This window comes from Phoenix dactylifera, chromosome 16 (genome assembly GCF_009389715.1).
Source record: "Phoenix dactylifera cultivar Barhee BC4 chromosome 16, palm_55x_up_171113_PBpolish2nd_filt_p, whole genome shotgun sequence".
Taxonomy (NCBI): Eukaryota; Viridiplantae; Streptophyta; class Magnoliopsida; order Arecales; family Arecaceae; genus Phoenix; species Phoenix dactylifera.
Window position 1 is genome coordinate 8,283,259 of NC_052407.1, and position 276,080 is coordinate 8,559,338.

A 276,080-nucleotide genomic window follows, 5' to 3' on the forward strand; every position below is an offset into this window, starting at 1 on the left:
TTCAAACGCAGTGATTTATGATATCAATCACTCATGGGGAATTTTGAGAGGCAAATGCCAGAAGGATGTCAATGCTCGAGGTGCAAATGTTAATGATGTTTTGAAAATTGTCCACATTGTTTGAAATGCCATTCTAGATTGGTTGCTCTTGGGATGTAGAAACTAAGTTCTTGATCGTTGTTGTTGAACTTGTTCTCTTCCCCAAATATGACACCAATATCTGTATAGTCTCAAGAGAATCGGAAGAAAAAGAGTCAATATCTCCCATAATATCCATGAAAATGAAGTGGGCATACATGGAGAGAGAGAACATACCAAAGGCCATAGAACTCTAAGGCCCTGTTTGGGGGAGCTGTTGGCAGTAGAGCTGTTAGAAGTAGAGCTGTTGGAAGTAGAGCTGTCTGAAGTAGAGCTGTTATAAAAAGCTGTTTGCTGTTTGGTAACTACATTCGTAAAGTGCTGTGGTACTTTGTTTTGTGTTTGGTAAACAAACTGAGAAAGTACTTTTGTATGACAAAATTACCATAAAGGACATTGCATAGTATTATACAACAGAACATAATAAAACATAACATAAATTAATACATATATATACGATATAGTATAATATTATTATAATATAAAATAATATTATGTTGATATAGCATAATAGTAATATAATTATTAGAGTAAATTAATATTTGGTAATATAACATAATATTGATTATTTAACATAACATCTTAATGTATTATGATATAATGTAATAAATATTATATTTATAGTATAATACAATAATAAAAGTATAAAAAATTATAATTATTAGTATAAATTAATTTCTCATAATATAACATAATACTAAATTATTTAAAATAACATATTAATGTATTATAATATAATGTAATATATTACAATATTTATAGTATAATACAATAATAAAGATATAAAATATTATAATTATTATTATAAATTAATTTTCCATAATATAACATAATATTAAATTATTTAAAATAACATATTAATGTATTATAATGTAATGTAATATAATATAATATTTATAGTATAATACAATAATAAAGTTATAAAATATTATAATTATTAGTATAAATTAATTTTTCATAATATAACATAATATTAAATTATTTAACATAACATATTAATGTATTATGATATAATATAATATGATATTATATTTATAGTATAATACAAAAATAAAGGTATAAAATATTATAATTATTAGTATGAATTAATTTTTCATAATATAACATAATATTAAATTATTTAACATAATATATTAATATATTATGATATAATATAATATGATATTATATTTATAGTATAACACAAAAATAAAGGTATAAAATATTATAATTATTAGTATAAAATAATTTTTCATAATTTTCCATAAAATAATTTTCCGCGGTCCAGGGGCTCTTCTTCGTGGTCCATGCTCGAGGAGGACCTTAGCGTGGGCCGCGAGGTTGATGATAAAAAAAAAAAACAATAGATTGATTTTGGAAGGTATGGAAAATGATTAAATTTTTTTTTCTAAAATGTAGTTCAAGAGATACATACAAAAATTGAAAAAAAAATACCTTTTCTTATGGAAGGGAGTCTGACGGCTAGGGTTCTTGGCTCCAGCAGATTTTTAGGTTTATAAAGGGACAAACTATGTAATTATGTTATTTTAATATAGGCATTTTTGTCAAAAATACAGCTTTCCGAAAAAGCTGAAAGAGCTTCCTCCCAAAAGCTCCAAATTGGAGCTTCCTTCCAAAAGCTGTTTTCAGCTTTCCGCAAAAGCTGAAACAGCTTTTTGAAAAATTTACCAAACATAGTTTTTCATCTAAAAGTACTTTTGGAGGGCCAGAAAGTGCAAAAGCTCTCCCAAGGCCCTGTTTGGGGAAGCTGTTGGCAGTAGAGCTGTTAGAAGTAGAGCTGTCTGAAGTAGAGCTGTTATAAAAAGCTGTTTGCTGTTTGGTAACTACATTCGTAAAGTGCTGTGGTACTTTGTTTTGTGTTTGGTAAACAAACTGAGAAAGTACTTTTGTATGACAAAATTACCATAAAGGACATTGCATAGTATTATACAACAGAACATAATAAAACATAACATAAATTAATACATATATATACGATATAGTATAATATTATTATAATATAAAATAATATTATGTTGATATAGTATAATAGTAATATAATTATTAGAGTAAATTAATATTTGGTAATATAACATAATATTAGATTATTTAACATAACATCTTAATGTATTATGATATAATGTAATAAATATTATATTTATAGTATAATACAATAATAAAAGTATAAAAAATTATAATTATTAGTATAAATTAATTTCTCATAATATAACATAATTCTAAATTATTTAAAATAACATATTAATGTATTATAATGTAATGTAATATATTACAATATTTATAGTATAATACAATAATAAAGATATAAAATATTATAATTATTATTATAAATTAATTTTCCATAATATAACATAATATTAAATTATTTAAAATAACATATTAATGTATTATAATGTAATGTAATATAATATAATATTTATAGTATAATACAATAATAAAGTTATAAAATATTATAATTATTAGTATAAATTAATTTTTCATAATATAACATAATATTAAATTATTTAACATAACATATTAATGTATTATGATATAATATAATATGATATTATATTTATAGTATAATACAAAAATAAAGGTATAAAATATTATAATTATTAGTATGAATTAATTTTTCATAATATAACATAATATTAAAATATTTAACATAACATATTAATATATTATGATATAATATAATATGATATTATATTTATAGTATAACACAAAAATAAAGGTATAAAATATTATAATTATTAGTATAAAATAATTTTTCATAATTTTCCATAAAATAATTTTCCGCGGTCCAGGGGCTCTTCTTCGTGGTCCATGCTCGAGGAGGACCTTAGCGTGGGCCGCGAGGTTGATGATAAAAAAAAAAAACAATAGATTGATTTTGGAAGGTATGGAAAATGATTAAATTTTTTTTTCTAAAATGTGGTTCAAGAGATACATACAAAAATTGAAAAGAAAAATACCTTTTCTTATGGAAGGGAGTCTGACGGCTAGGATTCTTGGCTCCAGCAGATTTTTAGGTTTATAAAGGGACAAACTATGTAATTATGTTATTTTAATATAGGCATTTTTGTCAAAAATACAGCTTTCCGAAAAAGCTGAAAGAGCTTCCTCCCAAAAGCTCCAAATTGGAGCTTCCTTCCAAAAGCTGTTTTCAGCTTTTCGCAAAAGCTGAAACAGCTTTTTGAAAAATTTACCAAACATAGTTTTTCATCTAAAAGTACTTTTGGAGGGCCAGAAAGTGCAAAAGCTCTCCCAAACAGGGCCTAAGGCCCTGTTTGGGGGAGCTGTTGGCAGTAGAGCTGTTAGAAGTAGAGCTGTCTGAAGTAGAGCTGTTATAAAAAGCTGTTTGCTGTTTAGTAACTACATTCGTAAAGTGCTGTGGTACTTTGTTTTGTGTTTGGTAAACAAACTGAGAAAGTACTTTTGTATGACAAAATTACCATAAAGGACATTGCATAGTATTATACAACAGAACATAATAAAACATAACATAAATTAATACATATATATACGATATAGTATAATATTATTATAATATAAAATAATATTATGTTGATATAGCATAATAGTAATATAATTATTAGAGTAAATTAATATTTGGTAATATAACATAATATTAGATTATTTAACATAACATCTTAATGTATTATGATATAATGTAATAAATATTATATTTATAGTATAATACAATAATAAAAGTATAAAAAATTATAATTATTAGTATAAATTAATTTCTCATAATATAACATAATACTAAATTATTTAAAATAACATATTAATGTATTATAATGTAATGTAATATATTACAATATTTATAGTATAATACAATAATAAAGATATAAAATATTATAATAATTATTATAAATTAATTTTCCATAATATAACATAATATTAAATTATTTAAAATAACATATTAATGTATTATAATGTAATGTAATATAATATAATATTTATAGTATAATACAATAATAAAGTTATAAAATATTATAATTATTAGTATAAATTAATTTTTCATAATATAACATAATATTAAATTATTTAACATAACATATTAATGTATTATGATATAATATAATATGATATTATATTTATAGTATAATACAAAAATAAAGGTATAAAATATTATAATTATTAGTATGAATTAATTTTTCATAATATAACATAATATTAAATTATTTAACATAACATATTAATATATTATGATATAATATAATATGATATTATATTTATAGTATAACACAAAAATAAAGGTATAAAATATTATAATTATTAGTATAAAATAATTTTTCATAATTTTCCATAAAATAATTTTCTGCGGTCCAGGGGCTCTTCTTCGTGGTCCATGCTCGAGAAGGACCTTAGCGTGGGCCGCGAGGTTGATGATAAAAAAAAACAATAGATTGATTTTGGATGTTTGGAAAATGATTAAATTTTTTTTTTCTAAAATGTGGTTCAAGAGATACATACAAAAATTGAAAAGAAAAATACTTTTCTTATGGAAGGGAGTCTGACGGCTAGGGTTCTTGGCTCCAGCAGATTTTTAGGTTTATAAAGGGACAAACTATGTAATTATGTTATTTTAATATAGGCATTTTTGTCAAAAATACAGCTTTCCGAAAAAGCTGAAAGAGCTTCCTCCCAAAAGCTCCAAATTAGAGCTTCCTTCCAAAAGCTGTTTTCAGCTTCCCGCAAAAGCTGAAACAGCTTTTTGAAAAATTTACCAAACATAGTTTTTCATCTAAAAGTACTTTTGGAGGGCCAGAAAGTGCTTTCTGGCCCTCCAAAAGCTCTCCCAAACAGGGCCTAAGTATGCTTAGCCCTCAATAGCCTCCTTTCTTCTGAAAGTAACAAAAAAATTGCCCAAAATTATAAGAATAATCAAAAGGGTCAGGTCACAGAGTAAGAAACCCAAATTTGCTCCAAAAATCAAACAGGTCGCATCGGGTTAGAATTTAGTAAACTTAGACCTGGCCCAAAAAATGAAACGAGTTCAATTTTAGAAGCCGACCAAGCCCCATAGATCCTTTAAATCGGGTTGGATTGGGTCTAAGCGGGTCGGGTCACGGGTCAACCCAACCCATTTGCAGTCTTACATCGAATGTTGCCAGCGCCCATATTGCTAGCTTGGTAACTAAGCGAACAACCACGCCACCCTAGATTGCATCGATGAATCTCTTTCTTAGCTTCTATTTTTAAAAGCAAATCATAAATATTAATAAAAATATATTTCATGCTATTATTTTATTTTTTATTTTTTATTGTTATTTTTATTATTTTAAAAAGTAAAAATAAGAAACTAATACTTTTACTACTACCATAAATATTGTTTCCACCAATGTTGGCATCACTTCCATTATTGTCACTGCTTTTGCTACCACCTTCACCATCAATATATCCACCACCATCGCTTTTATCATTAATAATTCTACCATCGTAGCACCATCACTACTATTTTTGCCACACTATTGCTACAATCTTGTTGTCTCTACTATAATATTGGCACTTTCCACCATCTATCGTAAACTATTACCACCGCATCATCATTGTAGCTATCACCACACCATTATCATCACCATCATTTCCCCAAACAGCACTATCGTTACCTTAGCTATCACAACCATTACCTCAACCACCATTTTATGTTTGTGTTTATATTTTAAAAAATAATTAATTGTACCAAGTGTTTATTTTCTATGAAGAACAAAGTCTTCGTCTAGTGCGTGAAAACAAAGGACCTTATTTATCTAAGAAACGAACCCACAAACTCAAATTTTTTTGTTCAACAGAATCTTGGAAATATCTTGAGGGATAACATGACTAACATTTGACCTCTGGCTTCGAAGTGATCAGTGGGCATGGCCACTAATCTAAAGCTCGATTCATGTCTCCTTTTTTTGGCGTGTGTGGGATGGTGAAAAACTTATATTTATCATTTTAAGAAACTTATACTTTTCATTAATACTAAAACTTTATATATTTTTTTCTAAAATTTTATCAAGTGTCACCATTGCTAGTCATCTCCATCTATAAAATATTTATAATTAGTTTTATCTTTTTTTTTTTAGCTTCAGATAGGGGAATAAGAGAATGAGACAGTTTAAAGTGAAAATGCATTTATCAAACAAAAATCATCCATTATCTACACTAAAAGCGGAAAAAGAATATTTCTTTCTCCATTTTATGTCCTAGTGGGGCTTTGGATTATTATGGAGAGGCAATTATTTTTTTCCCTCTATAACCCCCTATCTATCTATCTATCTAGCATATTTTATCTAGTTCCTGATAGTTAAATAATGTTTTCTTATGTACTATTGCTTCAAGGATTTCCATAATGACAACATTGTGGAACGATGTAGATGCACTAAAACTCTTACTTCTCATTATTATTTAAATAATAATCATCCATTGCAATAATTAAGTTTAGACAAGTTATTTAGCAATAAAACAGTAGCCATATCATGTTATTATTATACTTTAGAACATGAAATGATATGTAACTATTGTTGTTGGGAATCGGCCCGATCAAGATGTCAAGCTGACTAGTTTGCTAAAGTGCTCAACTTGTTTACTGTTCAGATCGGAAAGGTTAGCTAGAGGTCGCTATACGCTTTTGCAATGGTTGTCTGATGGCGGGTGTGTTTGGATGGCGATGGCTTCAATGCCTCATGTCCGCAAGTTGGTGATCGATGGTTGAGGCCTTGCTCGAACCATTGCTTCGGCGTTCGATCCAACTTGAAACAACAAAGACAAGGAAGTCCATCCACCGAAGTATGTCTGGTGAGGGACCTTCTCTCAAGGAATAGAGGGAGGCCCGATAGTGGTAGAGTGGCACAGTAGAGTTGAAAGAGGATTTATTTAGAGGACTTCTGGGAGCACAATATATAGGCAAGGGTCAAAATCCGTCACCGAGCAAGTTAGTTATGTGCACTAGCTGTTATGGCAGCAGTCTGCGTATCTTATCCGTGAATCACGCTCACGCTTCTCAGCCACATGGATTGTTCGCACATTATGCTTGTTTGGAAATAGTTAACAATCATGGTTGAGTTGTTACCAGCTAGAGGGAGAGTTTGAAATGTAAAAGACCATCCATGCGCCTTCTAAGTCAGCCACATGGCGAGCTTTGAGTGGTCAGCCCGAGGCTATGTGGCGATCCTCCATTAGTCGGTTTGCCACATCGATTGTGGTCGGTTCTGAGGTGTATTACTTACCCCCACTTCTTGAGACCGAGTAGATTTGATCTGCTTAGAGAATAAACAGGTTTCCCTCCGGCTAGGCTTACTAGCCAAGGCGAGCCATGGAGCTGATCGGCTAGAATTGCCTTTTCAACTTCAAAAATCTTCTTGAGACTACATTTATCATTACATGGTGGTGCCTGTCTTTCCCAAAATGGTATCATTATAGGCGGAATTTCTAGGATGATGATCGAATGTTTTGTCGGTAGCAATCTTAGTGTGGTTCAAGATCAAAATGCCTAGTCGACATGTGGCGGAGATCGAATTGAATACCCAAATGATGGTGTCGATCCAAGATGCCCAAGGCTCTATATAATGATGACAACCTACACATCATCTCTATTTCGATCCTTCTGCTGCCAATTGTCCAAGGAGAGAGGTTGAGAGTGGGCTTGTGCTTCGTCTCTAAAGTCCTTCCCCCTCCTATCTTTAGCCAAAGTTCCTTCTCGTTCTCACCAATAGTGTGTCCTTCCATCCCTCCGCCGGAGCTTCCTCACTTTAAGTGTCAGTAGGTCCTCCCGGAACCTTGCTTTGGTCCGGTGTTTTAGGGTTTTCATCCCTTATTCCGCCCTTTTCTTCTCTCCCATTTCTTTGTTTGTTTTGTCTAGGAGAAATGTTGAGGCAAATAGTGGAACAGTCATTAGATGATGAGCTTGTAGCTCGATGCTCTCCTTATCGAACCTCCAAGGCCTTATAGGGACCCTTATTGGCGGCTGACTTCACTCCAACTGCTGAGAAAAATATTTTGAGGAGGACCGACTTGAAGAGGATCCACTCCAAGTACAAAATTCCTCGAAGCTTCTTCCTAGAGTTGTCTAGCCCTCCTGGTTGGGTGGCATCGCATGGAAAAGATTACTTCGTCCTTTACAATAAAACTCTAAAGGTGGGGCTGAGACTTCCTATCCCGATTCTTTTCATCAAGCTCTTGTATAGATACCAACTCGTATCGACTCAGCTTATCTCCAATGCCTAGATGATGATCATTGGGCCCTTTTCCTTCATCATCCTTCAAGACTTTACTACTTCTTTGAGGTTGTTTAAAACTTTCTTCTAGTTGGAGGATCATCCAAAATAAGGATAGGTGGTACCTCTCCAGTAGGAAGGGTTGCCACCTTCTTCCATCCGGTCCTTCCTCCTTTCATGGTTGGAAGGGTCAATTATTTTATGTGACCTCAAAAAAGGTTAAGCCTTCTCAATGCAACGGATCATGCCGAGGAACAAGATGATTAACATGTCCCCATTTTGTCAAACAAGAACCTTCATGGTATGTGGGTACTGTCCTTAGCCAAACTACTTTCTATTCTACCTTGATGAATGCTGGCCTTAGCCCAACCTCTACCAAGGTAACTTCTTGGCTTGACTAAACCTTTTTTTCCTTCTAAGTGTTAATGTTCAGCTTTGCTGACCTAACTTAGCAAACTCATGTCTAAGGTGCTAAAGAAGTTGCCAGCAAAAGGAAGTCTAGTGAGGTTGAGGAAGAAGAAGAAGAGATCCACTACTTTGTTGACCCTTGAAATAAAGTTCTTATGGCCCCAAGCTCAACAAGTACTGCTCAGGCTAAGGAGCTGCTCGATGAGGCGAGATCACCTATGGTGAAGATGATTACCCCAATTTCTATTCATTCGATGGTCTTGGAGGCTCCTCAAGAAGCAGTTCCCAAAAAGGGCTCCGAGGAAGCACCAACAGCCGTGTTCAAGGCTGCATGTGATTCTAATTTCAAACAACATGTTCATCTATACATAAGTCATCTCTTTTTTGGAGCATTTAAGGAAAAACTTCTGAATGAAAGATAATTATAATAAGAAGCTAAGGATCACAGCCAAAAATAGCTTTAAGTATCGTATCTGGGGTTGCTTGAAGTTTTATAGGTTTTGAGGAAATGGTGTTAGGTATTTTATTGTAGTAACATTGTAATGTTTTTTATATGAGCTTTCTGAATCATGTTAATTTGCATTACCACTTGGAAGAGAAGGCATATGACTCTTTTAGGGACAATAAATGATCTTTAAAAGATGAAAATAACTCATCTTTGTGGGGTTGCACAAAATTTACTGGATTATCATGCTATTGCAATCAATACAATAGGTGATTGTTACTAATTTGCTTGAAGTTGCCTTGAAATGGAGATTCTTCTTCATCCTTATCAAGCAACCTAGTAGATTACTTTTCATAGAGCTTGACTATGATGTGGAGCTATTCCATCCACGTGGATTGCAGGGGTCTTTTGGCACGTGCAATGTATAAGAATCTCTCTTCGAAGTGAGTCCTATATGGAAACATAAACATGGATATGTATTCACATGGTATGAGCCTTCTAAGTGTGGCATAGAAGAACTAAACTATCTCAGAGAAGAATCATGTATAGGTGATACGATGTCCACCCATTGACTTCATAAGCAATGATTATCCCATCTACTCAAACTTATGAAAAGCTACGATGAACCATTCCCTTCACCTCATCTTGGAATTACTTAAGTATGCTAATTGTGCATATTTTGCTCAATTATTCTTCCATAAAATATTCTAAATACAACATTAGACTCTTATGAAATGATTCAAAATCTGCTAATGCTTTAGAGCCATATTGGTAACAAATTGCTTTAAAGAAGTCTTTGAATGCATGTATACATCAAAAAATCATTTATGCCCTCGGTTTTTTTGGTAGATATCCCTGCCCCAAATATGCCTTTTACCAAAAATAGAAATCAATAGTGCCAATCTTCATATAAGGAATTGTGCCAATCATTATATTCAAGTACAAAGCTCTCAATCGTTGTTCTCCAAGTGTCTTTGAACTTCTCAACTCGTAAATTCATAAACTAGTTTCTTCGATAACTTATTAATAGCTTCATATTTGGAAAATTTTCCTAACTCTCTTAAATCTTTTTCATTATATGCCATGAGCATAACTGAAGATGAATACCGGGAAGCATCCAGGCTACTGCATCTTTAATGCCCTTGCATTTATCAAGGGTTATTGCATTTGGAAGACATCTTGGCATACATGATAGCCATGCAATAATAAATTGATGTAGGATCCAATGGTTTCATTTGAAAGTAGACCACATCCCATAAAATAGACCACATTTCATCAAAAGCTGCAAATGGCATATCAAATATATTTATTTGGTAGGTTATTGAAAGATATGACATCACCTAAATATTGATATAAATCTACGATCAGCCCAAAATACGTTCTTCAAAAAGCCTTCCTTCTTATTATCCATGAAATAAAAATAAATAAATTATGAGTTTGCGTACGAGTGAAGTACTGATGGATTGCTTTCACATCACCTTCAATCATCATGCATCTGATTTTCTCAACAGATTTCTACACTCTTTTCACCATATTGAATATTCTCATATCCACCAACTTCTGCAACAAACAAATCAAATGACTTATATGATGGTATCCCAGCTTGATCATTTTATTCTAGCTGCCTTTTGCCTCTTTTTGTTAGTACTTTATGTGATCTGAAGAACCATGCATGTGAAGGTCGATCTTATGATTAGGTTCATGGTTAACTTTTGTTATATGAAAAATCCATCTAACCTTAAGCTAACTGTAATTCTAACCGAGCAATTTGTTCTAGTTGATGGTCTTAAATGATAATCAGTGGATGATGAATGCCTTGATGTACCCTCCTCACAACATGAAGTATGAAAAACAGAAATTGTTTGTCGTCATCATAATGTGTGCTTCTACTTTGGTGCCAAATCTTTTATCCTTGTAATAATTATTATAAAATTCACAAACTTCCTCATAAAATTTGATATATTATTTTGATCTTCTACTTGATTCTCCACCATTACATAGCAAACTATCATGTATTGATCCATTCACAGAAGCACTAGGCAAAGAGAGAGGAACTTTGAAAAGATTTTAAAGTTTCGATAAAACATAAGTGAATGAAACTATACTTGAAATACCCAGGTGATATAAATAAAAAACTATTCAAGTAGTGCATAGCATAAGCAACGGTAAGTGCAAGTTAATTGCAGCATTGAAGAACATAAAGCTATTCATCTTCTTCCTTTCTTTCATCTTCTCTTTACAATCCTCAGAAATTGCAATAGAGGCCTAGGGCTTAGGGTTTAAGCTTTGGTGAAGAAGATAGAAGATAAGAGATACCAAGAAAGAAAAAGTAAAATAGGGTAATTAATCTTATTTTCTAAATCAGTAGATATTATCATACCATTTCAATTGTTTATAAGTCAATATATCTGGTATGTTCTTGAAGAATTCACAAGTACTTCAATCTTGAACAGCTCAAACTAAAAGTACCTGCCTATCTTGCTATCAGCAGCTATAGGGATCACCCAAAAGTAAATAATAGATCCAAAGAATATTTTAAATAGAAAATAATATTTTAAAATATTTATGAATATATTTCCAGAGAATAGTTGAGCTAAAATTAAAACACCAAAAGAAATCTAGGGAAACAAAAGAATTTTAAATTAGTGTAAGAACCAATACAGACATCATAGATCCAATCATAGACTCAAAAACCTCATCTAACCATAATCTAAAACCAAAATAAATATAAAAATATCAAAACAAATAAAAATACGAAATCAAGCATTGGCATCCCAATATATACAATGATGCCAAAGCATTCCCATGTGTCCAAATGGTACTGCTCACACCAACCTGATGCCTGAACAGTACCAGCACATGAGCACCACGGGCAAGACTTCAAATCTTGGTTTTATTAATACATATTGTAAACAAAGATCAGCATGGCTTTGAATTCATAACTTGCATTACTTCCCATGCATGTAATAACAATTTAGCACTTCTCTTTCTTGCAGTCTGGTCATGCAATTCACAGTACATGAGATTAAACATGGAACTCTTGACAGTAGTACTGGCAAATCTCAAATACAAGCAAGGAGAAAAGAAGGGGAAAATGATAACATAAAAACTGCACACGTTAAATAACTCGAGCTGCAGGGACAGTCAACTTCAGAAAAGATTTTGGGATGTTGGCTTTGTAGTGGACCACTTGTTTTCATCCGATCTATATATTTTTTTTGCAGTGCTGCCGACTAAGTTAGGCCTCTGGCAATGTTCTGAACTTTTTGATAGTATTCCACTACGAGAGCTAGAAAACATATCTGGGATCAACAGGGTCTTGTTCATGGCTGATCTATCCTCGTCAGGGGATTCATAACCCAGCATCGCATTGTATTCCTAGCAAAGTTAGGTAATCATGGTTCAGAAACTGATGAGAATGAAGGCATTAATGTACAACTTTCATGGGCTTTCTTACCTTAGACTTTGACTTTGAAAAGCAAGGGGTCAAACAAGGATTGAAGTCCTTGAGGAACATTTCATCAGGACTACCATGATCAGATGTTACTAATTCTGCAGAGCTATAATCCTGCATAATGTGCAGAACTTAACAATTTTACAAGAGTAATCGCTGGAGGAATATTAGAACACAATTAATCAAAAATCAAATCAGTAAAGAAGATGAAATATAGCATGTCAGTCATTCTGAATGATTTAATAAATCTATGAAATACAAAGACGTGGAAATCCTATAGTTTCAAGCACTGCACCAAGTAAAGAAGATTCTTAGCTTTGAGTCAGTGTGCATCAGCACAAGTGTGAATTCAGACTTGTGTAAAAGAAATGCATACCAAGGAATTAGAAGTCTCCTGATCAAATATTGGTGTTCTTGGAGAGCTGATAGGTCCGTCAAAACATGTCCTTACAGCGTATTTATCTGCCTTCACCTGCTTAAATGGTACTGGTGTCAGCAATCTAAAGTTTAGACAAGAAAAGGCTAAAGTTAGACAAGAAAATAACTGTGATTGCATCCCTAGCCCCCACTTAGAGATTTGTCAGCATTGATCAATTATATCTACTACCTGTAAATTGTTAAACAATGAAACTAGAGGTGCAATCTTATTTAAACTTTCTACACTGAGATCTCATTATTTTAATTACAAATGCTTTTTCAGAAAACGTGGGAGTCGCATGGGGCAATCTCATCATATTGAGGATGAAAATACAGGAGACATGAACCATAATTTACATTCTCGATATATAGTGCATAATCATGAGCAGTCATCTCACCCAGCAAGCAAAGTGGTAACACGATGATGGAATTTTATCTGTAATTTTCCCGCTGAAAGGAAGAAAAAGAGAACAGGGAAAGTACATAGCTTGCAGAAATGTGAAGGAAAACTTTGGGTTGAATCACCAATCCTATTCTTGCTCCCAAGGGTTGGTCAAATCAGAGAACAATCACAAGAATGGAAAGTTCTCTCTAACCACAGCACAACTACCGGGTCTTCCTAGAGCAATGGCAGACTCTGCTCAATTTTTTTATCTGTCTGATTTCTTTTCTTCTTTCTTTCTCGCCCAGAGATACAAAAAGGGGAGGAAGAGTCTTAATCACGTTGAACGGTTTTGGGTGGTTTCCTAACCGCCTAAAACTGTTCTCCCCTCATTTGAAATTAGATTGAGTTGAGTCAGGTCGGCCCATAATGGGCACCCAACCATGACCCAATTCCGACATCCCCCATTCGCACATGATGAGTCTGACATTACTCAAAGAGTCCTCAACATTCATCTATTCTAGAAGATATTCATACTGGCAAATAGGCCATGCGACCTGCAAGCACACCTACAGTTGGGAGCTTAATATTTAGGACCTCTATATTATGCTCCTGTTAGGGATAATGTAGCAGCTACTACCCCAAAGAAAACATGTCTCGCTGTACCTTAGACTCATTTTCTTACATCAGTCTAAGCATACCTAATCCCTCCAAGACTATGCTCGACTTTTCTAGCCTCACCATGTATTCACAATTGTGTCTAGCCACAATTAGATATTCATAACTGTTTGATCGGTGAATACATGTGCTGGATGTAAACAAAATAGTCTTCCTCCCGCATTCATGCCTCTCAGCTTCAGTCCAACTGCTTTCCTAGACATGCTCTATAAGGCTTAATTATTCCATGACCATCAGAAGCATGCTAAAGTAGCGAATCATTGGCTCGTTACATCAAAAACATAGTCAGAAGTCACATAAGGCACCATAGCATTAATACCACCATGCAAACCTTAGCCTAGATGCAACTACATATCACTCGTGTACATGTACCTAGTTTGAGTTCTTTTTTAGCTCCCTTCCTAATGGTGCCTAATCAAGTACTCACATCCGACTCTTATCCAGGTTTACAGGATTGTGGGACTATTATCTTCGCTCCAAATAACTTAAATATGGACCTCATCTTGATTTTAATCAAAGTGACATATATCATTAAATAAATTTCCAGCTTGCATACTTAAGCTCTCTCTCATAGGATCATGAAGTATACGATGGCTCATCCCAGCTCGCCCCCACAACGGCTAAGGCGATCCCTCATGTGAGAAAGCCGATCTATGCATGGCAACATACCTTTCGAGTATGTGTGATTGAGTTGGGTTCATAATGAAGAGAAACATATGCAACAAACATCATCAATGACATGGATAAAATACATTAATGTCTCAGTGATCTCCAATAATATAACCATAAGTTATATTCTATGCAATCCCAAAGACTTAACATATGATAGGAATACATCCTTGGGAAGAGGTTTAGTAAAAGGATCTACTATCATCAAGCACATAGAAATATATTGTAATATCACTTCCTTTGACGCTATAATGTCTCTTACAAAGTTGTTCTTTGTATCAATATGTTTTGATCTTCCATGATACTTTGGATCCTTCATATAGGCAAAGGTTGCTTGACTATCACAATGGACTATTATGCCTCTTGCATTGTAGCTGAACAAGTTATAAATTCAGCCTCCATTGTCGATAAGGCCGTGCAGGTTTGTTTCTTGCAACTCCAAGAGATGGCACCATAGTTAAGCAAGAAGGCACACTCAAAAGTTGATTTGCACTCATTTGCATCTCCTGCCCAATCGGCATCCAAATAACCCACTGAGCACAAATTAGTTTCCTAGTAGCATAGGGAATAATTTGTAGTACCCTTGAGATATTTAAGGATCCTCTTGACTGCGCTCCAATGCATCTTCCCTGGGTTGGACTAAAAGCAGCTCACCATTCTCATGACATAGCAAATATTAGGTCAAATACACATTATACCATATATTAAACTTCCAATGGCACTGGAGTAGGAAACATAAGCCATTTCTACTTTTTATTGTAGAGTCTTGGTACGTATCTCAAGCTTAAGGCCCTCATCCTTTACTAAAGATGTGAGGACCCGTGCGGGCGTGTGTTAGTCCCATATCGGTTATTCGCTGGGTAGATTTTGGGTACTTATACAGTATCAAGGAAACCAAATAATACCTTCTAGCTAGCCATTTTGGGTCAAATCTTGGGTTATTATAAATGGTATCAGAGCGGACCCGGCCTATAACTTATATGGACTAGAGAACACTGCAACACGAATCCATTGAGGCTGATCACGGGCTGATCGTGGTGTTTGTAATTAGATCTGAATAGATTTGAACCCTTAGCCTGACGAGGATGTCAGGGCTGAACGAGAGGAGTATGTGAGGATCCGTGCGGGCGTGTGTTTAGTCTCATATCGATTATTCGCTGGGTAGATCTTGGGTACTTATACAGGATCAAGAAATCCAAATAATACTTTCGGCTAGCCATTTAGGTTAGGTCCTGGGTTGTTATAAAAGAAGTGTCTAAAGTGTTGCTGCCATTCATTATGAACCATTCAAGGATCTTACTAATATAAAGCTCTTGCAATAGAGCAAGAAGTTTTCTTGAACGATCTTTGTAGATTTTGACTCCAAGTACATAGGTAGCTTCACCCATGTTCACCACAAAATTTGAGGACAACTATTCTTTAAAGGCAACAACAAACTCCTTACTACTTCTAGCCAACAAAATATCATCAACATATAAGGATAAAATTACAAAGCTGTTCTTAGAACATTTGACATTCACACAATGGTCTTCACCAATCATTGTCAACCCAAAAGATATTATGGATCGACAAAATCTTAAATATTCCTACTTGGATGATTGTTTTAGGCCATATATCAATCTTTGAAGCTTGTAAACTTTGTGCTCCTAGCTTTTCACAACAAGATCTATAAGTTGTTCCATGCAGATTACTTCATCCAATTCTCCATTGAGAAATACGATCTTGGCGTTCATATAATGTAGTTCCAAGTTCAAATATGTGACAATGGCTAGAATAAAGTGTATAGAGACAAACCTTACAACTGGAGAGAAGGCTTTCTTACAATCTATACCTTTTTGTTGCATATAGTCCTTTGCCACTAGGCAAGCCTTATACCTCTTGATGGACCTATCTTCCTTACGCTTAATCTTGAGAACCCACTTGTTCCTAATGGCCTTATACCGAGGTGAGAGATCAACCAAATCCCATATGGTTTGTTCTTATTGGCTCCATTTCTTCTTCCATTGCTTTTCGCCATTCTTCCTTGGCAAGGCATGAGAGAACCTCTTGTATTGTTTTGGCCTCTATTTCATCATGCAAAGCTACCATAAAAGCTTCCCCTTCAATCTCAAAATCATGATGAGGGATACTTTTACGACTACTTCTATGCAATTGAGGTTTCTATGGAACCAACTAACTAGGGAATATTTCGTTCCCACTAGGTTCAAATGGTCAAGGCAACTTTTCATGTACCTCTTTCGACTGACAAGGTGCACCACAAATGTCAGGATCTTCCATTTCATGGAAGTTTTTATCAATCTCACACCTACTAGGAAAATCATTCTCTAATAATATGACATCTCGTCATTCAATTTCAGTCACATTGCTATCTACATGTTCACCAATGAATACATACCTTTTGGAGTGTTCAGAGTATCTAACAAAGATACATTTCTTCCCTATTAGATCCAACAGTCCATATTTATGGAAACAATCATGAACATAAGTTATAGATCCCCAAAGTCACAGATGGTTTAGGTTAGATTTCCTACATGTCCATGATCCATAAGGTGTAGAAATAACTAATTTAGAGGGCACTCGGGTCAAGTATATAGGCAACAATTAGTAGTGGCTCCCCTCAAATATGATATAGGTAGATTTTCCTATGCCATCATTGACCCAACCATCTCCAATAGAGTTCTTTCTTGTCTCTACAACAACATGTTCTTGTGAAGTTCTAGGTATAGCCAACTATCTTTCAATATCTTTTTCATCACATATCTCTTTATATTGCTTAGATAGAAACTCACACCCTTGGTCAGTTCTTAATATTTTGATAGTTTTATCTAATTGATTATTTGCCAACCTCATATACCATTTGAAGCAATCTAATGCTTCTAACTTGTGAGGTATCAAATAAATAGACATGACCAAAATGCATGCAGTCATCTATAAATGTGATGATATACGAGGTTTCATGCCTCACCCTCACATTCATTGGACCATAAATGTCAGAGTATGATAATTACAATAGAATTTCAGCTTTAGTTCCTTTACCAAATGGTTTTCTAGTTGCTTTTCTAGCCAAACAATGCTCACAAATAGGCAACTCTATTTTAACAACTGAGCCTAATAGACCCTCTTTAGCTATTCTATTCATTCTATCCTACCCAACATGACCTAATCCAGTATGCCAAGTATTTGCATCAACATTTACATTACTAGAGTATGCAATAAATGAAAAACAACCATCATAAAATGAACAAATATGTTGTAGTCAATATCCAGTACCATAAAACCATCCAATAAATGATTAGAACTATAATAAATTGTTCCCAAAAACACATCAACATTACTACCATGGAAATTTAAACTATACCCTAGGCCTCGAAGGACTAACATTGAAACTAGGTTCTGCTGAATTTCTAATGCATACAAGACATCATGCAGGAACAAAGTTCGCCCACCACGCAACTATGACTATAGGGGCTGATTCCCTTGACTTCAACTTTGGTATTCTTTCCTACATATATCCACTTCATGCCAAATGGAATTTGATAGTACTCCACAAATGATCCGTGATTTGTAGCTTCATTGCCTGTGGCTCTTGAGTCTACAGTCCACACATGACACGATTCAATAAGCAAAATATAACTAGAAGCATAAGCACAATATGAAGCAATGAAGTCGGGTGAAACCTCTTTCAACTCAATGCATTCATGAGCAAAGTGACTCAGCTTTGCCATAGTTGTAGCAGCTCAACTTGGCCTTGTGCCTTTTTCCGCTGCACTTACCTCTCTTGCATCGGGTTGGCCTTGGTCTTTTTGGGTGCATGTTAGGTCTCCTTACCTTGCCTATAAAACATTCCACCTCTCTTGCACGTAAAGATAGAAACCTTGCGCTAGCTGGATTCAGCAATGTAAGCTTGTCCAAAAAACCTAGCTACCTAAAAATCGAGAAATAACTCGAGAACCACGACAAAATGGTCGTCAGAGAAGGAGAGTGCAATGGTAGTGCTTGTCATCATTATGCTCCTTTCTTTCATTCTCTTCTTCTTTCAGGGATGATTATGGGAAGAGAAGAATAAGACATTGGTTCTGGAAGTAGCTAAGGAGTGGATCCACTTATGTGGAGAAGAAGGGAAAAAAAATATTGAATACCGCATGCTTAGCTCCCTTCTTTCTCTTCTGATCCATCTCAGTTCACCTTTGATCTCGTTTTCGCCTACAGGCCATACATAAAAAGAAGAAAAAAAAGCGTGTGGCTCAACATTGTCCTACGTTGCGTGGATTAAATTATTTTCATATATACAAAAAATAATGTGAAGCAAGAAAACACCATGGTGAGACCTTAACCATTTTTTTCCAAAACTAGTATCTTATTCTTCTGTTCCCCATAACCATCCCCAAAGGAAGAAGAGAATGAAAGAAAGGAGTGCGGTGACAATGAGCATTACCGCCACACTCTGACAATCTATTTGCTGTTGTTCTCGGGTTTATTCTTGATTTTGAGTGCAACAAAAACCAGGAAACAACCAAAATCTTGCCTTGATACCATTGAAAGGAAGAAAAAGGAATAAGGAAAGTGCACACCTTGCGGAATCATGAAGGAAAACTTTGGGTTGAATCACCAAAATTATTCTTGCTCTCAAGGGTTGCTCAGCTCAAAGAACAATCATAAGAATGGAAAGTTCTCTAGAACCACAGTACAAATGCTATGTCTTCTTAGAGCAATAGCAAACTCTTCTCAATTTTTTCTATTTCTTTATCTTCTTTTCTTCTATCTTTCTCATGCATAAAGATTAAAAAAATGAGAGGAAGAGTTTAAGACATGTTTGATTTGGGGGAGTTGGGCTTTGGAATGAAAATGGAAATGAATGGCTCCCACTCCAACCGTTTAGTTGGGGGGTCCCATTCTCATTCCAAAGAAATGGGATGCCCCAGTCACCCAAACTCAATCTTAATTCTCTTCCAAAATTCAAATCCCATTCCACTAGGTTTAATTAAAAAAATTGATTTCCCAAAAATCTCTCTCTATTTAATTGATTTTCCAAAAATACCACTATGTTTAATTGATTTTCCAAAAATACCTCTCTATTTAATTGATTTTTCAAAAGTACCACTCTATTTAATGGATTTTCCAATTCCGATTCCAATCACGAACCAAATGCACTAAGGAATATGGCCATTCCTATTCCCATTCTAATTTATTCCAATTTTGATTCCGATTTTAATTCTAGTCATGAACCAAACACACCCTTAGTTACATTGAATGGTTTTGGATGGTTTCCTAATTGCCTAAAATTGTTCCCCCTCATTAAAATTAGATTGGATTCAGTCGGATCAGCCCATCATGGGCACCCAACCATGACCCAATTCCAACACCCTCTTTCCTTCCAGATGGGCAAAACTACAAATTTCTATTAGACAATCAAGCGCATATAGACAATACATGAATGGTACACCAGACCCCTTACATCCTCATCCACAATGCATGAAACTTCTTGGTGAACATTCTATAATCAAAAATTGGCTTCATTCAGAATTTGTGTGCCATTAGTGGTACATAATAAGCTTTTTTACTCTGAAATATACAAAAACGAACCAAAAATTCTATAGAAAGGTACTCTTTTTCCTAGAGAAAACTGCCCCCACTAATTGCAGATCTGTATCAGTCCAATTATACAAGCACATGCACACAACAGCAACATCCAACCTAACCCAACATGTATCAGTCCAATTAGAGGAGATTCTTCGAGTATTTCCAAACCTCACTGCTCTGTATGGGCCTTTTTCCTATCATTGGATGCTTGACCTCTCACTTGGCCTACCAAGAGCTCATCAACTAAACCCTTCATATTTTTGTGATTCTGGTGTGTTTGATGTAAAGCTTGTTTCCCATTCATCAAGTAGTTCTTGCAGAACCAGCTCCTAGCTTTAGCCCATTCAATTCATGCATTTCAATCATGTGCTCACTATTACAATCAACACAAGGAATGAGACTATAAGAGCCCATCTTCTATTCAATTCACCTATATTCTGGACATGATTGTGATTCTTTCTTCAACATAAAGATTTAGAAACAAGGTCGCACTCAAGCATTTTCGGGGCCTTACTATCTGTGCTTTGCAAATCTACATCAAATAAGTCTGCATACACTAGTCAGGATCAAGCTTCCAATAAGTCTTGCATGAATTATAATACGAAAGAAAGTTATCCACTGATACCAACCAGGCAAAAATTTGAATCTTCTATTGATATTTCATATTTCAATTCAAAATATGAATACCAGATTATTCCTGCTGTCTAATAGGAGGGCCTAAAAGAATACCATCTCCAAATTTTCCTAAATCCTTGACTAAAGAGACTCCTCAAATGTCAATATATGAAACCGACACATATCCTCTACATTCAAAACAGTCCCTATGTGATTCTTGTCTCTCAAAAGCAATAGCAGAAAATAACAAGAAGTAAAACATCGTAAGAAAGCATACCTCAGCAAGATCCTCTGCAAGCCACTGGATCTGTCCAGTGAGAGAAGTGACCTGCCTTTGGAGACTCGGGATGACTTGCTTTGCCTGTTTCAGCTCAGAGCCTTGCTTCTCCAACAACTCCTGAAGTTGGAAATTCATAACATCAGGAAAGAGAATGGCATCCTTTAATGCTTTTATCTCCTCCCTCTGCTTCAAACATAAATTCTTCAATTTCTCCACCTGCCAAATAAAGGACAGCAAAGGAAAAATCGTTATTTTTTCATAACATATATCCATAGTAATTCCTAAGCGGTACAATCTCTTGTTTTAAAGCTTATAAAAACTAATGTACAACAAAAAGATGATGGCAAAGAATAAATTAAATTACTCGAGCAAAACCAGAATACTTTATTTAACAAAAAAATTTACACGCAGTATCCGCACTAATGCTTTACTTAAATTTATTGCATGACATGACCGATAAATAAGATTTTTTGAGGGGATTATAAAGATTTACCTCAAGATTTTTTTCTTCAATCAGCAAGCGCAACTCCATGATCTCCGCCTCATACTCCTTGTTTTGGCTTAGAAGCTCCCTTTCGCTGCGGAGAACCATCGCCAATGTCCGCGTGTTGGAATTCACCTCCGTCAACGCCTTCCCCGCTGTCCGATCCGCCGATCCACCCTTCTGGAACAGCTTCCGGTGCAAAGCTGAGAAATTGGAGCCCTTCGCGGCCTTCTTCAGATCCTCGGCGATCAAATCAGCAGGAACGACGAGAGCCGTCCGATCTGCCGACCCAGGCTTCAAATTCGACCTCTTCTCCATGAACTTCCTCATCATGCTCCCGAAGTTCTGGCCGGTTTTGGCCTTCCCGGCGGCAAGATCACCGGATCTTATCTTGGCGAGGGCCCGGGAGGAATCGTCCATCGCGGCGACCGGATCGGACGGCGTCCGGCGGCCGTTTGAGTTGGAGATGAGGCGTTTGAGGGAGGAGAGGTTTTTACTGGGGTGCTTGCGGTCGGAGGGGGAGGGGGAAGGGGAGGAGGTGGAGGAGACGGAATCCATGGAGGCGTAGCGAGAGGAAGGCCTGGTGGAGGCCATTCTAGAGCTTGATGGTGGATGTGAGGGAGGAGGGGATGGGGATTTTGATTGTTAGAGAAGAATTTATGGGGCTTATAAGGGACGGAGAGGGGATTTTAGGATTGCTGATTGCTAGAGAGAGTGGAAGGGAGACTGGATGGTAGCGACGGCAGTGGCCGAAGGCTTTTTAGCGGTTTTGAATTCAAAATTTTGGACGAAGGTATGATGCTCCGCGAGGTGTTGTAAGGAAAGGAATGATTTTGGGCAGCGTTACTCCAAACTTGAAAGCGATGGAGCCAGGTGGAGAAATGAATCGTGGTTTGGCATTCTAGCGCGCGTTCTAAACTTTGAAAATAAACACCCGGTTATTTTGGTTTGCTGGAGGGGCGTCGGGGGCGGCGGCAATTAAAAAAAAGAAATTATTTAAAAATAAGTGATTTGTTTAAATCATCTTAAAACATATTATAACAGGTATCCAATTTGATATTATTAATTACTATTGCCTTGGCCGAGGTGCCGAGTTAATGGGTCGCTGAGCACCTTCGCAGCAATGATCGGATGGCCACTGCCCTTAATCGATGATGATCCTGATGTTGTACGCCTCCAAGTTGGCATTGGATGGCGGAGGGACGGTTTCGACCGGCGGTCCAATGCTCTTCGACCTGAAATGGCATAAACAAAGAAGTTCGTCCACTAGAGTATGTCCAATGAAGAACCTTCTAATGTTTAAGTCAAACACAACTCTCAAAGAACAAAAAAAGGTTTGAGAGGGGCAGAGAGACAGCGTAAGAGAGTCGAAAAAGGACTTACCTGAAGGGCCTTTGATAAACGGAATATATAGACGAGGGCTGGAGCCCGTCGCTAAATAGTTCGAGGCTATACGTTGGTTGATATGGTAACAACCCATATATCCTATCCATGAAACACGCATGCACTCCTCGGTTGTGGGGATTTTCTCAAGTATCGCATTTGTTAGGAAACAATTATCGATCACGATTGAGTTGCTACCAGCTGGAGGAAGAGTTTGAAATGCAGAGAACTCTTCGCATGCCTTCTACATCGATCATGTGGCAAGTTTTGAGTGATCAGCTTGCAGGTAAGTGGCGAGCTTTCATTGGTCAGTTTGCGTTGTCAACTGAGGTCGGTTCCAAGGTGTATCACTTGCCCCTCGCTTTTGAAACCGAGGTGACTTGATCAGCTTGGGTAAAAGAAGTAGCTTTTTTTGGCGAAATCGACCAACCAAGACGAGCTGCAAAGCCGATCAGCTGGGGCATCTTGTCAGCTTTGAAAATCTTCTAGAAACTGTTGCATTTATGATTGTGTGCCAGCATCTACCCTTCCTAAAATTGTATCATTAGTGGTTGGATTTTTGGAGCGATGATTGGATACTTTGTTGATAACGATCCTCAGTTCGAAATTGAATGCCTGGTCGACGCATGGTGGAGATCGAACCGATTGCTCGAATGGCCATGTAGATTTGAACCACTCGAGGCTCTATGTAATGCCTACGGCTCGTGCTTCATCTTTACTTAAAAATTTCTGCAACTAGTCATCCTAAGAGTGATCGAGGGTGATCCAACTCTCCGTCTCTGTAATCTTTTCTTTTCTCCATTTTCGACCAAGGTTCTTCTTCGTCGTTGCCATCGGTGTTTATTCTTCTATATTTCTATCGGAATTCCTTTGTCTTAAACTTTCGGTAGGCTTCATGGGTTCCTTATCCTCGTTCCCTCTCCTCGTTCTGCTCTTTTTTCATCTTTTCTTCCTCTTTCTTGCTCAACATTCATCTGATCAAGCCTCCATGGGCTTGAAAGAACCCTCTTAGATAGCCAATTTTGTCTTGCTACTGAGAAGAGCATACTAGGGGAGGCCGACCTGGAGAGGATTCATTCCAAGTACCATATTCCTCGAGGCTTTATTTTGGATTTGCCTCACCCTTCTAGTTGGATGATGTCATTCGAGAAGAATTAATTTGCTCTTTACGAGGTAACTCTAAAGGCGAGTTTGTAGCTTCCCATTTTGATCATTTTTGCCAAGCTTTTGTATAGGTATCAGCTCGTTTGGGCCCAGCTCATCCCAAATTCCTAGAGGATGATCGTTGGCTTCTTTTCTTTTTTATTCTTCATGTTCTTTCTTCTTCTTTAGGGCTATTTCGAGCTTTCTTCTGGTTGAAGAAGCATCCCCAAAATAAAAGTTTTTGGTACCTTTCTAGCAGAAAAGGTTGCCATCTTCTTCCATCTGGTCTTTGCTCCATTCATGGTTGGAAGAGTTAATTTTTTTTTATATCCTCGAAGAGAGGTTGGGCCTTCCCATTGCGATGGTCTGCACCGAGGAAGAGAGCGATGAATCTATTCCTGATCCTATCCTATATAGGCGACGATCAATACCCTTCACAATATGCAGGCACCATCCTTGACCAAGCTGTTAGGCCGCCTTGGGGAATGTTGGCCTTAGTTCATCCTCTATTGAGGATAATCACTTGGTCTGGTTTTGAATTCTTCTAATATCAAAGCTCGACTTTTTTTCCTATTTGTTGCTTGTTCACAAGGATGAAGTTCCACATTAGCAAGCTCATATCTGAGGCCACCAACAATACTCCCTACAAAAGAAAGCTTGAAAGGAGCAAGATTGACCCTTTGAGAAAGAGAAAGATGAAGGCACCTGCTTCTCTCCTTATTCTTGATGTGAAACTTTTCATGGCCCCAACTCGACAAGTGCTACTCAAGTCAAGAGTCAATATGATGAGGTGGGATCACTTGAGGTGGAGGTGATCACCTCTATCCCTACACATCCACTTGCTTCGGAGGCTCCTCTGAGTATGCTTCCTAAGGGGGGCACTGAGAAAGTGCCAACTACTATGCCTGAGGCTTCTATTGATCCGACCCTAGATCCTACAATCGCCGCCGAGCTTGCTTGGACACCAGCGGCTATTGATGAAGCTACCTCCATACTTAAGTTGCAACCTATACAGGCACATTCTCCAGCTCCTACCATCGAGGCCCTAGGAGCGTCAACCTCCAAGCTACTGCCATCATCATCTCGAAGGGTGGAGCTAGAGATTTAATGAGTGGCATGGTTGATCAAGACCATCGACTTGATCCTCGATTCCCCTGAGCCTTCTAGCAAGTTGGTCAGAGGGATGATGCTTTCGGAAGATGAGAAGCATCTTCAGATGATGATGGCAGGGGGGCTCATCAACGCCGCATATATCAGGACGATCAAGGTGAGTACTAAGAATCCGGAGTTGTCATTTAACGTCTAGTTCCTTTTGTTGACTTCATCTTTTTGATTGCAGTATGCCTGTGCCAACTGTGCCATTGGAGCCATCCTCTCGGCCTGCCAGTAAAAGGTAGTGGCAACTGAGCACAAGACCTGCAAGGTTGAGTGAAAGAGGGCCTTAGCTGAATTGCAACTAGCAATAGCTTAGGATGCTAGGGAGCATGCTAAGGAGCAAGCCCACCTTGCTTGAGAGAAGAAGCATGGCTTCAAGTCTGTGCTTACCGAGGCACAGAGAAGGCTCAAGGAGGCAAGGTTGGAGATGAAGAAGACGATGGTTCAGCTTGAGGAGGAGATCACTCGCACAAATAGGCAGCTCAGGAGGTGGAAGGAAAAGTTTTCGCAATTGAGGAGAAATTAGCTCGAGCCTAGGGCCAAACAGTCCGAGCCAAGGAATGGGTTGCTAGGGTCGAAGAGAGGGTTGTTCGAGCTGAGGAGCGGGTTGTCGAGGCCAAGATAAAGGCTCGACTGTCAGTTACAAACTTCAAGGGCTCGAAAGACTTTTGCGATGCAATACTGGAGGCCGCTATGTACTCCTTCAAGAAGGGGTTCAAAGCATGTTGAGTGATGGTCGATGAGCTACACCCTCAAATCGATCTCAGCTGGATTGTCCCTAGAGGACCTGCCACTACTGAAGAAGACGAGGGACTTTCCTCTGAAGGGGAAGGAGGAGGACCCGTTGTCTTTTTTCTTACTCAGCTAAGAAGGGTAGAAGAGACTACAAGATCCGTTGAATAGAATCCATCATAGTAGCACTATTATTTCTAGTGGCCTCTTATTTGAAACTGTTGTGGCATTCCTTCTTTCTAGATACTATATAACATTATTTATTCATTCCATTTTTAGATTGAATTTGTCACTTCTCCAATCTTCCAGCAGATTTTTTGGATAGCATCGAAATCCATACTACCCATAATCCGCATGAAGGTTTTCAATTATATATGCCACTGAGTACCAAGACAAATCGACCCATCATAAAAAATTGGATGCACGTCACATAGAAAAACTTCGGAAGCACCCCTTGTTGAATAGGTTGCCCCAAGCCCTCGTGATGTTTATGGCCAACGCTGCAAAGATGTTATAATTTTTTCTTTCACTCCTAGGCAATTGAATAGGAATTACTATCATCATGGATTTACCGACTTCACTAGTGATTCTCTACAGTTCATCATGATCGACAATCCTCAATGTCGACCTGGATTTGATCAAAGTATCCATCAATAATTTAGTCTATCAAAACCTTGCTGGTGTAGTTTCTATGCTACATCGGTCGGTGGATTTTGAGGACTTTGTTGAATAGTCTTTAGCCATTACCTCTTGATGAGTTGAAGTCTTCCATTCAATTTCTTCAATGATTATTATACTTCCATACACTAGTTCATAAGCTGATCCATCCATCACAAGGATTAGCTCAGCAGTGTCCACCATAGAATTCGTGGGAACATACTATAGATTGTGTATCAGCTTTAAACCATAAAATAAGTTTTTCAACCTATTCCTGCATCAAAGCTAAAGATGCTACATATTGCTCCAATAGTGGCTCTAGCATAACAGCCACTTTTTTGTAGTTGTTTCCTTGATTTCCTTTCACGATGGTATGATGACAATTACACAATGTCCCATTAGGCATTCCAGAAAGGGTGACAAATTAGATGGCAAGGGGTAGATTGGGTACGGCCACCGGTATAGAGTGCCAAAAAGATGGTGATCAAAAGAAGGATACGAAAGTAGCATGGATCCAAGTTCCTTGATCTTTAAGAATTTTCACCACCATCACACTATCCTTCGAAGAAGATGGATCTGGATAGGGATAAAAGTATAGCCTGGGCTATGATAGTAGAGATCTAAGTTAAAACTATTTCTAAGAAAGTTATTAGTAAGATAAACTAAGAGTACATATCATTTGAAGTGATCATCAACATTCTGGCAAGACATGTTAATTAGAGAATTTATATTGAAATTCACCCACAAGTTTCTCATTTACAAAATATGTTTTGTCTCATTTGTATGAAAAATGGTTGAATTATTGTTTCCATAATTGGAAAAGGTTTGCAGTAAATAAATTAGAAAAGATGATGCAAAAATTACAATAATGTGATTATTCACGTGAAAATTAAATTTTGATCAATAGTACATAGTAAACCACAACAAAATGGCATTTATCAATTACCCTTGTTTCTTAGATCATAGAAAACACCTTAAGTTGATATCTAAACATCTATAATGATATGATGACAAACATAAAGAATTTACATAAGTAAATTTCATATTCTGTTGCCTAGCCTTGTTTTTTCAGACTAAGGGAGAGTTTTGCCCAAAAAGATGATCAGCTTAAGCATCATGAAGGGAACAAATGAAAAGCTTTATCATGGTATGACTTCTTAGCATCAGGGAAGTGACTCAAAGTGACATGAACCATGACCTGCAAGCAAATATAAACATCAAAAATCACCAAATTTATCAACAAACAAGTACATATATGAACATATATAACCTAGATGAGAGTATGTGTTAATTTTTGTGGCCTTGTTTGACTGCTCTCAGACAGTAGTAGCGAGACAAGAATAATAACATTGAGTCCCATCTAGTATGCTACCTAGGTGCTTGCCAATGCTTTAGGCTTGTTGATTGTTGTGAGGACTGATATAGGTATGTGTTTAGTCCTATATTGACTCTATACTAGAAAGATCTTAGATGGTTATACATAATTAAGAAATCTAAATAACATCTTCCAGCTAACCATTTTGGATGAGGTCCTGAGTTATTGCAACTATCTTTTTGCCGCACCAATTGCTCTTTAGTTGACAAAAAACTATACTTCTGTAACATGATTTCCATTTTATTTTGTTCTTACGAAGTAAACTCTAATAATTTAATAATCATGGTGGAAACAAAAATAAAGTCATTATTGTAGTTTAGAATTATATTGACATTATCAATTCAATAAATTAAAGAATGTCATTATGGTCACTTGACATTGATGTGTAATGGTTATCTTTCTAACAACTAAAAGACAGGCTTTCCTTTCTCTCTCACTCTCTCACTCTCTCCCGCCCTCTCTCTCTCCATGTGCATGTATGCGCTCGCATGTGGGTGAAAAAACATATTATCTTTTAGCAAGAACATTCTAATTAAGAATTTTTTTTATTTATATGCCACAGAACTGACCACAACTGATGTGGAAGATAGACCAATTAAGGCTTGACATGAAGCCTCTAACGAACCATTCAAACCCATCATATGGCTGACCCTAGAGGTGTATGGAGAGTCCTTTAAAGTTTACTCTCCCACCAGCTAATGACACCTCAATAATGATCGTGAATGGTTTTCATAACCATGTGGCAAACAAGCGAGATGCGTAGGGCATAATACGTGGGTGAAATGCCTATGCATGATCTTTGGGACATGCGATTGGTCATCAAAAATAGCTGATCCATATGCCCAAACTTTTCGGCGATGGGCACCAACCTTTACCTATATAAAATATTCTCAGGGCACCCTTCAGGTAAGTCCTTTTGAGGGTTTTTATACCCTTGTGCTGCCACTCTGCCGCTCTCACAACATCTTTGCAGCTTCTTGAGAGTCTATTTAATTTAGACATCAAAAGGTCCCCCATCAGATACTTTCTAACAAGAGAACTTTCTTGTCTTTGTTTCTTTTGGTCGAATCCAGCGTCAAAGCAAAGGCTCAAACATGGTCTCCTCCTCCCAGCACCACCTTGTGCGTGATCAGTATTGGAGTTATCGCCACCCAAGCATAGTGCCACTGCATCACTAGTTCAAAGAAACATCGCGGACTTCAGACGACCTTTACAGTCTGAGAAGCTGATCATCCGAGCACTCCAGTAGCTCAACCAGTTGTCATTTTGGTTGGGTTGATTCCCAGCGACAATAGATAGAGGAAGGGTCTTGATCCTACTATTGGAGGTTCAACGAGATGGCAAATAGCTTAAAACCATGAAGTCTTGTAGAGCATAGACAACACCCTCGACTGCCCAACAAGATGCACATGTAGATTTCGACTATTCTCTACAGAACCCTTAGAGGCCTTTGCGTCTATTAGAGCTACAAGCAGCACCAGTGGTTACTATCAAACCATTTCAACTGCTCGTGTAGCAAGTTCAGATGCTAACTACAATCATCTAAAACCTGTAGCAGATAATCGCCAACAACCAGTAGCAACAATAGCAGTAAGCTTACGAGCTGAATGACCATGGAGTCATCGCATAGCCGAGCCACCACTCCCCTCCTCGGAGTCCTGGATGGGCTTAGCAAAGCCATCGCTCTCACCCTCAAAGCTTAGGGTGGGCCCCGCATAGCCACCATTCTCATCTGCGTAGCCTTGGATGACATAGGAGGCATCATCATTGAGCTCACAATCTCAGGAAAGATCGACACCTGGCCACTTCTTCCCCCACCAATCGGAGAGGGCCTCCAAGAGGGAGGCTGACCGTGATTACAAGCTTGAGGAAATGGATCGCCGCCTCAAAGGCTTAAGGCAACACCACACCAAGCTCGGAAACAATGTCGAGTTTACTACTGAGCCCCCATTCTCGGCAAGAATCATGGAAAAGCCTCTCACTCCCCGGTTCAAGATTTCATAGCTCGAGATGTATGATAGGACTACCAACTCCTTAGACTACTTGGATAGCTTTAAAGCTGTCATGATGCTCTAGGAGGCCACTGACTCGGTACCATACCGAGCCTTCCTAGCCACACTTCGGAAGGCAACCCAATTATGGTACACTGTGCTTCAGCTGAACTCTGTTCATTCATTCAAGCAGTTCGGCCGGATGTTCATGGCCTATTTTATGAGTAGCTGGAAGTAGAGGAATGGGTTTGACACCTTCTTCACCATCAAGCAGTGAGAGGATGAGTCCCTCCGAGACTATGTCAACCGCTCAGTGTGGTCACTTTGGAGATCCACGATCTGAACCATTCAGTCACCATGTCCCTCATAAGGAGTGGACTAAAGATATTTCGGATCCTCTTCTCTTCTCTATGGAGCAGAAGTTCTCAAGAGATTATGCTGGGCTTCTAACCTAGGCTAAAAAGTACACCAATGCAAAGGAGACCATAGCAACTCGGTGAGGTTCAACTAGGGGCAGACACCATAAGAAAAAGAAAAATAAGCGGGCTAGGGAGGACTTAGAAGAGCCCAGCAAAAACTTGAGAAAAAATGAGGACAGTTCTCACTAATCGAGGAGTCTACCTCGGAGAGGTACATGCCTCTCAAAGCCTCCTAAGGAAAAATCTTCATGAAGATCTAGAACTGGGGCTATGTGAAATGGCCTCACAAAATGAAGCCAACTGTCCATAAAGACATGAACAAATTTTGCAAGTTCCATCGAGATTACTGGAATGGCACCGAAGATTGCGTACAACTCAAGAATGAGATTAAGGCCTTCATCAGGTGGGGCTACCTCGGTGCATACGCCAACAACCCATGAGATTGATCCAACACTAGTTGGAAGTAGCCTGCTCTCGAGCTGCAGATCGATAACAGGCTGGCCATAGGGGCTATCAACATGATGTCGGAAGGACTGGCAACTAGTGAAACAAGTCCATCTACACGAAAGACCTATGCTCAGGCAGCCCAGATAGGAAGACTGATGCTGAAGAGCAGAGGACGGACGAGGTCATCTTCTTCTTGAATAGTGATGCAGAAGGCATGGATGCTCCTCATACTGATATTGTTGTAGTTTTTCTAACTATTGCTAATTTCAATATAAAATAAATTTTAGTAGATAACAGAAGCTCGACAGATGTCTTATTTTATTAGACTTTTTATAAAATAAATTTAACGGTTGATCGGCTAAGGAGGATCAACTCCCCTCTGATCGGATTCTCGAAAGAGTCGATCCCTATGGAAGGCATCATCTCCCTTCTAGTTACTACAGGACAAGCGCTGAGGAAAACCACTATGATGCTCGATTTTCTGATCGTTAAAGTCCCCTCAGCTTACAATGCTATCTTAGCATGGCTCAGCCTAAATACCCTATTTACCCTAGTCTCCACTTACCACTTGCTAATGAAGTTCCCAACCAAAAATGGCATGGAAGAAGTCTAAGGCAACCAAACACCAGCTCGACAATGTTAAGTCTGCACACTTCAAGGAAAGGGAGCTATGGAGATGCTGCCCATCAAAAGCTTTAATGTCTGAGATGAGCAAAGATAACAACATAGAGAACTGGCTGAGGAACTCCTTCTAGTCCCCCTCGATGAAGTAGACCCAAGCAAGATAGTATAAAATGGGCCCATCTCAATAAAGAAGCCAAAGCTTGACTCATGGACTTCCTTCGAGCTAATGCCAACATCTTCACCTGGTTAGCTTTTGACATAATAGTGGACATTTTTGTTCACAGGTGGAGCATGGATCCAACACACCAACCTATTCAGCAAAAGAAGAGGAGCTTCGCCCTAGAAAGATAGTGTGCCATCGATAAGGAGGTGGACAAGCTTCTCAAGATGGGCTTTATCTACGAAGTTGACTACCCCGACTGGATGGCCAACATCATCCTAGTTAAGAAGGCTAACGAAAAGTGGCAAGTATGCATTGACTTCACTGACCTCAATAAGGTATAGATGCCACATCAAGGCATTCAGATGTTGAGCTTCATGGCAATGTTCTTAGGTTACAACCAGATCTGGATGGTACCCGAGGATAAGGAGAGGACCTCCTTCATCATTGATAAAAGATCCTACTGCTATAGAGCCCACCTATCAGTGTATTGTCAACAAGATCTTTAAGGACTAGATCAGCCACAATATAGAGGTGCACGTTGACGAATGCTGGTCAAAAGCAAGTAGGCAAAGCATCACATGACCCACCTCGAGGAGACCTTCTGGACCCTGATGAACTATTGCATGAATCTCTATCCGAGCAAGTATTCATTCAAGGTTATCTTGGAGAAATTCCTTGGATTTATGATGACACGATGTGGGATTGAGGCCAACCTAGAGAAGATTTATGCTGTGCTTGAAATAATGCCTATCGAGGATGAAGGAGGTACAACACTTAGTGGGATGCCTCATGGTTCTTTGTAGATTTGTGGAAGATTGACAGAGAGTTGTCTGCCCTTCTTCAAATCACTGAGGTAGATCAAAAACTTTTAGTGGTCCAAAGATTGTCAACCTACCTTCAACCAACTTAGAGACTACCTCAGCTTGCTGCCACTACTTACCAAACTAAGTTGGGGGGAAATGCTTCTCCTTTATCTAGACATGTCCCCCTTGATGCTAAGCTCGGTTCTCATCTGAGAAGATGATGAATATTGAGGCCGATATACTACACAAACCGAGTCCTCCAAGATACCCAGTTAAGGTAGTTAAGCTTTTAAAAGTAGCCTACACTCTCATCACCTTGGCTAAGAGACCTCGTCCCAACTTTTAGGTTCATTCCATCACCTCATTGACCTGCCAACTACTGAGGCAAGTCCTACAAAAGCTAGATACATCTGGAAGGCTAACTAAATGAATAGTTGAGCTCGAAAAGTTTGACAATCACTATCAACCCAACTAGCTATCAAAGCGCAAGCACTGGCAGACTTCCTTGTGGAGTGCACTATTCTCGAAGATGGGAAGGTTAGCACAAAGCCAGAGGAACATGAACTAAAAGATTCCTGGATATTCCATGTTGATGGATCCTCCAACTTGCATAGAAGCATAGTCGGGCTAATCCTCACCAGCCTAGATGGTGTCATGATGGAGCGTGCCTTGCATTTTGGCTTCAAGGCATCCAATAATAAAACATAGTACAAGGCCCCCCATCATCGCCTCAAGCTTGCCCAAGAACTTGGTGTTCGACACCTGAAAGCTCTCAGCAACTTCCAATTAGACATCAGACAAGTCGAAGGATACTTCAAAACAAGGTTTCCTATGGTGGTGAATTACCTTCAAAAGGTCAAGGACATCTTCTCGGCCTTTGAGGAGTTTGAGGTCCTATAGATCCCTATGATGAAAAATGCCAGAGCTAACCTACTTTCGAAGCTCACCACCTTGGAAATGCTGATTTGTAGAAAATTTCCTATCTTGAAGTGCTCGACAAGTTGAGCATTGACGAGGAGCCAGTCCTAGTTCTACAAGCCAACTTCAAACCAAGCTAGATCAATGCTCTCGTCGACTGCCTTCAAGATAGGAAACTTCTTGAGCATAGAAGGAAAGCTCGGAGACTTCAAAATCAACCCACACAATATATTCTGCTAGAGGGGAAGCTCTACAAGGGGTTATTCAACCTACCTCTCCTTCGATATCTCTGACCTTTCAAGACTGAATATGTACTTTGGGAAGTCCATTAAGGAATCTGCGAGAATGACCTGGGGGCAGGGCCTTAGCTTATAAGGTTCTACAATAAGGCAACTACTGACTGAGCATCCAAAAGGATGCAACTAACTTTGTAAGAAAGTGCGCGATCAATGCCTTCTCTGTGGCCATCCTGTCGCATAGAAGCCATAGCTCACCTTCAAACTCTGCAACTCTCTCCATGGCCTATTGGAGAGCCAGCTAAAGTGCTACAAGATAGTCCGCCTACCATTTTGCCAGCGAATGATCCATGGTGTAGGGCAAGGAAAAAAGAAGATAAAGGGGAGGAAGAAGATGGCAGTTGTTCCATCCATCAAGGGCAACCCCCCTCTTCTTTAATAGAGTTTCCAAACGGTCAGGATCAAGCCATCCCTCCTAATTACTAGCCATGTGTCGAGCTTACTGAGCTCCTAAGAGTCCGCATTCCTTTTGAAAAATATTTTCTAGGGCTCGTCCTTCGAAACACTGCTTCATTGGAGTTATTACTTTCATAAAGGCGGTACAAAGTTTGATGAAGGATTTGTGCTGGGTAGTGAGTCCAAGGAAAATTCTCAAACTCATAAAAGAGAGCAAGCATGACGTCATCCACACCTTCACAAGGCAAATGGGTGACCTTAAAATGCCATCGTAGATGGACAATCTCTGGCAGGATAAGATCCACGTGCTAGCCACCTGCAATCCTACCTCGGATCGTCCATCGACCTGCTTCCATGGGCTAATGATAGACGACATGCCAGCCTTTCCGAGCAAACCTACATCGGCTTGTATGCTGATCAATAGTGAAGCTTACGTCGGCCATAGTGTCAGCCTGCTTTGGATGACCTAAAATACTTAGCAAAAGTTTGAGCTAATGCTATGGATCAAGTTACTCCGAGCAGAATACTTAACAAAAATTGGACTGATAAGGAGAAGATAAAAATACAGTTCATTTTATTTCATAGAAAAAGGCTACAAAAGAGCAAAAGAAAGGAAAGAAAATACAAAACCATAGCTCATGAATACCCAAGCTAGGAGGTTGTCCTACTACTCTCCTTCCTCTTCTTCTTCTCCTTCCTCCTCTTCTTGTTCTCCATTGTCTCCTCTCAAGGAAGCCTGGGCGGCCTTGGGAAGCAGCTTGATAACCCTTCCCTTGCAGATGGTGATGCCCTTCTTGGAGGAGACTCTGGTGGCTTCTAGCATCTCATCGTGGAACTCATGTGAGTTCTTGTAGTCTATGGTGGCTAGACCTCCTCCTTAGCTCAAGCAGCCCTCTCTTCAGCTTAGGCAGATTTCTCCTCAGTTTGAGTAGCCTTCTCCTCAACCTAGGCGGCCTTATTTTTCACCCAGACGAACCTCTCTTCGGCTCAAGAAGCTCTAACCTCTGCTTCTGCCATCAAGCCTTTGAGAGAGCAATCTCTTCCTCATCCCCCTTCTTAATCTGGGGAATCTCCTCATCGATCTCCTACAAGATCCCCTTGAGCCTGGCTTCCAATAGTTGGAGCTGGGCTTTGATGGCATCGACCCTTATCTCAGAGAGATGAGCATGGGCCTCAGCCCTCTCCCTTGCCTTCTCGGTCGCTGACCGCTTCTTGGCCTGAGCCTTTCCTTGCTCGGCCTCGTGAATCTGAATGATTGGTGCTCTTTGACTTACACTGGTAGGAGCAGGTGCCCCACAAGCGCTCATGCAGAGTAGATCCCCTACGAGTAGAAAGAGAACGACCAGTTCTACTGGTCAAAAAGAATTTTAAGGTATCGAAGCTTGTACCCATATCTTAATGGCAATACGACACGATGAGGAGATGAGACTCTCGACTGATCGCTTCTGGAGCTCCTCATCTTTATCCGACAAGATGGGAAAGAGGCTCGACGCCTTTTTCCTCAGTATCTTCCACCATGTTCGAAGGTGCTATGAGCCTGTCGAGGTCATGAAGAAAAAATGACTCTTCCATCCATGGATTAAGAAAGAACCGAAAGGAAAGATGTTGTAGCCTTTCTTATAGGAAAGATTCCACTATCCTTTATTTGAGAATGCATCTTCATTTGGAAGAAGGCCCGAAACAACCCCATGGACCAAACAATTCCATAGAGCCTTAGAAAGTAGAAGAACTCGATGATTATCCTCTAGGCATTAGGGATGATCTAGGTAGGCACGAGTTGGTATCGAAGGAGCAGCTCGACAATGTTCAGAGGAATTAGAAGCCTCAACCCTGCCTTCAAAGTCTTACTATAAAGGACAAGCTAATTCTCCTGAGATGACACCACCCGATCAGAAGGACCGAGCAACTCCAAGAAAAAGTCTCGAAGAATGAAAAACTCAGCTTGGATCTAGTCGAGGTCGAACTCTTCTAGGATGTTTTTCAATGTCTAGACCTGAGACGATCTCGGACTGAGTTTTGCTTGAAGCCATGAAAGCTCAGTCAAAAGTGCCCTAATTCGCTTTCTCATTGTCCACAGACCACTCCTCTAGAGACAAATCCATCGTGGAGAAATTAAGGAACAAGGAGGAAAAAGAATAGAAGGTCTAGGGAGAGTTGAAGAAAATCTTGGAAGGAAAGCTTCGAAGGCAAAGAACCTACTGAGGATCTATAAAGGCAGAAAAACTCTGATAAGGTGGCGAAACTCTAGCAAAAGTACGAGAAGGAAGCGATCACAGAAGCTTGGTCACAACCTCTCTCTCCAAGCACTAGAGCATATTGGATCCAAATGGGGGAGATGCACCGCTCTCCCATCTTATATAGAGCCTCAAATGTCTCGAATAGGCACAGTAGTTCACCTACCCTAGCTAATCATTGCCACATATCGCTCGGATGTTTGCCCCTGGACAGTCACTCAGATCGCTATTAGCCTAAACGTCTAATCATTGCATCGATATTTCCACCATGAATGATACCGCTCTGGAAAGTGCAGCACTGACACGTACTTCCTAAAATGTGGTATCTAGAAGACCTCTGCGGCAAAACTGATAGGGTGACCGCGACAGCTCGGCTTTATAGCTTGATTTTAGGGCTTGACTTCACAGCTCACTTTGGCTAATCGACTTCACCAGCAAATCTGCTTCCATTGCTTGACCCAATAAATTAGCTCGATCTTGAAAGTGGGGGACCAGTGATATGCCTCAAAACCGACCACAATCGATACTGTAGATTGACCAATTAGAGCTCACCACAAAGTCTTTGACCAATCAGTCAAAGTCCACCACGTGGCCGACCTCAGAGACGCCTGAAGAGTTGTTTAAATTTTAAACTCTTCCCCTAGCTGGCGACACCTTGGCCACGATTGCGAGTGGTTTCCATAACTGCAAGACGAATGAGCGAGATGCATCGAGCGTGATACGCAAGCAAAATGCCTGCGCATGATCTTTAGGATGTTCACTTAGTTACCAAAAATGGCCGATCCACATGCCCAAACTCTCTGGTGATAGGCATTGATCCTCATCTATATAAACTATTCCTGAGAGACCCTTCTGGTAAGTACTCTTGGTCTTCTTTATGCTCTTACACTACCACTCTACCACTCTCACAACATTTTTGTTGTTCATTGGGAGTCTATCTAATTTAAGCATCAGAGGTTCCCCCATCGGATACTATTTGGCAAGAGGACTTTCTTATCTTTGTTGTTTCAGGTCGGATCTGGCGTCGAAGTAAAGGTTTGAGCACGATATCCTCCTTCTAACACCATCTCGAAGCAATTAGTATTGGAGCCATCGCCACCCGAGCACAACAACTATCATATTGCCACCACCTCAGAGACACATCACGATCTCCAACCGACCTTTATAGTTTGAGCAATTGATTGTCCAAGTACTTCAATAGCTCAGCCAGTTCGGCTTCTTAGTCAGGCCGATTTCCAGCAGCAACACTTACAATATGACAAAATTTTAATACAAGTTTTCCAGCTCCATGACACTTATTGCATTTAGTATTTGCTCTCTTTCTAATATTTATGCAAAATGTTTGCCGTTCTTTTATCATTCAATTTTACACCCTGTACTAACCATCCACTTTTTTAAAAAAAAAAAACAAAAGAAAAGATGACAAAATGCATAGACGGGAAGATTGTTCTGGGTGGCAGGCCAGTGGATGGCTTGTGAGGTACCCACAGAGTACTGCTGAGTGATCCATCCACAATCAAGCTATGGGCTCTACATATCATTGCACTAAAAAAAGAAAAAAATTGTACGCATAGAGAATTCTTTATGCATAGAAGTATACAAAATCTATGTGGAAAAAATTATTCTAATACAGTGTGTAAACATTAAAAGTAAAAGTATATAGTAAAGAGCATTTTTCTAAACCGTGGATCCAACTTGGTTCCTCAAGATAATTAATTATTATATATTGTTTAAGGCTTGTTGTCGTACTTTCAGGCAATTCTATGAAATGAACTGATAATGAAATGAGAACAGCTTGGAGATGATGAGTTCATACTTGGGTTCAAGTCGGTGACGATGGCAGCAGCATTGAAGTAACAAGAACCTCCATAGTTTTTGAATTTCTGCCAGTAGCTGTTGAAGGCATAGGCTGCATGGTCCCTGACAGTGTTGGGAAGGTAGCAGGGCTTGTTTCGTTGGATCATCCTGCAGTCTGCACCCCCAATACCACATGCCCAATCCATAGCCATCTGTAGAACATCATCTGGTGTTTGTTCATCAGCTACACACCATTGCTGCTCCAGATATGCCCCATCTATCATACAATTTATAGACCAAATTATTAGTGGAACATTTGATAGGGATATGTTATTCCATTCATGTCCATCTTGTCTTGAGCCTTGTGATTATTCATGCCACTTTTTCCTATGGAAGGATAGTGGCCTTTAACACTAAATATGTATGGATAAATGTAAAAGAAATTGCAATGAACGAAGCTAAAAATAATTGAAAGAACAAGTATCCACATGTTAATATCTGTTATGTTTATGATCAATGTATGTGCTGTTTGTCAGATCTATGTAATTTCTAGATTAAGTTTACTCGGTAAGATTCTTTCATTCTCTGGGAACTTCATTGTTCTATGCTTACACAACGTTTAGTTTCTGTTGTGCTCTTCATATTATCTGAGTAGTAAATTCTTTTGAACTTTACAGTGCAATTCATGTTCATGACATATGCTTTTAGCCATAGAACTCTTGAGAAGACCACTGGCCAATAATGCACAAGGGCTTTTGACTGCTAATTTTCTGATGCTGTTGCATTATAGATCACTCAAAAGCCTTCCAGTGCTACTGATTGTACAGCTAGAAAACTAATCCAGGTTATTGTCAGTCCCCTCCCAATGCATATATGAAAAATTCATTGGATTTAAATTGATTATGGCTAATTTGATCGCCTTTGCACCTTGAAAAGGAGATTGCATTAATTTGTGCTATCCAGTGGAACACTTTCCAGAACTTATGCACCGTGGAATTGAATTAATGAATTCCCATCTAATATTATCATGATTATATTTTTGAGTTGTTCTAATTGCAGATGTGCTGCTGTTGAATTGACAGGATAGATTGAAAAACCTTCTTGGTTCAAATTTTGCTCTAAATGAATTTCTGAATATTTTCTGACAGAATAAAGAATTATTCAAAATACAAAGAAAAATAACTAAGACTCAGTAAGGTTCGATACATTCTCCCTTAAATTTTGGTATTACAATTTTCTTCTTTGTCATTCGTTCCAGAAGTAGTAGTATGACAAAAGAGGGCAAAATTATGGATCATGGAGTTCCATGCAAGGTTCTTTTTCTTTTTCTTTTTCTTTTTCATTTTTTAATTCTTCTTGAAGGCCTGCATATATACATGATTCTTACTACTATGAGATTCAGTAGGCCTTGTTCTTTACAAGCAGGAAAAAGAAACACTCTCATGACATCCCTTAAGTTATATAATACAAACAAATAAATAAGACTCTCTGAATTGTATAATGTCTTACACTTTTGCATTTAAAACATAAATGAATATACCAGTTCTAAATGAGACATGAGATATGCTCAAAACAGATATGTCCTAGTGAGCTACTATCTTACCTGCTTCTGGTCAGAATCAAATTTAGGTTTCTTATGCCAAAAATTTAAAGGAAATATAACATAGTTTCTCTCATGTTGTCATTAAAGTTCTTTTTCATCAGTATAAGGTAGGATTTTTTCATTTTAGATTTCTCAGATATTTTCTACTTAGCCAATCCTCATAAGACAAAACCACGGAAAGTGAGGAGGTGAAATTTTTTTCAGATGTGACACCTGGTATATCATGAAGGCTGAATGTTAAATTATTGAAATAAAAGGATATTTTTATCATGATTGCTGTGAAACCTCCACAAATTTATCTATATAACTTGAGTGCACCATATTTTTTCCAAGATGAGTTTATGATCATAAATGGAGTCATGTCAGATGGATCAGAAGAGACAATCCAGATGGGTCGTAGCTGTCGTACCTGATCTTGGTGTTACCAGCACAACAATGAGCACAGAGATCAGCATCATTGTGGAACTGGAAGTCATCTTGTTCCCGTTCTTCATCCCTTGAGCTTGATCAGGAAATTGACATGTGATAAGCAAGCAAGAGTCTTCCAGACAATATATTCCAAACATCTGCTGCTTTTCTAAAAGCTGGTGCTTGGGTATTCTTCAATTAACTATAGACAATTGAGATTCTTTCCTTCATACTTGAGGTATGTGATGGTCGTTTTCACCCTGCGTTTCTTCAGCTGCAAGTATGGTTTTTTTGCACCCAAGGTATTCCTAGAACCGTGATCATTTGTGGTGCCTCAGTCATTATGGTTTGAAGTTAAATGTATAGGTTTGGATCTGAAAAAATCCTTTCGTTTTATTTTTTTTTAATCATGGAATCAGGATAGGTGATGATTGAAAGTAAAAGTGTGTTATTATTGAGATTAAACTACTATTATTTCGTGTTTCCTTTCTGACGTGCATTACTATTGTTTATGATCTCAATGTTTTCGTTACACAGTTTTGGCAACCTCACCTAGAGAAACCTTAGACTGCCTGCACTTTCTTTCAGATCAAACACATCTTTTGCATGTACCGGACATCTGTAAAGCTATACTTGGACTCTTATCCATTATGTGGCTTTGCTTTCTTCTCCTTCACGGATAGTTCAGACACTTATGAGAGTTGGAAAGATGGATGGGATCGCTAGAGATAGAAAAGATTAACTTCACGGACACAAGTTATGTACTAAGGTTTAAAGGGGTTGTTACAACAGATCGGAGGTTCCATGTTTGTTTGAGAAATAGGAGTTTCTTTTGCGTTTTATGTATTAATAAGGAGACTCTAAATAATAACTACTATCCGACCGTTACTTGTTTCAAAAACTATTTTGTAATGGGGGTCATGGCTTTCGTTTAATTTTAACCTAAATAAAATAATATTGTTTTTTAGATTTAAATCTTTATGCTAGCCGGGAAAAGATATTATTTTCCAGATGAACCATGACTTGAACAAACACCAGTATGGTTTCCATTTTTTACTGCTATTGGTACTACTGTTCTATTTTCTAATATACTCAAGATAATGGCAGTTATTCTTGTGATAAACAATAAATAATGATTTTTGATGGGTCAAATTATTTGAGCCGATGATGTTAGAGAAAACTCAAATGCTATAATTTATTTTTCCTTTCCTCATTTGTTTTCTTTATTTAAAAAAACAGTGGAATGCATAAAAAGTTCTTGCATCCTCTGTTATGATTAGGCCAATAAGCATCTTTTAAATTGTAACAACCCAGCCTCACGCAAAAAAAGTTAGCTAGAATGTATTTTTTTGAATTTCTTAGTCTTGTATAAGTATCCAAGATTTTTCTCACGAATAACCTGTGGAACTAAACACACGCCCGCGGAATGCTTACATACTCTCTAGTTTAAACCCTAACATTCTCATCAGGTTAAGGATTCAAGTCTGTTGCTGGTGGTCCAAACCGAGAACGATTGGCACAGCGGTGTGAACGGAGTTCCGTTTGAGTTGCCTTGGTTGGTGTTGATTGCGCTCCACCTTCCACCGGGAAACCTGCAAGCAAGCCTCGCACCACCACTGGGACAGTGGGGGCCCTCCGACGATCAAGTCAGAGGAGATTGGAGGAGAAGGAGAGATAATAGTAGCAAGTAAGAGAATGTTCTGGAAGTTCTCGCTTATCCCCCCCCTCCTCCCCCCAGCCGCATATATACCAGGCTGGGGGGTCTTTCAGGGGGGTTCGTCATCGTGGGGCACGATGGAGCTGCCACTGACACGGCCGTTACAGGGCGTCGTGGGGCAGCGCTGGGTACGGCCATGACAGGGCGTAGTGGAGCTCCGCCTTGTACGGCTGTTACAGGGGATCGTGGAGCAGCGCCAGATACAACCGTTGCAGGGAGTAGTGGAGCAGGAGGCTGCGGCGTGCCTCTGGGGAATAGTCTGTCGTTGTCGAGAGATGTCCGACTCGGGGTCGGGCTGCGGAGACGAAGATGTCCGACTCGGGGTCGGATTGCTGGATCAAGGGGCTGCCGACTCGGGGTCGGGCTGCGGAGACGAAGATGTCCGACTCGGGGTCGGATTGCTGGATCAAGGGGCTGCCGACTCGGGGTCGGGCTGCGGAGCCGAAGATGTCCGACTCGGGGTCGGATTGCTGGATCAAGGAGCTGCCGTAGTCTTCCTGGGCGCGCGTGCCGGTCACGTGGGGCATGGTGGCTAAGTTCCCCCGTAACAGTAGCCCCCCACTTCCGAGCCCGGAACCAGAAGGGGAACGGGTGAAGGGAGTGATGCTTCGAGATTGCCGCCATCCCTCGGAGAGACGCGCGCGCTTCGAGCTCCCCGCCTTCTTTATGGCGTATGGCGGTTGTTGCTGACCTGGCAGTCTGAGGATTTCGGCGGACATCCTTCCTTAATGGCGTCGATTCGCCTTTGGGGCGCGAGCGACCAGGAGCTTCGTTCGCGCTTGGAGGAGGCCGAGGCTGCCCGCATTGCTGCCGAGGCGAAGCACAAGGAGGCTCGGGCTGATCTGCTGAGGATCTCCTCCGAGGCGGACGACCGGATTGTGGCGAAGGTCATGGAGGCAAAAGCTCAGATTACGGAGCGAGCAGAGGCGGCGCTGGCCGAGAAGAGCGCGGAAATCGGGCGTCTGGCGGTACAGGCCTATCGTCAGTCCGCCGAGTTCACCCGTGATATGTCGGAGGCGGTACAGGCCTATCGTCAGTCTGACGAGTTCGTCCGTGACATGTCGGACGCGGGGTCCGACTCCTTTATCTTAGGCTTCGAGGAAGGCCTGACAAGGGTGTCGGCTAAGTACCCCGAAATTGACCTGAGTGGGATCTCTCTTCTAGACTCCTCTCCGGCGCCATTGCCTGCTGATTCTCCAACCGCCTCCCTACCCCCTGCGGACGTGCCCGGCGTTCCCGACCCGGGGGTTCCTCCAAGCTGACCTTCTGTATTTTTGTTCTTTTCTTTGTGTGTTGGCGTTTTGCCAAGTTGTATGGGTCTCGGCCCTGAAACAATGAAAGTTAATGCAAATAGAGTTTCTTCATTTCACTTTCGTCCTTCTTCTTTTTAACTCTTGGTAGCGTCTCGCTGACTCCCGACTCTTGAAATTCTTCTGGCGCTAGGCCAGGTATCTGAGGGTTAGGCCTCAGGGAATTCTTCCAGCGCTAAGCCAGGCACCCGAGGGTTAGGCCTCAGGAACTTCTTCCGGCGCTAAGCCAGGCATCCGAGGGTTAGGCCTCAGGAACTTCTTCCGGCGCTAAGCCAGGCATCCGAGGGTTAGGCCTCAGGAAATTCTTCTGGCGCTAGGCCAGGCATCCGAGGGTTAGGCCTCAGGAACTTCTTCCGGCGCTAAGCCAGGCATCCGAGGGTTAGGCCTCAGGGAATTCTTCCGGTGCTAAGCCAGGCATCCGAGGGTTAGGCCTCAAGAACTTCTTCCGGCGCTAAGCCAGGCATCCGAGGGTTAGGCCTCAGGAACTTCTTCCGGCGCTAAGCCAGGCATCCGAGGGTTAGGCCTCAGGAACTTCTTCCGGCGCTCAGCCAGGCATCCGAGGGTTAGGCCTCAGGAAATTCTTCTGGCGCTAGGCCAGGCATCCGAGGGTTAGGCCTCAGGAAATTTCTTCCGGCGCTAAGCCAGGCATCCGAGGGTTAGGCCTCAGGAAATTCCGCTCGTTGGTCGGCCAAGGCTGGCGCAAGCCGAGGCGACCGGTCGGGGCTTCAGGCTAGTCTGCTCCCGGGATGATCATCGGGTTAGCCTGGCATCCGAGGGCCGAGCCTCGGGAGATTCCGCTCGTTGGTCGGCCAAGGCTGGCGCAAGCCGAGGCGACCGGTCGGGGCTTCAGGCTAGTCTGCTCCCGGGATGATCATCGGGTTAGCCTGGCATCTGAGGGTTGTCAGGCCTCAGAAAATTCCGCTCGTTGGTCGGCCAAGGCTGGCGCAAGCCGAGGCGACCGGTCGGGGCTTCAGGCTAGTCTGCTCCCGGGATGATCATCGGGTTAGCCTGGCATCCGAGGGCCGAGCCTCGGGAGATTCCGCTCGTTGGTCGGCCAAGGCTGGCGCAAGCCGAGGCGACCGGTCGGGGCTTCAGGCTAGTCTGCTCCCGGGATGACCATCGGGTTAGCCTGGCATCCGAGGGCCGAGCCTCGGGAGATTCCGCTCGTTGGTCGGCCAAGGCTGGCGCAAGCCGAGGCGACCGGTCGGGGCTTCAGGCTAGTCTGCTCCCGGGATGATCATCGGGTTAGCCTGGCATCTGAGGGTTGTCAGGCCTCAGGAAATTCCGCTCGTTGGTCGGCCAAGGCTGGCGCAAGCCGAGGCGACCGGTCGGGGCTTCAGGCTAGTCTGCTCCCGGGATGATCATCGGGTTAGCCTGGCATCCGAGGGCCGAGCCTCGGAAAATTCCGCTCGTTGGTCGGCCAAGGCTGGCGCAAGCCGAGGCGACCGGTCGAGGCTTCAGGCTAGTCTGCTCCCGGGATGACCATCGGGTTAGCCTGGCATCCGAAGGCCGAGCCTCGGGAGATTCCGCTCGTTGGTCGGCCAAGGCTGGCGCAAGCCGAGGCGACCGGTCGGGGCTTCAGGCTAGTCTGCTCCCGGGATGATCATCGGGTTAGCCTGGTATCCGAGGGCCGAGCCTCGGGAGATTCCGCTCGTTGGTCGGCCAAGGCTGGCGCAAGCCGAGGCGACCGGTCGGGGCTTCAGGCTAGTCTGCTCCCGGGATGATCATCGGGTTAGCCTGGCATCTGAGGGTTGTCAGGCCTCAGAAAATTCCGCTCGTTGGTCGGCCAAGGCTGGCGCAAGCCGAGGCGACCGGTCGGGGCTTCAGGCTAGTCTGCTCCCGGGATGATCATCGGGTTAGCCTGGCATCCGAGGGCCGAGCCTCGGAAAATTCCGCTCGTTGGTCGGCCAAGGCTGGCGCAAGCCGAGGCGACCGGTCGGGGCTTCAGGCTAGTCTGCTCCCGGGATGACCATCGGGTTAGCCTGGCATCCGAGGGCCGAGCCTCGGGAGATTCCGCTCGTTGGTCGGCCAAGGCTGGCGCAAGCCGAGGCGACCGGTCGGGGCTTCAGGCTAGTCTGCTCCCGGGATGATCATCGGGTTAGCCTGGCATCCGAGGGCCGAGCCTCGGGAGATTCCGCTCGTTGGTCGGCCAAGGCTGGCGCAAGCCGAGGCGACCGGTCGGGGCTTCAGGCTAGTCTGCTCCCGGGATGATCATCGGGTTAGCCTGGCATCTGAGGGTTGTCAGGCCTCAGGAAATTTCGCTCGTTGGTCGGCCAAGGCTGGCGCTAAGCCGAGGCGACCGGTCGGGGCTTCAGGCTAGTCTGCTCCCGGGATGATCATCGGGTTAGCCTGGCATCCGAGGGCCGAGCCTCGGGAAATTCCGCTCGTTGGTCGGCCAAGGCTGGCGCAAGCCGAGGCGACCGGTCGGGGCTTCAGGCTAGTCTGCTCCCGGGATGATCATCGGGTTAGCCTGGCATCCGAGGGCCGAGCCTCCTGGTCGCAGTCAGCAGCGCGAAGGCGATCTTTTCAGCCTTCGTATACCGCGTCTCGGCATCCCGTAGGACCCGGCTGATGTAGTACACAGGCTTCTGGAGCTTTGCCTCTTCCCGAACCAGTACCGCACTGACTGCGGTTGGGGAGACCGCCAGATAGAGGTAGAGCATCTCCCCTTCTTGCGGCTTGGACAGCAGGGGAGGAGACGCCAAGTATTCCTTGAGCTGGTCGAATGCTGCTTGACATTCGGCCGTCCAGAGGAAGTCTTTCGGGCGTTTCAACACCTTGAAGAAAGGTTGGCAGCGTTCGGCCGATTTTGCCACAAATCGTCCGAGCGCGGCGACCCTCCCAGCGAGCTCCTGAACCTCCTTCACTTTGGTCGGAGGGGACATATCTTGGATGGCCTTGATTTTGTCCGGATTGGCTTCGATCCCCCGCTGGTTGACAATGAAACCGAGGAACCTCCCGGCCGAAGCGCCAAAGGCGCACTTCGCTGGGTTCAGCTTCATGCGAAACTTCCGCAAGGTGGCGAAAGTCTCCTCCAGATCCGCGATGTGCTGGTCTGCATGGCGGCTCTTCACCAGCATATCGTCCACGTACACCTCCATGTTTCGGCCGATTTGCTCTTTGAAGATTTTGTTGACGAGGCGCTGGTAAGTGGCGCCAGCATTCTTCAGACCGAAGGGCATTACCTTGTAACAGTACAGCCCCCGGTCTGTTATAAAAGCAGTTTTCTCCTCGTCCTGTGGAGCCATCATTATCTGGTTGTAGCCGGAGAAGGCGTCCATGAAAGACAGCAGCTGATATCCGGAAGTCGCGTCGACCAGTTGGTCTATCCGCGGAAGCGGAAAGCTATCCTTGGGGCATGCCTTGTTCAGGTCGGTGTAGTCGACGCACATCCTCTACTTTCCGCTCGCCTTCCGGACAAGTACGACATTTGCTAGCCATTCGGGGTAGCTGACCTCCCTTATGAATCCTGCCTCCAAGAGCTTGTCTACCTCCTCTGGCGTGCCTCTTTTCGCCTTTTCTTCCCGAGCTTTGGAGGGATCTCGGCGGCCTCCTTGCTCCGGTGGGCGGCCGCCTCCTCGGCGTCCGCATACTGGTTCGCCCGGGACAACAGCTCCGGGAAGCTCCGCGGCAGGCGTTTGTCCAGGGAGAAGGTGAGTCTGCCCTTTCGGAAGCCACGCTTCAGGGCTGAAAGAGCCACCTCCTGGCTCAGGTTCCGGACTTCCAGCGTAGCCTTGTTGAAGCGGGTAAGATAATCCCGCAAGCTTTCTCCCTCGTTTTGCCGGACATCAAAGAGGGAGTCGGAGACCAGTCGCCGCCGGCTACTGACGGCGAAATGGGTGATGAAGAGGCGAGTAAACTGGTCGAAGGACTGGATTGAGTTAGCCTCCAAGCCGGCGAACCACGCCCTTGCCGGGCCACGGAGGGTCGCCGGGAAGGCCTTGCAGAGGAGAGGATCTGATGCTCCGTGGAGGAGCATAAGGGTCCTGAAACTCTCGACGTGATCCCGCGGGTCCGCCGCCCCGTCATAGGGCTCGATCGCCGGCATTTTAAACCCCGGCGGATTCGGGGTCCGCAGGATCCTCGAGGCAAGCGCCGGCTGGGAGGAGATCTCCAAGTCGGCGAGGGGATCTTTGGAGTGGCCCTTCAGGACCTGGAGTTGTCGGTGGAGATCGTCCACCCGCCGGTTCAGGGAGCGCGACCGATGGGTGGGAGACAAGGAGCACCGAGAGGGGGACCGACTGGAGCGCGGGTTCCTTGAGGACTGGGGGGTCTGGGAACGCGCCCGGGCCCGCCTCTCGTACCCCGCGCAGCTCCGATGGGAAGGTCCCGGCAGAATGGACCGTGCTCGAGAATCTTCCTCGCGCCGGCGCTCCTCCCCATGGGAGAGGAAGGAGCGCGGGTTGAGGAGGACAGGTGAGCGCTCAGGGAGCAGCGGCTCCTGGGCCCGCTGCGGCGCCCGAGACATCACACCCTGCAGGTTCTGCACTGCCTCCGCGAGGGTGCGAACCTGCTGGGCTAACTGGTCGAACTGAGCGGCTTCGACCATCTGAATGGGAGGTGGAGCGGTGGAGTGTTGCTGAGAACGTGTTGGAGACGCGGCGGCCTCCCGGCCGGAGGCGCGAGAGGCCCCGCGACCGGAGGCATTGGAAGCTCCACGACCACCTCGCCGTGCCATTACGATCGCTCTGAGATTCGGGCCCTCCTTCTAGCGCCAACTGTTGCTGGTGGTCCAAACCGAGAACGATTGGCACAGCGGTGTGAACGGGGTTCCGTTTGAGTTGCCTTGGTTGGTGTTGATTGCGCTCCACCTTCCACCGGAAAACCTGCAAGCAAGCCTCGCACCACCACTGGGGCAGTGGGGGCCCTCCGACGATCAAGTCAGAGGAGATTGGAGGAGAAGGAGAGATAATAGTAGCAAGTATGAGAATGCTCTGGAAGTTCTCGCTTACCCCCCCCTCCTCCCCCCAGCCGCATATATACCAGGCTGGGGGGTCTTTCAGGGAGGTTCGTCATCGTGGGGCACGATGGAGCTGCCACTGACACGGCCGTTACAGGGCGTCGTGGGGCAGCGCTGAGTACGGCCATGACAGGGCGTAGTGGAGCTCCGCCTTGTACGGCTGTTACAGGGGATCGTGGAGCAGCGCCAGATACAACCGTTGCAGGGAGTAGTGGAGCAGGAGGCTGCGGCATGCCTCTGGGGAATAGCCTGTCGTTGTCGAGAGATGTCCGACTCGGGGTCGGGCTGCGGAGACGAAGATGTCCGACTCGGGGTCGGATTGCTGGATCAAGGGGCTGCCGACTCGGGGTCGGGCTGCGGAGACGAAGATGTCCGACTCGGGGTCGGATTGCTGGATCAAGGGGCTGCCGACTCGGGGTCGGGCTGCGGAGCCGAAGATGTCCGACTCGGGGTCGGATTGCTGGATCAAGGAGCTGCCGTAGTCTTCCTGGGCGCGCGTGCCGGTCACGTGGGGCATGGTGGCTAAGTTCCCCCGTAACAAAGTCCATTCAAATCTAATCACAAGCATCACAATCAGCCCATAGTTAGCCTCAATGAGCCTGTTTGCCGTGTCTCCTACTCCATATAGTTTATGGTCGAGTCCACTCTCATACCATTCGTAACAATACAGAACCTTATCCAAAAAAGCTAGCCGGAAAGTATTTTTTTGAATTTTTTAGTCTTGTATAAGTATTGAAGATTTTTCTGATGAATGACTAATATGGAACTAAATATATATCCACACGGGTGCTCACATTAATAATAAACCATGCCTAATCAGCTTAATCGAGAAAAGTGGTGGGAGAACATGATGGCTTGCTTCTTTTGAATAAAAAAAACAGCACTCTTCCATAAAAAAGTGAAGGGCTGAGCTTTTGATGATAACTTGGATTATTCACTCTCGCCTTCTAATTTAACTAGAGAGATCCAATCAACATATCACAACCATGGATGGATCCTAATGATTGCTTCGATCCCACATACCTGCATGGGACTGCTTGTCATTCATAGCAGGGAGCCTGCATGATCATAGGGTTGGCTATGAACTAGAGAGGGTGTAATACCGAGGCCTTTTTAAAGCTTGATATCGAGTTGGGTCAAGTCCAATTGACCAGCCCAGAAGCATGCTTCAGCCCAAAAGAAAAATAAGGGGCCGCACGTGCTCAATACATGTGACAAAGAAAGAAGACTACATCGAGAGTCTCCTTCCTTCTGACTTCACCGGAGGAATCCGATGTCGAGGTGGATTCCGGCCTCCTTCGCCTCTACTTAGAGCTCCCTAAGCTTCTCTTCGATCCCACTGGAGAATCTAGGCCTCCGATCGAAGCCTGTCACCAGATTTTCTCGAATCCCTCTCCGATTAACAGTAGCCGTTCACACCCTTGTCACAGCCAGTCACCATCGGAAACCAAGTAAGGAACCAGTCTCCCTCGAGCCACCCACACTCTCTTTCTTCTGGGTCCTTTGGAAGCTCGGTGTCAGCCGGTGATTGTTGGATTTTGGCTGAGAAGAACAGGTGCTCTGTTTTTCTCTATTTTCTTTGGATTTCTCAATTTTGTTCCTTCTATTGGGCTGGTAACGCCGTCGTATCTTGTTGCCGAGGTCTTCGCTCGGATCCTCACGATGGTTTGCGATCGTAGCTGGGGCTCCCATCGTCAGAATGTCTCGGTTTCATGGGTTAAGAAGGGTGAACCCCTATTTTAGGAGGGGTTTTCCTCACCACCGGCCGCCTGTTATCGTTGACCGTGGATCCTTGACCCCAGGCACCACTTGCAGCCACCCCCTTCCCTTCCTCTTCCTTGGTTAGAGAGAGAGAAGCTTGTTTTCTCTCTTCCTCTCTCTTCTCCATCATTTTTCTCTCTACTGGACTTTCTCTCTTTACTTTCTCTAGAGATGTTACATCTAGCACGGCACCTCTCTTCGTGATTCTGGATCCACCCTAGTGAAGAGCCCTGATTCAAGGCCGGTGGGCCGCACGCCAGCCCCCACCTTGGCCCTTTCCGAAAATTTTATAGAATTGGTCATCCTGATCTCTATTGAAACTCCTATATCCTAGTGTGAGTATGATCAGATGAACTCTGCTTTCATTGGACCTTGTAAGTACGACTCTTAGTGATTTCTGGATCGATCTAGGTGAAGGATTCTGATCTAGGGTCGTCGGGAGGCATGTCAGCCCCCACCCTGTCTCTTGCTACACATTGTTAGATTTAATCGTCCGGATCTTTGTTGAACCATCTTGCTCTAATTCAAGCATGATTCAATGAATTTTACTTAGATCAGACCAAACGCTCACTTGGTCAACCCTCTGAGGATATTTGAATTAGAATTTTTATATTTAGAATAATCTTGATAAATTTTGATGAAAAATATAATTTTTAAATACCAAAATTTTTGAAGAATTTTTTTAAATTGATTGGACTGATATTTTGGATTCACTCGCTCACGAGTGGGAGAACAGCAATCCTAGTGGTTAGAGTTGTTGCCTAGCGATGCAACCTAAGAGGGGAAATGAATTGTGTTCTCAAAAATTTTACAACTATATACAACAGAAAACAATCTTTTAAATTGCAAGTGAAGTGTTCTGTGACATGTATGTACAACTAAGATATTAAATGAAAGAATGAAGAAGATCAAAAGATCATAAGCATATCAAGCAGCAAGTTTTATCATGGTTCGGTGCCAAACTCAGCACTTACGTCTACTCCTCAAGGCATTTTCGTTGGAAATTTTACTATAGTCTATCTCAAGATTACAGATTGATTATTTTTTCCACGCTCACAATAAACCCCAGTTGATTTCACTAAAAATCAACCAAAACCAATCCAATCATAAACTTTCCTAGGCTTGATTACCCTTTTACAGTCCAATTTTAAGCTTGGATAGATCTTTCGCTAAGTTTCAAGCCTCTTGAAACTTACCCTCGACAATCATTGAAACAGAAAAGCTATACAGCTCTATAATGAACAAAATAAAAGTCATTGAAGCTTAAGTTAAATGCTATGGATGCTCTTCTTTGATGCTTGGATGTTTCGCTTGAATGCTCAATTAATATCGTTTAAGAGCAAGTGGACGTACTTGAATATCACTTGATATCCCTCAATATCTCTTTTTCTTTTTCTTAATAATGCTTCTCCAATTTGTTTGAAATGCATTTATATTTCAAGAAGTTGTTGGAGAGCTGTTTTTAGCCATTGGAAGAATGAAAAGAGCTGATAAAGAGGAAACTTTCCCATTCTACACTTGTAAGAAACTAGTTGTGGGAACTATTTCACATAGAGGGGTCGACTTGTAGTCTTTTGGTATTGACTCTTAAAAGGCTTACAATGACTCGTAGGGATCTTGGGTCAACTTCTAAAATGATTGTTTTTCACTGCTTTCTATCTTTCTCCTATAGCCATTTTAGGATCGACTCGGCTAATCTTGGAGTTAACTCGTGATCGGGAGAGGGTCAACTTTTGTGCTGCTTGGGTCGACTTATGGAATGACCATTTTTCACTGCATCCTGTTTTATTTTATAACAATTTTGGGGCCAACTTGTGTACCACTAGGGTCGACTCATGAAATTGTGCCAGTCCTCTCCAGCATGTTGGGGTTGACTCTTGGAAAGTTAGGATTGACTCCATTGATCCTTGGGTTGACTCCACTAGTCCTTGGGTCGACTTCTTGCACCTAGAAATTTAATGCTTCTCTATTTGACCTTATGGTCTTTGGGGATTGGCTTCTATCATCTTTGGGTTGATTCTTTTATTGTAGAACTTCAACAAGCCTTGTAAATACTTTTCCAACTTGGGCAATTTGGTTCATTTGCTTATCCAATCACTCAAGTCACCTAGAAATCATTTTTACTTCTTGCACACAACCTTAAATACTTTAAGAACACATGATTAGTAGACTTATACTCAAATATTTTGTACTCATCAAAATCAAACCTTTAGGCCAACAAGAGTTGTCAAAGAAAGTGAAGTATGATCGCGGATTAGCATTGGATGTAGGTGGTTATTATACTGCTTATCTCATGCAAATAAAAGGAGAAAAGGACCCCTTTGCTAATCAAATAGCACGTTGTTATTTTTATCTTTACCTTAATTTATCGTTGCATTTATCTTTTAAATTTTTTGCCTTTAGTTACCTAGCTCAACTATAGTTTGTTTGTAGATGTAGTGTAGACTTATAGCCCCGCGCCTCTTCTAGGTAGGTAGTATTATGATAACGAAAGTTTTTGAAGGTCAAGATACTAAAACCTGTGCTAACATCACTTTACTTTCTCTTTTCGGCCGTTTGATAGCAATGGCATACCTGCGCGCACACAAAATCTTCTAGGGGATACTTGCACCATCCATATTTCCCTAACAGATAAGTTTTCGACCCATAGGAGCCTAACCTAATTCGAAACCTAGCCTAAATTTTGAAGCTTAGTCTTTTTGTTGGGCCTAAAACCTAAGACTAAACTTTGCAAAAATCGAGCGGTTGCTCAAGTCTTATGCAATCATATATTCCAGTTTCACAAAAATGAAAGTTTATGATGCTGATAGTGATAATAATAGAATTTCACAAGTTGAAAGTTACGAGGATAGAAACCAAATTAGCATAAGAGTACTTTTTGGTCTCAAAATACCCCAAGTGACCATACAGTAATAGGGTTGTAGGTCATAGCTTGGGTGGCTATATATTTATTATAACATTACTACACAACCGGTGTACAAAGCATGTTGTCCTCAACAAATTTGTTCATTTCACAAATTAACTTCACTTCTTTTTACTTGGAAAGAGGACCTTTGTTTTTGAACTTAAATTTCTTTAACGTCTATTAGTTGGAAATTCCTTCAACCTACTAAACACAAATCTTTTAAAGAGATTTTAAATTAGAAAAATTGTCTAAAATATGTCTAGGTCCTATTTTATTTCATAAATGAATCTTGAAACCCAGTAATAAATCTTTTATTAATGCTAAAGAGTTCTTAAAAGAGGTTATGGATTTGCTAAAATAGACATAATTAGTAAAAATAATCAAAAAAAGTTTAAATCCCATAGAAGGTAGATCTAGATTTTTATATCAACTTTGTCTTCAGCTATTTTGTCTAATTCTTTTTAGTTTGGGAGATACACTTAATCAAACTTTCTCGTAAAAAGAAAATTTTTTGCTTTGCTTGGTCTATTTCAAGGTCTAGAAGATGGAATTTGGCCCTAATTACTTGTCTTCAACACTTTACGGGGTAACGTCACATCATAGGGTTTAAAAGTGACTTAATTTCACTAGAAAAAGAACACATAAATTAAACATTGTATGGGCATGTTAAAACTTCTTGAATTGTGGCATATGATTTAGCTTCACAATATGGCGGATCTCACTTTTGGACCCTATTATAAGGGTCCACATAGAGTTTGGTGATCCCACTAGATCACTATGAAAGCAGAGAGATTCAATTATGTCTATCGTTTAGGCAAAAGACCGAATCGAACAATAAGTAAGCATATATAAAGAAAGGCAAACATCGTCAATTAAAGTTGGAATTACATCAAGCACCCAAGGTTCAAAATCCAAGAGCATAACATATTTTGCAAGTGAGAAGTGGCATAGGAATTTTAGGCAACGGAAGGAAAGTGCGAGCGAAAGAAAAGACCAAAGATGATATGTTGCACCTTATTTTAAAATAAGGGTATATGGATGCTTAAAAATAAAGGTATAAAAGTGTAGAAGATATAAAAATTAAAAGATTTTTATATATTGTTAGGATTAGAATAATAATTGTTGCATTGCTAGTGATTTATCACTAAACCAAAACATAATAATCAATACCAAAAAAATAATAATTCTATTTCTCAAAACATTAATATTTGATAAATAAAATGTTCAAGGAAACATCTCAAATTTTATATAATGACCATTCATGTAGTACTTAATGACCACAAAAATAGAAGAACATATATTATTTCAAATTTTTGGCATCCATAACATAAAAAATCTCTGTGTAACATTATTCAAAATAGTGATGATGATTATATAACATTCTAAAAGCTAACATTCTGTTCAAGAGAGAGATTAGGAAGGGTTGCTAGGGATTATTGCTGGCCGTTATTTCGGTCGTAAAAAATATATCCCAGCCCTGCCGATAGGAGGAGGGACAAATATCTGGATTGAAAACTATACTCATTCCTAGATTAGAAGGTCCATAAACTCTAAAGAGAGGCTCGAGAAAGTTAATGCAGACATCGTAGCCGTCGACTAAATTTGAAAGAAATTATATTGAGAAGTCATCTGAGAAAAAAATAAAGAATTTTTTTGCATGAATACCCTCCTAAATATCGGATTTTGCATGAATACCCTTTCAAAATTGATATTTGCATGTATACCCTTATAAAATACTTATTTTGTCATTTTAATCTTTTTTAATTTTTGTTTTTGCATATGTACCTATGCTACCCAACGACGTTAAAAAATTAACGGTTTTAAATTAAAATAACTAAAATATCCTTAATGAATAGACATGCAAATAGATCATGATCTGATAGCAGTAGAAGAAGACAGAAACAATAGCATAATTTTAAAATTTTATGTTATTTTTAATTAATATAAATATGATTTTTTTTAATACCATCAGAACAATCATTATATTATGGATATTTGTACAATAATAGAATTTTATAAGGGTATACATATAAATATTATTTTTGGAAGAGTAATCATACAAAATTTGATGTTAGAATGGTTTTCATGCAAAAAAAAAAAAAAATCCAAAAATAATAATAAAAAAAAGGAGCCGCTCTCTGTCGCCGACGGTAGTAATCAAATGGCTGTCCCCAACTGCTAGGGTTTCGGAGGAAACCCTAGAAGGATGCCGCTCTTCTTTCTCTCGATCCGATCTTCCCGACCTCCGATGAACACCCCGACCTCCATGGATCTCGCGCTGAAAGCCTCGTTTCTCGGTCGACCAGCAAGATTCGGATACGGCCACCACAAAGCTTCGCTTTTGACTGAATTCAATCGGAGTCGTAGAGTCCCTGGTCGGATCTCCGCCAGAACTCTGTCGCCGCGTTTCCCTTCGCTATCAGTTCAAGGATGCGATAGTTCGTACTTGCCCAGTATTTTGAGTGCCGAGGCTTGTTCGAAGAATGATGCACGCGAGGTGTTTGCTATCGATCAGAAGGCGAGACGCATAATCGGTTTTGTTGTGGCTGCGATCGCCTGCGGGCTGTTTGTGGTGAGGTGCCAAAGTGTTCTGGCTGCGGAAGGTGTTGCGGGTGCTGGGGTTGGGGTTTTGAGATCGGGGCGAACGATTGTTGGTGGTTTGTGGCCGAAACTGCTGCAGATTCTTCAAGTGTTTAAAGAGCAGGGCTTGATTTTGGCGGTGCTGTTGGGTCTCTCTGCATTCTTTTCCATGGCAGAGACCTCGATCACTACACTGTGGCCGTGGAAGGTAAGTGCTGTTTCGTTGATTCTGAGAAGACCAGTAGACCAAGTTGATTCTGGCCTTAAAACCGACTTCTTTTTTTCTTTTCAAAGAAGAAACTTGTTTTTAGATAACATGGAAACAATATTTGTTAGTTATTAGTAGTATTATCCATCAGACAACTAAACTTGGGACACCACCATTGTTGATGGACTGTACCTTCTGATTAATTATTGTACTTACTTCAAAACTTGCATTTAACATATTCGACATGGTCAAAAATATTTCAAGTTTTAAAAGAATGTCTATGGCAAGGGTGTCAAAAATGGTTGGGCTCCTTTATATCCAAATAAAATGCAGATTGTGCTTAAATTCCAAAATCTAAAACCAAATCTCATTTTATACCCTACATCCATATCCAAAGTAGAGTCAAAACTAATGAGATATTAATTGGGTTCCAGGTTGTTTTTTTGGTATTTGTTGGCCTAAGTAGCCTATTTTTTAGATGTGAGGCAAGGTAGAAGGGCTAAGGGTATACTAGTAAGGGTGAGCAGTGTCACCATTGACTGTTGTCTTCTCATATGTCATCCCAACACTCATTGATGTAGCTGCCATTGCCTTCACCATAAGATAAAGGGAATAAGTACCTAAAACTTTTGTGACAGAAATGGAGGTGGGAACTATTTTTCAATTGACATGCATAAATGACAAAACAAATATTAAACCTATTATATAAGAATACAAGAATATATTTTATAAGCAGCTTTGGTTTCAGATATGATTTTGCCCATTAACCAAACATGACCCATTACGACTATAGATCTGATTTTGGGACTCAAACCCAAACCAATAGTTTATTGTTCTTATTTTTTAAATCCAAGCCCTATATCTTGAGTCCGTTTTGGGTCTGGTTAGTGGGTTATTGGTCCCCATTTTCATCACTATACCATTAGAGAGAACATGAATCTATTCATAATTTGAATTTTATTAGGAATTCTGATTTTTCGTATAAGGCATTTTACTAGATTAACCTTAATAAATGGTTTAGGTTGAGCTATCTATAGAATCCTTTTACATGTTACAGCCCTATTGTAACCTTCTTAAATATCTCCTTAAATTTTACCTTTCTTGCAAGCCCATTTGAAATCATCTGTTATTGAGCACTTGACCAATTCTATTGTATATCAGCAAATACTCGCATCTTAATTGTTCAATGTGGCACTTAGTAAGTAAAATATTGTTTTTCTATTAGTATGAATTGTAATTCATAGGGTTAAGAGATTTTGAACTCGAGTTAAAATGGCTAGATTTTAGTACTTGGAATCTTCTACCTAGGGTAATGTATCCATTTCGGAACCTTCTTAGAATCTTGAATCCACACTCAGTTCCTAAGCACTTTCTTGCTTAAATTGTTTCTAAATATCAGCTTCCTTGTACAAGTAATTGCACTCACTCCTGCATACGTTCCTACTTTTGGCAACTAAGGATTATATTTCCCCTTGGTTATTCTATTAAAGGTTGTCGAACATTGTTGTGCAGAATGCGTAAGGTTTCTTAGTGATGTGTCCTTGAGTATGCCTCCAAGGGACATAACTTCTACTTTTATCCTTCCAATTATGGAGAAAAAGGACTAAAGGAGCACATGACCATGGAGGAATGCATCTTATAAAGCATCAGCTTGTTAAGTATAATAAAATATTGGTTAGGTGATTGACTTTCTGGTTAGAGGTCTAGTCTTTTAGCTCTTTATAATGGTAGATAATTTCTTGACAATTTTGAGATTAAATGGAAAATTATATTTAGTTGTAAATGTCTTCTTCTTTACAGGAGGTCTAATGACACTTCTGAGAAAAGTTAAATTCCCGGGATGTGTCTATTGATTGTAGTCATTCATTGGATGGATATTTGTTTATACCTCAGTTGTTCCGAGATTGCCCTTAAGGGGCATATTCTCATTCCTGAATAGGTCATTTTATTCATCAGTATTCCAAGATTCATGTCTATTCTTCTTCATTCTTTTTATCCCATAGCACATTGTCACATTGTGTTTCCAAGTGTCATATTGGCCTGGATGGATTTGTGATTCTTTCACTCTCCACGTAGTGTCCTATTTTGATAATCCATAGTTTGATAGTACTAGCACATAAAAACTGTATACACACACCCAAATACATGTATATTGTGCATTTGGATTTCTTATTTATCTATGTGTATGCTCGTGATGTTGATCTAGGACACAGATGGCCTGCTATGGTTTTAAGATGGGCCTAAGAAGTGAGGGATATCAGAGAGAGAAAAAATACCGGAGAAGGTATTAAATAGGGAAGGGGCATAAAGAGTGCGAGAGAGAATGGAAAGGGATAAGGGACCAAAGCTGGCCAAAGAAACAACTTTCTCAACAACAAACTCACGTATAATACACGACACAAACCCATCATTTTAACTATTCCATACATTGTATATAGTCTACGAAAACTTAAGGACCAAGTAACGAAATATTTTTTTTAAAGGTAACGTAGGAACTAACAAGTGGACTGATTAAATTGTGATGATATAGGATCTTTAGAGCTTAGAGTCTTCTCAATTTGATACTCTAGATGCAGTGCACCGTCAGTTGCAAGCTCTTGATGTGAGGGATAGGGCTTTCTAGGGTATGTAATTGATAAACGCTCAAAATAAGATCCTTGTAAGGTAGATCTATAACTGTTATTTGCTAGTTATTTGATACTGAAGCTTAAATTGTTGGAGGGGATATTTGAACGTGAGGTGGAGGGGTTTGATTTTGTAGGGGGAGATCCCACTTTTATTTATCAGCTGAGCTCTAGGTACCTAGGTTCTAAGAACCAAAGCATCACATTTGGCATGCATAATAGCCATTGATGACACCAAGTTGGGCATAGTTTACTATAGATATGCAATAGAAGTTTGATATATGTTAGATCCTTTTGGGCATATAGCTTGGTGCATTGACTTCCTTGAACGGAAGCATCAAACGTTGAATTAAAGCTCAAGGCATTGGTTACCATGGTGGAAAGAAAGGAATGGAGTGAAAGAATGAAGGGAAGGGAAGAGGGCAAAGAGTAGCCTAGGATGTTTTGCTTTAGTACTAAATTGATGCAAGATCACTTAGGGGATGGCTTGCTATAATGTAGATGCGTGTAAAGAGTGAGGGAGATCAAAGAAAGAGAGGGAGGGATTAAGAAGGCACTAGAGAGGGAGGGGGAATAGAAAGAGTGTGAGATAGAGGGAAAAGAGAGAGGGATAATAGGAAAGCTAGCCAAAGAAACCACTTTCTCAATAACAAGCTCATGTACAATCCATGACTCAAGACCATCATTTAAACCAGACTATATACATGTATATGTACGATAACTTAAGGACCAAGTAACCAATTTTTTCTTTTTAAAGAGTTACTTCAGGACCAAGTAATTTATGAGTCAAATAAACTTGATGGCCAAATAACTTAAGCACTGATTTGGTGGCCAAGTAACTTAGACTGAGACACACACATATATACAGTAACTTAAGGATCAAGTGACTTGGTGACCGAATCCCCAAGTAATACCAAATAAATATAGTCTCCATATAGAACAATTTGGATTGTTAAATAACTATGGAGACTAATAATATCCTTTGATGCTTTTATCTGTTTGATAGGGCTCGAAGAATCATGGTATGGTCTACGTCGCAAAAACCAAGCCCTTAACTTCATTGATGCCATGGTTTATGTACATACATATGTATGCAAGGTCTTAAATTTCGGTGGAATTGTAAGGCATCCATTGTGTCGAGTGTTGGGAGAGTATAGTCGGGAATGGGCCGAGATGGGACATCCACCATCTTGTGTGGTGGTACACGAGGCATCTCGTTCTTATGGAAAAACTAGGATGGCCCCATCCCATAGTATTTAAAACCATATATGTATACATGCATGTATATATCTATATATATTTATATATATGGGTTATTGCATGTTCATGGACATGTATATATACAAAAAAACACATGTTAAAATATCCATGTGATTTGTGTGCATGTATTTATACACATTCATGTAACAACAATAAATGACCAATACACCCTCTAGCACAAAACTCTCTATGTTATGTGCATAACTCTCTCAAATATGAATGGACACTTTTAAAAATCTTTTTGGTAATGGCAGCATATATGTTTCTTGCTTTGACCTACAAAAGGAGTGGTCTAGTTGCTTCTATTTCTACCGTGTAATTTTGAAAAGGGTCATGTAATTTTGAAAAGGGTCAGTCTGGAGACATTACTAGGACGTCTTTGTATAAGAACATTGTTATGAAATACTCTTATTGTTCTCTTAAAAATAATAAGGTTGATTATGACTACTAATGGAACTGATAATGCCAACCTCAACAAATTTAAGTGTTAGGAATAGAAGAACCCATTCATGGTCTTCAATGCATGATTAGTGTTGAGTTCAAGGTTCGCTATCTCGATACTAGACCATGTACCAGTATCATATTAGTACAATGTTGGTATGCTCTGTATAGGAGTCGGTTTTGACATTACTGAAATTTAGTACGCCCTTCGTATAGAGTCTTGGTTCAATATTGGTAAGTATGGTATGCTTGGTATGAGGCAATACATATCGATACAACAAACCATGGTTGAGACTGTGGTTCAAAGGAAGATTTATCGTCTTGGTATCAAACTCTGTACCGGTATTTTGTTGGTACAATATCGGTATGCTGGGTACGGGGGTTGGTTCGGCATACCGAGACTTGGTATGCTTCGGTATGCCTCTTGTATCAAGGCTCGATTTGATACTTGTATAGTACTATATACCGGGTAAGGGGCGGTATGCATCGATACAATGAATTATGGTTCAAAGCATGGAATGCCGTACCGGCCCGTACCGGCCGGTACATACCGGTCCGGTCCTAGACCGGTATCGGAACGGCAAAAAAACCGGTATTTTCCGGTTTTTTATCCGAACCGGCCGGTTCGGGCCCGTACCGGCCGGTTCGGAGCCCGTACCGGCCGGTTCGGAGCCCGTACCAGCCTCGTACCGGTGCGAACCGGCCGGTTCGCACCGGTACGATTTTTTTTTTTTTTAGAACCACAGCGCCGCGCGCTATAGTTTTTGAAACCACCGCGTACCGTACCGGTACCGGCCGGTACGTACCGGTCCGGCCGGCCACCTGTACGCCGACCGGTACCGGTACGGCGGACCTTGGTTCAAAGTGCATAGGATGAAATCTAATTTGCAAATGCAAGCTGTTGATTGTTATCTACATCATCCAAAGTGCTTAAAATCAAAACGCCTGGTTTTCAGATGCTTCCTACCATGCATCCATTGGTGATAAAAGGACACTTCAACAAGAGGTTTGGGTTGGATAATGGGAGTATGTTATTCTTATGTGGTTTTAAAGATTATTATGATGATGCGAATTCTTGATTTAGATGGAATTATTATGATGATGCAAATCTTGATTTAGATGGAATTATTATGATGATGCGAATTCTTGATTTAGATGGAATTATTATGATGATGTGAATTCTTGATTTAGATGGCCCATCATGCATGTTTGTACCCAAAGGAAACTTGTTACTTAGTGGCTGTATGAGAGCTGCACATTGGCACAGGAGCACATTTCCTGAACGTTGGAACTTGCCCTCTCTTTTTCCATGTGGCATTTATACCGCATATCAATCATATAATGGGCGCATTTTTCATGACCTAATCTACTCATATTGTTGCACTTGTATTTCTAATCCTAAATTATGGTGTTGCATTTTTTCTCTAGATATTTGAGACATAGATCTTAGTGCATTCACTTTTGTAGGATTTTCTTAGTTAACTACTTGTAAACAAGACTAGGTACTGCATTCCCCCAAGTTGTTTCTGTATGCTTGTGGGGTACTTTATTAATTTTTTTACCTTGATTTTGCCAAATTCTTGAGAATTTGTTTGAAGACAGCTGATGAAGATGGGCTTGAAGGAAGTAAGGATAAATTGTTTAATAATATTAGATGTATGCTTTTTATTTCTTACTACTGGATCTGGTTGAGTTTTGTATATCTATGGTGAAGTTGGCTTGTTGATCTTCATATGCCTTCTTTTCGTCAGGTTCGTGAGTTAGCTGAAAAAGAGCCTGAGAGTGGTGTCTTCAGAATGCTTTGCAGTGATGTTACTCGTTTCCTGACCACCATTCTTATTGGCACAACGTACTGTTTTATTTATTGCTTTATTATTTGCATTTTTCCTGTCTATTTTAGCAGTCTGCTTTTTATCATTTACTTCACCCAGTATTCACTCTTATTTTACACTACTCTTATGTGCACTCAGTGTGGTCAATATTGGTGCAACTGCACTTGTGACAGAAGCAGCAACAGCAATTTTTGGTGAAGCTGGTGTTACTGCAGCGACAGGAGTTATGACTGTATGTCCTAAACTGTTCTTAGATCAGCTTTTAGATTCATCTGTCAACTTAGTTCTTTGATTATGATTGTTGATCTGTTTGAGATGTCATGTTTCCTTATCTATGTTAGGCTATGTTTTAAGTTCTCAATGATAACATGTCATTTTTATTGAAGCAATATGTTCCAGCCACTGCACACTGTTATACCTGCTTACAGTTTGAAAAGGAATGGTTTAGTTATCAAATTATGTACATTGATGATGTGGAGAGAATCTATTCCATAACTGACTGCCATGTTACGAAATTATTCTATCAAGCTGAGGTACCAGTGTTGAATATCCAAGATATAATGGAGATATGATAGATATTTTGCTAGATGTTTAGAGTCCAATAGAGGTACTTCATCCACATGTGCCTTGTTTCCGTCGTTCTATGGGTTCTGGATGTGCCTGTCCTGGACATTAATGAGAAACTAAAAACAATAATTGCTTTCCATAATGGACAATAACCAACAAAAAATTTTTAGAGCCACTGTAGATGTAGTAAATCATTTTCTGATGGTGAGATAAAATATTGTTTACTTTTCTTATACATATTATTATAACAGATACAAAATGTTGAGCTAAAAATATTATTTTAATTCATTTTTTGTATCATTTTGTAATTATATGCATAAAGATATTAAACATTTTTTTTATTTTAGCTTCAGAAAATATGTATTTTTAGTTGTTAACCATTATGAATTTATGGTCAATAATAATTATTATTTTCATTACATTTTACATAAATTTGAAAAGAGTCTCTATTTGTCAAAATCATGGGATGAGTCCATAGTAATCTGGTATATTGATTTATTTTATCATATATTTGATCTTAAATGATAAAAAAAATTCTTTCATATAATTTTTGGTTTAGGAAAAAAATAAAGAGAGGAAGTTGTGTGATTGTTGATTTTTTTTAATTTTACTTGGATGTATTTTCTCATGGTAAGAAAGCATGTAGAGCCCATTATCATCTAGCTGGTTAAAATTCTTGAACCCTAAAGGTCCATCCTAGCCTTGTTTGTAATAATGGAATTAGTGAGTATTTTTGGTTAAGAATAATTTTAGTTTGCCACGACCTTTACAAACTTTTTTCGTTGATTTTATTTCTTCTCCATATAATTCTGCAAAGTGAACAACAATTTTGTTCCAAATATAAATCCTTGTATTGCATGCTGTGAAACATTCCTTAGATGAAGAATTTTTCATGTATATTGTCTGCTAGAATTGCATCATTTAGCCAACTTGTGATAGCACAAATGATTGTTGATGGGAAAAAATAATTATTTCAAAATTCAGATATATCTTGTTACATCAATATTTGATAGCTATGAACTGAAAAAGGCATACAAGTCCATTTTAATGATGTAGGCACCATTTGGGATTGCATTGGAGGGACCAAAAGCGCCTTTCTGGAGCCCAAAAAACATGTCTGGGAATATGAGTGGGTAGAAAACCTAAAATAATTTTCCGGTCCTCCTAGAAGCCGAAAAAACTCTATATGACAAAAGCTCTAATTTGGAGCTTCTGCTTTTTGAAGCCCTTTGGGAAGTTGTTTGTCTGACCAAAAAACCCCTAAACTTTACACTGTGTTTTATTAATATGAAAAAAATATTATAATATAATACTATTATAATTTTTATACTAAAATAATAATATCACATTCATATATTATAATAATATTATACTATAATAACTTATTAATAATGTAGTAAAAATAGTAGTAAGTAATACATTATATCAAAATATTATGTTATAATTATTAACTGATAATAGATACATTACATTGCATCCTATCCTATCCTATCCTATTATTATTATTATTATACAATATTATATTATATTATATTATTATGAAATATAATAATTTATTGTATTATTATAATGTAATATTATGTTTTATTACACTCTACTATACTATGTTATAATATAATATATTATATTATATTATATTATGACAATATTACGTTACTATCATTATTATATCATTATAATCATATTATAATACTTTAACATTTATAATATTATACTATATATTACAATATTATACTATTCTAATATTATACTATTCAAAATAAATAATTTGTAAATTAGGAATACCTTATAATAACAGTTTTAGTAGTACAAAGAGTTCAAAAATTGAAAGCACTTTGCAATTTTCTTTATTATCATTTTTTAATCCTAAAAGTACTTTCTCAGTTTGGTCATCCAATAGATGTTATAGTTTCATATATTGCCCAAGATGACAATGCTTATGAAAAACTAATCTAAACTTAATTATGCCATGTGAGAGCAATGTGCAATAAGTATAGAAAAATAAATGATAAATAAATACACAAGGTAAGATCAAACACAAATAACTCAACAAAGATTTTATAGTGGTTTAGAGCCAAACTTAGCTTCTACGTAAACTCCCCAAGGTTTCTTCCTTGGAAATTCTACCATAATCTGTCAACAAGATTGCAACTTAGTTGTTTTTCAAGCTCACAACCAAACTCAGTTGATTTTTTCTAACAATCAACCAAAACCAAGCTATTTTGCTAGTACAACTAGACCAATCCCGAGTTCCAACACAGAAGAACTCCTTCCTTCTAAGTTCAGCGAAATCTAGTCAATTTTTTCAGGATAATCAACTGCAAGTTAACTATTTTTGGGTAAAGGCAAACTTCACAAGACAATTGATTTTTTACGATATCAGCCATGCCAAAAAACCCACATGAGATTCTCTAATCTCATGCACAAAAGAAAGATAGAAAATAAAATACAATATAACCTCTACATGGATTTATACTATTGTAGCACAAATTTGATTGCTCGAAATTTAGGATCTTGAAGTGGATAGAATTCAGCCCTTTCTTATTTTCTTTTCTTGCTGGCTTTTGATCTTGTGGTAGAACTCAATAAATAGATGTGGAAGCTCTCTCTATAAGTATTTGGAAGCTTTCTTTAAAGTGTGTGGAGGCTTTGAATGGTCACTTCTTAGATTAATACTCAAGTTGAAGCTTTAGAAATGGTGGTTGACTTGTATTTCTTTTTTCTTTCCCTCATCCGCTCAATCTCCTCAATCCATTCCTTCTCTAATTAAATTTGGAAGCATTTATAGCTTGAAAAGCTATTGGTGACCTGTTTCTAGCCATTGGAGAGGAGAAAATAGCCGTTGGAAGCCGTTTTGTACGTTTTGTGCTCGTAAAAAAATTAGCCAGTGGAGCTATTAGATGTAGAGGAGATGATTCCTATAGAGCCGGAGCCGGCTCCTGAAATCTTAGGGTTGATCCTTGAAATCCTAGAATCAACTCCTGAAGTTCTGGGGTCAACTCCTGAGGTGTATGGAAATGGTTGTATTCTATTTTTGGCATATGGCTTTTTGGGGTCGACTGTTGCAAGTCTCGGGTTGACTCCTGGGGTTCTGGGGTCGACTTATCTTCACTTGGAGTCGACTCCACTGCAGAAGCTCCCAAAACACTTCAAATACTTCTCCAACTTTGGGATATGTTCTTCAAAGCTTCTCCATCCTTTTCTAACCCTTCGAACTCATTGAGCTTCCTATAAAACTCAACTTTTCTGTTTCTAAGACAAGTCATACTATTAGAATTTATATTCAAAAGTTTTGTAATCATCAAAATCAATTCTTTGGGTTAACACCGCAACACTTTAGAAATGTAGTTATCAAACATCAAACAACCTTTTGTTAAAAGCTCTACTTCCAAAAGCTCTATTAACAATTGCTCTACTACCAATAGCAATTCTAAATAGGGCCTTAGCGTCTCTCCTTAATGTATGTTCCAGTATGTCTTTTTTAATGTGATTTCTAAAATTGTGCAGTAACCTTACAATATTTGCACTACATACACACGTACTTGCATTCATGCATGAATATGATGGACTATGCACTTTATGTTAAATCTTTGGAAAATTAATGGTTCAATATCAATGATGGGCCATCCAATACATGTGGCAAACTGATCTCACTAGTTGTGTGAGTTATTTCAGGTCGCTATTTTGCTACTTACAGAAATCACTCCAAAAAGTGTGGCTGTTCATAATGCCACAGAGGTTGCTAGGTTTGTTGTAAGGTGACATTACAATCCATTGGTTTGCAAATGAAACAAGTTCTGCATAGTTTTGATACAAAATTGCTATAAGGCTGTTGATGGAACTATTACTTGTTCTGAAATTAGGTCAGGCCGGTTGCATGGCTTTCCTTGGTCTTGTATCCAGTTGGAAGAGTTGTCACTTTTCTGTCAATGGGAATGCTGAAGTTGCTAGGTCTGAAAGGTAGAAGGTGGGTTGTACTTTAAACACTCCAGGGTCATGTTTTAGTTGTTTTATCTTATGCTATATAATTTCTTATGCATGTTATATGTTCATCTACTACTATTATGATGGGGGAGCTCTGGAGTCTAACACGTGTGTTGGACTCAAAGCCTTCCATCTTCGGGGCCCGATTGGATGTCCCATTGTGCAAGAAAAGAGGAAAGAAAAAAACAAAAACCCATCATATTCTATCCCAGTGTCCCATCTTCCACTTCAACAGATGGCCCCCCTATTTGATCAAAGCACATGCATAGTACGTGCAGGCCTATACTTTATTGATAAATAGCTTGTGTAGCTGTTTTTGATGGTAACTTTCATATCTTCTGCTCTGGCTGTGTCATTTATTGACCTTGTCTGTTTAGGTGGCTCATTCTCTTTCTTTTCATTTATGTTGTATTACCCTGCCAATGCAACAGACTGTTTTGCACATTTATTTTCTTCCATTCAAATTTTAAAGTACCTTGCATTGTTGCCTTATTGGTCAATCAGAACAAGTATGCTGCATTGTTCCGTATAGAGAGTTTGCATGGATGTTAACCAAGTGGGAGACACAAAGATAAGAGGATACAGTTTAGTAAAACATTAAACAGTATCTGTTTATCAATTAGACTAATTGGACATCGCATGGCATCGCCAGATATCAAGCATGTGCTTTTATATGCCTAGTGAATACACATCTTTAATCTGATCACATTTGTAACACTAGGATAACATTGTGCTTCCATCTTCCACGTAGCAAGCATAGCCCAGGGCTAATTTCCTTGCAGTGTTTTTCTGATAATACTTTTTTATTAATGCAGTGAACCATATGTCACTGAAGATGAATTAAAATTAATGTTACGAGGAGCCGAGCTAAGTGGGGCAATAGAGGAAGAAGAACAGGTGACAGTAGTGCAGAAGCATTTTATGGATAGCTATTGATCTATCTTGTCACTCAATTTGCCTGTTTAGTTGCTCAATTTGATGCAACTATTTGTATACTTCTTTGACACTCTTAACCTTTGGTAGTAGAATAGTTTCATACTATGAAATCCATATGTGCAACTGTATGCATGTGCATGTTGGTGCCTGTGTATGTGCATGCACATGTGCACGTGTGCATGGGTGGGTGCATGTGTGTGTGTGGGTGTGAGTTGGAGTGCAGACTAGGTCTTCAACCTTTTTCACAAGATTTGATGATCCCGAAATTAATGATAGTCCATCCAAACTAAAGATCCATACAATTGATTTTTCCTATTGTATCAAATTGCTTGTAAATAAATCAAAAAATTCATATACGTCAATCTGTGTAAAAATGGATGGTGCAAATTGTATGATATGCTAAAATACATGAATACATGATAGGGCATTCAAACTGAGGATCCACTTTTTTTTTGGCGAGAATTGAAAATTCATTTTATCCATCACGATCTACTCTTAAAACATGTTTGGATTGGAACGCAATGGATTCTGACACTTGCATCGTAGCAAAACAGTGTATCATATTATTAAAGCTCCCACTTGTTGTATAAGTTAGAAACCACCAGAAAACTTTTGAATCTAATTGTGTACATGTATACATGCGTGCATGCATGCATGCATATACAAGCACATGCAAGTATGTGTTTGTGTTGACGAATGTATGTTTATATGTTACCTATCATAGTTTTAATCACACCTCTTAGACCTGAATATTGATGAAATTTAGTTTGAGTAATTAAATTAGTGCAGTGCTTGAATCTCCTCTTTCACTGGCCACCTTTTTTTTTATTGTGCAGAACCCTAGCTTATGTTGATAAATTGCATGCAAGTAGTGCAGTTTATTGTCAATGATGTGTTATATTGTCTGTTTAGGCTCAGAAGCAGTGATTGTCCTTTTATTCAATCAATGGAATGTACTGATGGAAATTAAAATGCTGGAGTGGCCTCTTTTAATCATATTAATTATAATGTAAAATTATGTCAACAAATTTCAAGCGTACTGGGAGTGCAATTCTGTGGCAGAAAATTAGGTTGTAGACTAGGAAAATAAGATGTAGGCAAGAACTAAAGCCATGCCAAAAGAGTGTAAGTGCTTTAGTTATTTTTATCTATTTTCCATACATAGCTCAATATGCACAAAAGGTCTTAGAAATATGGCTGTAGCACTTGTTGAACCATCTTTATTTGCTCATTCTTCCCTTTGCAACTTCCAATACTTCATTATTCAAGATCAAACCTTCCAAATGTAAGGAATATTAAGTCTACACATATTTTATTCGTTTGTTCTTTAATCATGATGTAACTTCTTTTATGCCTCTTAAAGACAAACTAATCAGGTTGGGAGCAACCCATTATTGTTTTAGTTGGAAATTCAGCTTATCCTTGTTGTTTTGAAGCAAATCTATCTCATTTTGTTATGCTTTATAGTTTATATTAATCCTGGAGTTATTATTCATTTTTGATAGAATTGAGTTGCCATAGGGGTCTAGGTCAATTCACTTTTTTTTTATTTAATAGTATTGTTGGAAAATGATTCTTGAGAAGAATTCTTTAGTTAACCATCAAATCTATGATGAACTAGGAATTTTCCCCAGGTCAAACCCTTCCGTTTAACAAATAGAGCTTTGAATTTCGAGTCTTGGGTAGTGTATTCCCAAGTTTTAGGACCTAGATAATTTTAAATACCAAGTGTAACTTTCTCCCCTATCATCATCAAATTTTTTTGTGAAATATCTACTTACAAATTCCTTCTGAAACTATTGATTCCCTTTATATAGGAAATAATGGATGCCATATACTGAGCTTAGTCAGTTGGCTGAACAAAATAATGGCTATCCATTACAATGGAGTATATTAGATAATATTGTTGAAACAACATTATTTGATAGTGTTATTGTTCATATAACAATTTATGGGAACTATTATTCTAATCAAATGGCAATATGTATGCTCATTATTTTGAATATGATAAACATGATTCGGAGTTGTCAAAGGTTCAAGGTGCACCAAGGCATCAAGGCCTCTTGGAGCCTAGGTGCAAGGTAGAACGTGCGTGCCTTGACAAAGTGAGGTACAAAAATACAAATATACATAGAAATAATAATTGATACATGATTCTAAATATTTGTAACTGAGGTTCTTCAGACCGATATCGAGGTTGTACCAGCTGGCTACCTGTTCGTCACGATACATGCTCGTATCGCACCAATCTAATGCGTATCGAATTAGGGAGCGGGGGCGAGGGAGGAGAGAGAGGGGGCCACAGAGAGAGGGAAGATGGTGGAAGGGGTGGGAGGGAGAGAGAAAAAAGAGAGAATGGGGTCAAAGTTGACGATTATTGCCAGAAAGAGGGGGAGAGGGAGAAGGAGGATGGAGAGAGAGAGAGAGAAGGGGGGTCAAAGGTGAGGATCGCTATTGAGGAGAGAGAGACAGAGAGTGAGAGAGAAGAGGGAACATACCTTGTCGGGGGTGGCGGCCGAACCTAGAATGCCTTGGTCGGCGTCGTAAGAGAGATTGCTTCAAGTGAGCTAGGGCACGATCAAGGGAACCCCTCGAGGAGGGAGGGACGAGGGGAGGAGGGAGAGAGAGTGGGGAATGAGAGAGAGAGAGAAGGGGACTTCATTGGCGGCGACCAACATTGAAAGAGAGCACTTCGAGCGAGTTTGGGTATGGTCAAGAGAACACGTAAGGGAGGGAGTTTTATAGGCCAAATTGATCTGTATTGCCCAACCGTCCTGACTTGGGGTTGGCGTGTTTCTTTATGGGTCCAACCATCCGATTCAGGTTGATTTGGCAACTCGTTAACAATGAATTATCAATTTTTGTCCTTTCTTATGTTTCTATAGTCAGAAGTATAAAAGAAATTGCATTGGAACAACTGAAGAAGAATGAAAAAAAACATGGTGCCCCATGTTTTGATAAAGAAAAAGAACCGGCGTCGAAAGAGAGCGCTTTGAGTGAGCTAGGGCACGATCGAGAGAACCCATCAGGAGGGGGGAGATTAATTGGTCGAATCGTCCTAACTTGGTGTCGGTTCGTTTCAGCATGGGCCCAACCACTTGATTTGGATTGATTCGGCAATCCATGATTTTAACAATGAATTATCAATTTTTGTCCTCTATTATGTTTCTAGCAGTCAGAAATATAAATAAATTTGCAACTGCAGTTGAAGAAGAAGAAGAAGACACCTGGTTCGGGTTGATTCAGCAATCCATGATTTTAACAAGAAATTATCAATTTTCGTCCACTATTATGTTTCTAGTGGTTAGAAATATAAATGAAATTGCAATTGCAAAAGCAACTGGAGAAGAAGAAAAAACACAGTGTCCTATGATAAGAAGCAGGGTGTCCCCTTCTTCTATGCTGGGGCATGCTTTTCTGTGCCAGGGCTTTTTTCCGGGGCACTAAAAAGGTGCACTTTTTTAGCATCTAACAAAGGGGCTTCACCTTAGGTTAGATGAGTCGCCTTTGCCTGCCTTGCTCTAGGCATGCCTTTGACGACATTGACATGGATGTATATGTGCATATGAAGTCTTTGGGACATGTTTCTTGTCTGTTTATCTTATTGGGACTAAAATTAATGTAGCTTTTGTTATAAAAGTTATCGTCTTGTCCCTTTGTAAATTCTGCAAGTCCACAGGGATTATGGAGAGTTACTTCTAAATTTCACAGGCTTAAACTAGGCCAATAAGTTCATTCTATCTTCTCGCCAAATGGGATGTAGGGTTTAATTTAGGCTCCTCTTTTGCTTGAATTTTCCTTGGCTAGTGATGTGGCGCCAATTCTAAAGGATGGACATTAGGCTAGTAGTCGGTCATAAAATTAATTTTATCCTTCTTTGGAGTCTTCTTGAGTCATGCTCTGTAGCTAATTTAATTTTCCATGAGAAACGGCTTGAGTAATGATATATATATAGATGTTTGCATACTTATGCTTCAGCATGTCCTTAATGGCATAGTGAAGTAAAAAATGCATTTATACCCTTCCAAATGCATGGATCTTGAAATATGCCCCTTAAAAATTTCAAAACTGGTATACATATGCCCTTGGTATTAAACGACATTCTCAAGATGAAAAATGACATTATTTTTTTTGAGCATATTACTTCAAAGATCTTTGCACTTCTAGAAATGTTTAATTCAAGGGTTTAAATACAAGTGTCGAGCTCCATTTTTTTTGTCTCGGAAACCTAGATAATCGGTATCACCAAGAATAAAAAGCAACAACATATAGTCAGTATGGATTGTTGGTACGTAACTAGAATAGGTCAGTTCAAGAGAGAACTAGTGTGCTGCATCATAGCAATACCTTTTTCTGTTGGAATTGATACCTTGCCGAATGAGCGACATTTAAAATCTTTGTTTTAATAATTTGTGTAGCTCTCAAGAACTAAATAAATGCATATATATTGCTAAAAGAAATGCTCATATGTATTGAACAAATAAGGGACGAATTTGCAAATAGGGGATTTTTAGGGGTATATGCACAAACATTTCTTATACACACACGCATACATACATACATACATACATACATATATGTACTCACACAGAGAGATAGACTATAATTCGGTTGATAGAGTTTTAGATCAAATCGGATCAATATTATTGGATGATGATGACTCAGCATCCAAGCTATTGGATATGATCTGCTACCTCCAAATTGCTTTTGCATGAAAATTCATGTGATTTCAAGACCTTTAGCTTATGTATTAAATAGTTAATAAACATGCATTATTTCATCTTAATTAAACCGCCTACTTTTGACCACTCAATGCATAGGCTAGACTCTCCAAATCACATATTTTTATTGTGTAAGCAGTTTAGAAGTAGTAGGTCACGTGCAATGGCTTGGATCATTAGTGTCGGTTCCCTATCATTTGGTCATGACCAACCTGATCTGATCTGAAATCTTGTTGACTGGATTCCAGACAACCTCTATATATGTATAGATGCATACATTTATGCATATGTGTGTATGCATGTGCGTAAGTGCATATATATTTCCATACAATGTTATAAGAATGAGAGTTCTGAATGGTGGAATGTTCCTTAAAGGACTCCATTAGCCAATTTTTATAGCCAAAATACTTTCTACTAAATGCAAAGAACCTTTTACTTAGATGTTAGACAGATGGCTAGGAGTAGAAATTTCAAATGAGATTATTCTAGATCTGATCCTAATGTGTATCTCGTGCTCCTTCCTTGTCCCTCCCTGTTGGGGAGGGGAACCTAAAAAAGGGACTGATTTCACCATCCTGATCTCTCACTTCTCTTTTTGCATAACCTAGGCTTTCGTGTGGATCTCCCTCTTCTAATCACCCCATTTCCCCCCTTCCCATGCATGACATGCCCAATTGTTTCAACTTTAGGGGGCTATCCTCTAATCTCCTCTTTTCATGCAGCAACAAATTTACCAAAATTATCAGTTTTTTAGTTATGAACAAATTTAATATAATGTTTATTATATCTTATTTTCATTTCTATTTCCTGCTAATTTTAAATATTATTTTCCTATTTTCTTTACTTAGTTTATATGAATTTTATATTTAGTCAATTTTATTATATTGTATAATTAGTAGAATATATTATATATTTCTTGTTTAGACATGCCTTGGGCAGGATATTTGCTAGTATACTTTTATGTCTATGTCCTGTTACATTCTTTCTGTTCCATGCTAATTTTGGGAAACTTGTAGAGTCGTGCTTAGATTGCACAAAATGTCTTTCGTTATTGTTGAATGGCCTTTGACCCTTGCATTTAATTCATTTCTCTTGTTTGGAGATGTTGTAGTTAGGATGTAGGCATCACTTATAGGGTTAAAATTGGTGTCATTGGTCCAAAAGAAAAATTATTGAACTTTGATATATCATGTCTTACTATATAGCTGATAGGCTTGACCCCATACAGATGGCACAAAGCTTTTCTATTTAAAGTTCATGTATAACAAAGTTGACACTTACATAAGCCTATTGTGTGAGTTCAATTTTTCAATCCTATACAAGTGACCTTAGGTCACTTTGGACCTGGTGGCTCCCTTCCCCTTACTCATGACTTGCAAACTATGAATTAGCTAATCTAGTAGTTAAAGAAATTGATATATTTGTTAGAGAACCTCGGATGCAAGGCACCTACTTGCAAGAATCTTCCACCTTATGACATCAAAAATAGTGGGATCCAATATCGAGTTAGAGATAAGGAGTTAACACAAGTGGAACCGGATAAAAACTCCTCCCACAAGGAATCCATCAAGAAGATAGTAGCACAAAGATAACAAGGAGAACTCCACCAAAGCCATAAACTAAATTTTCATTCAAAATATCAAATTCATAATTACCTTCTTCCATGTGTGGCTAGTCTTATGTAGGCATTGGATGGAACAAGTTTCCAACTTGGTGCTTGCAACAATAGTGATATAGAAATTTTCAAAAAGTCGTCATCTTTTCATGAGCGACTACACCAGTAGCAAAGAGTCCAAGTCCAACTATTAACTATGATAGATGTAACAAACAACCATGACAATTAAACTACTACTTAACCTAATAAATGCCAAATCGGGGAATCCAAAAGGATCTTTGTAAGGTGAGCTTTATGGACTGGGCTTTCAGACTAAAAGTAATGAGCTTCTCTTATGGGCTTCTTAAGCCTTGAATTTCACTCTAGCGCAACGAATTGAGGAGACAAGTGCAACAACTAGAAGAGCAGCTACGGGTAGGTTTGGACGAAATTTGGGAGCAAGATTTGCCGCATCGGGAAGCCATATTGCATGCCAAACTTCCAGAAGCCCTAACTTTCTCGTGCGACATCTAATTGAGGTGCTCTTTCTTCTAAATCGGATAACTTTTGGAGATCTACAATGTGAGGATAAACGCTAAAGTGTCAGATTACCTAGTGATCAAGGGCAAAGTCCACTGTTTGGATCTTGGAATTGGCGGGTCAAAATAAATTTTTTCTTTTGATAAAGACTTCGAGCATATCTCTCAATCTGGTGGCAGTTGGCAATTGGTGGCGACTGTTGCAGTGGTGGTGGCAACAGAGACGGTGGTGATGGCCAAGGGTGGTTTGATTTTCAAACGAAGTGATGACGAAGGGTGGTTTGATTTTTTTAGTTTCTATGATTTCTAGAAATTGAGAAAGGTTTTTCAAGAAAACTGAAAATGGAAACTGGTTTACTGAACATCATTTTTTCATGTTTTGAAAATGAAATCTGAAAACTAGATGTGATGCCAAATGGGCCCTAATTTAAATACAAGGCTGTTGTGGGTAGTCAACTTGCGGCAACGAAATCTTGTAGGAACCATTAACTCTTTAATTTCTTAAGAGAACTGCCATTATTCGCTTTCTTGATTCCGCATTTTGTTTCAGTCATGCTATTCATGCTAGGGCCCAATTTTGATTAAAAAATAGTTGCTTTTCTTTTTTTTATGTATGTCATATATGTGCGCATATTCCATGTTTCTTGTATTTTTCTACTTGCTTTTCATTTGACAAAGAATGGATAATTTGAAATTCTTTAATTCTCTTGACAGGATATGATTGAAAATGTGCTAGAGATAAAAGACACCCATGTCAGGGAGGTGATGACACCATTGGTAGATGTAGTTGCAATTGACTCTAGCGCAACACTTACTGATTTTCAAAAATTATGGGAGTCTCATCAATACTCTAGGTATGCTTAAATAATTTCAATGTAAAGCACATAATTTAAGCTTTGAAAATACTTCATGGATGCAATTTCAGGGTACCTGTGTTTCAGGAGCGTATTGATAATATTGTGGGAATTGCATATGCAATGGACATGATAGAATTTGTTGAAAAGGCTGGTTCCATTTTAAATTACAGTTAATTTGTTTATGTATGATATATCTTTGTTGCTAAATGACTTCGATTTTTTTTCCTTATTGATAATTAGCTACTCTCTTTTTTCTTTTGAAGGTTGAGAAGTTAAAAGAAATCACTGTGAGAGAGATTGCACACGTGCCCACATACTTTGTACCTGGTAAACTAAACTATTAAAGTGATTGTTCTGAAGAACTTGAATGATGTATTGAATTGACTGCTACACCTTTCAGTTAATGGATTTTTTTTTCCTCTTTACTTCTAACATTTATAAAGCAAGTTTGAACACTATAGGATCACGTATTCTTTCCTTAATCTCTCTGTCTTTCTCCTTCCCACCCTCACTGACTCTCTCACTGTCTTATAAGAGTTAGTAGTTTGTATACTGCAGTTGCTCAGCAATAACTTTAGTTGATTCTTCTTTTACCGATATTGCAGATTCTATGTCTGTGTGGAACTTGCTGAGAGAGTTTCGCATAAGGCAGGTTCACATGGCTGTGGTCCTGAATGAATATGGAGGAACTATTGGTGTATGTTTAGATAAAATTCTTCCCATTTTTATGTACTAGATTACAAGTTGATGTTTAGCAGCTTCATCCTATGCTTATTCATGTCCAGCTTTTAATGTTTTATATGATATAATGATAGTTAATCCCCAGATTTGGTCCATGTTGGATAAAGCATAACAATGTGATTTCTCACAGCTCCTCAAATTTTATCCTTCCAGTACTTGCTATTGCCCATGCATTTCACCTTATATTTGATACCCATAGGAGTCATATTTGGCCTATTTAGTTGCATTCATCGATTAATTTGGGTTTGGTTCTTAATGACATACTTTTGCCAGCATAGGCATTCGATTGAAGGTTGTTCGCCTGAGCTTGTAGATCCTGGTATTTACCCTACAAATTTCTTACCTAAGCGCTACTTAACATGTTTATGCAGCATGAGCCATGTATGCAAGGACAATTAATGAGCTTTTGGGAAATTTAAGAAAGGGTTTGGACGCTTCTAAGCACAATACTAAAACATCGAGGAACTTGACCTTAGTGTGATAGCAATCTAGGCTTTAAATAAGGGTTGTGGCAGTTGAGGTTATGCTGGACCTAAATATGCATCATTTGAGCTAAAGAGGCAAAGGGCCATGGTCTACCGTACCGGTCCGTACGGGCCGGTACGTACCGGCCGGCCTGGGACCGGTACCGGCTCAGCATGGAATCCGGTACCGGTAGTTTATTGTTGGAGAACCGGTACGGGACCGGTTCGGACTGGTACGGGCCCGGTTCGGGACCGGTACGATGAACCTTGCAAAGGGCCTTTCGTCCCACCAATCAAAGTTGAGGAAAAACTAAAGGGAGGCTATGTGTGGAACCATCCGGTTACTGAAGCAACTTTTATAGTAAGGTTCGCCAAATCAGTATTGGAGGGCGTACTGGCCGGTTGAGAGCACAGGAGGAGGGAGACTTTTGGCCGTCCGGGGATGATGATGGAGAGGATTAGGGTTTCGAAGGGGGAGGGGGGAATGAAGCCGATAGTGAATGGCGGGGGACAATAGATTGGGCATGCAGGATGAAAGATCCGACAAGTGTGATGATCAATTGGGCGTGCATAATGATCAATCAGGCAAGCGAGACGGACCTTCGGAGCTTCTACATGAGAGAGAAGTCCTCAGAGGGTATCGATTTGGAGGGGGGATCGGATATCTTTAAATATGCGGAATCAACGCTCGGGAGCTTTAAACATGCCAAACCTATTGGGGTGGCCGATCCATTCCGATTCTTGACTGGTTCAGTTTGGTATGGCTTGAACCATCCGGTTCTGGTCGATTCAGGCAACTATGTCTAGTAGTTTCTCCAAGGGTTATCAAATAGAGAATGCCAAGCCAAACACTATCCTATGTTTTCTTGATTAGGGAGACATGCATGCAATTCATCACAAGGCTGCTGCATTACATCTTAGAAGTTTAGCAGGCCAATGGTAGGATAACACCTAGGTGTGATGATTGACCTAGAGAGCTTTTGATCAAGTTGAATTGCTGACAGCCAAATCTCTTCATTTACTGAAGGATATCTTATGGCTTTCCAGGGGAATGGTATTGAGGGCATAGTGGGTGGGCCTTTCACATGCCATTTCAACTCATGAATTATCAAATTGGCCACTTATCCCCAAATCTATCCTCCTTTTTAGCTATGACCGTTGGATGGCTTGACATCACCCTTGGGAGTGAGTCTGACCTATTGGAAGATTTTGGGCTTTTTGTTAACCTATTTTCCTTTCGAAGTGTAACGTGCGAATGGAGACAATTTATCTTTAGTTTTCTTGCACTACTAATAAAGAATACGAGAAATACTATTTGTTTGTCTTTCATATCTTGGGCGTGAACTTGAACTCATCTTAAAGACCTTATTAATTTCATCAGAAATTGTGAATTCCTCTTCATTGAGGCAAAATATAAACCTGCACTACCAGTTTTTTAGACATGTCAGTCAAACGACCAGCATCCTTTAGTCAGCAGGGGGAATCGACCTTGCACAACTCATAGACGTTGCACATACCAGTTTTAAGGCATTACCTGCTTTGTTGATTTGTCTCCTTTTTCTCCAGTTATTTTGGTAGCTGACTACAGTATAGGCTCTTGAACAGCTCCAAGCTTTATTGAAATGCTTGAATTTCGTTTGGTAACAACACAGCAATGCAATATGTGGGTTGGCTGTTTTTATTTAGATGCATCATGCACTGTTATCTATCCTGTCTCATGATATTTTAGTTTCACCAATGCCTTGGCATATATATTTTAAGAGCATCATAAAATGCCTGACTTCATTCAGAAAAGGTGGAAAAGACCTGTTGTCAGAACCCATCTTGTTCTCGTACCTTGCTTTATAAGAGAAATCTTAATTAACATTTTCAAAAGCTTACTATTTGAATGCTGAAATTAAAAACAAGTCGAAATCCTATTGAAGAGCATTTAGTGTTTAGTGGCAGCATTAATTACTAGGGTCTTAAATGTCTTTATTTTGTTTGTTTTTGAAACTTCTCTCACTCTCATTTTTCTTCTGCATCTGTTTCGGAACCACTACTTCTTACTGATTTATTCGAAAATCTAACAGATTGTAACATTGGAGGATGTTGTTGAAGAAATTGTTGGTGAAATTTTTGATGAAAATGATTCAAAGGTAAGCACAATTTTGTAAACCTTGATGGTTCAAGTATACATTTTCCACTCCTATCATTAAATTTGTGTCGCGCTGTCCGCTCTCTCTCTCTTTCTATATACACACACACACACACACACACACACATAGCTTTTGAGTTAGCCTTTGGTCTAGTATTTCAGTCAATTTTGATATTCAAGTAGCTTTTCCTCTTCCGAGCATCAAATTACTTTGTGTTTATTAACATGAGTGTACCGATCACCTGCATGTGTTTCTGAAGTGCTTTTTTCTTTCTTTCGTTTGGCTTTTCTTTAGCCAGGGCATTAGTATTCTCTCTATCAAATTGCTTAATTTGAAGCCATTAGAATTTAGATGTTTATATAGTTACACTATGCTATTCACGTTTTCTGATATCATTTCTTTATTGTTTCTTGTAAACATATCCTTGCTAATATTTGCCAGTATGTTGCTTTGAAGAGTTGACTTATTAAAGAATACCTAAGAACTAGATTTAGTACCTCTGGTTGCATGTAGGGATACTCTAGTTGCAGTGAGCCTTTAGAAATGGTTAGGGTTTAGGGTTTGGAGTTGTATGTGGTAAAGCTTGATTTGTTACTGGAAATTCTGTAATTTGACATAAGGAATTTATCAGATATCAAGAATTATAAAGGTGGAAAAAGAATATAAAAATATGATAAGCACATTGCCAAAGGTTAAACCCCGACATGATTCTGGAAAAGAAATGTTTCCTGGAATTCGCACATACTTGTGAAATATGGGCTACTTGTTGAAGCTTCAACACAGATTTACAAATGTACAGCTGTGTGTCAGTGCATGCATAACAAACAAATTTATTAATTGTGTAAACTATAGATCTAAGTATATGCTTTGTTGGAATAGTTGGGGATACTTTAAAGGATCTGGAACCCTGATAAACTTAAGATAATGTACGTAATGTAATTTTATGTTAATGAATATAGGTATGGTGAATGCATATAGGTACATTGTATGAATGTGTATGAAGATGATACTTTGACATGTTTAAGGCTAGCAGGTACTTTAAAAGTTTTATTATTAGAGGAAAGTTGGGATCACACTGCTTGTAGCATTATTGCTAAATTTCAAGGTGGCCTCTATAAAGAAAGGTAACGTAAAACAAAATCTCAAACTCATTAATGAGACATACTTGCAAACCAAAGGGGCACCCATCTTTACCAAGTAGATAAGTGGACCACCAAGAATGACTATAACTTTCAAGGTATGCCAACCATACCAAATTGGGCAGTACCGGGTGTGTTGTACTGTATCAGTTCGGTACCAGTACATGGTATGAGGGATGGGTGTACTGTACCCATACTGGTTCGGTACTGGTACATGGTATGGGGGCGTACTGACACTCGGTATGCCGAACCAGCCCCTATACCAGGCGTACCTACATAGTAACAGGGTGGCACCGGTGTGGGGCCCGGTACCGGTACTGAGACAACGTACCTTGATAATTCTATTAAGAAAAATCAAGGTGGCCCCTATACAGCAAGGTGACAAACAGAATTTTCAACTCACTAGATGAGGTGCATATACAAAACCAAAAGAACCTGCGTATACCTAGTAGATGCTACAACTTTGAAGGATTACAAAGAAGCTCAAAACTATTCAACCCAAATTAGTAGAACAATGGGATGAGCCTTTGTGATGTCTATCTACGCTTTAAACCTCAGGTTGCAAAAGAAGGACAATTCTGCTGTCAGCAAATTTGTGGTGGATGCTTTATATGTTTGCCCAGATTGCTATAGGGAGTATTTTTCAATAAATAGTGAAATCTTTAATGTGGAGCTTCATGAATTCCAACTTTCTGAAGAGCCCAAAATTGAGCCACGATGGGCCATAATAATTAATAGTACAGGATCAAAAGGACTTCATTAAAAGACTCAATGATGTGCTTTTTGGGAAATTGAATAGATGGAAATATACATTATACTTGGAAGGTAATTTGATTGCTAGTTTAAGTACTTTTGGAAACCCTTCTTTTGCTACTTGCTATATATAATTGCTTTACAGTGACAGGCTGACTTGGCTCTTTTAATTTAAGTCCAACAGTTTAAGTTATATCGACTTGCATATTTTAAGTCTGGTTTAGATGTTACCATCGCTGTCCGACAGTTTGTCTGGTTTAGATGTTACCATCCCTGTGCACATTTCCTGCAGGATACCTTCATATTCTCTTTGATTCAAGAATTAGTCCGTGAATGAAATTTTGATGAGTTCATCAAGATTGTTTATTTGCTACGGGGCAGTGAATTTTATGAAAAAAGTTGCTTATGTTAGGTTTTGAAACTCTTGTTGGGTGTATTTTGAACTGAAAGCTTCAAGAAGTATTTGGAATTAAACTATGGTTCAAGTTTTCTTTTCTTTACTTTGTTGATAAAAACTGGTGTTGCAGTAAGAGCAATTGCAGAATCATACCTGCTTGTGCAAAATGAGACTTGGATAGCTCTGTATTTTAGTTGTTCACACTTGTGGTGACTTATACACTAGTAAATTGTTGTGATATGCATGGTAGGCGCGGTTATATATACTTCTATGGGCGAGTACATGGTACTGCCTTCCTTATATTTTGCTAACAGTTGACCAACTTGGTTTGTGGTTCTTTTAAGGTAAATCTGTAAGATGGTAATCCCATTATCCATGCCTAAAAGATACTCTTTCCCACTGCATGAAGTGATACCATCCAGTATGTTGGTAAATGCTCTTCCACAAGAATCTCTTTCCAATGACTTCAGTTTGAGTTTCATCCAATTTCGGTACTTTGAAAGTCAGGGCAAATCTTAGATGTCTCACATGAGCTCAACATTATCCTTCTAAATATTAGATTCAAGCCTTGCCATTTTATCTTATCTTTTTATGATACATGCCACCACCTCCCACTCCCACTATTTTTTTGTTTGTGGAACAGACTTTTAATAGACAACTAAAGGAAGTTTTTTTTCTATCTATTGTATTGATTGACTGGGTGCTCATGTCTTGCAATTCAGCATTGTATTGCACATCCTACTTTCCTTTATGATGCTTACCCAGTTTTATTTCAGGGATTTATTACTTTATTTATAATAATCTTCAGGTCTCTCTAGGCTGGGAAATGCAATAGTTGTCTGTGTAGATTTATCTGGTCTATTTATGTCTAGTATTGCATAATTTTTATAAGCAATAAGTAGTGAATTAGGGAGTCAAACAAAAAGGTTTAATCCAATCTGTTTAGGAGCTTCTTGTTTCACCCTCATCTACACATCCTTCTGCGTGGCTTCTTGTTTATGGTTTAACGAGCTGGACTTAAACTAAAAAGCCACATAATGTCAATCAATTTAGATCAAATTAGATCTTTTTGCATTGCAAGTTATTACAACTTGAATATATGAGGGTGAAATCCAATCTCTTCTGGTGCTTTTACTAGTTGCATGTAGATGCTGAGACCAGTGCCCAATATGCATTGTTCTAACCTATGCTACTTATTTTGATGGTTCTCTCGGTTCAAATTCGGATTCATAATTCAGAATTTTTTGTCTTCAACGAATTTGATTCATATGGGATAGAATTAGAAAAATATGGCCCTAATAAATGAATACTGAGAATGCTATTTCAAGTTTTATTCAGCAATGCCAGTGGAATCCTTAATTGTTTTATAACTCAAAACAAGAACTTTAATTAGTTCAAAACTGCAAACTGAAATCATGGGATCATGTATGGATGCTAGATACGGGGGATTATTTTAAATTGATATCATTTAGTTGTATCTCAGATAAAGGCTGTTACAGGAGGAAAGAGATTGTTTAAGGGTTTGGGAGGCTTTTCTCTCATTGTCCGCCATGATCACGTATCTTAGTCCCGTTTCTCTCCAACCCAAATTCCCATTTGGATTAGTAGAAGCTTCTTCAACGTCTTCTTTCAGATATGATCTTCTAGGACCAATAAAATGCCCACAAGTTCCAAACTTTGGATTCAATTAGCTCTAGTTGGCAATATATACTCAGCACCCATAGCACCCAAAACATTTGAGATTCATCTAGATTCCAGATCTGTTATTATTCTTCACCTATCTAAATGCTTTCTTGGTTATAATTGGATTTGAAGTGAAATTCAGCCATTGAGGATCTCCATCACTGTTTTGCCAAAGGGCCCCAACAAGAGTTTCCATTCTATTCTCATTTTTATCACATAAATCATAGTAGTTTACATATTAGGATGAATCGTATTGCCAACCAGTTCGAACATGCTGGTCTACGGTACCGAGAGATGTGATGTGATTTAGGTAACCCTGGTTCTAACTGAATGAAAATGAATACACATAAATCTTTCTTGTCACTGTTATGTTTCAAATATTTATGTACCTATGTTTGCTAAAACTATACTTCTTTTTACCAGCCACTTATTTATGATATTTTGAGCTAGAATTTTTATGTCAAACGTACATTGTGAGAATTTTCAGTTGCACATCAACCAGAAATGCATGTTGCCAATCCCCTTTTATGCAAACTCTAAAATTGTCTTTGCATCTTTTTGCTTTCAACTGACAGCTGGGGCAAAATTAATTGTGAATTCTTTCCTAGGCGTAATTTACTGTCTTCAAACTACTGTTCCTGATTGACCTGTTAATATAGATGGAGATTTGAAAAACCAACCATTCCATGTTGTACGACCCTGTATCAGCAGACAGTTAGGGGCATACTGTGTTACATACCATACCGATTCATGACCGGTACAAGCCCCATCCATACCCCAGAATCTGAAACCTTAAGCAGTTAAGCATAGACATTTAACTTCATATAGTTATGTTATCTGAAGATCGTAGATATTAGGAACACTTATTAGACTTAATTCTTGATTTCTGGATTTCTCCTGCCAGAAGTTGGTGTGCCCTATGATCACCATTCTTCTTTTTTTCCATAATTTATTTTTTCTTATCTAGTTCTGATATATTGCAGGAGGAGATCACGAAGAAAACTGGTTATATAGTGATGCGAGAGGATGGAACATTTGATGTAGATGCAAATACATCAATTGATCAGCTTTCTGAAGAGCTGAATGTCAAAATACCTGAGGTTTGTACTATTGTTTTCTGGTGAAGGATGGGATTTGGTGTATCTTCACAGTTCACCCTTTTTTCTTTTAAGCCCAAAGATTTCCTTTGCTGTATGATGGGTTTCCATTGCTGTATGAGAGTGAAGAAGCAAGAATAATAAAGAAGTGGGAAAGGGGGCTGGAAGATAAGAGACGGAATCACCAAAAATGGGTGTTGTGAAAAAAAGGATAAGGTTTAAAAAACTGATTTATACTATAGGGTTTATTAGCTACAATATTATAACCACACAAGTCGCCATGCTACTAGGACAATTCTAGTTTTAAAAAGAGTCTTTTTAATGTTTTACTTGTGATGCTTTCTTGAATTAATGTGGAAATTGTCTTATTTTTTTTTCATGCTTTACTTATGCTAAATTTATGTTATCAACTCGTGATAACATATTTAACTATATACTTATTTTATGAATATTCTGACATCTGAGTCTGGGCAATAGATAACCCTATCCTATTCTCTGTCTCTCTCTCTCTCTGTCTCTCTCTCTCTCTAATATGGTTGAGTTTAGAACAGAAATCTTTTAAAAGATATATTGCTTGTGATGCATTCTTGAATTAATGTGGAAAATTGTTTTAGAGTTTATCTTTTCTTGTTGTACTTATGCTAAAATTATTTTATTAACCCATGGTAACATATTTAACTATATGTTTATTTTGAATAAACCTCTTTTTCTCCTCTCTCTCTCTCTCTCTATCTCTATCTCTCTGTTCCTTGTATGGCAGGCCCAGCCAAATGAACTGTTAGACTTTATGGCCAATCCATGATATCCAGTCGTATGAAGATATTATATATCCATATTTAGTGAAATCTTCGAGGGCATCCCAGTTCGACTAACCAATTTTAATCTTAGAAATGTGGGGAATAGTCAGCCCATCAGACATAACTAGAGAGAGAGAAAGAGAGGAGAGAAACTTCTGAGCCTTCTCATTCTCTCTTTACCACTGTTATGGTAGCAAATGCTCCTCTGTTAGCATGCTTGTTCCTTTTTTAAAGAGAAATGATAAAAATGCATATATCAGAACTCGGAGTGCATTTATTAATTATTAATAGAAATGAAACTTTTAATGGTTCACAATTATCTATTCTACATCCATTCCAATGCTCATGTCAAATGAATGTGTATCACATATGCGGAATTCTAGTTTGATCCATATAGTTGAGAACCACCATGGTCATCTTTCTCCTTATATGACATTAGCAAAGCATTCTAAAAATAAAAATAGCAAAAATAGAACTTGAGGTAACAATTACTGAAATTATGATCTATTGTCATACCTTATCTATAAAATTACTGAAGAAGTTGAGAAATCCCATTCAGTATGGCTCTTTTTTCTTCTTGAAATTAAGAATTGTGTCTGCTTGAAGTGGTGCTGCAAGTCAACAAGAAAGCAGCTCCTTACAACGAAGAGGGGCACTAGTGTTATATGAAATACATTAATAATCTCATTAGTTTTATATGAAATTCATTTTGATCTTAATTTTTTCCATATGTTGACAGTTTTGTTAGTCTGTCTCCTCTTGCATCAGTATATATGTCATTACAGTATTGCTTCCTTTGTGCATTTCCATTTTCCCATGTGGAAAATTTGGTTTCCATTATTTTGACCATATAATTTGTAGTAAAGCATTGGCATGTCTATGCTCATTCATTTGCACTCTGTTATTTTGTTATATATGAATTAAAGGACATTAAATACTACTTGCTCATAATGGAATTTCTACATCATAAAAAATATTGGAATTGTTAAGTTTTTCCTGAATGCCTATCCTCTTTCACATTTATAGGGTCATCAGTATGAGACTGTATCGGGTTTCGTTTGTGAGTCATTCGGATATATACCAGAAGAAGGTAGGAATACAGTTGTGGTACTTGAGAAGGCAAACAAAGAAGAGAACAGTGAATACAGTGACACAACATCTGATCACCAAAATGAGAAGGAAAAACATCAAACATTTGAACTTGAGGTACATACATAAATTGGTGTATATAGAAAAAAATGTTAAATTTTGCTCATTGTGTTGATCTTAGAATCTTTAATTATCATATTTTTCTCTTCACTCGATCTCTTTTGGATTTCAGAAAAAAGTTTCCACAGTAGTAAGCATTAAATTAACTGCATATTTTAAAAATCTTTCATTCTTCTTTTTCTTTCATATTACTTATCTTTTAGTGGAACATTCAAAGGCAATATCATTTTAAGTCATATCATAATCATGCTTCTCATCTATGGAATCTTTCATTGATTACCCTGTATGGATCCCCATGTTATGAAGAGATAAAAGGTCGAAGAAGCTTCCTTTCTCAATGCTTAAAATGTATGTGTTTGTCACTGTAAAGTCATCATAAGTAGCTCAACATATAGAACATGGTTTTTTTCTACAGTATCTTTGCATATTTTTTTTGTATCTCTTGGTGTCAGTGCATATGTTTCCGTGCAAGTATTCAACACCATGTGTCGTGTTTTATTGCTTTGGCTAGCATTGAAAGAGGTTGTGTGAGGTGGTGCCCTGCCAATGTTGGATTTACATGGAGGGGGAATGGTGAGGGTAACAGCTAGGGAAATGTGGAGGATAGGATTGTAGGGATGAGCCAGGGAGGCCAATCGTGTGCTTGGTATTCTGAGATGTCCTTCATTTCAGGTCAGGATAACGGTCTTGTAATTCTCTTAAGTGTTCTGCAAGAACACCCAGAGGATGTGGGACGAGAAGTAACAGCTTCTGATTCTCATGATTTCCAACTTTTCTTGATCATAGATTCTTGCCATCATCTATTGGGTATCCCATGGTTGTATATGATATGTGTATTGCTTTTATGGAATTGGAAACACCACTTTATGGATGAATAATCATCCGTGAATGGAAAATCAACATTATTAAAATTAATTTTTTGTGTTTCTATACTTTTGATAACCCTGGCCCTAATATTTTGCTAGATTTTTAACGACCTAAATTTTCTGCTTTGCTTTCTAACATACTTTGTCTAAATTTAATGAGCAATGCAGCATTCTACTGCTCAATGTTTGTCTGAAATTGCAGACAATATAATTCTGTGCTTGTTCTTAAGGTGCAGATCAAGATACTAAAGAAAGAGCAAGGGTTAGATGTCAAAAACTAAAACAAATAAACAGCATACTTTCTCAAGCTTTTGCTTCTTGTTCACGAAGGGTACTCAGTATGTTTAGAAAGATAACCATCATTTTGTAAATTTTAATGGAATTCACTGCCAGCCAGGTTTCAACATGTTGTCTCCTCCAGGATTTGATTCCTGAAAATAGAGCCCATTCTGTTAACTTTTTTAGGTTTCTGCAGATGCAATTCATGTTATGCAATTTTGGCTTGAAATTTCTTCACTACTTCCAGGCTGGGCGTGAGTTATTCAACCAACTTGTTGCCTTTGATCTTCTACTTAGACCCAACCAGTGTGCATTTCATTTTTGTTGCAAGGGTCTGATCCCATAGATAACCTGCACTTGATAGTTGACATAACAAGCTATTCAGGATCCAAGTTAATTATTCAGAAGCAGTTTAGATAAAAATTTGGCATCAGACAATCTGGCGAAACTTATTGATTTTACAGCTGAAATGTGAATTCCCTAGAGCCATGTTGCTAACCTACTTTTGTGGGCTCTAATCTTTAGATCTCTATAAGCCAAAAAATATTTGATTTAATTTTATGGTAATTGTTGCTGGTCTTGATTTAGCTGGTCAGGTCTCTTATTACATAATCATCTGTTAGAGATCTGAAACTGACTGCTAATTTATCGATTTTTAAGTAAGTAATTGCTTGCATATTTAAATTGATTGCCATTTACTTTGCTGTTTCATATAATTATTAGCTTTTGAAGACTGTTGAATGCCATGTCTTCTGGCAGTTTTATATGTACAGGTCTCAGTTAATTCATAGAAATTATTTGTACATTTCTGGTCAGTCCTCTTTCTGAAAGCAACCACCACTAAATCATTTTCAGTTTTATGTTATAGTTTTTGTACGTGTGCTTGTATTTTTTTAAATCATAGGCTGTTTTTGATCGTTTCTAAATGATCTCGAAGGTTTTCTTGTCATTTTGTTTCATACAAGAAAGGTGGCCAAGTTCATTTACTAGTATGTGTTGACCAAGCTTTCTGTAATTTTCAGTCTTTTTCAGTCCTTTTCTGTCATGAGAGGGTAAATTCTCAGTAAACTTGCCCAGGTGTAGCCTCTGCTTAATTCAATGTGGTTCTTTATGTACAGATATTGGAAGCAAATGCTAGAAAGGTTGGTAAAGTCCGCTTCAAACCAATAAACAGTGAATATGTAGATATGGAGAATGAAGGCACGAATTGTTTGGTTCCCACCAAAGTCATGAAACAGAAGAACCAGAATGGTTTTGAACCAGAACTGAGCAACCATGGAGACAGTGAGACGGATAGAAGCAACAACCATGGAGAAATAACAGAACAACCGGAACATGGATACTCTAATGAGGTCATAATTGTCCACGACTCGTTGAAAGAGTCCCGCAGCTATGCTGTTGATAAGAAAGCAAATGATCATGATTGTAATACCCAACAATAATTTCATTGCACCTCAAACATTATCAGTTCTTACAGCAGAGAGAGGAAAAGAAATTAAAATGAAAAATTAAAAAGAACACCATACGAGTGCCAAAAATGCAGAGGAAAAAAAGGAGAAGAGTCAGCAAACGTGTAGGCTTGTTTACAGGTGAAGAGTGGTGTTAACGGCTGTTTCGTTGGAATTTTGAGAGTGGTGTTTACAGGTTCCTGACCATCGAAGTTAATCATCAACATCCCAAAGGGTGGGGCGACAACCAAGAGAGCAACCTATGATTATGGTAGTGCTGATTAGGCACTAATGAGCCGCCCCAGTGCTTTGAATGGTTGTTGATGACTCCATCCCTGCCTACCTCATGAAAATAAGAAAGTTTTCTAAACAAGTACTGTGGAAGCATTAATTGCTGGTGAAAGATTCTAGCATTTCGAGCATTAACCCCATTCTCTACCTGGGCATGATCCAAAAACGAGTTCAATGCTGGCAAAGAAGTAAAGGGAATTTAAGCTAAGATATCGTAGCCATTTGATGCCGACACGGCATAGCAAATGGACATGTTATGATAACGTGCTGACAGTCCTCTACAGTCTTTGCACGCAAGTCACATTTTTGCAAGGAATATGATACCGCTTAAGTTTCCACCAAAAGCATTTGACTCTCATTGGGACCTGGAATTTCCATAGCTAAGTAAACTCTCATCCTCCATATTGATTAGGAATTTTTTAGCACTTGTTCTATGTCATTAACAGTGACTGTTGGGGTTTTTGAAGCACAGCTGATCAGCCCACAGGCCCTTTGGCACAGGCAGTTTGATAATTGCCAGTCATCTTATTATCATTAAAACAGGCAGCCAACCGCTTAAGACCCACATTTATGGCAAGTTCTTATTTAAAATGGCTAGTTGAAAGGTATTATTTGAATTTCTTGATTTTGTATAAATATTTAAGATCTATCCAGCGAATAATTGATATAGAACTAAATATACATCTATACGGATTCTCGTACCAAGGTCATTATAAACATTAATAGAATTTTGGGTTCCGATCAACTTGATAAAGTGATGCTGCAGTTTGGCACTTAAAAGGACATTGTTGCCCATATGACAGCAATTGCTTGGTGTTCGATACCGAACCCAGCTCCCTGGAAAATGATATTTAGATTTTACCTACCAAGCCCACAAAGTATTAGGATGCAAGCCATATTGACTGCAGCCCTCTCAAGTAAAGCCTGCTGCCTAGACCGCAGAGCATGAAGGCTAAGGCTTCCTTGGCACTTTAGCTTGCAAAATGTAGACCAAGAGAGGAGATGCACTCCCCTCTGATCGGTGAGTGCCCCCATAAAAAAGCCCTGAACTCCTTTTCTATTGTTTTAACCACTAAGAGAAAAATTAAGAGGATATGGCATATAATGGAATAAAAGATAATACGGATTGTAGAACAGTTATCCTTCCAGCAAAGGATAGGGCCCTCCATCTCCACCCCGCAATCTTAGACCCCAATTTATCCATCAAAAAATTAAAATCAATAGGCGATAATTTGGAAACTGATAACGGAACACCTAAATAGTGCCAGGTTCCTCTCTTGAATGGCATGTGAAATATCTGTTGTATTTGCTCCTTGATTGAGCTATGGACTGAAGGGCTCAAAATGATGTGGGACCTTGCAACATTGATAGCCTACCTAGACACTGAATAATAAGCCTCAAGTGATAATTTTAATGTTAAAGCATCCCTCACTGTAGCTCAAGCGACCAATAAGTAGTCTTCTACATAATAGATATGAGAGAAAAATGGACCTTAAGGCTACGGGCAATAAACTTGAGGCAAATCAAGGTTTGCTATATTGGTAGAACTCCGTACCGGTGCCATACTATCATAGTATCGGTACGGTACGGTACGCGGCACACATGGCGTACCGAGTGTCGGTAGGCCACCGGTTCCGATACCGATATCGGAATGGTATAGTATGGTACATTCGGTACCGTCTGATATGGTACGGTACAGCATACCATGAGGCAAATTCTTCTGAATAGCACTTTGCAAGGAGGCAGATAATATCTCCAAGCATAGAATGAAAATATAAGGAGATAAGAGACACCCTTGCCGCAATCCACACATTGTATAAAATCATTCCATAGGAGAACCATTTATAAGTAAAGCAAACTGAGGTTGTGTTATGTATGCAATGACCCATGTGATGAATCTATGGTGGAATTAAAATTGATGAAGTATTCGAATCAAATATTTCTAGTGGATCCTATCGAATGCTTTCTCCATATCTACTTTAATTAACATTAAACTTCAAGTTCGTGTGGCTTTCATCAAAGAGTGAATTAACTCTTGGGAGAGAAGTTCATTATCATTAATAATATTCTTCCCTTGCTTGAAAGCACCATGAGTAGGAGAAATTAATGGCAAGGATTTTTGCGACAATTTTGTAAAATGTATTGCAAAGGCTGATAGGGTGATAGTCCACAATATATAAGGGATTAAATTTCTTAGAAAGCAAGGCTATATACATATGTTTCCAAGATGCAGGCATAGAAGCAGATTTTAAAAAGTATTTAATAGCATCAACCACCTCTTTCTTTATACTAGGCCAAAATTCCTAAAAGAAAAAAAAAAGAGATTGAAACCCATCTGGACCAGTTGCTTTATCAGGGTGCGTTGATCCACCTCAATTTCATCCTTAGTAACAAAAGTGATTAAGGCCTCAATTTAACATTTGTGAGTGTATGTGCCACCTGAGGGATATACTCCTCATCTAGCTGCCACTCCGACCACTATCTAGCTTTAAAATGATTACCCTCATATTACCTACTTCACTTTGTAGGGCCATGATCCTATTGCTTTGTCCTCACAGCATTGTGGATCTATTTAAAAAGCAAGTATTAGTATCCCTTGCTTCAAACCACAGCACTTTAGATTTCTGTCTCCACAAAACTTTCTACATACAAAGATTTTTATTGAATGCATGCAGTTAAGAAAATAGTAACATGTGCCGCTCATGCATTAGCCCGCCTTTCCATGCCTCTAATTCTTGAAGGTCGAGAATACTAGCATTAATAGCTGCAGCTTTTCTGAAATATTTCCAACCTTTGTCTTATTCTACTGCCCAACTTTATGTTTGACATTAGATAACAATTTAGATAGTCTGACTCCCGGAGAATAAGAACCTTCACAGCATCATGCCTCCCTTACCCCCTCCAGAATATCATCACAGATCAGCTAAAACCTTTCAAATGGAAAGAATACATAGATCTTTGTCGCTGACTCCATATTAAAATCAAAAGTGGGCAATAGTTAGACGCAAATCTAATGAGGTGACTAACTTGATATTTAGGATAAAGGTCAAGCCAATCTTCAAAGGCAAAAGCCCCTGAAATCCCAAGTCAATAAGCCCTTTGGTACGAATGAAAGCCGAGAATTTCCGAATATCACGATCTACCTTAAAGGATTTGACACCCCCACCCCCCCACCCCTTTGTCATCAGCATTAAGGATGACATTAAAGTCCCCAATCAAGAGAAGCGGTAAGCCCAAAGAGAGGACCCTACGAGTCTGCATGCATGAAAGTAATCTTCCCCAGCATCTTTACGCCAAGCAACAGTCATTCCATCTGATAAACCAACAGCCAACACCATGTATTTAATGGTCCCAAACTGGGGCTATCATCTATTTAATCTGAGGCATAGACTCCTTCGAAATTCTATCCTCAAGAAGGGCACACACCCCTGGACAAAACTGACCAATCAATGATCTAGCATACTTGACAAAAAGGGGCTTGGCCACACCCCTACTGATCTACATTAATATTTTTATTAGACCCTGGCAGAAGGAGGCTGGAAACCCCCTCCCCCAACATATCACATTCTTGATGAAGATCCCTAGAAGGATCCTCTAACACATGCCCAAAATTCCCTTGATTCTCTGAAGGGCTCTCCGTCGAAGCCCCTTGAAAACCAGGCCTGTTGAGGTCCATTTTGGACCTTTCTAGCTCTAGTTCACTACGTACCTTCCTAAGAGCCGCCTTTCCTTTCCTTTTTCTCAATGCTTCTACAACATGCGAAGGAACAGATATCGACAATATCTTCTAGGTAGATAGCATGACCGGTGAGACATGCTGAGACTTCTCTTATATGCATATCATATGGAGACGAACATTCCTGTAGCAGCAAAAAAAAGGAAAAAAAAAAAACACACTCTTTCTCCTTCATGGGGTCAAAGAAATCTGCACCATTCAGATATAAATGACCAATTAGTTCGCAACAAGAATTCTTTCCTTATAAATGCACAGATTCTCTCTCTCTCTGTGCACCGCAACAAGAACATGATGTGAGACAATTTTATGCGAGTGATTCAGAGCTCCATTTCAGGAACATTACCCATTTGGTCTTGGATATGGACAGAGTAAAAGGAGGCAAAATAATTGTCAAGAGCTGGAATGAAAGAGACCCAGCACCCCCGCATGCCTTTGAGGCCAAACAGTATTTATTTCAGTATTGGTTTTAGGTGGCTCTGTAAGCCCCACAGCTTTTGTGTATCACAAATGACAAAAACCACATGATGCAAGTATTTATTTTTTCCTTGCAAGCACAGAACTTTAGCATCTCGTCACAAACAAAACAATAACTTGACTCGATATGCACTTGCTAAGAATGAAATCCACCAACTGGATTCCTGCATAGACTTTCGCAAATTAGGATGTATAAGTACCAAGCCAGAACAGGACATCATAAATTTTAGAAAGAGCAGTCTTATCCACAACTTTTGGGTTCTTGTTTAGATTACAGTATGGAAAATCACAAAATAAATCACAGTTCCAAATTCATTAAAACTAGAAACACCACCTTTTTATATCATATCTTTCTCCGAGGTACTCCTAATTTATTTGCAGCTGACCTAAGATATCCACAACATTTGCCAAGAAAAACCATTCGCCTTAAATGGCCATTCTCACCGGCTTCTTAATGTTGGCCTAATTTAACCACCAACTACTTTCTGAATCCTGCATGTTTGCTGGCTTCAATTCCTCCATATGTAACCTCTTTTCTGAGACATCACCGAAATCATGCTTCTTTGATAACAGTGAAGTTTGGACCATTTTTAGCTGTATCATTACTTCAGCCTTCTCCAATAGCAACTTGCAGAGAAGCATCAGTTCTTCTGACTATTGGGTATACAACTAGCTAGGATCTTATCAGTTAAATAAGTTAGCAGATGAAACTGTCTTTATCTAACTGGAGAATAGACTCTATGTTTTTCAACTTGTTTCAGTGATTCTTTATATGACTGCAGAAATCCTGCTTTCTACTGGTGGTGATGCAAACGGGCTCTCTGGAAGATCAATTTGGCTGCTGCAAACAACGAGTACCCAAAATCCATTAGCTTATTTTCAGGAGAAGATCCTAATCTATAATGGTGAAGACGATCCTCCATGACAAAGAAATAAACACAATATAAAAGTAACTCTAAAGAAAATTATTAATAGAGAGCATGTCCATTGTGGAGATCTATTTGGAAAAACCATTGAATGAACCCAGTAAACACAAATTAAATGATAAAAGCTCAAAATTTTTCTTAACCTAAAAGCTAAATTTTTCCACCATAATCAAATTTTCCACCCACCTTGATTGCAACTAAGCAGAACCAGTTCTATACAAGGTGATTGAAGGCAACAGGATATATTCTCAAACTACTTCCTACCTTGTTTTTTTCTCTGTGTTGCTACCATACTGGTTCTACCTTATTGTTATATAAAATATCGATGGAGTTATCAACACATGGGTGGACAATGAACAAATTCAAAGTTGTGGTTGTGGGATACTAACAAATATAACTTATGTTTAAGGAACCAATTCTATAAAAATGTAGTTAAGAATAAATACAAGCTTCTAGTTTGGCGGCAGTTACTATTTTTCTCCCAAGCAAATCAACTGCTTCAGCTTACCTCTCCTGCTCACCATGACCGTTGCTTGAATGTTTATTTTTATTATCACTTGTGGATTCATTGTTCAGAGCATCAAGCATATAGCTGAAATGATCTGCCATCAGGAAGTTATTTGGACCTGGACAAACATTGAGAAGACACTTTTCATGCGCACAAGACAAATCCAAAAATAAGAACATTTTTTCTTCGATCAGGAAAAATTCGCCAGACCTTCTGAGACATCAAATTCCTCCATTTTACTTAAATAGGAAAATTGAGAGTGTGGTTTGATGGCTAAGTTGAGTTCAGAGAGATGCCTTCTCTCAACTTCAGCCAATTTTTCCTGCTCCTCCATCTGCTGCCTTCTAATTAATCTGGATCTACCAGATTCCCTTTGCACTAATAAGAAAAGGAAAAGATATTTATTGAATTTTGAAATGAAGAAATTCCTAATATAAAAAGAAGGAACTTATGAGACAAAAGAAAATGACAAAGATATATATTGCTTCCACGGAAGGCCCACTCACTTGCATGGAGCACAGGATCCATTTCAATATAGTGAGGATGATAAATGGCAGGCTCAACTTTCTCCAAATAGGTTCTGCAATAGAGAAAAAAAACATATTAGCATCACCCATTATGACATCTAAAATTAAAATAAAAGGCGCATTTGTGTGGCGCTCTATGTGCTATAGGCATGTTTCATCATTACATGATGTTTTACGCAGCTATTTAAAAATCTTAAACTAAGTGGGTGACTGCAACTACAATTTTATTGAAATGGAACTATCAGGATGAAACATCCCAGCATAAAAAAAGAATAGCTTGACCAGAGAAGAAATGATGATAAATAATGTGCCACCATCAAACAATCCAACTCATAAACATATCTGGATTCACTGAATAAGAAAAAAGAAAAATACTAATATGAAGAAACTGCATGCACTTTTGCCTCAATGATTAGCTGACGGGAACCACATTAGAGGCCCTCATGCATATATGCTTGGATTGTGCCATTACAATGGGCCACTTATAACAGAAGACTCAACCAGCCTAACCAATTACGTTACCCCATACTCGCCTTTCTTGCTTATTGTTGCTGACAATCCCAGGTACAAGGTCAAAGAGCTCGCCAAATTGGCTCCAGTCGGGCCTCTGATGTTTAAGTTAAAGAGGTTTCTATGGTTGGGGGATGAGGAAGAAGAAGAATGAATTAGAGAAACAAAGTGTCATTCAACTAGAGTTTTTTTTCATTACCTTTCTTGGAGGGTCTTTAGGTCTATTTATAGCCGGAATCCCAAGTCTTCTGGAATCATATCCTAACAAACTCAGGGTCATGCTATAACCACCTACTGATATGGCGAAACAACCCAAGGACGTGTCGTAACCACCTGATACATGATGTAATTGCTAGAACCCCATGTGCATTTAGATTGGGGGGGGGGGGGGGGGGGGGGGGGGGGGGCGAGCTGCCTCTGCCACGATGTTCCACTTGGCTCGGAGTGATTGTTGAGTTGACTAGTCGTCGAACCGATCTGGGAGGCTTCAACTCTAGATGTTAGTTGCTTTTGGTCCGTTTATCACAGCTCTCAGGTCGACTAGGAAGCCAACTAGAAGACATTGAAAAATCTCAGAATGTACATAGGTCGCCAAACAGGTCATAAGCTGGATGAATCTAATCGCACCACATCACCTCGGTAATTTATTGCCCAATCACTGGTCCCCTCACTTTCGAATCCAAAGCATCTTATTTGGTCTGGCAAAGGAAGTAACTACGTCACCAAACTCTCTATTCCTTGAAAGGGGCATTAAATTTCTAGTAGGAATGTTCCAAAGAACGAGTCAGTTTGCTCCAATATCCAACGGCATTGTCGACCATCTGGGGACTATCAATTCGATGCATACTATGTCAAGGAGTTGCGGAAGCCGATGAGTTGGGCTGATCTGAGCCATTAAGGCACTATTTTAAGGAGTACCCATGCTCCATCATCTCCATCATACTTGTAGAACCCCAAATTCTGGGCGCGTGTTGCCTATCTTCTGAGAGCTGTGCCACCAAGGATCTGTCCAAGTCTTTTCAGATGCAGTCGCAATCTGGGGAGGAGATGCCCAATTTCCTCCTCTGAGACTTGTCACACCAAACATATTCGCTAATATTTTGCTGGCGGACATTATTGCTGCTGATCTGCCCAATTCACAAACAACTCAGGTAACTTGAGGGCAACACTTCTCTAATTTGACTTCAGGGTCCACCTCTGATACTAATCTTTCTTCATTTGCAGGGCGTTAGCATTGTGGCTATGATGGATGAAAACTTTTGATTTTCAAACGTCGACCGACAACTTGTAGCAGTGCTACATACAACTGACCAGAAGATGGCTGAAGTGGAGGCTAGGCTAAAGCCTATGAAAGATAAAACTGAGGCGGCCGAGTTTCGAGGGCTGCTGAGGCTAAGAGGGAGCTGCAGGTGGTGAGACGACAAGTTGCCAAGGTCGAGGCATGAGCCCTCAAAGCAGCAAAGGAGTACAAGGTTTCAACAGGCTATCAATAGGAAGTTATCGAATGCTCGATCAACTCGTTCCTATAAGGCTTCATGGAATGTTAGAGGAAAATGGCGAAGCTCCTCTCTGACTTCATCTACCTCATCACTAGTGAGAGTTGCGCTGGGGGTGACAAGATGAGGCAAGCTCCTCGAATCCAAGGGAGTAGGTCTTCTCCTTATTCTTAGTGCCATCATGGAGGCCCAATGACAAGGTAGAGGGTAGTCCTCTAAGCAGGGTGACCTTGCCAAAGTCATTGACTTTGTAGGGCTAGAGCCCGGCCAGTTCTTATCTTCTTTTATAGTGAAGTATCGTCTAGTCTTTGACCTATTTTGTAAGCATACTTTGTAAATATTAATAAAATTACTCTTGCACATACCTTTTTCTTTATATACTTTCTAAATGTTTGTAGTTGTCTCGGCAATGTCGAGATGAGATAGACCAGGGTGGAGATACATAGATATAGATGCAAATTTATCAGGTTGGGTGAAAAAAGCTAGGTGACTTGAAAGCCAAGGTACAATAGCTCCGAATGCTTGAGATCCACTGAATGCTTTGAGATGGAACCATAGAATCATAATGCCTTTGTAGATAGGCGAATATGAAAATAAGACCATAGTAAGATGAGATCCTAATAAGATGAAACCATAACAAGATGAGTCAAGGTAAAATAAAGTTGAAATATCCTCAAAGATTAGCGAAGAGAGCCACAAGTACTTCAAAGATCTGCCAAAATATGCCGATCAAAATACTGAGGTACTCCCATAGAAGGTCGTAACTCCTTAAAGATGAGCCGAAGTGAAGCTAGGATTCCATAATATTAAGTTGAATAAGGCCATAATGCTCAAATAGGCTTAAAGTGCTTGAGATTGTCTTGTAGACAAATAGAGAATAGCACGACCATAGTCCTGCTTGGGCCTTCAGGCCTTTAATCGATTGGGTTCTTCTAAATAGCTAATACCCAGGTGATCAAGCCAAGTGTTCATCCTCCCATTAGAGCCTAGCTTATACTAGGACTTTTCATCCTAGAGGTCCAAAAGTCAATCCTAAGGTGTCTCCTCAACTCAGTCAAGCTGAAAACTTTTTTCTTCTTGAAGGTCCCAATCAATTCTAGGTGTCTCCTCGGACCTCTAGGAAAAAGAAGAATGAATTAGAGAAACAAAGCGTCATTCAACTAGGAGCTTTTTCACTACCTTACTTGAAGGGTCCTTGGGTCTATTTATAATCAGAATCCCAAATCTCTAAGATCATATCCTAAAAAATTCAGAGTCGTAACTGTAACAACCTGCTAACATGGCGTAATAGCCTAAGAAAGTGTCGTAACCATCTAACACATGATGGAATTGCTGGAACCATACACATATTTGGACGAAGGAGACCAGCTGCCTCTACCATGGGGAGGTTCCGCTCAGCCTGGGTTGATTGCCAAGCTAACTAGTTGTCGGGCCCAGCTAAGAGGCTTCAACACTAGAGGTCAGCTGCTTTTGGTCTATTCGTCCTTCTCTCAGATCAGCTATAGGGCCAACTAGAAGACCTTGAAAAATTTCAGAATGTACCTCGGTCGTCATATAGGTCATGAGCTGGACGAATTTAATCATGCCACATCACCTTGGTCATTTATTGCTACATCACTTATAATATGTTTTGACTTCCTCTTCTTTTGAAGTTTCATAAATCTAAGCATCTACAAGAAAATTCGATTATCCACTCAAATCAACAAGTCCAATATGTAACTTAATATATTTTACCATCCAACTCTAGCTTTTCCAAGTTGCAGTTAAAGCCCCCTAAAAAGCAAACACTAAGTTCCACTACACTTGCTTGTAGTGCATAGGGACTTGAGATTCGTAATTGCTCCATGATAACCTTTTAATGCACCATTAAGCGCATAATGGCAAAAACAAATCTTAAAGTCAACCATATATTGCAAACTAGCCTGAAGCAGAAACCCAAGTTTCCACTTAGAACAAACCTAAACTACACCTAGCATTTTGGTGCCAAGGTTTGAGGTTTCATTTGAAACCTATCCATTTCGGACAAGGCCTGTGACCTGTCCAAAACTAATTGAAATTTTCAGCTATGGTTGGTTAGCTAGTTTCAACAGTTTCAAATGAAATTGACCAAAACTGATGGCTTTTGGTTTTATTTCTGTTTCACAAGTAAACACACACACATAGACCAAAACACTTATGGTTTTTGATTTTCTTTCTGTTTCACAAGTAAACACAACAACAACTTGGATCACTGATATAGGACCTCCATTGTCCAATGTAGACCTAATCGGATCTGAGTGGAGATCTACTCAAGTGTAGCCAAGTCTAGCTCTATACATAATTTGCTAGTGTTTTCTTAAAAAACATCATCATTCAATATCACATTTATCTAAGGCTATAATGTTCTAATCTACTTTTTTTCACTAAGCTTTGTTATTAGAGGAGACAAGATGCAATATTGATCAGTGTACTAATTTGACGATATTACATTCTGTTATGTGTTCCCATGATCTTACTTGCATAGGTTCCTTTTTCCTCTTCTTTTAGAATATAATTATGCATTACAATGAAATAGTGAAATGAAATGGCATTTATTTGTATATGTTTTTTCTTGCTTAGATGGGTTATTCTAATTAAATAGAATAAAAAATATGCTCAAACAGCTTTTTCCCTTGGCTTCTTGCGTAGATGAGTTATTATAATGAAATACAATGAAATAAGCTTAGGCACATTTCTTTCTTCCTTAAACAGGTCATTAGAATGAAATAGTACGAAGTATGTTTAAAGACAAGTTTGATTAAATGCAAAAATTAGAGCAAATATGTGAAATTGTTAAAATATAGAGAACTTGTGAAAATTACAAAAAATAAAGAAAGGTGTAATATATAATGCATCAAAACAATTTACTTTCAACCTGAAACTATCCAAACTATGCAAAATATAGTCTTAGATAAAACACAATAAAATGATGTTTAAAACTTTATCTTGATTTTTTCTTTTGCTCAATTTTTTTGCACATTTTTGACCAAAAATATGAAAATTGGAGGTCCAAAACTATTGAAATTAAAACTCTATCTAGAGTCCCAAAACCAAAACCTGGTTTTAGAACCTTGTTTGGTGCTGGAAACACCACAATCCAAAATCTAAAAGCAGTGATTGACAGAGTGTAGTTTGGCAAGATTAAACAATAGTGCAATTTAAAATTCAAGGAAAGATTTGCAATTTGCCACAGCCCCATAAACCTATAAATTTTTAAGTTAAAGTGACGTATGAACTTCTTCGTTTTATCCCAATATCTGACTTGGTATAATTCAGTTTTAATTTTTGGAACATGGAGAAAGTCAAACCTTCTTGTTACAGTATCGTTACCTTCTTACTCAAATCCTAGTGTACTACTGTACTTCTGACACCTTCCTAGCATTTTTATTATTTTTGAGAATCCTGATCTTTCCTTCAAAGTTGACATGATCATGACCTTGGCAAGAGTCGCTAGAGAAATGGAGCTTTCTAATATTACAAGACTCTCATTTGAAAATTGAGAAAGAAACACGATGACCTGAGATGCACCTACAGATAACCGGCTGAGCCAACAATTTGCACCTCTAAATTGCAAAAGAAACACATAGGCACACAACATAAACACCCAAATTAGAAGTAGAAAACCAATCCAGCAAGCTTTCATGTTTATGTCAAACACGGATATCTAAACAGGTAGTTCAAAAGTTCATCTGAGGTGATGATCATGTTCTTCAACTCTGCTAGGCAGGATCATACAAGAGCATCATCTCAAGCACTTGAATGACAGAAACATTTGCATTACATGATGGTTGATTTTCTGCTATCCAGGACAGGACGAACCTGGCTCCTTCATTATGCCCTTTGTAGAACATATATGCCACATGAAATGTCAAAAAAGGATGTCTACATGGAACGTAAAATGATGTCAAGCCATAGAATATAGGCAAATGCTTGCGACATCAATGGTATTTGGATAATAATAAAGTTGCAGATGCTTGATATAAGAGTGACAACAGAAAATCCAGCACAAGCAACATCATAAGTCTTTCAAAGGTTGCTCATGTAACAGTTCCAAGATCGAGAAAGTTTTTAAGCAATGAGATTCATCGAGTTTTGTTGAATTGAGAAAGTTGACAGGCCATGTTACTGACAAGTAGTTACCTGTCAATGATCCTTGACTTCTCCTTGTATGGCTTAACTAGAACACGAGCACCAGAAGATGTAATGGGGGATTTCGCTTTGTCAATATTAGTTTCACAGTCTCTGGGTACAGGAAGCTTACAAACCCGAACATACGTTTCTCTTGGCAAGAATTCTCACATCATGAACTGGCCCATATTGCCTGATAAATACAGGAGAAAAGACAGGTACAGAGTTAGAAATGGGGAAAACAACACATGAAAACTCTCTTAATGAACAATACTGCTTGACATCTAGTTACTCGAAATAGTTAGAAACATCTTCCTCAGTGAAAGTGCTTTCTGCTGGAAATGTAAGATAAATCTGATGAGAGCTCGCAGGTGTTACTCCAGGATCACCATTCTCATTCCTGTAGTCCATGTACCTTGGGGCATCCTCTGCTAATATTACTGAATGCTGGCCATGGGGCCTGCAATTCCAGAATAAACTTTAGCTAAGGAGGCAGGGAATTATATAAACTACCATCAAGGGTCTACTGTATATCATTTTTTGTGTGTGCACCCATGTGTATTTTTGATTACTTGAAGAGTAAAAGCTATGTATATGCCCAACAGCCCAGGTAATGCCAGAATAATTCTGTTTATCTGGACACGCACATGTGCGCACGCGCATGCACATGCACACACACACAGATATATGTGTGTGTGTATACATATACATATATACATATTACATATACATATATACATATTCATATATGTGTATATATATATATGCATACATCTATATATATGTATATATATATATATATGTATACATATCTATATACATACATACATATATATATAGAGAGAGAGAGAGAGAGACCGCATATATGGGTTTTGTTACCCTTCAAATGTAAGTTAAATCAGGACAGTTAATCACAATCAGCTCAGTCTTTTACGCTTTTATAGACAAGAAAACAGGCACAGGAAATTCCCAAAGAAGTACATGTAAATACCTATCTATGAGTCGGAATACTATTCTTCAAGCGGGCAAGCAACTTTGTCAACGCTGAAGCCTGATTTCCATGCCGCTGGCTTTCACTTAGGTACCCCTCTGCTGAAGATTCCTACCCATACTTCTCAAATACAACATAGGCAAATGAAGCAATAGAAACAGGCATCCCTCTCCTTCCTTCAAGAGCTCTGTAAGCTCCATTTCAAGCTTCTCCAGTGATCTAGGTGAGACACCATGGTCTTCGCTTTCCATCTCATTCAGGTTCGGGCCGTATATCTGGGATTGGCCATCTGGGATGGAGTGACCATGAAAGTACCTACAGTTGGCACCATGCTTGCAGTATCCCTTGTAGAAGTAATGGCAAGCCTTGAAAGGGAATTCTGGGAAGTTGGGGTGATCTCCCCACTGGTTCTTGAAAGCCAAACCACCGCCCAGACCATCCTCCTGGTAGTAATAATTGCCAAGGTACTCCGATCCCATGGAGTGCACAGGATCCGCTGCTCCTCCAATCTTGATAGCCCGAGCTTTGGCTATGAAGAGTATAGTCATCTCCAATGGAGTTAGAATATGGATGAAGAGGGGCAAAATCCAGGTTGTGGATGGGCGGTCGCTGATCAGAAGTAAGCTGAGGCTCCAAGTAAGGGGGCAGGGACACGAATAGTAGCAGCAGGGGAGAGAAAGGGGCATGGCCGCCAGCAGTGGAGAAAGAAACCGAAAGAACCGATTGGGTTTGCATGATCAGGAATGGATTGAGCTAAAATTGACTTAGAAGATAGCATGCTGAGTGTGGCCTTTGCATCATCAATAATGAATGGATTTCTCTCGGGCCTAAAGCTACTTGACATCATCTGCTGCCGCTCGGTGCCTTCAAGAAAAGGCACCTAAGATTTTGATAGCATTCTCTGGCTCAAGCTTTCGAATTCTATTGAAGATAACCTTCGTCAACTCAGAGAAATCCATTTCATCGTATCCCGTCCCCTGCACATGCAAAGTAGAGGAAAACCAAGAATTAACAAGTAAGTGGACTAAAAAGTTCTATACTGAGAAGAAAAGAAAGAGGATGAGGGCCCATTAATTTGAATTCAAAATCCAAACTCATGCAACAAAAGCAACTGTTACTAAATTTCTTTAGCAAAGATAAAGGATAAGAAAATTAATAAGAGCATTTGCCCGGGTTACCACAATAATACTTCCCGCAATCCCTTTACCACTTCTTGACCAATTACCCTGGTAAATTAGAACAAAAAAAATTTATACAGGACCAGAAGCAATGAACGCCCTAAGAGCATTTTACTAGCCACAAGCACTTCGAACCCAGATCAGGGGGGAACATCTGATCAACAGCACGAAGCCTCAAACACAAGAAGCAGTCATTTAAAACAGAAACATACCATACCCTCCATTGTAACAAGTCAAAATGCAAAATTGATTTCAGACAAAAAAAATTGCTTCAAAAATCAACATTTCCGCTTTCATCTTTCTAAAAAAAAATAAAGTAATTTTTAGGAAACACTCCAAAATCACACCTTTACAAGAACCCATTCCATGCAAATCATCATCTTCGTCTATTCAAGAATAAAACAACAAACCCCATATCAAAAAGAAAAAAACACAAAATTCGTGATTTCAAGATAAAAGACATTAAAACTGGTGATTTCAAACTCTGCCCATTTCCAAAAGTCTCTTTCTTTCTTTTTTCTCTTACCAATTGACCATTTAGGTTAAATGGAGAAGGAGAAATCCCTGCTTTTTTTCCCACCAAAATAAAACAAATCAAAGCAACGCAACCGTAGGAAGAGGATCTTACTGTGCTCCAGTACAACTCCTTTATTGTGGCAGAGAGGAGAAGTCAGCAGAGACGGAAGGTGAGTGGCCTCTCAATCCATCTCCATGGCACTGAGGAGGACCCGAGTCCCGAGTCCATTGTCCCTCTCTCTCCCCTCTTCTCCCTCTCTAATGCCTGAGGGCATGCATTGCATCTGAAAACCCGAGAGATGCCAAAGAAAGGATATGAAGAGCGCCACGAGGGAGCCCATTTGTTTTTTTTTTAATTAATTTTTACGAGAATTATAGTTTCTATATTTAAATAAATTATATCTTAATTAAAAAATTTAATATTATTCAACGACACATGAAAGATTTCGATGCAGATGGAGCAGCTGCATCGGATAGTTTCCATATCTGGCCATGAGCAACGGCGGATCATGAGTCCACGTGGAAAGACTATGCGGACAATTCTTTTTTTTACAATTATTTATTTTTACTTTTATTTTTTTTTAATAGCAGAAGCATATTACTGTTTTGTCTCTCTCCGTGCAGTCACGGGCTAAATTTCAAATTTACGAATTCATGGACGCTGCGGCGGTTTAGGGTAATGACACAATTACCCTTATGAATCCTCAGATCATGGGGCGTTATACGGCTGTGATTGATTTAGTCATCCTTGTTAAAGAATCAACGGATTAGAGAATAAAAGGAAAAGAAAATTAAAGGAATCGTAGGGATCAAATGAGTACGGTGAGAGACGAGGAGGGTATTTTTGGTAAAATGGAGAAAGTTAAGGGTGACCGTTTCTCACGGCCGGAGGAGTGGGGTTGGGATGGCCGGTTTTCCGAGAAACCCGGACACGTTGCGGGGTTCCGTCGGAAAAAGAGCATTTTCTGTTACGCTTCCTTCCGTCTGCCGCTTGTGGACTCGGCACGAGCAGCCGTAGCGCCATAGGAGAGAGAGAGAGAGAGGAGAGAGAGTCGGTACAAGTTGAGCAGTGGCAGATGCAGGCAAAGCATTGAGAAATACTAAATTCAATTGATACATGCCTACCGTACATATATACTGCATACATGTGTGTATGTATATATATATATAGAGAGAGAGAGAGAAGAGAGAGGGAGAGATGGTGGAATCTATAGAACTTTCCAAGGCTCTAAGGTGGAAATTGTTTGCACATAAGAATGTTGTATCTTTAATGCCAAGGAATGATTGTTTTTTTTCTCGCGGCATCAACCATCATGGTTATTAGTGATCCAATGGTTGATTTGCAAAAGAAGATGAATTATTTTTTCATGTGAAGATACATTGAACCATAACATAACCTTATATTGCTATAGGATTTGGTATTATATGGAACTTTACTTGCTCCTTGTTCGGTGCTATATTGCTTGTTTGCCTTTTGATTGGCAATCAATGTCTAAAAAGCTCATCCATATAAACGGTAATGTTTATAGAATTATTGGCAATGAGTCATTTTTGCTTCTGTTAGTATGATAAGAAAGAAACACGGTGTGATGGCTAAAACCTCACTTGATTGGTTGGGATTTTTGAGTTTATATTTGATATATATATAGTATTACAAGAGTGATTATAGAAGATGAGAAAATTACAGCAATTTGAATTTGAATTTATTGTGATTTAAGAGAAAGGTAGGGGAGAGATAATGTGAAGATTACGGCAATATTTGATTAAAAATTAAATTGAATGGAGAGATTATAAGGGTATGTTTACCTCCCAAACTGAGCATTTCGGTTGAATTGTGAAATTTGGACCGTAGAAATCAATTTGCATCCAAGTAAGCAACAACATTTATGGGGTGGTCGTAGTTGAAGCCCAAAAGTATCGGTGTTTTTTGAGCAATCGAAGTGCGTTTAGCTACAACCATATGAGCCTCTGTTGATGTTGAAAAAATGAACAGGCCTAATTAACTGAGAATTCATATCTAGTCGTGTTAAGGCTACATATTAAAGGGCTCCAACAATATTCCATAAAATGAAGGATGATCAAGGGAGGCTATCCATATAGCCCAATTTTTTGATAGAGAAGGACTTGACACTGTTTGCATCCAGCATGTTGGTTATTGTTATCTTTTATTAATCAAATTATTCCCTCAACAACAATAACTTCCAAATGGGATTGCGAGTCCTTTCTCTTCTTCCTGCACTCAACCTGTTTTTTGCTTATTTTTCCATCTGAATCTAACTTCAGCGGAACGAATAACTAGACCCATCCTATAATCGATTGTCCTATTATTTTATTCTACAAATTGATCTACATTTCTTTAATTATTAAGGTGTTTCAACTAAAGTTGGATAATTCTTCAATATTCTAACAATGTGCAAAGTAGATTTTTGAATTCCGATGCTGTGAGTTGCAGGAAACTTGGCTACTCGCCGGATCCCACTCTGTAGTTATTAGAATTAAGAGAAACTTATTCCTTGATAAAATTTATTTTTTTAAAAATATGTATATTTTTAATATCTATTCTTGATTAAAAGGTTAATTTTATATTTTATCAAGTACTTAATTGAAGATTTTGGTTTCGCTTTCAAAAAAAAGTTGTTTGTGATTCACTGGCAGGCATACTTGCTCACCTGGCTCCATTCCATTTAATCCTTATTTTGTCCAGGAGGAGAAACCCATCAATACAAGTAATCATTAACTATGGCTTTATTTGACTATGTTTCTCTTTATTTCTCAATTATCTGCGGGCAGAACTGTGTTTAACTTTGCCATCTCTCAGGTATTTAATGAGTGCAAGAAGCCCTTCAAAATTGTCTGGTGTAGCAAATGAAACGTGGCAAAGATCTAAAGCCCACCTTCTAGGATCAATCTTATAATTAATGGTTGGCGACTTAATCCATTAAAGTTTTTTTTTTTTTTTGGACATTAAAGTGGATATTATCTGTGGTTAGAAGAGTTGGTATCCCAGTTTTCTCCATTAATTACAAATGAAGGAAAAAAAATCCTTCTATATCATTGGCATTTCATTTTGTAATCAAGTTGGCAATAAATTTAATATTTTTATAGTATTTTATATGAATTTATTGGATTACTAAAATATGAAACTATTATGTTTTTCAATTGTCCGAAAGACTTCATGCTACTTTACCGTATTTTTAAATTTATATTTGTATTATATTCATACCTCAACCAGGCTATTAGTTGGAAATTTCTTACACAATGCAACATGGCATTGATGACAGGTGCATTGAGTTGGGTCAGGATGATGAATTAGTACAAATTTAAGATCTTTTATCTCCAGCTGACTATGAACTTGAGTAAATAGAAGTTGGGCCAATTTTTGTCAACTCGACCTCTATCTAAGTTATATCCCAAATAACAGTTGCTAGCTTTTCAAGATTTTTACCAAAAAAAAAAGGCATATTCTTTCTTTCTACTTTGTAGAAATTAGGAAATATTCAATTTTAATGAATGTCATATGCAAAACTTTAGTCCATGACAGAGGTGCCCCATTGAGCGCCCTTGCCATCCGCTGCTTAGCCCAACATAAAAAAGAAAAAGAAAAAAAAAGTCCTCTTATTTGTTAACATGGGAGTGCATATGGATCAGGTTTGGTTTGGATCAATTCTCAAACTGTCCAATTTTCTAAGAAATCAAAATAAACTATGACTTCTGTTCAACAAAATAAATAGATAAGATAACTTGAATAACAAAAGAAATATATAATATATTAAAGGTTCCTTACAATAACAAAATTTAGAATATGTATAAGTTAGAATGTAACACAATAGAGATTCCAATCATAGTAAATTAATACTAGATTTAAAGAAAACAATAGCTAACCATAATCATGACTGATACATTATTTACACACATGCACACACATACACGCGAACACAGATTATATGTATGTATGTATGTATGGTTGTATGTATGTATGTATCTCTCTCTATCTCTCTTGGTGTGTGTGCGCGCGCATGGAGATCAAGTTTGTGTACGTAGACCATATTAGTTCTGATCTAGGTTATCTAACCCGCTAACCTAAATCCCAACCGATTTGATCAGTTTAATAAAATTTGATACTAGAGTTAACTTGATCCAATTAGAAATTTGAACCAAGTTAATCTAATAAGCTAGTTTGATTCAGTTCTTTGGTTGACTTAAACCTATACCTCCCCTAAGTATAAGTGGGTCAGGTCAAAGTGATGCCCGACCTCTCCAATTTAACCTTAGGCCGTGTTAGTCTTACGAGGTCTCCCTTTTTTTGACATGCGTTCCAAATGCTCATATTGCTCATAATTAAATATAATAAAAGATATCTGATTTATTTTACTATTATTTGCATAATAATCAAGTAATGCTCGCCATTGACAGAGTCTTAATTCATCGCGTGTTTTTTATTTAATAATATGTATTTGTAATTCCATAAATGAAAATCTTTATATGCAACGAGTCTCCTGCTTGTTGGAGCTAGCCAGGTTGCACCTTTTCCTATGGCGAAGCTTAGAGGTGAGGGAGGGCCTTATAATGGCGGTTTAGACATTCCTGGGCAACTTAGGTTTGGTTAGAGGGTGACATTGCAACAACGATAGCATGCATTAACTCCAATATCAACGATCAGAAGTCCTTCAATACCATCCTATTTTGCACAATATTTTGACATAAAATTATCGAGCTAACGGATAAACACTATACAAGAAGGCCTAAATAACCTTATCCGGTCAATAGATCAAAAAGGTAGATAATCCAGTTAAAAGTTTTCTCATGCAAGGGTAAATAACTTTAATCACCCCTACAGCCCTTTTTTTTCCTTTTTTTTGCGTGCACACGCACTCAAATATGATGAGCATACGGGGGACGATGCGCATTTTGTTATTCGGAACCCATCTATCAGGATCGTGGCTGCAAAAGATAATCAACTCTTCAACATATCGGTTCCGGGTGCGGAGTTGAGAGCCGCTTAGGCAGGTCTTCCTCACGCCCGGTGTGTTTTATGGATCAGTTCCATCATCCTAGAGGGGTGCTCAACCATGGTCATTAATTGGATCTGAGAGGGGAAGGGGAGTAACGTTGCTTCCACCCTTTGTTCCAAGATATCTTGGCAATGATGAAGAATGAAGGGGCATTCCAGACCAAACATGTTTTTCGTGAAGCTAATAGGGCTGCGGACTGAGTGGCTGCTTATGTAGCCAGTCACTCTGGTAGTACCCTATGGGCCGGAGATGGAGAGTTGCCCCTAGCACTCCGAAATATTTTGTTTTTTGATTTTATTGAATGCATCCGTACTCGTCTGGTATGATTCTCTCGCCTTAGCAAAAAAAAAAAAAATTGATGAGTATAAATACATCCAGCAAAATCATAGCCTTAAGTTCCAATGGATAATCACTAGTAGAAGTCCAAAGGCTGGCAGAAGTATGATGAGCCACATGCGATGCTACCTAATCAGCAAGCTTACTCCCCTATCTAAATATGTGAGATGCATGAAAGTGTAACAGCTAACACATATTCCAAATGTTGAGAAGTAATGAGTGAATAACTGAGTAAGGTTGGGGCAGCTTGCTGATCCACCTAATCTGAGAAACAGATGTACAACTTGCATGAAATTGAGTAATTGAGTGACTACATATATATTAGCCCTTCTCAAGCAGCAGTAAGAACATTCGTGTTAAAAATCCTCCTCCCACCAACTGCCCAACCGCCAGCACATTGCAAGTATGATCTAATGACAAAAGCTGCTCCTTGACATGCGCTGCGAGATTTCCTCCACATGGATATGAAGGAATCTAACATCTGGATGAAATAAACCTCTAGTAGAGCCTAAATTAGCAGATTAGTGCTGAACACAAGACAATTGTGATCAAGAAAGCCCTCGAATTTTAATACATGTTTATATTGCCATCATACAATATGGTAACCTAAAACATTTCCATGAGCACCAACCAGACAGCAGATAACTTCTGATTAAGGAATGAACACCAGTGACTAAAATTACCAAAGAGATGGTTAAATGAATCAGCATTCAAACACGGCCTTAAAGGCCGCAGATTCGTTGACGAGCAAAACCATTGCTTGGCATGAGTTTCTCTTGGCACAGGTCCTGCAGATTCACCCTGATTCATTACAGAGTTTCTTATTCAAGGAAATCTTAGATTTTCTTCTATAATCAGCCAAAAAGAAGAAAAAAACCTCGATGACTACAAATAATAACAGGAACGGGCAGGGTCTTAAAGAACCATTCCAAGGCACCATTTTCTTTAGGCCATGTCGATAAAACAAGAGATCTCAAGTATTGATCAAACAGTAGATCTCAAGTATTGATCAAACAATAGATCTCAAGTATTTCATCAATAACCGTTCAGCTCATGGGGAATTTCATTCTAGATTTTAGACAGTCAGCAGCTAAGTAACACAACTGAAACCGATTAGGCAAAATTCAGACATCAAAAATGCTATAAAACTGACAGGAGTCAAGTTCTTCAAAAGAGACAAGCACAATTTAAGCACCTAACACTCGCTCAAGGAGCAACTACAACTCTTCCAGCAACCTGATCAAGATCACGCCGTCCCTGGGAGGTAATCATCCTTCCCCTGTAACACGGGGAAAAAAAAGTTGTCGTGAGCTATTATGCACAATCATAGGGAGTAAACACTCATTTAGTTGCTTTTCCCATTAAATATTATAAAGCAAGTACAGCTAGTGTAACTAGAATATTTCCCATCTATTCTGGTCATATACACCTCAATGCCAGAGTATCCATTGTGCAATATGTTTGAAGTTAAAATATAGAAGCAATCAGAATGCATATAAATGGAAAAAATATAGTTTGTGCTATATTATCTGAGTACCAAAGCAAGTAGCCTACAATTCCCTGGAATAGAAGGAAAAAAAATAATGTTCCCAAGTTGAAAATGATTTGGGAGTTTGATGCAGAATTTAGAGCGAAGCAGTGAGTTCACTGAGAGTTAAGCCAAAATATATTCAAAAAAAAAGAATGACAGAATAAATAAAAAATGATGTCAAATAAAGGTTTAAAGGTAATTTAGAAACAGCATCCAATGGATAAGTAGTACTACCAGCAACAAAAAATAGCAGCAGGAAGAAATCCTATTGTAGTACAACATAGATTAGTATTTTTTTTCATTATTAAGTCATGAAGAATTCATGAATGGTCCACAAAATCATAGATCAATAAACATCTCGTAGACAATTCAGTTTTCCCAGATTTATCAGATAAGCACTAAATCAGAAAAAAGTGAATACAGTTGCAGCTTTTCAATAGTCAGAGAATACTGAAAACTGTCAGGCAACGGCAGAAACATTGATAGGTCTTAATAACAGTGACATTTAGGCTGACAGAATCATTATACAACACAGCATCTTATGAACAATGTAAAGGACTACATATGATACTTCATACCAAATCATAATTCAGGATTATACCACTAACTTCAATAATCACTGCAATTGATATGTTGGCCCATAAGAGGAAAAGGTTGTGGTTTGAAGAGACCAAAGTAATCTTCTAAATCATGAAATGACTGGGAGTATATGATAATTTGTCCCAAAGAAAACTTGTAGCAATAGAGCAACAAATCCTCACCCTTTAGGATCAAAATCAATAATGGCCATCTCCTGCAACTGTTGCAGAATGTGCCTAGCTATTGCCCCACTGCTTTTGCAGAAATGCGGGGGGCGGCTTCCATTCCTCTTGCGCCCTCCATAAATCTTTTGGAAACCACCAACTCCAATACCCTGTCTCAGATATATCTTCCTTGCCATAGAAGCTGTAAGGAAATGTGGGACATTAACTAAGGGAAGTGTTGAAAAATAAGCAATAAGCTCCAACTAATTTCCAAAAATATCATTTTCATGTTGTGTCAGGAAGTAAGAACTGTGAAATGTCAAATACCAGCTCTGATGTAGTACCAATCAGGGTCGTATGGAGCAAGCTCCTTAAATCTTCCAGTCTTGACAATATCTGTCCAGTGAGGAAGCTCCATCTATTTACATAAGCAACAAATGTATGAAGAGAGTTAAAAAAAAAAAAAACAGCAACCAGTGGATGAAATAAATCTTTTGCTTCTGCATGCATGGTTGAATATTGGAAAGATTAATAATATGATAATTTAGTATGCTTGATTCTATCCAGTGCTTGCATTTATGGTCCACTTGATCAACCTGCCTAGAGATTATGACAAACAGTTACATATTCTCATGTCATTCTTAACAACATAGATCCCTGATAAAACAACAGAGAGAGAAACATTCAGTGGCATGGTCTTCTCATACCCCATGCAGATCAATATATCCATTTTCAGTCACCAGGCTCCTCCAACTCCAACCAAATATGTCCATCAACTTCTGTGAAACTGAGAAATCCAGGTTTTGGTCACCATCAATTTGTTGCAACTACAGAGCATACAAACGCCACCTTAAACTTTTTTTTTCTAAATAACATAAAAAACCTTGATGCAATCAATCTACCACCATCAGAAAAACGTATAGAGTTTCTAACCTGGCTGTTGGCCAAAACTCAGATCTTTTCCCCCAACAGTTCTTCCCTTCCAACTAACACAAACCTCCCCTTGCACGATCATAATGAGGTCTCCCTCAAATCTTTTCCAATAACATTTATTTGTTACAGCTGCCCCTTGCTCCATATGCCACTTTAGGTAAAACTTAAAAGCTCTATCTGATCTGTCAGCCAAAACTTATTACTTTGTCTCAGACCAGCTTTCCTGCCCAGGCCACAAGCTATAAAGTGTTCTAAAAATGCAACACCCCCACCCACCCCACACACCCACACCCACACACACAAAAAAAAAAAAAAAAATCTTAAGAGGAAATTACATCCCCTTCTGCTCATTTGGCCTCTATCCTCCAGATTTAGGTTTGGCAAAACAAATATGAGACTTCTAACAAGAAATCATGTAATTTGTTGGTTACACGTTTAACAGATACAAAAATATTGGAACATTTGACTAATTGTACACAAATGCTGACTACAAAGGTCTAAGCATACTCGAATGCTGGGATATATAAGCACCGCATACGAAGCCCATACCCATATCCCAATTTGACACTCATGTATGGACCCATAATAGCATATACCATCTCCAAGCACATGAATTCCCACTATTCTAATCCCCTGCTTTGTAGCCCCCATTCACTTCAAAAAAATCATATGCTCATGTTCAAACCAGTTTTTTCATCAATAAAATGAAGGGCAATGGCTGCCCCATCTTTCCAATTTACATCCCATCTCAACTCATGTTCTCTTGGAATCAATCTAGAACCTACAATCACATAATTAAGCCACCAAAAGGTATCACCTTTTCTCTTTGCATCTGAGGAGGTAAAGTTAACATTGCAACAACATAGTGACCAGTAATCACAAGGTACCACAAATAAACTGTGATTCCTTTGAACGCATGCTATATGGCATTTTCCTATGTGACCTAGCAACTCACTATGATATGCACATAAAGTACAAGTGAGTCGTGCAACAAATTATAAGATGCATTAAATTTAAGTCAGAAACCAAGGCAATAGCAGAGCCAGAATGACCAGTCAGCATTGAGGAGAAAAAAATCAAAATTTGCAGAGCTGCATTTCATCAGACAGTTAACAGTTTAGTGTGTGAAGATTTTCAGCCTTCAAATAGAACCAAGACAAGAAAAATCACCTCAGACTCCTGCCTTCAGAAAAATGAAGACCACTTGGGCCCTCAGTAACTAAGTTAAGAATAATATAAAGATCTCCATTGGTATGCCAACACACAACATAGACATGCACCAAAAGCAACAGAGCGTGTAGTTAAAAACAGAACATAACCATGATTTCAAGAAATAAAGAACTTTCCAACATAAAATACTATGCGATATCATAACGGCCCAAGGATATGTAGTTATAAGAGGAAGATGGAACAAATTTTGAAATCTACAAGTATCCCAAGAAGCTCAACTGCAGAGGCTTGTTTCACGCTTATGCAACTATGCATGTGTATGAGTGTAAGAAAGAGAAACTAGCAAAAACTTAAGTCAGAAATAAATGTTCAGAAACTAGTGTCAAATTGTCATGACTGCCCATCATGAGTCAGTTGTTCACCACCTTTCTCGGAGAAATATTTCTACAAATTTGTGACAGATAAATTGCTAATAGTTAGTATTGTGGTTCAATGGAATCTATTCTATGTAGATAACACAGTATTGCTAAAAGCAAAGAATTATGGCTGCATATTCAATTCCATAAATCAAGTTTTTGGATGGTCGGAGACAACATCATAAGAACTGCCGCTAGTCATCTAGAGAAATTAGAATGAATGGAAATTATAATAAGAATCTTCTTAGTAAAAGAAATTAACGCAGATTACCAATGAATCGTGACGAACATGCAAAGAAAATTACAAAAGGGGAAAAAAAGCAATTCTATAAACCCACGAAAAACTTGTGCAGTCGCCGTCAGCAAATTGAAACGAATCATATATCATAGCTAAGGTGATGACCTTTTAAGAAACAAATGGATCTTCCAATGAGTTTGTAAGACGATAAAAATCGAAAACCTTAGCTCAAGAATTGAAGAAGAAACGATTACCTTGCCGGAGCGCTTGAGATGGGCGGCGTACGCCTTGACGAATTCGTGGGCCGAGACGTCCTTCACCGTCCTGGCCGCCTCCATCGTCGCTGCTTTGGGGGCTGCTCTCGGCGGCGGTGCAGAGGCAAAAAAAGGAGAGACCGGGAGTTGCGCGGTCTCTAGGGTTTTAAGTCGCGAACGCAGCCCATAAATTATTAGGTAAGGTTTTGCTGCGACGGTGTTTTAAGAGTTTTAATTATTTTTTTCTGAAAAATGTTTTGACTTGGTTCAACCAAGTCAAATAGTTTGGGTTGAATCATATCTAAAACTAACTCAACCCATACCTTTTTCATTAAAAAATATTTATTTTTATTCTTTTAACACTCTCTCCCACCTTCCATCTATCCTCCACTGATACCCTCTTCCTCGTCACTACCACCTCCCTCCTTGCATCGTCCGATTTCTCGTAAGTTCGCTTCCATCCACCTCCACGCCTTCTCTTTCTCACCTCCTTTACTATTTTTCCTGTCATCGCACGCCTCTCTACTTGTTGTGGGATGGGATTCCCAGTTTAGTCCCACATCGATTAATCAGCGGAAAGGTCTGTGCTTTAAATGGGGGGCTCAATAACCTCTTCTTACCGAAGAGCCTTTTATAGGACAAAACCGTGAGGGTCGCCCAAGCCCCCTATACGAGCTCCGCGCCCACGGGGCCCAGAGCGGACAATACCTCGGGAGGGACGCAGTCGCTTTCCCTGCTCGGCCGGTGTGTGGGCTGGTGCCAGGGTGAAAACCCCGCATCACTACTGTGGTTAGTTTTCCAGCCATTTCGCCTCCATCTACCACGTCGCATCATGATAAGGACGCTCTCATCCACCCTCTCCATCCTTTTTATTTTTTTCCTAACTTTTTTCATTTCATCCAAGTAAGGACTTTACATTAGCGACAATGAGTAGGTGATGTTGCTGCCTCCATCGGAGTATGGAGGGGGTTTAGAGGGGGCTGATTCGTTTTCTCTATCAGTAGATTAAGGATCAAGCTGAAGAGAGGAGAAGGCCGTTTGAAAAAAAGCCCCTCAACTTCAACAAAATTATGATTTCTACAGTTCGAGAAAATTACCGTACCAACCAAGCACATGATTGGCTACAAGCGGTTGCCGATGGATGAATTTTGACCATCCATGTTGAATTGGACGACCAAAGTTTTTTCTTAGATAAAAATTGATTTTACGCTTCGAAGCACCATAGAAATTGCCTCTCTTTTTTTTGAGATTTTCTAATGAAAAGATGAAAGACATTGTCTATAAAAGATTCACCAACCAGTTCCTTTTTGCTCACATTGATTAAGTTTTGAATAAAGCTCCCATCCTAGATCACCCAATCGCTCTTAAACAAGTCTCAGTGGTTCAAATCAATAAAGAGGCTCAATTAATGGCGATTTCACCATCCTCTTGTCAATTTTCTGTCAAATTTCAGCTTATTTAATATTATCGGCCCAATTAAGTAATCTTGTATGCCATTCTGTTGAAAATTAAGCTCGAATTGAGCTTTAAAAAAGGTAAACAAATCAAGTTTGTTCTTGGAATTCGAGTTTTAAAATGAATACAAACCAAGCTTGCTTAGAACTAAGCTCGATTAAGCATGGCCCATTTACACCCCTACCCACCTCATTCCCATCAAGCCCAATCTCCATTCTTTCCAAGTACCAAATAAAATATTTCATCTTACTATTTAAACAATTATAACTTTTGTATTTTATTTTTAACTTTACAATAGATTATTTTTAGATTTTTTTCCTATAAATTTAGTTTAATTTTATTTATACTTTATTATTGGAATTTCATTTGTACCCTCTTACATTTGTTATTCTTGCTTTTCAGATTTTATATTGCATTTTTAATTTTATTAAACTTTTTTTAATATGATTTTAGCTTAAATTTATGTGTTATTCATTTTACTTTTGTTTTAATATTTTTTTTTTGTATCTTCTCTTCTAATTTTTTGCCAACTGTTTTCATTTTTTTCTTCTATCACTATATATATAGGAAATAAGGGCTTGCACAACTCAAACTTGTTGACGCTTTCCGGAAGCATCGGAACTTTTTTTAGCATTTATACTCTGCAATGCCTATACAAATTAGGCTTAACCTTTTTGGAAAGCTTCATTGGCGACACGTCTTAGCATCACCTATATTTGGATATTTTGACCCTTTTTTCTTTACAAATTAGGCTCAACCATTTTGGAAAGCTTGATTGGTAGCACATTTTAGCATTGCCTATATTTGGATATTTTGACAATTTTTTTAAAAGCGTTGGGAATTTAATAACCTAATGATGCATAATAGCGTTGTCGGGTGAAACCCCCAACACACATGAACTTTCTTCTCTCTCACTATCAGATACCCCCCCCCCCCCCCCCCCTCTATTGTTGCCCAAGATGACAACCGAAGAAGGAGAAAGGGATAAATTGGATTTTCTAAATTTTTATAAACTTAAATATTTTTAAGTAAAATTAATCTGAATTTTAGTATGCATAGTACAAACAAATCAAACACTAAGATTTTATAGTGGTTTGAAGCAAAACTTAGCTTCTAGATCCATTTTTCAAGGCTTTCTTCTTGGAAATTTCACTATAATCTATGAACTAGATTACAACACGATTTTTTTCGGGCTCACAACTAAATCTAGTTAATTTTTCTAGTAAATAACCAAAACCAAGTTGTTTTTCTAGTATAGCTAAACCAACCTTAAGTTCCAACACTCAGAAACTCTTTGCTAATTTTCAAGCTTAGCAAAACTTTGTTGAATGGTTAGAAAAATCGATCAAATCTCAAGGGTGCTGCACCTTCCAGATTCATTTAAAGGAAGGAGTATAGCAAAACTTTGAAGTCGTATACTCGTATTGGCAGGTACAAAACTGACTTGTCCAGACTTTACTACACCCACCTTTTATGCACTTTTATTTCTTTTGACGCGGAGGGTAGAACTCACGGCAGGTTGACGCGAACTATCGTAGTACCAAAAACAATGGCAAAGAGAGCAGAAGGGTGGCAATGGAAGACCATCCTTTATGTTGGCGAAGGCCAAGGTGGGCCAAGTTAGCAAAGCTCGCGTGCGGCGGAGGCTGGTGTGGGCCAAGTCGCAATCGAACGTCGGGGGGGCGCTTGGGATGATTGGTTTAAAGACCATGGTTAAGCCTTTACTATCACCTACGGGTTTTAGTGAGATGGCAGCGCCTACGGTCCCAACAGTGGTATCAAAACCAGCGCTACGGGTTCGATTCCCAGGATAAGCGAATTAAAAAAAAAAAAAAACTCCGTTGCTGGGGGGAGAGAATTATTGGCGGAGGCCGGTGTGGGCCAAGTCAGCAGGGCTCTCTTGCCGGGGGAATTGTTGGCGGAGGTCGGTGTGGGCCAAGTCAGCAAGGTTCGTCCGCGGTGGAGGCCGGTGCGGGCCGAGTCGCAATCGAATGCCGGTTAAGCTTTTACTATCACCTGCAGGTTTTAGTGAGATGGCAGCACCTACGGTCCCAACACTTTGTGGGAATAGCAACCGTGCTTCACTCTGTGTTATGTTCACTACCTCCTATATTCCATGGCTGCAGCGAATGTTCCAACATTGGTTCTGCAGTGGCTCGAGAAAGACTTTAGAGCCTTCTTGCGGGGGCCTCCCAACAAAAGAGCTTTACATCTTATTTCCTGGGAGGTGGCGTGCTCTCCCAAAGCAAAAGGAGGGCTAGTCATTCAAAACGCAGCAAGCATTTACGTGCAAGCAAGCTGGCCAGCCGGAACTCCATCCAGCTGCAGGCTGCTGCTCGGACTCATCCTCTTCTTCTGTTTCATTTGCAGAATTTGTAGCAGCATGGGATGGCATTCGATATGCAGTTTACAGGTTTAAGGCACATCAAATTTGGTTCCAAGGAGATTCTGCTATAATACTAGCTTGGATTTCTGCAGGAGCTCAAACAAAGGAGGCAATTAACACAGTTCTGTTGGATATCCTCCAGTTGAAAAAAGGGCTTTCTTTGTGTTCCAGGCATCATCCCACATTCATACAGAAGGCAATCGTGCTGCTGACTGGACAGCAACAAGAGCCTCTGAGGAGTCAACGTCGACGGTAATAGGTTACTTCAACCGGAGTTGGTAAAATATTTTGTGGGCTGATATATGTTGTGGAACTTATGGCAGGTTTTAGTTTGGCTTGGCTCTTTGTTGTACCCAAAAAAATGGTGCAGCACCATAGTCCTTGCTCATATAGGACCTTACCATTAGTTTAGTGCTTATCAAAATAATCTTTGTCATTAAGAATTGGATACATGATGATTATGGGGGCGATGCTGAAAAATACAAATATAATGCTTCAGCAAGAAATGCCTTAGCTGATTTGGACGAGGGCCACCAGATGCTTCCTTCTAAAAGTGAATGGAGGGGACACTCTGAGGTGGAGATTCCCTCCTTTACTTTTTCTTAATCCTCTCAATACCATTCAGATTCTCCCCTCATGCAATTGTTGGATATGCTTGGTGTCTCTGCTGCAAGAAGATAAAAAGTTGAAGCTTCTCCTTTTTCTTTGCACTCTCATTTTAATAATCCATTAAGAAGATAAAACTGCCTATCATTCGAGCAAAAGGTTATGCGGGCCTAAAGAAGAAACTAGTTGTTGTAGGGATTCATGCCGGTTAATGTTTAGTCCCATATTGGCTATGCATCGATTAAATTTTAGGTAGTTATACAAGATCAAGAAACTCAAATAATATCTTTCAGCTAGTCTTTTTGAATGAGATCCTGAGTTGAAACAAATAGTATTAGAGCGGACTCGACCTATAGCTTATGTAGACTAGCGAACACTTTAGTATGGGCCTATTGGGCATGTGTTTGTTCCATATCGGCTATGCACTTAGTAGATTTTGAGTACTTATACATGGTAAAAAAATTTAAATAATATGTTCGAACTAGCTTTTTTGGATGAGGACACAGGTATGCTGGTTTTCTAATTAGAATTTGGGTGGTCCACATAGCACTCTGAACTAATATAATCGGCAAGAAATTGCGATGTTCGAATGAAAATTTGAGGGTCAAGTAAGGGTTCTTTCTTTTTTCAGTAAAAGGTCAATAAGGGTTCTTTGCTAGCTAGGTTGTTCTTTTTGTTAATGAGCTCAACATCACCTGATTTATCTGGAAATATGAGCCATTTGGGACATTTATCAACACAGGATTACGTTATCCAATCTAACCAAACCAACCGCTGGGTAAGTGTAAACTGATCTACTTCCAATCAAGTTGATCAATAATTTAAAAGTAATATCTAATCTAATCATGGAGATCGATTGAGTCTTTACTCCACCAGAAGGCTAAATCTATCACTACTCATGTGAAGAAGCTATATTTTACAATAATAGGCCTTGTGGTATCTTTGCATTTCTGGAGTTATATGGACAATGCAATATCACTTGGTTCCAAGCTTGTAAATCTCTACTGTAATTTGTTTCTAATCTCAATAAAAGCTGGGCGGCTATCTCTACCTCCCTTTCTTTCATTCATTCATTCATTCAAAAAAAAAAAAAAAGCATCTCAAAAAGCATTTGTTATCCCTTTGTCTCTCAAAAAGCATCTCATCCTCCATGAGCAGCATCACAACGTCATATCACTCGTTAGCTACATCAACTTCGACGAGGTGAGCATACAAGTGAAGGATGGCCTTCCTATATGATACATGATTCTGGAAATTGGGGAATATAGAAAGCTTTCATGAAAATAAGAGCATTTTCCAAAGACTATACCTGCTTGGTAAGCCGGTACCCTCTTCTTTATCATTTTCAAAATTTATTCATTTTTTTTTTGTGCAACAGCAACTTACACGCCGGGCATGGGTACAACCAATAAAATTAGAAAAAAGAAATCCTCCCGAGGGGTGGGCTGCAAATGAGGCCACCCAATCGACCACATTGTTCGCCTTCCTATAAACGTGAGTGGCCCACGAGAAACCATCATCGCCTAAGAATTTACGAACATCACAAAGCAGCAGACTCGAACTCTTACCGAGACCCAACCTGTATCCACAAATTTATTAATCATTCAAATGCAAATAATCCACTATATCTACTTCACAACTAAATTAGCCCTTGTAATTTTCTTTTACCCATGCTATAAAAAAAAATAACCCCACGATGAGAGAAAGATAAAAATAAGTAGATATTGAAATATGTTTGTAAAAATTAAAATGTAGTTTAAATTTTATATAAGAGATACATATTATATGCATGATTAATATTTGAAAAATATATTCTCATTTAAAAAGTGCATGTACATGTTGGGGGCGAAAGGAATTATTGAAAAGTAACATCCGATGAAATATATTAAAAAGTAATGCATATGGTAAGTCCTTCGCCTAATAAAGTTTGGTTGAAGTATATGTATTTCACAATATGAAATTTAATCAAGTAACAAAGTACATCAAATATAACAATAAAGATTCAGTAAATTTATATATAATTATAGGCTCGCTGAAAAGAGCAATTTATGGTAACAAAATCCTATGAAAATCATAAATTAATAAAAGGGATTAATTTAAAATACATACAATAAAATTTATGCCTGATATATTTTTCTTAAATTCCAAGCAATGCACAATATGCAATTTAACCAGAAATTAAGAAATAGTTTATCATATGAAAAGTCCCAAATCAGTGAATGGATATCTTGGTACAATTTGCTTGTGAGGTTGTTCCTGATTCCATGCCTGCAACTTGTAACAAAAAGCAAAACAAATATAATTTATATACAATAATGAAAAGAAATTTACTGGATAAAACAAATTGAAAGAGCTATAAAACCAAAAAAACAATGATAGACACATGAATTTTCATTCAAAAAGTAATTCTGGTAAATAAATCCTATGGAGAGGGGGAACTTAGAAAAAGGATCAAGTTGCAACATTTACAATTTTTATGCTTGATAAATTTTCTTAAAGGCACAATATCCTGTTTAATCAAAAAATATAAAATTAGATAAATCGCACAATTAAATCTCAAAGATATAAATTTATACCTTGGTGCAATTATTGGCCAAGCTCCTCTGGCCTAATTCCAAATCTACAACATTTTTAGCAGAAACAATACAAATATAATTTCTATGCAACATAGAAAAGAAATTTAATGAACAATATAAATCAAAAGAACTATAAAAGAATAGAAAAACACTAACAAAATATTTTAGAAAAGCTACATCAAAAGAAAGAAGATATAAATCTTAAAATAATAAATAAGAATTTTGTGGCAGCACTCCAAATAAAGAGAGTTATCTCGTAATTTTGGGTTTTTAGGCACTCACCCCTTTCTCATAAACATCTTGACACAGAAAGCTCCAATAGGAGTCTGAGCCGTGTCTCGATCCCAATATGGCTAATCATCCTCTTGGATCAGCTATTTATCTATATTAATGCAGAAGAAAGCCAATTTTTTTTTTTTAGTTTTGTCTAATTCTAATTCCTCATAGGGAGAAATTTACTTTTTTATCTTGGTGATAGAAGGTTCTTGAATTGGGGCTTATATTTTCTTTGTAGCAACTATTTACTCATCCCGAGCGGCCGAAGTGAAGAGAAGGAGTCATGACCCGACCAAATCTAAATCCTCGACCTAGAAGATATGGAGCCAGTTCCATATTGGGGATATCCAAGGGCTTCTTCGAGAAAAGTAGAATCACAAAAACCTTTTTTTTTTTTGGTAAAACCTTTTTTTTTTTTTTGGTCAAGTTAGTTGTCTGCTTTACGACTGGATCCATCGTACCAATGACCGTCATTGACTTTGATTCCCTTTAGCAGGGTTTAAAGTGTCGTGCTTGTGCTTCTTCCGAGAAAGCTAGTTAGCCAGACTCATTCAATAACCCTGTTTGTTGAGCTAGTTGACTTTAAAGTAGTTAACTTAAAGACTGAAAATTTTCGAACAGTTTGAGCTACGGCTTCCGCTAGCGCGTGATACTGACTTGAAGCTACTCCCATTTTGATGGAGTTGTACTGGCTCTGGCACAGATTCAGATACTAGAGAAAGCTCACATATTAATCATAATCTTTAGAGAAAAGAAAGTGATTTTATAGTTCCAGTAAAAGACAGCAATGGAGGGTGTAGTGGAGAGAGCCAAGATCAAATATGACAGTTGGAGGGGAGTGAAATGCTTACATGCAACTAGAACAACCCACCCTTTATCGCTCAAGTCATTGGCCTCCTTTTCCGAGCTATGCCATCCCAGTTTTGAAATTTTAATCTCCTTTTCCGAGCTATTAAATAAACTATCCCATTTTAATGTAATACATGGCCATGATGTGGCATTCTTGGAAACAAGTTTTAATTGGAAAACAAACTATTAAAAATTTTCGGTCAATTTAAAATTCTAAAATTAATTTTTAATAGAATATAGCATGCTATTTTTTAAAAAAATTTGGGATTTTTTCTGAATTTGGGAAGGGGATGAACTTTCACTCTACTATCCTTTAATAGGTGTAGGGATAATACTGATGTAATTATGTATGAGAACTTAATATGCTAGTTTTGGCTTATTCCAAGAAACATCTTTTCCTTCCATGCATGATATCAAAATATCATGCAAATGAGCTCAAATTTGTATCTAAAAGATTGTCAAATTTGTGAAGTCCTTCATATGTATCTAGGAACATTCAGTTCATTAATATGGAGCTGACAATTCAACAATCAACTATCCCCATCATTAGCTCTAATTTTTCCACCATTACCGACCTTCCTAGCAAAATAAAAATATGTGCTACCTTTTGCATCTTTTTATTTGTGTTTTGAAATTAAAGACAATATTTTTGCACAAATAGCATTTTTTTACTGCAAGTACTTGCTTGTGACAACTTCTGTCACAATCTCTATCCTAGATGATTGTTGAGAATCTGTAGGTAAATATCATGTAGGCATCTCATGTTGGATTTTGAAACTAATCAGTTGCAGATGCCTTAGCTGATATAGGAAAATCTCTCATGAACTATTTCATATAGCAAAATCATGAGTAGCCCAATATCCTCTCTAATCTTAAAAATCCTTGTTACATGAACATTTGTTGTATCTATTTTGGGAGATTTCAGGATCAAGCGCTATCATTACATCAAAACCGACCAGTGATAGAGAATGCCGCAACTTTATTTTTTTAAACCGCACCAAGAAACAGCGCTTGAGTCGACTCTGCCATGCACAACGAGCTGACCCGCCATGGGTTCAGAGACCCACCCAGGGTATAACCCCATCTACTAACCGGTGCATCTATGCTGGCAAGGGATAGGTTTTGTTGCCATCTGCTCCGCCACACGACCTGCGGACCCACCGCTCCACCGCTGACTTGCAGCATGGCCGACGGGAGATGAATTAGAAAACATTACTATCATATCCTTCAAAGACCTCATCATGAGTCACTGACTATGTAGGACTCCATAAATTATGCTAAAGATGAAGATGTGACTCATGTAGGCCATTGGGTTTAGATATCTCTTACCCAAGTCACCAAACGGTGAAGGTTTTTTTGATCATTTCAACTAGGAAAATGCTACAGTCATGCATGCAGTCACCACTCAGTGCAGTAGTTTTAAATGGGAAGATAGTGGCTAAATGGCAATTGGACACTGGCAGATTTCACCTACCCTCTCTCTGTGTGCTGCATCAAATAGCCAACCGGTACAGTTTTAGCTGGACTTTGATAAAACAAGAAAAAGTGAAGGGAAAAAAAGAGAAGATTGGCAAGCACTCAGCTTCTTCTTCCTTTGTTTTTGTTGGTGGAAATTGGAAAGCACAAGAGATGATAAAGTAATAGAGTGAGGTGAAGGAGCACTGAGCTCACTACTTTGGCCACCAAGGTGGTAGTCTAGTGGTACTGGGCAGCAATTCTAACCACAAGGTCCCAAGTTCGAATCGCTGCGGCGACGATTAAATTGTGGATCGGAGCTCACTACTTTGGCCACTGCTTGGACTTGTGGTGTGGGACCGCTCTTGAACCGCTAGTAGCCGGAGTGGTGCCGGGTGTGACGTACTCACACGTGGGACTCGAGCCAGAGCTCAGAGAAGTAGCTGAGCCGGGCCCACGGGTGGGGAGGGTATGAGTAAAACCAGTTGGGGTGCCCAACACACGGCCATTTCTGCCCGCATCGAACATTCTCCTGGCGGGGCGGGGGCCCAGTGGGGGCTGCTACGCGGGATGAGCTTGTCCCTTCCTCTCCCCTACCCCTTTTCTTTAGCAAAAAAAAAAAAAAAAAAAAAAAAAAAAAAAAAAAAAAAAAAAAAAAAAAAAAAAAAAAGAAGAAAGAAAGAAAGAAAGAAAAAAAAAAGGAGCACTGAGCAACTTCCTGGTAATTCTGGACAAGTGGAGGGCTGTTATTTTCGTTGTCTGGGTTACGCTTTCTTAATACCCACTAACTTGAGACACGCTCGCTCTCTCCCTCTCTCGCTTTCTCTCTTTCTCGCTCGCCCCCTTCCTGAGGGTAAGGGAGAGGAAGCTAATTGAGTTAGGGTATGGAAGCTGCTTGTTGCTTCAGTTCCTAAGAGCTTGTTTAGAGGTATGTGAAGCTTTGCTTTGCTTTGCTTTGGAAGCCTCAGTTAAAATTCTCCTCTAAATCCTCTGTTTGATGATTATATGGATGCTTCCTCTCTTCATACGATTTTATTCCTTAATTTGTCCGTTTAGGAATTAGAGTAGAATCTTCTCGTTGATGGGTTTTCACAAGAAATTTGCAACTCTCTCGCGCGCGCGCGTTAAAGGAGTTGGGGAGTTGCCGTAGATTTCATATATTTAGATGTTTCTTTTTCTTTTATAATTAAGTTATTTATTTTGCAGAAAAGGATATATAACCTTTTCACAAATCACAAGTGATGATTAGGTTCCTAAACCCAGAAAGTGGTCTTAGGCTGGGATGAAGAAGGGTTATTTACTGTCTACTGGTTATTCCTTGAAAAATCTTCTAAAATGATTGGTTGGTTACCAATGTTTCTGAGGAAGGTAGAAACATATGTACCAGTTGATGCCTTTTATTTTCTATTTTCCATCTATTATGAAAGATTGATGGTGAGTTCAGGAGTACATGTTGAGCTTATTCTAAGAATTGTTGCTGCTTTTTAGAATTCTGCGTTTTAATGGAATAGAATTGTGTATAATTGTAGAATCTCCCCGGATCAGCGCATATACAAGTTTTTTTTTTCCCTTTTGGAAAAAAAGCCTCTTGATATTGATGCTGGTATCTCTTTTTTTCCACATATTCCATCAAATTGCATGGGACATCATCCTCTAGGGTCTGCGAAACTGCAATGGTAGCGTATGATATGTTAGACTCAAGCAGCGCTGGATCAGATTTTAAAACAATCGAACAATTTGCAATGTTTGACATGCAAATTAAGGATGGGTGTATTTGCTTCATTCATCTGAATCAGTTCTATGGTAGGTTTAGGGCCGATATAAAGTTTACTTGCATTACTCAGTTTAGAAGCATTTTTCTTTGCTGTCAATTAATATAGTGCACATGATGTAAGGAACTTTTATAGTTGTAATTTTCATAATAATAGCAATATTAACAAGAATAACTAACATCTAGCAGTTAGTGTTTATAACATACTGCTTAATTTTTAGTTGTAAACAATAATATCATAATTAACATATTGATATTATAAACATTTGTCAAAGGACCAACAAATGTGGTCACATAATTAATATATAGGCTGTGTATGCAACTGTTCAATGCTAATCCTGTTGCATATGTGCGCAAAGTGCGAGGCGAACCACCTTTTCAGTTCATATGCGGCCTAATTGCGTATACTAACTGTGAGTTATGTGGTGCGGTCAAGGGACTGCGTATGCATATGCAGCCATATATGCCAGCCTCATGCACCGCATTTAAAATGTTGTCCACCTATTGAGTGGAAGAAAAAAAAACGAAGAAAAGTATATCAGTTGCACTTTCGTGCCATAAAAAGGCTACTAAGGAGAACTTCATGTAGCTGTCTAGAGGATTGTTTGAGTGTTCTGCTGCACCTTTAGGTGGGGCTGGACTTATTCTAATACATATTCTCATACGTGTTTGGTAGGGCATATCCCTTAAAGGAAAAGTGTGGGTTTGGCATTGTTAATTTGACCCCATGTTATGTCTTACTGGTTGATGCTTCTTTCTTTAATGGATTCATCAAAATGTTCCACAGATTAACATTAATAAGAACTGAAAATATTTTTGCATAGGCATATACATTAACAACTAAATACATTTCTTCCATTGTTGAATCCTATTATTTGGAGTTCAAAGTTTTCTTCCTGGCATAAACCATCACCAGTACAAAATATCTTAGCAAGATTTGGTTTCTGTCAAGGCACCACTTTTAATTCAAAAGTTTTATTGGGGCTTTGACAGCTTCTAAGGTAACTGCAAGAACTCTATGTAACTACAAACATTTCTATTCTTCATCCGAACTATGATTGGTGCCTTGATCAACTAGAAAGACTCTTTTCAGCTGAAAAATGCTTAGTCTCTATGGTTTTAATTTTTTTCTAAACACATTATCTTTGCAACATATTAGATCAGTGAATCAAATCTTAAAAAGGCCTTTGCTTTCATTGCTCGCTGAATTAATAAATATTTTGTTATCCTTTTATTTTGGGTCCTCAGAATAGTAGAAACTCCACAGTAACTCATATACCCGCAAGAGTTGCCCGTTCAGATGAGCTCCTCATTTATTACCATAGGATGTTCTGTTCCAAATGATCGCTCATTGTTCTAGATAGTGGTACCACTTGTTTGTATCGGCATGCCAGCTCCTCATAAAAAGCCATTCAGTCAATCATATATCCATGCAAGCTTCTAAGAAATGCGGAAGTTCACAAGAGTCTCAAGAATTGGACCTTCAGCACAATTTGACGCCTAGAAGAGAGGAGGAAGTTCAGCTCAGGCCACAGAACTACCAGTCTTTTGACCACCTTTGCTCTGATAATCGATCCCTATCTCAAAGTTGCCCCCTTCAAGCACCTCATATGCAATATGCACACTTGAGTCCTCCTTGCCAACAGCTTGTTGTGCACTTCGCGACTCTCCATCAAGTCTCAGTTTCTCCCCTTCTTTTGGGAGCCCTGTTTCACAGCAAGATTATCAGTCAGACAACATCAATGGATCTCCATTAAATGTTTCATGTTCAACTGAAGACCCCATGATCTGAAACACAAGCTAAGGGAATTAGAGGCTGCGATGCTTGGGCCTGACTTAGATACCATTGGCAGCTCCGAATGTAGCTTCAGGAGCTACTGATGACCAAACCAGAGATTGGAAACAAATGATGGGCATTCCTGAAGGAGACCTGAAGGAAACACTCATTGCTTGTGCACGAGCTGTGGCAGAGAATGATGCTCAGGTAGTGGATTGGCTAATAGCTGAGTTAAGGCAGATGGTTTCTGTTTCTGGAGAACCCATCCAAAGGTTAGGAGCTTACATGCTGGAAGGCCTTACTGCTAGGCTGGCTTCTTCAGGCAGTTCTATCTACAAAGCTTTGAAGTGTAAAGAACCTACAAGCTCTGACCTCCTCTCTTACATGCACATTCTCTATGATGTGTGCCCTTACTTCAAGTTTGCGTACTTGTCTGCAAACGGTGCCATTGCCGAAGCTGTGAAGAATGAAGATAGGGTTCACCTTATTGATTTCCAGATTGCACAGGGCAGCCAATGGATGTCTCTGCTACAGGCCTTTGCTGCAAGACCTGGTGGGCCTCCATGTGTGAGAATCACTGGCATCGATGACTCCATGTCGGCATATGCCCGAGGTGGGGGACTACACATTGTGGGGCAGAGGTTGCTTCGCCTCGCTGAATCATGTAGTGTGCCATTCGAATCCATGCTGCTGATGTGTCTTGTTGCGATTTAGAGGTCAAGGATCTAGGCATTCAGCCTGGTGAAGCCCTGGCTGTAAACTTTCCTTTCCAACTGCATCATGTGCCAGATGAGAGTGTTGCACCGAAATCACCGAGACCGGATTTTGAGAATGGTCAAGGGCTTGTCTCCCCAGTGGTTACTCTTGTAGAGCAGGAATCTAATACAAATACTGCTCCTTTATTCCAACGGTTTTGTGAGACTCTAAATTACTATACTGCAATATTTGAATCAATAGATGTGACTCTTCCCAGGGAGAGCAAAGAGAGGATCAACGTGGAACAACACTGCTTGGCAAGAGACTAGTGAACATAATTGCCTGTGAGGGTGCAGAAAGGGTCGAACGACATGAGCTTTTGGGAAATGGAAATCACCGGTTTACAATGGCTGGATTTAGTCCTCTCCCATTGAGTCGTTTGTGAATGCCACTATCAAGTCACTTCTGGCAAAGTACTGCGGAGAATTATACACTTGAAGAGAGAGATGGTGTCCTTTATCTTGGATGGAAGAATAAGCTTTTGTCGGTCTCCAGTGCATGAGATGAACTTCAGGTTTGACATGCTGATGATTTGTGCATAACTTTTTCTATGGCTGTTGTCTTTTAATCCGTTAACATGGTAAGTCGTATATTTTGAATGTGTTGCATCTTATAGAAGGCTAATAGCTCTTTGTGACTTGCACTCAGCAAAACAAAAGAAAGGTGACTTGTAAGCTCCAGAAAAACTTATGCTCCAACATTTAAGTTTGCAGTCCTACTGTAACCCTTTTATATTGAAATGATAAGAGAAAAACTTGAGCTTCAATAACTCTGTTAATTAATCTGTTTGCCAAACATAAGATTATGTACACTGCATTATGTTTCCTGTGTGTTTTTGCCTTTTTTTTTTTATAAGCAAGGAGTTGCCTATGTTGGTGAATGTGCTTTGAATACAGAGCAAGGTTCGCTGTTACCGGTCGGTACCGAGCGTACCGTACTCGTACCGATAGATACCGGTATCGTACCACCAATATCGGTAGGGGTCGGTACCGAGCGTACCGTACCGTACCGACACTCGGTACGCTATACTAGTGCGGCACCGGTACGGGGTTCGGTACCGGTACGGCGAACCTTGATACAGAGTATGTTTTGAAGAACATAAAGGAAAACTAGGAAAAATTGAGCAGGAGATGAGATGAGAAAATCATCACTCAAGTACGAGCTGATGCAAAACTGATCGAGATGGTGTAGGCATTCCTTGAAGATATGAGAACCTGTCTTGAAGGTCTGAAAGAAGGGGGGAGACCTTATCTAACAAGGAAGTTGGGTGAGGAATTCAAAAAGTTTTGCACAAACAACAGCATTCCTTGTTAATAGGAACTATTACAAAATGAAGGTCTATAAAGCTGACCCTTAGTGGTTGGAATAGGATGTGGATAATCAGTTGTTTATGTGTGTGTTCATGTGCCTGTGAGAGTTCATGTTTAATATGATATTTTGATTATTTTAGCCGGTCTTGCATACATGTTAAACCTTCGGATTTTTCTTGCGAGTCTTAGTTACGGATGTGTTTGATTGGTGTAGACAAGGAATGATTCATGAAAAGAAAATCTGAAAACAAAAAATGAAGGATTTCCATCATTTCACAAGCTTATGGACGATGTTCATTTTGTTATGTAAAAGAATTGCCCCAGTGAATCAGGATTTTGGGAGCTCAGCTTGTAGCTCAGTTACTAGTTTTTAAGCAGGAAGCAAGAATCAAGGTAGTACTTGATTATATTCCACCCATGCATGAAACTCTTTTGGCTAATAATAACAAATTCTCAGCTGTCACAGGTCTCTTATATGTACTGTGGTCTGTGGAATATAGGCAATGTTACAAAATCCGAGGCCGAAAAGGGGTAGGAGTGCAAATGGACTGAGCCGGAACCAATTTATTTAATTCTAAGCTGAACACAAGTAGCTCAAGATGCATCTGGCAAGAACCTGAGGTCTCCCAAGACTATCATGTGTCTAATTTAAGTTCTGCAACTCTATCTCAATCTTACACTTGAAATGAATTGTTTCTTAAAAATAATGTTAACATTTATAAAAAAGTATAGAGAGAATTTTTCTACTAATAATTTAAAATAGTATTAATTTATGTTATTATTTATTTATCTTTTAAATCAATAATACTACTTTAAACAATACTAACTCGATAGCGCCACGCGGCACCACCATGGTTATTCCTCTTATTTCCTTGTGGTCGTAGAAAACCTGCTTTAGCTAGTTGCTACAGCATTTAATATGGATGTTTTAACAATTGGCGTGCTCAATAAGCAGCGTTAACATTTCTTGGATTAAACAAGCCAAGTATTGTATGATTGAAATTGAATAAAAAGCCTGCCGGAGATTGAAAGTTTTGTCCTGCAATACACTTACGAGTCCAATTAGGTTGTTAGTGAGAGACATGGGGAGCAGATCCAACATCATTGAGAGTGCATTGGAGATTAAGCAAATTTATATAAAGTATTCATTAGAAGTTCTATGTCGATAATAGTGGAATACCACCTCTCATCCTATGTGGATAATGAATAACTGCAAAGATGTGAGGTGGTATTTCACTATTATCTGTTTGTCTGCCACTTCCTTTGCTTCATTGTAGCCCTCTCTCACTCTTATTTGTGGCTACAACTCTCCGATCTTGTCCTGCCCTTTCCCCAAACTCTCCACCTCTCTCCTGACCCTCCTTCAAACTCTAACCTCGTGGATCAACGAGATCTCTCCCCTTCTTACCCCACCCACTGTGGCAATCTTGCCTATCAATCCTTGACATAAGCTCGGGAGTGATTGATCATCCAAGGATGGTGAAAAATCTCGTGCTATTAAACCATTCTTAAGAGAGCATTGAAAAGATTAGAAACCTAGAATCTTTCTCAACAAAGTTTACAGCTGAAAAAGTCTTTACTATTTGATTTACAGTCGATCGTAAAGCTTCAACTCATGTAGCTTGCTAGAGATTTTGGAGTTGAAGCAAGAGAAGTCGGAGGTGCTATGCAAGTGATTCTATCACGTTAACGCTCGAGACCATGGAGGCGAACTTGGTATTAGAGAATCTGACAACAAAATCTCGAAGCCGGAAGTCGATGATGGATTTGGATAAAGCAATTAAATTACCGAGAAGAGCTCCAAGTTTTTTTATTAGTAGTATTTTTTTTAAAAAATAAATATTAAGATATTTTAGTCATTTTAGTCACCCCGTTAATGATGTCAGGAGCCAGTTAGATGACTCGGGCCATATTGACATAAAATGTTTCACTCAAATTTTTGAATTTTAGAAATCAATATATTTCTTGCCTAAACTTGAAGGATGACGCCATACTTCTCTTAAAAAAGTCTTGGAAGATCTAAAAAGAAAACATTTATATAAATTGCATGGCTTAAATTGGAATTGATGGAAATGATGATGGGTGTGACTTCCAAAATTGGAAGAAAATTGCTATAGAATCAGGAGATCATCTAAGAACAAGAAGTTGGCCAATTTATCCCTTTTATTTGGAGAAATAGCCCAATCCAAAATCAAGGCGGTGATGGAATCAAAATCTCTTGCATCAAGAGACTTACGAACTCAACCAATGGATATCCTCCAAAGCGAGTCTGTCCTTCACGAATTGATTGTAATACAATTGATCTAACTGTGATGGATAAAGGGAAATAAAAAGATTTAGCAATCTATGTTGCACATATGAAGCAACCTAGTATCACAAATAGAATGTAGTAGGCAAGTTGTGAATGATGATTATAACTAGACATATCAGAGCCTCAGCACATAATAGTGGACACTGAAATTTCTCGAATGAGAAGTCACTAATTAAATAACATCAACAAGATAAAAACTATTACACCATAGTTTCCATAACAACAAACAAAAAACAAACTGTATCATAATGGGTATATTTGGTTAACCTAGATTTATAGACCAGAAGGGACCAGATACTGACAACCTACTGCGGGTAAAGTGATGAACCATAAGATGGAGGCAGACCCGAAGCAGGGTAACCAGTATAGTTTACTGGCCTATCATACAACCCACCAGAACCAACAACAGAATCTGATGGATAGAGATATGATCTAGGAGGACTTCGAAGTCCACCTTAGGCCAATTGGAGCTCCAGATACATTTTGACCAGCATGGTTTGTAGAGAGAACCAGTCCCAGCAAGGCTATAAGATCCACCAAGACCCATATATGGCGCCCGGTCAGCCAATCCAAGCTGAGGTTGATTTTGAATTGCTGGCAGCAGAGTATGCACAGCAACAGCGGGTTTTGAAGTGCTAAATTGCCGAGGACGTTTATTAGGTTGCTGCTGAGTCTTCGAATTTGATGCAGGCTGCCGCCTTGCGCTTCCTGTCTGCTTTCAGTTTCTCCAATTTGGCAATCTGTTTCTCCAGATTTTCACACGGATACACAGCCTCCAGCTTATACTCCTCAACAGCTTTGAGCACCGATTTCAAAGCACCAAGTTCTTTCGAGATTGCCTCATTCTGCTCAGGATAATACAAGGTGCTAGTTGGAGTACAAGGTTGCTCATCCTAACCTTGGGGAGACAACAGGATGAAGCATACCTGTGATTGATTCGAATTGTTTCCCTTCTTCCGTATTTCTTGAGCGGCCTTTTTGGATTCCATTACATAGGCTTTCAGAAGGGGTACTGGTGGACATTTCTCCACCAAATTGAAAAGCATAAACAAATTTTACTGAGTCAAGTTGCTTTCCCCTACTGTTCAGTTTCTGAATAAGATCTGCCACAAGCAAAAAATTGCTTGTTTGCATCATCATTTCATCCAACAGTAGAAGAGTGAAAGAGTTAACCTATCAATGGCTAAAGAAAACATCCTACTTGATATATTGAGAGGTGGAATATGCATACAAAGAATATCATGAGAAGATGTCAGTCACAAGAGCCCAGCTTTAAGTGATCTTGAATGACAAATCCTTTTTGTTTTTTGATAATAAAATGATTAGTCTAATTCAGTTAAAATAAAGGGCACTGAGCTAGAAACACAGTGAGCACCAGAATAATAGAACAGGAACATTGTTCCAGAATAACCAGTCTCCAAACATGGCACTTTGGCATCAGGTATCGTCATCAGCCAGCGGTTTAAGAAAAGAAACTGAAACAAAGCTTATAATCAGAGTTGCAGCTAAACGGCTTTTGCACAAAAGAGCTGTTGCTAGGTAGAAAGATCTACCCCTCAATTACGGCCCACAAAAGAAACTTTCAAGAGAGGAGAACATATTCCTACACTAGTATTGCAAATAAAATTGAAATACAAAAATAGATCTGAATGGCATTAACTATAATAAAAAAGCAGGCCACCAAAAGTTTCATTCTGGTAGATGTTTAAGCAGATAGATTAACACCAATTAAACTTGTTTTTATAAAGTGAAGATGACAACTCTAGCAAGCATGTTCCCCTAAAACCAGAATCCAGGGAATCTTTGTGCAAAGAAAATAAAATCAGAGGATGTAATTTACAGAAACGAGGTCATACTCCTAACATATGAGATAAATGATGCATATCAAAACAAAAGACACTCAGTAGACTTATCAAATAAAAGCATATATATCAAAACCATGCAAGAGAACACATGGAAGCCAATAGCAACCATCAACACTTGCAACTACACATCATGGACAACCCAAGAAGGTAGCTGGCTTGAGTCAGATGTTAGAGGATTCAACAAGGAAGCCATTCTGCAATATCATAATAAGAAACAAAAGCATCACTGATATGAACCCAGAGATGAAGATGATCATCAACCACCAACATTTTCCAGATAACTAGGCATTCATGATAATCAAAATACAGGGAGAATAAGATAAAGCTATGAAGATAAGAATATACAACTTGAAACAAAAGGTAAGAGTTTGGTGACTCTTCTCCAATGGAGCTGAGATCAGAATGAGCGTATACAGAGATGAGTATGACTTCGGTATCAGCCCAATGTTGCTAGGTAAACGGTTAACAGCAAGAAAGTATTTGTCAGCTCAATCAGAAGGCCACCAGCATAACATTTGCTCCCAACACATTGCAAAGATCTTCACCACGGAAGATTTTTGGCATCACAGAGGAACCAAAATGACAAAGAACATCGAAGAATTCATACTGCAGGAGAGTCCCAACAGGTAAAGAGAACTAAACCAGATACTTCCCAGAAATAAGATGTGACACTTGAATATGTTATGAGTTGGCATCAGTATGCAGGATCGTATAGGAATAGCATAACTTACAACAACCAGGAAGTTTTCCACCAAGAAAATATACTAATTCATAGCTTCCAGCCATCAAAATGCATGACTAAGAAACAGTTCACATAATTCACGTAATTGGCAGTCACAGGTTTTCAAATGAATAGATGTCTTGAGACCTAGCAGTACAAAGGGATAAATCATGAGACTGTAAGATGTGGAAGAGGCCACGTTAGTGGAAATGAACTACAAAGGCACTCAAGAAGTGGGGCAGGATGAAATAATCTGCAGATATAACCACCTCACATAAACTATCGGGCTCCTATGGAACCATCATACACAAAAGACCTCCCTCCAATGTGATTTTACTGCTAGAAAATTACCAAAAACAATCAATCTCTGATGGCCAATCTGTAATCTATCACCCACAACAATATATCAAATGACAGGATACAACTGAAAATGCAACCACAAAAATAGTCATGAAATTTGTGATGAGATATGAGAACGCAAATCATGGGAAGGTAATTGGTAAAGCAATGAAAGTGCAAACTAAAAAATTTGCAAAACATGGCCAGTCCTGAAAGGAAGAACCTATTCTACTGCTACAGCTGGTGAGGTATGACATCCTAGACAGACTAAACTCTTAAGGAAGCTACAAATATAATAAGCATGTCCAGTCAAGTTGGACAAGCCTGAGGCACAAAGACCATTTCCCATCATAGACAACAACAGCATGATGCATTAAGTAACTATAGTATAAAGAATGAGTTAAGTATTTAGATTCATCAACTTTCTCCCAATTGAACATTACTTTTTATCTATGTAAAGTCTTATCAAAAACTCTTTATAGAACTGGTCTCTCTCTCTCTCCCCTCCCTCCCCCCCTCTGCCCGCATGTGTGGTTGTGTGCATGCACAAGGTAATGGTTGTGGATTGGCCACAAGAGAACACAACCATGAATAAGGGCTTCATCATTTATATTAAAAAAAAATCTTGACAGCTAAATATTCATTAACAGCATCATTAGACTTTATATGGTAGATTGGACAGTCATACAGCATTTCTGAATGACGCCAGCAATTTTTCAGATGATGGTAGCAACATGGATAACCATGACAGCCAATCATAGCCATATGGATAACTGTGATCAGATGAATAGCTTAGTTCTGTAAAGAAAAGAAATCCAAGGCATTGAAAAGTGGAGAAACAAGAGAATGAATAAAGAGAAAGTCAGGGGCATGGATGAAAATAATAAGAAACAGAATGCTTACTGGATCAGAATTACCAAATTTGCTGGTGATATGGGTGATTTTGTGAATTGGTACAAAACATATAAACTCGCAATACAGTTCTATAGGACTCAAAGTTTAGAAATTAAACATTATCATATTCCAATAATTCTGTGAGTGATGGATAACTAAAAATTTAAGTAACATGAATTTAAGTGGTCTGAGTGAACAAGATTCTTCACCTAATAGTCATAAGATTTTTGGATTGTGGAAAATAAGTTGAGTAGTCTCTATTAGATAATACAGGTAAAAAAAAGAGGGAGTTTCTGAAACATCTCAGTCAAATATATTTAGAAATTAAATTTATATAAATACTATATAAAATTGAATAGCGTCTGAACTTATATTCCAATCATGTATTATTTTCTCTTATTAATGATCTAAGAGTTCTAAATTTTTTGTTTTAATTTTGTAAATCTTAAATCTATTTATACAAATAATAGTTACTATATTTTAAAATATATATTCTAATTCTAGTCTTATCGAATCAAGTTCATTGGTAGCTAGCAAATTTTGAAAGTCAAATTATAAGCCTGTATTTGCATCACAAGAACCAAAAAACCAAGTAACAAGGATCTGAATTATTCCACTCGACCCAAATTATTTGGGTCTTCGATGGGGCATTCTTATCTACTATAAATTTAACCAAAAGAAAGAAAGAAAAGGAGAACTGACCAATTGAAAGAATGCCCTAAAATCCCTTGATCATCCCCACCACCAAAATGCTCTCTCTCTCACACACACATGCGCGTGCACACACACACACACACATATATGCATATAGAAAGCATCCCCACCTAAAAATTGGGGATGCCCCTCTCCATCTCCTTATTACACTAACATTGCCATAATTTAAAAAACCACTTCAGAAAGAGTACTAGAGACCTCATACCATTTTCCTTTGCCTGCTTAGTATAGCAGTTAATTTTGTTTCTAATTATTGATATGCTTTTTTAATATTTATAGGTAAATGCTAAACCAATTCCTTTTAAATATCTTCCTGTTTCTTTACTTTATATTCTTTCACTCTTTTAACATTTAACATACATTGCACCACGTAATGAAGGGAGGAAGATTTTAAATCATGTGATTTTTCTAAGACATTAACATCAGAGACAAAATCCCAACAACTCCTTGCATCTCATCCTTACCACGTACATGAGGAGAATATTGGATGATCTTAGTAAATTGCAACAGGTTGTGCCTGCTTACTAGTAAAATCAAAATGGTAATTACAAAATAGTATCAAGAAATGGAAAGAATAAATCTGAACCAGTACAAATACCAAAATGAAAAATAGAAAGAGAAACTATAAAACAATGAATGGTATACTATTAAGGCCATGTGGATGGTAATCACCAGACAAAAACCTCATACACAATCATATATTATATACATGTACAAATATGAATACATACATACATACATATATATATAAGCATATCTGGGAAGAAACAGATGAAAGTAGGCATCCAAAAGGAAAGAACTAAGTGTAAAGAAAGATATAGGCAAAAGAAGGTTCTGGCTGCATCATTCCACTTTAGTGACCAGACTTATTGGGATCCTAGAAGTGATCATTCTTATTTTCTACAGGTTCTTAATAAAAAAATATACGTAGTTAATTAAAAGAAGTGAGCAGTTTGGGTTTCAGTAATAGCAATTGCAAGAAGGATTTGGATGGGGGCAAAGATGAGATCCAACAGCCCTCAAATATCACACCATTTCACATGTGAAGCAGCAAATGAGAGCAGTACATGCAGGAAAGAAAAGGGGGAGGGTGCAATAAAATTGCCCCCATCCTGACCCCCACTAGAAAGAAAAAAAGGAAGAAACCCCTTGGTCCTCCTGAGTCATCTCCCTCCTATGCCGGACAAACAAGCATCTCTCTCCCTCCCCCTCCCCCCTCTCTTCTCCCGGGCACTCGGCAGAAGTCTTTTCTTTCATCATAAAACACCCCCACCTGATTAAACCTTAACACAGAAAGATAATGCGTCTCTCATCTCTTACCTTATTAGGCAGACCATACTAAAAAATCTTTCATTTGAAAGAATATGTCCTTTCTTTCTCCCTTTTTAATAACTCTTAGTTTCGTTTTATTACTTTGTTAGTTTTCATGTAAAAGTAAATCTTAATTTTTTTTAAATATCTTCATTTTTCCTGATCATAGATCCTATTGTTTTCTCTGTACTAGACATGCATTGCACCATGTAAGAAAGAAAATTTTTCTCTCTCATTAACTGGCCAGTTTCGATGAATAACCTCAGAGATTCAAAGTCCCAACAGCTCCTCAGTTATTCTTCCCCTATCTGTGCCAAGGGAGAATGCAGACAATCACAAAATCTTGCAACCAATGATGCCCGATTACTAGTAAAACCACCAAGTTAGCAGGAAATAATGCTAAGCAATGGAAAAAATTGAACAAAAGAAACAAATGTAGACACAGAGCAAAATGAATTATAAAAGAGGAACTCTAAGATGAGATTCAATAAATAGAAGATTTGCAGCACTCCCACCACCCCCCGCCTTAAAAAGAAAAAAAGGAAAAATGGAAAGAACAAAAAAAATATGTCAGACCACAGATTGGAATAAGAACTTCATAGTTTATTTTTATGCAGACGGTTAAAAATCTATACTTTAATATGTCCAAGCTGATTATCCATGAGTAAAAGCAACAGTAGGGTTTCTTTGATAGACTGAATTGCCATATGGGATATGATTTAGTGGTTTTAAATGATTGAAGCCATATGGATGGTGGCCACATTTGATCATAACCAAACGGACGTAATGTCACCAGATAAGCCTAGTTGTTACTGCAAATATATACAGATGCATACACAGACATGTATGTACATACACAGATAAATATAAGTGCATATGTGTATGTGCGCATATATGTGTGTGTGTGAGTGTAAAAGGCAGCCATGCATAAGGACAGAGAATAGAGAGCACCCGCAAGGAAAGAGAACAAGGAATAAAAATGAATACAGACCCAAAAAAAATCTAGTTGGATGGCCACTTTATTGACTGATTTTATTTATTACAAGTGACCATTCTTATCCTCTATAAATGTGAGGGGAAAAAAAGGGGTAACCAACAGGAATGCCCCTAAAAAAAAGCATCTCTCTCCATACATGCAATAGAAATTTCGCAACCCCCCCCCCCAAAAAAAAAGAAGAAAAATCCAAATAATGGTCACTTGGCAAAAAAGCCTTGTTTTACCTAAACAAGTGTCCAACTCTTACAATTCCTATCATATATGTACCTAAAATTAAAAATGTGTGTGGATACTTATCAAACTTTTTTGGTTGCAATTTACAGAAACTGGTAGAGTTGGAATCTTCCAACAATGAATTTGACACACTGTAATCATGTTAAAAGTGAGGTTTCGTTCTTTCTAGAGCTTGGTCCAGATACATGTACTAAACTAACTTTGCAAAATTTATTTTCCTTAAAAATTCTTAAACTTACTGTAAATCTTGAATAAAAGACGTGCAACAGAGAACCTTAACAGATAATATCTTTCAATGTTTTTTTTCTAGAAAACTTCAATATAATATACATTATTTTATTTAAATTTATTTTTGAATGTATCACCATAAGTTCATTTTCCCCTCTTGCCAAGTCAAATGCTTGGACATGTATCCAAGTCTGATGCTGAAGTCTGTGTCCATGTAACATGTATCCAAACCAAAAAAAACAAACCTAAATTACGAAAGGAAGGAACAGAAATGTTGTGCCTTTATCCATCTATTTCCTTGTTAGACTAACCTACTGGAAAATCAGTCTAGGGGCCTGTTTGGGTACTTAAGATTTATAATCTACAATAAAATTCATGATAGGGTCTAGGTTTTGATCCTAAAGGATCATACATGAAATTTTCTTAAGATTAAAATAGTGCATGAATGATCCGATCCTGTGTTTGGATAGAGGACAAATAAAGTAGCATTCCCTCTCCCCCCCTCCCTCCCCCCTCTTTCTCTCCCCCTTCCAGGGTTTACATTGAGTTAAGCTAAGAATCACTAATAATAAGCAATGACTCAAATTAATGCAACAAATTAATTCAAATTAATGTCTTGATGGGAGCAACAAATCAGCCACCTAATTATCAAACTTCTATTGAACAATAAAACATATTCACCAAAATGGGAGCACAGGAGACCAATGCACTAACCATCCACCATTTAGAAAAATTCCCCCAAACACGTAAAAGAAAGCCATGACTAGACCCTCAAAACAATCATCAAAAGGACGCAAAAGCCAACAAACAAATTGGTCCAAGCACCTTTAAGTCAACATAGAAGAAAGCCCCAACCAAACACTTGGAATAATCCTCACCAAGCAAACAAAATCAACCGACAAACCAGCAATAAAAAACACAATAGGAAGCAACATACAAATGATCAAGCACAAAACCAATTGAAACACTCAACCATTTAATAATGGAGCATTGAAGCAATGTCAACCATAACACGAGTAGCCAAGCAAAGCGCCAGCTACTCAACCATCAAGCCACACTTCATCACATCTTCAAAACACCTCAACAAGACCACCAAAGGTCAAGCACAAGACCATTCTAAGCACTTAGTAGGAGCATCAGAACAATGGCAGCTACTATAGGAGCACCTAGGCAAAGCACCAACCACTCAACCATGCAGCTACATTTCATAAAACACCTGCAAGAACACCTCAACAAACCAATGTAACAGCTAAAACACTAGAGAATGCATCTAGATTGAACTCTTAAACAGTTAAACCATTCATGTTGCTTATCGACCTCTCCGCTTACCAATGCAAGCAAGATTCAAGATCAAGAGGAGAAAAGGGAGAGGAGGTGTACAGGCCTTGGTTGGTGGCCAACCAATGCAGGGGGTTGAGGGGGCAGAGGACAAGGGATTGAATAGCGACCAATGAGTGAGATGGAGAGAGGGAGGTAAGAGGGGGGTAACGACAAGATATAGAGAGATAAAGAGGGAGGGAGAGCTTACTTTCTGGATGCCAAGATCAGAGGTTGGAGTAACCAGCTGAAGGTAGAAGGTGATGGCTGGAGACAGAAATCTAAGGTTTGAGGCGGCAACAACAGGTATTATTGTAGGTGCTAACCACCGGGTACGACGCGAGAGAGAGAGAGAGAGGGGGGGGGGGCTAAGAAGTAGAGCTTGATGACTATAGGACAAAAATAATGTCCTCTTGACCATTTTATTTTTATCCTATAGGATAAGCTTATTCTCGTATGTTAGCTATCCCCAAGATTTAGCACCCAAACATTTACTCCTAGCCTGTGCTGAATGTTACTCTCAAAATTATTAAATCTTGTAGGATTGGCCCAGATCCTGATTTATCCAAATAGGCCCTAAGATTTGGATGCAGCCATTTGAGTGCAATTGAAGGCAATTGAACGCAAAATGCAAACAACACTTGATGTAGGTGAAGGTTTAAAACACCAGTACCACAACCCATATTGGTACATTAGGACTGTACTGTACCGAAACAGTACTATGTCAACTCTTGGAGCAGTCTTTCATATACATACATACATGCATATATGCATGCTTACGTATATCTACATACATATGCCTACATACAATATATATGTACATGATATAATATGCACATACATAGGACCTAAATAGATAAAAGATATGTGTGTTGAAAGTACATACATGGTTCAAAAAGAGTGAAGATGATGTCTCAGATTAAACAAACTATCAAATGGGCAAATAAGAATGCACAATGAAGGCACCTAATCTGATAGAAATTCTCTTGTTAACATATTATGATTATCAGACACAACATAATACTGGCATAAACTGAAATGTCAAATTAAAGACACAAACAGCCAGTAGAAGCATTTCATGTATCCAGGTTAATATAACCAAATCTAAACTCCAAGACCAAATATATAAGGAGTTAAAATAGTTAGCAAGGGATATCCAAAAAGGAAAATCATTTATGCACTTACCAGGTATGCGCTCTGTGAACCCGAGGCTCTTACACAGATGTACAGTCTGCTTCCTTCGACAGGCTATGACAAGGAGATCCAAAATCTCATCAACCTCAAATTCTGAGACCAAACTGTATGACACAATGAGCTGCAGCAAACCCATAGCCTCTAAGCCATTCTCTCCCCCGCTATCAGCCATCTTCCCCTTCCATTCCATCGCCAGTTTCTTCGCCTGCACCCTAACCGCAGGCTTGATCTCCGGAGCGATCACCTGAACACGCTCCAAAAGATTGACACAAGCCTTCCTAATCATCTGCGTCTCCCCATCCTTCTCGCCTTTGGATTTCGGAGGGTAAAAGCCCTCCATGGCATCCAAAACCAGCTTGGCCGGATCGGAGGCCGCTCGGATGGCCGGGGTTAGCTCGTTCCGGACGGCACTGAAATCCTTCCGTCTCTCGCTGAGGAACGACCTCAGACCCCGAGAGTCCATCGCGACGCACAGGGATTTGAGCTCCGGCCGCGGAGTGGCCTCGGGCTCCTCCGCCGCCGCTGGAGTCGTCTTCGCCTCCGGCGGGGAGGAAGCGGCTCCGGCGGCTCTTGGGGGCTCCTTGGCCTGGAGATCCTTGAAGCGTTCCTGGAGGGACTTCTCGATGGCGGAGATGTGGTCGTCGAGGTCCTTCCACTCGACGGTGAAAGAGGCGAAGGAGTAGGATCTGAGGGCCTCCAAGGCCTTTCGGAGGCTCTCCTTCTTCTCCGGGATCGACTTGATAGCCGCCTCGATCTCGGCGGTGGCCATGGCCAGAGAAACCCTAGAGAAGACGAGGAGGAGTAACCCTAGAGCAAGACCTCTTCCTCTACGAAACCCTAACCCTAAACCTAACCCCGACCAAAAGACAAAGAGAAGTGGAGGTACAACAGAGGACAAATCCAAGAAACAGAAGAACAGCAGGCCGGACGCCGAGATGGCGATATCGAGCCTGGCGATGGCGAGCGAGAAAGAAGACGAGGGATGGATTGCTTTTCTAAGAGGAGGCGGGTTACGTCTTCCGTTGGATCTCGGACGTGCGGCGGATAGATGGTCTGATAAGGTATCTTACGGTGGTAGTACCCATTGGTTATTGCCACGCCTACAGTCCAGTCATGCGCCTACTTGCAAGAAAAAACCCTCCATAACTGCCGTATAGTGTGAAGAAAGAATTGGTTCGCTTCACGGAACCTGGAGTGAAAATAACAACACTCCCATGGTCTTCATGAAAACGTTTCCACTATCCTTCTCTCTATAAATGCTTAGTTTCTATTTCTTATTTGAAAATGCTAGAGATCATTTATTTTCGCTTCCATCTCCAAGGATTATATTTAATTTTGCACCATCACCTATTATAAAGAAGAGAGAGAGGAGAGAGAAAATTCATGAGATACTGTTATATTTAGTTTTGCATTAATTTGGCACCATCACCGATCAATGGTGCCATATTCTTAGGTTGACCTCCATGGTATCTTCAACTAAGAAACAAACTTTCTTACATATAGGCTGCATGCCTGCATTCTTTGATTTCCTACTCGCAGATTCAGTTTGTATATCCTCCAGAAAAAGAGCTATCACTCAAATTTGAAGATCTTTTTTCTTTCTTGTTTTCCTGGAGGTTTATATCTTGTCCAGTAGCATCATTTTTGCAATTATTTGTGCCTTTTGCTGCTCAAAATCATTTTCATTTTCTTAAGCTTTATGCATTGTTTAATATGTGAAACTGTCACTTATAAACTTGATTTTCGCTGCTATATAGTTATTTGAGCAAGATCCCAAATTGCTATGGCCTTTAATAAGACAAAAAGCATATACTGCGCACTCATGCATGTCATTCTATGTCTATATGCGCAAATTTTATGCATGCACATTTGGTGCATTGGTGGATGGTAATCAAAACTCCATCCAAAAGTTGCAAGAAAATCCTCCTTATCACTTTGGAAGAACTTTGATGCATTATTTTCTGGTGTTTGTTAACTTGTTGCTATCTCGTTGATCTCTATGTTTTATTGGTTAGGTTATGTCGAATATATAAGGATCCGTGCAGACGTGTGTTTAGTCTCACATCGGTTTTTCGCTGGATAAATTTTGGATACTTATATCGGACCAAGAAGTTCAAATAATGCCTTACGGCTAGCTATTTTGAATGTGGTCGTGGGTTGTTACAAATGGTATCATAGCGGATCCGAATGATAACCTATATGGACTCGGGCAACACGGATCTATTGGGGCTGACCACGGACCGATCGTGGTGTTTGTGATTAGATTTAAATAGATTTGAACTCTTTATCTGATAAGGACGTCAGGACTTAAATGGAAAAAATATGTAAGATTCCATGCAGGCATGTATTTAATCTCTTATTAGTTATTTGCTGGATAGATCTTAAGTACTTATATAATATAAAGGAACCAAATAACATCTTCTAGATAGTCATTTTGAGTGAGTTACTGGGTTGTTACAGAATAAGAAGTTATTTTGAAAAATATAATGCTGAACATGCCAACCTATTCAGATGAGCTTCAATTTCGTCAAATCAGTTCTGTTGATACTCTGTTACGGTATTTGAAAGTACACAAGCGAAAGAACTGTTTTGAGCCATTTCGGAAGCATGATGACGGTAGCTAAAGCAAATGTGAGGATACATTGAGTTGAATTGGATTCCTAGCCAGTAGTCGATGTTGAAGCCATGCAAGTTCTGAACCAGAAGCAGTGATTTTACGAACTGATGTGACCAACACGTGCCAGCAGAAGTGCTTGAAACAAGTGCACGGGTCAAAATCCCAGTGCATTCTGGACCTGGTAGGCAAACGCAACAGAGTTCTAGAATATTCTATGAACATTGTGCTTAGAGGAGTTAATGATTGCCCAGGTTGGTGTCGTGTGGATGGAGGTGCAAGAGTTGGAGTTCTACACATGTTCAAATGTTTGATTTGTCAAAAGGTGAACACAAGAAATGAGAAAATCTAGAAAAAATTAATCAGGCTAAATTTCTATTCATTTTTACAATACATAGAATACACTATTATAATATTTTGTTAGATCTGCTGCAACTTCTTAAGCTATGCTTTGTCTATTATTAAAAAAAAGTATTTATGGTGTTTCATGTTATTATGTTGCTTAGTGTTGACAAATCGATAACTAAACGGTCTCTATTGGCATAACGATTTTCTAAATGATTTTAGGTAATACAATAATTGCAATGTTTGATATGGATAAAATTTGCAAATTTAGTGAATTGGCATCGCTTTTGAAGGCCTTAGAAAATGCTCACAAGCTACGATCCAAGTGCTGCTGTCATGGGTAGTGGCTGACACAATATGTGTTGTAAAATAATATGGTGACAGAAAATCTAGATTTAGGTTGAATTTGGATAAGAAAAAAGCTTATAATTATAATTACCTATCTGACAAACCTAAAGATGAATGCTCTTCTTTTATAACTTTTCTAGAGCCTTTGGTAGTATAGCCGAAACAATGAGTCTCCGCCCCTATAGGAATGGAGCAATAGAGGTATTGAAAATCTAACATAAGGTCGCAACGAGACGAGCCATGTATTATTATAATAGTTGTCAAGTGGAAGTGCAATGATTATGCAGGTGAGGCATCCTAACAAACTGAGAGATTTAAATTTTATTTCTACATGACCTGATCAGTTTGATCAAGCACTCGCTATCTACTTTCATTATTCAACTATTTGACAATACAAAAAAGAATTTTTGCATGTGTACCCTCCAAAAAATATAAAATTATATGGATATCCTTGTAAAATTGCTATTTTCATATATACCCTCATAAATTACTTATTAATTAAAAATAAAATAAAATATTAAAATTATGCTATTGTCCTTGTCTTCTTCTCTTGCTATCGAGATCACGATCTATTTGCATGCCTATTCATTAAGGATATTTTAGTCATTTTAATTTGAAATTGTTAATTTTTTAACGTCATTAACTAGCATGGGTACATATGCAAAAATAAAAATAAAAAAAAGATAGAATAGCAAAATCAGTGTTTACGAGAGTATACATGCAAATATCAATTTTTTGAAAGGGTATTCATGCAAAATCCGATATTTAGGAGGATATTCATACAAAAAACCCTTACTTATTTTGCATGTATACACTTCTTTTACTTTTTTTTAATATATGTATCCATACCATCTAATGTATTTAAAAAAATAACCAATTTAAAATTAAAATGACTAAAATATCCTTATGGGTAGACGTGCAAAAAGAACACTTTATTTAGATACATATGTAAATAGCAATTTTATGAGTGTATTCATACAATTATCCATATATAAAAGGATATACATGTAAAAAAATATAATAAAAAATGATCAAAATCTAGTAAAAATAATTCATTAATAAAAAAAGATAACAAAGAAGATTAAATCATATTAATATCAACTCTTATAGAATAAATCATGTTGCTTTTATGAAATTTTTGCCTCAAAAACAAGCAACAACTCAATATTTATAGATCACTAAAAATTATTTTATTAATCTCAGCATCTATAATTAATTTAAATTCAATATGCTATAATATTTTTAAAAATAATAAAAATATGTAGATATTATAGATTCAACAATGGTAATTATATCAAAAATCAAATAAAGAATGACATTACCAAAATGATTATCTAATATTTCAACTCGACCGACTCAAGATCTAAAAAAAAAAAAATAACCATGTGACTTGATCTTTTTTAACTTGTTAATCTAACTGAATCATAAAAGACTTAGCAAATTTCAGCCAAATTTTATTTTTTTAATATTTTTTTGAATATATATCTTTTTAAATATAATAAATTATATGAATACCTTCATAAAGTTATTATTTTTGTGTATACCTTTATAACTTTTTTTTGCATAACTACCCAAAAGGGTATTTCAGTCATTTTAATATTAAATTGTTTATTTTTTAACGATGTTAAATGGTACGAGTACATATAAAAAAAAGGAACATACATGCAAATAGTAATTTTATAAGAAAATTCATATAATTTCGTATATTTAGGAGGGTATACATATAAAAAATTCAAAAAAAAACCAAAAGCAGTTGGTTTTATGAGAACAAAAGTTTTTAAAAGTAAATAAATTAGAAAAATCAGAAAAACATGATGCTAAAAATTAAAATTGCATGGCAAATATTAGAAAAATATCATAATAAAATTTAGAAGAGTAAACAAATTAGGAAATTTAGAGAAATCAACTATGGGTAGATAAGTAACGATTTTAATTTTAATATTACATAAATTAGATTAATATTGACAAAAGTACCAAAAAGCCTATAAAGAAATAAAAAAATATAATTAGTTTTAATATTATTCTTCATAATTTATATAAATGTTATAAAAAGAAGAATATGGAGGCGATTGTTTCGTTCCTAATTTTGGTGGGAGATGAATGCTCGCGGGAAGCATATTTTGTTTCGTGGACGCTGCCACGTGCCATGAAGTTAGCGAAAATCTCAAATCTAAGCCGTCTAGAAGAGCATCCAGACTCCTCAACCAACCAGGACACGGAAACCATCGGACTTCCAACGTTCATACAAAAGCGTGCCCGATCTCACCGTCGATGGGTACTAGATCAACTTAATCTCAACCGTTCCTCTGCCTCGTCTCCCACTATAAATATCAGAGGATGTCGTGAGTATTTGCAGCGCGCCCTTCCGGGCGGGATGGAGCGTTCGGTTTTTCTCCTGGTTCTTTTTTTTTTCTTCTGGTTCTTAGGTGTGTCGTTCTTCTCCTTCCCCGTTAGATTTTGCGGTTCTTTAGATGTTTTGGAAGATTTTACGGTTCTTTAGCCATTGTTTTTGGGATCTTAGGTTTCTCTTGCTTGTATTTGGATTTTTGTTTGGGTACGTGGCTTTCGATTTCTTGAATTGGAGATTCTTGAAAACTAGTTCTTATTGAATTGGGGTTTCTCGTAAACGATTTATAGTATTTTTTGGTTGATAATTTGATTTAGGTCTTCGATCAAAAATTTGATCTACGGTTTTAGAATAGAGAATTATTGATTTATGGGATTCTTTGGTTGATAGTTTGATTTAGGTTTTCTGCCAACAATTTGATTTATGGTTTCAAGAATGCTTTGTTCTTATTCGAGGATCTGTGATACTTTAATTTACTGATTTGGGATTTTTTGAATGGTATAGGTCTTCGGTCAACAATTTGATATAGGCTTTTCAGTATTGAGAATGATTGATTTAAAGGATTCTTGGTTGATAATTTGATTTAGTCCTTCGGCGAACAAATTGATTTAGGGTTTCCAGATTCAGGCATGCTTGTTCTTATTTGAGGATCTGTGACATTTAATTTACTGATTTTGGATTTCTTGAGAGGAATTTAGAGCGTCCCTTGGTTGCTAGTTTGTTATAGGTTTCAAATTTTGCTCTTTGGTACATGTTCTAGGGTTCCTATAAGCTTGGACCATATGGTTTTATTTGTGGTCTATTGCCTCTGTTCTGGATTTGGGCCTCTATGAGCAGGGGTTTTGAGGGATCTTCTATTAGTGATTTAGGTTTCCAAGAATTTGTCATGATCTGTTTTTTTTGATGATCTGCAGCCTTTGATCTAGTGTTTTCTTTCAGAATTTGCAATATTCTGTGATTGATTAATCGCTTTCAGGTTGATTTAGAACATCTTGTTTTTGGTTGAAGTGCAATGTCGGTTGCATAGTGGTAACTGGTTGGTGTTATTATATCGTTTCGGTATACTGACGAGTTATGGTTTTGTGGAGCACCAGAGAAGTTTTGTTGCCACAACCTTAGGAGTTCTTGATTTTCACATCTATGGTCCTGGTTTTTTTATTATATGATTTTTGTACGGATGTTCTGATGTTTGGGTTTTTTCTGTGTTCCTGATATTGGGCAGTTTTCTTGTTCTGGGACCATCAAGAATTCCTGATGGATGCCATATCTAATTCTTCATTAGCAGGTGTTTATAATCTGTTGAATTGGCAAGCTGCTTTTTAATGATTATTTTGTTGTTACTGCACTTGTATGTCGGGTTGAGGAGGGCTACTTCTTTGTTCAAGGGGTTATACCTTAATTTATATGGAATTGGAAAGTTGGAAAATCAAGCTGCTTCAATATGTCATAATTGGCTCCAAGTATTATTATGGGGAGTTCGATTGGTTAAATCTTCCTTTATGCCTTTAGTTGCTTGATTTTGTAGTTCATCTGTTCAATGGTCTTTTTTGCAGTTTTGTTCTTTTTTAGCTGATCTGTCTATGTTGACATGCTCCTCATTTCTTGACTGTATCTCAAGATATCCATTCTCATAATTTGCAAGTCTTGGTAAACAAGGCAAACAATTTCTTGTGCATGTTGGAAGAGTTTGTCAAAATTCAATTTGTTTCATTTCTCTTAGAGATTGAGATACAATAAGTATGCCAAATTTAGTCTGATGGCCAGTTGGTCTTTGTGCTGTGGATTGCTGAGGTTTGGAAATATCAAATTTTCAGTTATTGGGGAAGAGCTCTGTTTCTTACCCGAAATTATATTAATTTTATCCTTTTATGAATTCTCCTTTTGTAACTTTTTTTTTGGCTTATCAGGGCCGCACCTATATGGAGTTTCTAATTAGAACTTGAGATGTCCTTAGTTTGGATATGACTCTGTTTACTGCTGTATGGCTTGAAAATGTTTGATGCACAAAGAGACATTTTCTTTTTGTTGTTTATATTGTATCTGCTATACTTGGTTTAAAGGGTTCTTCACTGAGGTCAAAATAAAAATGGTTCTGTTTACTGCTGTATGGCTTGAAAATGTTTGATGCACAAAGAGACATTTTCTCTTTGTTTTTTATATTGTATCTGCTATACTTGGTTTAAAGGGTTCTTCACTGAGGTCAAAATAAAAATGGTTCTAAATTCCTTGATGTCCTTTTGATTTCATGATAGTTCTAGAGATTCTTGCTGATGTTCTTATAAGAGGGGAAACTACGGAGTAGGTGGTTCTATTTTGTCCTGATATTTCCTTGGGTTAGTAATTTTGGCTTTCTTGTTTGCTTTGATTAGTTTTTGTGCTACATTTCTTGGTGATTGTTTTTATTTGGTTCGTCAATATCTTGATTTAATTATTGACTAAGGTAGTATAATTTTTCAGAACAAAGATATGGCTGGAGTTAAGATACGATTATGTCCCCCATATTATATTTTCAGCCTAGCAAAACTCAATGCTGGTGGGGGTCTTTTTCTTCTTCCTAGGGATTTAGTGGAGTCACGCATTCTCACTGTTTTGCCGATCTTTATTCTGGTTGAATGCTTATCATAGGCAATCTGTCCATGATCTTGTCAAATTTGGAGCATTTTGGGCTTTTCATTTGGTCAATATGTTTTGTTTATTCATTTATAGTTCACATATTCCAGTTATTGTTTTAGGCTTTACTGCTTGGTGATTCTTTTGTTTGTCTAACAGTATCGCGGTTTCATCTTTGACTAATGTGGCATCATATACCAAAATACAATATTGCAGGGTTGTAGTTGAAAGAAGGTTGTTTACAGAGGAGGGTGTTTCTAATCTCATATGGATTGTGTCTATTAATTTTTTTCCCTAGTGGTTGTTGCGGCATTGCAAGATTCTCTAATTCATGGGGATCTGGAAGTACATTTGACTTGATGATTTTCTTGGTATCACTCTTGCTAGTTGTGTACTCTTAAGTTTTGTCACGTTAAGTTCTATGCTTGACAACTCATTTCTCGTGCAGTGAGGTTTATGTCTTTCCTATATCATTGAATTCCTTACCATGGACTTATTGGCAGGGACCTGCCCACCACCTAGGTTCTTAACAATTAATTCTTTTTACCGGGTTTCCTGACATTGAATTTTGTTTCAATTACCAACTCAACCAGTTGGGATATGGCTGTTCAGTAAATGGACTTGTGGTTTACATTATCTTTTTGGTCCCTCAATGCTTGTCTTTGTTATATAATCTTTATTTTTCCTAAAATTATTAACTAAATAATGATATTAATCAGCATTTTGTTGCTTTATGTTTAGCAATGGAATGATGTTTGCTGCTCAGGATCTCCCCCTCCCCCCTTCTTTTTTTAAAAAAAACACACTCATGTGGTGCCATGAGCCAAAATAATGAATATATAGGTGCTAGTGTCAAGATTTCGTCTTCAATGCAGGGGTTTCCTATAGTTGATACTGATGTACATAAAGTGGTACATTTTCTTGAGTCCCACCAGCAGGCCAGAATATTATCATTGCTTTTATTGCAGTTTCGCAGGAGGCTTTGCTGAAGAGGTTTTCTTTTTTCAGGAGTACCAGGTTTTGCTCAAGAGGATTCTTTCCTTAAGAATGTTTGTTATCGTGTATGTTGCGGTTATTGTGTTCCAGCCTTTATTGTCTAATGATGCAGTAATTTATGTTTAGTTTACGCATTGGGTTACAGATGGAGCAGATTTTTAGAAATTATGGATTTGGTTGATTGCAATGAGTTTCATTCTCTTATATGATGGACAACTGCTCCTCTTCTTCTGTTTCTTTAATCAAGATTGTGATCCAGTCACACTCCTTGGTGGTACAGCTACGTGGATGGATAGGCTCGAGATATGTTTGCAGCGAGCTTCATTTCCTTTTCTTGTATATGAGGTCCTCTTTTCCTTCTGTCTCTTTCATCAGGATGCTGATCCAGTCGTCAGTTTTCCATAGTCATAATGCTACTGTGCATGGATTGGCTTCATGCATGGTTTTGACGAGTGAGGTTTTTCATCCTATAGCGAAGGTATGGAAGACGATATGGCTTTGCTGGCTGGATTTGCTTCGTATATGGTTTTCATGGGCGACATTTTTCATCCTGCTGCAAAGATATGAAATGATATATTTCCCAGGTTGCTCACTCAGGGCGTGGAGTGATCACTGTTTCTTCAGTCCCAGTCCTGCCTGAGCTTGTAGTGGTGGAGACATATTTTGTAGTGGGTAGTTCTCAAGATCTTGGACTTGTCAAATTTTCATGGATCTCATTTATGGTTGTCAGCTTTTTGGGTTCTTAAAGAATTGATTTTGGGTTTTGAGGGATCTTCTGTTATTGATTTAGGTTTCCAAGAATTTGTCATGATTTGCTTTTGTTTGATGATCTGCAGCCTTTGATATAGTGTTTTCTTTCAGAATTTGGAATATTCTGTGATTGATTAATAGCTTTCAGGTTGATTTAGAACATCTTGTTTTTGGTTGAAGCGCAATGTCTGTTGCATAGTGCTAACTTGTTGGTGTTATTATATCATTTTGGTATACTGATGAGTTATTGTTTTGGGGAGCACCAGAGAAGTAGTGTTTCCACAACCTTAGAATTCCTGATGGATGTCATATCTAATTCTTCATTAACAGGTGTTTACAATCTGTTGAATTGGCAAGCTGGTTTATAATGATTATTTTGTTGTTACTGCAGTTGTATGTCGGATTGAGGAGGGCTATTTCTTTGTCCAAGGGGTTATACCTTAATTTATATGGAATTGGAAAGCTGGAAAATCAAGTTGCTTTTATATAGTTTGAGGCAATACGTCATAATTGGATCCAGGTATTATTATAGGGAGTTCAATTGGTTAAATCTTCCTTTATGCCTTTAGTTGCTTGATTTTGTAGTTCATCTGCTTGATGGTATTTTTTGCAGTTTTGTTCTTTATTAGCTGATCTGTCTATGTTGACATGCTCCTCATTTCTTGACTGTATCTCAAGATATCCATTCTCATAATTTGCAAGTCTTGGCAAACCATTTCTTGTGCATGTTGAAAGACTTTGTCAACATTCATTTTATTTCATTTCTCTTAGAGATTGAGATACAATAAGTATGGTAAAGAAAGCAGGTTCCAGTTTAGTCTGATGGCCAGTTGGTCTTTGTGCTGTGGGATTGCTGAGGTTTGGAATTATCAAATTTTCAGTTATTGGGGAAGAACTCTGTTTCTTACCCTAAGGGCCTAAACTATATTAATTTTGTCCTTTTTGTAGTTTTTTTTTGGATTATCAGGGCCGCACCTATACGGAGTTTCTAATCAGAACTTGAGATGTCTTTGGATATGACTCTGTTTGCTGCTATATGGCTTGAAAATGTTTGATGCACAAAGAGACATTTTCTCTTTGTTTTCTCCTACCTCCCTCCCTCCCTCTCTCTCTCACAGTTTTTTATATTGTATCTGCTATACTTGGTTTAAAAGGTTCTTCACTGAGGTTAAAATAAAAATGGTTCTAAATTCCTTGATGTCCTTTTGATTTCATGATAGTTCTAGAGATTCTTGCAGATGTTCTTATGAGAGGGGAAACTACTGAGTAGGTGGTTCCATTTTGTCCTGATATTTCCTTGGGCTAGTAATTTTGTTGTCTGCTTTGATTATTCTTTTGGGCTACATTTCTTGGTGATTGTTTTTATTTGGTTCATCAATATCTTGATTTAATTATTGACTAAGGTAGTATCATATTTCAGAACAAAGATATGGCAGGAGTTAAGATATGATTGTATGAGGGGAAATATGACTTTAATGGATTTTGTCCCCCATATTATTTTTTCAGCCTTGCAAAACTCGATGCTGGTGTGGGTCTTTTTCTTCTTCCTAGGGATTTAGTGGAGTCTTGCATTCTCACTGTTTTGCCAATCTTTATTCTGGTTGAATGCTTATCATAGGCAATCTGTCCATGATCTTGTCGGAATTGGAGCATTTTGGGTGGTTCATTTGGTCAATATGTTTTGTTTATTCATTATAGTTCACATGTTCCAGTTATTGTTTTAGGCTTTACTGCTTGGCGATTCTTTTGTTTGTCTAACAGTATCGCGGTTTCATCTTTGACTAATGTGACATCATATACCAAAATACAATATTGCAGGGTTGTAGTTGAAAGAAGGTTGTTTACAGAGGAGGTGTTTCTATCTCATATGGATTGTGCCTATTAATTTTTTTCCCTAGTGGTTGTTGCGGCATTGCAGGATTCTCTAATTCATGGGGATCTGGAAGTACATTTGACTTGATGATTTTTTGTGTCTATTAATTTTTTTCCCTAGTGGTTGTTGTGGCATTGCAGGATTCTCTGATTCATGGGGATCTGGAGGTACATTTGACTTGATGATTTTCTAAGTATCACTCTTACTAGTTTGTGTACTTTTAAGTTTTGTCCTGTTAAGTTCTAGGCTTGGCCGCTCATTTCTCGTGCAGTGAGGTCTATTTATTTCCTATATCATTGAATTCCCTATCACGGACTTATTGGCAGGGACTTGCCCACTCCCTAGGTTCTTAAAAAATAATTCTTTTTTGCGAGTTTTCTGACAATGAATTCGGTTTCAATTACCAACTCAACCAGTTGGAATATGGCTGTTCAGTAAATGGACTTGTGGTTTACATTATCTTTTTGGTGCCTCAATGTTTGTCTTGTTATATATTCTTTATTTTTCCTAAAATTGTTAACTAAATAATTGATAATAATCAGCATTTTGTTGCTTTATGTTTAGCAATGGAATGATGTTTGCTTCTCAGGATCTCCCACTCCCCCCTTCTTTTTTAAAGAATAACACGCTGATGTGGTGCCTTGAGCGAAAGTAACGATATATAGGTGCTAGTGTCAAGATTTCGTCTTCAATGCAGGGGTTTCCTATCTTTGATACTGATGTACATAAAGCACCACATTTTCTTGAGTCCCACTAGCAGGCAAGAATATTATCGTTGCTTTAATTGCAGTTTTGCAGGAGGCTTTGCTGAAGAGGTTTTTCTTTTTTCGGGAGTCCCATGTTTTGCTCGAGAGGATTCTTTCTTTTAAGAATGTTTGTTATCGTGTATGTTGCGGTTATTGTGTTCCAGCTTTTTATATCGAATGATGCGGTAATTTTTGTTTAGTTTACATTGGGTCACAGCAGGTGGGGATTTTTAGAAATTCTGGATTTGGTTGATTGTAATGAGTTTCATTCTCTTATATGATGGACAACTGCTCCTCTTCTTCTGTTTCTTTAATCAAGATTGTGATCCAGTCCAACTCCTTGGTGGTACTGCTACGTGGATTGGTAGGATTGAGGTATGGTTGCAGCGAGCTTCATTTCCTTTTCTTGTGTATGAGGTTCTCTTTTCCTTCTGTCTCTTTCATCAGTATGCTGATCCAGTCATCAGTTTTCCATAGTGATAATGCTACTGTGCATGGGTTGGCTTCATGCATGGTTTTGATGAGTGAGGTTTTTCATCCTATAGAGAAGGTATGAAAGAGGATATGGCTTTGGTGGATGGATTGGCTTCGTATATGGTTTTCAGTCGTCCTGCTTTGGGAAATGTTATATTTCCCAGGTTGGTACTCAGGGCATGTAGTGATTACTGTTTCTTCAATTCCAGTCCTGCCTGAGCTTGTAGTGGTGGAGATATATTTTGTAGTGGGTAGTTCTCAAGAACTTGGGACTTTGTCAAATTTTCATGGATCTCATTTATGGCTGTTGGCTTTTTGGGTTCTTAAAGAATTGCTTTTGGCATTCAATTTGGTTTATGACTTAAAGAATTGCTTTTCTGGCACTGTGCTTTCAGAGCATCTTGGGAGTCATCAACTTCTTGTCTTGCTTTTGTTGGACCGTATTTGAAGTATCTTTAGATTATATTCTCTCTCATTTTTTTAAACTTTCACTTCTTAGTTATCTTAGTGATGGGGAGCAAAATGGATCGGGCCAAATTTGAACCCCAACACTTAGCTATATGGGCAATGTAAATGTCAGTTTCTAGGGATCTGGACATCGGTATAGTTTTTCTGTTAGTGCTTTCAGATTATATTGTACCAGAACAATAACTGCCACTTATGAGCGTCATCGAAGTTGATGGATACAAGTGTTTGGTAAGTAGCACTTTAATTAGCAAGTTGCACATCTCGATTCATCATCTCTCATTTTCCTTTCTTTCCTTTTTGGCTCATGTTATGTTTCATGTTTCAGCTAAGGGTGTTTCTTATCTTTGTTGATGTGGATCAATCAAAATACTTTATCAGTTTTTATGGCGGGCAGAATTTAATATCCTTGTTCTGGTCGAATTTCATAGAGGTTTTGCTCTAGCAGATTCTTTTCATTGAGGGGAGCTTTTGCTACTGGATGTTGGTATTATTTGTCTGCTGGGCTCTATCATCTCAATGCTTCAGTGATCTAAATGATTTGGTGAGATATGTCATCTTTTGATCAGGGAATGGATGTGGATCCTTATGCACACCTTGGGCTACAATCTAAAGAGTATTGTTAGGAATTTCATTTTTCTGGAAATTCTGGATTTGGATATTTGCAAGGAGCTTCGTATGTCTTCCCCTAGAGTCAAGGTTCTTCTTTAGATTTTTTGAAGTTACCTGTCACCAATATTTCATCATCAATTCCATTTTTTTCATCATGTACTATGGTTAATATATCCATTTTTTTTGCTAAGTCATCCTCTTCAATTAGTGCCCTGAATCAATTGGGAAATTTCTGCAGCTTCAATATTGACTGAAGCAGTCATATGAAGTAATTGGCTCATGATATAATTCTGATGAAGGGGGGGTTTTACCTTAAAGTTTATTATGCATATTTTGTTAAATGACATTTATTTAGTAGTCTTCTTACCAAAGCTGATTATTGTTTCTTGTTTCTTTGCAGCCTCTTGAGAGCGTGTCATGGTAATCCAGTTTGACTTATGTAGAATCTACAAATTCCTTTTTCTTAACTATCTGAATAGGTATCTTGGTTATTGACACCTTGGGCTACAATCTGAAGAGTCTTGTTAGGAATTTCATTTTTCTGGAAATTCTGGATTTGGATATTTGCAAAGAGCTCCATCTGTCTTCCCTTGGAGTCAAGGTTCTCCTTTCTTTTTTAGATTTTTTGAAGTTACTTGTCACTAAGATTTCCTCATCAATTCCATTATTTTCATCATGTACTATGGCTAATATATCCATGTTTTTTTGCTAAGTGATCCTCTTCAATCAATGCCCTGAATCAATCAGCAAATTTCTGCAGCTTCAATATTGACTGAAGCAGTCATATGAAGTGGTTGGCTCAAGATAATTTTCTGATGAAGGGGGGTTTTTACCTTAAAGTTTATTATGCACATTTTGTTAAATGACATTTATTTAGCAGTCTTCTTACCAAAGCTGATTATTTTTTATTTAGCAGTCCTCAACATTTATTATTCACTTTGTCAACATTCATTTTATTTCATTTCTCTTAGAGATTGAGATACAATAAGTATGGTAAAGAAAGCAGGTTCCAATTTAGTCTGATGGCCAGTTGGTCTTTGTGCTGTGGATTGTTGAGGTTTGGAATTATCAAATTTTCAGTTATTGGGGAAGAGCTCTGTTTCTTACCCTAAATTATATTAATTTTATCCTTTTATGAATTGCCCTTTTTGTAGTTTTTTTTTGGATTATCAGGGCCACACCTATACGGAGTTTCTAATCAGAACTTGAGATGTCTTTGGATATGACTCTGTTTGCTGCTGTATGGCTTGAAAATGTTTGATGCACAAAGAGACATTTTCTTTGTTTTCTCCTACATCCCTCCCTCCCTCTCTCTCTCACAGTTTTTTATATTGTATCTGCTATACTTGGTTTAAAGGGTTCTTCACTGAGGTTAAAATAAAAATGGTTCTAAATTCCTTGATGTCCTTTTGATTTCATGATAGTTCTAGAGGTTCTTGCAGATGTTCTTATAAGAGGGGAAACTACTGAGTAGGTGGTTCTATTTTGTCCTGATATTTCCTTGGGCTAGTAATTTTGTTGTCTGCTTTGATTATTCTTTTGGGCTACATTTCTTGGTGATTGTTTTTATTTGGTTCATCAATATCTTGATTTAATTATTGACTAAGGTAGTATCATATTTCAGAACAAAGATATGGCAGGAGTTAAGATATGATTGTATGAGGGGAAATATGACTTTAATGGATTTTGTCCCCCATATTATTTTTTCAGCCTTGCAAAACTCTATGCTGGTGCGGGTCTTTTTCTTCTTCCTAGGGATTTAGTGGAGTCTTGCATTCTCACTGTTTTGCCAATCTTTATTCTGGTTGAATGCTTATCATAGGCAATCTGTCCATGATCTTGTCGGAATTGGAACATTTTGGGTGGTTCATTTGGTCAATATGTTTTGTTTATTCATTTATTGCATGTTCCAGTTATTGTTTTAGGCTTTACTGCTTGGCGATTCTTTTGTTTGTCTAACAGTATCGCGGTTTCATCTTTGACTAATGTGGCATCATATACCAAAATACAATGTTGCAGGGTTGTAGTTGAAAGAAGGTTGTTTACTGAGGAGGTGTTTCTAATCTCATATGGATTGTGCCTATTAATTTTTTTCCCTAGTGGTTGTTGCGGCATTGCAGGATTCTCTAATTCATGGGGATCTGGAAGTACATTTGACTTGATGATGATTTTTTGTGTCTATTAATTTTTTTCCCTAGTGGTTGTTGTGGCATTGCAGGATTCTCTAATTCATGGGGATCTGGAGGTACATTTGACTTGATGATTTTCTAAGTATCACTCTTACGAGTTTGTGTACTTTTAAGTTTTGTCCTGTTAAGTTCTAGGCTTGGCAGCTCATTTCTCGTGCAGTGAGGTCTATTTATTTCCTATATCATTGAATTCCCTATCACGGACTTATTGGCAGGGACTTGCCCACTACCTAGGTTCTTAAAAATTAATTCTTTTTTGCGAGTTTTCTGACATTGAATTCCGTTTCAATTACCAACTCAACCAGTTGGGATATGGCTGTTCAGTAAATGGACTTGTGGTTTACATTATCTTTTTGGTGCCTCAATGTTTGTCTTGTTATATATTCTTTATTTTTCCTAAAATTGTTAACTAAATAATGATATTAATCGGCATTTTGTTGCTTTATGTTTAGCAATGGAATGATGTTTGCTTCTCAGGATCTCCCACTCCCCCCTTCTTTTTTAAAGAATAACACGCTGATGTGGTGCCTTGAGCGAAAGTAACGATATATAGGTGCTAGTGTCAAGATTTCATCTTCAATGCAGGGGTTTCCTATCTTTGATACTGATGTACATAAAGCACCACATTTTCTTGAGTCCCACTAGCAGGCAAGAATATTATCGTTGCTTTAATTGCAGTTTTGCAGGAGGCTTTGCTGAAGAGGTTTTTCTTTTTTCGGGAGTCCCAGGTTTTGCTCGAGAGGATTCTTTCTTTTAAGAATGTTTGTTATCGTGTATGTTGCGGTTATTGTGTTCCAGCTTTTTATATCGAATGATGCGGTAATTTTTGTTTAGTTTACACATTGGGTCACAGCAGGTGGGGATTTTTAGAAATTCTGGATTTGGTTGATTGTAATGAGTTTCATTCTCTTATATGATGGACAACTGCTCCTCTTCTTCTGTTTCTTTAATCAAGATTGTGATCCAGTCCAACTCCTTGGTGGTACTGCTACGTGGATTGGTAGGATTGAGGTATGGTTGCAGCGAGCTTCATTTCCTTTTCTTGTGTATGAGGTTCTCTTTTCCTTCTGTCTCTTTCATCAGTATGCTGATCCAGTCATCAGTTTTCCATTGTGATAATGCTACTGTGCATGGGTTGGCTTCATGCATGGTTTTGATGAGTGAGGTTTTTCATCCTATAGAGAAGGTATGAAAGAGGATATGGCTTTGGTGGATGGATTGGCTTCGTATATGGTTTTCAGTCGTCCTGCTTTGGGAAATGTTATATTTCCCAGGTTGGTACTCAGGGCATGTAGTGATTACTGTTTCTTCAATTCCAGTCCTGCCTGAGCTTGTAGTGGTGGAGATATATTTTGTAGTGGGTAGTTCTCAAGAACTTGGGACTTTGTCAAATTTTCATGGATCTCATTTATGGCTGTTGGCTTTTTGGGTTCTTAAAGAATTGCTTTTGGCATTCAATTTGGTTTATGATTTAAAGAATTGCTTTTCTGGCACTGTGCTTTCAGAGCATCTTGGGAGTCATCAACTTCTTGTCTTGCTTTTGTTTGACCGTATTTGAAGTATCTTTAGATTATATTCTCTCTCATTTTTTGAGCTTTCACTTCTTAGTTATCTTAGTGATGGGGAGCAAAATGGATCGGGCCAAATTTGAACCCCAACACTTAGCTATATGGGCAATGTAAATGTCAGTTTCTAGGGATCTGGACATCGGTATAGTTTTTCTGTTAGTGCTTTCAGATTATATTGTACCAGAACAATAACTGCCACTTATGAGCGTCATCAAAGTTGATGGATACAAGTGTTTGGTAAGTAGCACTTTAATTAGCATGTTTCACATCTCGATTCATCATCTCTCATTTTCCTTTCTTTCCTTTTTGGCGCATGTTATGTTTCATGTTTCAGCTAAGGGTGTTTCTTATCTTTGTTGATGTGGATCAATCAAAATATATCAGTTTTTATGGCGGGCAGAATTTAATATCCTTGTTCTGGTCGAATTTCATAGAGGTTTTGCTCTAGCAGATTCTTTTCATTGAGGGGAGCTTTTGCTACTGGATGTTGGTATTATTTGTCTGCTGGGCTCTATCATCTCAATGCTTCAGTGATCTAAATGATTTGGTGAGATATGTCATCTTTTGATCAGGGAATAGATGTGGATCCTTATGCACACCTTGGGCTACAATCTAAAGAGTATTGTTAGGAATTTCATTTTTCTGGAAATTCTGGATTTGGATTTTTGCAAAGAGCTTCGTATGTCTTCCCCTCGAGTCTAGGTTCTATTTTCTTCTTTAGATTTTTTGAAGTTACCAGTCACCAAGATTTCACCATCAATTCCATTATTTTCATCATGTACTATGGTTAATATATCCATTTTTTTTGCTAAGTGATCCTCTTCAATCAGTGCCCTGAATCAATCGGCAAATTTCTGCAGCTTCAATATTGGCTGAAGCAGTCATATGAAGTAATTGGCTCATGATATAATTCTGGTGAGGGGGGGGGGGGGGTTTACCTTAAAGTTTATTATGCATATTTCGTTAAATGACATTTATTTAGTAGTCTTCTTACCAAAGCTGATTATTGTTTCTTGTTTCTTGGCTGCCTCTTGAGAGCGTGTCATGGTAATCCAGTTTGACTTATGTAGAATCTTCAAATTCCTTTTTCTTAACTATCTGAATAGGTATCTTGGTTATTGACACCTTGGGCTACAATCTAAAGAGTCTTGTTAGGAATTTCATTTTTCTGGAAATTCTAGATTTGGATATTTGCAAAGAGCTCCATCTGTCTTCCCTTGGAGTCAAGGTTCTCCTTTCTTTTTTAGATTTTTTGAAGTTACCTGTCACTAAGATTTCCTCATCAATTCCATTATTTTCATCATGTACTATGGCTAATATATCCATGTTTTTTTGCTTAGTGATCCTCTTCAATCAGTGCCCTGAATCAATCAGCAAATTTCTGCAGCTTCGATATTGACTGAAGCAGTCATATGATGTGGTTGGCTCAAGATAATTTTCTGATGAAGGGGGGTTTTACCTTTAAGTTTATTATGCACATTTTGTTAAATGACATTTATTTAGTAGTCTTCTTACCAAAGCTGATTATTGTTTCTTGTTTTTTTGCAGCCTCTTGAGAGCGTGTCATGGTAATCCAGTTTGATTTATGTAGAATCTACAAATTTCTTTTCTTAACTATCTGAATAGGTATCTTGGTTATTGATTTGGATAGATTTTGAAGAACTCGGACCTGATTAAATTTTAATAGATTTGTTTCATAACCGAGGCTGATTTGTCGTTGCCCGGTCCACTTGACCAGCCCATCAATAAGATTGCCCTTTGCCAACAATAAAGAAAAGAAAAAAAAAAGAAAGGAAAGTCAGGTGCGTGCCTTGCACGTGCCTAGCTACAGTAGACTCCTTCGACTACTCCAGTTGGGAGTCAAAGTCTAGAGGGCTGGAGGCTGGGAAACCCTAGCCCTCCACCTCAGTTTAAGGCATCCCATCCCCTTGAGGTTCTACCATCCAACATTGTTGGCCTCGTGCGCCTTCTTTTTCTCCTTTTTCATCTTGATTGCCGGTGTTTAGGTTCACCGTTGACTATTCCCTTTCTCCTCCTTTTGATATTTAAATATGGATTTAGTGCCTCTGAACCAGCATTTATTTAGTTGTTTCATGAATGATGGTTTTGGATTTTTGATTTTGTTTTAAGATTATAATTGTTGGCTTCGTATTTTCAAGGGTTGTACCCCTCAGTAGTATAGTCGTATTATGTTTCGGATTTGGGGCTTGACAGATTTTAACATTTTAGTTTTGGAAAATACTTGATCAATGCCTATTATAGGATTTATGACTTTCTTTTTGTTAATTAGCCTTCTGAATAGGTATCTTGTTTGTTAATTTGGGTAGATTGTAAACTTTGAATTTGTAACTGAGGTGATCTTGTTCTGATTCTGTCCTCCCTGTCCCCACCCCATTTGAAGTTTGTTCACGGAATATACTTTTGGTTCATGCTATTGAATATAATGTAGTTTGTGCAAGAATTCTAGCATGCACACTGTTTGCTTTTGTGATAGGTAGGGGCTAGTATGTTACTACAAAAATGTTTATTTGGTGTTTCATTCTGAGGTTGGTTATTTTGGTCCCTCCTTCATTATTTTTCTTGTATTCTTTCATTGACGTTCTTTTGGTTATCATTTCATTAACACACGTACATTAGCTGCCTTGCCATGACATTGAAGGCTGTGAACTGTTAAAAGATTTAGATTTTTAGGTTTTGGGATTCATATGTTGTTTGATGTTTTTTTGGAATTATGCTTTTGAAAAAATTATATCAAGATAATTTCTTCTCAATTATGGTTGGTATCCAGTTCACAAAGGCTAGAGTTTGATGCTTTTCACATAGGCCCTATCAAGATAGACCATGATATCGTCCATTGTTATGGTATTCTAGTCATTGAGAAGAAATTATCAAGATAGACCATGATATCGTCCATTGTTATGATATCGTCCATTGTTATAGTATTCTAGTCATCTTGAAGGTACATCACTATTACTTAGTCTCAACTCATTCTCGTGGCTTTCTATTCTTTGTCACATTGCTGCAAAACCTTTGATCTTGAACTTTTCGAACAAAGACCTATGTGAGAAGTTTTCAACTATCTTTATCGCTGGGGGTTGGCTAGGTTGTATCTCCCTTTACTTTAGCATGAAACACTCTATTGGATCGATACATCGAATTTGACAAATCAGCTTGATTGTTGTTCTTATGGAAGGTCGTTGTCCCGTAATTACTGTTATGATTTTTCGTTTGTTGTTTGCTTGTGGTCCTACAACTTAGACACATTTAATATTCATCCATTGTTCTATACTTTGCTACATATTTTGTTCTTCTTCTGTGCTTTTCTTTCTCTTTTCTCATTTCTTTTAAATGGATGGTTGCTGTTGTATTTTAATGTGACGAGAGTTTTGGTCCTGCTTGCATGGCGGTTTGGGTTGTATCTTTTGCACGAAAGAGTAATTGATCTTCTTTTGCAACATCAACTGTTGGATCGCACCTGGCTCTCAAAACACTTTGAATTATATCCAGTTATCGCTATATATATCTCAAAGTGACCATTGCTCGATCTGATTGTGAATTTGTGCAAAGGTGAGTCCTTTCGCATAATTTTCTTGCTGTCATAGTGATCCATGTCATCTGTCTTATTTTCTTGTGGTTTTCCAGCTCAGACTTAATTTAAGTCAATGTTTTCTATTGTCATGTTTTTCTTTTTTCAGGCGAAAAAATTTGCATTGGACTATTGGTGATGTATTTTAATGGGAGTAAAGTTTTGGTCATGCATGTATGGTGGTTCTTTTATTCCTGTCACAGTGGTTATCTATTTCCTGTCTGCTCATGTTTTTCCAGCTTAGACATGTTCGTTGTTCATCTTTGATGTTAGATTGTGATGTTTCTATACAAAATATTGAGGTTTCATCTTGTGCGGTGATTTTGGGGCCTATACAATTTATCATTCACTAAATCTCGACTGCTAGACATGCCCAATTAGTTCAACTTATTGGCATGATAGTGGATTGGAGCACCCTGTGGCGGGTATAAGAGAATTAAGCATATATTAACAAAGGATACTTTCCATTAACCATTGCACTATAGTCTTGTAGGGCATCTTTCTTTGCCCAGTATACTACTACAAGCTGGAAGATGCTGTTGATTACTTGCCCCAAATGGAAATGCTATACAAATCATATGCTAATCAAAACTCTTAAATTTAGAGCTCAGAGCAAAGACATGACAATAACTCATATTATGTGGATGCAAAACACACTGAGGCTCAGCAGCCTCATCTCCTTAAATAAAAAAAAATGCCTAATGATACTCTGGCAATTTTGATGCTCGATGTCTCCATGCAGTGGTGCATCGAGCAGCTTTGAATCTCGATATAGTGCCATCGAGCAGCTCTGAATCTCGATAGAGGGTTCTTTCTGGTTCATTATTGTTGTTATAATCATTTAGGTTGTTGTTACGGTTGGAGTTGGCAATGAAAGTTGCATTACTTGATTGGAGATATTGGACGCAGGAAGTTAGATGGGACAGCTCCAATATTGCAGGAATGTGTTTCGTACGGAATGCATTGGGCAGGGCTGAATATGTCCTTGTTGCTCCGGCTGTAGGTCATTTGCGATTAATATTGAGTCATTAGGTAGAATTTTGGTTGTGGGTGTGCATTATGGTTCTTTTATGGCTGTCATGGCATGCTATGTCATCCTAAGACATTCAATATTAAGTTATCATGCTATACTCATCCTTTCTTCTCTCTTTTAAGAAAAAAATACACGCACTTGTGAATATTTTTTTTTTCTTTTTTGTGGAATTTAACATCGATACATCTTTATTTTTTGGGGGAAAAACACATGGACTGGATGGTGATGTATTTCAATGTGAGAAGAGTTTTGGTCATTCATGCAAGGTGGTACTTTGATTGATGTCATGGTAATCTCTTTCTTGTTTACTTGCAGTTTTCAGAGCTATAGTTCTATATTTCTTTTTTTTTTATTTTTTCAGAATCTTTATTTTCTTATTTATTTTTCTCTTTTTGGGAGAAAAAACACATGCATTGGACTGTTGGTGATATATTTTAATGCGTGCGGAGTTTTGGTTGTTCTTGGTGATTCCTTGATTGCTGCTATGGTGTTCCCTTTCTTGTTGCCTTGTGGTTCTCCAGCTTAGACACGTTTATTATGAAGCCATTGTTCTATGCTCCGTTTCCCGTTCAGAAAAATCATATGCATTGGACTGTTGATGATGCATTTTCTTCTTCTTTTGTACTTATCTTTTTCTCTCTTTGCGAATGGATGATCGGTGTTGTATTTTGATGCAACTAAAGTTTTAGTCATGTTTGCATGGTGACTCTTTTATTGCTATCATGGTAATCCATGTTTTGTGTCCTGTTTGCTTGTGGTTTTTCCTTTTGACTCAATATTTAAATCGTTGTCCTACAGTCATCTTTTCTTTTTTGTAGAAGAAAAACATGCATTGGACTATTGGTGATGTATTTTGATGGGAGTAGAGTTTTGGTCGTATGCATGTGGTGGTTCTTTTATTCCTGTCGTAATGGTCCATGTTATTTGTTTCCTGTTTGCTTGTGGTTTTCCATCTTAAAGACACATTCTATGTTAATCATTGATGCTAGATTGTGATGTTCCCATGCAAAATACTGAGGTTTCATTTTGTGTAGTGATTTTGTGGCCTACGCAATTATCATTCACTAAATCTTGACTGTCAGATTACACACAACTAAGTTGCCCAACTAATTCAACTTATTGGCATGGTAGAGGATTGTGGCACCCCACAAACGCTTATTGGTGAATGCCCATGTCCTCTGATGTTTGGGTTTGCGTCTTCCTGTGTTTTGCCATATGCAGAGTTATGTTGTGTGTCCTATTAATTTGATCATCTGGCTTGTATGTTTATGGTATATGAAAGATGAATCCAGTGAGTGGGCAAGCAATCATTTATGGTATATGAAGCTATTGTTCTGTGATCCTTTTTCCGTTCAAAAAAATCATATGCGTTGGACTGTTGGTGATGTATTTTCTTCTTCTTTTGTACTTATCTTTTTCTCTCTTTGTGAATGGATGGTTAGTGTTGTATTTTGATGCAACTAGAGTTTTAGTCATGCTTGCATGGTGGCTCTTTTATCGCTATCATGGTAATCCATGTTTTGTGTCCTGTTTGCTTGTGGTTTTCCCGTTTGACTCAATATTTAAATCGTTGTCCTAAGGCAATCGTAGACTAAAATCCTATGAAGACAACATTAAACGTATTATCATTCTGTTTTGTTATAGGGCCTAAGCGGTTCAATAATATTAAATGTGAAGAGAGCGATTGATCTAGTGAAGTTGCATCTAACTGAAAGTTTGAGGCCTTGAATTATCCCTTGGCGAGTAGGAATGTAATGTTTGTGGTCTCGTTTGGAAGCAATCTTTGATGATCAAGGAATGTAATGCTTTTTTTTTTTTCTGAACGACTATTTTGTTTATGTGGATTTTCTAGCTCTCTTGGAAGTTCACTTAAGCCACCTAAGTGTCTAGATCAAAGTTTGCCTTACTGGTCAGTACTGTACCATATCGGATTTATTGTACCATATTGGTATCGAATCAGTATGTTGTTCTCGTACTGTATCAACATTTGGTACGTGTTGCCGTTTCATACTGTATCATATACTAATATTATAATAGGATGGCATCAGTATGTGTTGTTCTCGTACTAAATGGATGGTTGCTGCTGTATTTTAATGGGACGAGAGTTTTAGTCATGCTTGCGTGGGGGTTTGGGTTGTATCTTTTGCATGAAAGGGTGCTTGATCTACTTTTTGCGACGTCAACTGTTGGATCGCGCCCGTCTCTCAAAGCACTTTGAACTCTATCATAATCTGTTGAATTGGCAAGCTGCTTTATAATGATTATTTTGTTGTTACTGCAGTTGTATGTCGGGTTGAGGAGGGCTACTTCTTTGTTCAAGGGGTTATACCTTAATTTATATGGAATTGGAAAGTTGGAAAATCAAGCTGCTTTTATATAATTTTAGGCAATATGTCATAATTGGCTCCAGGTATTATTATAGGGAGTTCGATTGGTTAAATCTTCCTTTATGCCTTTAGTTGCTTGATTTTGTAGTTTATCTGTTCAATGGTCTTTTTTGCAGTTTTGTTCCTTTTTTTAACTGATCTCTCTATGTTGACATGCTCCTCATTTCTTGACTGTATCTCAAGATATCCATTCTCATAATTTGCAAGTCTTGGCAAACAAGGCAAACAATTTCTTGTGCATGTTGGAAGAGTTTGTCAAAATTCAATTTGTTTCATTTCTCTTAGAGATTGAGATACAATAAGTATGCCAAATTTAGTCTGATGGCCAGTTGGTCTTTGTGCTGTGGATTGCTGAGGTTTGGAATTATTTCAGCTATTGGGGAAGAGCTCTGTTTCTTACCCTAAATTACATTAATTTTATCCTTTTATGAATTGTCCTTTTTGTAGCTTTTTTTTTGGATTATCAGGGCCGCACCTATACGGAGTTTCTAATCAGAAGATGTCCTTAGTTTGGATATGACTCTGTGAAGATGCTCTTATCAGGGCAGCTACCGAGACACCAGAGGTCTCAACAGTGTAATAGATCGAGAGAGAATCCTGACGGGCCGATGTTCCTTTGGATTTTGTGAACCTATGCTTGTTGCTAACTTGCTATCCTCCCACACTGACCAACAGTACCACAACCCACGCCAAAAAAAAAAGAAAAAGAAAAAGAAAAAGAAAAAGAAAAGACTTTCTTTTGCTTTTCCTCTCTCTCTCTCTCTTCGGGTCCATTCGGGTCGGGTCGGGTCCGTTTGGTAAACCCAGACCCGACCCAGAAAATGATTCGGGTCCAATTTTCGGACCCGACCCGGACCCGCGGGTCCTAAAATTCTGGTCGGGTCGGGTCTACGCGGGTCGGGTCGGGTCGGATCACGGGTCGACCCGACCCATTTGCAGCCTTAGGTAGTATCATATTTCAGAACAAAGATATGGCTGGAGTTAAGATACGATTGTATGAGGGGAAATATAACCTTACATGGATTATGTCCCCCATATTATATTTTCAGCCTTGCAAAACTCAATGCTGGTGGGGGTCTTTTTCTTCTTCCTAGGGATTTGGTGGAGTCTCGCATTCTCACTATTTTGCCAATCTTTATTCTGGTTGAATGCTTATCATAGGCAATCTGTCCATGATCTTGTCGAATTTGGAGAATTTTGGGCATTTCATTTGGTCAATATGTTTTGTTTATTCATTTATAGTTCACATATTCCAATTATTGTTTTAGGCTTTACTGCTTGGTGATTCTTTTGTTTGTCTAACAGTATTGCGGTTTCATCTTTGACTAATGTGGCATCATATACCAAAATACAATATTGCAGGGTTGTAGTTGAAAGAAGGTCGTTTACAGAGGAGGGTGTTTCTAATCTCATATGGATTGTGTCTATTAATTTTTTTCCCTTGTGGTTGTTGCGGCATTGCAAGATTCTCTAATTCATGGGGATCTGGAAGTACATTTGACTTGATGATTTTCTAGGTATCACTCTTGCTAGTTGTGTACTTTGAAGTTTTGTTATGTTAAGTTCTATGCTTGTTAGCTCATTTCTCATGCAGTGAGTTTTATTTCTCTCCTATATCATTGAATTCCTTATCATGGATTTATTGGCAGGGACCTGCCCACTACCTAGGTTCTTAACAATTAATTCTTTTACCGAGTTTCCTGACATTGAATTCTGTTTCAATTACCAACTCAACCAGTTGGGATATGGCTGTTCGGTAAATGGACTTGTGGTTTACATTATCTTTTTGGTCCCTCAATGCTTGTCTTGTTATATAATCTTTATTTTTCCTAAAATTATTAACTAAATAATGATATTAATCAGCATTTTGTTGCTATATGTTTAGCAATGGAATGATGTTTGCTGCTCAGGATCTCCCCCTCCCCCCTTCTTTTTTAAAAAATAACACACTGATGTGGTGCCATGAGCCAAAATAACGAATATATAGGTGCTAGTGTCAAGATTTCGTCTTCAATGCAGGGGTTTCCTATCTTCGATACTGATGTACATAAAGTGGTACATTTTCTTGAGTCCCGCCAGCAGGCAAGAATATTATCATTGCTTTTATTGCAGTTTCGCAGGAGGCTTCGCTGAAGAGGTTTTCTTTTTTCAGGAGTACCGGGTTTTGCTCAAGAGGATTCTTTTCTTAAGAATGTTTGCTATCGTGTATGTTGCGGTTATTGTGTTGCAGCCTTTATTGTGTAATGATGCAGTAATTTATGTTTAGGTTATGCATTGGGTCACAGATGGAGGAGATTTTCAGAAATTATGGATTTGGTTGATTGCAATGAGTTTCATTCTCTTATATGATGGACAACTGCTCCTCTTCTTCTGTTTCTTTAATCAAGATTGTGATTCAGTCACACTCCTTGGTGGTACAGCCACGTGGATGGGTAGGCTCGAGATATGTTTGCAGCGAGCTTCATTTTCGTTTCTTGTATATGAGGTCCTCTTTTCCTTCTGTCTCTTTCATCAGTTTTCCATAGTGATAATGCTACTGTGCATGGGTTGGCTTCATGCATGGTTTTGATGAGTGAGGTTTTACATCCTATAGCGAAGGTATGAAAGAGGATATGGCCTTGCTGGATGGATTTGCTTCGTATATGGTTTTCATGAGCAACATTTTTCGTCCTGCTGCAAAGATATGCAATGATATATCTCCCAGGATGCTCACTCAGGGCATGGGGTGATCACTGTTTCTTCAGTTCCAGTCCTGCCTGAGCTTGTAGTGGTGGAGACATATTTTGTAGTGGGTAGTTCTCAAGAACTTGGAAAATTTTGATGGATCTCATTTATGGTTGTCAGCTTTTTAGGTTCTTAAAGAATTGCTTTTGGGTTTTGAGGGATCTTCTGTTATTGGTTTAGGTTTCTAAAAATTTGTCATGATCTGCTTTTGTTTGATGATCTGCAGCCTTTGATCTAGTGTTCTCTTTCAGAATTTGGAATATTCTGTGATTGATTAATAGCTTTCAGGTTGATTTAGAACATCTTGTTTTTGGTTGAAGCGCAATGTCTGTTGCATAGTCGTAAGTTGTTGGTGTTATTATATCATTTTGGTATACTGACGAGTTATGGTTTTGTGGAGCACCAGAGAAGTATTGTTGACACAACCTTAGGGAGTTCCTGATTTTCACATCTATGACCCTCTACATGACAAAACACAAGCAAACACAGGCCCGGACGTCAGAGGACATGGGCATTCCCCAATAAGCGTTTGAACGGGGTGACACAATCCTCTACCATGCCAATATGTTGAATTAGTCGGGCAACCTAGTGAATGATAACACATCACCAACAATCCAATGCATGTTTTTTTCGCCTAAAAAAAGAAAAACATGATGATAGAACATTGACTTAAATTAAGATTAAGCTGGAAATCCACAAGCAAACAAGACAGATGGCATAGACCACCATGACAGCAAAAAAATTGTGCAAAAGGACTCACCTTCCCTTGCACAAATTCACAATCGGATCGAGCAATGGTCACTTTGAGAACTACATAGCGATAAATGGATAGAGTTAAAAATGCTTTGAGAGACGGGTGCTATCCAACAGTAAAATAGATCAATCATTCTTTCATGCGAAAGATACAACCCAACCCCCCCTCTCCCCCCCCCGGAAGCACGACCAAAACTCTCATCACATTAAAATACAACAGCAACCATCCATTTAGAACGAGAACAACACGTACCGATACCATCCTATTATAATATCAGTATATGATACAATATGAAATGGCAACAGGTACCAAATGTTGATACAGTACGAGAACAACATACTGATTCAATATCAGTATGGTACAATAAATCCGACATAGTACAGTACTGACCAGTACGGCAAATTTTGATCTAGACACTTATGTAACTTAACAAAACTTCCAAGAGAACCAGAACATCCACATAAACAAAATAGCCATTCAGAAAAAAAAAAAAAGCATTACATTCCTTGATCATCAAAGATTGCTTCCAAACGAGATCACAAATATTACATTCCTACTCGCCAAGAGATAACTTAGTTAAGGCCTCAAACTTTCAGTTAGACTTCATTAGATCAATCGCTCTCTTCATATTTTATATTATTGAACCGTTTAGCCCCTATAACAAAACAGAATGATAATACGTTTAATGTTGTCTTCATAGGATTTTAGTCTACCATGGGCTTAGGACAACGAGACCTCAAACTATGTAAGCAGTCTCGCGGAAAAGGCTTGGCTTTGTTAGTAGTGCCCGCCCATTCTGTCTCGCCCGCCTTTCCGGTCCGTCCTTCATAGGGCGCACGACATGTCTACTCAACTGATACCACTAGCCTTGCATTGTGTGGACTTCCCTTCCCCAATCCAGAACTAGTCGACCTTTCATCACAAATTCTTTCATGAGCTGGTCCTCGCCTTTTAAAGCCGGGATAAGGGCCTTGCTCGACTGGAAGGACAGGATTGGTTTCAAACCGGAGGAAAGAATGAAGTTCAGTGGAATTTCCTTGCCTTGTAATGAGCAAGAGTCGACTGACCTTGCTATCTACGAGACAAGATAGCTGGGTTGGGTGGGATGTGAAGAAATGGAAACCCGATCCAGCAGTGATCGATGGATTACCATGATAGCGATGAATAAAACTCTAGTTGCATCGAAATACAACACTAACCATCCATTCACAAAGAGAGAAAAAGATAAGTACAAAAGAAGAAGAAAATACATCACCAACAGTCCAATGCATATGATTTTTTTGAATGGAAAAAGGATCACAGAACAATGGCTTCATATACCATAAATGATTGCTTGCCCACTCAATGGATTCATCTTTCATATACTATAAACATACAAGCCAGATGATCAAATTAATAGGACACACAACATAACTCTGCATATGGCAAAACACAAGAAGACACAGACCCAAACATCAGAGGACATGGGCATTCACCAATAAGCGTTTGAACGGGGTGCCACAATCCTCTACCATGCCAATAAGTTGAATTAATTGGGCAACTTAGTTATGTGTAATCTGACAGTCAAGATTTAGTGAATGATAATTGCATAGGCCACAAAATCACTACACAAAATGAAACCTCAGTATTTTGCATGGAAACATCACAATCTAGCATCAATGATTAACGTTGAATGTGCCTTTAAGATGAAAAACCACAAGCAAACAAGAAGCAAATAACATGGACCACTACGACAGGAATAAAAGAACCACCACATGCATATGACCAAAACTCTACTCCCATCAACATACATCACCAACAGTCCAATGCATGTTTTTCTTCCACAAAAAAGAAAAGATGACTGTAGGACAATGGTTTAAATATTGAGTCAAATGGAAAAACCACAAGCAAACAGGACACAAAACATGGATTACCATGATAGCAATAAAAGAGCCACCATGCAAACAGACTAAAACTCAAGCTGCATCAAAATACAACACCAACCATCCATTCACAAAGAGAGAAAAAGATATGTACAAAAGAAGAAGAAAATACATCACCAACAGTCCAACGCATATGATTTTTTTGAGCAGAAAAAGGAGCATAGAACAATGGCTTCATAATAAACGTGTCTAAGCTGGAGAACCACAAGAAAACAAGAAAGGGATCACCATAACAGCAATCAAGGAATCACCAAGAATAACCAAAACTCTGCACGCATTAAAATATATCACCAACAGTCCAATGCATGTGTTTGTCTCCCAAAAGAGAAAAATAAATAAGAAAATAAAGATTCTGAAAAAGTAAAAAAAATATGAGTATAGAACTATAGCTCTGAAAACTGCAAGTAAACAAGAAAGAAATTACCATGACATCAATCAAAGTACCACCTTGCATGCATGACCAAAACTCTTTACTCGCATTAAAATACATCACCATTCAGTACATGTGTTTTTCCCCCAAAAACTAAAGATGTATCGATGTTAAATTCCACAAAAAAGAAAAAAAAACATATTCACAAGTGTGTATTTTTTTCTTAAAAGAGAGAAGAAGGGACAAGTATAGCATGATAACTTAATATTGAATGTCATAGGATGACATAGCATGCCATGACAGCAATAAAAGAACCATAATGCACACCCACAAGCAAAATTCTACCTAATGACTTAATATTAATCACAAATGACCTACAGCCGGAAAAGCACAGAAGAAGAACAAAATATGTAGCAAAGTATAGAACAATGGATGAATATTAAATGTGTCTAAGTTGAAGGACCACAAGCAAACAACAAACAAAAAATCATAATGGTAATTATGGTACAATACCTTCCATAAGAACAACAATCAAACTGATTTGTCAAATTCGATGTATCGATCCAATAGACTGCTTCCTGCTAAAGTAAAGGGAGATACAACCCAACCAGCCCCCGACAATAAAGATAGTTGAAAACTTTTCACATAGGTCTTTGTTTGAAAAGTTCAAGATCAAAGGTTTTGCAGCAATGTGACAAAGAATAGAAAGCCACAAGAATGAGTTGAAACTAAGTAATAGTGATGTACCTTCAAGATGACTAGCATACCATAACAATGGACAATATCATGGTCTATCTTGATAGAGCCCATGCAAAAAGCATCAAACTCTACCCTTTGTGAACAGGATACCAACCATAATTGAGAAGAAATTATCTTGATATAATTTTTTCAAAAGCATGCTTCCAAGAAAACATCAAACAACATATGAATCCCAAAACCTAAAAGTCTATATCTTTTAACAGTTCACAGCCTTCAATGTCATGGAAAGGCAGCTAATGTACAGGTGTTAATGAAATGATAACCAAAATAACCAACCTCAGAATGAAACACCAAATAAACATTTTTGAAGTAACATACTATCCCCTACCTATCACAAAAGCAAACAGTGTGTATGCTAAAATTCTTGCACAAACTACATTATATTCAATAGCATGAACCAAAAGTATATTCTGTGAACAAACTTCGAATGGGCGGGGACAAGCAAGACAGAATCAGAACAAGATCACCTCAGTTATGAATTCCAAGTTTACAATCTACCCAAATTAACAAACAAGATACTTATTCAGAAGGCTAATTAAAAAAAAAAAGTCATAAATCCTATAAGAGGCATTGATCAGGTATTTTCCAAAACTAAAATGTAAAAATCTGTCGAGCCCTAAATCCGGGACAAAATACAACCATACTATTGGGGGGTACAATCCTTGATAACATGAAGCCAACAATTATAATCTTAAATAAAATCAAAAATCCAAAACTATCATTCATGAAATAACTAAATAAATGTTGGTTCAGAGCCACTAAATCCATATTTAAATATCAAAAGGAGAGAAAGGGAATAGTCAACGGTGAACCAATACACCAGCAATCAAGAGGAAAAAGAAGAAAAAGAAGGCACACGTGGCCAACGATGTTGGATGGTAGATCCTCAAGGGGGTGGGATGCCTTAAATTGAGGTGGAGGGTTAGGATTTCCTAGCCTCCAGCCTTCTAGACTTTGACTCCCAATCAGAGTAGTCGAAGGAGTCTACTGTAACTAGGCACGTGCAAGGCATGCACCTGACTTTCCTTTCTCTTTTTTTATTTTCTTTTTTGTGGGCAAAGGGCGATCTTATTGATGGGCTGGTCAAGTGGACCAGGCAACCACAAATCAGCCTCAGTTATGAAAGAAATCTATTAAAATTTAATCTGGTCCGAGTTCTTCAAAATCTATCCAAATCAATAACCAAGATACCTATTCAGATGGTTAAGAGAAAGGAATTTGTAGATTCTACATAAGTCAAATTGGATTACTATGCCACGCTCTCAAGAGTCTGCAAAGAAACAAGAAACAATAATCAGCTTTGGTAAGAAGGCTACTAAATAAATGTCATTTAACAAAATATGCATAATAAACTTTAAGGTAAACCCTCCCTTCATCAGAATTATATCTTGAGCCAACCACTTCATACGACTGCTTCAGTCAATATTGAAGCTGCAGAAATTTGCTGATTGATTCAGGGCACTGATTGAAGAGGATCGCTTAGCAAAAAAACATGGATATATTAACCATAGTACATGATGAAAATAACGGAATTGATGATGAAATCTTAGTGACAGGTAACTTCAAAAAATCTAAAGAAGAAAGGAGAACCTTGACTCCAAGGGAAGATAGATGAAGCTCAATAAATGTCATTTAACAAAATATGCATAATAAACTTCAAGGTAAAACCCCCCTTCATCAGAATTATATCATGAGCCAATTACTTCATACGACTACTTCAGTCAATATTGAAGCTGCAGAAATTTGCTGATTGATTCAGGGCACTGATTGAAGAGGATCACTTAGCAAAAAAAATGGATATATTAACCATAGTACATGATGAAAATAATGGAATTGATGATGAAATCTTGGTAACAGGTAACTTCAAAAAATCTAAAGAAGAAAGAAGAACCTTGACTCCAGGGGAAGACAGATGAAACTCTTTGCAAATATCCAAATCCAGAATTTCCAGAAAAATGAAATTCCTAACAATACTCTTTAGATTGTAGCCCAATGTGTGCATAAGGATCCACATCTATTCCCTGATCAAAAGATGACATATCTCACCAAATCATTTAGATCACTGAAGCATTGAGATGATAGAGCCCAGCAGACAAATAATACCAACATCCAGTAGCAAAAGCTCCCCCCAATGAAAAGAATCTGCTACAGCAAAACCTCTATGAAATTCGACCAGAACAAGGATATTAAACTCTGCCCGCCATAAAAACTGATAAAGTATCTTGATTGATCCACATCAACAAAGATAAGAAACACCCTTAGCTGAAACATGAAACATAACATGAGCCAAAAAGGACAAGAAAGGAAAACAAGAGATGATGAATTGAGATGCGCAACATGTTAATTAAAGTGCCACTTACTAAACACTTGTATCCATCAACTTCGATGACGCTCATAAGTGGCAGTCTTTGTTCTGGTACAATATAATCTGAAAGCACTAACAGAAAAAACTATACCGATGTCCAGATCCCTAGAAACTGACATCTACATTGCCCATATAACTAAGATAACTAAGAAGTGAAAGCTCAAAAAAATGAGAGAGAATATAATCTAAAAGATGCTTCAAATACGGTCAAACAAAAGCAAGACAAGAAGTCGATGACTCCCAAGATGCTCTGTAAGCACAATCCCAGAAAAGCAATTCTTTAAGTCAATAGCATTTCTTTAAGAACCCAAAAAGCTGACAACCATGAATGAGATCCATGAAAATTTGACAAAGTCCAAGTTCTTGAGAACTACCCACTACAAAATATATCTCCACCACTACAAGCTCAGGCAGGACTGGAATTGAAGAAACACTGAAACAGTAATCACTACATGCCCTGAGTACAACCTGGGAAATATAACATTTCATATCTTCGCAACAGGACGAAAAATGTCGCTCATGAAAATCATATACGAAGGCAATCCATCCACCAAATCCATATCCTCTTTCATACCTTCTCTATAGGATGAAAAACCTCACTCATCAAAACCATGTATGAAGAAAACCCATGCACAGTAGCATATCACTATGGAAAACTGATGACTGGATCAGCATACTGATGAAAGAGACAGAAGGAAAAGAGAACCTCATACACAAGAAAAGGAAATCAAGCTCGCTGCAACCATACCTCAATCCTACCAATCCATGTAGCTGTACCAAGGAGTTTGACTGGATCACAATCTTGATTAAAGAAACAGAAGAAGAGGAGCAGTTGTCCATCATATAAGAGAATGAAACTCATTACAATCAACCAAATTCAGAATTTCTGAAAATCCCCACCAGCTGTGACCCAATGCGTAAACTAAAAGAAAATTACCGGATTGCCCATTCATGAAATAAGGTGCAGGGGTTCTTTGCATCCGTAGAGGAGGCTCATCCATGATTGGGAATCGGAATGTCGGTACTTGACTGCATCATTAGACATAAAAAGCTGGAACACAATAACCGCAACATACACGATAACAAACATTCTTAAAAAAAAGAATCCTCTTGAGCAAAACCTGGGACTCCCGAAAAAGAAAAACCTCTTCAGAAAAGCCTCCTGCGAAACTTCAATTAAAGCAATGATAATATTCTTGCCTGCTAGCGGGACTCAAGAAAATGTGCCGCTTTATGTACATCAGTATCAAAGATAGGAAACCCCCGCATTGAAGATGAAATCTTGACACTAGCACCTATATATCGTTACTTTGGCTCAAGGCACCACATCAGTATGTTATTCTTTAAAAAAGAAGGGGGGAGGGGGAGATCCTGAGCAGCAAACATCATTCCACTGCTAAACATAAAGCAACAAAATGCTGATAAATATCATTATTTAGTTAATAATTTTAGGAAAAATAAAGATTATATAACAAGACAAGCATTGAGGGACCAAAAAGATAATATAAACCACAAGTCAATTTACTGAACAGCATATCCCAACTGGTTGAGTTGGAAATTGAAACTGAATTCAATGTCAGAAAACTCGCAAAAAAGAATTAATTTTTAAGAACCTAGGTAGTGGGCAAGTCCCTGCCAATAAGTCCGTGATAGAAAATACAATGATATAGGAAATAAATAGACCTCACTGCACGAGAAATGAGCTGCCAGGCCTAGAACTTAACAGGACAAAACTTAAAAGTACACAAACTAGTAAGAGTGATACTTAGAAAATCATCAAGTCAAATATACCTCCAGATCCCCATGAATTAGAGAATCATGCAATGTCACAACAACCAATAGGGAAAAAAATTAATAGACACAAAAAATCATCAAGTCAAATGTACTTCCAGATCCCATGAATTAGAGAAGCCTGCAATGCCGCAACAACCACTAGGGAAAAAAATTAATAGACACAATCCATATGAGATTAGAAACAAACCCCTCTGTAAACAACTTTCTTTCAACTACAACCCTGCAATATTGTATTTTGGTATATGATGCCACATTAGTCAAAGATGAAACCGCGATACTGTTAGACAAACAAAAGAATCATCAAGCAGTAAAGCCTAAAACAATAACTGGAACATGTGAACTATAAATGAATAAACAAAACATATTGACCAAACGAACCACCCAAAATGCTCCAATTCCGACAAGATCATGGACAGATTGCTTATGATAAGCATTCAACCAGAATAAAGATTGGCAAAACAGTGAGAATGCGAGACTCCACTAAATCCCTAGGAAGAAGAAAAAGACCCCCACCAGCATAGAGTTTTGCAAGGATGAAAAAATAATATGGGGTACATAATCATTAAAATCATATTTCCCCTCATACAATCATATCTTAACTCCTGCCATATCTTTGTTCTGAAATATGATACTACCTTAGTCAATAATTAAATCAAGATAGTGATGAACCAAATAAAAATAATCACCAAGAAATGTAGCCCAAAAGAATAATAAAAGCAGACAAGAAAGCCAAAATTACTAGCCCAAGAAAAATATCAGGACAAAATAGAACCACCTACTCGGTAGTTTCCCCTCTTATAAGAACATCTGCAAGAATCTCTAGAACTATCATGAAATCAAAAGGACATCAAAAGAACTATCTTAGTGAAGAACCCTTTAAACTAAGTATAGCAGATACAATATAAAAAACTGTGAGAGAGAGAGAGGGAGGGAGGAAGGTAGGAGAAAACAAAGAGAAAATGTCTCTTTGTGCATCAAACATTTTCAAGCCATACAGCAGCAAACAGAGTCATGTCCAAACTAAGGACATCTCAAGTTCTGATTAGAAACTCCGTATAGGTGCGGCCCTGATAATCCAAAAAAAAAGCTACAAAAAGGACAATTCATAAAAGGATAAAATTAATGTAATTTAGGATAAGAAACAGAGCTCTTCCCCAATAACTGAAAATTTTATAATTCCAAACCTCAGCAATCCACAGCACAAAGACCTACTGGCCATCAGACTAAATTTGGCATACTTATTGTATCTCAATCTCTAAGAGAAATGAAAGAAATCGAATTTTGACAAACTCTTCCAACATGCACAAGAAATTGTCTGCCTTGTTTGCCAAGACTTGCAAATTATGAGAATGGATATCTTGAGATACAGTCAAGAAATGAGGAGCATCTCAACATAGAGAGATCAGTTAAAAAACAGAACAAAACTGCAAAAGAGACCATTGAACAGATGAACTACAAAATCAAGCAACTAAAGGCATAAAGGAAGATTTAACCAATCGGACTCCCTATAATAATACCTGGAGCCAATTATGACATATTGCCTAAAACTATCTAAAAGCAGCTTGATTTTCCAACTTTCCAATTCCATATAAATTAAGGTATAAGCCCTTGAACAAAGAAGTAGCCCTCCTCAACCCGACATACAACTGCAGTAACAACAAAATAATCATTATAAAGCAGCTTGCCAATTCGACAGATTATAAACACCTGTTATTGAAGAATTAGATATGACATCCATCAGGAATTCTTGATGGTCCCAGACCAAGAAAACTGCTCAATATCAGGAACACAGAAAAAACCCAAACATCAGAACATCCGTACAAAAATCATATACTAAAAAAAACCAGGATCATAGATGTGAAAATCAAGAACTCCTAAGGTTGTGGCAACAATACTTCTCTGGTGCTCCACAAAACCATAAATTGTCAGTACACCAAAATGATTTAATAACACCAACAAGTTACCACCATGCAACAGACATTGCGCTTCAACCAAAAACAAGATGTTCTAAATCAACCTGAAAGCTATTAATCAATCACAGAATATTGCAAATTCTGAAAGAAAACACTGGATCAAAGGCTGCAGATCATCAAACAAAAGCAGATCATGACAAATTCTTGGAAACCTAAATCACTAACAAAAGATCCCAACTGCAGATCATCAAACAAAAGCATATCATGACAAATTCTTGGAAACCTAAATCTCTAACAGAAGATCCCTCAAAACCCCTGCTCATAGAGGCCCAAATTCCAGAACAGAGGCAATAGACCACAAATAAAAACATATGGTCCAAGCTTATAGGAACCCTAGAACATGTACCAAAGAGCAAAATTTGAAACCTATAACAAACTAGCAACCAAGGGACGCTCTAAATTCCTTTCAAGAAATCCAAAATCAGTAAATTAAATGTCACAGATCCTCAAATAAGAACAAGCATGCCTGAATCTGGAAACCCTAAATCAATTTGTTCGCCGAAGGCCTAAATCAAATTATCAACCAAGAATCCTTTAAATCAATCATTCTCAATACTGAAAACCCTATATCAAATTGTTGACCGAAGACCTATACCATTCAAAAAATCCCAAATCAGTAAATTAAAGTATCACAGATCCTCGAATAAGAACAAAACATTCTTGAAACCATAAATCAAATTGTTGGCAGAAAACCTAAATCAAACTATCAACCAAAGAATCCCATAAATCAATAATTCTCTATTCTAAAAACCGTAGATCAAATTTTTGATCGAAGACCTAAATCAAATTATCAACCAAAAAATACTATAAATCGTTTACGAGAAACCCCAATTCAATAAGAACTAGTTTTCAAGAATCTCCAATTCAAGAAATCGAAAGCCACGTACCCAAACAAAAATCCAAATACAAGCAAGAGAAACCTAAGATCCCAAAAACAATGGCTAAAGAACCGTAAAATCTTGCAAAACATCTAAAGAACCGCAAAATCTAACGGAGAAGGAGAAGAACGACACACCTAAGAACCAGAAGAAAAAAAAAAAGAACCAGGAGAAAAACCGAACGCTCCATCCCGCCCGGAAGGGCGCGCTGCAAATACTCACGACATCCCCTGATATTTATAGTGGGAGACGAGGCAGAGGAACGGTTGAGATTAAGTTGATCTAGTACCCATCGACGGTGAGATCGGGCACGCTTTTGTATGAACGTTGGAAGTCCGATGGTTTCCGTGTCCTGGTTGGTTGAGGAGTCTGGATGCTCTTCTAGACGGCTTAGATTTGAGATTTTCGCTAACTTCATGGCACGTGGCAGCGTCCACGAAACAAAATATGCTTCCCGCGAGCATTCATCTCCCACCAAAATTAGGAACGAAACAATCGCCTCCATATTCTTCTTTTTATAACATTTATATAAATTATGAAAAATAATATTAAAACTAATTATATTTTTCTTATTTCTTTATAGGCTTTTTGGTACTTTTGTCAATATTAATCTAATTTATGTAATATTAAAATTAAAATCGTTATTTATCTACCCATAGTTGATTTCTCTAAATTTCCTAATTTGTTTACTCTTCTAAATTTTATTGATATTTTTCTAATATTTGCCATGCAATTTTAATTTTTAGCATCATGTTTTTCTAATTTTTCTAATTTATTTACTTTTAAAAACTTTTGTTCTCATAAAACCAACAGCCTTTGATTTTTTTAGAATTTTTTATATGTATACCCTCCTAAATATATAAAATTATATAATTATCTTTATCAAATTACTTTTTGCATGTATGTTAGCAAAACAAAAAGCACATAAAATAGTCAACAACTAGCATAAGCTGCAATTTTTTCCCCCTTTTTCTAATTGTTCTTGAAACACAATATTAAATAGATATAACATGAAACAAAAATAAAATAAAAATAGTAGATATAAAATATAATTATTTTCGTAAGATATGGATATTCCAAATTTATAAGGGAACTATTTTATAGCAATCTAAGGTGGAAAGGTTAGGCTGATTCTCTACTTTTATTTAGGAGTTTTTGCCATTCTAAAATAATAAAATAAAAATGTTGGGGCATCCTACCTATAGCAATTTTGATGGAAACTTTGGAAGGAAAGAAGTTATTAAATCTTAAAATTCAAGGCCTATACTAGACTTTCAATCTTGGAAGAAATTAAAGACCTACGATTAATTTAATAGTCTTTGGTTCTTGTTACGTTTTCCAATGACTTAGATTTTTAAATTTATTATATTTTTAAAGATTCATGCAAATTCTTAAACTTTCACATTGTATAATCTTATTGAAATATCAAAATAAAGGATTCTTGCCTTTTCTTCTTTCCAATTCTCTAAGGGCCCATTTGATGCCAAAATTATTTATCCCTAGGTAAGATTTGCTGATGGGGTGCAATCCTTGAGAACATAATATTGATCACTGAAAAAATTATGAATTAAAGGAACTTTGGAACTATTTATCTTGATTTTTCGAGGATAAGACAAGTCGCCTATTTATCATAATCACTCATCTAAATTTTTAAAAGTAATGCTATGGGGCTCCTATGTGCATATGAACAATTCTTTTTTATATGTAAAGAGATGATTCATGTAACTTGTGGAATTTGTTGTCAAAAAGGGCAGGTTGGCTGATTGTAGAGTAGAAGATTAGTAATAGTGACCCTTTATAAACTAATTGTATGCGTATAGTGTGCGTTTTGAAGCATTTTTCTTTTAGAAGTGAAAGCATTAACAACCTCCCTAGGTCTATGTGAACTCACTTTCAAATTTTAATTCTTCAAACTTCTCAACTGGCAAACAATATCTAGAGATTTGCCATTCTAACATCAACATAGGGAATCCAAACAAGACGGTCGGGTGATAAACACAACTATCTATATTATATGTAAAAAAAATAACTATTGAAATCCAGAAATATTCCTTCTTGATTTCATCTATCACTTTTGTTACTGAGAATAGCTATTCTATTATTCTTAAAAAATATGCTAATTATTCTATTAACTTTTCTCGCTCATGTTAATTGCCACATGTGCTTTTTCCTCTATTCAATCAAATCGAGCACTATCACGAAACTCTGAAACAGATTGGGCTCCATCTTTCGGCTAATTTGACTCCCATGTCGATTGGCCTCCTGGATTTGACTCCTAAATAGTCTCCTCTCTTCCCTCCAACATGCACCGCAAGAGCAAGGATACGAGTTTACTCTAGAATAATAAATAGATCATAAACTACTAACACTCATTATAATTTACATGCTTGAATAATTTCCTTAAAGAATTTTTCCCACTTTTTCCAATTGTTCTTGAAACACAATATAAAATAGATATAATAGAAAACAAAAATAGAATAGAAATAATATATATAAAAATATAATTATTTTCTAAAATAAACTTCCAATGTTAAAATTATGATATAATCTTGTTGTATAAAACTATATATGTGTATATATATATATAGTAAAAATCATATATTATTATTAAATAATAAGATCAAGATATAACCTATATATAATAAGAAATAGAAAACTATTGCATCTGGGCGATACTTAAATGCAATATAGAAGGTTATTAATGGTTCTACTTTCACTTTTAAGCAAGATCATAACCAAAAAATATAGTAGAAAATAATAAAATATTAGTGTAATCTAATGACTCGTGCAGGATATAAGTAGGGTTCCAACCGTAATATACTAGAATTTAGCACATGCTTTTCATATGTATACATATACATACATATGTACATATGTAGATGCCCACTCCTTAAAAGCATTCCAATGATCAAGTCAAGCGGAGCCATGAAGATGAATGTCAGCCCCCGCCGGAGGAGTTTGCGTTATATATAAAGAATATAGTGAGATAATAAAAGAGGCAACAAGTCGCACAATTTAGCGTAAGCTGTTAGAATGAAAAGCCTGCAAGATAACTTCAACATTTTAATCTATTTGAACACCATCACAGGTACAAATGTTTGTCCATGTGATCAACCGCATGGAATGTGTTGTGGGATGGGGTTCCCAGTTTAGTCCCACATCAGGTAATCAGCGGAAAGGTCTGTGCCTTAAATGGGGGGTGCAAACACCTCTTCTCACCGAGGGCCCTTTTGCGGGACAAAACCGTGAGGGTAGGGGGCAACCTCCGCGGACCCCGCGCCGTCAGGGCTCGGGACTGTCATTGGGCCACGGCCCTGGGCGACCTCCCGCAGACCCGAAGCGGCAATCCCAGAGCGGACAATACCTCGGGGAGGACGCGGATGCTTTCCCTGCTCGCCCGGTGTGCGGGCTGGTGTCGGGGTTCCGACCCCACATCAGATGGCGCTAGAGGAAGGACCCCGGCCACGCACAGACCTTCCCGCTGGGGGGGCTGTGTTGTGGGATGGGGTTCCCAGTTTAGTCCCACATCGGGTAATCAGCGGAAAGGTCTGTGCCTTAAATGGGGGTGCAAACACCTCTTCTCACCGAGGGCCCTTTTGCGGGACAAAACCGTGAGGGTAGAGGGCAACCTCCGCGGACCCCCGCGCCGTCAGGGCTCGGGACTGTCATTGGGCCACGGCCCTGGGCTACCTCCCGCAGACCCGAAGCGGCAATCCCAGAGCGGACAATACCTCGGGGAGGACGCGGATGCTTTTCCTGCTCGCCCGGTGTGCGGGCTGATGTCGGGGTTCCGACCCCACATCAGAATGAATCAAAAAACCGCATGATCTCCGCATCATGTGATCGAACATGCAATCTCTATGTTTGACCGTTGTGATCGAACCCGGATTGAAGAAGAGGAACGGCGACAAGCAAATTAGATTATCATTCAATAAGAAAGGGAATCTTGGTTCCGACACCATGTAAAATATCAGAAGAGAGAATATGTGAAAGGATTATGTTTTCTCTGTATCTTGTATCAAATTACACTAATACGTACATCACTATATAGCCGAACAGTTTGACTAATAAGAAAATACGAATCATATTCAAACTAGTACAATAACCATACAATAAATATGCTTAACAATATTTAAGATATTAATGATTAATTTGTATGGAATAAATTCAAAACATCTTCCAAACTTCCAGTCTTATTTTGTGTATATATACATATACATACACATACACAAACATACATACACCAACATGGATGCCTACTCCTTCAAAGGATCAAGGTGGAGCCAAGAAGATAAATGATAACTGCGGCATGAGGAATTTGCAATCAATGAAGGCAACTTCCCTTCCTTTCTTCCTTGCTTCTTTTGTAAAGTTACAGATTGATTAAAGAAGTCAGGTTTGCATCCTCTGCTCAAAAGTTCATAATGCCAATAAAAATTGGCACTTCGGAAAAGGGTATCCCACGTTTGCTTGCTTCTCTCTTCTTCCAGGATGCTCTAGTTTGATTTACTGATTTGCATTGGCATTGTAGATACCTTGGGAACAGATCAATCAGAAAATTTATCTCCCCACGGAATCACAAGATAACATTGTTGATACATGATAGCTACGAACTAACTAAATCTTTACTATGGTATAGTTAAATGGATGATTTGCAGAGGAGACAGAAAGGTTGAATCAGCTGCTTGTAAAACCTCACTACCATTTTAGGTATCTTTGGATGTCGCAGAACTCGACATGGAGTTCTCACATTGAGTATTGTAACAGGCTCAAGTGGCTCCAAGGAGGTAATCTCCAGGATTCTCAACTTGTTCCAAGAAAATTGGATCGGGTGAGCATCTAAATGCTTGTTCTACATTTTCTTTATCGCCACCATCACTCCAGATTTTTCTACCAATTAGAAAGCATGGATCAAAGTTTGACAAACAACATTACTTTAACATGTATTCCAAATTCTTAAAGATTTGAAACAAAATGTTTTGTTCAATCTCTCTCTCTCTCTCTCTCTCTCTCTCCACACACACATGTATGAAAGCTTGTTCAATATGATGTCCACGGAGCACAAATAGGAATGTCAATAGGCTGGAATCTAATTTCCACGAGCCTAGTTTCAGCTCTATAGAAAATAAGCCACAACATCATCTACACGTATCAAAATCACAATCTGATTAATGAGGCCTTTACAAGCAACATAAAACATGAACTGCTTTCTTTCTTTATATCAAATTAACTACAGATGCTGGTAACTTACAAGAGCACACATTTAGTCCAGCCTCCTTAGCAAGTACTCCACTTGAACTTTCTTAGTCAGAGGCATAATCCAGTAGTCATAGAGCTCGGCAACTAAACTGGGTTTTATTTTATATACTGGTGTGGCATTTTTCTCGCCAACAGTGATCTCCTGCCCAAAGATTCTAGCCTTTACTTCGACTCTCTTTTTGATTGCTGTTTCGACTGATTCATATGTCAGCAAACGCATCAGCTGATCCCCATCCTGATAAAACCCAATAGAAAAATAATAATAATTTCAGAAGAAAAGATAAGAACAAGTCTGGATTAACTAATAATCAAAGCGGACAAACTCATAATCTTACTTGTGCTTTTATTGCAGGTTCAAAGACATCAGGTGCCTCTTGGAACTTGGCCTCAGCCACAAACTTGCCGTAGTGGATTCTCTTTGACAGAGCCTGCATAAAGAAATCAAGAAATGGTTTATGACCAGACAAAAGAAACTCCCAGACTAACAAGGATAATCCATGGGTTGAGGCTGCAAACAAAGGGAAATGAAGTGTCGAAGGAGAAGTAACTTTAACAAAAGGAAATCAAGGGCTTTTAGATTTGTTTCTGAGATTGCCAAGCTGATATCTCCAAATAATAAAAATAAGCACGAGCGCCTCTATGTACCAGCATGTGGATTACTATGTATAATTTGTTTAGGCAGAGCAACAGCCTCAACAGTTTTAATGTTCAGAACCGCAGAAGACAACTTAAAAACTACACATGTTATTGTAGCATTTAGCAACAAAAAGACAGAATGAATCCGGTAAGCACCTAGAACATCATTCATGCTGGAAATATCCAATCTCCACATTGTAATTACAATTTAAACAAACAGGATGCAGTCATCTCCCATCCTACATGTTTGCATGTTGGCAACAACGTAGTTCCAAGCTGTGCAGGATGAGTTATATATCTGACATGCTTGCAGATCAAATTATCCAGAAAATGCATAACATGCCTTTATGTACTTAGTTCATGCATACCTGCAAACACATGGTGTCACAAACAGCACTAGATCCACAGTTGCCATCATTTCCTTTCTTAACCAATTTTGGAAGTAATTTACTGAAGTACATGTCCCATAGCTTCTTATTTATGTTGATGGTATCAGCAACTGGATGCAGTACCTAGATCACATAAAGAAGCCAAATGCTGCTTTAGAATGTTAAAAATTAATTAACAGAAGTGTCATTACCAGCAAGCATATGACAAAAGCAGTGATCCTGATCTATCTATAAAACATTTGGTCTCAGTATAAGCCAAAATTCATCATTCTCTTAACTGTTCATCATTCTTAACACATTGTATGCCTCAGCAGGGCTGCACCCCATGCAAAATCAAACATGCTGTCTCCCTGTTGAAGCCAGCACGATTACAGGCTTCAATAGCTACAGTTAAGAATCCACAAAATAGGAGGCAGGCATTGACAATGGTAAAGAAAAACAAGACAGAAAGGAGAAAGCATGTGATCTGCAACTATAGATAACAAATCTTGGGATCAATGGAACAGGTCCTTGTGAAGATGACTGGCATAGCATAAATAAGATAGTTTTACAGCATTTTCCCACTTATGATTGTCATTCTATTTCCAAGCTGAAATTCATGAGAACAATGTGAAGACAAGTATTTGATGCAATAATAAAGCATCTAAGGTTTGTATCTTGATCCAAAATTTTTAGAGCAATTACTATAGAGAGAGCCCACTCATCCCTGGATAGTGAGGTGGAAGTTCACGGTTCGCTGCACAGGAATGGCAAAGGAAGTAAAACTTTCCCCTGGGCTAAGTTTTCTTGCACTTGCACATACAAGAAAACTTAATCTATGTGGTCAACCATCAGCCACTTACTGGTTTCCTTCAATTACCATTAAACCTATATAAATAAATTAGACAAGACTGCTCGTTTAAACTAGTGATCAAATTATTCAAAAATATTGTGGTAAATACCTGCTCACATTTGTTGCAGCAACATGTCAAACAAACTGATATATATTCCTTCTATGCTCATGTTATGTAAGCATTCAAAAAGAAGAATACATAATTGCAAACGTGGTTCGATAATTTTTTCATGTGTTTGTCCATACCCTTGGATACTGAATTGGTGGCAACATAGGCTCGGGCAGAGCTTCTGGGAAGAAAGGATGCTCATCTGGGCTCTTGTATCTGCCAACCTAAGTTTCAATAGGAAGGCAAAAACTTCATCAGGACAAAAAGGGCAAAATAAGTCTCTAAGTACGTTTGATCTCTACATTAAAGATTCCACTTACCTGTGCGTGGAGCTTTTCTGTCTCCCTAACCATAAACTCGACCAACGAGCCATTAAAACCATCCATGTGGAACACATTGTCATCGTATGTATCAGCATTATAGCAAAATTGCGCTCTCTCTAAAAGGCTAAATATAATTGTATCTTCTTGGCGAATCAATGAGTGTCTTATTCCATCAAGGGTTAATATTTCACTTTGATCCACTCTTTCCTTCTCCATCCTACAGATGAATAATATCATAAATGGAAGCCAAGAAATTTTTCTGTAATAAATGAAAACTAAATTTTTAAACATAGAACTGATGCTAATATACATGATCATGATACTGGCATTCTAATAGTTGCCATGCCTACATGCAGAGAGTAAAGTATTTACATGCATGTACATGTAATTTAAAAAAGCACTCGTAGCACCACGGTAATAAAAACAAAAAGAAAACACTGAATGTCTGTTGCATGGTACCACAGTAATAATGCAAATCAATTTTTTTTCTTGTTCATGCTAAATCCACTCTTAGTAAAATCTAGAAATATTAATTCGTTTCAGTGCATGAAATCAGCAAACAAAATTACAAGGGTTGCACCCACCAAAGCTCGTAGCAATACTAAAACCTCCTCTATGCTCAACATTCTGATATGTTGTTGGTAAAGCAGATTAAACGGATCCCAGTAAAGCTTGAAAGGACCCAATGTATTCCCACCCAAAGTTTAAAGGATCCTGGACCAAAAATTTAGTCTTCGTTCTTTCTAACTCAAATAAGAAGAGAGGGAGGGGGGAGGGGTGACGGCACAGAGGCAGGATACCTAAAACATTCAGATTGGAGGAATAAAAAGAAAACAAGAAACATAATTACGAACACCTGACCCATAGCCTTTAAAAAATCCAAAATAACAAACAAAATCTTATTTTTTAAAAAAAATTCCAAGGCCCAAAATATGTTTTCTTCCCATAAGAATTGGAAGACCCCTTCATGACGTTCGATTGCAAGTTTTTCTACATGCACATAGCTGATGAATACAAAACAAAACTTGTTTCATGAAATCAGAAGTTCAGGTTGGATTCAATAACATCCCAAGAAAAAAAAACGAGGGGGCAAAAAACCAAAAAGAACCCAACTTTAATCTTATGTGCAGCACAAAGTTAAAAATTAAAAAAAAATATCCAGAAATAATACTACAAAACACCTCCAAGCCATCAAAAATCAGCAGAAACCCAACAGCACAACAATAACCAGCCGAACGATCAGATCTACGAAGCAGGAAAAACCATCAGACGAGAAATAAAATCAGAAATATACGATTCCAAAAACCCAGAAAGCAATCAGACGAAAAAAGGAGGCCTGATTTGACCAAAGCCAATGAAAAATCGATAAACGGGCGAAAAAGGAGCGGCCTTTTTATACCTGACGGGCTTCTCGGAGCTTTGGATTGCATGGAGCTTCAACCCCGGGGAGGATGATACAAGATAACCAATGTTCGATCTTCCCATGGTTCTACGTATTGGGACGCCGAAGAGACGCGGGATCGAGGGCTTAAAGAGCTTGCCCTCAATTGGATATGAAGAAAAGGAGGAGCCATTCGAGAGCTTCAACTCCATAAGAGTAATGGAAGAGAGGTTGGAGACGAGGACTGGGATCGGGAGAGGAAAGAGGAAAGGGAAACAGGAGAGGTAGATGAATTGACAAAGAAGCAGGGGAAACGGGAAATGGAGCCGAAAAGCGGAGGCTGATGGAGTGGGGTATTTATAGGGAGAAGCGGCAATGGCGTGTATCGGCGGGCCCGAGCCGGCAATTGGGCGTCAAATCTGGGTTAGGTAAGAGGGGCTGGTAGGCGGGTGAGGTAGGTGGGGTTTGGGGCTGCTCTCGCCTGGGTCTAATTAAATTTATTCCAATTGGACTAACAAATAATTAGGCCCATTTTATTATCGGCCGAGGTAGATCATTTGGTAGGTATGCGAATAATCAATCCTTGAATTGAAGATGCCTAAGATGAATTGTAGTTGTGTCACCATGATGTGCATTGATGTTGTGGATAATCAAAATCATCCCATGGAACAAGGAAACTAGTGGGATCACTGCAATGTGTAATTTGATTGTGTCAATATGACAAGCAAGAAACCAGTCTTCACTATCATGCATCAACACATTATCACACCAGTTCATTGTGATATCAAAGATTCAAAGATTCAAAGATTCAAAGATATACCCATTCAAATGTGTCATTTAGGATTTTACCTACGCTCCTTGTAAAAGAGAAACAATTATATTTTCTAACCTGCATTAAACCACCATATTAGATACGACATACACAAGATATGTTGAAGAGGAGTCACACCCCTTCAATGTCCCAATCCTAGGCAGAATAGGAGAGCGTCTCACCTCCTAATCTCGCCCTTTTTATTTTTAGCGTCTCACCAAGGGAAAGAAGTCTCTTCTTTTCGTGATCTCTCTTTCACAAATCTTTGGAATTTTTTCAAATAAATCTGATATGATTTCATTCATCAAAACCTCATATTATAAAGAGAGAGAGAGGTTGGCATAATTGGAAGTTACAATCAAATTTACTTGGACTCAAAATTAGATAAGAAGACCTTTTAAAATTCAAATCTAATGATAAACTACCTAAACAACTTGCCAATTAAATGTTGGACAAGTGTCACCCCCTCTTGGTGTGTGGATTGGAGTTTTGGGAGAGAAAACTCCAACCGCATACAAGTCCTACTTCATTTAGGACTTCTCCCTTGCTGCATGGAGTTCATCCTAGTGTCTTTAGGACTTTATCCCATGAGACACGTGGAGCAATCCTACATAACTAAAGACCCAATCAATGCTTGGAATCAACCTAATTGGGCATTGAAGACTCTAATCAATTGTGAACTAATTTTACTTATTACAAGGACTCAATCTCACCACAATTTGCACTCAATATTACTCACACGACTAACCAAATGCCTCACGCACAAGGACTCAATCCTCTCACACATGGACTCAATCACACAACTCCTAAATTAAATCAGGACCCTTCAACACCTTGGACTCAATTAAATCAGGCTTTGGGACAACTAATCCTAATGCGACTTGATGCTGAAAATTTTGGACCCACTGTAATTTGTTGCTAGAACTTTGTGGACCCAATATAATTTGGTGTTCACCCAAGAAAGGGACTTAATCACCACGCGTGCCTCCAGCTTAGGCTCATGCTCTTGCATCACAATGTACACTATTATAGTATCATATCAGGTCCAGTTGCCAATGGTGTTTTACATCAATATTGAAATCATGTTTTGCCAAAATACACGAAATGCCCCAGTGCTAGAGATCGACCCAAGAGATGTGGAGACCTAATAGCTACGAGAATAGATAGCGCAACTACAGGTGGGGATCGTGCAGTTGGTTGTGGTCGCAGCCTTAAAGGATCATATCAAGAGGATGATATGCCATTGGGTACATCTTTCAATCACCTTACCAACCCTGTCCACTAATAGGCTCTAAATCAAAGACCAATTCATCTTCTTCCGACTGATAATCGAGTCTCGCAAGATCATGAGAGGCTCTTCAGCTTCAAAGCAAAGCTTTCTAAATTTCACGGGAAGCTCAATCCAAAGAACCTCCTCGACTGGATCACCATCATCGAGAGGTTCTTTGAAGTTATGGGCATTCACGACAACAAGAACAAGAAGGCTGTAGCCTTAAAATTATGAAGCTATGCATTTATATGATGGAGAATATTTAGCGCTCTCATGAGTATTAAAAAAATAAAAATCATTGATCGATCAAAGATAGGGAAGCATCTATTTCGCCACTTCCTTTTAGTGGATCACTCTCTCTCTCTATCAATCTTATATGAATCTTAGATCGGACGAAAGGGGCATTGCTAACTACTCTAAGGAGTTTTTAAAACTCTTTGCTTTGGCATGACCACATGAAAATTAATGAACTTATGTAGCATATTATCTAAATAGATTATAAGTTTCGATCCATGATGATATTGTTGATCACACTATGTGGTATGTGAATGATGTTTATCACAAAATGACGCATGCAGAGAAGAAACTATGGCACGCTCAAATGGTAAGAAAGGAATCGATGCTATGGCATGTTCGTGCCATAGCGCATGCTACCTTTTCTCATCCAACAATTCCACAAGTAACTACCTGTGATATGTTATATCCGAAGATAGTATCTAAGTTGATAAGGAGAAGATCAGAGCCATTAATGAATGGCTAAATCCTCAAAATATCCATAGATTTTAGAGTTTCTATAGCCTTTCTTCATCATATATATTGGTGCTTCATTAAAAACTTTTTTATTGATGCTCCTACTACCGACTATATAAAGTAAGTAAAGTTAATATACGCATCCAACTCGAGAAGAGCCTCTACAAATTAAAAGAATTAATAATAAACCACCTTAGCACTACTTGACTTTGACAAAGTGTTTGAGATGCAGCATGATGCATCTAAGAATGGAATCAGCATATTTTTTTCTCAAGAAGGCCTTGATCCATGGCCTACTTTAGTGAAAAGTTGAATAAGAACTATATCTACTGCTCTAGCTGCATTGTAGAGTTTTCTACTATTTTACAGGCATTGTGAGGTGACATTGGAAGCTATATCTCTAACAAGATGATTTTGTAATATACTCTAAACATGAGACATTGTCCTTTCTTAATGGAAATCACCTTCACGATTAAGCACAAGTCCAGCATGATGAATCAAGTGGCACATACACTTAGTCACCAAAAATTCTACTTGGTACTCTCTCTACAGAGATAGTAATTTTTGGCCTACTAAAAACTTATAGAAAGAAGATTTTTTTTTGAGTATAGAGATACTCGTAACTTCTCTCTAAGACTTTTTTTTCTTTAGAATTTAACTTTACATCCCTATTATTTTATGGGAGAGAAAATCATCGAAGAACTACACTCTTGATGATTAGAGGAATTTTTGGATAGGACAAAACCATGGCTTTGGTGGAAAAAAGTATCATTGCCCCCGACTGCATCATGACGCAATTTTGATTATAATAAGATGTTGAATCTATCAGATAGCTAAAATTCATATGCCAAAATGGATGGAAGATATTTGCAAATGGAGACCCCATAGAATCCTGATAAGCCCTCCCATCGAAGGCTTGACCTGCTGGCACGGTGAGGCACACTAAAGCTAGATATGATGGCAGTGACTATATTGGCCATGTAAAAGGGAGGTTGAAGGAGGGCAGCAAGACCTTATACTTTAGCTAATGAAGAATTGTCTTTGAATTGGTTCTAGTTGACGAGCAAGCAGAAGTCGTCAACGCAAATGTGGTCTTCCACCATGAGGGAGTGGACTACCCCATTGCTGGAAAGATGCCCGGTGGTTCATGAGCCAACCTTTCTTGCTTTATGGGCCATTATGGAGGAGACATCATCCACTTTGATAGAGCGGCCAACACCTTGCAGGTAGGCCACTCGGTCCAATAGGTGCAAATGCCAACTATCTCCCCTATGAGCAGGAGGAAGGCCTTGATGCATGATAGATGGTTAGGAATGGTGATAAGAGGGTTTAGTTGTTGATGTTGCATGGAGGGAGAGTGGAAGCTCTAGGGGTCGGATTGAGAGATTTTGCTAGTTGTGACTCAGAGATGAGACGGTGTTTTGCAAGTTCTCGGCAAGTTTCCTATACAAAAACACTAGAAATAGTGAAGTGGGTTATGGCTGGTCAGTTTGAGGTGATCTTGGATTCTATAGTAGAAAGACCCCTAGTATAAAAGGAGTCGCTTGTAAGGTGGGGGGAAGGTAGTTTGAGTTAGGTATGAGGGAGGTATGGTGAGAGAGCAGTTATGAGGTGAGGGTTTAATGCCTAAGATGGGCTAGAGAGGCACCACTTTATGAACGGCAGGGGCATCTTGAGATGTACCATATCGAAGGATGTCGACGCAGGATTAGCTACTATACTAAGTCTAGGAGGTAAGCATCTTCAGCTATTGCTGGATTGAAAATATTAGAGGCTTATGGGCATGCAGCTTTTGATGAGGTGAGGATGGCTCCAAGGGGGTCTCGAAGCGACTCGAGTGCAAGCCCCACCGGGAGCAAGTTTAATTAGAAGCTTTAAACAAGTGAGGGGTTTTCATTTGCTGGTGAGGAGGCATGACCTGCAAGGGGATCTAGGGTGTGGGGAGGAGAGGAGGTAGTTGGGAGAGCATGGGAGGAGGAGATGGAGGAAGAGGGGATGGAGGGTAGTAGATTTGGATGAGATAGACACTTTTTTTCTCTCTTTCCACTGATCTTTCTATATCTAAATTTTTTATTGTAAAATAAACCTAAATATTATCACAACGATTGAGTAACCTGGCTGGTATTGAATGGATGGTAGTTGATGTGCGTGCTTTGAAATGGCATAGAGTGTCTTCAAGAAAATGGTCAAGAAGGATTTTATCTCTTGAAATTTCTATGGTTCGAGGATAGGCGATGAATGGACATGATGAAAGGCACTTGACCTCTTTGTTCAAATGAAGAGAGAAGGGATCTGGTCTGATGGTGTGACATTCATTGGTGTTCTATGTGCCCACATGGGACTCATTGAAGAGTGTTGATACTACTTCTCCATTATAGAGAGATTATGGCAATGCCTTCGAGATAGAAAACTATGGTTGCATGATTGACCTTCTAGGACAAGGGGGGCTTCTGAATGAGGCCTTTGACCTCATCAAGATTATGGCTTTAGATCTTATTGCAATTATATGGGCACACTTCTTGGCGCATGCCAAGTGTATAATAATATATACCTTACTAAGAAGGTGGTCAATCGGTTGCTCAAAATAGAGTCAACATATGCTAAGAATTATGACATCTTGTCAACTATCTATGCATAGGAATGCCAATGGGGATGGATACCCGAATATTTTATCTATCTCTGAATCAAACAGGATGGTTTAACCGAAATTAAATGGCGATGGCTTCATTGATAGTTTTAAAAATCTAAAACTATTTGGTTTTGGCTTCAAATTTAGTTTTGATGTATTCCTTGACTAGAACCTAACTCGAAACCGAATCTGAAACCGAACCCGAAACTGAACATACCCGATATCCCTTAGAATTCTTTATATTTAGTATAAATCCTAGCTCTCTATCCTATTCAATCTGGACCATCCATAGACCATGGATGGATAAATTACTAAATGGATAAACCCTAGAGGCCTCACTTTGGCTCTTCTTTGTGATTATTGTGATTGTTAGACTTCTTTTCTTTGATGTAATTGGACTTGTTTTAAACTTGGCGTATTATTTTTGTTGAATGGTTGTATTATTATTCTAGAATTATTGAGTTTGTTGGTCGATTGTGTTCTAATTTTAAAATTATTGAGTTTATCGGATGGTTGAATTATTATTCTTGGACATATTTATTAGTTGAGTTGGTATAAATTATATAAAAATTATAGATGATATCTTTAATTTAGATATTTATCTAAAAAATTTTGAAATGGATAAAAAAAAGTTAAATAGTTTTCAATTTTTTGGTTTATGTTTTGGTCTCGTGGTTTTTTCTAATAACAGTTATATTTTTTTTATTTCAAAAATTATTCGGCTTCGATGTTAGTTTCAGAAAGCGGTGGTGGATTTTAGATTCAATTTTAGTTTTTCACTAATCATATTGGATCCATCCCGTTGACATCCCTATCTAGTAAGCAACTGGCCATTGAAATTGTGTGCTAAAACAAAGATTAAGAGAAAAGGCACAGGCACATACAAGCCAACAGCTTCCTTCATGCTGGATTGAGCTCAATGATATGGTCCATGAGTTTATAGCTGGAGAAAGAAGAAACCTACGTTCGCAAGAAATTTCGGATAGGTTGGGAAAGCATCTTAAGCAACTTGTTTATGTCCCAAGGCCCTATTTGTAAATTATTAATGCAGGCGATTGTTAAAGATACTCAATTTCGATTGCCAAATAAAAATTTGCTGCAAAGGGAATTAAGGATTTGGAGTGAGAACAAAATGGCACTTCCTCGATCTTTCCTCTCCTCTCTACGAGGTGTCTTGGAACAATAGGATTCACTTATGTCCATCAAAGTTGCATGTGGAAATTGCTTGGCTGAGCTGAGATGGGTAGTACAAAAACATGTATATATAGAGAGAGGATAGAAATAGAGGGCTCATCTGTACTTCTAAGATTAAAAAATAAAAAAGAAAAAAAAAACATACCTATTCATGTTCAAGGAATCCCAACTTTTGTAGTCATAAAATCCAATTTACCCGTCGAAGAAGGGGTGAAATGGAATTATCGCAACTTCCCTCTAGTTACGAAATCCGAATAGCACTTTTATATGAGATGGACTCTAAGATCAAGTGAGATACAACCACAAGACTAAATCCATCCATATATAGCTAAATGAATTAGAGAGATTCCCAGTCTTGCGACACCCATGGCAATTTTATTCATTCCCTATTTAATTTTTTTTTTATCAGAATCTGCCCATCATTTATCCCATTCAAAGAAGTAAATCATTTGAGGAGCATCTTGGATAGCAGTATATGTGTTTTGAAAGAGATCAACATGTTTTTCATTACAAAGAGGTGCAAAAAGTTCTTTAAAAAACATAGTTCTACCAAGTGCTAGCAAATCAAACATGTGGATATTTAGGTAAGCTTTCAGTGCCATCTCATTGCTCCTCTGGCTGTTACCGATCTTTACTGTTTACTTAGACTGATTCATGGTAATGTATTTGGTCACCCTAATGGATTTGCTTGCATTTTCTATTCCTCTTTAACTTCACAAGGCACTGCACTTCAGCCCATTATTAAGAGGCTCAGATAATGGAGGCCAAGCCCATCCATCGCATTGCAAGAAAGCAACAAAAAGGATCCCAAAAGTACCAAGAACAGGCTCCTTCTATTGAGCTACAAGACGTTATACTGGGCCTTGCATGAGGTGGCCTGGCCTCTCTTACTGTAGACTGAAGGGAACCAGTGCTTAACTTGTTAGCATTTTTTTCTTAATAAAAACTACAATTTAAACAGGTTTAATCTCAAATTATTAGCTTGCCCCCATGAACTAATTTTAAATTATTAGCTTACCATCGTGTTCATTTCTTAATCTTTGGTGGGCCCATATAAGAGTGGATTTTTTTTTTTTTTTTTTTTTTTGGTGAGCCTATCAAGGGGGCACAATGTGGAAACTAGTGGAGTCTTCAATAAGTAGAGTTAAGGGTTTGATGGTCAATGAAGAATGTGGTTGGAATGGAGGGTTTTTTCCTGTGGGCCCAGTGGTGGAGCATTGAGCCGTTGCTTCCAATCCAAGTGTGTTTGACTTTAACCTTGTGGTTTTGGCCTGTGGTGTGATTTAGTATAATGAATTTGTATTCGCAAATTGCAGAGGTGACATCTGGTCTGGTCGGTGGCTAGTTGTTCCTGAATTCCAAGAGAGGGAGGTTTCTCTAAGGATTTCCATGAGAGAGAGAGGGAGAGAGCAAATGGTTGATGTTGATCTTTGAAATGGATTGCCTTGCAAGCAAGTCTGAATGCAATCTTGGTAAGAAAATTATTACATCCATTGGAAAGAGGGTCCCTTCTTTGCTCGTCAATTGATACATACTCACCTAAGTCGACAAGGGTCTCACAGGACATTTAAACACCGCCCTGAAGGTTCCTAATTTGGATTTTCTCTGCATGTTAGCGTTGGGCACATACGTGTGCGAGGGGAAATTGTTATAATTGCATGAGAGGAAGCACTGATGGGTGCGATCCCATGCGATTGATGCACTCACTCTCAATTTTAGAATCGAGTGACAACCAATATCATCTCTTTTTTTTTTTTTTTTGTTCGATCAATATTATTTTTTTTTGTCATCAAGAATGATTTTAGAAATTATATAACAACCTCAACGAGTATTATTTTTCTTTGTTGGCATAATCCTATATCAGTCTATATTACTTTTTTTATATAGAGTCTATATTGAATGTAATGAAACAGATAAATAAAATCACTTTTTTTCTTTTTTTATTTTATTTTTTTCTTCTTCTGTAAATATTTTAATTACATTTTTGGGGGAACACACAAATAAGAAGGACAATGACGCTTGAGACGTAATGGCACTAAGTTATCATAGAACTTATTCCGCACTCTAAAGAGGGTTCCTCTGAAACTGACTTATTTGTCAAACAAGGAAATATTTAAAGGGAATGATGTATCTAGATGTGGTGAATACAATGCTTGATTTTATTGTAATTAATATGCTGACAATATGCTAATGGAACCGCATACACAAAAATTGGATGTAGATAAGTATCCCCTGAGGGAATCTCGAAGGCCCACATAAAATTCAGGAGTACGTTGCTCAAATTTCAGAGAATTATATGGCAATTTCTGTGAGAAATTCTGGGGGCACAGACTTGCTGGTATAATGATTTTGTCAGGGTGTAATTATATGTAATAATGTAAAGATACGTTTGAGCATTGGTTATAAGAATGCAACATGTAATGATTTAGTAGGACCATCTCATTGCGTTCAAAAAAAAAAATAGCACCAACTCAAATATCATACATGCAAGTAATACTAGCACATTTTGTTTGTTCTATTGTGTACCAGCAAACTAATAATGGAGGAAGAAGACAAAGTACTATGGGATGCTTCTCTACAAGAAAATTTTCCTCCTAAAGATACGTTCTTAGATTTCTTTAGTAGAGAATCACGAGTAGAGATGCAACCCGAGCCAAGCTGGAATGACATGTTGTTTAAATCCAAGATTTCTTTAGTAGAGAACTTCTATAGTCTAGATGTCAGCGCAGATTTAAGTTCAGACAGTCGTATTAATTAATGATAGAAGTATAAGATTTGAAATGGCAAGATGGTGGAAATCAATAACAAACGAAGAGCAGTGGAATCAGTCATTGAAAAAACAAACATGCAACAAGGGAGCATTAAACATCGAATAATTATTTCGCTCGAAGAAAAAAATATTCGATAACTTACACAGTATGCGCAACGGGCTTATGAATCTATGAATTCTTGAATAGTTTGTGCATCATTTGATTATTAGCAATAATTTCCTAAAGAATCTTTGATGAATTTTATAATTCTGAGGTGCGATGATGGAGATATTATACGATTTCCTCCTGTTCTGATACGGCCCTTCACGCTGCACAGTAATGAGAGTCAGATTAGAGCTTCAGACTTGTGCATTGATGAAAGTCTTCTAAAAAATGACCTCATAAGACGTGCTATTACAGCTCATAAGACCTCTCAGAGCATGGCTAGCAATGAAGATATGAGGCAAATGCACTGCACTTCTGCTGAGTCAGTAACTGATTTTTAGATTAATTGGTTAACAAGATAAAGGAAAGTTTTGTTTAAGAAACATTTTAAAAATTGCAGTAATGTGTACAGAAGCTTTAAAAATGAAAGCAAAGGATAAAATCATTCACCTTGTAAATGGAAGGTTAGAGACCTTCTAAGACTGCTACATCTAAAAGCAAGTGGAATTTTTTTAATATATTCCTTCAAAACTTGCAGGGTTGGGCAACCCTTTACCCTTGCATGAAGTTGGCATCAACTTTAACATGCACTGACAAAAGTTGTGTCCTAGGCCACCATGTCCACATCCCTCAACCCAAGCCTATGTAGTCCATCATGATATGGACAAAAACCTGGTTGGCCCAGACAGCTTACTTATATTCTAGCAGCAATCCAAACAAGTTTAGTTTATATTGAGTTCTGCAACAACTCGATATAAGTACCTAACATCTTTCCGGCAAATAGTCGATGCTGGACTAAATATAATTTTCCAATTTAAGTTCTGACGATCAAATTCATTTAAATTTGGTTGCAAGCATCATAATCAGCCTGTGGTCAGCCTCAATGAGCCCATGCTATGTATCCTCTAATCCACATAGGCCATGGATTAGATCTGTTCTGATACTATTTATAGCAATATAGAATCTTATCCAAAATAGCTAGTCGAAAGATATTATATAAGTTTTTTAGTCCTTTATAAATATCTAAGATCTGTTCGATAAATAACTGATATGGGACTAAATACATATCCACGTGAATCTTTATAGGTTGAGGCCCAAAAACTACAAAGACAAGATCAAGCTTAAACAACAATTAGCCTACCTTAGTTATAATTAAATTAACCTGGACCGTGTCAGATCTCAATTACAGGCTACTAGGGGACGCTGGCCATTTGCCAAAACGACCCGGTCCAAGGGAATTTTCCTAGCAGGTAAACTTTGAGACTGAGAAGAAGAAGACAACTGATTCCAGTCTTCCAAGTTGCATTGGTTTTTGATTGGAGAAAGTAGCCTGAGTTGACTCCATCGAAGTTGCCTTGGAATCACGTGAGCCAGAGCTTTGGTAGGAAGGCGCCGTTCGAAAGGAAGGCAGGGATCCTTCCTTGGTGGCCACTCTTCTTCCATGTACGCGTCAAATGGTAAAGAAATTTTATAACATATTTTAAGCTTTATGAGAGGGAGGAAGGGGGAGATGAAATGTTCAGTAAGTTGGGTTGGATCGGGTTAAATATAGATCGGGCCAAAAATTTATGTCTCAAATCCAACTTATTTATAAACTAAGTTAAAATTTCAAATCTAAATTCTACATATTTATTAAATAGGTAATCCGATCCGATCCACACAATCTATTTATTAAACAGGTTAAATAGGTTAGATGTATTTTTAATAGATTAAATTGATTTAAATAGATTAAATATGCTAAACGAGTCGATTAAATAGGTCAGAAATAAGTTAAACAAATTTTAAATAGGTTAAACAGATTTTAAACAAATTAAATGAATCAGGCCATAACTTGATCTAATTATTAAATGAATTAAAACAGACTAAATGGATCAAAGGTTTAAATATGAGCCCAATCCATTCAATAAATAGTTTTAGATGGATTGGCCAATTTATGATCTAAATTTATTTATGTCAAATCCAGATCTACTTAAAGCTATCGTTCGCATATCGGTTTATAGGTCAGATCATAAATTGCCATTTTTACCGGAAGGGGTCTCTTTTGTAATACTATATTCCGTAAACTTAGTCAATTATGGGGGACAATTTGACGACGTTAGGTACCCCGAGATTCAAGGGGCACAGATCTAACGTCGGAACGATGGGAGTGAGAAGGAAAATCGGGAATCGACGGACGTAGGGACACTCTAATCGGCCCACCCACCAAAATTGGTGGCTTCCAAAGCGGTGTGGAAGGTATAAAGCGTGTAAACCAGTGTAGTTTTTAGGGTTCCGGAATCCACCAACGGGCATGATTCATGAGATGTGCCATGTCAGAATGGCTTGCCGGGCTGCGTGCTTGGGGGCAAACATGAGTAGCTTTAATTCGGGTTTTTAGTTATTTGTTGATATAAATGCATTCTTGAGCATTATTTGATCCCTTTGTAGGGATGCAAATGGATTTGTAACCAAAGGACTAATCAATTTTGGACTCCTTGATGGAATGCCAGACTGATTGGGCTGAATTCGAGTCGGAATTGTAGGCTTGACGCTGAACCTAGCCCGACCCTGACCTAAACTCAACTCAACAGTAAATGGGTTGAGTATCAAGTCGAATCCACTGAAACTTTCGAGCTAGGTCGAGTTTGAGGATTTTATACCCAACCAATCCGCTCTACATAAATTGCCTAGTATACATTCATATCTACACACACACACACATATATATATATATAATATTAGTTTCATTCAATACCCTTCAACTAAAAAATAAGAAATGATGAGATTAAAATATGTTTGAGTATTTATACTTGACTTTAAATAAAGTGTATCTTTTGAACTTTAGTTCACTATTGTTGATTAGTTAGCGAGTACACATTGTTCATGATTTAATTTTATAGCATGCATTGGATGTTTATAGACTTCACAAAGTATGGATTATTAGCTTGATTAACTCTTAAAAATATAATATTTGATACTCGATAGATACTTGGATTCGATCTCTTATAAGACACGAACCTCAATAGGTAGGTCTAGAATTACTAAAACCTATACCTGAACCAACCCAGTAGCACTCCAAAACATAATTTGTCACCTTTGCCAATTGCTCCCAAATTGAAAAAGTAAGATGGTCTAGGAACCTTTGCAAATTCCGAACTCTTGTGACAAATGGAATTATACTTGGAAATTGGTTAAAGAATATACTAATTTGTTCTGTCTATATACGTCGGTGCTTGTATCTCGGAGGAGCTTTAAAGTAGGTTGAGAAGATATCTTAAAAGTGCGAAAGAAAATTATAATATTAATAGATCACTAAAGGAAAAATATGTGTTAATTCTTCGATTTTGTATGCGCAATCTTATAGATTACATGTTGGAAAACAGAAGAAGAATTCTAACAATCACAAGTAATGTGACACAAAGCGAAAGATATTTTTTGAAGTATCATAAACAATTTAGAGCCATTATTGCCTTTTCCTTGACATTGAGATCTCAACATTGAAACCTCATTGAAACATATAAAAAGACCTATGTGGCTCGCTCATAACCCGTCCTGTCCCAACTCGAGACCAAGAAAGGTTCATCAAAACGACTCATGATAGCTGGAGAAGTCTTACCGTGTATGTTCAGAATTACACATAAACGTTGTACGTTCATACTTATTGCTGCTTATTAGCCCATGATAGCAATTTCTCTTGGATACTGTATTCTTAGTGCCATGGGGTGAGACAGAAAGCAGGACTTTCTATTGCACTAGGGAGGCCAGGAGATGATGTTAGGTTGCTTTCACATGAAGGGTGGCAGAGATACATCCCATGATCTACAAGGACCTGTGTGGTACATGAATATGTGATGAATAGTGCTTCTATGGTGGCCCATGTCATCAATGCTGCTGATTTTTATTGTTCCCCCTCCTAGTGAAATCTGGTCAATCACATGCCCCAAATCCTTATAATGCCCATATATAAAAATAACTCCACTAAATTGAGAGCTCAGGTTGTCATAGAAGCATAAATCTAGTGACCCACCACCTCCAAATTTCATTTATCTGTGGCCCCATAGTGGTTTGATGGTTTCATGCCTTCTCCATGACAAGAGATGAATAGTGGACCACCGCATCATTGCTCTCAAGCCTAATTAATTTAAATAAAAGTTGGTACCTCAAAAACTTTTAGTTTCTCACCCAAAATGATTAGCCAGAAGGTATTATTTGGCTTTCTTGATTCTGTATAAGTACCCAAAATTTATCCAGTGAATAATCGGTGTGCGACTAAACACACACCCGTACGGATCCTCACATACTCCCCCCATTCAACCCCTGATATTCTCATCAAGCTAAGGGTTTAAATCCATTCAAATCTAATCATATACCGCACGATCGGCTCGTGGTCAGCCCTAATGGATCCGTGTTGCAGTTCCCCTAATGGGCCGGGTCCGCTCTGATACCATTTGTAACAACTCACGTTCTCATCCAAAATGGTTAGCCGGAAAGTATTATTTGGGTTTCTTAATTCTATATAAGTATTTAAGATCTATCCAACGAATTATCGATGTGAGACTAAACATACGTCCGTATGAATTCTCACGCAAACTTTGCAAGAAGGGCCCCAAAAGAGGGCTATTAGAATTCCATACGATCTAATAAAACCCAGGGACCTTCTTTGTTTAATCAAGAATCTCCGCCTTGCAAGCAGCCCAAATCTCTCATTAGCACAAAGTAATAATAGTGGGGCCCTCTTTGCTTTTCTAACAAGTACCTCATTACTAGCTTGCCGGATATTTCCTCAATATTCCTCGCAAACTTAATCTAACCTGCGGAGAGAGCACGTGGGCCTTGCCGTTCCTCAATAAGGTAATTCTGTACAGCTGTGATGGCTTTCCCATCTCCCACCCAATTTTGCTCCTTGCCTTCCCATAAAACCCACTTCCTCGTGGGCCCCACGTCAGCCTGCTGCTTTGGTCAGTTGCAAAAACCTTAGGACCAAACAAACGCAATAAGGATCAAACGTCCCACCAAAAAGAAAAAATCCAGCAAATATTGTTTAATAAAAAAATCGAGTACTAAATTTCATAAACTATATACTTTTATTATTAGAATTTTTAATGTAAATATCTTTCTAAATACCAAATTTTATATAAATATTCTTTGAAAATTAATATTTATATATATATATTCTCAAAAATACTTATTTTACCGTTCTATTTTTTATTTTTATTTTATATATATACTCAAAAATTAATAGTTTCAAATTAAAATAATTAAAATATCTAAATGTACAAAAAAAAATTTATAAGATGATCGCGATGAAGAAAAAAATTTAATATTTTATTTTATTTTTAATTAAACATATATTAGGAATATATGTTAAAAAATAGTGTTTTATGAGAACACAAAAATAAATATTAATTTGAAGAAAATATTCATTCAAATTTATTTTTAAAAAAATATTTATATAAAAAGTATTTTTTATTATTATATGATTTAATAATATATGGGTTGGTGCTGTAGATTTGGAGGGGTCAGGGGCCGTCCTTCGGAGGCTGAAGTGAAAGAGGTGTGGGTGTGTGCGCGCAGGTTGTTTTTTGGCTCTTTTTTCTTCGCCACCCAAGGCGAAGGGAGGTCGAGAGAATCTCCAAGCCCGTAAAGCAAGAAAAGAGAAACAAAAAAATTCCCACCCAAAAACCGATAATAAAGCGTATGTATGTATATATTGGGAGGAAAGAAGAAGAGGGGAAAATAAATCGAAGGGGCGGGGAAAAAGGTGGGGAATAAAATGACCGGATGTTGACAAATTTCCTGTCACTTTTCTTAGAAGGTCGTTTGTTCCTGTGAGAGATTTTGTTATCTCGGATCTCTCTCTCTCTCTCTCTCTCGCTCTCGCTCTTGCTCTTGCTCGCTCGCTCTCGCTCTCCTCTGTGGCCCAGCGGATCGACATCTCCCAATCTGATGTCGATCTGCAGCTGCGTCTCCTTCCAATGGCCATGGGGACGGGCGCAATCCTCCTCCATTAGTCTCCTATGATCTCCTTTTCTTCTCGTTTTATCTAGAAGTTTTGTTTTTCGTCCTTGCGCTCTTTCTTCGCTTGGATTCTCCTCTCTTGGCTCCAAGTTGGAAAACTCGGATGGCAGGACGGGGGCGGCCGTTCGGGCTTAGGATGTTCCAGGCTCTGATGCTGAATCCGCTGCAAAGGAGTTATAGAGATGGATAACGAGAGGTGGTGACGTGGGTTGCGGTAAATTTTCGCTCTCTGTGCTTTATTCTCTCGTTCGCGATGGGGTTGAGGAGATCTTTTGATCTTTTGGTGATGAGCCTTTGGGTATGCTTTGTTCTTGTGGATTTCGGATTTGATGCCTTTTGTGAAATTTTCTTTTTTGCTTAAATTATTGGATATAAGATATGTTTTTCTCTTTTTTTATATAAAAAAATAAAAGTTGTTGAATTGTCCAAATTTGCGGCCTGATAAGCTTCTATGTCTGATGATTTTAGTAACTCGAGTTCAAAGTTCTCTTTTTGCTGATCTTTTTGTTTTCCCCCTCTCTGCTCTTAAGTTGATGTTTCTTTGATCTGATGGTCTGTGCATTTGGAAGGTTCGATTCATAGAGTAGAGACTGCATTATAAAAGGATTGTTCCGGCTTGATATTGATATCCTTTCCCCTGTTTTGAGATTTTATTTTATTTTGAACTCCCAGTTGTGGAACCAAAGTTGCGCAGTGGTAAGGTTGCTCCAAAGATCATGGGTTAGAAACATGGAAACAACCTCTCCTTACACAGGGTTGAGGCTTTGTACACTTGACCCTCCACAGAACCTGCAATGGCAGAAGCCTCGTGCACCGGGCTACGCTACTACTTGCAGAATCAGTGTAGCTTTTTAACTGCTGTGACTCATGCAAGATTTTCTCATAAATTTTTGTTTATTTTTTTAAATTTGTAATTGTTCTGTGATGGGTTGTGTTGTTACTGTTGTGTGATAGGAATACATGGTGATGAGGGATACTGTTTCTTTTTTACGGATTTGTTTCTTTTTTGATGTAAGGATACTGTTTATCACCTTCTTGCTTCTAATCTTTTACTTACTAATGTAGATCATTTTTAGGTTTTGCCTTGGCTGGACTATCCAGATTTTGGTTTTGACAACAAACTTTGAATTTCCTGCTTGACGGAATTGGCTTGCATGTCACTGCCTGATGACATTGGATATCATCTGGGTGACGTGTGAAGCTTCTGGATTGGATACATTTCTGGAAAGTGTGCTTCGCTTGAGCTGCCCTGCTTCAGATTTTCTACTAGTTTACTAAATGATATTGGACATGTTTTTGAGGATTTGATGGGAGGTTTTCCAAGGGGTTGTTTCCTTCTTGATCCGGTAATCCTTAATTTTTACTCTTTTTTTTCCTGAAGTATGCAATGTGATACAGTTTCGAATGTTATTTGAACTACTTGTTTTCTTTTTATGCTGGAGTTTGTTCCCTTTTACTATTTAGTAGCTTATCAAGTAGGAGGATTTCTGCTGCTTCCTGACTTGTAGAAAATTTCTAAGTTACATTGAACCTGCAACATTTTCTACCTATCCGTGAATTGTAAAAGGGTCTAAATAGAAACTTTCTGGGTAAGAATCTGGATCAAATACTTTTGAACAGTTGCTACTGATGATAATTAACTATAAACTTCCATTTGGTTTTTGGAATTTTATTTTTTTTGTTTTTTGTTTTTTTACTATAGAGATCTGGATGGTGCAGATTATGGCAAGTAATTTCTGTTTCTCGGATATCTTGAGTGGGTATGATCTGTATCTTGGTTTTTGACTTTGGCATATTGTACGGGAAGTGGTGAACTAGATCATATAAAGCTCTGACATGCATATTTCATCAGTTGTTTTACTTTTTTATTTTATGATACTCATGTTCATAGGGAGTTCATGGTCATTAGATTGGAAATATATGGAACAATTAATGCATCAAGAATTCGTGAACTATGTAGAAATCCTGGTTGATAATGAAATAAAAAGAAAAAACCTACTCTTGTTGAACCATATTACCCTAATAGGACGAGGTTTGATGCTAGATTTTGGCTTGAATAGTGGTATAAGGAATGACTCTCCTTATTTCCTGTTGTTTTAATGTAGAATCCTCGTGTTTTAATGAGATATTATTGGCAGGAGGGACAACAGATCCAGTATGGTTATTTAGTTAAATTATTATATGTGTATTGGCCTTTAGAGGTATTTCTTATTACTAAAAGATGAAAGGCTTGAAATCCTTTAGTTCTGCATTAGATTCATTCCTTTTCAGAACTCCTAATTTGGGAAAATCATCATGGGCAAACATTTCTGAGATAGGACATTGTGGTTGATCATGTATGCATCCTTTCTCGAAAGGAGGAAAAACTCTCGAGAACCTTCATCTTCACCTGGATTTACTTTTTAATTGTCAAGCTTATCACATAATTCATGAATTTTAAACTGGGAACTCATGAAACACGAGTTTACCGGAATCAGCATGTTGCCATATGTTATGTGGTGAATAACATAAAAGAAACATGACTTCTCCTAAAATAAACATATGCCAACAAGTTGCTTGTAATAGTAAAGATTTGAAATACCGGCTGGTAGGGTACTCGCCAAGACATACATACTGTACTAACTGTTTGACGGTACAAGAGGACACCAGTTTGGTTAAACACTGCATGAACCATTCCTGAACTGCTTGAACCAAACCCTGATTGATAAATTCGGGAGGGATCGAGGTCAGTTTGCTGCCAAGTTGAACCCTGCATCTCTGGATGACTAAAACAACATTTTTTGCTGTCATTCTCCACCATTTGAAGGTGTGAATAAAATGAGGGACATAGGAAGATTATGTATGCAGATTGGCTTGCATGTTTGAAGCATGATTTTCGACTTTTGGGGCTAGTAAATAATTCTAGCTAGGTAAATCTTCTTTCTCCTCCCTTTTTTTCTTATTTCTTAAAGAGTCCAAGTGGAATTTTGTGTTTGATTGAAAAAATCATGGGGATATTTTTTCAGATGAGCACTGACTATTGTTTGGTCATTATGTTTTGAAGCAACTCAAGTTGATTTTTAGGGTTTCGGGTTGAACCCCCCTGACCTACACCTAAAATTGTGTAAATCGAAAAATAACCTAGAAAGGCCATAGCAATGGTGTAGCAGCTGTATCAGTGTGCATCCAATGATAACCTCTGTTGGCATGATCCTCAATCGGTGCCAACTGTTCCCACCTCTTGGGGTATGACTCGATCCCCCAATATTCTGAAACTGGATAGAAGTTTATATTCTTGGTGTGAAGAAGGTATCTTTTGTTGAAAAGTGAATGCTGAAGGTCTCTCAATCACCTCATCAATTCCTCATGCTGGCATGGCACATGGGTACTGGTGCAATCACAGGGACTTGGAAAGTGATACACAGGAATTTGGAAAGTGATTCATAAGAGGGTGGCTAAATCACGATGTGCCAGGCCATCACCATGTTATCATGTCGAATTGATGGGTTGACTGAGTGAAAGCCCACAGTAATTTCCATGTTGAAAAAGTGATCACTATGGTGGCTTTTGCCTTTTCTTCTATGTTTTCCTTTATTTATTCTCTCAAATTTTTTACTCCCTTTCTTAGCCACCTTAAAATGGTTTTGAAAGGTACCCTCGTTTTTCACTTGCATCCCTTCATTTTCCTTATTAATTTCAAGGGGTTTATAACTGCATAAGACAAATGAGGGGCTTTGGACTCGACACTATATATTCTTTAAAAATGCTGTACCCTTGTGACAAAGGATCCAGCTCTGTTTGTTTGGATATGAGTAGGATCCACCGGTCTCATCTACTGCCCTTGTGAAAGCTTTGTGTGCATACAGCTGCTGGCTTATTGCCACTGTCTAGCTTTCTCTTCCTCACTTCAAGTGCAGTATAGGCAAAGAGTTCCTCTCTCCTGCACAGTGTGCACATGAGAAAACAATCAATAATCACAAAAGTTTCCCTTAGCCTTCTTGTAATTTTTCGAATTAGCAAATAACCCCCAATATCTTGTCCCTTTTGTTGCATGTGCATCTTATCAAGTTTTTGAGCAATGCCTTGATGGAGTCATGCTGTTAACAATGAATTGACATCAAAAACCTATGAGTCTTCTCTAAAGAAAAGTTTATGTAATTATCATTCACAAATTTTTACGACGTACAACTTTCTTTTATACAGGTTTAACAAAGGGCACGATTTAAACTTTGGAACATAATTTAGCTCATTGGCAAATGAAACTAGCAAATTGAAACCATTTAAATGTGATCCCATGAATGGCTGTCAGCTTCATAGGCTTTCCAAAATAAAGACATTTTGTAAATTGATAAATAAGTAGTGGAAACTTCAAAAAAAAAGGATTAGATTTTTGAGTTGCACTAGATGTGTATAATAATGTGAAAATGACCCTGAATATATAAGAATTTGGAAAGGGAATTTTAAGATAAAAACCTGTTCATGATCCTCTTAGAACTCCTAAAAACAAGTATTACCAAAACCCAGATATAGTTCTAAAGTGATTATTCAAATTTACATGATCTGACAACATTGACAGTTTAAGTTAGCCAGCTATTATTCATTTGCTAAGTTCATCATTTTCCCCGACTGTAACATCTTCATCTAATTGAAGCTAGGCTTGTTGCTTCAGAATGTTCAAATAAGTTGATAATATTAATTGCAGTAACTGAATTGACTTATCTATGGACATGGTGTTGTGCATCATGATATTATAAAAATCTTCAGTAGTTGTTGTTGTCTCATTGATTACTTATGTTCATTAGAATAATGCTTAACTCAACATTTTATAATTTTATTGTATTGCATTATGATCGATACATAAAAATATGCTTGCATGTGATATTAATTTGAGCAAAAGTGTCTCTCCGATAGGTCTTGGAGAAGGAGATTTGGATTTCAAGTGTCTGGTTAAATTTGTCGTAGAATCTTCTTCGATATTAAGTAGAAAGTATGAAAAAGTAAGCATTGTATCTAACCAACCTCTATCTACATGTTTGCCTGTCTGTCCATACATCCATCTACTCATAATTTTATGCTTAATTCATGGTTTAAAGAATGCATGCCACTCAATTAGTAGCACAAGAAGAGAGAATTACATTTGAACATTGGCCAAAATGGAAAGAAGCCCGAGTAACCATTCCTTGATTTCTCTTATCTGCTTCCTGTGATTTTTTTTTTTTTTGTTATATCAATGACTTTACTGTCGAGGATTACAAGTATCTCAACACACTTCACGGCCATGGTTCCTCCTATAGCTTCTTGTTTTCATTTTTCTACACTGAAAAAATTCCATCTTTTCCTTTTTTTCTTTGATACAATCTTCATTAAGTCTTCGTTTCACATAATTTGGGAAATAACTATTGCACTTGAAAGTGTACTAAATGTACTTATAGTGCAAGATGCATATATATGTATACATGCAGTCTGGATTAGTTATAGTTCTAACTGATTAATGCTGAAAAGTGAGCAAGCATCTTTTCTGAGAAATACATATTTGGTTTGAGTTTCTCATTTCATGTTTCTTGCTGAATAAACTGAGTTAAGAAAAGAAGAAATTATTGTTGTTGTTGCTGTTAGTAGGAACCCCCTTTTTTCTGTTTATAACTGCAAATTTTCTCTCATTAATTGCAGATTATTTTTGGTCATTACTTGACTATTTTCTTTTCTGCTGCGCACATGCATTCCAAGTCTTTGGGATTGTAAAGTTTATCTTCCCAACCTAGTTCGATGTTAGAATTTTATGTTGAATTTCTTTGAAATAGTATTCTTAAAAGGTTTTGCTGACTTCTTTTTCATAATCTTCACAGGAATGGGAACAAAATTCCAGTGCAAAAGCTACCTTCCAGGATATCATCCCATGATTGATCTTAATGAGAATGCAAAGAGTTGTTGGTCTCGGTGCTATGAAGATAATATGTTGAGTGGACATTTCTGCAATGGCTTCATGTTGAGGCCAGTGAATGAATATTCAGAATACGATAAAGAAATGCTTAAGCGGACTATGCTTGAACATGAAGCCACATTTAGGAAACAGGTAAGCATATTTACACTTCCATTTAAATTGTTCAAGACAATGATTTCGTTACCGATCTGGAAAAACATGTTCCATTTTGTTGGCATCTACCTTTCCAGTCATCCCTATTGACTAAGCAGTATGACTTAATTGTTACATCTTATTGAATGCTTAATGATTTTGAACCCAACTGTACCATGATATGACTGAGTTTGGTAGTTCATGCTTTATTTAAGTTCCTTTCCAAGTCATGAAGCATCATAGACTCGTTTTTGAAGAAAAAAGAAAAAGAAAAAGAAAACCAAAATTAAGAGAGCATAAACCTTCAGTTTCTCTTCTTGTTTTTTTTCAGAAATATGAATTGGTTGTTTAATAGTTTGTCGTTACTGAAATTGCACTGTTATTCTTGCATTCTAGGTCTATGAATTGCATCGTCTTTATAGGATTCAGAGGAACCTGATGGACGAGTGTCAAAAGAAAGGGTTGCACAGATACTCCATACCATCAGACACATCACAATCAACAAATACTTTTTCATCTCAAATGCCATGTGAAGGAACCACAAAGGTATGGCAGATGTCTCACCTGCCTGTAGTGAACGCCAGTTATGACAAAGCACCTTTCGCAAGCACCGATGACACAAGGTCATCCTTAAACTTTCTGAGGGAAGGTAGCGTGCAGTCTGGTCCTATTTCATTAGAAAATGAAGTTTCTCTAAAAGATGGTGAACTTGATTCTAAGCTTCAGAAATCTCCTAGGAGAATGTTTGACCTACAACTTCCAGCTGATGTATATATTGATAGCGAAGATGCCGAAAGATCAGGAAAGAAAGATTTCGCTGATTCATCATCTAGATTTACAGTTTCGCCTAGCAGAACTTGCAGTGCAGATCCCGACAATGCTGTAAAGCTTACTTTAAGCACCGGTATGGGTCCTAATTGCAAAAAGGATAATAAGATACCAAATTCATGGGCACAAAAAGGTTTGTCAGCTCAGAGCTTGGCTGATCTGAATAAATCTATAAAAGATATATGCTTTGAGGGAGCAGCAGATTCAACTTCCAATCATTTTCTTGGCCTGAGAAACCACAGTGAAGAGAATCAAGGTCATAAGTTGTCATCAAAATCAAACACAAATTTCCTAGGCCTACGAAGTGCTCACTCTAAAGATGGGCATCGTGATGAAGGGTCTAGCTCAAGCTTCTTGCATGCAGATAAAGGGGAAATAGGACAGGAATGGCCATTCTTCAATAGTGAAAGTGGTAAGAACTTACTGACCTGTTTTGGTGATGTTAGTTGGCAAAATAATGTCTATTTAGTTTAAATGTTTTTCCCTTGATCTTAACCTTGACTGGTCCAAACTGTTATTACTTTGGTATCTCTCTTTTTAAAAATTTCATGGATACATACATTTCCTCAGCAGGGACAATTCTCTTATTTTTGGCTCTATATATTTCATCATCAGAATTTTCTTTGAACTTAAAAGGTGATTTGATGATTTAGGCATGTAGAGCGTGGCATAGTTAATCTGTTTTCTGCAGATTGCATTTGTTTCATTTCAATCTACCCAAGATTTTCATCTCAACTGAGTACTCTGTTGAGATAACAGTTTGCATCCATATTGGGCACTTACCAATATGATATCTACAACATTTCAGCCCTTATTATTCTGGAGATATAAACAGATACGTCCCAATAGATCACTGAGTATGATATCAATATAATAGCTGGTTTTCTTAATCTTTGTTTTACAATTTTAGGTAGCATTAATCAATGGATAATAATGGTGGTTAATCTTGGTTTAACTATATTAACTTATATCTGATACCTTGATTCCTAATCAGCTGAGATCTCAAAATATCTTGATAACAGTATCATCTTTGCTTCCCAAAAAAGGATTTTGGTGTTTTCTTAATGGGTAGAGAACCAGGCGTATGTCATAAAGTTTCATTAGGTTTGCATGATATTGCTTCTAACTTCTAAGCTTGCCTTGCTTGGATTACATGGTGTTTCATCATGTCTACTATTTAGGTTTTTTTTCAAAGAAAAACATATTTTTAGATTTGTATATGTTGCCTTGTACAGTTGGATGTTTGTAATCAATAGTGGTTAGAATGGGCATCGGAGATGAACATTGTTTAATCACTGATATTGCCTTTTGAGGCGAACTTATTGTCGATCATGTAAACAGGGACATTTGGAGTTGCTAAACTTATTCTGATGTAAAATATTATATGTTTGGAGATAAAGTTGGCTCTGCAGTTTCCAAATGATATTAGGTTTAAACTTTGCTCTAGACAGCTATATTATTGACTGAGACAGTTATTAAAAGGATTTGGATATAGGACATTATGCGTCTTCCAGTTTAATCTTACAAAAAGCTCTTGGTGGAATTTGGTTTGTGAAACTCCTAGAACTTACAGTTGCGAAACATGATCCACTACAGAGCACCTGCAGTTGTAAGAAACTTTCAGTTTTGGTTCTCCACATGCTCTGTCCCCACTATACCTCCACATTGATGCAATGCAATATGTGAATAGAATAAGGGAGAATAACTAAAAGAATTTAAGATGCATGGAAAATCAATAGATAGTCTATATGTTTACCTACAACCTTCTCATAGCAGTATATACAAAATTTTACCAGAATAGAACTAAACCAAGTAACTCTTAATTTTGATTATAGATCTGCCAAGAGTGTTCCTGTCAGAATTAAAATTTTAAATCAATAGTCAGGCAGAGAAGTGTCCAAATGTAGAAAAGGCTCATCCTCAAATTATACATGAGGCTTGTGACCACTTTTTAACTTGTAAAACTTCTAAATAGGGTACACTGAACTGTCACAAACCATCCTATTCGAGGCATACCAACCCGAAGCAGTGGGTTATTGAGTTGTTTCGGTGGTTTTGGCTTGATAAGAGGTATGAAGCAGTCCGAATTGAGCAAAATTGGCCTGTTCCACTCGTTTCGGAGCTGTTCAAGTCCCTTATCGCCTAATAGTAGAGGAGAAGTGGCAGAAGGCTATCCCGTGGCCTTCTTCTCCCTTCTCTTCTTCAGAAATAGTATTTTTAGGGTAAAATTTAGGGAAGAGGAATTTTATTGCTGATTTTGAGGCTAAATCCCTCCAAAATCAGGTATAATGCCCCTCCATTCTCCCCATTCATCTTTTTTTTCCTTTTCATGATCAAAATCAGCCAAAAATTGGGAAAATCAGGAAAAATCATGATAAAATTTTGTATTTTAGCATGATTTCCTGATATACTGGAGATCTAAGGATGGTCTACACATTTACGAAGAAATCGTGATTTTTTGTTGATCATGTAAATTTTTATATTGAAACCACATTTTCAGATAAAAATAAAATAAATAAAATAAAAGTTTTTTTTTAAAAAAAAATGGTAGCATGATTGGGATACACATGCTACTTACTATCTTATTTTGATAGCAATTTATTTAAATTTGGTCATAGTTATGTCTACCCAAATCTGAGCCTACATTCAAATAAATTTCAAAAATAAGTAGTGATTAATGCACATCTATGGGCTGAAAAATTATATGTTGTGTCCCTGGTAGGGCTCTACTAATTTGAACTAAAATTAAATTTAGGTATTTTATAATTAAATATTAATTTATTTTTTAATTTAGTAATTTGGGTTCTCTCATAGACGGTCTTTTCAGTGGCACAACTGGTTAACCTTCTCCCCAGTGGATAATAAAAGGAAGAATCACCTAACATAGAAGAGATTGAATGACTTGGTATACATACACTACAATCTAATGCTCGAATTAAAATGCATCCAAGAGAAGGTGGAGTTGAAGTATGATGATCTACTTCATAGGGACTTTGTATATGATTATACGGATTTGATAATTACTTGGCTTGAGGGCCAATAGCAGTAGGCAGTTATTGACAAGCCAGGATTGCCTCCTTGATCGGCTAGTTTTATAGCAAGAGAGATTAGGGTGAACACAAAGCAATGGACAGTGTGACATATGCCACACTCACACCCAGCCTAACAAACATGAAGTCAGGGGGCAGCCAATCGTTATTGCAAGGCTCTATGACCAAGACATCCTCCTATTAGATATAATAAAAAGATGCCAAGAAGAGATCACCATGATATACAGTCCGGTCAAAGAAGTAGAGCCAAGCAGGATGGTGAGCCTAGTCGAGCCACCCAATAAAATCAAGCGGGCAAGGGCATCATGGAAAGAAGCAGGTTTTAAAGTAGCAAGAAAGGAAAAGAAAAGAGAATTGCAAATCCATTGGAGAGAGTTGATAAGAAGCCTATTCACTCAAATTCTGAGACTGATAAACCCTTGGATAACTGATTGCTTGTATCACCTTTCAATATGAGCGATGATGATAATGACAGTTTGAGCGATGATGCATTTGGTGAGCAAGAAGATAGCAGTGGACATGGCGGGGATGCATATGACTCATAGCCATTTGTCTTAAACGATTTGCCAATGAGTCACAGTTCACTTATGCCACAGAATATGTACCACTATGCAAAACGTGGATCCACAACCACGAGAATATGAGATCATATGGGCCTCTCGAGGTGGTTCAATATACAAAACTATTGCAAATGATATAGCACACGGAGTTAGGTCCTGTATGTAACTAGATCCTTATTATACATTGGATTTTACTCTGCACATTCAGGGTCTAACCTATATGAATATCCTACGTCAGAGATATCGTATTCAAACGGCTACTACCCTGCATAGTCTCAGCCAGATTACGAATCAAATTTCGGTGCCACGATCTTTCTTTAGATAGGATGGCTAGCCTAGTATCAGATAGAAGATTAGTATTAGGATGGCTATCTCAGATTATGGGATGTAGGGGTAGGCACAGTATCTAGGCTGGAGTCGGGTCCAAAGATCTGACTGTGAACATGATCCTGATATTTGCAAGCAACAAACACTTCACGAGAAACAAGATGTCGGTATATATTTTGTCGTTCAAATCAATTTGATAAATGTATTTTCAAAATTAAAAGTATGTATTGTCTATATATTATTATAATTACATTTATCAGGCAATCATATGGTCTTTCTAGACCAATATGACATAAAATAACATCAAAATATCCTTAAAATCATAATTTGAACATCAATAATATACCTTAAAGTAATCTCCAACATAAAAAATTGAAAATAAAACATGATGTAACAGTGCCGAAAGCTATGCTTTACAAGTGTTGGTATAATATGGTTCAATATCATACCATACCGGCTTTGACTGGCACGATAATTGGCATCAAAATAACAGATGCTTCTGAAATTTTAACAAACAAGCTATGAAATAGGGCAATTATGAAATAGAACATCTGGATGTTGAAGGAGCTTTTCAAAGGATACAAAATCATGGCAAACATCTCTTAAAATCATATCTGAGATCAAATCTTTTCTGTCGGCCAATTTGATATGAAAGATCTAGGTAAAGCTAATGTAATCCTAGGGATGAAGCTGTTCAAATCCCTAGAAGGGATAGCTCTCTCCCTTGCTCATTCTATTGAAAAAAAGATCGAAAAGTTTTGTTATTATGATCAAAAACCTGTATCCACTCCTTATGATCCTAGTATCCACCTCAAAATGAACTTAGGTGAACCTATTGATCAAGTTAGATACTCTCAGATCATTGGATCTTTCTTGTATGTGACAAATAAGACAAGACTCGATATTGCCTATGCTATAGGGAGAACAAGCAGATACACCCAAAATCTCAATCAATTCTGGAGTGCTCTAGAAAGAGTATTCCGATATCTTAAGGGAACCCTAAATCTTTTTTTGTTTACACTGGATACCATAAGGTGGTTGAGGTCTATAATGATGCAAACTGGATTGTACCGTGGAGATGATCTTGCCATTAACCTGCACAAAAGGGTGAATTTCATTTTTAAGACAGTGTCTTCACATGCCTCAATCCGCGCCTTCATTTTCATTTATTCTTTAATATTTGTCTTATTATTTAGATCTCGGCATTAACCTACATAAAGGAGCGAATTTCATTTTTAAGGCAGTGTCTTCACACGCCTTGATCCAGGCACACCTTCATTTTCATTTATTCTTTATATTTTTTTTCTTATTATTTATTTTTGAAGTCACTATTTTTGCAATATTGGCAATTTCTATGAACCACACTCTTTGGTGTTGAAATATGTATTTCAAAAGTTTCTTGGTACTTTCAAGAATACTTTTAGCTCTTCAATTTGAAATGTGGGTTCTATTCCACTTCAGCTTCCCTTCAACCAGCTGAGGCATTCTTTTTTGTGGATGATGTATTCATGGAATCTTGTGCAGGTAACAGGCAAGGTCCTTAAAGTATATCATATCTTTTAATGGTAGTAGAGTAATTTTGCACCTTCATATTTAGAGGAGTAAGAAGTGGCACAAGTTTCATGGTTTACACCCTTGGGAAGAAGCACAATAGAAGTGCACATGTTACTCTTGTTAGGGTGAAAGTGAAATTGTACATCTGATCTTTATGCTTCTGTTGAAGAAAAAAACTTGCATCATGATAGTTCTGTTCAAAGTCACATGGCCATGCTATTGGGAATAGGTGAAATGGGCTCTAACTATAAGCCACGTTTATTAATAGTCTCTGTTGAGTCAATGTTCTGAATGTGTTTGCTGGCAATCAGATTGTTGGATGTCACCCCTCTGCAACTTTCTCTTGTTTAAAACATGTCAGTGTACCTTGAAGCTGGATGCACTTTAGGCTTCATAGTGGAGATTGTAAATTAGCTAACTTCTTTCTTCTTTGTGACGTGGCATTTGGCAAGAAAGTATTAGTACTTTGGCATGCTTGGTAAATAGCCATATGTTATTAGTCGTATCCTGTTTCCTGTTCTCATCAATTCATAAAGTAGGTCCGCCTGCTGAATTCCCACCTTGGATATTATATGGGATATTCAATTGTGAAATGATGGAAAATATCCAGGGGAAGGAAATTTTCCATTGTAGAATGAACAAATGATTGGATCTCTTTCTTGCTGTTCTATGTAAAGCACAGTTAAATAGACTGATATGCTTGTAAACTCAGCGTGCACCTAGAAGTAACTTATGAATCTCGAGGAAAAAGCTAGCCTTAGATATTTTCTCTTGAATAAGCAGTTGGTCCATTTGTTGATGGTGTCATGGTTCTGTCATTTAAGGAATGCAATGATATTGGATTGGATAATTTACTTCGGGAGAAAGAGAACAATTATGTAAACCCAGTTTTGGTTTTCTGATTCTCTATTTGCATGGTGATCTTCCTTAAGTTTTTTGTTCTGCAATTATTTTTTATAAATTTAATTCAATTAAGAAAGGAATGTATGTGTTTTTCTTTAACACGTTGAAACTTAGCATTTTTTTTAAATGTTCATTATGGCTTTACTTTCCTCTAAGAATTGTCTTAATGCAGGGGATCTGTGGACAAGTTGGCCATTGCTGTATTTATATGTAAATTGTGTTCAAAGTGGTAGAGCAATTTCTTTTAAAGTGTTTTGATTGAAACATTCCTGGATAAGAATGGAATGTGCCTTGGTCAATATTGATAGGTTTATTAATTTACCCTTAAAAAAAAAAGCTAGTGCTTGTAGTGTAAGCCTAAAAGTTTATCAGAACCATGTCTTGGTGGTTTGAATCTGTTGATCCTCAATTGAGAATGTCTTCCTTTTCAGTTGGAATCTACCTGATTTAAAATGATGGTAGAGATGGTTCTGGAGAGTGTTCCCACTTTTCAGATAGCTTTTATAAGCATCAACCAAGATCAACAGTATTGTCATGAATCTGCCCATGTTGGTCCTTCATGCTCCCCTGTAATTTGCGTCAGTCAAGTACTACCTAATATGGAAACTGCCTGTGGTAGGTTCACATGGAGGGCAGGGTGGATTTGTTACCAACTGGTACCTGGATACACAACTAATAAATTGTTAATATATTGTGACTTACTGTTAAGTTTTTTACTTTTTGAAGTTCTTGATCATGAAGACAGCTGAAAAAGGATGGTAAGCTGCTGCACTGATTTGTGTCTTGTATTAGGCCAGATATAGTATTTTGAACTGTAATTGTTCTACTTGCTGGACAATTTTAGCTGTCAAATAATTTTTCAGTTATTGTTGCAAAACTGCTGTGAGGATTAGTGTCCTGTAGCTTGACATTCACTTCTGCTAGGCACTTAGCATTTGCTTAGTGCACATGGTTCTCCTTTTTTAATGTTAAGTCTAGCACATAAGTAAACTCTTGTCTTTAATTTTCTTATCTGTTGATACTTTGTACTATATATCTGATTTTTTATCTTTTTTCTGAGATCAATTCACAGGGCAAAGCAGGAGCAGCTTGAGTTTATTCGGTCCAGGTCTCTGCGATGATAAATTCCCCGTGTCATCTGAAACCGTACAACCAATGCTTAAGAATTCACATGGAATTGCTTTATCACATCAAAATAAAACACGGACATGGTTCAGACAAAAGCCAACTTATGGGATTGAAACCTCTGGAAGCAGTACCCATCTTGCCACCTCAAATAATTCAGCAGTGGCAGCAGCTCCTTCAATTCCTGCTTCATTCTCAATTCTTCCTCAGATGAACTCCTCAAGTAGTGCATCTTCATTGGTTTCATCTTGGACAAAGCCCGTGAACAGCATAAGCCACATTCCAGTGGCAGTTCAAGCACTTCCATGCTTTAACAGCTCTGCAACTCTGAGTACACGGAACAGGATTTCCAATGTAGCTGCTCAGAACATAGGAACCGATCCTGACAAATGGCAAACCAGTAGGGATTCACGCCAACGAGCTGGAATTGAGGCACCTTCTTATCTAAATGGATCATTTGCAGGTTTTTGTCTGGATTCGGAACCTGCACCATATTTACAGCTCCCATCAGTCACCTTTGGTAAACGAAACCACAATGATACTGGTGACAGTTCAGCTTATGGAAACTCCATAGGTCATGAAGCCCAAAAGTGTTTTAAGAGTTTGCAGGGCACTGATGTGAAGTCTCTACACAATGTAAATCTGAACCAAGCACTTCCAAATGGAATTGAAAATGATCTTACTGTCCAACAGCATACAGTACTTTGTGATCTAGAGCAGAAATTTGAGGAGTCCTCGAGAGAGAGATCTTGGCTCAGAAAGAAACCAGCTTATAATGACTCTATTGACTTGAAAAAACATGCATCTCAGATGGAGTTGGGCTTCGTGCATGGTCATTCTCAGCTGATGTCCAGTTTCAATATTGTTACTCCAGAATCTGAGAGGAAACAAGATAAGGAGACTGGTCTACCTCTTTGTAATCCTCAGGGTTTTACATCAGCTTTGCAGGTCAAGGAGATCAGAATGCAGAGGAATGAGATTGAAAAAGACATATATTGCGCTGACTTGACCTGTGACATGAAGGAGCGCAGCTCTGAGAAGGCAATGTCTGTAGGGAGTTTGATCACTGAAAAGGGGGCTGAAAACATCAGTAAAAAATTTAGGAACATTATCGATCTAAATGCTGAAGTAACAAGTATGGATGACCCAAGGCTATCAGAGTTTTCACCCAAAAGTGAGGTGGCTGTTCCATCGTCACTCCCAGTATCAAGGGTTTCTGCAAAAGATGCTACTGAGATGAATTTAGAAGTAAGAATTTCTCAGGCAGAGGTGAATATAATGCCTCATCAAGAATATATGCCATCAAGCAAAACAGATGGTTCACAAGAAACAGAATGCTCTCATGACACCCTTGCGAGAGAGGCAGCAGAGAATATTGTTGCTATGTCGGTGGATGTGCAAACACATTTAGAGGAAATCACATGGGATGGATTGGCTCCAGCTCAGTGGAATACCTTGTTTTGGTTTGCAGAGGTTGCTTCATCCAATGCAGACAACACAGGAGTTCCAAAGAGTGGTGGAGATTGTGGATCTGAATCTTCAGATGATGATGGATTGGATTTCTTTGAGGCTATGACACTGAAGCTCGAGGAAATAAAGGTCGATGACCGCTGCTGCCAGCCAAAGGAGTTTGAGAATAAAAAAGATGAACCGGGTGCTGCTTCTCTGCTTCTAATGAGGCCTCGGAGAGGCCAGGGAAGGAGGCGGCGACAGAGAAGGGACTTCCAGAAAGATGTTCTGCCAGGCCTTGCATCACTGTCAAGGCACGAAGTAACAGAAGATCTTCAAACTATTGGAGGACTGATGAAAGCATCAGGCAAGACTTGGCAGACAGGCTTAACAAAACGGAACACAGGCCGGAATGGGCTTCATTTCCAAGCAAAGGGAAGGAGGCAGCCTAGAAGTTTAGCTGTGACTGTATCAGAGACTCGGATAACTACCCCGCCGGTGCATCCCATTAGTACTGATCTAGAAGTTGATGGGAGGAATATGATAGGGTGGGGAAGGACAACAAGGCGGTGCCGTAGACTGAGATGTCCACCTGGTAATGTCTCTGCTCCTCTAACTTAAAGCTTAAGTTTCATAATCATGGTAACAATTTTATAAGGAAATGTGGAATAGGAATTTTATGTGGATTCAATTGAGAGGTAACCACAGTCATGAAATGCTTCCGTACATGTTCTCTTGGTCCTAATTTGGGCTTTTATTACTGCTTTTGAGTCAAAAACAGCTTGTACATTTTACAATAAATACTGCATTGTTTGGTGAAACGGAGGGCAGACTATTATGTTTGAAGCTTACAAGAACAAGTAATTATGAGACTTGCAGTTTAAGAGGATCTCATAAAACAAATATTTGACCCATTTTAGTGGGGCTTTAGGATATGATCAGACTGAACTTAGCAAAGTCTCAGTAAGATAACCCTCTGGGAGATTTTCTTCTTTTTGCCTCTGTTTCGTTTGCTTGTGGCTTATTCTTGCAATACTTCTTACAAGCTTATCGAATTGACCCGGGATTGTGGTTTGTAGATGCCAAACCCTTTTGGTACAAAAGGAGTTTATTTATCTTTTATCTTTGTTCTCGAGTGTCCTTCTGTTTGTGCTCCCAATCTCGTTTCTTATACTTTTCAGTTTTTTAAGACATGGAGGAGGCTATCCAAATCTGAACCTGGGACATCTTCCCATTACGTGAAGCAAGGAGAAGGGTGCCAAGATCGAAGTAACATTGGCTTCCTATTACGTATTAGGGTAGTCCTATGGGGCATTTGTGTCCTGCCATGGTGTGGGAGATTGGTATTATTGGCAAGAATCGGCACCATGCATGAGGTGGTTGAATTAGTTGCCAAGCCAGCAGCAGATTAGCATGGATAACTTTGTCTTGTTTGTAATTTTCGCATACTTTTCTTTCTTTTGGACTGCTTTTGGATGCTGAACAGCTAAGTAAGAAGTGAATAGCTAATCAGCATGTAAAATTGTCTCCTACTTGGCTGACATTGACATTCCTGGGGTTAGTAGGATAACTTGATGACGATTAACTTTATTTCACCCTTTCTCATGAGATAAAGTTATCGAGGTTATGGATTTTCACCCTTTCATGGAATATTAATGCAAAGGTCATGATCTCCAAGCCAGTTTTCCTTGGGGCTTGCTTGCCCTCTCTAGTAAGAGGGGGAAAGTCCCTTCTGAAACAAAACCAAACATGGTTTTGTTATATATAACCAACAAAAAGTGATAAAATATAGAAAGAAAGAAAAGAGATCGATCATTGTTTATCTCTGAGGATCCTTTTTATCATCTCTCTGGTAATTTTTACAGTATGCGACTTTCTTAGCCAATAATGCACACTGATGAAGAAGAATTATTGATTCTTCTCTGTCTGTTGCCTACAATATTTTCTCTATGATGAAAACCGCAACCATTAAGCAAAGAACGCCAGATGCTGGCATCTGGTTCCACCAGCATTGACTTGATGAATTTGTAAGCTCTATCCACGTCACCAGCACGGCTTAGAAGGTCAACCACACAGGCATAGTGCTCTAATTGAGGCTCTACGCCAAACTCCTGCCTCATCAAATCAAAATAGAACAATCCTTCTTCCACTAATCCGGCATGACCGCAGGCAGAAAGAATGCTCATGAATGTTACTTCATTCGGTCTTATCCCCGATGCCACCATTTGAGAGAAGAGAGCTAGAGCATCTTCTGCTAGGCCATGCACTCCATAGCCAGAGATGATCGAACTCCACGACACTACATTCTTCTGGGAAATGTTATCAAAAACTTTTCTAGCCATGTATAAATCTCCACACTTTGCATACAAGCTGATGAGAGCTGTTTCTAACTGGATATCCTTCTTTGAACCAGAAGTTATAAGCTTATGATGAATCCATCTTCCCTTTCTTAGATAACCCAGATGGGTGCAGGCCTGAATGGCACTAAGAAAGGTCACCGCATCTGTCTGAATGCCTTTCGAATACATTTGATCAAAGAGTCTAATTGCTTCTGCTGAGTAACCCTTTTGACAAAATCCGCTCATCATCGCATTCCACGTCACGGTGTCCTTCCCTTCAATCTCCTCAAATATCCGGTAAGCGGTGTCAGTTGATCCACATTTGCAGTACATATCTATAAGGGAGTTATGAACAAATCTATTGAGCTGGAAGCCTGTTTTAGCAATAAGGCCATGGACTTGGAACCCCAAGCTCAAGTCACCAACGTGCCCGCATGCAGGGAGAGTGCTGGAGAGGGTAAATGAATCCGGAGGAAGCCCTTCCTTTTGCATCCCAATGAAGAGTCTCAATGCCTTGTTTGAAGAACCATTTTGCGAGCACACTGCAATGAGTGAGTTCCAGGAGACGGCTGTTTTCTTCTGTATGGCCTCAAACACATTGCAGCTAGTCCCAAGCTTTCTGAAACTGGCATACATATCTATCAGTGCCGTGCCTGTGGAACTTGATTCAGGGTCCATGCTTCTTCTGAGAATGAATCCATGGACTGATTTCCCTTCTCTCAGGAATCCCAACCGAGTGCAGGAGAAGAGAACACTCATCATAGTTACAGAATTTGGCTCTACCTCGGATTCTAGCATCCTGGTAAAGACACCCAATGCTTCTCTATAGCAGGATTTTTCATTGTAACATGAGATCATGGCAGTCCAGGATACAACACTACGTCGTGATGCATTCCTGAATAGCTTCTCTGCATAGTCCAGGCAACCACATCTTCCATACATGGCAATGAGCGAATTCTCTAAAGGTTCATCTACTGCAGTCCATCCTCTTGCAATATAGCCATGAACAGACCTCGCTTGCTTTAGGAATCCCAATTCAGCACAAGCTTGAGTCACATCCAGCATTGTTACTGAATCAGGCACGATGTTTTTCATATTCATCTCTGAGAATATTTCAAGGCCTATATCGGCTCGCTTGCATCGGATACAGCTCGAAACCATCGAACTCCAGGCGACCACATCTCTTGCTGGCATGCCATCGAACACCTGGCGAGCATCTTCTAAGCTGCCTCCTCCTCCGCCGCCGTACATTTGAAGCAGCGACGTCTCGACAGCAGCGTCCGACTCAAACCCGCCTTTGATTATCCTTCCATGTATCTTTCTTCCAATTCGTACGTTACCGAGGCCCGAGCATGCTCTTAGAACAGATGGAAAGACGAAACACGTCAGCCAAAGCTGCCGACTCTGCATGTCGTGATAGAGCGACATGACTTCTTTGAAGAGCCGAGCCCACGCATAGCTTCTGATCATCACACCCCACATGAAAGAGTCTGGCCTCGAGAACTTGTCAAAGACCAGTCTCGCAGCATCGATGCAGCCCATCATGGCATATGATTCTATGAGCTTGGTGGCTGCTAATGGATCCCTGTGGAAGCCAGTGGTGAGGAGATGAGCATGGACTTGCAAGAGGGCTCTTTTTGTGGTGCAGGATCTGAATAGGGGAATATATCTCGTCATGACCTTCTACGAAGATAATACAGCAGATGGGGTAACGGGGCATGCTGGTTTTGTCCGCTAAAAGCAGAATGAAAAAGCTTTTACACCGTTTTATGATTTTTGTTTTTTTTATACAACGGCGACTTACACTAATCATACATAAATACAGCCTATAAAATTCAAAAAAAAATGACGAAGAAACAAACATACACATGGTTCTCTCAAAAACCTTTCCAAACAATCAGCAACATTGTTCATCTTCTAATAAATATGAGTGGTTGCCTTGATCAGAGGCGAGTGGAATATTTTTGGTTCCAGGCCTAGGTGAGGACAAAAAAAAAAAAAAAGCTCCAGGGCTGACATTTATGTAGAACCCTAATTGTATGATACTATAAATGCATGCCAGACCGCAATACCCGGTCTATATGAGTCATCTAGTTGTTTTAATTTGGTTGTCAAGGATGGCATTTATCAATAACAATGACCATTGTAAGTGAAATAATCAGCTGCAGCAATATCAGATGAGAAGCAATGATCTTGTAGGCTCATGAGACAGCATCCATGAATTATTGAAGAGAAAAAACAAGAGGAGTGATTATAAAAGCATGCGGTGAAAAACATGCAACTCATCTGATGCACCGAGGATGAACTTAAAATTTAACACAATCTAAGTTGAATCCACCGAGGTTGAACTTAAGATCTTTGGAGAAATGCAGTTCGTCCCCAGAAACTGGTGGAGTAAAATACCCTCGACCGGTCATGACGATATTTACAAATCAAAGATGCATGAACGATAACCTCTTCTCTTTCCTTTTTTTTTTTTAACTTCTTTTTCCCATCTTTTCACTTTATGAAGGAACGTGTGCAGGTGAAAGAAGAGTCCCCACAGCACCTGGCGAATTTGATTTCTCAAGGACCTGCAAAAGTGAAGACAAATAATCACAAGTGGTTGCTGAATATTGTTTTATACAAGTCAAGCACGGCATTGTATCATATGACATGGTTACCTGTGAGGCAGTTATTAGTATTGTGATGGTGAAGAATAGATTGTTTATGTGAACAGCATGCTCTAAGCATTATCCTCGCCATCTTCATCATGCATATCCACAGGAACTTCGTAGCGGGGCCTACTGAATTTCTCTCGAAGCTGTTTTATAGGAATGAAGTCCCCTGCTGTATCCATTCCATAAAACAGGAATGAAATGTATGGGTGATCAAACCGGTCCTGCATCTCGTGAATCAAGCAAGAGCAAGACTAAGTGAAACACTCTCAGGTTAATCATTTGTTTCCAACGGGCATTTCTACTCACCTTGTCTGGTTGGTCATTGGCTAAAAGATTCTCCTCTGGAACTGGCAAACATCAGTTGAGAGGACATTAATGGTGAGGCATGAGAAAATATAATGATATGAATATAGTATAAGCACTGATGAATAAAAATCCCACCACCAAATTTGTTCAATAACAATAACTACTACAAAGGAGATCATCTTCTTTTCTTTTTAAAAACAAAATGATGAAGAATTAGGCACAAGGTGCCTAACCAAGTTTCACTTCTCTTTAATTTTTTAAACAAATGAATATAGCAAATTATAAAGCCTTCATTATATTTCTTAATGCAATCTATTGGAATGAACATGTACTTGAGGAAGGATAGACACTTGTAGTCAAGACTGCCTCCCTTTAATGGTAAAGCTCTTTGAAGTTTAGCAGTCCTTCTAGTGAGCTAGGGAGCTCTTTCAAGAGATGTTTCAAGATTAGGTTGGAAAGGCAATCCTTTGTCAGAGTAAAATAGCATAACGACTGAAATGTAACTCGCCATCCATCGTGCCAATATTCTTCTTTCCTTTCCCCCATGGATGCATGTCCTGCGTTCAGGCAAATGAAGTAAGACTGAGGAGAAGAAATCCCACCCACCCTTGCTCAAGTCCTGTAAGAGTCCTACTCTATCCCACTCTTGCTCCAAGTCCAGTCTTGTCTACTCTATCCCTTCAATGGACCACACCACCATGCTGCTAGCAGGAATATTCCTGCTGCTTGTCCCTCCAGGTTATTCTGACACTTCAATGGAGGCAGCTATTTGTAAGGTACTGTGCTGCCTCCATTGAAGTGCCAAAATAACTGGGAGCGACAAGCAGCAGGAATATTCCTGCTAGCAGCATGGTGGCATGCTCTACTGAAGGGATGGGGTAGGCAGGACTCTAATAAGACTTGGAGCAAGAGGTGTTTGGTGCAAGAGTGGGATAGAGTAGACTCTACTACGACTTGAGTAAGAGTGGATGGGATTTCTTCTCCTTTATATAGGAGAAATAGAGGTCTAGAAAAATATTTGTAAGATTAGTTTTTGGGTAGGTTGGGATTTGGGGGTTGGTGGAGGGACGAGAAGAAATGAAAGAATGTATGTTGAGCATATACATGCTGAGCATCAATGACACCATTCACTACCTAACACCATTCACTAACTACCTACCTACCGGCTAACTGGTAGGCCAAGCCATGGCTCAGCTGGCAGAGATCTAGCCCAGAGTTATTTTATGGTAAAAAGGTCAGCCAGCCTTAGCTCAGCAGGCAGGCATTCCCACTGTATTTCAAAATATTATGCTACTAAAATGAAGAAGGTTTTGAACAGAGGCCACCGCAGATGCCCTTAAAGAAATGATGCAATGAGGAAGGGTGAATTGTGAGAACTTCCATGCACCTTAATTAGAATTGGAAAGACCCGATTTACCTGAGTCTGATGATCCATGAATCAGTTAGTAAAGCGGCATGTTAGAAAGGTGGCCATAAAAATAGTTTGTCTGTAGGTAGATCATCATCTTAAGTTTATTCATGTTTCTATTGGTTATATATCAGTGTCCTTTCTAAATCAATTTCACATCAACATTAAAATTGATCATGCATGTATGACAATGAGGATCTTTCTAAAACTTATTAGCTTCACTGCATAAGCAACTAACAAATCAAGAAGCCTACAGGAGATGATAAGAAACGAAGAAATATGAAGTTCAGAATTTTCAGGCCAATAGTAATCAGTGATGCAATCCTAACATGCATGCTTCTATGAAAATTCAGAAGTAATAAAGGAAGCATAGGTATTTGGCGTTTATGATAATTTCTTCTAATCAGGTCCGTAATGCAAGCGCCAAACAGAGGATAGAACTGAAAAATTAAAGTATGTGACATCATATGCTGAGAAAAGAAGCTTTTTACCATATGCCACAAGCAGGTTTGGATCTGCATGTACATCAACCAAGACCTGCAAAAAACAAACAAAAGCCAAAAACGTGATACACATATCATAGTTCAAAACAACTGATATAAATGTAAAAGATATAAAAACAAGATGAACAACCTCCTTCCCCTTAGAAAGTTCATTGTACAGAAGATGCATGTGCATTGTACCAATAAGTAGGGCTGCCTAAATGTGCATATCAAGACAAACATTTATATTGCCTGCCGTCATGGGTCCTCACGAATCAGCGAAAATTTTCAAAGAGCTCTTCTAAGCATTAAGACAAATCATTCAAGTAAGAAAGGTTTCAAGTCAGACACATCTTTAATAATTAAGGACTGTTTATTTTTCATACAGCTATAATATCGGTATCGACCTTGGCTGCCTACAACATCCCGATAACTTGGGACTTCAAAATGGTTATAATATACTCTAGGATCAGGACAGATGATTTTTTCGCATGGAATGTTTGCTTCCAGAATGATCTCTACTGCAAATAATTTGTGTATCCATGTGTATGTGTATCCATGTGTATGTGTATGAGAGAGAGGGAGAGAGCAAAGGTACAAGCATGCATTTAAATGAAAAGTAATTTAAATCATCTGGGCCACATCAGCAAAAAGTTTATGACAAACTTTAACCAACGACATGCAATTCATTGCACCCAACAATCTTAGCACTGTAGATTTAAACAAAGATAATAGCAGATTATTTGTGTCCGGAAAGTGGCTCCAGCTATATTATGGATTTAAATTTGAGGGTGCACCTAGAAGACAGCTGTTTTCTAACAAGTTAGATACTCATCTCGTGTACAAAAGGAACACAACATTTGCAGGATAGGATATTAATCATTAAAGCCTTATCTAACTTTACAGGTTGGCTTAAGCAGCCACCTAAGCTTTCTCCATGATGAAGATTTGAGCCTTCCAATGACTTTATCACATTTAATATCAATTACAAATTTACCTTTCCAATATAAAATGGAAGTAGAAACCACATAAACACATCAATAAATGATGGTTTGATCCTACCAAGGACATTATCTATGCCTGTTTCTCTCAGGTTTCCTTTAAAATGTTAATAGCTCATCTTAGATGAATTTTGATGTTTTAAGCTTTCAGTAGATCGGCATTTTAGAGGGATGGTAGTGGTGTCATTTTGTATTCTTTTACTAATTTACTGCAAAGTGAAATGTCCCAATAATTTTTACTAATCCAGACATGATAAGTTTTTTTTTTGGGGGGGGGAGAAGGGTGGGGGGATATTCAGCACAAAAGTATCAGTATAAAGAATCCTTTATTTCTTTCTTCTTTAGATATCAAATAAAGGTTCAAGATAATCAACATTGTACAATAAAATATGATATTGTTTTTGAATATATTATGCAATTGAACAGCATAATACTGCACAAAAGTTCATATTAAAGCAAACATTTCAAATAAATTGGCAAGATGCTAGTTGGCTACACCACCAACCTGATAAAATGGTTGATTAGGCCCTTGAAGCAACTTATCAACATGTGCAATTACCATCCATGAACTTGATTCACAGCATACAGGATCCATGCCACATATTACAGCACGATAGCCTGCAATGATATATTATTAAGTGAGACAATCAGCAAAATTTTGTCAGAAAACTATATAGCAATTCTTATTCAAAAATGGGACATTGGCAGTCATTAATCAGAGTATCAGATGCCACTGTATTGAAAACAGAAAGCACATATCCTTCATAAATCTTTCAACAAACTTTCTAAGGATCAACTAATACCTTAGCTCCAAATTTGTCCATGATGAATCGTATTTATTGATCAGTCACTCAATACCATAACCAAAAGGTTTTGCTGCATGAGTGGCCTTATACACACATTCTGAACAGACAACATAATTATAACTGTTGAAGTTTAGTACCCAGAAACTATTCAGAGGAAATCTAAAGTGTTCTTAGATTAGATTATTATATATTAATTTGATTTAACATTTAAATTCTAATTGATGTGAACGGTCTAAGTACAACAATAAAAATCCAAAACTATAAGGAGGTTACATTAAATTAAAATCTCTAAAGCTAGGCATTTTTACCTCAACATAATACTAAAAACCAAATGAAACACTCAGAATGGCATGATGCTCTTTAATAAAATATGCAAAGCATTGCAGGTGATAAGTGACCTACTCAGTAACCAATATCTGCTCTAATTATTCAGTGAGCAATGAACTTCATCAAGTTGTTTCATGTAAAGTGTCATTCAAGGTTCGTCATATTGGTTCCGGACCCTGTATCGGTGCCACCCTAGCATAGTATTGGTATAGTACAGTACATAATTTTTTTAGCATACTGAATATCGCTACGCCACCTGTATCGAATACCAGTACTGAACCAGTATGGTACGCCTTGTACCGCCCAGTTCGGGCCGGTACGGCATATCTTGGTGTCATTGCTTGTTTACTAGGATATGGCATCCTGTCTATGTCTAATAAATTTCAAGGAGGGGAAACCAAGAAACTAAACCTTGAAAAAATCAACAAAAGGATATTCTGTTATAATTCAGTGATTTGATTCATATTCCTGAAAATTCCAAAAAAATCAGAAATTACAGACACCATAATTGCAAAACAAAGGAAATGTCAGTCATGAAACAAATTCTCACCAAAAACCTTATGTCGTACTTTCTGGCCCAATCGAAATGCATATTGCACATTTTGATAAGCAAGAGCTTTTGCTGATGCAGCCAAAGACTCAGCCTACAGCCAAAAATCACAGCAAATTTACCAGAGTTATAAGTTTCCAAGAATGGAAATGACACCAATAACACAAAAATGACCACAATGATTAATCTGCAGAGAAATCCCAAAGAAATGAATATCTATAAAACAGAAGAAGGTAGAGGTTTCATACCTCAAGTTTGGAGACTTCATCACGCAACTCAGCAGCCACAGCATAGTTTTCACTCTCAATAGCTTTCTGCAAGTCTGCACTGCAGCAATAGATGCAAATAAAACCTAACTTCTTATGGATCAGATACTAAGAACAAAATACTCATATAAATTTCACTATTGTTCATATTCTCCACCTGCTTTCCCTAAAAAATTGACTAAAAATTAATTTATGTAACCATGTACAACACTCCTCTTTTGGTAATATTTGGTCAAAAACATAAAGAACACATAGTGAAATAAATCCTTATTATCAGTAACCAAACACAGTATAATAAAAATACTTACCGCAGCCGTAAGAGATTTATGGCTTTATCCTGAGCATCACTCTTTGAAGAACCCCTTTTAGCTTCCTGTTGCTTAATTATTTCTGTTTCGATCTTACAAGAGAAATAGGAAAGCAGCATGTTCAAATAGTCTTCACTTGCAACAAACAAAGTCCCTTCTATAATAAAATTAAGTACTCCAAGCCACAGGAAGGTTGGATACCTCAGCAAGCTTGTTCCTCAATTGTTGTGCTGCATCATATTCTTCCATATTTAGAGCATACTGCCATCGCAGAATACCCAACAGAAAAAGATCACGAAATTAAATTGGCAAAGATGTGAAACAGAAACTGAAAAGGGTGCCTTACAATTTACAAGGCATACTTAAGAGTTCAGACAAGAATAAGTGAGTATAAATAAATGAAACGGCTATCATAAGTTGGATTTGCAACCAAAACAGCAAGCCATGCTGAAAATACTTCAACATACAGAAAATGAAACAATATTCAGAACGCACACTCAAAAAAAAAAAAAAAAGCAAAGGAAATAGAACCTGTATTCGAGTCTGCAAGTCCAACTGAAAAAAGAATATTAGGATGTCATCATTAGCAGACTCACTGCGTTCTGTGTTTGGATCCACCTCTTTGCCATTTCCCTTGAATAGCCATGTGGCTTTGACCCTTGACCCCATTCGCCTTGCTCTGGTAGAGTTAGTTGGAAATAATGTTCGCGCACACTGATGCCACAGAAAAGGTCCTTCAGTCAAAGAGTTTGTATGGGCCTTGTGCAAAAGTCTTGGATCACTTCTCAGCATCGCAAGTGCTCCACAGCTCCCACCCTTTGCAGAGGCAGCCAAACTGCTTACTGAAACACCTTGCATCATTTTGTGGAGACAGAATTCGTTTGCCCGGCAAGCTGATTATAAACTTCAACTCATCAAGCAATTTTTTGAAGCTGCCAAAATGCAAAATTACTATCTGAACCAAATTCTTCCATGCTAATCATGGCAAGATACAGCCTTAACCATACAAAAGAAAAGGACAATTTTGAGAGACCAACATACAAGCAAGTCATTCATAAAATCCATCCAAGAACAAAGGCGAATTAATTAAATCTTCCTTTCCTCCTAAAGCCACTCAAAATTAGCGTCAAGAATCGTTTGCTTCAAAAAAGTAACATCCATACTTCTTATATTGTTAAAAATGATGAGTCCACTCCTAACTAGCATTTCAATAAGATTATCCAGACACGGCAAATCGTTCACTAGCTCAACCCGCATTGCAGCGACGGGGGACGAACAATTGAATTCAAGTAGCCATTCTTTTAAGATATTTACAGCACACGTCGCTCCAATTGGAAGTTATTGGTCGTTAGCAAGCTTTCTTTTTTGTAGATTAAGTATTATGAAGAAATTTCACTGGAATCTATCAGTCAAGAAAATACGATGCTTCTACCGAGTTCTGAAAGTATCTTGAGCAGCATCAGCTGCCATACCTCCAAGTCAGTTAAAAATAGCAACTTCCCTTTTTTCCTCCCTTTGGGGCAAAAAAATGCCTCTACCCACATGCGGGGAAAGAAGTTGAACTAGAAACTTTCCAGGATCAATCGTGATGATAGAACTTAAAACCCTAATATTAGAAGCAGCTCGAAGTAAATGAGAAAGTCGAAGAGAACAAGAACCCATACCAGATCGATTGAAACCCTGGGCAAGAAGATTTGAGGATGGAGAGACCTTTGATCTTATTCTCAAAGAGAGAAAGAGAGAGAGATCTGATCGATTTCTTCCGGCTCGAAAGGCGAGGGTCGGACAAAAAGCCCAGGAAGAGACGGAGGGAGGGAAGCTATGGCGACCAAATATTTTCTTACCCCAGGATATCTCTGATATTGGATTTTAGATCAATTGTTGTAACGACCCTCCACGTCTCATGTGTGGTGGAAGTTCTACATGAGTATACGCTCTCTCTCTCTCTCTCTCTCTCTCAAAATACGTTATCTCTCCTTTTTTAGTAATACTTTCTGATTTACCGTCAGGGCTGCAAGCAGCTGAGACCGGGATATGCTTTGACCCCAATCCGATCCATTTTTATGTACAGATCTTGCTAGTGGACCTAGACCTAATCCACTGCACGATCAACCTAAACCGGGTCGGGTTGAATCTGTAAAAGTATTTAAGACTCAAAGGGTTGTCCGAATCCTCAAGTTGGAGTCTATCTACGTCATGTCCGCAGAATCTGTGAACAAGACCAGAACGAATGATATTGCTGACCTACGGCATGCGAGATTAGGCCATGTCATTTATCATAAGTTAAATGTTATGATGAACAAGTCATTATTGAAGGGTCTTCCTTAACTGGAGGTTCGTAGAGACATTGTTTGTGCAGGATGCCAGTATATGGAAAGGCCTATCAGTTACCATGTGAGGAGTCAACTTTCACGATAAGAGCACCATTGGAGTTATCAGATGTATTTAGATTAGTCAAGCAGGCATCGATCAGTGGCTACCAATATATGGTGATCTTTATTGATGATTTTTCAAGATACTCATGGGTTTACTTTAGGAAAATAAAAATCTGGAACTCTTGCAAAATCTTAGGAGTTCAAAGTAGAAGTCGAAAGGGAGACCGAGGGAAAAATAAAGTATCTACGGGAGAATATACATCCAGTGAATTTTATAATTTTCTACGAGAGAGTAAGATAAGAGGCAGCTGACATGTCCAAACAAGCTTCGATAAAATGGAGTAGCCGAGAAGAAGAATCGCCATTTGGTAGAAATATGTCGGAGTATGCTGCATGTCAAGAATGTCCTAAGTCGAAGAGCTTTTATTTAAAAAAGTTCTGAAAGACTAGTTTGATATATATTCGAGGATCTTTGGATAATTTTTAGAAGACTCATTCCAAAAAAAGATGATAAATAATCATTTGTTATCTATACAGGAAACTTAGTTTATGAATTATTCAAGGGCTTAAGAAGGGCATATTGTAATACTTTACATGTTTTTATATAGTAACTGCATAATGATTCTCTAGTCACTACATTTAAATATCAAAGAGAAATACAAAGTACAATCTTAAAGCACATGACAATGGAATGGTTTAGAGAAATATGAAAAATAAAATTATCTATGGATCCCTACGTGAAGCATAAATTAATTTTAAAATTTATCATTTGGAAATATCTAATATTGCTGTAGATTTTGGAGAACTAGTGCCATAAATCATTTGTAGATATTTTTTTAATTTGGTGGTCAATAGAATATACAAATTGTAATATGATAATTAATTTAGCATATGTTTGGTGTTGTTATTTTTTTTTGTGGCATGTGTTCTATTTTTTAAAAAATTTAAAAAGTGTAGTAACAAGATTGAGATTGAAGGTAATATAAGCGTAAAACTTTCGCTACTACTTGTTTTCATATTACCTTGTTAAAAAAAAAAAAATCTTTGCTACCAAAAGCTTTAGATTTTACCAAATAATTTAAAAAACAAATAGGTTTCATTGTATATGTTCTTTAGTCTAGTTTATTTTCTGTTTTTTTTATAAAAAAGGGGGAAAACACAATGCAAGGTCCCTCAGTTTCCAAGAATTTTTGTAAAGACCATTACACGTTCACATATTTCCGCTGGCATCTGGCTTTTGGCGGGAACAAAGAGCCGCCACTTGCAATTCGAAACTAGGGTTCTACTTTTTGCCTAAAAACGATCGACCGGATGCAGAGAATTAGGGCATATCTCGAACAAGAGCGACAACGATTCGCAGTGCTCAAGACCCTACCAGAGCCGAATTTTCGTAACTTAAGACATAACTGGGGCAGAATCCAGCCGGTCGGATGGAAGGATCTCTCCTGGAGCTTGGAGAACCCATCGGTGACGCGATCTCGAGGATCCGTTTCGCCCCAAGATCCAACAATTTGTTGATCTCTTCCTGGGATTCCGTCAGTACCTTCAATCTCAATTCGTTTCTCATGTCTTCCACGCATAAAGATCCTTCCTTTCTGCCCTTTGATTACGTTTTCGTGATCAAGTTCTTCTGGGCTTTGTGCTTCAGGTTCTTAGATTATATGATGTGGACAGATCCGTGCGCAGATTGGCAGCTCCTTCCGAAGGGGCCCTTCTCGACTGCTGTTTCCAGGACGAAATGGCTGCCCTTTCGGCCGGTTCGGATGGCTGTGTTCGAAGGTAGCTGTCTGTGGTGTCTTAAATTAGATTCCCTATGTCGTTTAATTAATCGAATGTATATTTTATGGCTCATATTTGTTACTTTCTGAAAAATTCATGGATGACATCAAACAACATAGGCTCAATTACTTTCTCTGCTATCTTAGTTGATTGTACAGTTCAAATGGATCTTTTTGATAGCTTGGTGACTTCATTGTTTGATGCATTTCTAGCCCTCTAAAACTTTCTTAAAATAATTTGTTAAGAGAACAGTAAGTTTACAGATATATGCGACAGTCTAGTCATTGTAGAAAAAACATAGTTGAAATGACAGTATGAAATGTGTTTTTATGGAATGCCTGATATTTTGACATTAAAAGTAACATCTGTACTTCAAATAGACAAAGAGTAAAGTAATTATAGTATCTGCACTAAGCTATCTTCCCAAATTGTTTAGCAACAATGCCAATCTTGATGCTTTTTACATGTTCATTGGGTTGAGTTTGGGCAATGATGTGGAACTTTCCCATAGTTGGCTTTATCGAGGACCGTGGGAATGATTTTTATTAGGGATTCATCATATGTTTCAATTGGTTTATGAGAGAACGTGGCATATTGGAACTTGGAAGCAGTTCTTCAAACACACCATCTGGCAGACCTGTAGAAACTCGCTGTCATAATTATTCCCCCTATTTAGTGTTGTTAGCATTACCATGAGTCTAACATGCTGAATTACGACTTAATTAATTTTATTCTTCCTTTTGATCTTTACTCATTTACTTTTCAAATAATAAAAATCATATCAGGAGATTCCACTGACTCATCTTTGATATAATTTATCAAATACATTTGTTCTCCATCTTTATTTTTCCCCTTTTTTGAGTATACAGTAGTGCTCTATTCACAATCTTGTTATGCACTCCTATTTTTGACCATTTGTCAAGGATCAGAATTCTCTGCTCTCACACTAAAATGTTGCTCATTTTTGCTTTCCCCTCATGTGTACTGCCCCTTGAATTTAATTGATCTACTACTTTGCATGGTTTATCTAGATCAATAATTGGGACAAATGGCTCAATGTCTTTGAGACCTTATTGTGCCCGATGTGTTTAGAGTCATATCAGAAATAACTGAATCTAATTCTGCTGGCTGGTCTCAGGTCTTTTGAACATTGATTCCACCAGTGCCATAGTCTAATCCCCCTATTGTCTCCTCCCAAACATTTAATAAGCACGAATTTACTGCACAATGCATTTTGGATTGGCCAAATTGAAAACCAGCCCTTCACTTGCCATACGATCATATCACATAAGTAACATGTGCTTGAGAATTATAAATAGGTTTTCTAAGTGGAGGAAGTGAGCTTCTCAACTATTATTGCCATTTGCACCTTGTCTGACTTGTTGGTAGCCATAGGCCTCCCAAGGGAACCTAGTGCTTGGCTCATACTTCTTTTGTATGCCTTTACCAATAATAATTTTAATTGTTGTTGATTAGTCTGTCATCCCTGTGTATTAAAAATTTGAAATGCAATCACTTGTATTAAATATAGGCTGAAATACCATGCATAGGTTTTGTGCATGTATCAAACTTAGTTATTTGGGAGACGGATTTTTATGCCAAAGGTTTACTCTTGGCTGATTTATATTGTTTTGCATTGGTTTGCACGGTGGGGCTTATTGACTGTTTGAATGTGCTTGACTTAGACTTGCCTTATCGACATTCTGACCTATACGTGGTGCTTGCAATGGTAGGAATTCTTAACTTGATGTACTAGTGGTAAGTCTTTCCTGGAAATGAAATTATAATTGGAGCACCAGTAACTTTTTTTGGTTGATAAGCTGTTCCCTGGAATCTATATATAGTAAGGAAATAGCTATGTACGTTAAGTCATTAACCATTTCCTGTTCAATTTCATTTTGTCTAATTTGATGATACTTAGCTAGCTCACATTCATTTCATTGCTGTACATAAATATCCTCAGGTACAATTTGTGTTCAGGGGCTCAAGATGTAGTGGGAAAGCATGATGATTCGGCCACCTGTATTGAATATTCTGAGGAAACTGGTATATAACTAACCTATAGTTACAGGCACTTGAATTTCATTTCATGAGTTTTAGTATTTTTGAAGGAGGAAAAAGTAAAAAAAAAAACATGTTAGAGAGCAACAGAAAACCTACTTAGTGATGAAAAGTGAAGCAAAAAAAATCTTCGTACAAATACCTAATCTACATAAGTACCCCCAGCTCTCATTTTTAAATGATAGTTACAGATTTTTTTTTTTAATATTTCAGAATTGGGTGGTACTTCCAACTCTTAGTAAGACGATCTTTTACCATGTGTGCTGCACTTGCTTTGGAACCTTGCTCCTGGACAAAATTCCTAGGTGCTTCCTTGCTATAGTTTTTTTTTCCTGGGAGATCCTATTCCCCACTTGGGCATCTGAAGCTCCTCTGATATTTGCTGTATCCCCAGATTTCTGGTTGCACTTTCTGTTGGGTTGTCAGGTTGGGCCTATTGTGAGATAACACTGCTTTCGACCCAGGGTCTGTGCCTAATCATATGGCATTTGATAGATGATTTCATAAATTAGGATTTAGCTATATACTTTGTTAAATATCATCACTTTGGCTTATGGATGGTTGGCTTGCAGGTCAAGTCATTACCGCAGGTCTTGACAAGACATTAATGTTCTGGGATATGCAAATGGGAAATGCAAATATTGGTTATACAAGAATGAGAGATTCAGATATTTGGTCTATGTCACTATGCGGGTTTTATCTATTAGCTGCTGTTGGAATATCAGTAATTGTCTATGATTTGAGGAATTTGAAAGGACCTGTTCAATCAAAGGAACCCTCTATGGACTTTCGTGTAAAATGTGTTCGCTCATTTTCTAGCAACCAAGGTATTTCTTACCTATCTGGTCTTGTTTTATTGTAATTAATCTGTTGCCTTTTTGCTATGCTTCTCACCATCTGATCTTGTGAAAACTGCTTGGGCCCTTCTACTTCTTTGAAAATGGAGGCAATGATATTGCTTTATGACCTCAAGCCTGCATACACATAACAATTAAAACAAGTGTTGTAGATCTGGATTTTCCTCATGAGAAGCACAGTGAAATTTAAACTTCTTTTTGCAGAAGTAGAAGAATGTTATTTTGTTGGGTTTCTAACTTAGGTGTGCACCACCCTGAGATCTCGATGTATTCCCCCTTCTTTTGTTTAAGGACTCTTTACCGACTTTCACTCCTCACTAAGTAATATCGGGAATTTTCTACTCTTTCGTTTCTAGAACAAGGGTACATTTGCTCAAGTTCCACATATTAGTGATTCAATTATCCATTATCTCCAGGTTATGCTGTTGGATCAATTGATGGATGCGTTGCATTGAAGTATTTTGACCCTACAAAGGAATGTGAGATGGGGTTAGTTTTTGGTTCCTTCTGGCCCAGACGTTTTAGGTTACATGATAACTGCATCAGTTTAGTTGCACACCACTGAGTAGATTTCATCACACAAAAACTCTTACAGATATCCCATTTACAGTAATCAATTTTTTCATAACATATGGATTCTCTTTCTAGGAGTCTATTGCTATATGGAACCATGCCATTCCATTGTATGGTCATATTGTTATGTCCGCAGTACTGGACACATTGAATTAGGACACATAGTCACGTAGAGCTAGTCAAAATCTCATAAAAGCAGAAGAGTTGCCATGAGTTGTTACTGCATTATAGTCGTTGACTTCATTAAATTTACATCTGGCATACTATGACAGATGTATTTTCCGGTGTCATCCAAAGTCAAAAAATGGAAGGTATCATCTGGTTGCTGTGAATGATATTGGATTCCATCCACGGTATGCCTTTAGTTTTCATCCTCTTGTACAATCATAATTCTATCCACGGAGCAGGAAAGACCAGACAAGTTTTGCTTTTGCAGCTATGACTCCTTTGTTACTGGAGACAATGAAGGATATGCTATTATCTGGGATGCTCAGAGCAGGAAGAAATTGTTTGAGGTATCCTTTCTTTTTGTCATTTCTAATGTGGTCTGTGTGTGAAGGTGTGGGGCATGGAAATGATCCATAACGCACAAGCATGCGTGATTGTCAAGACATTTGTTTTTTTTTTTTTTTGGAAGGAAGACATTTGAATTTTCTAGTCAGAAAATGGATGCTAAATCATTGTCAAGGAAATTTGCCATGGCTTGCACCTTAGTTGGTTCATGAAAATCCATTAAAGCATACATTCGTGGACATCAAGGTATCCTGCTAATGTGTAATGTTGGGAAACAAAATCTCATAAACACATTTAAGCATGCGGAATTTAGTAACACTAAAGTTATGCACTCTGCATTCTTTACTTTTATTAATCCATGTCAAAGTCATAGGAAACTAGCTACATCTTCACTACGGAGCTTGATCTCAATTTTATCACTAATCATCTGGGAATCTCTGTTGAACCATGCTGAGATGATTGGTGGCCTAAATTCATCTTATTTCCTTTTTTCCACATGGGTGCATCATCTTTGGGAGATTTCCATATCAGGCTCCTCGATGTCAACTTAATGCTAGCCGTTTGAGCTTATGGTGCTCTTCTTTTACCTCTCTCTTGGTACATCCACTTGAAAAATTAATTTGCATATGCATTAATAAAAGCATCTCAAAGCCATGCTTTTGTATTTTTATCAATCATCTTTATTTTACCAGTCTTTTTACCACTTCTTTTATAAGAGGTTTTGTATTCATATTCGCTTTGGAAGAGGCTGACCGCATGTTTATCCTTATTCAGCTCCAAAGATATCCTAGCAGTGTGGCGTCTTTATCATACAACTACAGTGGTCACTTTTTGGCTGTTGCATCCAGCTGCACATTCCAGGAAGCAAATGAAGTGTTAGTTTGTCTTCCTCAATCTCTTTCATAATGAATTCACCCTATCTACATATATCAATTTCTTATTTTTGAAATTCATGCAACTCCATGTGGTTGATTTTTTACACAATCAAAAATGTGTGAAGTCAGATTTTGTGTGCATAGAAATACTGATTTTCAGGTAGACCATGTACTTCTAATATGCACTAGCTTTATGTAATAGAGGTATATTTGGATATTATTATTTAAATTTGTTTGTCCTGGCATAGGGCAGTTGAAGTCCATTTGTAAAAAGAAGAAAGTAATAAAGATATTACACATCATCAAATCATTAATTTCTGAAATTTAAAGAGCAGGGATAAGGTATCGTGCTCTAATTCAATCACTAATATTGCCATCTAATATAGCAAATGATCTGTATGTGTTGTATGCGAAGCAATCTTCAAGCTAGTTAACTGTTTTATCTATTTATTGTTTTCAATGTTAATTGATACATGTCAAAAATATTCATAAGCACTAAGCTGATTGATATCATATGTTATCTGCTGGGATTGTCTTTTTTCCCATTCTTTATGACTTTGTTAAAAAAAAGCAACTGGCAAGGTAAAATATTCATGTCATGTTGTACATTATGACTGGGTAGCCAAGTTTTGGTTTTATTAATGAATGCTTTGAGCTTATAATTGAAATCTATAAGTATGAGCCATTTTTTCCAAGCACCTTAATAACTACAAAGCTTGGAATCACAGTTAATGAACTGGCAGCATTATTTTCACAAATTTCTTAAATGGAACATGCTTTCCTTATAACATTAATAGCTTACCAACATTCTTTTCATGTGGCAGAGAGGAGGCTCCTCAGATATATCTACATAAACCGGATAACTTTGCCCGTCCATCTTCCTCGGACTACATTTGATCTTTTATGACATGGATCACAATTCTAGGCACATGTTATACCCTCTTGGAATGCAGGTGGTCTTTAGATATTGCAAAAATATGCTGGTGCTTTTTTTTTTTTCTCGCTTTCAGAGCTTTTGTACACTAGCTGGATATAATTTTCCAGAGCTTTTGCTAAATACTGATACACTGTTGACTATTTTTTTTTTCTTTTTATTGATTTGTTTGCTATCATACACTTGAGCAATGAAGAGTTACACTACTTGTGTCTTCTTTTTTTCCCTTTTTTGGTTGCTCAGCATATCATACAATGGGCAGAGTATACTATGATCATAAAAAGATAATATTGATTTGAATGCCATCTTAGCTTCTATCCTAGGATTCTAACTATGTAATATCAGAAAAAGGTCAGACCAGATCAAATTATTTTGATTGGTAAAATGCGACAGTACTTCTAATGATCTGTGCAAGCATGAGAACGGTACATAGCAATGGCCAGATGGATCCCATTTTATGTGATATACTTGTTGGTATAGAGAATTAGCCTCCACAGTAGATTATATTGTGGAAAAAAAAAAATCGTATCTAAAAGGAAACCCTCGAAATGCTTCATCTTCGAAAATAAAAAGAGCTGTTATTTTAATTTTTTTTGGAGCCACCATTAACATGCATTCTTTCTATTGCTATTTACTAGGCCAAAGTTGCTTGGAAAGTGGATAAGAGATGAAGACGGTAGAGTTATCACATTTTTATCCAGGGATAAGCGATGATCATGATATTTTGATCTATGAAACAGTTGATCTGCAAACAATTTGACCATGTCAAGGATACATAGGGATTGATGGTTCTTTATATTCTCAGGACCTAAAGTTGATACCCCTGGTATATGGCGATGATCTTATGTCATCTCTACTCAAATCACCACCTAATCTTGAGGATGGAGATCCAAGATTACTTAGGATAGTGATCATGGGTTGAAATTGAAGGATAAAAATATTCTTTGGACCATCAGAAAAAATTGTTATATCAATATAACATTAATATATTATATTAATAATATATATTATATTATATTAATATTATATTTATATAGTATTTATGATATATTATATTATATCATTTTCATATTATTATGTTCTTAAATTTTAAATTATAATAGAAATTTATTATTGTACTGTATGATATACTACTTCTCTTCACCTTATTTTTTTTTAATCAAAGTAAATATTAGTATAAAATAATATTATGTTATATGTATAAATAAAAATATTATTTTTATAATAATAATTAATATATTTTTATGAAATATACTAGAAATGGTTTGGGTATTGTATGATCAGTGATCTTGAATTTATAAATACCAAATTGGTTACTCAAGAATATCAAATACGGTAAATTTAGATTATTGGAAATTATAATACCCTGCGGTAAGATTCATGAGTGAAAACCATTATAGTGATCTCATTTGAATCATCAAACGTCATCTAGACTTTTCCTATGCAAAATTACACTATTTATATAAATATTGTGAGCATTAGAGTACAGTCTTTTGTTAAATATAAATTAGTAAGTTATGTCAATGAAGTGGTGCTTTACACCAACATCTGAGATTAAACCCGTGACCTTAACAATCGTTAGCTGCCAAAGGTTTTTTTTTTTTTTTTGAACTGAAATATATAAGCTGCCTACACTCCCTTTCCTAACTTCATCGCTTGCCACGTACGCATCCAAAACCGTAACGCAAGAAGACCCCGTGGGTCCCACTCCAGTTTACAAAATAATGGACGCCATAGGGCTGCAGCCGACGCGGCGCAGCCCAGCGTACTCCCAAGTCCCAACGCAAAGAAAGATGCCTCCCGAGATCAGGCCGTCCACGTGTACCGTCAATCCGTTGGCCACCGGGAGCCGGACGCGAGGCGATATTAAGGGCCAGCTTTATTGGTACCCTAGCTCGCGGTGGTGTCCGGCCACTCTCTCCGTCTCAGAGCCTATTCCTCCGCTGTCCCCCTCCACCGCCCGTCGCCGCCGTCCTGCTCCTCCTCCCCATAGGTAACCCTAGCCTCCTCTCCTTCAGTGCCGTCGCGGCTGACGACTCCGTTGTCTCTCCTCTCTCTTGTGCTCCACCTCCTCTTCTCCGATCTTTTTGGATCTCTTGATTTCGGCGAGATTTTGTTGAATTCTTGATCTATTCTTTGTTTTCCTTTTTTTTTTCTCTCCTTTTCTTTGGTTTAGGGATCATGTCGGACGAGGAGCACCACTTCGAGTCGAAAGCCGACGCCGGGGCGTCGAAGACGTTCCCGCAGCAGGCTGGGGCGATCCGGAAGAACGGTTACATAGTTATCAAGGGAAGACCGTGCAAGGTTTGTTCTCGATTTTATCCATCTTTTCCGTCCTTAGCTTTTGAGTCGTCTATCTTTTTTCGCGACTTCGTTGATGATTAGATGTTCTTTATTGTTATTCTTTTCCATTTCTTTCTGTCATTGACTTTGCGGATTGGAGATTTTTCGCTATTTGATTTGTAATCTAGCGCGATTTTCATCCGATCTTTAGCATATTTAACAGAATTCACGCTTTCGCTGGTCACTTAGTTTCTTGGGATGGATAACCATGGAGCTTTATAATTTGATTTGGTTCATGTTGGAACTTTGCGTGATCTTCCATTGGAAATTATTCTGAAAGTTTTTTTTTTTAAAACAAAGATCGAGAACTAGAAAGAATTGATATTTGAGATGCATCCAAATATTCTTGTCTTCATTCGAGCCTTGGACATTTATTGAGGGAAGTCAGTCCAGAGATTGCCTGGCTGGATCTGGAGGGCACGCGGCTGTGGTTGCTGGATCTGATGATCTGATTTATGAGGATTTCTGCCATTGTATATTCTCAACAGGCATGTGACTGTCTGTCAACTTTATGTATTAAGTGCTGTGCATCCTGTAGTTTGATGCTTGTGAATGCCTTTGAGCTTATGCACGCGTGTGTGTATAGGCATGCCCCTTCTGTCTATTTAATGATTTGGTGTGGGCTACTTCGAAAATTTATGCATTGCCTGTAGGCTGTTCAAAGGTACTTATTGTTTGGCTGTTGTTTTTTCGGTGATCCGCTACCATGTTTTCTTTAATCGGAATTTTGCAATGTCATTTCAGTGATTCTTGTGTTACTGTATTTCCAGGTTGTGGAGGTTTCGACCTCGAAGACTGGGAAGCACGGTCATGCAAAATGCCACTTTGTTGGCATAGACATCTTCACTGCAAAAAAGCTTGAGGACATTGTGCCCTCGTCCCACAATTGTGATGTCAGTATCTTTGCATCAAATTGCTGTCAATACTGTCTTACCTGAATGCTTGTTTTTTCTATGGAATACTATAATATGTTTAGTTTTGTTTTGCAGGTTCCCCATGTTACTCGTACTGACTATCAACTGATTGATATATCTGAGGATGGTTTTGTATGTCTTAATTTGTTCTTGGTTATTCAGTATTGGCTGCTTGCTTCATATATGTTATTGACAATTTGTTGCATATGCAGGTGAGTCTTCTGACTGAAAACGGTAACACCAAGGATGATCTTAGACTCCCAACTGATGAGTCTCTTCTTTCTCAGGTCAGTCATGCACATTCAATTTTAGAAATATGGAAACAGTATATTGTGAAACATGAAAACTCATGAAAGAGTTTATTCAATTTTAGAAATATGGAGTGGGAATTGGGGGAAGCAAGTTTGAGAATATAATGACGGCATAACTAGTTGCAAATTTCAGCATAAAAAAGAAATGAAATATAAATTCTCCTGCTGGTCAAATTCTGTCTATTAGATGTTTAAATTATGCAACTAATTCTTTGGTACTGGTATTAATGGTAAAATATTTTTTTAATCCTATGTTGTGGGTACAAAAATTTATGTCTTATTTGATAGGACCACATCGGTGATATGCGATGTCTATGATGCCTCACCCTTGCAAATTTTTTTATGGCCAGATTGTACAGAACTTATATCTTAGATTTTTCTATTTAAAGTCATTTGTTCAAGTGTAAACAAGTTCAAGGATACAAGGAACATGTTCGAGGTACAATTCATGTCTGAATTAAAAGCAAATTTCTTTGTTCAAAAGTAGAATTATGTGCAACTCATGACTTTTGAATGGTCCAACTTTGCCATAAATGGGAGGTTGTGGGTTTGCATCCTTAAGATCCTTACCCCAAGTAATTATAATATATGGTGGACTCCCCTGAATATTTATTCAGCAGGTGGAACTCCCTCCTATTCTATAAAAAAAAGGGGGAAAAACTATGATTGTTGTGAGCCCACCCTGTCCATGAACTTATAAATTAATTTAGTTGTTGATACAGGATTGTGAGTTTTAGCATATGTGAATTTTGCTAAGTTGCCGTGTTATGCGTGAAGCAAGCTGGTTTGCGCCTGATCCCTGTAACTTCTAGTCAATCTGAATTTTGAGCCATAACCATATAAAGCAGATGTGACTGATAAACAAGTTATAGGACTAGCGAAGTAATTCACTATATTGAAATGTTATATGAGTGTTGAGTTTGTAATTTCTCATGTACAAATTGGGTTATGTTCCATGTTCCATGTCTCCAGCTGACTGCAGTCGATAAACTGTTAAACTGGAGTGGTCTATCTGCAGATTTGTTTGTTCGACAAACTTTTCTTTTGTGCATTAGGCAGGCTCCCATCTGCTGTGCTGTTTCTGGGTTGCCTGATCCTATATGTGGAACGAAAAGGAGTAATTTTGCATTTTTATATTTTACTAGTATGTGCTGTTACTGATGCGCTGTTTTTGTTTGTATTTGATTATATGATCATGTTTTAAAAGTTTTGAGATGAAAATCATCAGATAAAAATTTTTGTTCTGTAATTTAATAGTTTTTTCTGACATCAATTTGCTGTTGAAAAAATAGATCAAAGATGGGTTTGCGGAAGGGAAAGATCTGGTCGTGACTGTGATGTGTGCCATGGGCGAGGAGCAGATTTGTGCACTGAAGGACATTGGCCCCAAGTAGCATCTTGGTTTTGATCAATAATGGAGATTTCTTATATTTGAAGATATATGGGTGGTTACTGTTTCCTTGGCATGAACCATGGGCAACGATGGATGAACCTTGCCCAACCGATCTCAAAAAATCTCCTTCCATATGGTCCCACTGCCTTAATATCTATGTTTTAGGTATTGTGTTTTTTTTTCTGCCTTTTATCAGTACATTGCTTGAAATGCTTGTAAACACAATGATTTTTTTTTTGGTTCTTTTGTTGCTTATGATGCCGTTTCTCTACTTTTTTACGGAATGTATTTTGCAAGATATATCATGTCTTCACATAAGTTATTCCTTCACAAATTTCATTAGTACCGCAAGTTTTTACAAAAAAAAAAAATGCCCCTTTTGCTGCACTATTTGTGAAGGCTAGAAGGGAGGATATCTTGCTTACTGTGGTGGCTGATGACAGAGTCTTGTGGAACAAAGTGGTAGTTGACTGCAAGCCTTAAAGATGATTTATAAATTATAAAAGAAGTTTGGTGGATCATAGTTTGTTTCGCACTCATTGTGGCAACTTTGATTCATTATATTGAAAAGATGGTCATCGAGGACATAATTTTTGTTGCTTAAAATTGTGTAATTTTATTACTTGATTTTTTTTGCTTGTGTACTTTGGGGCGTAATTTCTGTTGCTTAACATGGTGGTGTAATGATTTCTAAATTCAGCGCTCTTGTTTTGTTCGTTTTGGATGGTGAGGTGGGTCTGGTAATGATTCATTATACAACTTCAAGCCCTTCCCTTCTGCGATGAAGGTATGTTTCATTTTGCTTGTTAATATGTACTTGGGTTTTTCAAACTTCCCTCTGGATTTCTGAGGGAAAACTATCAATAGATTGCTCATCCACTGAGTTGCAATCACAGGTTATGCACAATCGAATAATGCAAGGTACCTTAGGCAGAAGATTGGCCCACGTTATTTGATGATGTTTAGATGAAAGGGGGGAATAAAGAACCAGCAGCGACTAAGCTCAATGAGACTTAACAGAGAAAGTATGAGCGATGAAAATGTTCTAATAAACCGTGGATTCTCGTTGTGCTCGAGGTTATACATTCAAAGGTAAATAACGCCGAGAGACTTGCGCACTATGGAGGAGAATGTGTGCTGTCGCTGTTGAAACCAAGTATAGTTATTTTTCCCTGACTGCGTCACATAACATCATCAAAGATTAGGCTGCTGAACTTTATTCACAGAAATTTGGCAAAAACAACTTTGTGATCAGATTCCTAATGAAATTATTCTTGGTGCTGAATGATATGTGCTAAATATCAAGTTATTCTTAGTTATACATGAGCTGCAATTTCAATTGGTCAAGTAATTTCAGATCTTGGCAGTCATATGTGCTGGAGGACAGCATGCAAGCGAATGTGATCTTTGCTTATCTTCTGTCGTGTTGATCAGTTTCTAGCGACTCATTATAATGTTGTAATGAGGAAAAATTGCATAACGTTAATCTTTAGAAAGATCGCCAAACAAGGCAGTAGTTTTCCTTAAATATTCTCCCTGCTACAGGAGTTTCTGTTTGTACAAATATTTGTATGAAGTTTGAAAATATTCGAGGAAGAACTACAGCATTCGGAGTACCGCAAATGTGGTAGTAGGCTTATTGATGGCGAGCATGAGCAATAGATTGGCCAATATGTAATCCAAGCTGCAAACATCAGCATTTGTTTGTCATATCAGCAAAGGATTGGATCGCTTGACCACAACATTATAGGTAACATTCAAGACTATAGATGGTGCAATTGAAATAGTACATGCAGTGGGGCAAGCAAACTCTTATGTACATCAATAGGAAAAATAAGAAGTGAGAAGTGGATGTGAACTTGGCCCATGTATTCCCTTTTCAAATTAAATTAAACAAGTTGCAGGATTAATCTAACAATATTTGGGGCAAAAGTTAATTTTTGTGAAGATAATATACTTTTAATTGAGGAGGGTGGCTAAAAAAATATCAGTATTATTATGGCACTTGATCCATGAGATCAATTCTTATAGAATAAATCTTGATGTCTTTATAAAATTCTTGACTCAACAAACCAACTCATCGTCATTTAAAAATTACTAAAAATATTTTACTTATCTAAACATCTATAGTTAATTTAAGTTTAATATACTTTAATCCAATATCATAAACTCAATAATGATAGGTATATTTCATCTTGACCGAGTTAAAATTTTAAACAATAAAAAAAGATAACAATGTGACTTGACAATTTATTTGACTTGTCAATTCAATTGGGTCATGAAAGACTTGGTAATTCTCATCTAAGTTATTTTTTAATAATTTGTTTTGAGTGTATACCATCCTAAACATGTAAAATTACATAAATACTTTCACAAAGTTACCGTTTGCATATATACCCTTATACATACATACATACATATATATTGCACATCTACTTATTAAAAATATTTTAGTCATTTTAATTTCATACTGCTCATTTTTTTAATAGCGTTAGATAGCATGGGTATATATGTCAAAAAAGAAAAAAAAAGTATGAATGTAAAATAAATGTTTTATAACTGTATACATGTAAATAGCAATTTTGCGAGGTATATATGCAAGTTCGCATATTTAGGAGGGTATATATTCAAAAAATCCTTAAATAAAATTCTTCAGATGATATCTTCATTGGAATACTTCAATGACAGATGGAAGATTCAATCCATTAAACGCACCTAATATATCAAGTCTTTATATCCTAGTTGATTGTTTGGATAAGAACAGAGGACCCAGGAAAGTCAAAATTGTATCAGTGTTGTGTGAAATCATAAACTTGCATCAGTGTTGTGTGAAATACCTCAAAATATAGATTCCATCTTTTGAGCATGTAATTCACTAATCCAAACAGTTGATGTTCACCCAAACCGGCCAGGCATAATGTTACAGTTCATATATGCAATATTTAGTATGTAAGATACAAAAGGTACAATAATGACTAGCTGATAGTAATTGTAGAACCTTTGTTTTCATGAATTCTCGATCATTTAGATGAAGAAATCAGTCTAGAGTGGATAACAGTGCCAAGCCAATCATCCGGACTGCTGTGTATTTCCCCCTTAAGTGCTCTCAGCGAGTGATCTGTACCAGCCTGATTTTCCAACAGGATACCCAAGGATTCTCAAAACTAAGCTATTACGCACAATTTTCTGTTAGGATATATAAAACTTCTTACCTTTGTTATGTAGACAGTAATCCCAAGTTTTGCTATCATTGCAGCTTCATTTATTTTGGTCTCCATTCCCCCAGTTGTATCATGAGCTGCTACTGTGATCTCAACTGCATGCAGAATACACCAATCTATAATCAAACTAGACCCTTAATGCATCTGGATGATCAACTATGGAAGCTCTGCTTTGAGGCAATTTACAGTATGTCATTTGAAGAGAGATAAAAACGCTTAAACAAGGGTGAAAAATGGAATAATCACTATGAACTAGCCATACAGATTTCTGGTAGGATCACTTTCATGGCGACACTGTAGTCACAGGCATACCTTCCTTTTTGGCATGTGGCAGCTTAGGCTTCACAATGGACCAACTTCCATCCTCAGTGACCTCTGCGATGATTGCAAGTCAGTTTACCTGGCATAGCTTTCAATTAAAATACTTGTGCAACCCATTAGCAAATGAACTAACGATCTAGGCATTCAGCATTATATAACATGTGCTCAGATATGATTGGCTGGACATTGATGTCTAGCAATATGAATGCTCACCAATCTCTCTGAGAAGTATGGCATTTGGATCTGTCGGTGGGCAGTCATATACTCCTAGAACATCTGTCTTAATTGCTCAATAGTAGGAAAGCAAGTTCAAAACCCTTCAGAAGAGGTAAGTGAAAAAGCATACTAGTGGAAGGAAGCACCTTTTCGGGGTAACAATTATTAATTGCATGCATAGGCATTAGTTGCTGCAAGTCTTGGTGCTATGCTGAGTATCTATTCAAAGCAAAATTTTTGCAATGCAAGAATCTTCATGTGTGTGTGTGTGTGTATATGTTTGCATGCATGCATGTGTAGTTATTGATAGATGGATGAAAACAGTGGATACAAGAAATACAACATATTTGGGCATCAACAGCTGCGCAAGATGACGTATAATCACATCTCCACTCAATATGGTGCAATCCTGGTCAGTTTTGTCATAAGGTCAGTATGAGGTGAAAAAAAATGTGGCAAAATTTGGTTGCCCTCATGACTTTATTAACCGATCTTTTCATTGCATAAAAGAAGGTTTCAAGAAAACTTGGCAATCTCTAGAGAACCAACCTGCAAGTGATCCAGCACTGCATCTCCATGCAAAATCTGCAAGAAAATGGTTATTAGTTTATATGCACCACTGGTCTGATGCCAATTACTCTGAAGATCACAGCACCAAAGAATGTCAGATATTTAGAAATATTAAGCTTAAGGTGAAGGAGCGGAAACTTATGACACCTTCTGTAAAGCAACTTTAACATGCCCTTACATGAAATCTTACACCTTCTGTAAATCAAGTAATGCTTACATGTCCTTATGTGGACTCTTCTGAGGTGGTTTACTGAAAAAAAACAGTGCTTTAATTACAACAAATACCATCTCTATGAGCAGCATGCACCAGTTGTTTTGTTTTGTATGACTGGAAGCTAAAAGTTTTTGCTGAAATTTCACTATAGCTTAGGTCATTGAAAGCAATAAGCAGAAATTATCGGACCGACACTAAGGGCGACCACATGCATGAGGCTCCTACCACTGCGGGGTTTGGGGAGGGTCAAAAATACGCAACCTCTATCCCCGTGAAGGGGCTGTTTCCGTGTTTTGAACCCGTGGCACCCCGATTACAATAGAGCAACCTTACTGTTTCGCTAAGGCTTACCCTCTAAATTGGTGCACCAACACTACAGACAGAAAAGAAAAAAAACAGTGCTCTTGCACCTCTTTCTGCTCAAACAATCACCTTCTAATTAGTCCTTGCATGCTTAAAACTCCATTAACAGAAAGCTTGAGAGCATCCGTATCTTTGACTGCTGTAGTTAACAAGAAAAAATAAAGCTGTGCAATTTCACTTCATGAGGACAAGACAGAGCCATCAACTGTGTCAAATGGGGACGATCTCAGGGCAACAGGCCTCCCATAAAGTTAATGCATGAGAAGCAGCAGTGGCTAGTTTCATTTATGTGAAATTCAAGGAAATCGACACGAGCATCATCTTAGTTGAATTTTGATTACTTGGTGCAAGTTTGAGTGAGCAGATGATAATGCAGGAGTCTCAAAGCAGCTGTGTAAGGCAAAGCAATTGAAATAGGGTTCCCATTTCTGATAATTGGCGGAGCAACATCCAACTCTATCAGAATGTAGCATCTTGTGCATGATAAGCCATGCAAAGGCAAAAGCCATTTAAATATCCACACGGGAGGCAAGATAAAATACAACAGCAATGTAATCGAATATATGCAAATTGTTAGGGGATAACTGCCGTAAGTTCGTTCACAAAAGGTTTGAGAATGCCAATTAGATGATGACCTCATGAGATGAATAGTCGATTACCGTTAAGGCACTACTAACATGGCCTCAATCAAAAGCTGAAATCACAAGCTTTAGAGGTGATGGGACAAGAAGCCAAGACTTGAAGCAAAAGAGGAAACAGATCAGGAACACTTGACACAATAAAAGGAAGAGGGGGTGGAGAATATACAATTTTTGTATGATTAAACCACAGCTAATAGTTCCTACCAAAAAGAAATATGTAATTATTCATATTGCAGATATGTGATGTTGCAACTTACTGGGACAAACCCAGCTTCGAGAGCCTTAATGATCTGAGAAGCATTAGCTGAAGCAATCTGCAAAATGGTGCCAATACCAGTATTAGTTCTAGCTGTGTTTCTAGGACACAAGTCATGAGGATTCCCTACATAAAACAACACACTATAACGTGAAAAAGGCGATGAAAAGTATAGGAATGAAAAAAAAGGCCAGAATTGTCCAACAACTGGTAATTAGTCTTCTTTTAATCTTTCTGGTACTGCCAAATGTGTTTTTGGTTTGCATAAAGGCCTACTCATTCTTGAATGTTAAACTAGATGCAAGTGATGTAACATTTGGTTTTACAGATGCTTCTGACATTTCTTTGACGAGTAGACCATCCACAGGCAAATGGTGACATTCCAACCGATGGTATCCCTTCTGCAAGAGAACTTAAAAATTGATCAGGATGCTAAATAAATATTCCTGTTCTATGCAGTGCTCAAACACATGCAACTCAATGTAACCATTCATTGTATAAAATTTTGCTGTATCTCCTCAAAGAAATAGTTAAACCATCAGTAGTTTAGATCCTATAAAGGAAAACATATCCATAACAAGATTCACAAAGAATACTAATGAACCTCTTCAAACAGCTATCCAATTTTAAGAATAATGAAGCAAAAAATATGAGACGTGACTACATGAGTCTCAAGTGCATTGCTTTGACTGCAGTCTGCAGCCATGTTTCTAGCAAAAAACAGGTTTAAGCATATAAAACATTATCATGATGGATGACTATTGTCTGGCTGTCCTCCAATGCATTTCTGCAGAGAGATGTGTATTACTTGCACGGGATGGATCTTCCTTTATAGGAACTAAGACCTGCCCATTTTGTAAATATGCTCTAGGGTTAGATGGCCCTTGTCCCACTAGTGCTTTTCAATCACTTAAGAGGAAGCCACAAATCTTGCAGATAAAAGAACCAACTCCAATTGTGCTTCACAACAATGCATAAGAGGTGAAAAAGAAAGATGAGAAGGACTTCTCAACACAGATGGCAAACAGATTGTTGATACTAGTGGAGTACTAATACGTTGAATTTAATATTTACAAATTGTTGAAAGGTGCCATAGTTCCTTTGAAACAATTGCCATTATTAACATCATCAAGAGCTTTACTATCATAAATTTGAGCACCAACGTTGTTTTTCTTGGCCATGCAACTACAATTTGAGTGTGCTACTTTTAAATTGTTTCCCTTTCCTTTTAGACAAGTCTTCAGATGCTGGGAACTTGATAGTGTCAAACAGGGGAAACAGATAGCACAAACAAGTTGTATGAGCTAAACTGTAAAAATTCTTAGGCTTGCTCAACAGGGCAAAATGCTTTTCTATAGATGGGTCCCTGTTAGGACTCTAAATGGTCATGATCAAAACACTGTGCTACAGGCACTCATGATTCCATATCTTATCATCTGAAAATAACAAATTAACCTGCTGAAACATTACCTATTATCTATTTATAAATTAAGCAATATTCTGTGAGACCATTAAATGAGGATGGATAAATATCCTTTGGCAGTCTGAAAGGCTCAAGTAGATACCATACAGCTTTTCCCCAACTGTAAGTAAAAGGGGTTGCATGGCAGCTGATGTCACACCCAAGTTGTGACAAGGTATCTATTACAGAGCAGCATAAACAGTCGCAATACTTATTAAACTTATAGGATATAAAAGGCCACAGCATTTATGTACATAATGTTCAAAGTTCAAACACTAGCATATGTTTTACTAAGAGGTGGAACTTGGAGATGCTGAAAATGTTAAACAATGCTTACCTCTAGCAAGACCTCTCACAATTTCAAGGTTGAGTGATGTCACCTGATTCAATAGAAATAGACATCGTTAAAAAAAAAGAAAAAGGCAAAAGAGAGAGGAATAGTTGGAAGATATGGAAAGAAAATAAATAGGACATGCAAAAAGAAGAAGCACAACAAGAAAACAGACAAACAAATATATAAATAAATAAAGAAAAGAGTTGCAAGACACTTACCAAGTGAAGAGGCAACAGACAAATGTCATTTATGCAAATACTAAAGGCATGAACTTCTTTCTTTATCAGCGAACATGAACTTCTGTTAAACAAGTTCTTGTCTGCTGATAAAGAAAGAAGTCTTAACATATCCAAGATCAAAAAATTCAGTACCTCAGACAGGAATTTTTGGATATATAATCTCACATGATCCAGAATTATGATGTGGTAGGTAAATAGGGAGGCCAACAGCAGAATGTAGAAATTTGATACTGTGTGATGGCTAGAGTACCTCTGCATCCAATATTGCTGAAGATAATTGATACCCCTAGATGATATAACCATGGAGAATTGTATCCCCATAATAATTTCATGACAAGAGAAAAAGAGAGATGGGCAATGAATATTGCAGCACTAGTAAAACTTTACCAACTTGCATGTATCTCAAGAATATTGAAGCATGGGTGTTTGTTGCTTTTAACTCCTTTCAATTTAAAGAAGATGTCCATTAAAATGGGAAACAAAGTCTCTCTGTGACAACAAAAATACAGTACTAGATGTACATGTAACTACTCAACTAGGACTGGGAAGGCATGAAAACAGAAGAAAATTATTTCTCAAATCAAAGTTCTGATGAACATAAATTTTCATAATACCTATTATGAAAAGCTTAGTCATAAACAGAATCAAAGAATTTCAGCCTAAAAATTGCGTGAGGTAGCAAACAATTTTCAGAAATTCAGGCTACCTAGCAAACAAGATAGATTCTCTCGAATGTTAAATTTCTCATGCTATTGTAATTTGAGAACTACTGAATAAGATAACAGAGGTCCATAAAGTTAATCTCAAGAAAATGATGATAGACACCCATGAAAAAACATTAAATCAGAAAAGTGCAAAATTAAAGGATCAAAGCCATTGGAAGGATGTAAATAAGTTTTTTTCATAGAATTGGGCCTTACAGAAATGCGTGTAGCCACAAAACCAGCCTTGACAAGAGGCAAATCCAGTCCTCCCTTATGGACCCCAGATCTGCTTGCTTGAAAATGTCCAAAAGAACCTAAAACAAGAAATGAGTTATGGCATTCTAACAGAGCATATAATAGTTATATGGTATCGACTTCTTTGTCAAATGATAAAACAGCAGGTATTATTCAATCTGCACACAATCTATCTAGCCCGAGAGTAGAAGAATACATAGAATCATCTATCCTACTTAAAATATGAAATTACTTTGCTTTTGATGCATTGATGGATCATTTTTGCATAATCTATGAATCTATTGTTGGGAACTTAACACCTAGAAATTGCTATTTTGCTTTGAAATAATAAAATGAATTAAAAACTTATTATCTACTAAACCTTGAAAATCAATTGGTTGAAAGCTTGCTAAGATTGAGGCATGTGAGAACACTGTCCTGAGAACATGATTCGCCCCTTACGTGCGGGTCTACGGCAATTTTATGTCCAAGGTACAATAACCCAGCTCAACCCAATCCTCCCTCTAACAAGCACGAACGCTAAGAGGCTTGACCCAAATGACTTCCTTCAGTTGCCTAGAAAAAGGAAGAAGAAAACAGAGAAACATTGTCTCTGTCTATAGTGGAAGAAGAAAAGCAGAGTCTCTATTGTGGAAGTAGAGTCTTAAAAAACAGAAGCAATGTGTGTATCGGATTGTGATCAGATATCACAGGAAAAATAGAACCAGAGCCTATTTATAGATTCTGTTCGGATGACCGAGGAGACGCTATGGTTCTGAGGTAACATGATGTTTCATTGACTTGAAAGTGAGACATTTGGCAAAAAGGTATGTGGTACACATACGCGCCCGCGCCCGCGCCCGCGCCCCGCTTTGCCCTACCACGCACCGAGCCCAGTACGGGTGTGCATGTGTGGTCATCAACCCACTTACCTTAAAGCCCAACTTGGTCTTTCTAGGAAAGCATTTCAATTTAAGCAAGAAGACTTGCTTTCACATATCCTATGTGGGACTAAAGAGGAAAGAGTTTTAAAGCCTTTGAAACAACTAACAAATAGGGGATAAGATTGATTTTTTAAAAAATTTAAATCTTTTCCTAAATTAAAACTCTTATCATCTACAAGGGTGCAACTTCTCTGATCCACTTCTTGAATCCAATTTTGGAAAGTCTTATAAGTTCAACATAATTTGGGCTTCCTTGAAAAGCAGCAGTTATCAAGTCTAATCATCCTAAAAGGCATGGACCTAATAAATCTAAAAGCAACCCTGTGAGTCAACTAAAGATCATCCATAAGTAATTGCCTCCAAGAATCTTCTTTTGTGATAAACCATTAAGAGTGTCAAACCTGACTGCTTTTCCAAGCTCAAGCTATGTGCTTTAGTTTTTGAACTACTTATATTCCTATCTCTAAATGACACAGTAATTGAGGAGGAGGGGGAATTCTCTCTAAAGCCCTCAATAATTTCAATCATGGAATGCGGAACCGTCCCGAACCACCCAGTTTGGAGCGTACCGAGCTGTACCGGCGGCAGACCGAGACAGTTCTGGCATTCAAAATGGTAAACCAGCAGGTGCGGAGAGAAGGAGAATGAAAGAGAGGAAAAGAGAGAGAGGGAGGGAAGGGAGAGGGAGGGAGAGCCACCGGAGGCCTCCGGAGGGCGTGGGGATGGGGGTGGTGTGGTCCGTCGGATTTTCTTTTTTTATTCTAACACGTATAAAGCTCCTAAACAGAAAAAGAAAGAACGGTAAAAAACAATCTTTTTCAGAGCAAAAGAATCACGCTAACCTGCTCCGTGGACTATAATGAAATTGCTATCCAAATCCAATGCCTGTTGCTCTCTGAACTCATCGACGGTCGAAACAGTCGGATTTCCGAGCCGTCTGCTCCAATCCATCCCTAAAACTCTAGCTGGAGAGGGACTCTTGGAAGGCGTCATGGCTTGCCTCAGCTGCGCACAAACCGATCGAAGATTCTCCTCATTTATGCTCTCCAGCTCGTCCTTGCAGGTGATCGCAGCACCACCTAGATCAGAAGAGAACAAACAACGCCATGAGAGAAGATTCCAAGAAGAGGTTTAGAAAGAGGGAGAGGAAGAGAGAAATATACCGAGTTTAACGATGCAGCGGAGGGGTTTGAGGGCTCCTAGGGTTTGATCGGAGCTACAGGAGGAGGACATGATGGGATTCGGCTTCCCCTCCTCGTCCCCCATCGGCTCTTCCGGCCGGCGCCGTCGGACTGGGGAGGATTTGAACCGCCGACTCGGGAGTCGACGAGTTACCGGACCGGAGTTTTGAGCGAAAGGATTTCGAGTCGAGCTCTGAAATAACACCCGTTAAAACGTTGTTGTAACATTCTTATAACGGACGTCTCCATATTTAACAACAAACCGGTAAGTTATTCCAATCCCTCTTTGCCATCCGGCATGAGAATTGTTTCCATGCATCCAATGAGCTTGCATTATATATAAAAATTTTATTTTTCATAAATACTTTTCTAAAAATTTAAATTTATGTAAATATTTTCTTAAAATTTATATTTATTTCTGTACCTTATAAAATATCAATTTTCTACAAATACCTCTAATATAACGGTTCTTCTAACACTGTTAATAAAACAATATTTATTTTAATTAAAATAAAAATAAAATTTGAAATTATTTTTTTGTTCTCCATCGTGATCGTTTTATAAAAGTTTTCTTTTACACATCTATCCATTAAGAAAATTTTAATTATTTTAATTTTAAACCGTTAATTTTTTAACGGCGTAGATGGTGTGAGTACATATGCAAAAATAAGGATAAAAAAGAATAGAATAGTAAAACAAATGTTTTATGAGGGTATACATGTAAATATTAATTTTGAGAGAGTATTCATGTAAAATTCGATATTTAGGAGGATATTCATGCCTATATATAACAATGAGAAAAAAAGAGAAAATAGTTACTATCTATATTATATATCTCTATTTTTTAAAAAAAAAATTGTTTTAAACCAATGGATATTCAATCAGGGTTTGCACTGCCATTTTTTGGTTTTGAAAAATATCCCCTTGCTATTCATAAAATAAATTAATGCTTGCAGATAAATGACAACAGGCATATTAGGAAGGATTTCAGAAATTAGATTAGACAATGAATAATTGAATATTGCAAATTTAATATTTAAATATTGAATTGTAAGAAATTCCACAAATCATTATATTTGGAAGGATTTCATGTTAAACATTGATTTTAAGAATTAAATAAAAATTACTGATATATTAAGGGAAGATTTTTAAAAAAAATTCTGAAATTTTAGAATATTAAATATAAATTTGAAAAAACTTATATCCTTAAACTAAACCATGAATCTATTTATGGATTAAAATGGGCTGCTGATCTATTTAGAAATTAAAGTTGGAGTGAATATAGACTTGTTGTAAAATCATAGAAATTAGTGATATAAGGAAATCTGGAAATCAGGATCAAGATAACGAACCTTTTTTAATGAAATTATTTTTAGGAATTAGACTGAAACATACTATCTATTTATAAATTAAAATAGACTGAATATATAAGCAATGCTTTATAGGTTATACACAATACATTATTTTTATCATTTTTCTCCATTAAACATGTGCCTAATTACTGATGAAATAAAAATGATAATTTTGAAATATGTAAATATTTTTTCTTGTTTTCATTTGTCATTTTTTATGCCAATAAGATTCATCTTTTTTGTTTTCAAAAATACCACAATTGCTATGCTAACTTCTACAAACTTGATCACGTTTACCATCGCATGCATTGTTTCTTCTCCTTTATTGATCATATCGCATCGCCTCACAAAACTCTTTTTTTGATCGGACTTCCAAAAGAAATGTCCTCTTTGATCCTACACATAAACATGTTGAACTCTATCACTTGCTCTCCTCTCTTCCACGTATTCTACGCATGCTTTAGCCGCAAATAATAAATTATTTAATGTGAAAATAGTTTAGAAATCTAACGGTCTTTAAATCAGAGAATATTTGAATAGCTTCTCATTTTGCCAAATTGAACAATAATATGTGATTAATGCCAGCACTTGTGTCTGTCTGCTTATCAAATTGGTAAAGCGTCTGGCAATTGGACCAAGTGACTTAGGATTAAGTCTTGTTTCATCCAGATTTAGAGGTTAGAGACATCTGAGAGAGGGACACCTACCATTGTGTAGCCTAAGGTACAAAGATTTTCACAAAAGGCAATGGCGTGATCTTAATTGGAATTGCATCAATTATCCCCTTGCTACTATCTTCAATAAACAAACCACTTCGAATAAAAGAATGTAAAAATAACTATCAATTTTTATTTTTAGGAAACAAATTTGTGGGGTTATAATATTTTTTTTCATGTATATATTGCTTACATAGTAAAAGAGCATTTGCTAAAAAAATATTTTTTTTTTAGTTTTATGCCAAAATTGAATCTTCGAAAAACTAATACTTTTATTACATGAAGAGTGATTTAAAATAGTATCATTATTTTCTATTTTTGTCCATTATTTTTCATTATAATGCTATTATAATGACTATTGTATTAGTCAAAGGAAACATTCAAAAGTATATTACGTTTAACAAGTAATAATCATTAGGTCAATGAATAATAATTTTGGTGGGATTTATTATAATAAAATTATATTTTCTAATGGCTTAGTATATTGATTGCATATGGCGAAAATTGTGAATTTACACTGTCACATAAATAGATCCCTGGATGTTTCATTGGAAGACCGGTTAAAATGCAAATCCTCTGTAATCTTAGTTATATAATTTTTTTAATAATTAGAGTGTGCGGTATATTTCGATCATCCCAAACTATGTCCTACTCAAGATTACATTGTGTATGTTAATAGGTTAAAAGAGCAAATCTGGAACATCATGTCTTTTTGTTAATAAATATTATTTTAATTTTGAAAATCTATGCGACAGATTTTGATCAACCATATGACTTAGACCCGCATCCACTACTTATTAAATAGTTGATTTTTAAATGAACAAAAAAGAAAATCTGAACAGGAAAAAATGGCCGAATCATAAGCTGCCGTGTATCCAGGTTACAAAAATCTTCTACGCTGGTACGTCGCTGTATTAACGACCGTTATCTTAGACCTCGGGCCAGACGGATAAGGTTTTCTTTTTTTTTGGTAAAATACGGATAAGGTTTCAATCTACCATAGCCGCGCGATCTCTGTACCGTTACAATTGCTCCCATGGCGGAAACCCTAATCCTCAACTGCACTCGAGGAATCCCATCAAATTTCCCGAATTCGAGGTCGAGCACCGCTCCCAGACGCCGGTTTCCAGCTCCGATTACTTCTATTTCCGTCCATTCCAATCCAAAGACTGCTTTTGGCTTCCAGAGATGGGTGCTTCGAGCGGAGGCAGCGTCTTCTTCTTCCGCGGTGAAGGAGGAGACGAAGGGAGATGAGGAATCGATGAGCATTGATGCCTTGCATCGCTTCGTTGACCTCAACTTGGGGAAATGGAACGGTTCCTTCTATGTGAGTAGCGCTTGCTCTACCTGAGTTTATTATGGTCTTTTCTTTCGTTTTCTAGGTCTATAAAAATTGTTTTTCGTGGGGTTTTGGGATTGCAGCAATTCGATGCTCAGGGGAACTTGCTGCAGACTGTGAGCACGAAGCTTTCGGCCAGCTCCTACGGGGAGGATGAACTGATCAGTCTCATTCAAACGTGAGCTTCTTTGATTAAAGCTCGATCTTTTGTAGAAAATTCCTGCTTTTCAAATAACGAAGAAAGATAATTTCATATCAAAAAGCAATCTTTTATTGATAAGATCTGCCGACGTCGTGATCTCTTCTTGCTTTTGACCCTTAATAATGTTTGTTTCTCTTTGTTTGCTTGGTGGAAATTACAGTATGTTCAATGAAAATATGTATATCTTGTGAAGTAAAACACACAGAGTCGTGTTGTTTGGTGATGAAGATTAGTGCAGGTTACTTATGCCGATTTTCAGAAAGAGTTCATTTTTTTCCCTGTAGAATTGGATTTTCCACATTGACTCATACATTGACGGTAAGATACATGTGACTGAGGGGTGCGCTGGCTAAAATTGGAAAGTTTATAGATTTGTTCATGGGTGCGGTTTGTTGTATTGAATTCTTTTCCTGTGTTTGGTGCTCGTACAGATTGTTATCTATGATCCTGGAAACAAGAAGATGCTTGTAGTTCTGCAATTTCTTTTGAGCATGTAATAGTTATACTTTCACTATTCCCTCATACCGAATTTTGGTACGCATGCTTAGTTAATGAAATTGAACTGTGTATTACATACTCTATATCATTTATAAGAAGAAGACGACTTGGGGTGAAGAGGATTCAAACTATTATTTTATCCTTTGAGGGATTTTTAGAACTGTCCGGGTAACCAAATGATTATTTTTTTTTGGATAAAATTAGCCAATCTTTTTTAGTGATTTATTCATTTTTAACATTGCATGTGCAACAGATATGGCACATAACATTTACTTGAATTTCCAACATCATAATGGAATTGTCAGGTTTAGCTGACCTCTCAGCATATGCTGTCATGGTTTTAGTATGCCGATCCTTTAATTCGGTCATGTTTGTTAAATTTTGTAGGCTATACATAAAGCAGCCTCCTTCCGGAACATCAATTGCAGGCTATGATTCTGAACCAGAGTGGATGGAGTACAAAATCAAAGAGACTAACATGTTTACTGCAGACAAGTAATCAACAGGTGATATAGAGTGAAAACATTTGTTAAAACTCTTTTTTATAGCTCCATCTTTTAGCTCTTTTTATCCCAGTTCCCAAAAGAGTTAAAACATGAAGCTGTAAAAATTGCTTCTAATGAATGCCATATTTGAACTTATCAGACGGGTTTTATTCTAAGTGGTTTTTTGGTTAGTCTGCAGATTGGATTCTTCCCTCAAGAGAAGGCAATTTTCTCTCCAGGTACCAGACTGCTGGAATGCTGGAAACTGTCCTTAGAGCAGGTGTGCTCGGAGAAGATGACACTGAGGAAGAAACTCCCAGGTAATTTCTTCTTGTATGAAATAAGGCTCTGCTCGCTCGTAAGTTATCATTCAATCAAATCTAATGATCTAGTTGAGCAGTCATTGATTCCTTGTTTCTCTCTTTCCTCTCTTTTTTGTGAAATTGGTCTTTGGAAAACATCTCTAAGTTCAAAGAACGGTCCTAGACTAATCAACCCACTTGTCGTGTGGCATCTAAACTCTTGAAATCTTTTTCTTTCCCTTGATTTCCCACTTTTTTTCTTCCATTTTAAAACTTCTAATTAAGACCAAAAGGTTTGTCATGCTGCATTTTCTAATTATCTTTGTTGTTTGTATGGTACTGAATTACTGATCTGAAAGGATTTTCCTTTTTTATCAACTTAACCATGATGTCTCTGAGAATCTTGATTATCATACTTGTCCGGGTTTGTAACATTGTTCTACATTTTTGTAATTTGCTGCAGAAACTTGAAGATTCCTTCTCGTCAGCCCTCTGTAGTATGTGAAAGCTGTCTTACTCTCTGAAAAAAAGATATGCGGGCAAGAGCCTTCCATATAATGGATCCAAAGGGGGTTCTTGAAATGCTTCTTATTTTTTCTTGAAGAACGAGGAAATGAGGCGCCCAACATTACATTATGTTGCAGTTTCAAGGTTAGTGCAGGTGACCAACTTTTTCCATAAACAAACTAATAATTCTTCTTAAAGTCACCAAGCGATTATCTCTCTGCAATATATTTTTCATTCAATGCATTGCAGACTGTGCAGTCCTAGATTATAGGTATCATGGTGTTGTGGAAGAATGACTTGTAAGGTCTGTGACACTCCAGCTAAATGTCTTTATTTATACCTTCTGAGCAAGTTGGGGTCCTTATTGGCCATCCTTAATCTGGTTTCACTTCTTTACTTTCAGGATATCCCAGATAGGGTAAGTCATCCTTATCCAGTTTCACTTCTTTACTGTCAGGATATCCTAGATAAATTAATTCCCTTGCTTGGGCGATGGGAAGGTCATTCTATAACCAAACGCAGCGGTGTATATGGAGCAACAACTGCTGAGGCTGATACAGTTTCTTTGCTTGAAATGGATGATAAGGGTCAATTAATTCAGGTGTGTCTATCTCAAACACTATCTAATCCCTTAATTTGTTAAGTTTCTATAGTCACATCAGCAGAGATGACCTTTCCATAAGCACGAGGGGAAAATATGCAATATATTTACCCTATCTTGTTTATTGACTACTTGAATGATGAAAGCTCCGGAGGATCTTGAGAATGTCAAACATGATGTTAATCTTTACCAACTAAATATAATATGAGCATTTCCTGGACTTCTAAAATTTTGAACTATGCCCATAAACTTCAAGAGAGTGCACAGAAATACTAATCAGATCAACTCTCTGGCCATTACACCTTCCCATTTAATCGTTGTTAAGAGTATCCAAATTGCGAAAGAAACATGTTTATTTACTTGATATATCAATTGCCCTTCATGTTCTAGGTATAATTTAAAATCTCAAACTTTTTTATTCAATCACTCATCCAGGACGTAACTTCAACTACCACTGGGAGTAGCACAACCACTAACGTCCGCTGGACAGGAACGGTAAGCAATAACTTGGTTCGCTTTGATGGAGGCTTCCAGCTGACCTTATTACCTGGAGGGATGTACATGGGATGCCCATGCGACATTGGCAAGAATGTAGCCCAATCACAGCCCTTCCATCTGGAGTTTTGTTGGATGGAATCACCAGAGAAGAGGCAAAGGCTTGTGCGCACTTATGATGTGGAGGGCCTAGCAGTGTCATCGACGTACTTTTATGAGATCAAAGTATAAAGGCATCCTATCTTCGCCAAGCCTCATTCCTCGACATCTAAATATTTGTTAGATGACTCCATGCAAGTGGAAGCATACCATCCCGAGTCATTTCCATTTTTCCATGCAAGTATCTCCATGCAATCCATTGCACCTCTCTTGCTCTCCACAATGGAAGTGTCAAATTACCTGTGCTCTTACAAAAGTCTGACTGAAGAATGCTTTCTTACTCCTTCCAGTCTTTTTACTGTGTTTTGAAAGCTACAAAAATCTCTCTTTTTCCCCCCTTTTCCAGGTACGGGAGACTTATATTTGTGTAGGCTTCCAGCAGATTGTAATGGGAGAGCGTGTGCAACTTTTAAAAGGAAAAACAAAGAGAGGGGAAAAGATCTGTACTTAACAATGGCCTGCGAACACATCATATCTTTAATTGTTCATTCTTCAAATTTTCTTATAAACAGAGTGCTGAGCCTTGTAAAGATCAAAAGCTTCGATGCTACCTAACTTCTATTGGTGTACTTCCTTGTGTTTTAATCTGCCGCTTCTTCTCGTAGCCTTTGTCTTCTTTTGCTACTAGCCATTCTGTTAACCATGTTCATTTAATGATGAATTAGTTCATAAACCATAGTCTAGATGAATTAGTTCATAAACCATAGTCTTCTTTGCTGCTAGCCTTTTATTCGGGGCATTATGATTTTTTTCTCCTCGTGGCATGCCCTGCAAAGTACCGTTTTCTGGACGGCATTTCAAGGCACTGTTTTTGTATTTGGATCTTGTTCTCTTTAACAGGACTTCTATCCAGCATTTCAAGGTACTGCTGCCACATTCTTTCCGTTGTTTCCATACGTTACCTTCTTGGTAAATGAATTAAATTTGGTTTTAAAGATTTCATTTATCTTGGAAACTGGAGAGGTCATTATTTACTGAGATATGGTTGGCTTCGTTGGCTAATTAGAATGGTGGGTTTATGCATCGAGCATGAAAGATTGTTCTGCATGCATTTCTCATGCAGAACAAATTGCACCAATCTTCAAAGTAGGCCTCGACAACATCGATGCCAAATATACTATATAGTTGTTGCTGCCGCTGAAGCATTTTTCACATTTTCTTTCACGTATATCATTTATCCAGTAGTACAATTTTATCAAAAAGTTGGCTCGACAAAATTGATGTCAAATAAAAAAAGAAGTTTATGTTCTTTCTGCCGCCGCCGCTCCTTTAAATCTCAAGCATTTTAAATTTTCTTTAACATATATCATTTATCCAGTGGCAAATTTCAACTAGTGAGATATAGCTAAGATTACCTTTTTTTTTTTTTTTTGTTTCAGATGATTGCCTTTACCTTGTTAGATTTATTAATATAGTGATGATACACTTAATGAGTCCAATAGGCACAAGACGATGGAAAAAGATATTGGCATCAAGCCAAGAATTCCACGTGTAAACTACTATTAGCTCTCTCTATCAGGTACGTTAATAAAGCTAAGATGGCAAAGGCAGTCGTTATCTTCTTTGGGAAAAGGTCCGGACCCATTGCAAAACATCACTGTTTTGAGTGGTAAAAGCCCTACTATCATCCATTATTAAGCTCATAAAAGTTTTGGCTCTGCCTTCTTAGCCTTTTATTTCTTCTCTCTCTCTTCCTCTTGCGATCTTTTGCTCCTTTTTTTAGCCAGCATGAGGGAAACATGAGACTTTAACTCTTGACACTTTCTAACTTGTAGTCTGGCAATTGACCTGCAGGTTCTGCCCAAGTGACGCATCCTTTGGGCTTTGGGCCTTTGGGTTTATGTTGATTTCAGAGGTGAAAAAAAATGCTATGAAGCACAGCTATAGTACCACTCATGTACCTTTCCCTCTTGGCACCCCCATTATGAGTGGTCATGCTGTGAATTATCTTACCTCTCCATAAGTAATAAGTTGCAACAATTTCCTCCTGCTACAGTGGGTAAGGAAGGCAGTGGGTATGGCAGCCTCTTTAGCATTGCTCTCCTCATTAAAACTTTCTAATGTGAATGAAGTGTGGAAGCTCTGCCCCATGACTTTTTCTTATTAATGTGTTGATAAATAGTTTGAAATATGCAATGAGTCATCCTACCTTGACAATCTCAAACTAATAAAGATTCAATCCAAGGTTTCTAGTAGGGCTATTGGAGACTTTGTTGGAAGGTAGTTGGTACTTTTTGCGAGCATGATTTCAACTAATGCCACATCTATTTTCCAAACTACTGGTGGAGCTTTGGAAATTTTGGTACGACTAAAGTGGCATTCGAGTGACAAACCTACTTGTGAGATCGAGAATACCTACTTAGTTTCGTAAACCAACAATACTATTAAAAGTTGTTCCTTGTGATCCCATAAGAAGTTTTATAATATATGAATTGCTGCTTAACTACTAGATTTTAAGGTAACCTTTGATTTAAAGATTTAATCTTTCATGGAGTCAACTGCCTTGGGTTTCAGATCACATATGTAACGGCGATGCTGATCGACCAAGTATCCAATGTTTTTTTGTTGAAAGACCAAAGCATCCAATTGTATGGTTCCATATCTACCCACTTGTTCATTCATGACACTCATTGATTATGATAATGAGCAAGACTTGAAGCATCGATTAAGTAGATCAAAGGTCCAGAGACTCTGCAGAAATGATCGCAAGTTACCACATTCCAATGTATAATCTACAACGGCAAGATAGTTTTATCTAATAATAATAAAAAATAATGCAACATATATTAAATTAGGACATTTGACTCTATGTTAATCCTAAATTTAATCTAACATCTAAAGATATTAATCCTAAATTCATGTTATACTTTTATCTAATCTAAATATTTAAATATTTCAAAAAATAGTTATTTAACAGAAAAAAATTTGTTGCTAAAAGATAAAGTCAACTGAGAGACTCGCACGCGAAATGCTAACCATCATCATCTTTAAGATTTTACTGAGACTAAATATTATCTAATCGCGAGAAGATATTTTTAATTTAGAAATATCAGTGCAAGGGACAATTCCAACGCATGTTCTCCATGAACATTACGGCTAGATGTTCAAGTCAACGTCGCACATTGCATTTTGATGTTTAATTTGGAGGGAATTTAACTCCCATTTTGGAAGCCTTCTCTCTCTCTCTCTCTCAACTTCCACGATGGAGACCTCCCACCGGCTTACGCTTTCCATGAAGTCCAAAACGTCCAAAACCGAATCCAATTTCGATCGAAGCCTCGATTCAAACTCATAACCAAGAAGAATAAACATCGAGTCTTTTTGTCCTCCGGCGGGAGCACTCCAAGAAGATAGATGGCGGAGCGCGACGGAGGAGCTTCCGAAGGCGGTCGGCGGCGCCTCCGCCGCGGCCCGACCATAGCCCTCCCACCCTGGTCCTCCATGGAGGGACTCTTCCGAGAAGGCGGGAGGCGGAGGCGGGGCGGCGGACGCGAGCCCCGGCCCGATGACCCTGGTGTCGAGCTTCTTCGCGGAGGATCCGGACTCGGAGTACCGGTGGCTTCTCCCAGCCTCCTCGCCGGAAGCTGTTGACTCTTCCCGGTGGCGCCGCCGCCCAGTAGGCCGCGGAGGAGCCAGCGGCAGCTCCGACGGAGGGGAATCCTGGGGGAGGGGAAGGGATGGGTCTGAGACAGAACCATTGGCCGTTTGGTTCGCAGCGACGCCCGGGCTCAGTCTGTCCAGCTTGCTTGAGTCCCCCGCCGGGCTAATCTCATCTAATTTGGTGTGTCCTTTGTTTAAAAATTTGATTTTTATTGGTTCGCATACTGTCAACTTTGTTAAATTTAACATCCTGCCTTCAGTAATTATTATTGGGAAATGATGTTTTTGGTCAGTAAACTTAATAAAAATAGCAACTTGCTGATTGAGTTGTAAGTCCAAGGATGCTTGTGATTCAAGAACTTTAACTTTTGTTCTCTTAATCGTCTGTTATTAACAGGAAGGACATATATGGGTGGCTCTGTCTATGAGTTTTAATGTGGTTTGCTTAAGTTTTAGTGGGGTAACTTTTATTGGGATAATTAGGTTTTGTTCATTAAATCTAAGATAGCAGAGTGAGTTGAGGGAGGAGCATAAATAGGAGGAATGAAGAGGATAAGGGTGGTGTTTAAGCCTAAAAGTTGAGAAGGGATCGTGATAGGATGTCTTCCTCCTTCTGTGCTTAAGCTAAAAGTTCTTTACAATGGACTACCCAGTCTACCCAATAGTAAGATTTAGATCGCAAGCTTTCAGCATTCCCTTCCAACTTTATTCTTGGAGAATTTTCGTAGGTTGTGCCTCGGGAGAGAGAAAAAAGTTGAGGGTTTTGTGTTAGGAACCAAAAATCCGGGTCCCACCATGGATTTCTCAAATAAAAAAAGAGAAAAAACTTACCTCAGTAACTCTGACATTCAGAAGATAGTGGATTTTATCTTTACTCCGAGGTATTTTGAGTATATTTCTGGCCTAAAAGGTAGTTAAAAGAATATTATTGGGTATAGTTCAAAGAATATCATTGGGTAGAATTGATTAGAATAGGCTTTGCATGTTTTGATAGCGTTATTGTGAACTACTTGGTTAACATAGGGTGTTTAATACACAAGATCCAAAATTAGAAGAATTAGGTGATTCCCAATTTCAATAGGCGACAAGACAACCTGAATAGATCGGGGATGCTAACTTAATTGCATACAACATGTCTATCTTTCGGAGAGCCTTCTTTTTGTAAATTAGCTCAAAAGGATCATGGCAGATATTTATTGAAAGGGAGGAAAAGGTAGTGGACCCACAAGAGGTATTTATCTAGTATAAATGGCTTGTAGATTTGTTGTTGCAAATTTTGTTTTCTTAGGATCTGTTGGTTGTAAGTGAACTTGCGAAAGGGACAGGAAAATAAATATTTCTTTAGATAAGAAAAAGTTTCAGTTTCCCAATTGCTTGATTTGTTGGAAAATCTAGCGATTTGAAGAAGAAAAAAGTAGGTTACCGAAAGAAGAATGGAAAAAGTAACCCTCCAAACTCAGGTTTGTCATTTTTCTCTTCCATTTTATCTTCGGGTGCTCCGTTAGCTAGATTAGACCTTTAGAAAAAAGATGATATAACAATTAAAAACCTAGGATTTTTAAATATTGGCTATACTGAAGGATATTTTTCTAGTGAGAGCATAGCAAAGAGTCTGAAATTAATGGTCGATGATTATTACTTTTATTATTATATTAATATTTTTATTTGCTCCACAGCGAAAGAGTCCATCTTTAGGAGAACTTGAATAGTCGTAACCATTCTCTTTTGTAGGTTGCCTTATTTAAAGCTATTGAATGACATGGAAGACCTTAGAATCTGGAGATTTGAAAAGAGGGTATGGAAATCTTTGAACTTTCACAGTTCAAATCATTATTGTTGTTGAATACTGTTGGAAAGATCTTTGTAGCAGAGAAAGTCTTGCTAAAAGAGGCACCTCAGTTATTAAAACCTGTGTTTGTCCAAGAGGAAGATGAGTTTTTTTATCATCCTTTCCTCAGAGTTCATCTGGGCCTCTTGGTGTCGGATTGGTGTCTCCAGAAATAATGAAACCTCGCTTGTTAGAAATGCAATGTCTTTATTTCCTGCTTGGACTTGTCATGATGTAAATTGAGGGCCTGTAGATGTTGGAGTGTGGTTCCACATGTGGTGGGATGGGGTGGGGTGTTTGGGAAGCAAGTAACGGGAAAATCTTCATACAAAATTCAGCATTTGAGGTGATAGGAGATGTGCCTTCAGTGGTACTGTAGTCCATGGAAAACGTGGCTACTTTGCTTGGAGAGGAAATAAAGTGGGATATGCTGTGCTGCCTTTTCATTTCTGTCTTTGTTGCTCTGGTGTTCCACTTCCTCTTTAACTTGTACTCATATACTATGTGTCGATTTTAATGAAAATTTCACTGTTTTTCCATGGAAAAAGGGGAAGAAATTATGCTTTGGCTGCTATCAAGAGCACAAAGTAAAACCATGGTACTATCGTAATTATGCCATAATGCTAACCAACAACCTTTATTCTATTCATCTACATTTTGACTGTACTTTTTATTTTTTTTAATGCTGTTCAATCTTATGCAAGGATCCAAAGCCATTATTAGCTTCTATAAACTGACCGATCTATTTTCTTGCCTATTTTTCTGAAACTTAGCATGTCAAAATGTGATTTTCCTACTTAGAGAGAGAGGGAACTGTATTAACTCACTAGTTGTGGAGTTGACACTTTTGAGCCATAGAATAAAACCAGCTATTTTGCTTGGGCTGGTTTTTACTGTACAATGCCCTCTCCCACCCTTTTAGAGGTCCCTCCCTCCCTCCCTCTTTCTCTTTCAGCGATGGAAACCAAGTCTTCATGATCTCCATCTTTACTCTTTTCCCATCTCTAACGAGGTTTAGATAACATAACAATCTCTTACATCTCTGGAAGTATTATGGCAACTCAGTTTTTTCCTATCTCCAGAAGATATTAAGAATATTTTGTCTGCCCTACACCCGCGTGGTAAAGTTTCAGCAAATAATTTTAAGCTCAATGGCCATCTTTCTTGAAGCACTCTCTAGCCCTTTCTGTCCTAATCGCTATTCCCATCAACATCTTGGTTTAACTAAGAAGGTGGATTTTTATAGCGATTTTTGGTTTCATCATGTGTAGCTTTTCTGAGTGGTACGAGATTAAATTTGGCCATGATGAGGAACTATATTATGCACATCTTTAGGTTCTATTAAGTAATTTGCTAGTCTTATCTGCTTCATAATAAATCTGAAGTATGAGAAGATGAGTACTGATTTTTGGAAGCAACTAACAGGAAGCAATCTTATTGGTTACTCGGTTCTTGAATTTAGAACTTGGAATACAGGAAATTCAATGGTAAATTATGCTTCAAACTAGCATGGACTACATACTTGTTGGGGAAAATTAATGGGAAGTTATGCTTCGAGTTGTCTTCAGAGCATCCCATTGTGGACTTTGTGTTGCATTCTTTATGTAGAAGAAGGTTGAGTCCAAACATTAGTGTATATATTATGCTTACAACTTAGAAGGCAAAGCCCAAATATTAATAGAACTAAGCAAATTTGCAACAAATAAAATCTTTATAATAAACATCTTACTGCAACAATTCTAATGAAGATTTCAACCATATATAACCAAACAATGTCGAGTTCTCAACTCTGTTTTTGCAAAAATACTTGAGCATCATACAAACAGCCTAGTATTATCAAAATCATATATTTAGCCTACAAATATAGACTCGCAGAATATCAATGCTTTTGGATCAGTGTTTCATGCACTCTTTCGCAAAAAGACTTTATCGTACATAAGATAGGTTTCTTAACTGGCTTATTTTACAATGGCTTTTACAGATTTTAGTAATAAGCTGCAGTCCATTCTTTGTACAAGAATAATTCCACTGTTCCTCTAGCCCAACCATATTCAAGTTGTCTTTCACTGCAATCTGAGTTCCTATACATAATCCTTCTCAGTATCAATTGCATAATCAGGAATGAGGATTTCTTCGAGACTCCTGTTATCATCTTAAAACCTGCATCTCCCTTCAGCAAGAAAAATGTGTATAATTTGGCTCCCCTTTTGTGCTGGTTGTCATCATTATCACCTCCAAACTTTTCTGTACTAGCTTGATCTTGGGATCTAGCAAAAGTTTTACAAGATAACCATGGTGTTAGATCCATTAAAACTTGAAACAGAATTTATAGGGGAAAAAACTTAAAATTTTGAGCATCAAATAGGGAGAAAGTTATGGATGAACACGATCTGATCCAAATGAAGTATAGTTCTCTTTTTGATATCTCATAAGTATTAACATTTAAAGGTCCAAACTACCCATCAAGGTTTTTTTCTTTTCTTTTCCTTTTTCTTTTTCTTGTAGCAGCCAACAGGGTTGGTAGATGTTAGAGAGAGAGGGCTGGGGGGGGGGGGGGGATGACGGGGCTCCTAAGCCACACATCAGGGCAGTCGCAGGCGGTGGGGAGAAAGAGAGTGAGGTCAGTCAATCTTCCATGCAGACTGTGAGTGAGGTCTAGAGCAGCTATGGAGATGGTTGTCCTTGCCACTATGGGAGAAAGAGGACAGCAGCAATGGAGATGGTTGTCCCTGCTGCTCTAGGAGGGTAAAAGGTAAAGTCAATAACTGATGGCCAAAAGATTACTTTTAAAAAGTATGTGTTGAAAGTCAAAACCACTTCACTAGTTTTTGACAGTGTTTTGCATGGATCTCAAGATTGATGAATGGCTATCAACTTGTTAACTCCTCAACTAGGGAGTACATATAAAGTGTGTAGTCTGTGTCATATATAATGTATGTATGTATATATGTAAAATGGAGGGGCATAGCCCACCACAGTGTACTTTGGTTGTTGACACCTTCCCACTGTCCCAGCTAAGGCCTTCTCATTTGTGGAGTTAGGATGGTTTTGTATATTGTTCTCAGGGCTTCTTATTTATGAGACCCTTAGAAAATGATGCCAGTCCCCATCCTTATCTGGTTATGCACTGACTGAAAGCTCTGCTTAGATTTATGTTGCTCTTTTGTTTGAATTCTCTAATTCTTTTTGTCAATAATAACTACCTTACAATCCCTATCCTTTGTAAACTTAGGTTGCAATTCATAGTATATAATATTTTATGGCCTTCGAATTTATTTGTCTCTCCTCTTACATAGGAGCTTTCTGTTCATTTTATTGTTGCAGATAATGAATCAGTTAGCTGAAGGAATTCTATTTAAGTTTAAATAGAATTGATCTTATGAATGAGCAACGATCTGTTCTTCAAAATATGTCTGAAATAAAAAAACTAACAAGAAAAGGTATTAAAGATCAAGATGCAAACTTGTACAAGTCCTTTGCAAAAGCCAAATACTTGCTTGTGTGAACTGATATTAAGAATTGGAGAGGATTTTACTCATCTCTGGAGTGGAGAAGTTGCATGATTATCAAGGTGTAATCCACTGCTGATGAACTATATTTTGATGTGTTCATTTGGGAAGCCTTGTCCTAGGGGTATTAGTGGGTCTATGGAAAAACTTGTTGACATGTCCACTCAGTTTGGTTTCTCTAGCTAAAATTCTTTGAAGTTTCTTTGGAGTTTTTGGCTCATGATGCATTGAAAGAACTTGTTGTTTTAGAGGTAATTAGGTACCTATCCTGATTATTGTTTCTTCTCTGTCATCTCTTTGGCTGAGTTTTGCATGGAATAACTGTGCCAAGTGCTCTCTCTCCGCGCCCTATATACAAGTGAAAAAGTGGGAACACTACCTTTTGAGTTCAAACCTGGAAATTCTTCCCCAGCCAAGTTTTATTTATAATGTCCTCTTGGAAATAAGTTCATAACTTGAATTCACATGTCAGTCTGTTGGATTTGCAGGGATACTTTGGAATATCTCATCAACAGGCCCCGGCACAGGTCACATCTCAGGCTGTAGAGTCTCATTCTTACGTGCATGTCCAAGCAGAATATCCATCTCTCTCAGCAGCATCAACCTCCTTGACAGTGCCCCCTGATTCTTCGATTACTATGTTATCGCTCAAACAGATGCCACCTCTATCATTGGATGCAAATAATACAATGAACAAATCTGCAGATGGTTCCCATGCCGATCATAAACCTCAACCTGCTGCTCTCACTGTTGACAAACCTGCTGATGATGGCTACAACTGGCGAAAATATGGGCAAAAGCAGGTGAAGGGAGGTGAATATCCTAGAAGCTACTACAAATGTACCCGTCCAAACTGCCCGGTAAAGAAAAAAGTCGAACGCTCTCTCGAGGGCCAAGTAACAGAGATAATTTATAAGGGCCAGCACAATCATCTGCGGCCCTCTCAAAATAGGCGCAGCAGATGCAATGAGTTAAATGGGAGTTTCGATTTTCCCACGAATCCTGAAACAGGCACTGCAAATTTCAGCAGATCAACCGAGACTATGTCCAAAAGAGATCGAGATTCCAGCCATTGGACACCTGAGCAGTTGTCCGATTCCGGTGAAGACGAAGAAGGTGATGGTGAACCAGGGACAGATGAAGGGAGTGATACCGAGCAAGATCCAAAAAGAAGGTCATGTTTTATTTGTTATTGTCTTTTTCAAGAATGGTAGTGGGAGCATCCCTGCACCAACTTCAGTTTTTCCAGAGCCAAACACTTGGGAACCACCTCTCATGGTTTGAACCCAGAACTTCCTCCCAGATGGAGGAGTGATGCAACCACTGGGACATAGTTTGCTGAAAGTTCGTATAAGCGTATTACTTATGCTTGCATTGCACCCCGCATTCTGAAAAATTTTGGTTCTGATTGGGCAGGACTATGGACACCAGGGTGATGGAATCAACTTCACACAGGACAGTAACAGAACCAAGGATTATTGTGCAAACAACAAGTGAAGTTGATCTTTTGGATGACGGGTATCGGTGGCGCAAATATGGACAGAAGGTGGTCAAAGGAAATCCTCATCCAAGGTTGTGCATCCTGTCTGACTTGTATGCTGTACCTGCTTGCACTGGGAGTAGGTTACAATTCTATTATGTCGGGATATTCATCGGACGAATATAGACTTTATTGGGAGATGATAACAAAATTTCCAAGCACGTTCATGATTTTCGTTTACAATTTATACGTGAATGTTTGATCTTTTTAAAAATATATATATATATACAACTGATAGTTCTATTGAAATCTGCAGGAGTTATTACAGGTGCACCAGTGCGGGATGCAGCGTGCGGAAGCACATTGAAAGGGCTTCAACGGAGCCTAAAGCTGTTATAACAACATACGAGGGGAAGCACAACCATCATGTACCAGCAGCTAGAAACAGCAGCCATGCCACAACGAATGCTGGTGCTGCTACCAGCAGTATACAACCAAAAGCACAAAATGCCAATTCCAGCAACCAGCCCTCCATTCATGGAATAGAATTTATAAACAACGTCGCACGGCCAGTTGCAGTTCATGCGCTGAAAAAAGAGCATGATGTTGCTTAGACTTTCTGTGCCTTTGAAAGTATTATTGGTGACCTGCGCGCTGAATTCATGGAAACTTCCGAATGAGTATTGGTGGATTCCGGAGTAAATGTCATGCAAACACTTTCTGCAATTATGGCAAACTACAGAAGGGCTCAGTTTAACATCAAAATGGAAGCAGGGTGAGAGAACTGATAAATTTTTTTCAGGGATGGCTTTGTACCGTAAATGGTTGTCATGTGTTTTTCTATTCTATAAGTTTATTATTTGCCACAATCCTGATGTACCTGTAGTTCTTGTGCTCTGTTCATTCTTTTTGGTGATACAGATTGTATGTTCTGGTTCCACATATAATAACACATGGATGAAGATATATGGTTCTTTTTTCTCCCCATGAACGTGGAAGTGAGCAACGAATCTTTATAATTTTCCTCTAGCGGCACTAATTGTCTTTTTTGCAAGGAAAAAAAAAAAAGGGTTGTAGCAGCCCAGCCTGATTTATTTGGGCTAAAGGGCCGCCCGAGAAGAATAGGTCCTCCGGCCGCCTCCTTGTCGGACCACACTATCATAGCCGCTAGCTGTCCTCTTTCTCTTCTGTTTTGCCGAGGTGGAAGAAAAAAAAAGAAGAGAGAGAGAAGAAAAGAGGAGGAAGAAAGAAAGAAAGAACAAGAAGAAGAGGAGAGAGAACCATCCCACTCACTCTCTCCACGTTCTCTCTCCCTTCTCTCCACGTTCTCTCTCTACCTTCTCTTGTCTCTCCACTTTCTCTCTCTATTTTCTCTCTCTAGAATGTTCGAGGAACCTAAAGATGGGTCATGTTGACCTGGTCTACGAACCCGAGTTGATCCTATAAAGGGTCTGATTCGTCCTAGTGCACGGGCCACCTACTGGACCGATCATCTCCACCCTGTTGAATGTTTCTAAAACCTTCATTAATTAACCGTGTTAATTAACCTTGGCCCTGGTTGAGTTTATGTCCTAGGATTTATTGATTAAATCGTTCAAACCGGATCCATATGAAACTACTGAATGCCTGCTTAACTCTTCTCGTATTATTTTATTGAAGTCGTCAGTTAGAAATTAATTTTATTGTTAGTATTTTAAATAGATCTAGTGGAGTTGCCTAGCGAAGTCTGACGGTCTAAGACGAAAGAGGTAAGCCTTGTACTTCTTACTAATTTCGAACTTGTAAGTAAGCTTTATACTCTTTATTAGTTTTTGAACTTGTAAGTAGATCTTGCGTTCCTTATGATCATATCTTCCGTGCATAAAATCTGTTTGTGGAAATATCATGCTTTTCTCAAAATTATGGATCAGCATATATGTTACGAAAAAATCGTGCTTTATTACGAAAAATAGTTCTATAAATATTTTAATAAAAATAAATTTATTATAAAATATGAATTTGATCATGTCATTTAGTGTTTTCATCTATTTATTTGTATATTTTACGAAAAAGATAAAATTTTTTTAAAGGCTCTTAAATAGTTATATATATGAACCCCTACATTGGAAAAATTGACACATAGATATTCATACAAACAGTGGCCCCGCTAACAAGTATAAACTTGGCATATAAACATGAATCTATGTCGATTACAAATACTGGCCTTGTCACGGATCTAAGGCATGACAAATCATGCTCTGGATCTGGATGGTGACAAGAGTAGTCTACCCTTCACTTCAAATGTCATTGCTTACTCTCTTGCAAAAATTTTTGGCCATCCTCCTTATTTTCAATAGTTGTTACATAAAAAGTGTCATGGGTAGCATGGTATCTAAATCGGATGGTAAGAGGCCTATCGATTCGGTGTTGGTATCCGAAATATTCTATATACGCCAGATTCATTTCTTCTGTGTACATCGATGTACTCAAGCCCGAGGGAATAAAATGGCACTGCTACTGCAATTATTGATGTAGAAGCTCACTCTTTTGGGACTCAT

The 276,080-nt window shown here is 38.0% G+C and overlaps 13 protein-coding genes, 1 long non-coding RNA gene, 1 other non-coding gene and 2 pseudogenes across 41 annotated transcripts; 8 read left to right on the forward strand and 9 right to left on the reverse strand.

Annotated features, from left to right (window-relative positions):
- Positions 1-12,105: 12,105 nt before the first annotated feature.
- LOC103700870 lies at positions 12,106-22,461 on the reverse strand. Of its 2 annotated transcripts, none has more exons than XM_039114414.1 (5): positions 21,749-22,461; positions 21,253-21,471; positions 13,011-13,109; positions 12,638-12,748; positions 12,106-12,558 (listed from the first exon to the last, which is right to left on the reverse strand). In XM_039114414.1, exons 1-5 carry the CDS (start codon positions 22,331-22,333, stop codon positions 12,331-12,333), a joined length of 1,242 nt encoding a protein of 413 aa, XP_038970342.1. In that variant the 5' UTR covers positions 22,334-22,461; the 3' UTR covers positions 12,106-12,330. The 2 variants fall into 2 exon arrangements, with proteins under 2 accessions (XP_038970342.1, XP_008780987.3); XM_008782765.4 differs by having other exon boundaries at positions 13,011-13,106; positions 21,749-22,460.
- Positions 22,462-27,661: 5,200 nt separating this feature from the next.
- LOC103700868 (PLASMODESMATA CALLOSE-BINDING PROTEIN 5) lies at positions 27,662-40,416 on the reverse strand. The gene is made up of 3 exons (XM_008782764.3): positions 40,285-40,416; positions 38,292-38,549; positions 27,662-28,007 (listed from the first exon to the last, which is right to left on the reverse strand). Exons 1-3 carry the CDS (start codon positions 40,367-40,369, stop codon positions 27,973-27,975), a joined length of 378 nt encoding a protein of 125 aa, XP_008780986.2. The 5' UTR covers positions 40,370-40,416; the 3' UTR covers positions 27,662-27,972.
- A 14,655-nt stretch (positions 40,417-55,071) lies between these two features.
- LOC103700867 (putative DUF21 domain-containing protein At3g13070, chloroplastic) lies at positions 55,072-88,160 on the forward strand. The gene is made up of 14 exons (XM_008782763.3): positions 55,072-55,724; positions 61,801-61,898; positions 62,020-62,113; positions 66,124-66,206; positions 66,317-66,415; positions 67,248-67,329; positions 74,937-75,076; positions 75,148-75,226; positions 75,343-75,406; positions 75,685-75,776; positions 78,357-78,422; positions 83,378-83,494; positions 85,315-85,494; positions 87,761-88,160. Exons 1-14 carry the CDS (start codon positions 55,143-55,145, stop codon positions 88,082-88,084), a joined length of 2,100 nt encoding a protein of 699 aa, XP_008780985.2. The 5' UTR covers positions 55,072-55,142; the 3' UTR covers positions 88,085-88,160.
- Positions 88,161-92,741: 4,581 nt separating this feature from the next.
- LOC103700866 lies at positions 92,742-103,680 on the reverse strand (annotated as a pseudogene).
- Positions 103,681-109,652: 5,972 nt separating this feature from the next.
- LOC103700865 (40S ribosomal protein S19-like) lies at positions 109,653-114,217 on the reverse strand. Its single transcript, XM_008782760.3, has 4 exons — positions 114,023-114,217; positions 111,339-111,429; positions 111,030-111,213; positions 109,653-110,016 (listed from the first exon to the last, which is right to left on the reverse strand). Exons 1-4 carry the CDS (start codon positions 114,104-114,106, stop codon positions 109,944-109,946), a joined length of 432 nt encoding a protein of 143 aa, XP_008780982.1. The 5' UTR covers positions 114,107-114,217; the 3' UTR covers positions 109,653-109,943.
- A 10,142-nt stretch (positions 114,218-124,359) lies between these two features.
- LOC103700863 lies at positions 124,360-125,192 on the forward strand. Its single transcript, XR_005506484.1, has 2 exons — positions 124,360-124,553; positions 124,832-125,192. It is a non-coding gene; the product is annotated as an uncharacterized LOC103700863 (transcript).
- A 1,777-nt stretch (positions 125,193-126,969) lies between these two features.
- On the forward strand, positions 126,970-128,711 carry LOC120103880 (annotated as a pseudogene).
- A 2,915-nt stretch (positions 128,712-131,626) lies between these two features.
- LOC103700864 (truncated FRIGIDA-like protein 1) lies at positions 131,627-142,342 on the reverse strand. The gene is made up of 3 exons (XM_008782759.4): positions 141,356-142,342; positions 132,477-132,653; positions 131,627-132,395 (listed from the first exon to the last, which is right to left on the reverse strand). Exons 1-3 carry the CDS (start codon positions 142,131-142,133, stop codon positions 132,391-132,393), a joined length of 960 nt encoding a protein of 319 aa, XP_008780981.2. The 5' UTR covers positions 142,134-142,342; the 3' UTR covers positions 131,627-132,390.
- Positions 142,343-147,039: 4,697 nt separating this feature from the next.
- Positions 147,040-178,414, forward strand: LOC113462327. Of its 20 annotated transcripts, XR_005506501.1 has the most exons (5): positions 147,040-151,102; positions 151,209-151,296; positions 151,766-151,894; positions 153,193-166,330; positions 167,670-173,384. It is a non-coding gene; the product is annotated as an uncharacterized LOC113462327 (long non-coding RNA). The 20 variants fall into 20 exon arrangements; XR_005506504.1 differs by having other exon boundaries at positions 147,040-166,330; positions 167,670-168,512; positions 168,593-168,792; positions 168,901-178,414; XR_005506497.1 differs by having other exon boundaries at positions 147,040-155,419; positions 155,502-155,631; positions 155,945-166,330.
- Positions 178,415-184,914: 6,500 nt separating this feature from the next.
- On the reverse strand, positions 184,915-189,121 carry LOC103700862 (chorismate mutase 1, chloroplastic). Of its 2 annotated transcripts, XM_039114417.1 has the most exons (7): positions 188,794-189,121; positions 187,392-187,611; positions 187,209-187,295; positions 186,110-186,253; positions 185,441-185,533; positions 185,098-185,340; positions 184,915-184,988 (listed from the first exon to the last, which is right to left on the reverse strand). In XM_039114417.1, exons 1-6 carry the CDS (start codon positions 188,985-188,987, stop codon positions 185,110-185,112), a joined length of 969 nt encoding a protein of 322 aa, XP_038970345.1. In that variant the 5' UTR covers positions 188,988-189,121; the 3' UTR covers positions 184,915-184,988; positions 185,098-185,109. The 2 variants fall into 2 exon arrangements, with proteins under 2 accessions (XP_038970345.1, XP_008780978.1); XM_008782756.4 differs by having other exon boundaries at positions 184,921-185,340.
- Positions 189,122-204,085: 14,964 nt separating this feature from the next.
- Positions 204,086-221,866, forward strand: LOC103700861. Of its 3 annotated transcripts, none has more exons than XM_008782753.4 (6): positions 204,086-204,555; positions 205,418-205,687; positions 210,167-210,393; positions 210,790-211,633; positions 218,688-220,784; positions 221,380-221,866. In XM_008782753.4, the coding sequence occupies exons 3-6, from the start codon at positions 210,169-210,171 to the stop codon at positions 221,403-221,405; spliced, it is 3,192 nt and encodes a 1,063-aa protein (XP_008780975.2). In that variant the 5' UTR covers positions 204,086-204,555; positions 205,418-205,687; positions 210,167-210,168; the 3' UTR covers positions 221,406-221,866. The 3 variants fall into 3 exon arrangements, with proteins under 3 accessions (XP_008780975.2, XP_008780977.2, XP_038970346.1); XM_008782755.4 differs by having other exon boundaries at positions 204,088-204,555; positions 221,371-221,866; XM_039114418.1 differs by lacking the exon at positions 221,380-221,866 and having other exon boundaries at positions 204,088-204,555; positions 205,407-205,687; positions 218,688-221,311.
- Positions 221,867-221,976: 110 nt separating this feature from the next.
- On the reverse strand, positions 221,977-224,539 carry LOC103700926 (putative pentatricopeptide repeat-containing protein At1g69350, mitochondrial). Its single transcript, XM_008782825.4, has one exon. The coding sequence runs from the start codon at positions 224,203-224,205 to the stop codon at positions 222,067-222,069; it is 2,139 nt and encodes a 712-aa protein (XP_008781047.3). The 5' UTR covers positions 224,206-224,539; the 3' UTR covers positions 221,977-222,066.
- A 182-nt stretch (positions 224,540-224,721) lies between these two features.
- LOC103700860 (clp protease adapter protein ClpF, chloroplastic) lies at positions 224,722-232,595 on the reverse strand. Of its 2 annotated transcripts, none has more exons than XM_008782747.4 (11): positions 232,307-232,595; positions 231,174-231,574; positions 230,844-230,903; positions 230,643-230,734; positions 230,317-230,395; positions 230,069-230,162; positions 228,891-229,003; positions 227,394-227,439; positions 225,495-225,535; positions 225,192-225,409; positions 224,722-225,101 (listed from the first exon to the last, which is right to left on the reverse strand). In XM_008782747.4, the coding sequence occupies exons 2-10, from the start codon at positions 231,501-231,503 to the stop codon at positions 225,254-225,256; spliced, it is 1,011 nt and encodes a 336-aa protein (XP_008780969.1). In that variant the 5' UTR covers positions 231,504-231,574; positions 232,307-232,595; the 3' UTR covers positions 224,722-225,101; positions 225,192-225,253. The 2 variants fall into 2 exon arrangements, with proteins under 2 accessions (XP_008780969.1, XP_008780971.1); XM_008782749.4 differs by having other exon boundaries at positions 231,174-231,535; positions 232,307-232,532.
- Positions 232,596-234,337: 1,742 nt separating this feature from the next.
- LOC103700859 (mitotic checkpoint protein BUB3.3) lies at positions 234,338-245,912 on the forward strand. The gene is given in 14 exon segments (XM_039114423.1): positions 234,338-234,552; positions 234,666-234,796; positions 236,760-236,842; positions 237,430-237,684; positions 238,131-238,203; positions 238,560-238,640; positions 238,724-238,802; positions 239,575-239,673; positions 241,255-241,268; positions 242,673-242,913; positions 243,723-243,845; positions 243,942-243,998; positions 244,079-244,153; positions 245,470-245,912. Coding segments are annotated over 14 exon segments (1,518 nt in total). The 5' UTR covers positions 234,338-234,447; the 3' UTR covers positions 245,572-245,912.
- An 829-nt stretch (positions 245,913-246,741) lies between these two features.
- On the reverse strand, positions 246,742-256,683 carry LOC103700858 (isopentenyl phosphate kinase). 3 transcript variants are annotated; one of them, XM_039114420.1, is made up of 13 exons: positions 256,453-256,678; positions 256,132-256,368; positions 254,328-254,425; positions 253,172-253,214; positions 251,712-251,773; positions 251,374-251,430; positions 249,878-249,913; positions 249,660-249,737; positions 249,326-249,392; positions 249,104-249,166; positions 248,783-248,886; positions 248,569-248,698; positions 246,742-247,254 (listed from the first exon to the last, which is right to left on the reverse strand). In XM_039114420.1, exons 1-12 carry the CDS (start codon positions 256,553-256,555, stop codon positions 248,591-248,593), a joined length of 1,056 nt encoding a protein of 351 aa, XP_038970348.1. In that variant the 5' UTR covers positions 256,556-256,678; the 3' UTR covers positions 246,742-247,254; positions 248,569-248,590. The 3 variants fall into 3 exon arrangements, with proteins under 3 accessions (XP_038970348.1, XP_026657950.1, XP_038970349.1); XM_026802149.2 differs by lacking the exon at positions 246,742-247,254 and having other exon boundaries at positions 248,395-248,698; XM_039114421.1 differs by lacking the exons at positions 246,742-247,254; positions 248,569-248,698 and having other exon boundaries at positions 249,054-249,166; positions 256,453-256,683.
- Positions 256,684-259,508: 2,825 nt separating this feature from the next.
- Positions 259,509-263,787, forward strand: LOC103700855. The gene is given in 8 exon segments (XM_039114424.1): positions 259,509-259,865; positions 259,961-260,055; positions 260,965-261,075; positions 261,255-261,288; positions 261,291-261,382; positions 261,828-261,984; positions 262,275-262,472; positions 262,908-263,787. Coding segments are annotated over 8 exon segments (1,269 nt in total). The 5' UTR covers positions 259,509-259,574; the 3' UTR covers positions 263,199-263,787.
- A 2,515-nt stretch (positions 263,788-266,302) lies between these two features.
- Positions 266,303-274,524, forward strand: LOC103700856 (probable WRKY transcription factor 4). The gene is made up of 4 exons (XM_008782739.4): positions 266,303-266,907; positions 272,552-273,237; positions 273,480-273,635; positions 273,860-274,524. Exons 1-4 carry the CDS (start codon positions 266,632-266,634, stop codon positions 274,155-274,157), a joined length of 1,416 nt encoding a protein of 471 aa, XP_008780961.3. The 5' UTR covers positions 266,303-266,631; the 3' UTR covers positions 274,158-274,524.
- The last annotated feature ends 1,556 nt before the right edge of the window (positions 274,525-276,080 follow it).

Coding starts and splice junctions, on each gene's coding strand:
- LOC103700926 (XM_008782825.4), bottom strand. CDS start 224,205: ATGACGAGATATATTCCCCTATTCAGATCCTGCACCACAAAAAGAGCC.
- LOC103700870 (XM_039114414.1), bottom strand. CDS start 22,333: ATGGCCTCCACCAGGCCTTCCTCTCGCTACGCCTCCATGGATTCCGTC. Junction 21,472..21,748: donor TTGAAGAAAAAAATCTTGAG/GTAAATCTTTAT, acceptor TTTATTTGGCAG/GTGGAGAAATTGAAGAATTT. Junction 12,559..12,637: donor TTTCAAAGTCAAAGTCTAAG/GTAAGAAAGCCC, acceptor TAACTTTGCTAG/GAATACAATGCGATGCTGGG.
- LOC103700867 (XM_008782763.3), top strand. CDS start 55,143: ATGCCGCTCTTCTTTCTCTCGATCCGATCTTCCCGACCTCCGATGAAC. Junction 61,899..62,019: donor ACCATTCTTATTGGCACAAC/GTACTGTTTTAT, acceptor ATGTGCACTCAG/TGTGGTCAATATTGGTGCAA. Junction 75,407..75,684: donor GCCCACATACTTTGTACCTG/GTAAACTAAACT, acceptor CCGATATTGCAG/ATTCTATGTCTGTGTGGAAC.
- LOC103700862 (XM_039114417.1), bottom strand. CDS start 188,987: ATGGAGTTGAAGCTCTCGAATGGCTCCTCCTTTTCTTCATATCCAATT. Junction 186,254..187,208: donor CACCAATTCAGTATCCAAGG/GTATGGACAAAC, acceptor TATGTGATCTAG/GTACTGCATCCAGTTGCTGA. Junction 185,534..186,109: donor GTGACACCATGTGTTTGCAG/GTATGCATGAAC, acceptor TTCTTTATGCAG/GCTCTGTCAAAGAGAATCCA.
- LOC103700864 (XM_008782759.4), bottom strand. CDS start 142,133: ATGGCCACCGCCGAGATCGAGGCGGCTATCAAGTCGATCCCGGAGAAG. Junction 132,654..141,355: donor GTTCACAGAGCGCATACCTG/GTAAGTGCATAA, acceptor TGCTTGTGGCAG/ATCTTATTCAGAAACTGAAC.
- LOC103700865 (XM_008782760.3), bottom strand. CDS start 114,106: ATGGAGGCGGCCAGGACGGTGAAGGACGTCTCGGCCCACGAATTCGTC. Junction 111,430..114,022: donor ATCTCAAGCGCTCCGGCAAG/GTAATCGTTTCT, acceptor TTATGTAAATAG/ATGGAGCTTCCTCACTGGAC. Junction 111,214..111,338: donor TTGGTACTACATCAGAGCTG/GTATTTGACATT, acceptor ATTTCCTTACAG/CTTCTATGGCAAGGAAGATA.
- LOC103700860 (XM_008782747.4), bottom strand. CDS start 231,503: ATGATGCAAGGTGTTTCAGTAAGCAGTTTGGCTGCCTCTGCAAAGGGT. Junction 230,904..231,173: donor ACTTGCAGACTCGAATACAG/GTTCTATTTCCT, acceptor CTGCGATGGCAG/TATGCTCTAAATATGGAAGA. Junction 225,536..227,393: donor AAACCTGCTTGTGGCATATG/GTAAAAAGCTTC, acceptor GATGTTTGCCAG/TTCCAGAGGAGAATCTTTTA.
- LOC103700868 (XM_008782764.3), bottom strand. CDS start 40,369: ATGAAGAACGGGAACAAGATGACTTCCAGTTCCACAATGATGCTGATC. Junction 38,550..40,284: donor GCTGGTAACACCAAGATCAG/GTACGACAGCTA, acceptor ATTGTATGATAG/ATGGGGCATATCTGGAGCAG. Junction 28,008..38,291: donor CGTCACCGACTTGAACCCAA/GTATGAACTCAT, acceptor ATTTGCTTGCAG/GTCATGGTTCATGTCACTTT.
- LOC103700858 (XM_039114420.1), bottom strand. CDS start 256,555: ATGGGGGACGAGGAGGGGAAGCCGAATCCCATCATGTCCTCCTCCTGT. Junction 251,774..253,171: donor TGTGAGAGGTCTTGCTAGAG/GTAAGCATTGTT, acceptor GTTCTCTTGCAG/AAGGGATACCATCGGTTGGA. Junction 249,914..251,373: donor TCGAAGCTGGGTTTGTCCCA/GTAAGTTGCAAC, acceptor ATTTTCTTGCAG/ATTTTGCATGGAGATGCAGT.
- LOC103700861 (XM_008782753.4), top strand. CDS start 210,169: ATGGGAACAAAATTCCAGTGCAAAAGCTACCTTCCAGGATATCATCCC. Junction 211,634..218,687: donor ATTCTTCAATAGTGAAAGTG/GTAAGAACTTAC, acceptor ATCAATTCACAG/GGCAAAGCAGGAGCAGCTTG. Junction 220,785..221,379: donor TAGACTGAGATGTCCACCTG/GTAATGTCTCTG, acceptor CAGTTTTTTAAG/ACATGGAGGAGGCTATCCAA.
- LOC103700856 (XM_008782739.4), top strand. CDS start 266,632: ATGACCCTGGTGTCGAGCTTCTTCGCGGAGGATCCGGACTCGGAGTAC. Junction 266,908..272,551: donor GGCTAATCTCATCTAATTTG/GTGTGTCCTTTG, acceptor TTGGATTTGCAG/GGATACTTTGGAATATCTCA. Junction 273,238..273,479: donor GAGCAAGATCCAAAAAGAAG/GTCATGTTTTAT, acceptor CTGATTGGGCAG/GACTATGGACACCAGGGTGA.